At 44.1% G+C, this 246275-nt stretch overlaps 8 protein-coding genes, 1 long non-coding RNA gene and 1 other non-coding gene across 23 annotated transcripts; 7 read left to right on the top strand and 3 right to left on the bottom strand.

Annotated features, from left to right (window-relative positions):
• Positions 1 to 15018: 15018 nt before the first annotated feature.
• Positions 15019 to 123094, bottom strand: RABGAP1 (RAB GTPase activating protein 1). Its single transcript, XM_075015805.1, has 26 exons — positions 122979 to 123094; positions 110968 to 111169; positions 102627 to 102861; positions 100258 to 100462; positions 99197 to 99371; positions 97236 to 97393; positions 93190 to 93300; positions 91780 to 91846; positions 87248 to 87350; positions 85537 to 85706; positions 81649 to 81823; positions 80080 to 80173; positions 77889 to 78039; positions 44693 to 44806; positions 40435 to 40509; positions 38021 to 38146; positions 37554 to 37697; positions 34513 to 34554; positions 34081 to 34209; positions 27841 to 27933; positions 26800 to 26910; positions 22962 to 23066; positions 22367 to 22450; positions 21575 to 21646; positions 18591 to 18788; positions 15019 to 17237 (listed from the first exon to the last, which is right to left on the bottom strand). Exons 2-26 carry the CDS (start codon positions 111115 to 111117, stop codon positions 17115 to 17117), a joined length of 3210 nt encoding a protein of 1069 aa, XP_074871906.1. The 5' UTR covers positions 111118 to 111169; positions 122979 to 123094; the 3' UTR covers positions 15019 to 17114.
• Positions 61597 to 62646, bottom strand: GPR21 (G protein-coupled receptor 21). The gene has a single exon (XM_075015606.1). The coding sequence runs from the start codon at positions 62644 to 62646 to the stop codon at positions 61597 to 61599; it is 1050 nt and encodes a 349-aa protein (XP_074871707.1).
• Positions 123095 to 123197: 103 nt separating the features above from the next.
• On the top strand, positions 123198 to 131695 carry ZBTB26 (zinc finger and BTB domain containing 26). Its single transcript, XM_075015806.1, has 3 exons — positions 123198 to 123307; positions 123978 to 124060; positions 125702 to 131695. The coding sequence occupies exon 3, from the start codon at positions 125712 to 125714 to the stop codon at positions 127029 to 127031; it is 1320 nt and encodes a 439-aa protein (XP_074871907.1). The 5' UTR covers positions 123198 to 123307; positions 123978 to 124060; positions 125702 to 125711; the 3' UTR covers positions 127032 to 131695.
• A 1431-nt stretch (positions 131696 to 133126) lies between these two features.
• Positions 133127 to 136928, top strand: ZBTB6 (zinc finger and BTB domain containing 6). 3 transcript variants are annotated; one of them, XM_075015300.1, is made up of 2 exons: positions 133127 to 133172; positions 133748 to 136928. In XM_075015300.1, the coding sequence occupies exon 2, from the start codon at positions 133757 to 133759 to the stop codon at positions 135038 to 135040; it is 1284 nt and encodes a 427-aa protein (XP_074871401.1). In that variant the 5' UTR covers positions 133127 to 133172; positions 133748 to 133756; the 3' UTR covers positions 135041 to 136928. The 3 variants fall into 3 exon arrangements, with proteins under 3 accessions (XP_074871401.1, XP_074871400.1, XP_074871399.1); XM_075015299.1 differs by lacking the exon at positions 133127 to 133172 and adding an exon at positions 133280 to 133310; XM_075015298.1 differs by lacking the exon at positions 133127 to 133172 and adding an exon at positions 133379 to 133664.
• A 2592-nt stretch (positions 136929 to 139520) lies between these two features.
• RC3H2 (ring finger and CCCH-type domains 2) lies at positions 139521 to 184759 on the top strand. Of its 4 annotated transcripts, none has more exons than XM_075015245.1 (22): positions 139521 to 139667; positions 145896 to 146164; positions 146891 to 147187; positions 149635 to 149752; positions 150535 to 150768; positions 151899 to 152074; positions 154937 to 155137; positions 155562 to 155694; positions 155948 to 156066; positions 161548 to 161660; positions 162277 to 162585; positions 164332 to 164546; positions 166719 to 167146; positions 168556 to 168726; positions 170297 to 170452; positions 171977 to 172190; positions 172334 to 172418; positions 172964 to 173045; positions 173479 to 173613; positions 174446 to 174553; positions 179648 to 179796; positions 180431 to 184759. In XM_075015245.1, exons 3-22 carry the CDS (start codon positions 146957 to 146959, stop codon positions 180627 to 180629), a joined length of 3576 nt encoding a protein of 1191 aa, XP_074871346.1. In that variant the 5' UTR covers positions 139521 to 139667; positions 145896 to 146164; positions 146891 to 146956; the 3' UTR covers positions 180630 to 184759. The 4 variants fall into 4 exon arrangements, with proteins under 4 accessions (XP_074871346.1, XP_074871348.1, XP_074871349.1 ...); XM_075015247.1 differs by having other exon boundaries at positions 145896 to 146198; XM_075015248.1 differs by having other exon boundaries at positions 179648 to 179777; positions 180431 to 180608.
• On the top strand, positions 155353 to 155468 carry LOC142024146 (small nucleolar RNA SNORD90). The gene has a single exon (XR_012648426.1). It is a non-coding gene; the product is annotated as a small nucleolar RNA SNORD90 (small nucleolar RNA).
• Positions 184760 to 186160: 1401 nt separating the features above from the next.
• Positions 186161 to 194417, top strand: PDCL (phosducin like). 5 transcript variants are annotated; one of them, XM_075015699.1, is made up of 6 exons: positions 186385 to 186522; positions 187004 to 187067; positions 187893 to 187922; positions 191596 to 191767; positions 192380 to 192561; positions 193637 to 194417. In XM_075015699.1, exons 4-6 carry the CDS (start codon positions 191602 to 191604, stop codon positions 194186 to 194188), a joined length of 900 nt encoding a protein of 299 aa, XP_074871800.1. In that variant the 5' UTR covers positions 186385 to 186522; positions 187004 to 187067; positions 187893 to 187922; positions 191596 to 191601; the 3' UTR covers positions 194189 to 194417. The 5 variants fall into 5 exon arrangements, with proteins under 5 accessions (XP_074871795.1, XP_074871800.1, XP_074871797.1 ...); XM_075015694.1 differs by lacking the exons at positions 186385 to 186522; positions 187893 to 187922 and adding an exon at positions 186161 to 186244; XM_075015696.1 differs by lacking the exon at positions 187893 to 187922 and having other exon boundaries at positions 186386 to 186522.
• Positions 194418 to 194537: 120 nt separating this feature from the next.
• LOC142024060 (uncharacterized) lies at positions 194538 to 209919 on the top strand. 5 transcript variants are annotated; one of them, XM_075015691.1, is made up of 11 exons: positions 194538 to 194888; positions 196578 to 196648; positions 198171 to 203314; positions 204376 to 204443; positions 204868 to 204991; positions 205475 to 205763; positions 205908 to 206065; positions 207022 to 207091; positions 207459 to 207669; positions 208180 to 208657; positions 209780 to 209919. In XM_075015691.1, exons 3-11 carry the CDS (start codon positions 203230 to 203232, stop codon positions 209875 to 209877), a joined length of 1581 nt encoding a protein of 526 aa, XP_074871792.1. In that variant the 5' UTR covers positions 194538 to 194888; positions 196578 to 196648; positions 198171 to 203229; the 3' UTR covers positions 209878 to 209919. The 5 variants fall into 5 exon arrangements, with proteins under 5 accessions (XP_074871792.1, XP_074871791.1, XP_074871793.1 ...); XM_075015690.1 differs by lacking the exon at positions 196578 to 196648 and having other exon boundaries at positions 203188 to 203314; XM_075015692.1 differs by lacking the exon at positions 196578 to 196648 and having other exon boundaries at positions 200966 to 203314.
• Positions 209920 to 212245: 2326 nt separating this feature from the next.
• On the bottom strand, positions 212246 to 244031 carry PTGS1 (prostaglandin-endoperoxide synthase 1). The gene is made up of 11 exons (XM_075015688.1): positions 243860 to 244031; positions 243707 to 243778; positions 222185 to 222301; positions 221701 to 221841; positions 219135 to 219278; positions 217466 to 217647; positions 216885 to 216968; positions 215987 to 216233; positions 214721 to 215007; positions 213111 to 213258; positions 212246 to 212616 (listed from the first exon to the last, which is right to left on the bottom strand). Exons 1-11 carry the CDS (start codon positions 244026 to 244028, stop codon positions 212252 to 212254), a joined length of 1956 nt encoding a protein of 651 aa, XP_074871789.1. The 5' UTR covers positions 244029 to 244031; the 3' UTR covers positions 212246 to 212251.
• Positions 219294 to 222997, top strand: LOC142024062 (uncharacterized). Its single transcript, XR_012648383.1, has 3 exons — positions 219294 to 220180; positions 221168 to 221281; positions 222980 to 222997. It is a non-coding gene; the product is annotated as an uncharacterized LOC142024062 (long non-coding RNA).
• Positions 244032 to 246275: the final 2244 nt, after the last annotated feature.

The following is a 246275-nucleotide window of genomic DNA, read 5'->3' as shown; positions in this document are numbered from 1 at the left end:
AAGCAACATTACAGTGTGCACATGACTGAATCCAATGCCAACTAGCCACTAGGGCTCTCTGAAGAGGGAGATGGGCACCTCTTCTGGCCAAACCCAGAGGGGTCTGAGTGTAGCTGTAGCTGTGATGGGATCCTGAAACTGGACTTTCTGCTACAGTGTTGCATATTTAGATTTTTTTTTTTTTCCTCTGAAAAATGGGGAAGGTTCTTTGAAGGTGCTCTGCTCCACAACACTCCTCAGTAGAGGAGGAACAAGTACCTCCAGTTCTGGGTATGGCAGCCTGCTGTAGAAGTTTCCCATCAAATGGAAAATATCCTCCTTTCACTGAAGTGTTTCTTTAATATTAGACTACCACAATGCTGCTCTATTTTGACTTGAGGGCCACGTGCACTGCTTTTACTGCAGGAGGGATTCCACACAGACAACGTTTTACCACTCTGGAGTACCTACCACCTTGAAAGTTGTGTGCGCGTGCACGCAAGTAAGATGGTAAAGAGTGGAATATTTTTAGATGTTGAGGGTAGTAACATGCCACAAGTTGAATGTTCATATAGGTACATACAAAAGTTGTTTCTTACAGTAATTTCCCTTCCCCCTCATTTTACAGAGCTTTGTAACCAGTCACTGTTATATAGGGGCTCATACCTGTTCTCTGAAGTCATGCAGTTGACATCAGCATCCAGAGACACCCAAGACAAAACTAAGCCTTGTGATTAAGTTGCTCTGAGAACTTCTGCATTTTTTCATGTGTTTGGAGTTACCTCTTTAAAATATCAGTGCAATTCAGAATCCCCAACATGTAGCTCCTTTCAGGAGTGCTGGTTGTCCAAGTTGTGCTTGACAGACTCCTGTGCTACCTAATGGTGCCAGAGAGTCACTGCCCTCCATGCATCTCTGCTAAGCTAACAGGAGCATCCTTAACCATTCTTGGAAGTACTTCTCTGAGCCTGCTGTTCAGCCTTTTCATTTCAGAAGGTTTGAGTAGAGAGCTTGCCAATCACATTCAGAGGATACCAACCTGAAAGAGTAAAACTGCATTAGCTGAATGCATTTGAGTCTGATCTCAGTAAAATTACCTCCCTGATAAGTGTTGCAGGAACACAGGGCTCAGCATATCAGGCATGCTGACAGACTCTATAGCTAAAAATAAAGCCACCTATGCTATAACCAAAAAATGGGGAGGAAAAGCGCTCAGATTCCACTGCTACATTAGTGCTAGAGAGCAGAGGGGAGCTTTGGAGCAAGGCGGAACAAATAATACTAATGAAAAACTGGCTGTGATCACTCCAAGAAAAGTAAATTCTCTCATCAGTGAGACTAGAGCAGGAGCTGGACAGAATTACCTGCAAGTTTGTGTTATCAGTGTAAACATCCAGGGGGAAGTAACAGAGGTAGCCCTGTTAGTCTGTAAGCCAACAAAACAGCAGAAATGTAGCACTTTAACAAAATGATTTATTTGGTGATGAGTTTTCATGGGATGGACCCACTTCATCAGATCAATCTCATTTCCAGTACAGCTTGACATTTATAAGTACAGAGGACCAAAAAAAAACCAAACCTATTTGATTTGCGAGTTTATTGCAGCTTTTTTTTTTTTTTGGTCCTTTGTGCTTATGTCATTTTGTATTAGAAATGTGATTGATCTGAAGAAGTGGGTCCATCCTACAGAAGCTCATCACTGAATAAATCATTTTGTTAGCCTTTGAAGTGCTACATTGCTGCTGCTTTATCCAGGGGGAACACCTTTCCACCTCATTTAAGTTGGGAGCCACTTAGGGAATTGCAGCACATGATGTCCTTAAGTTGAAGTCTCATGATGCATCAAGGTACCACAGCAGCCTGCCTGCATTGCACCCAACCACTGTGCTCAGCAAAGAGACTCCACTTAGTGAAAACAAGTTTTATTCTCAAATGTTGGGAGAGAGGAATTCACAGGTGAATAAAATAACATTTAGGGCGAGCTGGAGTAGGGAGGTGTAGATGTTACCCCTGGGGTCAGTGGTGACTGCACTGAAACATTGTTGAAAGGATTAAACACCTGGCTACAAATTAGCCTCTTTTTGCTTCACCTTGACATCTGTGCAACTTTTAGCCAAGGGCTCTCATCTCGCAGTCCTATCAGTAGCTGGGGGGTTAATGAAGTTCTTTTTTTTTTTTTTTTTTAAAACAGGGAAGCCAATAGATATGCAGAGAGAGCATCTCACATGGTAGAAGTGCAAAGGACACAGGATGCTGCAGGGAAAGGTGGTTGGTGTGCACGTGGGAAGTGGGGGGGATTGATTGTGGCAGAGGAAAGCTCTTTACTTTAAGGGGGGGGGGTGGGAAGATTGATAGGTGTATGTATTAAAGCAATATGGAAGGGTCACAGCTGGGTAACTGGTGGGTGATCTGTGTCCAAAAGCAGCTGAGTGCACAGCAAATCCCAGTGAACATCACATATCTCTCATGTGTGCCTAAACAGGCCCAGCTGAAAACCATTCTTCCAGGGTTAGGCCCCATCTTAAAGGGAGCATTACAGGGGTTGGAAGGGTTAAGAGCATTGTGGGGAGAATTTGCAGGGTTCTTCATTTTCTACTGTGTCCATCCTGCCTAGTCAGCCAGCTTAGGGTTGTGCTCCCAACTGTGTCGGACTCCCCAGCACACTGGGAGCAGTATCTCAACCTGGCAATCATGGGCTCAGGCTGTCAGCCCAGGGTGGATTCAGTCCCTTTCTTTTTCAAGTCTGGTGGGGGGTTGGCAGTCACAAGCACAAAAAGAGGTTGATAAACAGAAGCGGAGAGGCCAGCAGGCAGCCATTTGTACATCCGCTGCAACCAAGAAGCCATAAGAAAAGAAATAAGATGGTGTCCAAAAGCAATTCACTAGATGGCAACATGGTGCCCTTCAAGCTAGGTGCTGCTCCCCACTTCCACCCAGATGCCCTTCTCCCAACCCCCTCGCAAACTGCTGGTACTCACCAGAGCCGTGCCACACCAACCCGCACCGGGCTGGACTGTGGCCCAAGCGAGGTGCAGGAGGAGCCGCTTCTGTGCTGCCGTCCTGCTTGTCCCTCTGAATGGTGTGGCGCACGCGCGGATGGCGTTCCACGGCTGCGGCTTTAAGGAGCCCCTTTGCCACATCGCACTGTCCAGTTTGTCGCATGTGGCAAACCGACAGCAAATTGGATGCCACAGCTCTAGGCACTTGCATTGCCTTTCTGCAGTACTCAAGTGCTGACACACACACACACATCTGGTCAAACCTTGCAGTTCAACGACAGGTGAGGAGCTGTACAAATGGACACACCTGTCTTGCATCCCCACCCCACTGGACATGGAACATTGATAGCAAAGCTCAATGACGCTGCTATTAAAACAACCCAAAGATTCAGACTGAGGCACAGGGGCTGCAAGTCACCCATTCTGGAAGGCAGGGAGCCCAGCTTTCTCCCATGGCACATGCCAACCATGGAGAAGCGTGCACTTGATTGCAGAGAAAGCATAAGGAAGTGATGCGTTAGCTGTGTGCATCTCAGTCAGTATACCTGCCCTTCATTTCCACAATAAGGAAGCAACACATCTACAAGCCAAGTAGACTCTAGAGATAGCTGACCTCTTTGTGGTTCATCAAGGAGGGCCATTTATAACGGCAAGCAAGGTGACTTTCCTGCTCCCTAGCTTCCCATAGCTTCCTTTGCAACCCATTCCCCAAGAGCTGGGACCCTCTCTTTCCCCACAATACCTAGCACATGGCAAAGGTGCCAGTGGGCAGCTTCCTGTCCCATGGGCACAAAGGACAGACAAAAGCCCCTGGTCACTCAGTATTCAGACAGCTCATGCCAGCCCACTCCTCAGGTCTAGTGTAAGAGATTTGCTAAGTCAAGGGGACAAGCAGGGCTCCGCCTCACCCCCAAGAGAGACGAAGCAAGAGGAAGCATGAAAAGTGCACAGGGACAGTCACTAGACCTGTACAGCTATTTTCTTTTTGAGTCAGGCTCCCCCGTAGCATGAACCCTCCTAGTCAGGTATGATCCCCTAAATTGCCAATGGAGTGAAGGAGGATTTTCAACCCTCCTGCAGCGCACATGGCCTCTTCAGCATCATCCTATTCCTCCAGACTTGGGCTTACCAGTCCAGCCAACACTAGGAGGAAGTTACTGACAGTATGTGAAGCACTCCTCTCTGTCCATCCCAGCAGGGAACACTTCACTTCTCCAGGTGGCTGGGTAACCAGTGCTGACTTGGGGCCTTCGCTGCAGGCCTGAATGTGAGCAAGGAAACTTGAGAGAATACACGCGCCTCATCTGCTGAGCTGGAAATCATTTGCATCCTTTGTCACCAAGATCCTATCTGTATGCAAGGGTGAGAAATTCAAGTAGTGAGCCTCTCTTTCACCTTACCCTTCCATTTGTTTATAATGCTGTTCAAAGCCAGCATGGGTTTCCCTTTCAAAAACATTGAAGGAACCTCTACTCTCCAGGTGGAGACAATAGGAAGAAGGTTGGCCTGGCAAAGAACAGGATGCTTTGGAAGGGTAATCTCTTGTGGGGAAAGATCACCTCCCTCCTTCCTAACCCAGAGGCTGTACCTCTTGCTCAGCTCCTTGTGTGCGTTAGGGGGAAGCAACTTCCTAGTCTGAGAAAGGAAAGAATCTGTCTATGTTTAGGTTTAATTAACTGGACAGACTTTTGTTTGGAGGAGAGGATGTACATGAAAGAGGACAGGTATCGGGTGAGTAGAGAGCCAGTGAACTGGACCATGGTGACGTGCAATGTTGTTCCAACACATAGGAGTGACCCTGCAAGCGTGGGACAAGTACTGAATTTTTAGAGACTACACAGGAAGGGAAATGGAGTCATAAGGGTAGGATTAAACCGAGTCCTCCCACATATTGGTGTGAAGAGAGTGCTCCTCCCCCCAACTTCCACGTGCACCTCCTTGTCATAGTGAAACCACATAACTTCCTGCATCTAATGCAAGGGGTTTAACAGCACCCTTCTCAAAAAGGTGAGCTTGGGGTGGCTCAGCCTGGTCATGAATAACCATCTCAGGTGAGGACAGAGACTGAATCCCTGTGACTGGGAGTCAGATGAAGGGGTTCTTTCTCCTAAAGGCTTTAAAAATATAACTTCCTTTATAAATACAACTTCCAAAATCTTCCTTCTGCCTGGCTTAAATGAAAGGCCTCAAACCCCAGAAAATAAAGCCAGCTGCAGAAAGCTCTGATCCCAGCTGTACTTAGAGGATTCTATTTCCAGACAGCATTTCAGCAGAACACTGCTCCTGAAGAGACCCCCCCAGGAGCTCAGCCTGCCAGCTCCAGCTACAATGCCGGATCTTATTCAAAAGCATCTCATTTCAACTTGACAAAAGCCTTGGCTTCTGAATGCAGAGGGATGCACTGCACCCCTGCTCAAAGAGAGAGATTGTTCCTACACAAGATCAAAGTTTGGAGGTGGAAAGCACACAGGTCAGCCAGCCCTTCCCTGCTGCCCCTGATTAAAATTGGATCTGCGCCTTGCAACTCTCTCTAGCTGACCTGCAGGGAGGAAGGCAGATCCTTTGCTATTATACCATTACTTGTTCAAAAATGCAAGTTCTATATGCCTCTGAAAGAAGCTGCTCAGCTAAAAACAATGCACAGGCATCTGGCTGGCAAAGGACACACAATAGAATTAATCCAGAAATCCTGGACTATGTGTCAAAGCAGCTACTTCTAGGCATTTTCTATGCATTATTTAATCTTTTGCCTCTCCTGCAATGAACAAGGGGCTAGAATTGGTTCTTAGTACACTACATGGGGATGATGAGGACAACGAACAGGCTGTTTTATTAACTTGAACAAAGAGAAAAAAAATCCACATTTAGAACACAAAATAAGCAAGAAATCTGCACGTCTAGGTTAGGAAAAGCCCAGAAGCTTGTTCAGAAGGAAAGGAGCCTAGGAAGAAAGACCCTAATTCAGTTTTGGCAGAGGAGAGAGGGGTGTATACTGAAGTCATAATGGTTGGAAGCTTTTACAGACTCCTAACTTTACAGCTGAAATAGCTATTATTGGCTGCCTCTTTCCATGCTCGCTAATCACTGATACCAGCAACATCTGCAGCCTTCAGACACAGGAAGAACATTTGGCTGGGCTGCACAGCAGCTCATGGTTGCGCAGAGCCATTTTAGGATCATAACCTGCAAAGGTGTCTGGCAATGGCACAGTTTGTGCTCTCTCTCTCTCTGCTGGAGGCAGAAAGCTCATGCATAATTCAGAGGAGCTCATCACCAGCTGCCAGCGCCCCTCACACACACCAGGGCTTTCCCTACATCACACAGATTGCCTCCAGGCTGCCCGGATGTGCACCGACTCCATCCCTTTAAACACAAGCCAAAGCATCCCGTCCTTTCAGCAGGGCGTGCTGTGCTCCCAACAGGACACTCTGTGGAATAGAGCTATGAGAGGCTCTTGATCACCCCACAAGTGGCCTTTTACAGCTCAGAAAAGCAGCCCTTTAAGTAGCCACTCTTCATCTTCCTCCATCCTCCTCCTCCCCACCCTCGGAGCAGGAGAGTAGAGTTGTTAAATACCAGTATTTCTGCTTCCTCCTTTAAAAGCGATTGGGCTCCACAGTGCAGAAGTGCACCTCACACTGTTTCCATACCCACAATCTAGGTTGCCAGGCCCGCAGCAGCAGTGTAAGGCTTGCAGAGGACCTTTCCCCACAGGCACAGCTCTCTCTGTCCCCACCCCACGCTGGTGGCCCTCTCCCCCTCCTACTTATAGACAAGTTGGGAGGAATCTGCATTGCTGCCTTCCTGGCTCTGCATGGGACAAGCTTGCCAGAGAGTAGGATTGTCTCTTCCCCCTCAGGCAGCCCTTCCAGGCTACCCCTGACAGTCACCAGTCAATCTAGTGTAACCTTCTTAAGTCACCTGTGCAGGAGACTCAGAGCTTATCCTTCACCTCGGATCACACACAGAGGACCCTGTCCACCAGCAGTGCACTCACAGTAGGAGAGTTAAATGTCCAGCTTCCTCACTGTTATGCCATGTGCTCACTGTAAAGGCTCCTGCATTGTAACTAGTACGCTGCAATTCTCACCAGCTTTCCACTGATCACCGTGTCACCTCTGTTGGTCTTTACTGGGACCCAGAGGTTCTGGACAAGGTCAGCACAGGCTCTTTTATGTTGGCATTGCTCCAGATCCTCCCATTGCAGAAGGCTTCATGAATACTTGAGAGAGGGAGTGGAATGGGGCTGTGACCACTCTGGTCATTTTGTTATGGTGCCTACTGATTCTGTCACCAATGCTGCTCCACATCTGTCAGGAACGGAGGGGGAAAACGTCTGACGTAGGCAAAGATTGGGAGCTCAGTGTTCTATGTGAAGATTACACGTCTGCCACAAACGTATCGGAGTAAAAACCTCCAAAACAAGCCTGGAACACAGCACAACTACAGGAAATCACCACTGGCCCAGAACTAGAGACCATCATCTTTTACAACCCACAACATCTGGTCACAATCAAATGCCAGGGCCCAGGGGCAACAGTCAGACCTACATTCTTGCCCTTGAAAGTTAGATCCTGTCACTGAAGGAGCTGAGGACTGCATGGTATGGGAGAGTGGGGGATGCTGGTACATTGGCAGACCACATGCAGGACACTGGAAATGCAGTGGACGTAGCAGGTCAGGACTGGGATACTTTGCAAGAGCTGAAGCAAATGCTCAGGACTGGGACAGCGAGAGCTGTTCATGGTCAGGCATGAAGTGTACTAGCCAGCATGTAGCACAAAATACCACTGCTCCCATCAGGACAGATCGTGGTGCCTCTTACTGGAAATGTCTTGCACAGGCACAAGATTATGCTCTCTTGGCTGAACATGCTGGGAAGCCTGGCCGTCAGGCTCCAAGCTAGAGCCCCTCCTCTCTTCTGGGGATCAGTGAATTTCTGAAGGGCCAGCTGACAGCATCCCACACCTGATCCAATAGCTGGGTACTTTTGGTGATCTCTAGATGTGACACTGTATGACTCTGACGGGCCTCCTCCAGCAGCTTTGTATAGCTGACTGCGTGGACTGTCATCTCCTTTAATTGTCTCTCCTTCACGGATTTTCATGCAGTGTGAACACAATGGCAGCTGCCTACTAAGTCTCTCCCTCACCCAGAAAACCTCCCTCTGCTCCCAGCAGCTGAAGCCTGGTGTACACACTTGAGAATAACTCGGTGGGTTCAACACTGATTTACTTTTCAGTTTGACAAAATCTCTGGCTGTATTTGTCAATTCAAGATCAGCCCAGATACGCCCACTGTTGAACCAGTCAAAAGTGCATCATTCTAGCAACAGTGGGGGCTCAGCCTGGATGCATTTCTATGTTCAGGGTTTAGGATCTTGCTTATCAGATATCCGACCCCAACACCTAATACTCAAACTGTTGCCACAGAAGGGCTTAGCAATTGCACCAATAGAGCATCGCTACAGTAGCTTCTGTAAAACAATCTCTGCTTCCTCTGCAAAGACCCCTCAGCCCCAGTAGGTGGTGGTACCACCATTTTGCAGACCCACGATCAGGGTGGGGAAAGTGAGGCATAGATTTAAGTTACTCACCTAAGGCCACATAGGGACTAGGCAGGGGTAAAGGCTCCTCCATTTTCTCCTTATCCACTAGACAGTGCTCCCCCCATTGATTTTAGAAATATGGGTATTTATATCATCTTCCTTGTTGCTGTAATTTCCATCCATTCTCACAGAACTCTTTCTCAGCATTCCGTGAAGCCTCGCCCTGCTGCTCACCCCATGGGAAACAGGCCTGGGTCACAGCAATTGTTTGGCAGGTGGGTAAAGTGAAGCACAACAAGGCTTGAGAGTAGAGAGAAGCAGTAGTGTGTAGTGGCTGGAGCACTGGACTGGGAACCCTACATCGTACATCAGGCCACTAGAGCAGATCAAAAAAATGCAACATCTTTTCCCGTGTTTGTGTCAGTTGGACTCAAACGAGGGTTAACAGGCAAGTTAACGTTCCAGTAATCCCAAGCCTTTAGTGCACAGTCTAGTGGGCCACCATCCATAGTCCAAACTATGGGTTTAAAAATGGTTTGGCAGCCACTAGCAACACCCTTTAGGAAGCCATGTCTAAACCACATCAGTTTCAGGTAGTCCATCTTAAAAACAACAAGAACATGCAAATGGAGCCTGGTTCATATTCATTAGTACAGTTTAGAGCTGGCTCTGACCTCCTTACATCACTCATTGATCTCCTTTTCATCTTTGGGCCCACTCTTTTAGTGGGTGAAGGTGCAGCTTAAAGGGACAGATTTTCAGGAGATCTCAGCTCCGACACAAATCCTTATATTTTCAAAAGATTTCAGCACATTGGGGGCTGAGCTGTTTTTAAAATCTGTCCACAATGTCACCGTGGAGCATAACCTTTGAAGCTGCTGGATGTATTTTGAAAATCTGGCCCTTATTTACATGCCTAAGTAGGAGCTGAAAATCTGGCCCAGCTTGTGGATGATGAGCACTTCAGAATCTAGCTCAATTTCTCCTCCACTGATGCTAGCGGGCAGAACACAGGAGGGCAACCCACAGAATTAGCAACTGAAAGAGAGCCTTGATCCTTAATAAAACCACAAATCAAGTTCTCCTTCTCACACTGGGAAAGGGAACCAACAACATTTTCACACCACAAGGTAAAATATACAATCTGCTTGTGTACACACATTATTTATACTGTGTACACACCCCACGTGGGCTTGAGTACAAAAATGGAACCCTCCTATGCATATATTGTGAGCACTATACAAATGATATCTCATAGAGCTCGAAGGGACATTGACAAGTCATCAGGTCCAGTCCCCTGCCCTCTCAGCAGGACCAAGCACCATCCCTGCCAGATTTTTCTTTTTAATCTATTTGCCCCAGATCCCTAAATGGCCCCTCAAGGATTGAACTCTCAGTGCTGGGTTTACAAGGGCAATGCTCAAGCTATCACTCTGGCAAGAGTGGGATGTTTCCCTTATTCCAAGCCTAGTCACCCTTAGCATCAGGACACCAGAAATGTTCAGCAAAGCCTGAGAGGCAGAAGGAAGCCAGCAACTGCCATAACCTTTCCAGCAGTTAAGTGTTGTGATTGGTTTCTTGTTGCACTGGGCCTCTGATGGGGAGAAAGGGAGCAGGCAGCCACTCATCAAATTACAGAACATCAAAAAGGTCAAATGTGGTGTGCATTATTTTTCACAGCCTGTATTACAGCTTTAACTTCAGGAGGCCCCACCGCCCCTCAGCAAAGGAGGAGCAGAGTGACAAGCCAGGAACATGGCACAAGCTGGCCCCTCAGACGGAATAGTGGGAGCACTGAACAGAAATTTTCTAGAAACACTGGTCAGCCAGGGCAAAATTCATCCGCACAGAGGGCCTGCTCAAGGTCAAGAGACAATTTTACGTAATTTTGCCTGATCTGCCAAAGTGAAACATTTAAAGCTCTGTCAGGTTCCAGCTATTTAAAAGCACAATTTCCCTTTCTGTCACCAACACCCAGAAGCCCCATTAACACAAACCATTTTTGTTTTAAACCCAGAATTACCCTTTCCCTCTTGCTGCTGTCTGAGCACTTTTGCTCACCATGCAGAATAAAAGCACAGCAGTTCACCAGTCTGGGTCCCTGCATGGCTCTGGTGGACAAGAATGGAAATGTTAGGTCACACAGATCTCACCAGGGGACAAGCATGTATCCAGCCAAGTCCCTGCTCCTGCTAACGTGTCAGCAAGGCTGTGGAGCGGGTGCTAGTGGCTGGCCCCAAGGATACCAAAGAAACTATCTCCAAGGTCCACCCCTCCCCAACCCATCTCCACTGCCCTTCCATTGCTGGCTCCACTCAGCCTCCCAAGGTACCGCATATCCCAGTCTTCCCACCCTGCCTTTATCTCCCAAGCGCCCTCCCCATGCCCTGCGCAGGACCCAGCCCTCACACCCTAACTGACCATCCCCCACCCGCCTCCTCCTCCCACCCACCCAGTCTTCCCATATCCCAGTCTTCCCACCCTGCCTTTGTCTCCCAGGCGCCCTCCAGTCCCTTTCCCCTCTTGGGAGACTGGCCCCTTTCCCCCACCCCAGACCCCTCCACTGCCCCATCCTCTCACTCCACTCAGCACTTGTCTCCCCCCAAAAATGCCACCAGCCCCATGTCTTGGCCCGCCTTCATATTCCCCATCTGGTGCCCTGCCCCCTCCTCCCACGGCTCCGCCAGTCCTGCCCCCCAGTGCTCCAGCCCCCCCCAAGACCCTCCAACCCCCCACCTCCCCCCCCAGGCAGGGCGAGCCCTGCGGCCCTCAGCCAGGCCCAGACAGCTGGGCAGCAGCGAGCACATGGAGTGGCCCCTAGTGGCAGGAGGCCGCCATGCAGCTCACTCGGCTCCCCCCACTACATGCAGGGCCTGGGCGCACCTCCCGCTCCAGCCCAACTGCCTGAGCACAGCTGCCCTGCTGCCAACAGCACGGGCCACAGCGGGCCTGGGCTCCCTGAGAGCTCAGCTTATGAGGATAAACACAGCAGGGACTTGTTGGACCTGCTGGCCCCTTCAAGCCATGCCAAGCCACCCCAGCACTGCTCATGCCAAGTTCCTGCTGGGCATTGGGCCGGGACAGCAGCCAAGTTACTTACAAAGATCAGTCACCTCAGGGAGTAATACACGCTGTCTGTTAGGAGGCTGAATGGAGCCCAGAGCTCAGCCAGGAGCTGCAGTTCAAACGTTTTCTTTGCCTTGAACGAGTCTGTTCCTGCCCACCAATTCTGCAGGCAGGACCTGGAACTGGAGTTCCCACAGCCCATGGCCACACACTGACAGACCACCTCCGCACACCAACTCAACTGAGTTACCTCTATCTCTGTCACACCAGGTCTAGCTGTAGAACTTCCTCTCATGGAGGTCCTCACTCTAACCTCCTGGTTGGGTGGTATTCATTTTGGTCAATGGACTAAAACGGAACCAGGATTTGTACCATCCAGATCCCGTTCTAATTGGAAATCAGGCCAAATTAGTTTAGGATAGACACATTCATTATATGAGGGATGAACATAAGAATTAGCTGTATCATAGGGTTCTCTATTTGTGTATTTTGAAATGAACTAAATATATAGTGCATACTTGCAGGTTTGTTTGGTGGCTCTGTTCTCCTTGCAGTCAGCCAGATGAACACTTGCTACTGTCGGAGGTTGCAAAGTCTGGAGTTCACTTTCACTAGGAAAAAGAACGCTACACGAAAGCATGTGGTGTTGCATTAGAACAGTGACCATCAAGGTCACCACTGGGCAACGAATGGAGATTTGCAGACTAGTCCACAGAACAGTTGTATAAACAGTGCATGATTCCTCACCAATGATCTTGTCACACCCTCTCAAAGGGTACAGGAAATTGAGCCCTGGCCTTTGATCAGCTAAAGATGTGAAAACATTGACAGTGTGCATGGAATACAGGGTATAAGTGATTTAGTGCTTCAAGCCGGACTCTAGCACAGATGCCAGAATCACAAATAGCTATTTATCTAATAATTAACTCGATCAATCATTAGCATCCAAGGTTCTGGTTCCCAAACTGGTCCAAAATGATGCTCCAAAGACTTGCCTGATCGGTTTGCAGCGAGGTGGCTGGTCACATGGATACAAAATTTACGTTTGTAATGTCAGTTTTCCATGTAAGGAACTGCAGTAGTTGCCGTGGGGGTGCCATGCAATTGCCACGATGGGATGCAGCACCTGAGTTTCTCTTTCAAGATGTGAAGATGACTCTGCTCCAAGGTGTAAGATGAGCAGCCCTGATCAATAGTCTTTAAAAATTCACACCTACGTACAGCCAGAATTTGAGCTTTGCAGTGCGCATGGCTTAACTGCACCTACGAAAACAATATTTTCTGATGGCAAGCGTGAATCCAACTTAAGAATATGAGCAATGAAGGCAATTTACCTTGTCAACCATGGTCGATGCAGTAGACTTCAGAGTTTAGCTGTGAAATCCACCCCCACCTACTGTCCTTCCAAAGCACGTGTTGCTGGTAGCATGAAAACTGTAACTGTATTCCCAACTTCCTTCCACAAGGTGACAAGTACCTGACAGTCCCTTGAAGGTAGAGCAAACCAGGAACTTACAGTTACGAGATCAGTGAGACTTTACACCTTCAATGAGAAAACCAAAGTACTTCACAAACACTAGGGCTTGATGCACACGTATATCTTATCTCTTTGTTACAGACAAAACCCAAGCCAATGGAATTGTTATTCCCTTAAGGACACACTTTTGAATCCAAATGTTCTGATGCCAGCTGCTAGCCCACACTTGACTGGGTTTTCTGCCAGGACGAAGCAGGTGGTACAAAATGTAGGTGGGGAATGCAGAGAAAAGGTGCCAGAACTTTTTTCATCCTTTCTTACATCTTCCCCTCCTTTTCCCTAGGATCATGTTCTAAGCACCATCTATTAATTTTTCAAAAGGGAAAAAAAAAATCAACAATTCTTAACTAGCCAGGCATTTACACAGCACCAATAATGATAGCATCCAAGTGTATTCACCCTACATGAACCTAATGTGTTGATCAGTAGAAGACTGAGTTATTTCAGATATGACTCATGTCAAACCACCATCAGCTCAGGCAGAAGTGAATCCTCATTCCTTGTACATGGCAGTTACAAATTCTGCATACATTTTACATGTACTTGTCTGTACAACCCCAGATCTCTCGGGGGATTAGGCAAAGGAAGGCACTGACCACCAACAGACATGGTACAATTTATAATGAAAAGCAGGAGTGAGAGTGTGTGTCACATTTTGTATGAGTTAGCATGTATTTTTGAGAAGACAGGTGGAAGAGATGGAGTTAAAATCTTCCTCCAAATGGCAAGAGCTCCACATCAACAAATAGATGGGTGGCAGTCACAAATCTTTGTGAAACCAATAAAAAAAATCATATTTCTCAGCAGGACATCTAGAAGAGATACCTAAAGAGATCGGTAAACTTAGGGGATGACCCTCTAGTCTAAACAGTTCATTTAATATTAAGGGATCTGAAGATGCTGACTAGATAAGCAGCTGAAATCACACAATAGAAATCATGTGATATGGAGTTACCATGCTGCAAATCCCATTGTAGAGAGGGGCAAGCACTAAGAGACTACTGGGATTCTTAGGTAAGAAGCAGAAGAGTTGAATTTACTTTGCATTTAATACACAAATCTAGCTGGGACAGAGCGGAAAAGGGCAGAGGGGACTCTCCACTCAGCAGATATTTAACTACTTATTAAAACCACAAAAGTTACTATGCTCACTGCTTTTAATATTGCAGAAGCTCTGGCTAATAGAGTGTTTCTTCCTTGGTTCACTTGTTTGCACTGCTCTGTAGGCATGTGTGTCCACAGCTTCCCCAAATCCTAAAAACAAGTCAATTTGCTTGCAGTGTTTTATTTAACCTAGTCCCAGAAAATGTGGCTCTCGGCATGTGACGCAAGTTTTTGAAAGGCTGTGGATATTTTGCATGAGCATGGGTTCAGGATCACACTGAGAACTGAGTAATATTGCACTTCAGTATTAAATTTTAAAATATTACAGTGTGATTAAAAAATGTGATTTCCTGTAAAATGTGTTGTGGGAAATGCATGAGCAGCTTATGCAGCTTATCCTTTGTCCAAACAAAAACAAGGAGTATCTGTTTCAAGCAATAATTACTGGAGTATAGCTAAGATGTGAACAATGAGGCAACGTTTTCCCTCAAGAGTTGTTTTTAACCTTTTCTGGAAGGGATAGGAGAAGTTACGTTGCTTCTCTCTCACTTTGGGAAGATGGGAAACGAGGAAATTTTTACTGGTTATCTTTAAACTTTATCCAATTTACAATGATAATTATTGATAAACTGCAGATCTGAATTCATTCACAAAGGTACCTCTGAGAAACAGAAAGCAGCAAAGTCTGCACATGGTTAAGAACCTTACAAGGCTATTCCCTGAAAGCACAGCTACTGTCAGAGAAAGGCATTACACAGCAACTTCTACAGCAGATATACTTTCAGAGTTTGCCTTTATTCACGTCAGTGACAAAAATATATTTACTTCTCAGATTTCTACAGCCCACTCATACAGTGGTGAGAGTCTGAGCTGTACTCTGACCTAGTTCATACAGTCTCGAGTTGCACAGTTAAATTTTGTCCTCAGTTGCAAGAGGGCATCTCTAATGAAGACAGCATGAGTAGAATTAGGCCCAAGAATTCCTGTTATGTTAATAATGCACAAACCAGAGAACACAAGTCGAGTTCTCAGAATCAAGCAGAATTTGGAGGGGTGACAAGAAAAACATTTTTACCTGTAAACTGAGCACATTTGATGTGAAAAATATTCACACCCCAGCACAGAGCTCCAGGAGGTCGTTTTTATAGTCACTTTTCAGAGCCATACTCTGACAACGTCAGAGGGCCTTCTGCCATACCAGGAAGATCTAGTGTTGTTTATATGTCCTTTGTTTATTAATGATCATGGCCTGGGGGAGTTTGCAGATGCTAAAGCTGTTTGAAGAAGAAAACTAGTATTTTATTGCAAAATATTTAATTCACTGTTAAAATGAAATGAAACAACAAAATAGTAATACAATTTTACTAGGTTATATTTCAATTCATGAAGTATTCACACTAGCAACTAGCCTAACACCATGTCCACACGTGTAATATTGATGGAGTAACAGCATTTTTTGGTATTAAACAATAATAATGTACGCAGTTAATGAAAAAAATTTAAGCATAGCATGTTATATTCCACAGTTGCAGATTACATCAGCTAGCATTAGTACAGTAAACAAGAAATGTAGAAATACAAAATAAACCAAGTATCTTTATATACAAACCAGTGCCTCTTATTGTAACCAGCTTATACTCACACTGCACACGAAATTTATTCAGATGCAATAGATAATTCAGCATAACACAAACCATTATAAATTAAAAAAAATACAAGGTGCAAAACCTCCATTCTACAGCTTTCTGGTGAGAACTTCAGAACAATCCAAAGGATGAGAAATCCAAGCACGTTTAGCACCTACTAGTGCAACTGCACTGAGTGTGGAAAAATGACCCACAGAACCTTTGAATGTGTTACCAGGACAGCCAGTTAGGACACACAGCAATACACACTCACCGCTACACTTGGGCAGTGATTTTTGCCTCTTAAATATCTCAGTTTATTGTTCTTTGTCTCACTCACCCTTATGTGCAAAACTAAACCCTGGAAGCTCTCTCAGAACTTCACAGAGGGCTACAGCCAGATAAAAAACACACGAACAAACAAAGACAATTAAATGTCAAACATTCCCATAATTAGTACATGTTAGCAGTCCTGGTGCAAGGATTGAAACGCTGCGGATTTGTGTGGCTCAAACAATATGACACAGAAGTACAACAGAATTTGCCAATAATTCTGATTATTTCTTACCCAGCTCAGACAAGCCTCCCAGCTCAGGCTGTGAATTCATTTGGCAGCCCATGCTAAAAACCCAGAGTTGCATAGAATTGATTAGTAACATAGAAAAAATGCTGAACACAGAGAAATGGATGGGGTCTGCATTAAAACAAAATGGGGTTGATCCAATTCGAATTCTGAAATCATCCCCTTTCACAAACCAAAACCTGCCCCTTCCCTCTCTCCCAGTCCTACCTTTGGGGACTGCTTTCTGGCACTGATGTCGTTCTTGCTAAGAGTAATTTCTTCTTTGTTAGTGACACTTCTTTTTTTAATCAAATAAAATATTAATAAAATGTTATAACTGTAAAAAAAAAAATCTATTGTATGTAAACTTAACAATTAGAATTTGGTAAGTTCTCGTACCTAGTCTGCGAAAAGCCTCCAGCCAAACCGCAGAATGGAGTGTTTCTCTGAAGAGCATCAATCTACCTACACCACCTGTTAAATATCAGTAGTATGAAGATCCCACGTCTAGCAATAAAGCCTCTTTATGTGTTTCCATCCACTTTATCACTGACCTATTGAAATCCTGACATGCTGTGTTTCTAGTTTATGTACATTCTGGTCCTCTCACATGTCACAGATTTAAACATCTGGTCACGGAAGGCAACAAAAGGTATTGTGTTTAAGAAAACTGTGTTTGACGGAGCTTTTCTTTTCAACAAGTCTCTTTTCCTTGGACACCAGTCACTGTTTTTATAGAACTTATTGTTCTGTTGAACCAAGTCTTCTTTGCTGCTTGTACCTCATTCAGTGCCAGGCCCAAATGGTGCTCCAGATCCTGCAAAAAGAAGTGTCAACATCTGTGATCTACTGTCACGCACCAAATGGCTTCATTAAGGCTCAGAGGGAACCAGGAATTCTATATTCTGTTGATAACTCTTGCTTCTGAAGAGCCATTCTATGTATAAAAACATCAGTATAACATGCAGATTTTCTGTCCGAATGTACCTTTTATGGAGCAGAGTGATTCTTTTCTCTTTGCCAGCCAGACACATCCAGGTTTCTTATTAGTGCATTCACACTAATTCAGCACATACAATGAACAAGTGAGGAACTCTGCCATCAGGCACTTGATTTTTCCTTGTTAACTTTGGGCAAAAAGTGTTCTAAAACCCACTAGACGAAAATCAACATAAAACCTGATAACTGTCCCAAACATATCGTCTAGCCCTTCAATTTTGAACAACTCTGCTCTGCAAAAGAAAAGTTAACACAAACTTATATGTCTAGATTTGTTCAGGTAAGAATGACGGGCAGGTGTTGGAAGAGATTACATGTATTAGAAACACAAATGCAAAAGTGGGAGAGGAATTCTGACTGATAAATGGGTGCAAAAAAAAAAAAAATTAGCCTAAACATCAGGAAGACTTTCCTCATAGAACCCGGGAAACAGCCTTGCTTGGTACATTTGGAAATAAACTGGACAAAGAAGTGGAGAATACACTGAGAAACAATCACCCCTCACTGAGCCAGTGCAGGGTCTACAGGTCTCTTCCATTTCTAACAGCTAAAAATCCATGATACTCAAGAGCGAACAGCAAGGGAGCTAAAAGTCTTTGGTAAATGCAGCACCACTTCTATTTAGGTTGATATCAACAACATGTTTTTCTCTGTGCTTTAATTTTGATCCCTTCAGATTTAAATCAAAGGGCCACTCAACAGCATCTCCATAGCATTCAACATCATAGTATGTGAGGTCCCTCCAGCACTGTGTTAAGCAACGCAACCAACATCTGTCATATGGTATTTGTTCCAGTAACAACCACAGTATTGTAAAATAAAGGAAGAACATATTATCCATAACTTTGTCAGAGTTAAAATGGGAAGAGTGGGGTTCACTTTTCCCATCCAGACTATCACATCAGAGCAGTCTGAAAATGCTAAGAAGCAACTGGGCAGATGTCTGAATTTTGTGACAGAAGGTAAAAAGGGGGCATGTGACTGTAATTTTTTCTGCATTGGCTGAGTTTTCCAAACGAAATGTTTGGTTAAATTCCAGCCCCTCCCACAAGAAATAGCTGGTTACAGTTTCAGCCACCTGTACCTGCTCCAGTCTCCCCATTCAAAACAAAACATTTTTCTACAAATTTAAGGCAGCTCTGCTGCATAAAAAATAACTCCCAGGTAGTACCTGTATTTTACACTCGGCTTCAACTAACTGCAGTTTGGTTTGGGCCAGCTCAAGCTCCATTTCCCTCAGCTGGTTTTTCAGAGTCTCTTTTTCCTCATCCGTGTCCTCATCAGAAGTCTCCTTGGCAGAGCTGGTGACCTTCACACGTCCTTCTTTATTGAAGAACTCTCGGCAGTGTTCACAGTCATCTACTTTTTGCTAAAAATCAAAAACACCTGAATGTGCATACTAAGAAAGCTGGTAAACTTACTGGAGACATTTCCCACCCCTGCACTAGAGTAGTAGGATAGGGAAGGGGCATGGGAGTGGAGAATCAATGACCCACCCACATTTAGCAGGCTCCCTCTATCTACCTGTGTGTAGAGACAAAACAAGAGGCACATACATCCCATTCCTGCTGTGCTCTGTAAACTACACATTGACTCGTCCTTTCCTGTGGATGAAGAATGGGCACTGCCACACCACCATCTGTGTAGTCCTCCCTCAAAAAGATGTCAGAGCTAATAATAAGGGCCTGACTGAGGCCACGCTCACTGAGCAGAGTTTTCTAAGAAGTAGTGTATTTTGCAACATATATAATTTTTAAAGCAGCAGTAATGGGAGAGAGCAAGCATGTGGTGCACTCTACAGTCAACATTCACCCACACTGCACAGGTATCATTCAGGCTTAGAACTGTTTCTTGTCCTATCATCAGAGGTTAAGGAGAATAACTTCTCTTCCCCCTCTAGGTAACAACCTTTTAGGTACTTGAAAGCTGTTATCCTGGGTGCTCTCAGACTTCTCTTTTACTGACCACACAAACCCAGTTCCTTCAATCTTTCCTCTAGACTTTTAATCATTTTTGGACCTTCTCCAGTTTGTCCACATCTTTCCTGTAATGCGGTGCTCAGAACTGGGCACAATATGCCAGCTGAGGCCTCCTCAATGCAGAGTGGAGCAGAAGAATTACTTCTTGTGTCTTGCTTTCAACACACCTGTTAATGCATCCCTGAATGATGTTTGTTTTTTCTGCAACAGTGTCACACTGCTGACTTATATTTAACTTGTGGTCCACTAAGCCTCAACTTCAGAGGCCCATTCTACAAATAGGGGAGGGAGGAAAATTGGTATTTATCTTATCCCTGAAGGAATTCTGCACAAAAAAAAAAATAAAAATTCTGCCCACAATGTTTTAAAATTCTGCAAAATTCTACAAATTTTCTCAACAAACATCAAGGCTCCAGCACAGCAGTGGGATGCCCAGGCCACTGACTGCACAGAGATGACAATGGAGGCCTCCTTGGGACAGACTCAGTACAGTCTGATCCTAAGAGCACAGGGGCTGGGACTGCTCCAGGAGCACAGAAGGGCTCTGCCCCTCACCATGCCACGAGCACCAAGTGTGGGCAGGATCCAAATGTGGAGGAGGTTAGTTTTGTAGGGACACGTGTGGAGTAGTCTGGCTGTGCATAGCTGAGTGGAGTATCAGGGGAGGTCAGTTATGATCTGGATGCACAGAGGTCTCAGGGGAGAGGGAGCTTTCTAAGATGCCAGGGCAATGGGGCTCTGCAGAGGGTCCAAGTGAAGGTGGCTGGGGCTCTGCAGGGGGTTCAGGTGGAGTGGAATGGGGCTTAGCAGGGGTTGAGATGCAGGCAGATCAGGAGTGGGTCCAGGTTTTGGGGGGGTTGGTAAGACATAGGCTCTTTGGGGTGCGACTCATCAGGGTGGAAGTGCCCACGGTGGTGGTGGTGGTGGTGGTGGTAGTAAATATTCCCTCTAATCTCTTCCATCCATGTGTGGAATGTTTCCCATCTATGTGTGGAATATTGCCATGGCTGAGGTATCTGCAGATGTGCATCACCAACAGAAACACAAAAGGCAGCTGTGACAGCTCTGCAAATCAGCTGGGTGGCATTGGCATTTCTCCTGAGCAGCCACACAAGCACCCACCCTACAGGAATGCTGGTGGTGCTCTGGGAGCAAGAGTGGTAGGGGGTGAAGGTTGACAGGGGAAAGGGGTCGGCAGGACTGTGGATGCAGACAGAAGGGGTCTTCGGCAGAGTGGACGTTCAGGTTGACAGTTCTAGAGCTGGGACGGTGAGGCTTGACAGGAGCATCTGGACTCATGGAGGCTGGGTAGATCGGGGAGCTGAGGAGCAATGGGAGGCAAGAAGTGGATGGGGGAAAGCAGGGGAAGTGTGTTCCTCAACCACCCCCAGCCCAGCCCAAGGTAGAAGCCAACAGCCAGCACATCTCCAGCCCTGGACGCAGGGGGCTTAGCAGGGTCTAGGCTCAGCAGGATGGGAGTTTGAGTGAGGGGGGCTCCTAAATGCAGGGGAGAGAGTCTCTGTGGGGGCCTGGATGCACAGGCCGGGGGGGGAGGGGGGGCGGTGTCGATCAGGCACCACCTAGGGGATCCCCAGCACCACTTCTCCCTCAGTGATGTATCTCTCAGCTGTCTGCTCCAAGCATGTGAAACAAATGTGCCTGTGCTGCTGGGGTGGGGGACATACCTGTTCTTGCAGCTTCCCTTTGCTTCCCCATCAAAGAGTCATTTTTTTTCTGCAGGGAAGCAAAGAAAACTGCAAGGAACATGAATTCTGTGCCCACACAGTGGCATAGCATTCCCCCAGAAGTATTATCTGCATAACAGGACTGTTATAAAGTTTAAAATGTCTACCGAGTGCTCTGAGATCCTCACGTGATCGCATTATGGAAATCCAAAGTATTACTCATATAAGAGTAGCTGGTAATATGCAGGGTCCAGAGCGAAATAGATATTTTAAGAGATTTTTACAAAGAGCTGTGAATCTGAGAGAAAAATTATCGCATCTTCTGGAAAGTAGATGCCCCTTCCTGAAACCAAATTGTAGCTAAAGGAAACTCGGAAGATGCTGAATGCAACACACACTTTCCAGAATTTTCTAAAAGCCCATAAATGCATTCATTCATTAGCTTGATAACATTGAAAAAGTGAAGATCCAGGTAACAGGTGTGTCCTTACCCGTATTTTCTCAATTTCCGCTTTATTTGCTGTTTGTTGCTTCTCCAGTCGCTCGCTCAGCTGGGAGCAAATCTAACAAAGCAAAATTCGGTTACCATGCAGCTGCTCCTCAATAAATATTATAACCAAACTCCTGTGCTACAGTAGTATTAATGTGGAGATTTTAAAGGGTATCAGAAGAGTTAGAAACACAGTCAAGGTTTCTACAGCATTATAGGCATTATAGCATGGTCTTTTACTGCAGTCATACAACATACATGCAGTAATGCACAGCATTACATATGTGCCTCCGAACTGTAGCCAAAGGTGCAGTTTAAGCAAATAAGTTCACAGTTTAGCCTCTCTGGAGGAGTCAAGACAAACTGAAAGGAAGCTCAGCTATAGGAATCTAGGAAATGATCATGTAGTATCATAGGACTGAATCAAGGAAAAGGCCGTCTTTATTGTCACCCTCTGGTGGTAGAAGGGAAGATGGGGAAAAATACTATGGAGTGAATTTAGCAGCCTTGTCTTCAGTTTGCAATATCCTAGCTCATTCAAATAACTTTACGCTGGTCATAATGCACATTATGGGCAATGGACACCTTGTAAAGATTTAAGTGAGAGATAAATCGAATAGCCAAATAATATAAAACCATCACAACTGCCCCACTTAAATATCAAAGAAGTCCCAACAAATGTACAGCAATATTGTACTTTGTATGGGGATGCATGGAAAATAAATCCTCCATAGCAGCGAATTCTCTAGCGTGCGGTAGTAATGTGTCCCATTCCTACCCAAGCTTCACTTACCTGCTTATAGTCGCCAATGATAGAGCTGTTCTTTTTAATCTCTGACTCTGCCTTTTCTAGTTCCCTACGACACATCTCCTTCAGCTGCAATAAAAGAAAGAGAAAAGTTACATATTTACCATACCTTAAAAATAATCCACCAGCGTCTGCAGAAGACAGCCCACCTTCACTCCTCTAACTCATAACCCTTCAGAGATGGTCAGCCTTTCTATCACTCAGAAGCAAACGGCTAGTCCACTGCAGGATAGCATGTAGCTAGAAGTTAATCTGAGACACTGATGGCAAAGCATATTACCAGGGTTGGTTTGTGGTAGGATATTGTGGAGGAATTCACTGGAATAAATGGTGACAGTTTGAATCCTATATTGCTTCCATCTGTGGTAAAACTGTCTGTGTGCACCCAGGCTTCCAATTTGGTTAAGTATTACGTTACAGTGAGTACAGTGTTCCTTGGAAAGCTGCAATTCTGTTTTGCTCTCTATACTCCATTAGAAGCAGAAGGATAGCTTGTAACAATAAGCTCTTTTTATGCAGGTCTCATTTTCTTAATTTCCAAGCAGTACAGAAACAAGAAAGCAACAGAAAAGCCAATAACCTGAGCAGACTCTTCTTCTAGTCGTCTTTTTTCCTCTTCTGCATCAATTAGTTTCTGTTTGGTCATTAGCAATTCCTTATTCAGAGCATCCGCCTTCTCCTCCGCCTGAAACATACACCGTTAGAAGAGAACATCAAGCACAGGATTTCCCCATCACTAAAAAACTGTATGTACCATTATTTCTCTCTCTTGGCATCCAAGGGCACACAAGACCTAAGGACTCTGTCAAGGCAACAGCCTTGTTCTACACTCTGTTTTCATTACAAGTACCATCAGAAGAGCGTAAGGGACCATTCTATCGTCTCAAAGCATCACAAGAACAATGTCATTTTGGGTGTTCCTACAGCTTTGACATGAAAAACAGTCCTCCTGGAGACTTCATGCCTGCTGTGCAATAACCTTATTTCTTTCAGTAACTCTCCTTACCCTCACCACTCTGACAAGAGACCCAGTTCCCCTCTTCCCAGCCATCATCTACCAGAACACGTCTGCCAACATGAGACCTTACTGTAAAGGCACTCTGTTTCTAGTATATTTCATGACTTCATGTAAACTAGGAAGTTGAAAATTAAAACGAGACTACCTTTGCTAAAATACACTAGCAAACTATGTTGGGAAACTTAATTTTATTTGCATCTATTCACTTGGGAACCAACAAGACTCAGTGAACCACAACAGAGCTCCTAACAAGAATGAATGGGCAGGTCCTGCAGTCTGATTTTTATGAAGGTAGAAGGGGTACCTGACAGATGCTTAAATAACATCAACAGTAAGACACAAGCCAATCATTTGCAGGGTGGGAAGGTGAGAAGGGAAAGCCGGTCCTTAATGATTTAACCTTCTGGGTCACACAAAATGTCCTCTTTCATGTCCTATGCACTGCCAGTCATGTTGCACACGCACCACAAACAGCTAATAGCAGCTAGGCTAGACCAGGAGTCTGCAACCTGAAGCTCTTTAAAGACTCCTTTGTGGCTCCCAATGCTGTAATTGCAAAGTAATTAAAAAAAAAAACCAAGAGAACAAACAAAAAACCCTCCTGATTATTTTTGATAAATGGTGAATGTCTAAAAGCCCAACTATGAACAACTCCTATCTAAATAGCAAACAAAGTGATCTGCAAACATTGAATAACTCCCTCTTTAATATGCGCATTATACTGTGGGATATGATACTATATCTGTGTTTTGATTGTGTTGCTCATGAGGTCTTATTCACATGCATCGTGGCTCTTGATTTTTTTTCTGAATTCAGAAAAAATGGCTCTTCTTGCCATTTTGGTTGCCAACCTGTGGCCTAGAAGATGGGCAGTCAGAGTGGCTTTTCTGTTCTGCACAAATCACCCTCCCTCCAAAAGCTCTACTTTAAATTGTAATAACCAGCCTCAGCAAAATCAACATCTGAAGGATTGTTCCCAGGAAGAAATCCAGTTGGAGAGATAATTAGTGTATTTCCTTTTCACTTGGGCCTGGGACCAGAAGAGTAAACTAACGGACAATGGAAGATACAGAAGAGTTAACTATTTGAAAGAACATCCATAATAAAAGACTATAACAATCATAACAAAAAGCAGTCAAGTAGCACTTTAAAGACCAGCAAAATAGTTTATTCGGTGAGCTTTCGTGGGACAGACCCACTTCTTCAGACCATAGCCAGACCAGAACAGACTCAATATTTAAGGCACAGAGAACCAAAAACAGTAAGCAAGGAGGACAAATCAGAAAAAGATAATCAAGGTGAGCAAATCAGAGAGTGGAGGGGTGGGGGGGAGGTCAAGAATTAGATTAATTAATTAGATTAATTACTCCTTTAGTATATAACAATCATGTTCACTTTGCAAACATTCAAGCTGTGGTGGGAATACATTCACTGAGACAGCCCTAGGAAAGTGTCACCAAATCGTAACAGACATGACACCTGCCCAGGCACACAGTTACTCCCCTTTTTTACGCCTTCCAGAAGATTTTGCATTAAAAACAGCATCTAACAAACAAATGGGAACAGTCCAATGACAATCTTTTCCATGAAGCACTATGCAGAAACTGTAAACTGAACAGAAAATTTAAATGATTATAAAATCCATATGGAGTAGAGTATTCTTTGCTCCCAAGAAGAAGGTACGGAGTTCCCTTCTATCTGGGCCCAAGGGACCAGGACAGCACTGTGCCACACCATCTCATCATAGCTATACATTAACTCATCTCTCTGATCAGGTAAGATGACAACACATTTCTTCACTTTCCTTCTGAGATCTACTCTTAGAATGAGTCTGTTCCTGATAAATACCTTTTGTGAATGCAAAAATGTAAGGGATGATCTCAACTGGAAAAGACCAGAACAGCAGCCTTGAAAAGCTCCTTATGTTCATTTAAAAAAAAAAATCACATTACTGATAAACTACTCAAAACAATCACTACAAAGGTGTGTCTCTTTTCCAGTGTTGCTGTAGAATTACAACATCTTGTGCCCCCCAGCCAGATTTACTGATTATATAGATATGATCAATAACTCAAAACATTTAAAAACATTAAAAAGCAACTGTCTTAATCCCTTCCAAAGGAAGAAACTCATAAGTGGATTTTAGTCCACTAAAATCTTGATGATCCTTAAAAATAGGGGCAGTCTTAAAGGACTGAATTTCCAATATCCATTGGGTCCAAATTATTTTGAAGTTGAAGAAAGCTGGACATTGGATTCCAACAAAATAAAATGACTGAAGCTTAATTTCTCAGCTAGTATGCAGGAAATAAAGGAAGCTGCTTAATTGCCACTCTTTGCTTTGATCTGTCTAGGCTAGGAGATTACAAACGTGTCTTGACAGTATGAGAAAAGGTGAATTACAAAAAGCCCTTTAGTACCTGTCTTCCAGGACAGGTGACTAGCTGAAATTGAACGTGATCTGAGGGCCCAATTAGAAGAATTAATCCAGGGTCCCAGAGTTTGGGATCAAATCACATAAGTTCCATTCAAGGTTACTTCATTTAGCCATCTTTGTAGGATGGCCAGAGTATAACCAAATCCAATGGGCTACCTCAGAGGTTTGGCTCAATTCTGCTTTATATATGCAAGTCAACGTTAGAGCACAGCTAAATCTCATACGGGTTCGAGTGGTCATAACTAACAGTTCCTAGTGGCTACCAAATGCAGCAAAAGATGATCCTTTCAGTGCATTTTATGTTGGGGTCCATCCTGTGAGCACAACTGCTCAGCTGTCCTCCTATTTCTCTATTAGGTCTTTGTTGAAATGGCAAAGGAAATGTGATAAAGAGAACATGCTGCTGCTATTTTATCAAGTCGCTGCCTGGAACAATAGAATAATGGAACCTATTACTCATATTCTTAGCAGGTTTTCATAAAACTAGAGAGCTGTGGGTGTGAAATCCTGAAAGCCACAACATGAGCCTCATAAGGAGCAACATTCATCCACTGGTATAAATAACTCATTAAGAAAGAACAAGAACTTCCAATATTTGTTCCTGAAGAAACTTTCCCAGGAAAGAGTGGCAATCCCTATGGCTCTTACGTTGGTGGGCTGAAACATGGTAAAAATCTGTCAAATCCTAACTTATACAATCTCTGCTTAATTCATGAAACCTGGCAGGATCCTGGCCAAGATAGTAGGCTGCCTGTTACAAATGTATAAGCAGGCCATAGGCATGGAGTCAAAACACACACAGAAATACATCCCATGGTGAAGAAAGAATCTAAGATTTATCGGTCTTAAATGATAAAATGCAGGTTGACAAATTGGAAGCACATGATCCACCTACGGCCCCCCCACAATGAGAAAATTAAGAATTAAACAAGAGGAGTAAACTGAAATGAAGTTTTGCCTTACGTTATCTAAATCCTTACGTAGAGCAATCTTGCTGGTGACCAATTCATGTGCAAGATCGTCATTTTCTTGCTCAAGCCTCATGTTTGCTTCTTGTAGTCGCCGGTTCTCTCGCTATTGGGGGAAAAAAAAAAAGCCTGAGTTTAAAAAAACTCTCTTGAGGAGCTAATATACCTGAAACAGTTCTGAGTATCTCTGGACTCATACGCACACGCTGTAGACCAGCCTAGAACTCTGGCTGGAGGTACTCATAAAAGAGAGAGATAAGGAAAAAACCTGACCTTTGAGAAGTAGATATTTATTAGTAACTCTGCTTTGCCATTACTGGGAAGCTCACTGAGCTGTAGCAAAGCTTTGGGCCATGGAGGGCTAGGGGTGAGAGTCCACAAATGTTTCCCTCTAGGCTTTGATATAAACTTTGCATGCTGTGAAAGAAAGGGTGAAGGGGTGCTGTAGAGAACAGGGTGGGGAAGCACATGGAGACTGCTCAGCTCTTTTCTTGCTTAAATAAAACTTCTCTATCACAACCATAATTAAAGAGGGAGGCTAGAGCTGCCAGCAAACACACGGAGGGTAAGTGCACTTCCCATGAAGTGCTAAACCCTGAAAAATGGACTCAGTACTTCACAACATCCACCATGTGCCCCTGGGGGACATGTGGGATGGGGTGAAGACCTTATGGAGGGTACCAAGCTTAGACTCATCAAAATTTTTTAGTTTATTTGGTTAAATATCTGGCACTTGGGGCAATCAGCACACCACAAAAGCAGGTTCTCCTGAAGCAGTTTTATGAACCCAAATGAAAACTTACAATCTGCACTATCCCCCCTGAAACTAAATGGAAACCTTTTGTGAAGGGGATCACCCTGAAAGGTCCCTACTGATCAATACAAAGAGACATTTCTTTCATGTTTCCATGGCAGAGTTAACCCAGCCAATCAACATCTCTGCATACCAGCAAATTAAGAGAAAAGAAAAGAAACAGAATTTGGAGCAGGACTTTGCTGAGAAGCCTCAAGCTGACATAGGTGTGCAGTGAATTACCTCAAATCTTTCTATAGGGTCCTCCTGTTGTGCTTGTTGCTCTCTCATGGTGTGATATTCCTTTTCATATTTCTTCAGCTTCTTCTGCCCAATCTAAATTAAACACAACATGTCAGTTCCTGGCCAGTTCCATTTTTCTCTCATGGAAAAGAATATGCATTTCACATCGTGTCAGTGGTGCAAGCCTCAGGCAACACCTGCCTTCTATAAAATACGCTTCCCACCTCTTTTGAGAGTCATGTAATTAGCACTGGCCAAAGAAATTTGACCTTTTCTATGTGATCAAATAAATATCCTCTTTTATCCTGCCTTCTCTGAAGCACAGGAGTTTATTTGTTGAGCATGAGGTTTCAAGGCTGCCTCTTCATCAGTTCTTTTTTAACATCATACTGTCATGTTTCTATTGCTTTTTATGAAATTGCGAAAAGTCCTTTGCAAGGGTCACCACACCACTCTGCTAGCATAGTTCAAACCTGACCTAAAAGATCTGAAGCCCGAGGGCTGCTGCTGCACCTCAGTCAAAATGCAACATACTACATCAGCGTCAAGGGGAGAGAAGGATTGAGAAGAATGTTGGTCTTGGATTCAGGAGATGGGAGAGCTCTTCCCAGGTCTCTCAGAGACTCCCTGTATGACCCTGGGCAAGCATGTCTCCATGCACCAGTGGTCTCATTTGTAAAGCAGAGATAAAAATCCTCCTCCACTTCACAGAGGTGTTGATGAGTATTATCTCAATAAGCCAACTAAATAACAAACACGGACGGCTAACTTTTTCAAAGTACTTAACTGGCAAACATTTTAACGGTTAATAATAAGGTGACCAAATTGCCGTATGGCAAATAAGAGACACCAGCCTCCAGCGATGGGGGTGCTGCTGTTCCATGTCAGGGCTCCTCAGTGATGGGGACACAGTCAGGCACGAGAGATGGGGGCTCCACAGCCCCCTGATGAGGGGGAGTGAAGGATGGGGCGCCATAACCTCCCAGAAGGGGGTGCCAAGGACCCTGTGGCAGAGCTCACCAGCAGTGGGAGCTGCCTCCATGGGATGCTAGGGAATGGGGCAGCTGCCCATTGGAAGAGCTCCACCTTGAGACACTGGGTGCCAGGGAACAGGAGCCCCACAAAATACAGAACAATTTGCCCATTTTCTTAAAAAAGTCGGGATGCCTGTGAGACAGCTTAAATAAGGGACTGTCCTGGGGAAAATGGGATGGATGGTCACCCTACATTAGTTTGCAAAAGAGTAAGACATGAAAATCAGATTATGGTTATTTTCCACTTTATCATTAACAGTCTTGCCCAAGATGAGGAAATTGTAGAAAACTGAGAGTTAGGCTCCCTCTAGTGAGATTCAGGCAGAAATGTTTTGACCAGATTTAGACTGAAATTCTTCAGCTCCTTGGTTGGGTCTCTGTGCGATGCAATTGTAGGAATTAATCAGAAAAAATACAGAGTAAATACCCTTAATAAACACTCACAAGAGAGCTTTAGGAAATAACTTCATTCTCAGGAAAAGGTTAAAATCCTAGTAAGTGGTTTGTTTCACTGCATTAGGACTTACTGAAACACAGATACTGGCTTTTACATGATGAATCTCGCATGACGGAGAATGTTAAACATAAGGAGGGACTCATACAGCCACATGAGAAGGAAGGAAATAAGCACATATCCATGCATGCAACTCAGAACAATTCTGTGTGCATCAGAACCAGTCTTAGATCTAAATCTGAGTTACTGGGTGAGCATAAGGATCTCTTTGTGGTGATTACCAATATACTCCATAATAGACCCAGTGGGAACAGTGCTAATGGAGTGGCAGTAGAAATTCTGAAATTTGCATTGTGAGAGATACAGAGGAGACAGGAATCCCAAATTCTAGTTTTTCTGGAGCAAGGAAGGTAGCTGTGGCACTTTTACATTTCACTGTAATCATGAGGTATGACCTAAGAATCTAGCATTACTTCATGCTCATCCTTTGCAGACCTCCTTTGCAGTAGAATGATGCTGTAATCATAATGCCTCAGCCAGGCTGATTTTCCCTTCCTATTAATGAGTCAGCTCAACATCAGGCCTTTTTCTGTTACAAAACATTTCCAGGTAAAAAGCAAGAGATTTTTTCTGATGGCAATGGGCTCATATTTTAAGTCAAACCACTTGCATCCAGCATTCCAAATAAAAAACAAATGGAGGGTGGGGGCGGGGGAAAGAAAGCTGCAAGAATTTGGCTTCTCCCGCACCACGGGACACTAGAGAAGGCGGTTTTCTGGCATCTAGTTTAAAAATGTAGTTACAATAATTAAAGTTTGATTTGATTAAAGAGGAGCTATTGACTCTCAGTAGCTGTCAGCGTATCCTTATTCCCAATGTCAAAGGCTACATCATTACATTTAGGAAATAGGTAGGGTCTGGTGGACAACTTCTACCTGAGAAATTTTTGTGCACCTCAAGTGATAGAACTGGACGTTGTCATACAGCTATTATTAAATAGGAATTATTAATTAATGAAAAGGATGCATCCATTAACAATAAGGAACTTACATTTGTGGAACAGAGCCTCCTTTGTAATGCCAGTACTGGAATCATTTCGAGCCCAATAGTGGATCCCCTGGTAAGCCCTGATGATGCTACAGTTAACTAAATGGACACATGTTGGACTTCAACTTGGTTTTGTGGCAGAGACTAGGGTCTAAGTCCCTGTGGCTAGAACTGATCATGTTTGACAGATCTTCCATGATTGTATCTGATACTGTAAATGGATGTTCCATCTTAATGAAAAAAGACAAATGAGACAGTATCTTCTATTGGACCAATTTCTGTTGGTGAGAAACAGAAAAGCTTTGGAAAGAGACATCTTGTTTCTCTTACCAAGAGAAACTGGACCAACACAAGATTTTACCTCATGAACCTTGTGATTCTAATATCCTGGGACCAATATGGCTTCAACTGCCTCCCATCTTCGTGTTAGTGTAACTCCTCCAATTCTTCACCATAGCTCAGCTCAGCTCACTGTGTGTTAAATGGTTTCTCCTTAGTGCTTCACAACTAAGTGCAAGCAGTAAACATGGCCACCCTCCATATTTCCCAAACTTTAGATAACAGACCACCTGTCATGTGCAATCTTATCACTGTAAGCAGCAACTCTGTGGAGACAAACTGACTGCACTCATAGAAAGAAACACCCCAGGTTAGAGCAGTGGCAGGCAAGATGCAGCTTTGGGCCTTTTAATCCAACCTGCCTCCACAGCAGGGATCAATGCTGCTCTCTGCAGCACTCTGTGCTGTGGATGGGAGAGAGCTTTGCCAACTGCCCCACTCCAGCAAAATCTCTCAGCTCTTACTGCCAATAGAAACCAGCCAATGACAGCTGAGAGATTTTGCTGGGGGGGGGGGCAGGGTCAGCACATGAAGCCCCACCCTACCCTGCCCTGCCCCATGCAGAGCCACATGGTGGGGGGCTGGGACTGCTGGCAGGCAGGGAAACATGCCTGAGCCTGTTGGCTGAGAGCAGCTTAGGTTAGCACCTCTCGGCAGAGCTTGCATGTGGCACCCCCACTCCCATGCACTCCAACTCCGTGCCAGATTCTGAACCCCCTTCCCCAGACCAGAATCCTCTCCTGGAACCTGCATGCCAATCCCCTCTCCTGGGTTAATACCCAAATCCTCTGTACTCTCCTCTGCCTGCCCCAGGTCACAACTCCCACTCAGACCTGCACCCACTCTTATATCCCTCACCCAGGCCAGAATCCTCTCCTGCACCCATAACCTCTTCCAGACCCTGCACCCCAGTCTCCTGCCCCAGATCACAACCTCCCCCTTCACCCAAACTCCTCCTCAGGTCATATGCCCCTTTTCTGCACCCCAGACCTCTGCACTAATGTTCCTTCTGTACCCAGCCTCCAAATCAGACCCCATACTCCCTCCACAGAAAAATGCAGCCTTTGACCACTTAATAAAATCTTGGAATACCTCTCCCCCTATTAAAAATTATTGCCCACTCCTGGGTTGGATGGTTACGCCACAGAGAGCAGCAATCTTTTTGAACTATAAGATACTTATGAAAGATTCAGAAATCTCTGCACACAAATACTGGTTTTAAACAGCATGTCCTTATTCTGCACTCAGTTAACAGTCTCCAAATGAAGAGCCAAGAAGGAAGCATTTCATACCTAAAAGGGTGTTACAAGGAGGAGGGAGAAAAATTATTCCTTTGGCCTCCGAGGATAGAACAAGGGGCAATGGGCTTAAACTTCAGGGAGGGAGGTTTAGGTTGGACATAGGAAAAACTTCATAACTGTCAGGGTGGCTAAACACTGGAATAAATTACCTGGGGTGATTGTAGAATCTCCATCGCTGGAGAAATTTAAGAATAGGTTGGACAAATACCTCATAGGGATGATATAGGTGGTGCTTGGTCCTGTCGTGAGGCCTGGGGAATGGACCTGATGACCTCTTGAGGTCCCTTCCAGTTCTAGGGTTCTATGATTCTAAGAGCAATACTGTGAACCTCCCGCTCGGGATGCTTATAGAAAAGCAACGCTTTCTGCTTCATTGAAGAGTTTCATACTGGCTGCAATGCAAATGCAGCAGCGTCCACAGACAGCTCCACATGCAGTTCCATCGGAGCTCAGACTAATTTCATAGTACAGGAGACCTTCTTCAGAGTACAAAAGAGCATATTACCCAATGCTCATTGCGTAAAACTGCCCGGCTGTTAACCTGCTATCTACAGCCCACTGTAGAATCTCTAGTTTAAACCACCTCAAGCACTCAACTTATGGAGGATTTTTAACACAGAAACTAAAAAAACCAAAGCCAAACATATCAGGCATATTTAAACTTCAGGATCAGTTGCCAATTCTGATTAATTCAGGATATTTTAAATGCAAAGTCGTCTTCCTTCCACCTCCCCAGTAAACATACAGACAGAATTTATCGTACTTATCAATGCATTTTTTAATGAGCCTCTCGCTGCTGTATACAATTAAATATAGTTCTGATCCATCTAAAAGGACCACATTCCCTGCCCTTGCACTGTTTTTTATTGTTTCAGGTGTGTTATCATTCCCAGTTGTCTCCAAGAGAGATGCTGCTAGCCATTGAGCAGAAATCATTGGAAAAGACGTAAGCAAAGAAATCCTTTTCTGTATACACAGTATTTGTAGTAACAGAGAGAAAACCGTGCTAGTCTATCTACTATCAAAACAATTTTTGTTTTGATAATATATAATATTTGTAGTGTTATGCAGATTTTAAAAATTTTATTGGGAGTGTTTTTAGCCACTTAAGCTCTATTTATTTCATTGAGAAGCATCTAGAATCCATGAATAGATGAACTGCAAAGTAATATGTGCAACAAGCACCCACCCCCCCAATATAAATAAGGCTAGAGGCTTACCCTATATTGCTCAGTTCCTTGTGAAGGCTCAGGGCAGGGTATATAGTGGGTGAAGGAGTAAGGTGAGGGACTCAGAGTAGGGGATAGAGAAAGCAGGGGGTGGTTGGCTGTGGTGCCCAGGGCTGCTCCGTGGGGCTAGCTAGGCCATGGCCAGCACGCAGCTGCTCTGAGGCTTGCTGGGAAGCTGGGGTGATGTGCTTGCTACCCACTGTGATCATTCTGGAGTATATCTGTCCCTGCTACTGGAGCTCTCCCTTTATGTCTGATGAGAAACAACCCTGTTCCACGCACATGCCATTGTCCTGGCACAACCAAACTCTGACAGTGCTTTAAGGCAGTGGTGAGCAAGGAGGTGGGGGGGGGGGGGGTGAAATTTTACAAGCAGGACACAGCACGATCGGTTGCTGGGTCTCAGGCTCATCTGTCTCATTAAAAATGCTGGCATATGTTACTGTTTTTATATATTTGCATTCACATTTACATAACGATTAATAAAGTTTTTACATTCTACAGACTTATGCTCTCCTACACGATGAAAGGGTTTTTTTCATATGAACATAACCAAAATTTCTTTTGGTTTCGATTACATTAGACAGGTTGGGGGGTGGGGGATGGGAGGAAGGTGGGCTGCTAATTGAAGGGATTTAAAGTGGCGACCACTGTAAAAAGTTTGCTCACTCCTGCTTTACAGCATGATAAGAGGAAGCGGTGTACTACATTTGGTGGGCCTAGTTCTCACTATTCAGGAAAAAGTTCTAAACACTCAGACAGACAGACAAATGCACATTTTCAAATACACAACAGACAGATAAATGCCAACAACAACTTTCTTGCCTCACGTTTACCTTCATATTGCAAGCTAACTCCATCAGCTTCTTTGCATTTTCCTCTGACCGATATCTCTTGGGCAGCTGTACGCGGAAGAACTTTAAAGCCCCTTCAAAGTCTGTCAATAAAAGGTCATCCTTGCTCGTCTAAAAACATTTGTAAAGGAAACAATATTTGTAATGTGGATTTTTGAAAAATAGCTTCACTAATAGGTGGTGTTAAAATGAAACAACTATTTTGTTAAGCTCCCAATAACCTATATTTTAACCTTCTTAAAATAAATGTGTTTCCACTTGCACAATAGGACATATTCCACATATGGCACAGCTGCAGAGGCAAAGCATGCCAGTTACCAACAAGAACAATATAAGATCTTTGATAGTACATTTTGAAACACAACCAGAACATGATGTGTATTAAATGAAACAATGTTAAAGCTGAATACTTACTTTTAATAATCCCAGTGCAACATTAAAAATAACACTTATTCCCTAAAGACAGAAAGAAGAAAAAAATGGGAATAAATAAATGATCTCCGTATTCACAAACCTTCACAAGAATCATTTCAGGATTCACAAAATCCCCACAACCTTACAGCTACGTATTTTTACGTGTTCCTATGAAAATGTGAATGTGGCATAAAATTGTAAGCAGTAGTTTCATCAAATCAAAGCCCTGGAGAGTAAAGTCGTGAGTAATATAGCAAAAATCCCTTATGCACAGCACTTTACAGATTGCAAAAGGAACTGCCTCAAACTCACACTCCACTCACTCAGTTTCCCTTTACCTGATGCAGGAAGCCCGGCTGTATTGTAAGAACTCATGGGCCACAGATGGCCCAGAGACCATGAGTTTGAGACCCCTGCTCCAGACTCTAAGCTTTTTTATGCAAGAAGATATAAATTAGTATTTCATACAATTGCTAAATCATCTTTCAAAAAACCAATTTAAGTCAATGCAATGGTGTCTTCCTGAGTCTGCAGACAGCCTCAAACAATAGTCTTGAAGCATGAACTCCAATATACGAAGGTGACAGTTTAAACAACAGTCAAGTATAGAGACTAGCACGGCTCTCTCTCTGTTACTCTCTTATTTATATGTGTAGGGAAAAAAACCAAAATAAACAAAGCAGCCCTCTAACATCTTTTAATACACCCAAATACAAACCACCTCCTTCCCCCACTTAAAAAAACCAAAACAACAAAAAACCTCAATGGGCTTTCGTAGTCTGACACCACAGACGACAAGGTGTCACAAATAGTTAATGCTTCTCCAGTCTCTCTACTCCCTTTAGTCCTGTGGCAATTTACAGACTAACGGATATTTTGGAGCACAGGCTTTCGTGCAAAAGACCTGCTTCATCAGATGCATGAGTGGGGGGGTTCCTCCTCTGGATTGAAGACACAGACTAACTCCGCTACCCTCTGATATTTATACTCCCTCTGCTGTAATAAATGGTCTACTAATTAAAACAAAGTTGAATCCTTTCCCTTTAGTTAACATTGTTCATTTACCCCCTTTATCTGAAGGGATAAGGGACTTTTTTTCTTAGACTTTTCTGATATTGGAAACATTTTATAACTCCATAGACAGGAAAAATGGTCATTCCCCATACGCTCCCCTGCCAAAAATGGCTACAGAATTTAAAAAGAAATACAGATAATAAAAACTGGAAATGCCAAGAGTGTAGCAAACTGGACTTAATCCCTTCCATTTCTACCATTCTATGAAAACAGCAGTTGTGCTTGGGGGCATACAATACTCTGGCAAACAGTTTAAGACTGGTGCAAGATTTCAATTTGTCTTTCCAACCTCCCTATTCAATGCTACATCTTTTAAGAATCCCATCTTATTCCAGGTTATATAAAAGGCTGAACCCACTCACAGCTCAAGGATCTGGGAGCTCCACCTCCCATATGCTATAGTCTTTTATTGACATTACTGATTAAGGGCTTGGGTTGTTTCCTCCAGCCCTTGTGCTTCTGAGGTTTGACTTCAACAATAACAAATAAAGAGCAAACTTGCTTCTATCACTTCCATTAACAGCTACTGCTGTATTAGAATACTGCTCTAGATTTAACATCCAATTAAACCTCTGGATTTCAAAAGCATAGGAAATTCTTTGGAAAAAACCCGACTTGCTCTTGAAGGCAGCCCTATGCTAATTATTTGGCTACTTATTAACTGAACTGAAATTTTTTTTATTAAAATAACTGTTTAATTATTTAAGTGTTCCTTTTATCTAGACTATTTTAGCTCCCCATGCAACCAAGACATATGCAAATACTTTTTAGATAAGAACTGGTGCTTATTATATGAAAATTGGTAATCTTATTTCAAACTACTCTATTTTCCTTTCCCACCACCCAATATAATAGTGTTACTTCTTTTACTGTCTTAACATTACAAAAAATTAATATGAACTCATTTAATATTTTTGAGACTTAAAATGTGTTGATAAACAGAGCTAATTTTGCAGAGACCACTTTTCTGTCATTACTGCTTTTGATTATACTAGCATCTAGAAAAAGCGAGCAGCAGGTTCCAGAGAAATACAGCTATGTGGGGCAGCAGGAAGCACTGACCAGGAAATTGATAAAATGCAGCAATCTTTAAACAAAAGAAATAGAGCAGAATCACACTAATGACTAGGAGATCCACTGAGAAAACAAGAGCTTTAGTAGTTAGCAAGTAAGCAAACAAATGATTAAATGCCCCCCCCAGGGCACTGCGCTGCAAAATGTGCTCTGCTCATTCATGTTTCAGATTTAAATTACTCCCAACATATTGCTAACTATGTTTTTTTTAAAAAAAGGCCATCTTAATACATGATTTCACTACAAAGAACTTTGCTGTTAAATATATGCTGAAAAATTGAATGAAACCTCAGTGTCTTTGGAGGGATAATGATCAACCCTATGAGATTACCAAAGTGAATATTAACAGAGAGGGCTGTAAATGCAGAATACACCAGTACTCTAGGGATATGGTAATGTTGCTTATTACATGGTATTTGCACACACAAGCGGCAACAAAAACAAAAGGAAGTACTTGTTAGACCTAAAAAACTAGCAATGTAAAATTATTTCCCACATAAACACAAAGCGTTCTTTTCATACACAGTTACATCTGCTAAGAGACTGCATGCACAAAATTTAGCTTCTCTGGCCTGTAACTAAAATGTAGAATGACAACAGACACAATGGTGTTCTATGAAATAGGTGACTCCTATCTAAAACCAGAAAGTGTCATGAACTTTAATTCTATAACATCATAAAAATGCTGGGAAAAAAACCCACTTCCATTTCTGCATAACAGTTTTTATGTAACAGTTTGCATTTTTAAATGGAAAATTGTAATTTGTGCCTCAGTTGTCCAGTGCTCAAAACCAGTTATGAACAAAGAATGTAATTAAGTTAGACTTGATAGGCAGAGATCATTGGAAGTTGTTACAGGAACAATGTTGTAAAAGTATGTGTGTAATACATACCTCACATAACAGCAAGTCAATAATATGGAAGACCATGTAGAGAGGGAATTTGGCAGTAAAAAGGGTTAGAAACCACTGGGAGGCATACATGTGGGCTTCAAGGCTGATGTCCAGAAAGTGGTTGTAGAGGTCAGGAATATACTCCTTAAAAAAACACGCTCATTAGTTTCGGTTTCAAAGAAGCTGTTTATATTTATTATAATTCTCAAGTTTACCAGAGGATGGTACAGCAGAATAAATATTTACTATTATCCAACGGTATGCTGCTAGTAGCAACTGGAATAAATACACCAAGAGAAGTTCTTTTTCTGAAATGATGTTTGTGCACAGCTGTCCTCTATCTTAATCAAGGGTATAATAAGAATGGGTGAAAACTATTCACTTTAATAAAATGCTGCTTTGAAACAACTAAATTTTGGGTTTTGCAAGCCCTTACCTGTTCAAGTCAAAGCAATCTGGATGCTTACCTGCATGAGGCGTTCCAACTGATAAAACTTGCAGTGCAAATCTTCAAAGTTCTGTTTGAAAAGTTCCCTGAGTCCATAGTCAAACATGATTTTGACCAGAACACTAAAAGCCTGCTCTTCAGGCATCTGTGAGAAAGAACAAATCTTGTTGACATTTTTATGTTATTCTATTTCCTTCCTTCATCTTGCTCTTTCCATCAACAACTGGTTTTTAAAATAGCTAAGGATACTTGCACACATCATGACAACTGGAATTAGCAATGGGATCTTACGCCTGTTAGGTGTGACAAATTCCTTCTTTGTTTCCCCATTTAGAAATACACCATTCAACCATAAAGGTCCACAAGAGTTCTGCTTCATGTAGCAGCTACGCCAAATTTGGTCAGTCTTCCAAATCAAATCATACTCAGCAGACTTTGAACCCAATCTCTCCCGTTCCTCAGTGCAGTCCACTAACACAGGTCAGACACGCAAGATGCTTTTACAGCATCACCACATGATGACAAACTAATAGCAGCATTTTTTAGTTCTACTTCTTAAAAATGCCTTTAGTATATTTGATGATCTTTTTAACCAGGCCGATTACAAAAAGGGAAAGAGTTATTTACTACAAACATTCAGATCTGGTAGCTCTCTGCACCATTTTAGGACACTTCACTCTCCCCCTCCTGCAAGCAGTTGAAGACGAAATATCATTACTTGTCAGCATTTATATACACTTTCTTGGCACCATAAAGCAGATGGTTTCTTTTCCTACAGCAGTAAAGACTGATTCTTCAGGACAACTACTTGTTCCTGTAAAGGTCAAAATATCCAACTCAACTACTCTATTATTCATCCAAAGATGCATTCTCTGAACTCTGAAAACTTTTTCAGAAATGTTCCCCTTACTGGTGGTGCGAGACTTGCAGAAACTACATTTCCCTTTATCGCTTAGGGACTGTAGGCTGTGAACAACAGTACTTTCTCCAATAAGACAAGGTAACAGGAAGTCAAGCACAGCCTTTACCCTCATGAGGAGGCTCAAATAACAAGAGAAACAAAAACTGTGATTTTTAAGTTGCAGCCTTCATTTTAACTGAGTTAATCATCAGAAGCAACAACTAACATTAAAGAGCCAGCTCTAAGAAAGTGCATGAATGGTCTGTTTTTGCTTCAGTGAGTCTCCTTTAATCCAATGGGTGCCAAAAAGGTGGGCAGATTGCATTTCGGCAGATAAAAGAAAGCTTATCTACTAGTCAGCAGAGTTCAATCCCATCACCAGCAGAAAGAATAAACCTTAATTGATGGCTGGGATCAGAATAGTGCTGAAGAATTAATTTCTCCATCAGTTAAGTATTTTATTATACAGGTTACCAAAGCATTACGGCTAGACACCATCAGTCCATTTAACGTTTGTTTACAAAGAGCATAGCTTATACTTCTGTATCCCCCCAGACTTCACAGAAGTATGGAAAAAATACTACTTTGCATGTAGTCAGCACAAAAATGTTTACATGTAGTGCTGAATGGTAGCAGCAATTACTCAAAATTGGCCAGTAGGGGAGGAGTGCAAGAATATTACAAAATCCTAACAGGCTTAGAATCTGCCGTTTCAAACACAGACATCTGACAAAAAGCAGACATTCTTAACAAATATACCTAAAAATAGCAGGTAGCTGAAGAAATTTTTCAACTTTTTCACATAAAATGTTTCACACAAGCATGAGTAAGTCTCAAAAACTTTCTACTCAGATGTACTTGAAGTGTAAAAAATAGCAGCTAAATTGTTAAATTCAGACCACTCACTGCTTAGATACATAAGGGATCATTTCTGTAAGCACAAATTATTTTAATATTTGATCACTAACATCTAACAACAAACAAGGTTTAGAATATATAGCCCCAAACAAACATATTGTAATGTTTAATAATTATAAGTAACAAATTTGCACACTATTAACATGCTACCAAATACATTCCTGTTTAATCCAGAAGGCCTGGCACCCATGGTTTGTACCTATGATCAGTACCAATAAAAATTCTTCTATATTCTTAAATTTAAATCCTCTCACCCCTGGGTACCTTTACAAGCAGTTCCAGGGGTGGCCCAAACCCTGAAGTTATTCCTATCCAGACAGTCTTCTTTGTAGAAATGAAGCAAGATGGGCTTAAGACAACTTGGGATAGAAAGGAAGCTAGAACTAGAAGGATAATGGAGTGAACTCTGACCACAAACTCATTAAAGTCCTCTGCAGCACCAGCAAACAGAATATGCTCCTCTTTCCCCCAAAGTCTTAATTATGGGCAAACATACATTTGAGCAAATAAGCATGAGACTGCAGTAGTACGGTGACTCTGAAAGGAGTTATTCTGGGTGAACTTGAGCACTGTTTTGTCAGAGGTTTACAGCAACCAGGAGTGTGCAGACTTACATGCAGAAGCAGCACGGCAGCAAGAAATGACTGGCCTTGGCAGTAGCCAATCTCTTCATCATAGACAGAATAGGCCTGAAAACAGAATCAATATTTTCAGATGTACACTCTCCCTCGCACATAACTGCATGAGAACAAATGCAAGATTAACCCAAAGAAAAAAAGTCTTCTGCAGAGCAGTTGTTGGTTTATTGCATGGCACTGGAATGTCTCCAGACACTAACTCAAGCTGAAGGATGCTTAAAGTACATTCAATCACTTTTCTAAGATTACTTTTACAGAACAACAATACCGTGGTTGCAACCAAGGTGTGAGGAGATTATGAACTGCATGAACATGAGTGAGTAAGGTGTAAGACAACTTCTCCATTATGACCAACAGGCAAGTGGGATTTCATATTGCGCAGGAGTGCCATGGAGACATTTTGTATGCCGTGTAGCTGTAACCGTATCAATCCCTGGATATTAAAGATATGATGGCAAGGGTAATATCTTTACTGGAGAAAGTTTGAGAGTTAGAGAGGGCAGGCTTTAAAGTCACATAGAGCTCATCTTCAGGTCATTTCAACATGAAAACATTTTAGTCTGTATCAAATCTCACGTGTGGAATACTCTCACACACTACTGTGCTGGAGACAATGCAAATTCATAATTGGATAGAAATTCTAAAATATTTTATAATAGACACAAGATGTAGCTTACTCAGTTACAGGGTCATCTCAAATGGGGGTGGCTTTTATGGATATATAAAGGCCTTATTTGGAGACAGTCTTCTTTAACTTATCCTCAAACTGCCACAGGTATCCAACAAAAGTATGCTAAGAAAGATACCCAAGTGTACTGGTTAACTTTAAAGAGCAGATTTACCCTACATGCAAGATGTTGGGACATGATGTTCCTCAGTGTTACCGAGTTCAAAGTCTATGGAGAATTCTTCCCTGGGATACATATATTTGGCTCAAAAGGTCTACACTAGGAATAGGGTGCATGCACATGTACACAGTATTTGGCCTTGCAATTATGGCATATACCAATTTTTGTTGGCTGACAATCCCAATCAGGGAGATGGCTCAGAGACTATCAAGATCAGCTAGTCCCCACTTATGGATTCTTATGCCCCACATTAGCCTCTACACAGCCCTGACTCCAGTCAAATTTGGACCCAAAGACATTTTCATATCCTTTAGCCCAAGGATTGACTTTCATCTGCCAATCAAGAATCATTCAATATTTTTCCTACTTTACCTTTAGTTTGTTATTTGGTAGTTATTTTCATATTGTACTCCCACCTATGCGGGGAGAAGTCCTTTTACAAAGAAATGCATTACAATCCTGTTTTGCTTTTATTGCAGGATAAGATGCTTAAGTTCTAAAAAGACAGCATTACAGTGGCAGGAACTCTTCTTGCACCTGATACCATGTCCACATGCTCAGCAATTACATCTAGAGAGGACCTGCCAGACAGACACAAACCCCAATTGAAAAGAGAGAGCTGCTTAAACAGCTTAAACAGCTCCACATACCGAGGTGGGGAACCTAGGAGCAGCAGAGACATGTCAGCTGCTTCCAAGAGCAGCAGGCAGCCTGCTTTAGTCCCCTTAGTGCTGCTCAACCATAGCTCATACCCCAACCTGCTGCCCCAGGTTGGAACCCCTTCCTGCACCATAACTGAATCCCATAGCCTGCTCCCCAGCTCCCTCCCACATACAAACTCCCTCTGAGAGGCTGCTCTACCCCAGTCTTGGGTCTCCACCTGCACCAAAACTCCTTCCCAGAGCACGCACCCCATATCTCCTCCTGCACTCCACTCCCATGCCACAGCCCTGAGCCCTCTCCTGCACTCCAAACTCATTGGTCCAGCCTGGAACCCCTCCTGCACCCCAATCCTCATTCCCACCCTAAGAGCTCACTGTACCTGGCCTACTGCAGGGGCAGAGCCCAAGTTTCTGTCCCCACTGGGCTGTGTATGACACACCACTGATTTTTTTTTGTGATCAATGGTCCCAGTAGAAAAAAGATTCCCCACACCTGCTATACAAAATTCATCTGGAACTAACATGGGTAAAATTAATGTCATAAAACAGAATTGCTGCTGAGAAAAGAGATACTGACAAGGAAAGACTAAAGAGAATGTTTGGCTAAGGATCATCTTGAGCATCTTAGTCTGCTTCTAAAATTAAGATCACATGGAAAACAATCACCACCAAGGAACAGAGGGGTATATTTTCATGACGACTCTGAAATCACAGACAGGTGCAAAGAGTGTCAGTCCAGTTCCTATGCTAGCCTAAGAGTGAGCTCACCAATATGTTACTGTGGCAAAATATAATGGATAAAGGACTCCACTTGGAAAAATGTAACTGAAGTATTTTGTTCTCAAAGCATTTTTACGGCAACTTTTGCCATTTCAAACGGCTGCATTTATGCCCAGGTGTTGTGGTAAAGACAGTCTTTTACCTGGTTACCACATGTTTGATTTTGGTGTTAATTACCCCCAAGAAATGCACAAACATCTCCTTCTGCCCATGACAGTCTCCTCTGCATAGCTCATCATTTCTACATGATAAACTGTGTGCCATGAATTTAAGCTTCCACATGCAGAAATGTCACCTGAGAGACAGCACACGTGAAGACTATTTAAATACCCAGCAAGGAGAGTGGAAGATACTCTGGTCAAACAAGGTAATTAGATTAAATAGAAAACAGTCATTTTTCGTTGGGAATTAACTTCTGCATTTTAATGAGCACTTAAATGGGAGCCTGCTGCTTTATAATGCTAATGAGTGATGCATAATTATCTTCAGCTCTACCAATATCTAGATCCTTTGCAAGATCTAGCTCTTTGGTCCACAATATCACGTGTTATATTCCGAGAACACATTTTAAAGAAGCTTTACACTAGCATTGATTAGGGTTGCATCTCAATCTTTAAATGTGATGGACAGAAATGAGGTCATTCTCCATTTGTGCAGTGCTCTGGTATCGACAGGAACAAAATATCAAAACTGTGCAGAAATATTTGCATTACTGAACTGCTCAGGTTTTAAAGGTTTTGTGAGGCATAAAAATTAGATGCCTACCTAAAAACAGTGTATTCTTCATTCTGCACCTTTAGTCTAGCGTGCTGCCCAGTGATCCTATACTAACTGAGCACCTAACAGGAATGTAAAATCCTGTTTAATTGGTTAATCAGTTCAGTGTTAACTTTAACTAATTAAATGGCTGGAGAGGTGACTGGGGGAATGAGGGTCTGCTCTGGCTGGGTTGGAGCACCCACTCCCCGACCTGCAGCAGGCCCCGCCAGGCTGCAGCAGCCCCACTGCCCAGCCCCAACAGTTATCCATAACTGGCAAGCCTGATCCGTTTAAGATGAGGTTTACTGGTTAACCATTAACATCCCTAGCGCCTGACAGCACTGACTACAGACAGGCAAAACACAGGTCTAGCTTCCCTCAATGCAACTTTACACCCACGTAATAATTATGACCTGCAACCTTCCTGCTAGTCCAGAGCCAGGTCACTCAAGGCTCTTTGGCTGATGCACCTCAATCTTCACCTGCAGCTCCAAATCCCCCTCCTTCAGCACAGACTATAAATTCTAACAACTCAACTGCAGTTTGGTTTAGTTTCTTGTTCCCCCCTGGAACTAAAACTTCAAACACTTTCGTACAGGACAGACAGCCACGATGAAAAAGGTTCTAACCCAGTGAGCTCATTAATAAATTCTTGGCCACTGTTTCTAGCTGAGCGCAAGCACCTGGCCACACAAAGCATTGTGTGTCTCAGAAGAAGCAGCGTGAGAGATGCACAGAAATATGGGGATAATCAATCTCTTGGCTTAGTTTGCTCACATCATGCTGCCTTCAGCTCCAAAACTAGGCATGAAAACCGTGTAGACAGTTGAACCAAATAAGAAAGAAATATCATACATGGAAACGTCTCCTTTTGAAGAAGATGCTACCACGTGATCTGCAGTAGGCTCACTCCTGCATAATTTATGGGGAGGAGGTGATTGACAGCTTCCCAATTCCTACCCCAGACAAAAAAAAATCCATTCATCCCAAACACAACAACAGAGGCAACCTAAACTTATTTTGTATGAGCCAAAAAACACTTTTGAAGTTGTGGCAACTTTTAAATTCAACTGAGCATATGGAAAAAATAAGCAAAGAGGAACATGACAAATTTAAATCCAACATCAATTATGATGAACAAAATGTATATTGACCAAGAACACCAAACATGAGGTTATAAAATACCTTGCATATTTTGTATAAGGAGTCTTGACCATCTCCCCCTGTATCCTTAAAATAATCATGAGCTGGGAACGTACGATTGATGTCCCGTGTGATTGCACTGTCCTGCGGAGACTCCTGTTAAAACAAGAGCATGAGAGAAAAACATGTATGTCAAAAGGGGTGCAGTTTAAAAATCAGCACAAATCGCAGTGTCCTGAAATGAATGGTTGACAGATGATCAGTGTAGGCTTTGCTCTTCCCTTAGTACGGGGCAGGGTAGACAGTCAACAGCCCAACCATCTCTGGTCACAAGCAGGCAACCTAAGGAGGTTTGGGCATGACCAGTGCTTAGCTATGAGACTGCTGAGAAAAACACAAATCAAGACTTACACGATGTGGTGGTGATTCAGTCAACAAAAAATCTTCCTTTTAAGTCTATATTGAGCCCAACTGCCACTACACAAATTTTGCTTCCTCTGAGGTAAACTGAGGGTGCCAGCCAAACACTCTTTGGTAACTGCAGTCTGCCATGCTAAAGTGCATCCCCAGTGTAGACTGGAGAAGTTATTTTTCACTCCCGCTCAAAATCCAAATCATGATCAGAGCAAAAATAGACAAACAACAGGATCTGAGCCTGGGCGGGACATCATATCACACCAAAGGCAGGCCACGCCCCACTGGCTGCTCACAGAGGTGCCACATCATGGCTTCTGGATGTGGCAACCCTGCCAGTATGAGGACCTTGCTACAACCCTCAGAACCCAGCACGCAGAAGGAGACAGAAGGAGACTGCAAGCAACAAGAGCAACGGGACGTGAAGGAAACTGAGAAAATGGCCTTCTCAAGTTGGATCAGAGCCCAACAAAGCCACTCTGGCAAAGGAGGTGTCAGAGTCTGGGAAGGCTGGGGAGGCAGAAGCTCTTTCCAAGATCTGTGTTTGCACCAAGAACAGCATTCATTCTCTTGGGGTGGGGGAAGAAGGGCCCAATATTACAATGCAGTCAGGAGTGGCTGTTGAACTGCCTAATACCTGTGTATCATAGGGCAATACTTCCCCATAAGAGGAGGCCAGGCCAATCCACCTGCACCCTACCAGCTGACCCAAACCAGGCTTTAAAAGAGGGCACCTGATGGGGGGGAAAGCAGGAGGTCCAGTGACGCAGAGGTCATGAAACAGCCTAAAATGTAAAGTGTGAGCTGAGAAGCCTGCTTTGTTTAATTCAGGTCCCAGAAAGCAGACGATGGGTGTGGCAGCAAAAAATGAGGAACTGGGGAACCCCTAAAAAGCATTTCTCGTGCTGGAAATGCTTCGGAAGTGCTATGCTAACCCCACCCATTTCTCCATCATATATTCCCCCAGCCCCCAAGAGAACAAGACTCAGAATGCTTTCCCTCCTTACCTCTCATCTCAGGGTGCTGGAGTAGGTAGCAAGCAAAACTAAGCTTCAGAACTATTTCATGAGGGAGCAGACGCTGTATCCTTCCTCCTGCAATTAGACCACAAGGCCAGAAGGCAAGATTCCTGCATTCTGCAGCCTCTTATATTAACAGTATTGTCTTATGGTTTCCTGGTGCTCTCCTGGTCTGGCAGCCTGTATCCACCTGCTGTCTCCTGTCCCATACTTAGATTATAAACTCTCTGGGAGTAAGGACAGTCTCTTTGTTCTGTTTTTGTACAGAACCTAACAAAATGGGTTTCCAGTCTATGACTAGGGTTCCTACGCAAACATGAACAACAGGCGTGGGCACTTCAGTACCAAAAAGAAACCAACAAAGTGGATGGAATTCACAAAAAAAAGCAACAAACAAGATAAAAGGACTCTCAAAATTGATCTGAGGAAGTTAGGCAAGTCCTGCAATCTATGAAGCCATCCCAAATTTCCCTAATGCACCCGCATTTATGCTAAAATGTCCTGCCAGACTTGTCAAGGAAATTCCTCGGCCCCAGCCAGGATTCCCACGGCTGGGGCATGTCACACACAACCCTTCTGAGAATCTGGCAACCCTAGAGGAAGTGCAAAGTGAACATGTGTAGCTTGGCTAAATGCTGAAAAAGTATGGTGACAACTGGTGGCGGGGGGGGGCACAGCGCTATCAATATTTGAAAGATGTCACCAGCTAGAAGGGAAAGGAATCTGACAGTGTAAGATGAGGATCACTGAGAATTTTTTCCACCAGTGCAATCTATTAGGCTGCAAATACCACTCAAAGAGGCTGGCAGTGACTTCTTGAAACATCCCACCCTATTGCTAAGTGTTGCTCTTGCCAGTAATGGGTTAGGAGGGTTTTGCTCATTCCCTAAAGCAGGTAACTTGTTACTGCACCTGGATTTAAGGGAAAGAGAAAGGATATCTGTGAAGAGAGGCTCTAGGATGTGTGCTGAGCAGGCTTGTGGGAGGAATTACAGGAGTAGCCAAAGCCTAGAAGAATGTCTGAACTGATCTATGCAAGAGGGTTATTTATTAATAAAGCTCAGCACAAAAAGAGGTGAATTTGTATTCCACATACTCACTTGGCATTCCTTATAGAGCAGATTGGGCACGCACATACTTCCACCTACAGCTGTTAGTAAACCCAAGAGCAAAGACAGCTGAACTTCTTGAGCTGTTCTGCTTTCTCTCTTTCTGACACCTCATTCTGCAAGCCATTCCTACTGTTAAAGCTGAAGACTGAGCAAAGAGCACTGCAGAGAAAGCTGACTATGCTTTGTAAACTGGGAAGCAATATAAAAAGGTATGCTTTAGTTTTTAATACTGGCAAATAGTGTCTTTTAGAAGTCATTAGAAATGGCTCTGCTCATATAGGCCTTCCTTTGTACAGAAAGTGACAGTAAAACATTATCATCTTTTAGAAAAGAAACACACCTGGAACATAAGGGTAAATGAGGACAGGTGGAAAACGAGGTTGGAAGCATAGCACTGAAAAGAATTTGTGGCTCTCCGAATCCTCAAATCAGAAAAATGAGAAGCCTTTCTTGCAACAGTCACCAGTATGCCTCGGACAGCCAAGCATCTAGTGCTTTGCGGATGGAGTAAACAACAGTAGTTAGTACCCAGAAGCTGAATGCACTCTCTCAGCAGAACCACGTGGGCCTCTGGTGCTATTACACAATGAGAATCACTCACTCAAGCTCTCTTCAAAATGGTTTACATTGCATAAATATGCTCTCAGCAATTTTATTCCCTTTTGAATCTGTACTTGTGACTCACTCAGTTGTGATGTCTCCTAAATGGAATTCCAAAATCTTTGTTCAATGTGAACTTTGTTTTAAAAGTAAGATGATGTGACTATTACCCGGCTTGTGTCTGAGTAGATATGCAGTACTTTGTGAGTTTCTCTTGCTGGTATTATTAATTCAATCAGATAAAGGATCAAAATCCTTTAAATATGTACCAGTATTTTAAAATGTATCAGCTTACATCAGCAGTCCCATTTGTTCAGCCCTCTATCTCATATACCACTTCATTGTTTTGCAGTTTCTTTGAAACAAGAAGGATGCCATGGGGTGCCAACAGCTTGGCATAGCACATAGTAGTAAGGATCAGCTGTGCCACTGTTAAGCAGAAAGTGAAATATGCACAAAAAAGGCCAACAGGTTCATTCAATCTGATGTGATAACTTGGACATCATTGGTCTGTGTATGCCCCCTCTAAAAGAGAAACCAGTGTGCTTAATATGTCACATGAAGAGTATGAATTGCAATCAGAGGCAAAGGGGTTAACTAAAGGTGTCGTATTCATGTCTCCTCTAGAGAAGAGTTTCCATTCCTCAGTTTTTATATGGCCATTTATGCCAATGATATCTTAAATGGGGGTAGTTAGTTATGTCCTACCCATTTATTTAGCTGAATACCATGAATAGTTTTGTCACCAAAATGCAGGAGAATTGTCTTATTCTTGGTGGATTTCCATTTGTCTATATAAATTATCTCACTTTGATACTAGAACAAGGGCCTTTCTAGGCAGCTAATGAGATCCGATGATTATCTCAAAGAGATGGCTGAATTCATTAGATAGCTTGTGCTACTGAAAGCATCAAGTGCTCCCTTCATCAAGTGCTGCTGAGTCAATGAATGAGTGCACAGTTAAAAGATTATGCCCCCTTCAAACCTAAATTACGGAATATTGCTCCATGTAAAGACTGTAGCATCACAGCAAAATGTTTTCTGGAACCACAGCAGAAAAGAGCGTGTTTCCAAATAGGATACTTGTAAAGCAATCACCTTTTTGACTAGAGACCAAAAACCACATCCTCCTCCTCTTCCCCCTAATTCAGGAGGCTCTTAGAAACACATGAAACCTCAAGTGGGCTACAAAAATGACAAAGCTGACACAAAACAACCAGAAGTCCTGTGGCACCTGATAGGCGATCATCAGATATTTTGGAGCATAAGCTTTTGTGGGCAAAGACCCGCTGACAAATTTTATGTGTACAAAAGCATGAGCAGATGTGCTTCACCAATAGAAACATATGTTGCTCACTATGGGTGGCTGTGGGCTCTCAGCTAATAAGCTGGGTGGCACCTGAATCTCTCCTGGGCTGCAGCCCAACTGCTGACAAAGCAGGTCTTTGCCCACGAAAGCTTATGCTCCAAAATATCTGATCGCCTATGAGGTGCCACAGGACTTCTGGTTGTTTTTGAAGATACAGACTAATTTGGCTACCCCTCTGATACTCGTCACCATGGAAAACTGATACACTAGGTGGTGCTACCAGCTAGCGTTCCCTGTAAGCTGGGCACTTGGGCTGCAGCCCAGGAGAGATTCAGGTGTCACCCAGCTTACTAGCTGAGAGCCCATAGCCACCCATAGTGAGCAGCATATGTTTCTACTGGTGAAGCACATCTGCTCATGCTTTTGTGCACATAAAATTTATTCCACACATGGATAGTAAAAATAAGAGGTAATATTGCTACCAGCCCTGCCTATAATATATTAGAACATGTTTTCATTTGATCTTTTGCTCTTGAAAATCCCTTTGGTTAAAAATTCTCATTTCCTATTTCATCCTTGCTTCTGATTTTAATCCAAGTTTAGCACTCTGTGGCTTGTCACAACCATTTCATTATAAAGGCAATTACACTGCTATTAGTAGCTAGTTATTGCATTGTCTTGCAAATGATCTGTGTTCCGTATATTGCTGCAATTCTGTACTAATTTAAATTGTCCAAGGAGTCTATCAAATCATTAGGAAATCAGAAGCAATCATAACAATAACACTAAACAATTTTAGCATATGAATAAGCTTTTTAAGTTAATGAAGGCAACTAAGGGAAAGGGTATTTATTGCCTTAATCTATGAGGTAACCAGGGAAACTCACTGCTTAAGGGCCCAATCATGGAAACATTTAAGCGCAAGTAACTTTACTCATGCAAGTAACTCCATTGATGCGACTCCCATGCTTATCTGTTTGCATCACTGAGATACAATAGAGTAGCCTACTCTCTAAGGGAAAGAAAATTCTTTGAAAATATTTGATCTGTTTTGGTATCAAAAGGTCATAGAGATCTTAAATATCAAGTACAGTACTGGCTGAACCTCTCTCCTCTGGCACCCTGGGGACCTGCCTGGTGCCAAATGAGAGAACCTGCAGGTCCATGGGAGGTGAATACTGTCTAGCAGCATTACCAACACTTCCATTGCTTACTGGGCTTCCAGAGGTTATTTAAGGGTAAATTACAGCTAAATAACAGCATAGAACACAGAGCCAAGACTGACGGATGTAAATATGGGACCATGGGAAACTTGGCCACACCCATGGTAAGTGGTCATCCAGCTAACTAAAACCATGCTGGATTACAGATGTTGCCAGGGAAGAGTGTGCTGGATTAGAGGGGTGCAATCTGTATTAAGTACCTGTGTTATATTGCAGAGATAGAGAAGTGAGGCAAGTCTGAATTCAAAAGAAACAAACCTGCCTTGCAAGTCACATATTGACTAGTACCTGCAAAGGCATCTATTTAGAAAGTATCATAAGTACGCCTTTCAGGCAATTACTTCCACCACTGTCAAAAAGTGGGATTGGACATTGTGTTGGTCTCTCCCTGGCTTTGCGTGACTCTTCAGTCCTCAGTTCCTTATGTTTTTCGTGCAATTCTTCAAGTATCACTAAAGCTGGTTCCTGCTGCTAGAATGGTTTGGAGAGAGAAAAATATACGGAAGTGATAAGGTTTTAAAAATTTTTTTCAAAACAGCTCTGAAAGCAACCTATTAGTACAAACTGTTGCAACTCCAGCATTGTGTAACCTTTTCTTTACTACTATTTTTATACCTTGCTGTGAGAATTGGCTCACTGGGCAATTTCTCATGCTTTCAGGGGACTGGGAACTGAAGGAAGCACTTCTGAGTACACACCCTTCACAAGCCAGGGATTGTAAAAACAGAAAGCTAAGAATGACAGGAAGAAAAAGAAAGTAATAAGAGTGGGAAACTACCATGAGAACTGGAGAAAGTGATGTAAAGATTAACGTTCCTGTAACAGCTCATTCCACTGATTAACAAGAAGGAAAATTTGGAAGGTGGTACAAGTCAGTCTCTTTAAAATAGCTGTTTTGAATTTTTTTCCTGAAGTGATAGGCAACTAATATCAGCATGGAAGATTTGTCAGGTTTCTTTTTTTTTTTTGTTAAATAAAGGAAAATAAATGATGAAATCTGTTTCCAAGGTAGTAAATACAAAATTATCTATGAAGACACATGAAATAGAACATGCTGGTTCTGATGCTAACTGAACAGTACAGAATACCCTTGTGCCAAATTTTTCACCAAATAGGGGTATCTACCAAAAATGGTCAGCTGGTGGAGCATGTCCTGCATTTGCTCAGCCACCTTTATGCTGTCATAGATTGACCAGCGTTCCAGAGTCACAGGTGCAACCTGAAATGCCTTTTCTGTAATGCAAGAATTACTACTAAGCCTCTGCAGCCACCTGGAAGAGACACTGACAACTGCTGACTCACTCTCTTCCCATGTTGCTGATCTTCTTGCAGAGCTCAGTAGAGCCTATTCATCCCTCCCACTCTGACAGAGCTTAAGGAACACAAACTGGTGAGAGACAGAGAAATATGCAAGGTGTAGGAAGGTCACACCAAAGGATGACATGGACACTCTTCACAAAAGGTACAGAAGTTGTTAGTAAAGCGTAAAGTAGCCTGCCACCAAGCCCTGAAATTACAGGTACAGAAGTGGGAGGGAAAGCTAGGAAATGCCCTTTAAGGGAAAACATGATTTTAGGGTCTCACAGAAGCACCACTGGTCCAGACCAGCACTGAAATTCTGGAGGCTTCTCTGAATGCCAAACACTCTGAGGTTCTCTCAGGACTGCTACATGGGCATTTGAAAGACATGACACAGCGTATGTATTTTTTTTTGAGGCAGTCATTTAGTGCTGTTAAAAATGACAAACTTCATCAGAATGTGTATGCAACACTCCGGTGGCCCCCAACACCTCAAAATCATTTGGAGAAATATCCATACTTGCAGGACTTTATGATGCAGATTTGGAAAAATGATAAGATTACAAACTTTTGACAGCATGAGATGGCTGAAAGGGAAAACATACAAAGACAGGTATAAAAATAAACATCCAGAAACAATGGGCTTTAAAAATGACTGCATCTTTTTTAGTAAGGTGGTGAGACCCACAACAGAGATTGTCAGTTGCTGATAAAGAAACTTGTGTGACAATTTTCCAGCTACATGAAAGCAAAGTACAAACCCCTCCTCTCTCTCTCTGTCTCACACATTTGACAATTTCAGATTCTGAGCACTCATTCACTTACTAAATTATCTTACCTAACATGCTCATTACATAACCAGGAATTCAATTTGCAAAACAATCAAAGATTTACAAAAGCAAAACCCTTTGGGAAATGAAAGCAAAAATCATAAATATCACACTATGTAAACACCAGGTAATTAAAACTAGGAGAGCGATGTAATCTATATTAATTTTTGCACATTTTATTATACAGTTACAATGCTAAATTCCACGTTTATGGTATTTTTCTTAACAGCTGTCTCTACGGCTACTGTTAAAGTGGTAGAGGAGGCCGTAGCTTATTTTCACATCATTGCCTGCTCTTACTGATATTTGATGAAAACGTTTACAGTAAACCCCCGATTTAACCAAACCCCCCATTGTTCCCAAAGTCCACTGAACCCACCAGCACACCCCATCCCACTCCCGGTAAAGAAAATACATAAATGCTGGCGACTCACCAGAGCTGCCACTGGAGGGGCTGAAGGACCCACACTGTGGCTGTAGGAGCCACCATGGCTGCAAGAGCCACGCCACAGCTGGGGCTGCCGCTGCAGGTGCGGAACTGCAACACCAAGTGCCCTACACTGGTGGGAGGAGCACACGGTGGCCCCGGCTAAGGCAGCTCTGGCTGTGGTGGAGGCTCCAGGCATGGTGGCAGCTCCTCCAGGCATCACAGTGGCCCAGGATGCAACGAGTCTCCAGCAGGGGTGGCGCCGACTCCAGCAGCTCTGGCGAGTGGCCCATTTTAGTGGGGGGTGGGCCTGGAGAAGTCTGGCTGGGGGGCACACTATGCAAATACAAGTAAACCCTCACATTTAATGGACTGCCTTCCAGCTTTAACGAACACCCCTCCCCCCACATTAGTCCATTAAATTGAGGATTTACTCTATTTCATTTACTTTTGTTCTCAGAACTGCTTTTTGGGAAAGGTCTGACCCTTAGCATGCCACTTCTGGCTAGGTAAAACAAACAGCAAAGATAATACAAGAAGTCAATGCACAAGCAGTACAGCTGGTCAAAGCTCAGGTTGAGTAAAAAGGCATAAGAGATGTTGAAGAGCACAGAACTGATGTATTAGCCCAGAAATTGTTCAGAGATGTGAGTAACTGTGGAACTTGACAGCACATAGACCCTGCTCAAACAAGGGTGCCAGCTAATATGCTGAATGCTACAGTGATCTACAAGATTACCCCCAGAAAGGCATGAAAAGCAAAGTGAACACAGGATAAACGGGAAGTGTCAGAAATAAGTGCCTATTACATTGTAATCATTTACAAAGAGCAGTTTTCTTTTGATCAGACAAAACATGAAGTTCCTATATGCCTGGTCAGAACATTTTAAAATATGTGTCAGCATACTAAAAATTTCTGTGTAGATAAAAAAATATTATCGTTAGCAGGATGATTATTTAAACTATTGCCAGATTTAGCCTGTTGTGCCCAAATTCAGTGGCTTTTCTAGAATCCTCTTCTGTAATTTTAAACCTTCCATTCTCTTTGATGTTAGGCATATCTCTTAGACTTGGATCAAATCTCTGCAAGATGTGTTTTGTAAGAAAAATTACACCTGTTGCTGTGATCTTAGTGACTAGCAGAGATCTCATCTTTCACAGCTAATACTTGCTAATGAAAAAAAGTACGTTCAGACACAGCATACAAGGGTTATCTGGTACTAGTTTTTGCTAAATACATTTGCAGAATATTGTTTGTCACACATCTAATTGATTCCTTAATGTAAGCTGATTGAAAACAACTAAGAATGGGTGGAACAGCTGCAATTTGATACAATAATTCAGTAATATTGCATATTTTCCACCCAAATACGGCAATATAGTAGTACATTTCTAAAAATAAAAATGAATCCCTTGTGATAGCAAGTCCTTTTGCAGTGTTCATTTCCTTTTAGGGCTCAAGGTTCCCACAGGAAAATATAAAGAGGAGTTTGCCAAAAAACACCATACATCACAAGCGGATAAAGTATGAACAAATTGCTTGGTCAAGGTTTTCTAGCCTTGGGTAAGTACACACAAACTCTAGTCTCTCTGTATGGCATTAAGGACAGGAGGAAAAACACCTGGCATGCAAGAAAAGAGACACACGCACAGCAACACAGCATTCCATACAAAGTCACCCAAGACAAAAGTAGAACCATGTGAAGTTGAATTTATTTTTTCAATTATTTTATCAGCTATTCAGACCTTTAAAATAAAGTGTGCAAGTGCATTTATGCATAAAAACTATATTAACAACAAGTGTATGTGGAATACTACAGTAAAGAGATCAAGAAATTCTGAAGCAAAAACTTTCCTGTAAAACCATCCACACAACTTCCAGCTAAAATATCTCTGATTGACAAGAAAGTTAACGAGTTCTGAAAGCCCATTTGAAAGACAGGGAATATCTTGTTACAATGATATTGCCTTTAAAACCACCTTGTATACGTAATGATATTTTGCACCAAACCTAGCACCCCTTCAAAGAACTGCGTTATACAGGTCAGGTTTCAGGCAAATGGTAAGGTTATTTCACATTGTTAATACATGATCTGTATATTTAGAACAGGCATTCCTAGACTGCCATGTCAGTAGTTTGAAATGTTTCAATAGCCCTTTAAATTGCAATATCTACCAACATTAAATTAATCCAAAATAAATGGCAACCCAAAAATGTAACTCAGTGGAACAACAATTAAAATTTCTGCCGTTTTCTCAGGAAGGAAAATAACGGTAACAGTCACAAAGCATTTTGAAAATTCTCTACAACCCTTATCAATGCACTTAAAATTATACATTCTACTGCAGCTCCACAATTTACATTGGTGCTTTAGTTCTCTTTTGTGTTTTGTTTCTTTTTAAAAACAGCATGCACACAATGACAAAAAAGTTGAAAGGCTAAGATGTTGTACACTGCTATAGCACAGTATCTCAAAGATCCATTTGTTTCTAAATTCTCTCAGTAGCTGACAGCAAAATTCACTTTTGGAAATACATAAGGCATTAGGATCAAGTATTTTACATGTTTCAGTTTATTATAGTCCCATATAATATTTGAAAATATTTTTACCATTTTAAAATCAGTAATATTTGTAGATTTGGCTACAGTGTTAAGGTTTCCTATTATTAGACCTTAAAGTTGAAAAGTTAGCTACAGAAACCCTACTTAAAATAGTAAGTTAAAGTACACTTTTTTTTTTTTTAAGTTGATTCAACTTGGCACTTTTTTTTTTTTTTTAAAACAGCCATAAAACAGATTTTCAGCTGTCTCCTAATATACCAAAATACCCTGATTCAGCACCCAAATGGCACAAATTAAGAATGAAATGAGTCAGGGTTGAAAGGAAGACATTGGTGACACTAGCAATCTTACATCAGGCCTGTTGTACCGATGCAGTGCGCTGTTGTAAGACCACTCGTGCAGCTGCTATCTGTCGATGGGAGGAGCTCTCCTGTCAAGATCACCTCAGTGAACAGCTGTAGCTATGTCCATGAGAGACACTCTCCCACCAACACAGCACTGGGCACGCTACCTCTTACACTGGTGAAACTTCTTATTCAGAATGACGGGTTTCTTCCCTATCCCCTTCAGCAGAATAAGTTTTGCCAAGATTAAGTGGTGTAGATGAGGCTTAATACCTTTACACTGCAACACACTCAAAACACAGCACCTTAGAAGAGTCTCTGGAACACAAGGCTTGAATTGATGCCAAAATCCATCTGTGTGTTTTTCACTTCAATGTCTAAATTGCTTTGGTAATTTCCCTTCCTCCCCACCAGGTCAGGGCTCTCTTTCTCACCTTCCTTTTATATTAACTATTTTCCAGCACCTAAAAAGGCATGCAAAATGCTTTACAAACACATGTAATGTATTCTTGGCTGCGCTCTTGACACTTTAGAAAAGAATGCTGATTGGGACAGCTTTTTCAGGTGAATACCTGTCCACTGGAAACCAGACTCAGACACAAATGAATTCCACACGGAGCCACTAAGCAGATACTGGATGGCAATCCTCCAGAGACTATTCCTTGCCTATCACCATTCTAAAGGAAGGAGACAGGTAAACCAAAAAGCCTTTAAAATTATCTTTTACCCACTGTATTTTGCTCAGCAAAACAACCTGAATAGGCATATAGAAGAAGCCACTTGTACTTGTACTTTAACAGTCTGCGGAAAAAACTATTTTTAAGTTGCTTTTAAAATTTCTGAACTCCTGCAGAAAGAAAAGGTCACTGGTATTAACAGCAGCATTCACTGTCAGAATAAGAAGAATGAGCTGTCAAAGTTTACTCAATAAGGAGTACAAAAAAAGCTGAATCTCAAAGATAATAGATGGAGAGGAGCTTATCAGCTCATCAACATGCAGAATGCTGTGCTGTACAGCACTCTCTTTAATATGGAACTCTGGAATGACAATATTCGTAAGTTTTGCAAATCCTTCCAGAAAAACCAAACCTGAAGCCAAAGATATCATTGCTGCTTAGACGCCTACCTTGGTCAGAACAAGAATCTATGTATTTTTTTCTTCCCTTGTGAACTAGATAATTTTTTTCTTGACAATGGTTACAGAAAGCATTTTAAGAAAATACTTTTAAAAGGGCATAATGAAAATACCTATTGATTTTTTTCCACATTGTACTACTTACTCAACCTTATGAAATTAGCAATTTTAAAGTCAGCTAAAGATCAAAGTCTTGCTTTATATTCAAACACGCAAAAGACTTCACAAAGAAAATCATGAGCACTGTATACCAAAGCTATTCTAACAGAATGTTTATTTATACTTCCCCAATGAATCTCTTTATAGTCTTGCCAGCATACTAGAGATTTGTTTTTTCACATCTAATTTTTTTTTATTTTGGGGGGGGGGGGTTTAAAAGCTGAAATACAAAAAGAAAAATTTTGTTTTCTATTTTAGTAAAAACAGTGATTTTGATTATGCATTTGCTTCTTGGTCTTATAACACAACATTTAAGAATAACTCGTGTATGAAAATGAAAAAGCAGTTCAGCAGCACTTTAAAGACCAACAAAATAATTTATTATGTGATAAGCTTTCGTGGGACAGACCCACTTCTTCAGGTCATAACCATACTAGAACAGACTATATAGACTAACACGGCTATCTCTCTGTTACTATTCACATGTGTACAGCTATACCTGTACTCATCCATCTCATCTTTAAATGGGCTTTACATTATATGCATTTATCTAGCCCATTCTGTCAAGGATGTCAAAGTCATTTAACTGAAGCCTCAACATCCCTCTGAACTGGAAATATTATCCTCATCTCACAAATAGGTTAAAAAAAAGTGAAAGAGACCAGGATTCCAGGATTTCCAAACTGTAACCACTGAACAACACGTTCACATTATACTGTATAGACATCCTAATGACAAAGGAAAGAATGAGATGCAGTTTAACAGTTATTGATCAGTATGTACAAATATTGTGTTGAATCAAAATCTAGGACTTTAAGTTTAATAGGACAGCAATTTCAAAGAATTATTTAAAAGAGGGGAAAAAACCCACTATCAAGCTTTTAAAAAAGTGCTGACCAGCATGTATACTAGAAGTTGAAGACTGAATAAAGGTTAATAGGTCAGATCAGTAGAGCCCTGCAAATCCATGGATACCCGTTTGATACTCGCAGGTATCTCTATGCATAGATACAGATGTGTACATCTGTGGCTCATTTTTGCAAATAAAGATGCGGATACAAATTAAACAAGTGCTGTTACTGAATTAAACTGGCACTACTGTGGTGCATATTTTACTGAATTTTGTAAACTGTTTAGTGTAAAAAAACAAAATATTGAAAGTTGAACCTGCAAACCCAACACCTGGTATGTTACTTTACTTGCATAAGCAGCCCCATTAATTTCAATAGTTCTATGAGTATTTTCAGCACCAGGGCCTAAAAGTTTAATAAAAATTTCTTGGTGACAAAGTCTTTTTAATTATGAAACAAAATGGCTTTGGGGTTAATAATTAATTCAGACTTTCAATCCATTAAACAAAACTACTAACTGTTAGGGAGATAGGCCAGAACTTTCAAAAATGAATGCTTAAAGTTAATCTGATAAACCCCAACAGTCACCTGAGGGCTGAATTCTTTAGTGACTTTGGAGCACCAGTCCCACTGACTTCAAACAGCAAACCCTGAAGTACAGCTTGTTAAACTTCAGCTTTTGTGACTTGTGAAAATTCAACACATCAGGTTGTGTGGCTGGCTGCAAATACCTCAAGAGGTAACTGTTATCATTTGTGGGTCTTTTTAACTGTAGTTATGAAAACCATCTAACTATAAAGTCTGCTGTGTAACTGTCATAGCATCAACAGTCCCTGGAAAAAAAAAAGGCGAGTGCTCATGTCATCTACCAAATAAAGTGAACTCCTGACAAAACAAGGTAATAGGATGTAAAATTATTTCTTCCTCACTTGGTCCCAAACACATTGTGACAGATTCATCGCTCATCTAACTTCTCTGAACTCAACACTAATAATGTGATGTGAATCTGGGGCAGGAGCTTTTAAACTATAAAGAAATCTACCATTGTGTCCAGTGAAAGAAGAAGTATAACGCAGATAAATTTAAAATACTACATGAAAGAGAGACAAAGGTAGCCTCGTGCTAACTGTACAGCCAGAGATTGCTTCCCTTTTCAGAAGCATCTGTAAAAGATGCTGCACGTGAAACTAGGATGTATCTACTATTTGTTCTGATTTTTAATTCCTTTGAAGCCCACGATCAGCTTCTTGTGTCTCATAAAAAAACTACGTAACTGAAAAAGAGTGAGATAAAATAAAACTGAAGCTGTATTTGAATATAGCAATTGAAGGAGTGCAAACTCCTAGTTTTTTAATAAGCACTCTGTAATTGATTCTCTCAGCTGTAAGTAACGTTGACTTGTTCAGCTGGTCCCAGGTTAAGTTTTAGAAAGATCTGCAGCTGCCAACTGTTGTGTTTTGAATACAATTCTGAGACAGTTGGATAAAACTGTCATCTGTTCTCCCGTAAGTTAAATACTAGTGTCAGCCTTGAGGCACCCCACTTCCGCTAAATTCTCATATTCCCAAATACATGGTACACTAAGAGTTCACAATGCTTTTAAAATCATTTTAGAATAACTAGTCAGTTGGTATGGTCCTTGCTCCTTTCATAATTGTCTCACAGTTACCCTCAGCCCTCCACTGCTGTCAGTCACATCCACCTCCTGTCTCTTTGTTGTATGTTTGCACAGTGCCAAGCAAAAGGGGCCCTGGTTGCCAGGTACGCTGCCACACAAATAACGATTAATAAAGTGTCTGTGAAAGCATCAGGATTACAACAGCCTTTGTTTGTACATTTTGGAGGCTCTATAACAGCAAGTTCTCTCTCAAGTTTCCATCATGGATGACATAACATAGTAGAAAACCAACATTGAATTTAAAGGTATTTTATAACACAAACTATGATTTTTTCCCCTGAAGCTGGACATACTTCTCCAGGTCTTAGAAGTCTCTCATAATTCATTTTTCATAGGATTTCTTCAGTCCCTCTGTGCACTAAGTACAACTCCTATATGCACAGAGAGCTCAAAGAATTCCCCAGATCCCATTCCCATGCACACAGAGATTGGATGCATGCTAAAAAACAGTAAACTGTAGTATATTTGTGGTATAGATTATGTCAAGGAAAAAAAAAACCCAAAAAACCCACACCTCTGTATTGAGGACACTGAAATGGAAAATATTACACAGGCTATAATCCATTATTATTATTAAGAATTTATACTTTGCAGAAATTTTAGCTACTAAAAATAGCACTCTGGGCAGCAATGAAGAGTTAAAGGAATTTTTAAAGAGAATAAAATTAGTTGGGGGCCACAGAGCATTGCTGATGACATTACAGCACACAAAAAGCATCCATTCTAAAACAGCTCCAAGTAGTCGTCACTGAAACTTTGTTTTTCAGCTAGTGTACTTTGCTTGACCAGTTTATGACAGATGTTTGCCATAAGGAATTAGCTCCTGATGTATTTGAACCTTCTTTAGGATTCATGAGATTGAAGATAAATGCCTTATTTAGCTGTATCAGAGAGATAGCCATGTTAGTCTGTTTCTTCGAGAACAACAAGAAGTCCTGTGGCACCTTATAGATAAACCAATATTTTGGAGCATAAGCTTTCATGGGTAAAAGCTGCTTTTTTAGCTGTGTGTTCAAGTATCTATAACACAAACACTGTTATTAAATTTATAACTTAGCCCCCTTAGCTAGTTAGACAACAAAAAAAATCTTATTTTTCCCCCTATAAATCCCTGGTATGTAAAACATCAGAAGAATTTAGATAAAAACATGTCAGATTTTTGTAGTTGTTCTTGAGTAATTTCCAAACAGAAGTGGCTTTTCTCCAGTGTTTTGAAAATAATTTTCACGTTTAGACATCATCCTCAAACCACTACCACAGTTCTGATGTCATAAAACAGCAACTATTTTTCTTAGCTTATCAAAATGTTTTATTAAGCTGCTAAATTTGGTCTGATTCATGTTGCTCTTGTTACTACACAAACAAACAGAAAAATTCAAATACTGTACTCCAATCACATACAAGTATTCTACTGGGAAAATGGGGCACAGAGACCAGATCAGATTTCGAAAGCATCTTTTGATGACATTGCTGCATTCATGGCTCATTACAAGTTAATATTAAAGTGTTCACATTATTCACTACAGTCTAGAGCTCTGTCTAGGTAAACGCAAAAAGCTATTTGGCCCCTTAGAACACACAAAGTCAGTATGCTTTGGCATACACAAAAAAGTCCCTGTAATATATTATACTATAACACTTCCACTTGAGAGAAATCACTCCTTTGTGATGCACAAATCTTGAAACAGCCTCATAAAGCTGTAAGAAAATAAAATATTTTTACTGTGGCTCACACGCATCCACTAAATTCAGCCATGCCAGAAGTGTCAGGATACAGCTTTATTCTTAAAATGAACAGGGAGCTAACACCCCAAATTCCCTAATACCATAATGAAATTTTTAAGCAAAAGGAACACACACTACCGAGTCTTGTGTCAGCAGCATTTCTCAGGAGCTTTTTTTGCTAACCTGGACATCTTAAAATTATATTTTGTAATTTACACAAAACTGTGCCAGCACATCTCAGTTTCAGCGACCTGCTCCTTATACATGGCATCCGTTGGAAGGTCTTTTGCTCCTAGAGCTTGAAGAGTCCTTAGCTAACCTCTGTCTTGCACAAGAGGCACAAACTACCCCCGAGAGGCGCTTGAGCCCCTTCTGAAAAACACTGTTGGAGAGACTGTAAATGACACAGTTGCAGAAACTGTTGCTAATGGCGAGCCAAGTGGTCAAAAAGGATGCACTATGGTTTCTATAGACAGCGGAGCTCTCCAGCAAAAAATAGATGATGTAGGGCAACCAGAGGATGTAGAAGACACTGGTGATACGGAAGAGAACCATGGCATAGCGCTTATCGGGGCAGGGCTGGGCCTCCCCTGCATCCCCATCATGGGAGCTGAAGCGCACTCGCCTTTCGTTTATTTCCTTGGTGTGCTGCTGGCAGATGCGGAAGATGTTGACGTACGTGAAGCAGACGATGAAAGCAGCAGGGGCATAGAGCATCATCACAATGAAGAGAGTGAAATAGCGATTGGTGTACCAGGACTCAGCGCACCACTGGAACACATCTCCGTGATATCCAGGCTTCCCCCAGTGAAAGAAGGCAGGCAAGAAGACTACACAGGAGTACAGGCAAATGATCAGGATGCAGATGCGGAGCCTCCATGGGGTGACCAGAGTATTGTAAGTCAGGGGTTTGGTGATGGCAATGTATCTGTCAATGCTAATGCAAGCCAGAGAGGCCATAGAGATGCTTTTGAGCACTGACACCACGTAACCGAAGACCTGGCAGACCAAGGACTCTCTCAGAACAACAGGATAGTGAAGTAAGGACAAAGAAGGCACCAGACAGCTGACACCCACCAGGAGGTCAGCGTATGCCATCGTCTGGATGAAGTAGCTGGTGGTGTGGTGGTTCAGTAAAGGTGCACAATGGAAAACAAATATTACTATAATATTGCCTGAAATGATCAGCACAGTGAGAAACACTATTATAACGACTTCCAGGAGGCAAAAATTGAAGGTCTCCAAGTAGCTAACGGTCAGAAGGCAGAATGGCCGCCCGCTCTGGTTGCCAACCAAGGTGGAGTTCATCTTGAGCTGTGCGGTGATCCCTTCACTGCCTACTCCCAGCATGCTGCGTGCAGTCACTCCAGGTAGCTGCTGTCATCGTGGCTGGCTGTATGTGTGTAGCAATGTCAGTGCGGGAGTCCGAGTCCCCAGGGCTGCTTGGCATTGTCTGTGGCACAATTCCCCTTTAAATCCAGCTCAGGCAACAGCTGCCCTCAGGCTGGGTAGCAGCCATGCCAGCAACGGTTGATGCTAACAGCCCGGCTGGCTGAACATCTGGGTAAAGGACGAGGAGTGGGAGGAAAAGCTTCGGCTGGAGTCAGGCCTGGAGTCCTCCCAAGAGCTGACTGAAGAAAGGGGAAAGGCTCTTGCAGCATCTCTCCCACCAGTCTGCTCCCTGCCAGGCCCCCCAGCTCCATCACTGCTCCCTTCCCCACTTCCAATGCAACCTCCCCCCGCCCCCCCGTGGGGCCCCTCCTCCTCCTCCACCCCCATCTCTGGCCAGCCCCTTGTACAGAACTGAGCTCTGGGCGGGGGGGGGGGGGATTTCAGCTGCATTCCATGGGCTTCCCAGGCAGTTGCACCCCCAAGTCTCTGGGGGCAGGGAGTGGGGGGCAGGGGGTCCAGCCCTTCTGGCTCCATTTTGCAGGATGCTTTGTTCTTTATTTCACTTCAGCGGCGCTCACCCAGCAGCCAGGCTGCCTGGCTCCCCCCCCCACCGCCCATCAACAGGGGAGCGACTGCCCCAGCCCCGGCTAACGCCCCCGCACCGTCCCCGCGCACACTCACCTGCCCGGCGCCCGGCGGAACGGGAACAAAAGCCCGAGCGCATCCTCAGCCCCGGCAGCCTGCAAAGCCGGAGCCTGCTTCAGCCCCGAGTGCTGCGGAACTGCGAGGGGAGGGGCGGCGAGGGGAGGGGAAAGCACAGCGCAGGGACCGCTCCAGCCCCACCGTGGCGGCTCCGGGGACGAGGAAGCGGCTGCAATGGGGTGCGCAGCGCCCCGCCCTTGCCCGCTCCAGCTGTGCGGCAGCTGCCCATTGTTTGGAGAGGGGCCCCCGCGTCGGCCAGCCGAGCTGCAGCGAAGCACGTGGCCGGCAGCCTCCCCGGGCACAATGGGAAGGGCAGCGGCGCAGCGGGGTCCCGCCGCATACCGGGCTGGGCCAGGCCAGGATGCGCACGGCCTCCCCAGTCTAACAAGCGTCGCGACGCCAGCGGACCACACACAGATCTGCGTAAGGCACCGGCCTGCTTTCCCACCGGGGCAGGTCCAAACGTGAGAAACGCCGGCGGCTGCCCCGCAGCTGAACGTGGCTGTGTCCTTGTACTTAGCTGGGGTTGGTTTCAACACAGGAAACGCTTGGGGAGAGACACTCCAGTAAAGCTGGTATTAAAGTCCCATGGAAAGCCAGTCACTCCGAGAACACTAGGCACCTCTCCCTGCTCGGGAATACGCTAAGGTAGGGTGCCAAAACAGATGACCTATGCCTGATTCACTCCCTGGGTTGATGCTCACACCCCCGTAAGAGGGTCTTATTCTGAATTTGTTCTCTATGTCCTTAGGGTTGTAAACCCTGTTTTTTAGCAACTCCACCTCCCTTCCTCAGCAATGCAGATTTGCATTAAAAACATTTATTTGAAACATATTCATATCCTCATCTGAACTCCCTGAATACCTTGTAAAACAGATTGGCTTGCTTAGACTGTTACACACAGCTTTCTGTCCACATCCAGTATGTGCTCTCACTCAGCAGGCATAAATACACACACGCTCATAAGCTAAAGGCTTGACTACCGGGGAAATTACAGCAGTACAAGTTAGGGTGTGAGTTTAAAGCACTGTGGTTATACTATCGGAGGGGTAGCCGTGTTAGTGTGGATCTGTAACAGCAACAAAGGGTCCTGGGGCACCTTATAGACTAACAGAAAAGTTCTGAGCATGAGCTTTCATGAGCACAGACTCACTTCATCAGATGCCCATCAGGTGCATCTGATGAAGTGAGTCTGTGCTCATGAAAGCTCATGCTCAAAACTTTTCTGTTAGTCTATAAGGTGCCACAGGACCCTTTGTTGTGGTTATACTAGTATAACTACCTTTTTGGTTTAACTTATGTCCCTTTAGAATAAGTTTAAGCTAAACTAGGGAATAAAATTCTTACTTGTGAGTAAGAGTGTCCATGGGAGAATTACACCAGTAAAACTAGAGATGTTTAATTATACTGGAATAGCTAGAAATATCTCCCATGTAGACAAGCCCTAAAATGTCAGAACTTAAGCACGCCTCTGGGTATGAGACTCATGAATAAAAATGAGGAGCTTTTCCCCGTTTTTGTCACTCAGCTACACAGAACACTTTACACATGCTAAACCCAACAGGCCATTTCATAATTTGAGAATTCTTCAGAACGATGTGTGTCATGAGATGTGCCAACTACTAAGAACTGTCTTCAAAATGGTATAGTTAAGCCAACATAAAAGGGGCTTTGGCTACTTTTATTCAATAAGAATGGTTTGTTTCAATTTAGTTATACCAACTCCTTATTGACTTAAGCCATCCAAAAATAAGGCATTCGTTACCAGAACAAGAATGTCCAAAGAGCCATGTGAACTGGTTCAACTGTATAGATTTAAATTCACTCATGTTAAACCAGTGCAGCTTTCTTGGATGGCATGTCCTAAAACACTAAAACTAAAATGTCAGACTCAGGTGTATTTAATGAAATACAAATCACAGCTGAAAACCATACAGCCAGAGGCAGTCATCATTCTGCAATACTTACAATTTATACTGATCTTGGAAAAAGCTGGCTTAATACATTTACACAGGTTGAATTTGATTAAAATTCCAAGATGGAAGGTTGCCATAATTTAAAACCCACTGGCTCATGCCCATATATAATCCAGAAAAACACAAACTTGATTTTTTTTCTACTGTCTTCCAGGAAGATTTATTTGTTATCATTGGTTTATACAATAATTGATGGAAATTCTACTGAAGTATACTAAATCTGTAGAAAAGAAATATTATAAATCGTCACATTAAAGAGAGGTACTCAGATAAATGTATCTGAAGCTAAATAGGAAACAGACTAATGTCAAATTAGACCAATGTCAAATTACCAGTCAGGCCAGTCATCTTAACTTCTGTGCCAGGAAAGATAATGGAGCAGGTAGTTAAAGAAATTATCTGCAAGCATTTGGAAGGTGGTAAGGTGCTAGGGAACAGCCAGCATGGTTTTGTTAAAAACAGATCATGTCAAACCAATCTAATAGCTTTCTTTGATAGAATAACGAGTCTTGTGGATAAGGGAGAAGCGGTGGATGTGGTATACCTAGACTTCAGTAAAGCATTTGACACGGTCTCACATAATATACTTAACATTAAACTATGCAAATACAACTTAGATGGGGCTACTATAAGGTGGGTGAACAACTGGCTGGATAACCGTACCCAGAGAGTAGTTATTAATGGTTTTCAATCCTGCCGGAAAAGTATAACTGGTGGGGTTCCGCAGGGGTCTGTTTTAGGACCGGTTCTGTTCAATATCTTCATTAACGATTTAGACATTGACATAGAAAGTACACTTATTAAGTTTGCAGATGATACCAAGCTGGGAGGGGTTGCAACTTCTTTGAAGGATAGGGTCATAATTCAAAAGGATCTGGATAAACTGGAGAAATGGGCTGAGGTAAACAGGATGAAGTTTAATAAAGACAAATGCAAAGTGCTCCACTTAGGAAGAAACAATCAGTGTCACACATACAGAATGGGAAAGGACTGCCTAGGAATGAGTACAGCAGAAAGGGATTTGGGGATTATAGTGGACCACAAGCTAAATATGAGTCAACAGTGTGATGCTGTTGCGAAAAAGGCAAACATGATTCTAGGATGCATTAACAGGTGTGTTGTGAACAAGACACGAGAAGTCATTCTCCCTCTCTACTCTGCGCTGGTTAGGCCTCGGCTGGAGTATTGTGTCCAGTTCTGGGCACCGCAGTTCAGGAAGGATGTGGAAAAATTGGAGAGGGTCCAGAGGAGAGCAACGAGAATGATCAAAGGTCTAGAGAACATGACCTATGAAGAAAGGCTGAAAGAATTGGGCTGCTTGTTTAGTTTGGAAAAGAGAAGATTGAGGGGGGACATGATAGCAGTTTTCAGGTATTTAAAAGGGTGTCATAAGGCAGAAGGAGGGAACTTGTTCTTCCTTGCCTCTGAGGATAGAACAAGAGGCAATGGACTGAAATTGCAGCAGGGGAGGTTGAGGTTGGACATTAGGAAAAAGTTCCTAACTGTCAGGGTGATCAAACACTGGAACGAATTGCCAAGGGAGGTGGTAGAATCTCCATCACTGGAGCTATTTAAGAAGAGGTTAGATAGATGGCTTTCAGGGATGGTCTAGAAAGTGCTTGGTCCTGCCATGAGGGCAGGGGGCTGGACTCGATGGCCTCTTGAGGTCCCTTCCAATCCTACTGTTCTATGATTCTACCATGGAGAACTGATCCCAGCACATTGTTATTTTGATTGCTAAGGGAAAAAAACAGTTTTAGTGGTATCAATAGCACCCAATTAATAAAGTACACAATGCCTTGCAATTGGACAATATTAGAACACATTTCCAAGACAAAGCCAATAAAACAAAAAGAAACCCTTTCAAGGATCTATTCAGTTCAGCCCAACCCCTCTTCCCCCACTGTTTATGAATAATATGTATAGACATATGTACATCCCAAGACCCAACATTCAGAAACATTGCTACACAACAATCAATGAACTGCTTGTGTGGCTTGCCTTTGCGTATGCCAGCGTTCACTTCAAATGAAAAAGGTACAATCATCAAAACATTTTCCTAAAAAGAAAAAAGTATAATGCTTTTTGTCATCATGCCTTTTAATTTACCAAACACCAAGGCTCTTACAAAGTCAGTTTCAGTTTAAAAAAAGGCAGCCTGAAATCATAAACGTTTTCAACCCTGTTCAAAAAAGTATGAGCTAGGTTTTACTGTATACAGAGAAACCACCGGGCTGAAAAGAAGGCCAACAGCAATGACACTTAAAAAACCTGACAGGACTGTAGCAGAATGCTACTTGGCAGATTTGATGTTTTCATCACACTAAAACCAACTGCTTATCACCACTCAGGAACCTGGCTTCCAAAAAGTGAGCCTGAATTTGACAGGGGTAGATATAATGCATTTCACGTAGAGTGTAAAAATCGCCACTTACTCTGTAAATCAGTTTGAAAAACAGCATTTTTGGTATCAATTGACTTATTTTCAAAAGCAGAATGGAATTAACATACCACATAAATCCAGTGCTATTTGTAGATTTAAGGGAAGATTTACTACTGTCCCCATTCGGTCCTAAGAAAATCATCATGCATCACATTTTTAATTCTTCAGATACTTAAAAACAAGGTAGGTTTTCTCAGGATTTCCAATATGAGGTCTCAGTAATAACTGGTTAGTAAAATTTCAGGACAGAGCAAATAAATATAGTCAAAAATCTCTAACATACAGATTTTTAATAGAAACTCATGAAACTTAACTACAGCACAGAGATCCCACTGTAACAGTGGAAGACTATTTCACCCTCCTTAATTTTCTGATTTCTATTATATGTTTTCTGAGTTACTGAATTGTGAACAGACTTACTGCTCATAAATTTGAGATTATACAAGCGCTGTCAATATTCACATCAGCCCCAATCTGCCACGTCCTTCACTCCCCAGCTCTACCAATGCATCTTAGTCCAAGACAGCAGCAGCCCATACTATCAGTATCCAAAGGCCCTTATTCATCAGAAACCATCGATCAAGTTAGCCTCCAGGACTGGTTTGTGACATGCACAAAACTGAGATCAGAATGAGATGCCAGCAGGATTTAAACCAGTTTTCCCACAGGTGAAAGGACACTGCACTAATCACCACACTATCAAGCTCTTATCAGGGATCAGAATAATTAACGTCTTGAATTAGAACCATGTACAGTACTGAATTATATTTGCTCTCAAAGAGCTGTATTAGATGAAATACCATGAGATGTAAAATTCAGTTTAAAAATGGTGGCTTTCCTTTTCAGCCCTAGTGTACAAATTGCCGCAAGAAATGATAAAAAAAAAAATCCTCATAAGTTTCTGTTCATCTAAAAAGAATAGTATATTCCTGGGGACAGTACCAATAAATTATTTGCTAGCTACTTTTTTGTATTTTATATGCAGTATTTGTTTAAATGTATACACTAGTCTAATTACAAGTGCCTGTCTCATGCTGCTTGGAAAGTTTTTGAGAAGCTATGCCTATGTTTAAGGCATATATATTATGAGTAATATTCTCCATAATCTTATTGTCCACTTCAACCCCACTGAAGCTGTAGAAAAACAAAAACCACAGGGAGCACAGAGACACAAGTACATAGATCCCAGACTAATAGACCTCAGTACCACTTCCACACTTGTTGCAATCAAATTTGCACATTATATATATTATAAATAAATTTAAAATTTGTGTGTCCATTTTCAGGAATGCTGAGAACCTGCAATTCATAATTAAATACACAAAAAAACATAACAAAGACCTATATACAGATAGAGGACAAATGAAATACCAAGAGCGCAGAGGAACAGAGGCTCTAGTTCCAGCCGTGCAGCAACAAGAGCCAACTATGGGAACACCAACTCACACAGGCTGTTACAACTTTGCCTGGGTGCATGAAGACACACATGCTGCCTGTCCAGATGAGCAGACATGGCTAAAAAACCTTCTGGCTCCAGCACATGGCATGCATGTGCACCCCACAACCTGAACACATATGGGGGCATTACTCAAAGACAATCCCACAACTGAGTGTTCAGCACTCTTGAAAATTAGATACAAACCAATTTTAGATGGATGATGTATGCAAATTTAATTCTCATGCATACAGAGAGGGAAAACCGGTGAAATCCATGCCAGGTTTTGAGCCTGTCTTTCCACCTCAGAAGTACTGTTTTATTTACGAGATGAACATATTTATTCAGTCAAGTAATCTTACTGAAAACATTTTCATCTAGTTTTTCAGTGAAATTTTAACAGTTACACATGCTACTCTGATGGAATACTTCCTGCACTGTCCGGTGTCACTCAGGGTACAAAGTCGGCTCCACCATCTCTGTGTACTGGTGAGAGGTTGCTAGCATGTCACCCAACCATCACGCATCCTTTATCTGTAAAGAAGTGTAGCTCCTACTGAGTTCAACTGAAATTCTGGGTACTTAGCATCTCTGAAATTAACAGCTCTGCTACAGGGGCATTTCTATGAAGCCTAAAATATATACCCTTTGAACAGTGTTTTATATACAAACGAAGGCAAACATTTCGTATCAGCTCATCCATTGCTCAGAAATAACTGAAAGATTACTTGCTCCCCGCCACTCACAACCTGCTGTTATGGAAACTGCTGCTTTTCTCCATTCAACTCACCAGAATCTAATTTTATTGCTGAAGGTGTTTCACAGTTAAGATAACTTATGGAATGCTCGATAGGAAATCAATGCTAGCTAAGACAATGTAAATATTATGCACTGATTATATCATGGCTAATTGAAACTAACAGTAATTTACAACGTAATTTATCTACAACTCCTAAGAAGAAAACAAAATTTCCTGTTATGGATGTTTAGTATCATAAGAGGTCACATTCATCTTCTTCCCCTAGTTGAACTTATGAAATAATTCATCACAGGAACCTTGGCTAAAGAAATGTTGTTCTCTTTGATGGTTTTAAGTCCAGCATGATAGACCTATCAGGCCAGGTTGAGACTACAACATTTTGTTGGCATAACAATAACCCCCAGCACTGATGCAGCTATGCAGGCAGAAAATGCTTCGGTTGGCATAGACAAGGAGGCAGTGGTGTTACTATGCCGAGAGAAAGCCTTCTCTTGTCATAAACAGAGTCTACCCCCAGGGGCTGTGCTGAGATAGATAAACTGACAGAGCACTTGTAGTGTAGACAAAGCCTCAGAATGTGAACCTTTTTAGTCTGGCACCTCCAGGCCTCACCAATGTTGGATAAGAGAATATGCCATTGTCTAGCAACAGTAGCAACATTTCCACTGCTTACTGGGCTCTCAGAAGACATTTAGGGGTAAATTACAGCAAAATAACATCACAGAACACTGAGAGCCAGAACAGGTGGCTGTAAACAAACTTTATAGGACTGTGGGAAACTTGGCTACACCCATGATACGTGGCTGTCCAGCTAACTAAAATCATATCGGATTATGGATGTTGCCAGACAAGACAGTTCCAGACTAGAGAGGTTCAACCTGTACAACAAAGGCCTAGATTTCTTTCCCTAACAGTTCAGCAGGCAGTGATAAGACTGCATTTTGAGAATTTGTTTGCAAAATTCTTTGCAAACAAAAAACTTAACTGATGTCAATGGGAATCTTTCTGGTTACATCCATGGATCATGCACAAACTAATGTAATGACAATAGTCACCATTAAAGAATAATTTACTGTGTTGTCAACACCAGCAATTTTATATCAAATTTTACAACAGGGGTTTTCTTAAAGGCCGATCTGCTAAAGTTGTGGGAATACCCAAACATCTCAATCGTCATTAAAAAAAAGTGTTCCTAATGAATACACAGAAAAGCTTGTACCCTAAAAATTTGAAAACAAGAAGGAAAATAATAAACAAATCTAATTTTTTTTTTAGGAGCCCACTCATGATTTTTAAACCTTTGTGGCTAGCAATATTCCATTCACCAAGAGCTTCCGTACCAGAGTACTTCTCTATCCAAGGGTGACCCCCGAAAGTGTTGAGTATCGTTTCTTCAGGTACACAAGTGTCTTCTCTCGATTTCAGTAAACTGCTCTGAGCAGACTAATTTAATGCAGGTGCATCTGTCCTACCCACCAGGGGTTGGATCCCTATAGAGAGGTCACAAGCCATTACTACTACTGCAAAAGTGACAGTGATGTGTCTTTATCCCAAAAGGTGCTACATTCGAAGAGTCCTTCTTTTGAAGTCTCAGCAGAAAGAGATGCATCTCAGGAGGGATTGTTTAGCTCTTTTGATCCACAGTCTCATTTCTGTCCCCAGCAGTGATATGACCTTAATTCTTCCGTCTGGCTGTCTTCCACATATCCCCATGAGCCTAACAATCTGCAACTGCTAACAGCTTTGGATGTTCGTGCAGATGGTGCACAAATTCCTGATCAAAAATAGTCTGCAGAAGTGGGTAAAATCTAGATACTACTCATATAATGAGAGCACAGTATACAATGCTGAACAGTACTCACCTTTTGGTTTATTACCCTTGGTAAATAATGAATTAATATTAAAGAATGGCTTAAAGCATACCCCTTGGGTTATGGTTTTCAAGTGTTTCCTATGTCACAATGTAGATTCAGGGAAAAGAAAAATAAACAAGGTCTCTATTTGGAAAAACAGTGGAGGACATTTTGATTTTACTCTTCAGAAATCACATGGAATCAGTCATGTAGCAGCAACAAGCGACGGCTGCTCTTACAGAAGTTGTTAACAAGCAGAAGAAAGCCAAACCCAGCTTCTGAAATATGAAGGGTCTGAAGCCCACAGGGAAGTAAACTTGAATATCAAAGACTACTTATGCAGCGCATGTCCACCACTGTGCTCAAAAGAAACAATCCACTGAAAGAGCTGTCAACACAGATCTGTATTAACACATGGCCTCACTGCCTTCCGGGGTCACAAAAGATTGGTGGAAATCAAACAGTGCTACTGAAACAAAGAGGAAAACATCAAGACAGGGCACAGACTTACTACGAATGCTTCACCAGGCCTATCGTACTACTAGCTTCACACAGGAAAGCGGGGGGATTGTATCAACTCCTTTTGCATTTCGGCTATAACAAGATTACTCACTTCTAGATACACCGCCTTCAGAGAATGGCGGGGCAACATTGTTGGCATTTCCATTAACATCACTCCTAGAAAAATGTCTCGTAATAGCAGCACTTCTAAGAACGGTGTGCACAACATGTGGCACGGCATTATCAGCAAGGTAAGACCATGACAGTCAGTGTGCCAATCCTCACAGATGGTGAGCAGACCAGGTATTCAGAAGTATAACTACTTGGGGAATGTAGTTATGCAATGTACGACTCCTCTGTGAGATTATGAACTTGGGTATTACCAAGATGAAAACGCTATTAAATCAGGATGGTCCTCCATTAAAACAGTCTAGCCAGGGGTGGCCAACCTTTTTGCATCGGGGGTCACATGGCAATTTTTTACATGTTCAGGGGCCATAATCATTCACAACAGGAAAATACAGCATAAATTGATATTTTATTACTCTAAGATCATTCAGTATCCACAGCACTGAAGAAATCTGGCTCAGTGAGATAGCTGGCATTGTTTTTGCTTTCACAAGTAGTCTATGTCTGCTCCAGTAGTAGATGTAGCAATATGAAGTAATCCCAATAAATGCTCGTTTTTAAGGATAAATCTTGATTTTGTTTAACACTTTTATTCTTGAAAACAGTTGTTCGCAGCAATAGGTGCTGCCAAACAATGAAAGAAACCAAGAGCAATCCATGGACGTCTGATCCCCACCCAGAGTTAAACCCATGCCCCTGCTGTATGTACACAAGAGCAATGCTTTGAGAATCCCTTTCCTCAACAAGCAGAGGAGCCCCAAGCCAGGGGACGAATGCCAGCGCTACAAAGCGGACACCGGAAAGCCATGGCTGCTCAGCCAGGGAGGGAAGTGAGAAACCAGGCAGCCCTCACTCACACCGGCCCACTGGGACATGCATCTGAGCCGAGATGCCTCCCTGAGCTGCCAGCTTCTGGCCTGGCCGGAAACATGCCAGAGCCTGGGGCAGTAACAGGAGGCATGCTGCCACATAGCCCTAGGCCAGAATGCCCCCAGGGGCAAGAGCAAGACAAGGCACCACAGCCCTGCCACTCCCCATGGCCGGCCCGTGGCTCTGGCCCGTCAGAAAGGGGAAGCATGCCCTCACCCTGGCTCCCAGTGGGGTGGGGCCCTCAGAGCCCAGGCCTGTCCTGCTGCACCCTGCCCACACCCACAGGCCCAGCTCACTCATGCCTTGCTAACACTGCTTCCTACTCCTGGACACTCTGGGCTGCAGCAGTGACAGCAAACAGCAACAGCTGGGGAACAGTGAGCATGCTCACAAGACAGGAGATTGTGTGTGTGTCACGGCCGGAGGAGCTAATCAGCGCATTTGATCCAAGGGCTGCAGGGAAACAGCACTATAAAAGCCCAGGAGTTATTTATGTTGTACACCTCTGGGCCCTACTGGTGAGGCAGATTCGTGGGCTGGACAAAAAAGCTTGGCAGGCCAGCTTCAGGCCCATGGATCACAGGTTAGTCACCGCTGCTCTAGACAATAGGATAGCTCCTGCCCAGAAGGACAGGTTTGTCAGGGTTGAAGCAACAGAGCCTGGTAGAAATCTGTGAGCAGGGATCAGACCCTGAAGTCACCTGAGAGGGACTGGAAGGTTATAAAAGGTCAGGAATTGGCCTATTTGGGTCTTTGATCTTTTTTCCAAGCTCAAGCTACAGGCAGCTGATGTGGGAGTCTGATGGGGCCAAGGGAACCCTACCTACCTGAATAGAGATGGTGTCTCAGAACTCCAGGGACGAGTGAGTGGCAGTACATACAAAATGCATCTTGTTTTCTAAGTTATCTATATTCTGTCATGCTGCTGAAGAGCAGCTGTGTTTGGAACCCTGTGCAAAGTGAGCGTGTTACATGCTAGAGCTCTCAAGTTACCTTGAAAAGTAAAGCTGAGGATCTAGAGCAGGGGTCTGCAACTCCCCGCACGTGCCCCTCATGGCACGTGAGCCAATTTTGGGCAGCACACCGGTCAGGGCTCAGCCCCACTCCTTTTCCCCTCCCATGCAGCAGCCGAGGGGACTGGAGTTCAGCACTGAGGCTGAGCCCCTGCCGCAGAGCCTTCACCACAGCATGGGGCCGGATTCGCAGCCACAGGGCCCTTGCAGCAGCATGGGTCTGGAACCTCTACAGCAAGGTCCCTGCAGCAGTGCAGGGCCGGAGCTCCAGCTGTGGGGCCCTCACAGGAGCATAGGGGCCAGGCCAGAGCCACAGCCCTGGACCTGCTGTGGAAAGACCTGAACATGAGCTACCTGGTGAGGAGGAGAACCACCACCCCTCCCATCGCTATCTGCCCCCCTCTCCTCTGGCGATGGGGAATGACACCTCGGCCTCCACCCTCCCTTCTCCAAGGACAGGGACTGAGCCCCTCTCCCACCTCATGCCTGCTGTCTGCCCCAGAGACAGGGATTGAGCCTCTCCAACCAACCCCTTGTCCAGCTGGATGATGAGATCTGTGCCCTACAGATGAGACGTTAGACCAGGGTGGGTAACCATGAACAGTGTGTGGGTCGCATGAGTGGCCCTCCTTCACCTCAGAGGGCTGCAGCAGCCCAGTGAAGTTCCATCCGCAGTCTCTGTGTCACCCATGTCAGGCCCCAACCATGTGTCTCTTGCACACGGGGGCATTGGAGCCCTATGCTTCCTTGTTCCTCTTCCTCAGCATTTTCAGAGCATGCAAATCACCTGATGCAGGCTCCATCTGTGCTCCTGTGCCTCCCTCCCAAAGCTGGAAGGCCACAAACAGCTGCTTCCTAGTGTTCCAGCTCTGGGAAGGAGGGGGAGGAGCAGGGACAGAGCATGACTCAGGCCATTCACAGCACTTCCAACAGTGCTGGGAGGAGGGAGGCATAGAAAGTGCGGAGCGCCAGCGCATGAGAGGATCCTTTGTAGTGTTCTCTATAATTTTTCCATCCAGGTACAGAATAAATTTTGTTATGTGCACCAAGGCAAGTGCAGATGTCCACCACAAACAGAAACACATGTGCTGTCTGGACTCTCTGCTAATCAGCTGGGTGGCACCTGACTCTCTCCTCGGCAGCTGCCAAAGTGCTCGGCTTACAGAACACTGCTCGTAGGAGAGTGGGACAGAGGGCCCACAAGCTGCAGGTGGAGCCCTAGGGGGCTGCAGGTTGGCCACCATTGAGTTAGACCCTGCAAGAGGGCCAACAGACCTGCCAGGCCCCTGGGTTGGGAAGTGGGTGGGACTCCATCCTCCCGGAAGGGGCAGGGACTTGGGTGGAAGGGGCATGGCTGGGGCAGACAGCCCTCAGCCACACACAGAGCGTGCTGCTCAGCCCACCAGTGCTCAGAGCTGCTTGGGGCACACCCTGAAGCACCCTGGCTCAATTTAAAGGGCCCAAGTCTCTGACTACTGGCACTCCTACAGCAGTGGTAAGGAGCCCTGGTCCCTTTTGAATCACCGCGCTTCAGGGTAACTGCCCTCTTTCTGCCCCTCCCTCTGCTGGCAGGCCTAGCATCCTGACAATGTGCCTAGGCACCCCCAGTTTGGGCAATACCTGCTCTCTTTTCAGCCTCTGGAGGATCACAGCCCTGTTGGGAGCATTCAGGAAGCAGAGTCCAACTAACCTTGTGAAGATCTGAATTCCTTCTATCAGACTATAGCATTCTGCCCAAGACAACTGACAAGTTCTCTTCAGAACAGTTAAAACTGCTCACATCAGAGCTCAATGTGTAATTGTCAGTTAATCAGGAATAATGTAAACCCAACACCCTCTGTCTTGGATACCTGGGAACTTCGAGTGCATCACAGCCAGACTATTTCCTCTGCTTTGGCCAATAAGTGAATGAATGGAAGGATTTCACAAATTTAAGGAGGAAAATGAAATATACTAGTGCATTTACTCACTCAGACAGGAGTAGTGTGTGTCTCACACTACATCATACGACACACAGGCCATTCTGTCGTTTCTATTCTATCAAATATTGGAATGGGGACACAGCTGACATGGTGATCTCATCTACCCGGTCAAACAATACAACTGAAGCACCCAGGAGATTTTACTTGACAGGTAACGCTGACTTCTTCAGACTTGTGTGATTATGCCCCCATGAAAATCAATGCTTTGTTGCCCACTGGATCTTATTTCAGAGGCCTTTCTCCTCTCAGAATAATGTTTGTAAATATTCCTGGCAAATCAGAGACAGGTTATGTGTAAGCAGACCAGGGATGGCCAAAGGCTGATTCAGACTCATTTTGCTAATTATCTTTTGGACAATGCACTTACACTCTGAAGACTTTTATAATGAACTCTCACCATCAGTCATTTCTCACCAAGTCCTTAAGGACTTTATCATTTGATGAACACAGTAGAATGGAATTCCTTGTGCATATAACGATCACATCCACACAGAACACTGATTTTGAAGAAAAGACATTTCATTCTTATTTCTTGAGTACAGGTTGTAGTTTGAATTTTGAGAAGCATGGCTGCAAGATGTCTGAGCATATATTGGCATTTCTTTTTCTTTATTATTGCTGTCAACATTGATGTCAGAAACTTCCATACACTAAAATTATTGTTAAGAACCAAGATTTGCAAAATTAAATAGCTGGACCAAAAAAAAAACAACCCCAAATATGCATTTAAACCCCCCACAACCAAATGTTACCATCAATGCGAACACCAGAACACATTGACCTAGTTTCTAAGTAGCATAACAAGGTAAATTTCAACAGTTAGGTCTGGATTCTCATTTTAGCCGCAAATAGCTTTTAGGGGCAATGTAACAGAAGTTACTTTTTCAACGGGAAATCAGAGTAAGCCAAAGAATTTAAACAAATAAATCAAATCACATAAAAAGGAAAGAGCTGAATATTCCTCTGAGGCAAACCAAAACAGTTTTATAAAATATTAGTGGCAATATTAAAGGAAAATATGCTCTAAGGCTAAGGTATTATGATTTGTTTTCCATTGTACTGATTTTTCAGGATTCTGCATTCGGTTACACTCAGTAACCTCTAAGCAAGACAGTATTCTTGTATAAATTAAACCTGTCTAACCCGAACAGCAACATCTGTAATCCAGAATGATGTCAGTTAGCCAGATGACCACTCATCATGGGCATGGCCAAGTTTCACGTGGTCCCATAAAATTTGTTTCCAGCCACCAGTCCTGGCTCTCACTGTTCTGTGTTGTTATTTAGCTGTAATTTACCCCTCAGTATCTTTTAAGAGCCCAGTAAGCAGTGAAAGTGTTGTTAATGTGCTAGAAAATATTGACCTCCCATGGTCCCACATATTCTTTTATCTGGTACCAGTCAGGTCCCAAGGGTGCTGGACAAGAGAGGCTCAACCTATAATTACCCCCTTTCTACCCACAGGACATTAAAAAAATAAAATGCACCACTTTACCTTTGTGATGAGAATTCGGTACTTTTCTACTAGGTAGTCGTTGTTATGACATCCCGCCAGCAGCTGCCACACCTCTCCTCTTAGTGCCTCTGGAACACCACTTCTCACCAATGCTGACAAAGGCTTTGGCCTCACACTCAAATTCAGATGCCTTGAGGGAGGGGGGAGAAGTTATGCACCATTACTGTGGCCCAAGCACAAATGTATGAAAGTCATGTGTAACAACCAAAATGCAACATGGAATGTGAGAAGCTCTGGAGAAAACTTCAAGACAGTCTGTGTGCTGCTGAAATAGTTCTCTGGTTCATAGGAATCTGTAACATAACAGTGTGGGAACATTCAGGAGACATGAAAGAAGTATAGTTAATGGCACAAACTTTCCAGTCTACTTCCATAAATGCTACTAAATTTAGTTTGAACACAAACATGTTGTAGATCTGCTGCAAGAGACTCAGCAGCACAATGTGCGAAAGCAGAAAAAGGAAACACACTACGTTTTGCATGATCTAGGCCCTCAGAGCTGTAAAATTAAAGGACTGATAAAGAACTACAGCATATTCCTAGCTATTGGATTTTGGAATGGGAAGAACATGCAACTCATCTGTAATAAAATACACAGCATACATGGTTTTAAAAGAAGTTAAAAATACTAACAAATCCCTAACTGCCATAAAAAAATCTGAATGAGATCATAAAATCATGATATCTAATTACCTGAACTCTCCTTTCCAGGTTTTTCAATCCTCTATTATCCAAAGAGGTCAAGGATCATTACCTGCAATATTTTTTTAAGTTAAGAAGGGAAGCCCTTTAACTCCACTCTAAATAAAGTTGTTATTGCCAGCATTAGCACAGCAGCACTCCACATCGTCTTAGAGCTGCCAAACCATTTTCAGTGCAAGTGTTAGGTGGCTTAATTGCCTTTCAGCCTTGGAAGAGTTACAGAAGAACTGAAGTATATAAGAAACATTCTTGCTGAGAGAGAGGATTTGTAAAGCTCATCTAAACAAGCTGTTTGTAAGTGGGCAGGGGAAGAGAGGAGGACAGTTTTGCTGCAGTCTTTCTGCTCTTTTGTTATATTAATGTGACAGTTTCAAACGTCCAGAATTTCTATCCAATCAGATTAATGTATTTGTGTTAAAAAGTTGGAGGAAAAAACCTATCAAATTTGAAATGAATGTTCTAAAAGAGCAACAGAGAACTACTCCCCATAGTAGTCTATGATCAGCTAAATAAAATATCAAGAAAAATTTTGCTAAAATTCTTCGTTAGTAATTTTTCTAATGCTTACATGCTGGGTTTAATGTGACCTCTACTGTACTGTAGCTTCGCTTTTCTCCTTCTTGGATATAGTAATTCATTTGCCCTCTGCTTTTTGGCTATCTCTGCTTTCTAATGGGGTTACGAAGCACAGGAAGAAAACCAGTGCTAGATGGAGACCAAGAGCAAGTTTGAAATGCTTCATCTCTTTATGCAACATTGCCAGAGTCTTGCTATGAGCCCTGTAGCAACCTCTTTGAGAGAGCTTCAGCTTAATATGCAGAGCTGACTATTTGTTATTCCAGCAAGAGAGGACAGGGGTAGCATCAGAATCTTTATTATTTAGAAATGCTATGCTAGTTAACTCAGCGCCTCCCTAGAAAAGCAGAATGACTCTCATATTCCCCTGATGGACTGTGAGCATATCTTCATTTAATGAGATGGCCTCATGGTTGTAACCCAAGTTAGAGCCTGCCACATTCTTAAAATCCAAAGGCTAAGGACAGTCAGTGGGGTAAATGGCTCATCTCTGATTGTTGTGGAGCTGGAAGGAGGGGAACTTATCTGCTAAATGATCTCTATGGACCAAACTGAAGGAAAAGTTGCCACTGTCTTCTCTCTCCTTTACTAGTTAGATTTTTTTTATTAGTAAATGTAAAGTAATACCACAGTTTCCAAACACCTGCAGCTGCAGTAACCTCAAAATGCTAACGTTACTTGAATATTTTAAAAACATTCAGAGAGAGAAAAAATTAGATACACAAAAGATATCACACAAAATTGAAATTAGAAGATTTAATCCACCTTAATTGTTTTTCAACTAACTTCCAGAATCAATGGTCTGGCATAGCTGGTGCTTTAGCTGGCAGCCTATCATGTTGGGAGAAGACCCAGAAATACCATTTTCAGAATACATATTCTTGCCTCTTACCATTTGGACAGAAGATCTCCCCATGTTTCAAGAATTTTTTCAGCACACTCTTTGGAAACATCCCCAGAACCACTCAATAGAGGCTCATCATTATCTAGAATGAACAGAAGGAAAAGAAAAGAGACAAACGTAAGTACAGACATTACTAGATTAACACTCGGCAAACTAAAACACTTCTTGGTGTATCTGTGCAAATTTTAACAGAGAAGAATAAAGTACTTGTAGACTCAGTCCTTCTATAATTATTACTAGGCATCTCACAATTTAGTCCAGAACAAGTCAGAATGCAAAGGAGGCAGTAAGCTAAAAGTGGCCAATGCAATTATATTTCAGATGTTATCTTGAAAGAAATGTATGGTACTAACAGTGAAATGCTCTGCTTTTAGTACTCCTCAAGTAAGGGTTCTATAGAAGCAAGCACCTGACATGCAACTGAAATACTGCCACTGACAGATAATGCAGTATCATCATGTCTTGGTCTTTCAGATGAAAGATTAAAGGGCCTTGTTTCCTTTATGAAATATAATGAGAAGCCATTATAATGTCATTGCATTCAATGCAGCCTGAACTGCTTTGCACTTTTCCTTTGAATGCTATTACTTTTTGATAGCTCCCCAAGCTTGAATTATGTAGATTTTAGATTGCAGCACATTCCATTACTAAAATGAAAAGAGGAGATAAGCACAAGCACAATAAGTCATCCTTTGTTAAGGCCAATCTCATAGCTGGTATATTCAGTCAGATATTCTGAAATGCACATAACCAGCAATGCAGATGAAAACTCTGCTGGCATTTCAGTATTGCTATGACACTGTACCATGGTCTGACAGTTAAGTTGCATGAAATTTTTACACCAAAATACACTCCTTTTGAATGGACCTCAGTTATCTTGATTCATGTGTGAAAAGCTAAAAAAGCAGCAGTCGGTACTTGAACTGGTGGATGCTAGAACTCAAAACACAGTGATTACTTTTCTAACAGTAACAGAAACAAACAGTGGAAAGGCCTGTGCAAAAAATTAAACAGCAACACAGCCTGCTGAAAACTCAAAAAGCCTCAGAATGAACAGCATCACCAAAACAGTGAACCAGCACCTGGTATGGCATTATACCCTGCAAAAATCTAGGATTGCTTTTCATTACAAACATGTCCCTTCTAGATATCTCATACTAATGCCAACACCCCATTTCTTACTGCAGCAGTTCTTTATATTTGCTCAAGAAGGAACAAACTCCAGCCCAACTGCTGCTTCAGGTCAGATGCGTCTAAGAAGCCAATGAGCATGTTTAACTTTTTTTGCAGAGAATTCTTCCACAGTCTGTCTCCAGGTATACTGAAATGAACCATGAAGCAGCATTTAATTGGTTCACAGAAGTGTCCAATAAAATAGAGTGGCAGAGGCAGGAACTGTTTGAATGTTAGTTAACGGCCATTCATAGCCTGAATGTGGGAGACAAGATCCCATTCAAAAGGCAGTATCTTCCAAACAGCTTTGTTAGCTACCTAGGCCAGCTTCTGTCTCCTTCAAAGCATGCAAACACAACATACTCTACAGAATCCACTTCTTACCTTCCTCTTCATCATCCTCTGGGGGGGAAGGAATCATTGAGCCCTGGGACCCAGACTGTGGCAGGCGAATAGAGGGGCTTGCTGTAGTTTTTCTTCTTTCCCTTTCTGATTCACTTTCTAGACACACTACTTCATATAATGTATCAGTATTATTCTTCCTGTCCTTTTGTTTTATCTGGATTAGAAAAATGTAATTGCAAGTGAGGAATTACACAGGAATACGTGTTTCATAAGGTTCTGTTCACACCCTCTCTTTGGACGAGAGGAGATGGAGAACTATTTTCACCACTATCCACACAGGGAAAAAGTGAAGAACTGACATTTTAATTACAGGCCTTTCAGTGCCCCAATGAGACTTCCAGGGCTATAAATGCTTGTGGTGTTTTATGTCAGCCCCTATTTCATGGGAAATGCAAAGCAAACACTATCCAAACAGCATCACTCAGAGTTGTATTGCTCCTGCAAGAAAGTTGCCTGCCTTAGGAAAAATAAGTGTATTTCAGGTCCAGGACTCCTCAGATTTTTCTACAGGAGTTGACTGAACATGCAGGTTGTATGTATTTCAACAGTAATATACTATGTTTGCTCTGGGGAATTTCTATGAGAGGAAGTTTGGTGAATTCTTGACTGCTGGAAAACCTTTCCAACAGGCTACTATGAATGACAAAAACCTAGAGCTAACTTCTCACCAGACTAATAGTGCAGTGAATGACATTCTTCCCTGTAATCTTTTAATGATAAAATTGTTTTTTCTGGTTTAGTATTCCAGCATGGCCACTTACTGTCTATTTGTTGCTTCAAAAATAAGCATGTATTCTTGCTGAGAACGCAAGTAGCCGACTTTGTGGGCTCCAAAGTACATTGCATGGCCTTTTCTGCTATTAATTTTCAATGCTTCTGTTTTGTTAAAAGGAAGTAAACAAAGACTTTATGTAAATACTTCACAAAATTCAAGCCTATTAAAGACTTTCTCTCTTCCATTCAAACTCAAAGGTATGGAAAGAAAAAGCCACTCTCAGAATTCCCCCATAAAAAATTCCCAAAGCTCAGTTTCATCATTTTACTATTTTAAAATAATGGGAATTCTTCCAGACTAAAAAGCAGTAAGTCACTGAATGTTATCTGGGAATATAAAATCTGTTTCCACCATTTTGAAATAAGAAACACTGGCAAACTAAGATAAGCTAATTCTACATTTTAAAGACTAATCACGCCTCTGTAGAAACAAGTTTCCCTTCCAGGCTTATCAGGCATGACCCCTCTATATCAGTCACTTCAACTATGAATTGTGCTAACTCCTTCAATAGTAAACACTGGAAGTTGGATAACTTGTCAGTGCCTGCAAAAAGTCAGAATTCAATGAGATAAAGGTCACAGTGCATGCAGAGTTTAGTAAGACAAAAGATACAAACTTAGCTAAATAAGATAAGCTTCCTTACATTACCAGCAGAAAAACAGCTTTTATTCTAAGATCTGTGACATATTTATAGTTAACTGCATTATTGTTCAATGTCTCCACAATCCACCTCAGAAAGATCAATCCAAATAGGGAAAAGATAAGATTAATCTACAGGGAGGAATTCTTTCACAGCCTATATTTTGAAGGAAGGTTTTTGTAACATTGCTTCATATCACTGTGCTTGTGAAATCAGCAGTTCAGCAGGGAGCCATTTAGTAGCGTAACAGGTTATACCTGGAATTAGCTACGTAAAAGCTACAGAAGCTTCCCCAACGAACCTTGCATTTGTTGCCTCAAAGAAAACTCTGGCTTTATTTGTTATTACTTTGCAAAAAAAAAAAACAAAAAAAAACACCCCAAAACAACCACCACCAAACCAAACACACAAATACAAAAGGGGACATTAGGGAGAAAGTGGCTTATTTCACTTGAACTTCGAAAGAGGTGATGCAACATAATTCAGGAACAATGAGATCAAAAAGACATGGCCTTCACGATTCTTGACTCCACTCACTGCTATTACACTATGAATTCATCCATAGGATGGTTTGTTTTCATACAGGATCCTTTTCTTGTTTCAGGGTAACATTTCATAAGCAATTTAGGGAAGAGCTTTACCACCATCACCACATACTAACCCTTAGGTAATTTTCACCATCCATTTCCATTTCCAAGCCTTTGATTGTTTCTGGTGAGAGTTGTTATTATATTATTAATTATTCAAGTGTATTTCTTTAACAGAATTTACCCTTTCTTTCCAACAGGAAGAGTCTGAAACCTTTTATGACATTTCTTTCCAGTTCCATTTAAAAAAAAGGAAAAGGAGTAATTGGTTTGTTGAAACCTTTACTCTAATTGAGTAATACAGGGGGAAAAAGAGCAGTGCAGTGAAACTTCTACAATTTTTAGACAGTAACAGCAAAAATAGCTTTTCTAGGAAAACTGTAAAATTGTCTCAGGACCTACATATTTAAATCCTTTTTGAAGTTCCGTGTATCTCTGCAAAAAGTAACCTTTTGTATTTTTATGCTACGGCATGGCAAGCAAAAGAAAAGCAGCACTCCTCATGCCTTCCCCCCGGTCCCATGATTTACGAAAACTGGCTTATAGATACAAATATGCATAAGTTGAGTATGCTTCATACAGAAAACAAGTCATATAACTTATCAGTTTTACAGTATCCTGAATCTGTATATCCTATTTTTGTGCCTGTATCATTCTTGTATGTGAAGTTAGAATTATGAAATATGGACCTATTACAGTTCTAAATGTGCTAATGAGGGCCATTACTGGTGCTCTGGTACTTAATGATTCAATACTCAAACCAACAACTTGTGAATGCTTGTGCTTATCCCACAAGCCCAAACTATAACTGGCCTAGAAAGACATGTGACCAGGCCACCTGAGGCTGAAACCCATTTTGGATCTGGTATTTTTCCGCTCAAGGAGAGAAAAATTTGAACTGAGCACAAAAGATTCCCTCCTTGGGCATAAGGAATGCAAGAGTGGGAAACCAAACAATAGAGAAAGTTGCTAGATGCCTGGACACCCCCCAGCCCCTTACTACTTAAGGCCCCTGCTGGAAACATCTAAGTCTGAACAGGAAGAAGGATCAGGACCAAGCTAGGAGGATGCTTTTCACATGCAAGCACTTAAATCCAACTTTTTATACTTAATAAAAAACACTTATGTTTATTATCAACCCAAGTGTAAATAATTCTTACTTGGGAGAGATGGGGAAGAAGCAACCTCTGAGCTTCTCTCTCTTTCACTAATAAAATGGGCAGGCTTTATGAGTTTTCTCTGTGCAAAACTCTTACACAGGGTAAGACAGACATTTATTTGGGGGTTTGGTTCCTTTTGAAGGTTCGCTTCCTGGCTGCTGAGCCTTATAAATAAGCTGTCTCGCAGCTGAACTGGATCAGTGTTTGTGTTGCTTTTCAGTGGGGTGTAACTCCACTTCCTTATCTTGCCTGGAAGAAACCAGAGGATCTGGCTGAGAAGGACAGTATGCTGTGGACCACTAGAGAGCAGGAAGGCAGGTTTCAGTGGCATCATCAGCATGCTGTGGGACAACTCCAAGGGAACTTGTATGATTTAATCCATCACACACATTAGGAAATTTTGTAATATCCCAAGTACCAGGTTTGAAAGTACAGAAATTAAATACACAAAACAATGTACAGCCTGAACCTACAGCCCTTATGCACAATACATTCCAGTGGCTTCAACAGGACAACACATTTCAGGACTGGGACTTTAAAAATGAGCTGATAGTTCATCCTTGTCCCCAGTATGTTTATATTTAACCTGTAATACCTTAAAAGTCTCACAAGAAGATGACTAGAGGAGGGTGGTTACGGTCAACTAAGATTACAATCAACCATTCCAAGCTCCAAATTTGACAGTAGATAAAAAGACAGTGTTACCTGTTTTAATTTTAGGAAGAAGTTTTCAGTGGAGCTACGCTTGCTGAAGGGCCAGAACAATCTCTCATTAGGTGAGCAAACTCGGACTTTGGTCTCCAGAAGGAATCGGACAGGTTCCTGAACCTCAGTTATCACCAAATCAACAGCTGTAGTCATGAACAGTACTTTATCTGCAGAGGAAAATAAAATAAAATCAAGCAAGTAGTATAATCACCAACCAACAAACCTCAGCGAAATTCTCTAAGCTGTTCACCTCATAGTAACGTTACTGTAAAAGCTGATTGTGCAGAAAAGTCTCTTCTAGCAAACCTAACACCCCAAGTATATGGATGGCACAGCAAAGGTGTCAGTAACTGGCATGGGACACTAAGATGAGCTATTTACTGGAGAGAGCAGATGCCCTAATCTTTTCCCAACAGAGGATGCCCCATCACAGGGAATGAAAACCCTTTGTCAGATCCTTCAGATAACTACCATAAACTAGCAAAAATGCTCCTTAAAATAATTTCAAATATTTAATTAAGCGTCTGAGTCGCACGTTGACTTCTGCTTTGCAAGTATGACCCCATATGTTTTTTTAAAATGAGTCATTTGGATGACGGATAAATCCTACCACAGTAAAGAGATTCTGAAATATGTTTTCAAAACCACCACAGTTGTGAAAGTCTCTCCTTGACAGAGAGGAGCCTCCAATGATAGCAGAAGGACTCTTCACTAAATGGGAAAGAGACTAGGTCAGACAATTTTAGGAATACTCATGTCTCACCTTCAAGCAATTCACATGCAATTCCATAATTTGCATGCACAAGTATGATAATTATAAAAATAAGGTGTGTAATTGTTCACCTAAAATATTGGAAATTTTATCCTTCAAGATCCATCATTAGGCTTAAGAGCCAAGAGAGATGAATAAGGGCAGTTCACACTGCAGATGTGTTTCAGACCCAATGAAAACTCAAGAAGAAAACATAGCATCACTTATGCTCTGATCACACTTGGAAGATATTGATTGTAACCCCCAGGGTAAGCAGCTTCCAATTTTTAAATAAAACATTTACATTTTGCAGAATTTGAATCAGTCAGGGAGGTTCAATGTTGCCAGTGAACGGAGACTGTTTGAAAGGAGGGACTATACCCTGATGGATTAAAAGACCCATTGACCTTGATTACTGCCTTGATTAAGGACTGGAAGAAACAGCTCTAGTGCTCCTTACTCCCCAAAACTGAAGCAGAGAGTACAAGAGATACCTAAAGTCCCACAAATCTCATAGTTTAGTGGATTTTAGTCTGCTACCCGTAAACTTATCTTCTGGTCCCTCCCTCCCCGCTCTCTTCCTGCAATAACCTCTTTGCAAAACTTGTTGGATTTACAGTAGGAATTAAGCACATTCTAGCCCTCCTCTGCCCCTCCCAAACACTGAAGAGTCTTTCACCTCCCCTATTAGGATGTCCTATTACCATTATGACATGCAAATACCAGAGAATGGACTAGTCTTCAGTTTTATTTATATTGACATGTCCCATGTGAATTAAAATCAGAGAACCACACAACACTATTTTAACTACTTAATGTTATTGAGAGAAAAAAATAAAGGAGGCCACCCTGACCAAACTCCACGAGAACCCTTTTAAATTAATAAAAAGAAATCCAGCCCCTCTGAAGTGAGTCACACATTCCTGCTGACAACATTAATCTTGGTACAGTTGGTACCTTTAGGAGTTTCTTCATTTACAATTTGAAAATGTGGAGATTTTGGATTCCAGCTCCCAGTGATGACATATGATTTCCCATCAGAGCTTTTACCCATAGATTCCTAGAAACAAACAGAAGACCAAACATATTTACTATTAACGTTAAAATAATTTTAAAAGTCAACTGTGTGCTTAGGAAAGCTGTTAAGTGTCCCAGCCCTAGAGACAAACACCTGATGTCTGTCCATACAAGAACTACTGCATGGACATCAGCAGTGCTACCTCCCCAAGTCCACCTCACTCAACTCTAACCAAGAGAGACCATCTCTGGGGATGAAAGGAGAGCTCAATCTCAACGGCTTATGCAACCTTTGACCTCCCAGCTGAAACTGCCAAGATGAGGTCAGTTACATTGTCCAATAGAAACTGTGGAAAGAACTTGCAGTTCATTTGAGAGACCCAGCTGCACTTCTAGTGACTTTCAGGCTGCTACTTTCAGGCCCCACACAGTCTGGGTCAGACTGAAGCCCATTATCCAGACACGAAAGGCTCCATAGTGCAAAACCATACAAGCACCATTCAAATCTCTTCCTTAAGACTGCCCTGCAGGACTCCAGGCAAGTCAGGTATTCTGGACTCATTTCATACTATGTAGTCTCTCAGTGACAGCTGTTTCAGTGGTACACACGTTCTATGAAATTCTCCTCAACTATTTGCTCTGGGGGTGAATTTCATTATCTATACCACACTGAAACAAATGAAAACAGAGTGCTGCCTTACAAGTGGCTAATCCTAAAAAGCTTCCCAGCCACTTCACACTGATGTATCTTAATTCACTGAAGAGTTGTAATTACAAACATCTGACGTTGTGAAGCTGATACCTTGACTGAGAGTGTCCTTGATACCTAAATGATAGAGGGGGGACTCTTTTTTTTTCCCTAAAATATCTACATATTACTACAAAATACAACATTAAATTTAGGAAATACCAGAAGTAAAGTTTCACAAGCAACCATAATTAATCCCCCTTGTCTGTATGCTTCATAATACAATCTTTACTTACCTGATCCCGTACTATTCTTTCCACAGGACCACTGCCCCAATCAATGCACAATAATCAGTTAGTTCAATATTTTATCCTCATTGTTCAGCTTGTGGCCTCAGCTCTGAAAACAAGGTTATTTATTTATTCCTAGGGCTTTCCTGTGGTGCTTACCATGACAGAACCTGGATGCTTCACAACCATTAACAAGTGTATCTTCATAACACTTTTTCTGAGGTCAGAAAATGGTATTATCCCTAGTTATGGATGGGGAATTCAGGCAGAAACGAAAGTCAGAACTCTTCACTAATGTTGCTGCCCAATTCTGACTTTTCAGGATATATTTTATAGCATTGCATATGTTCAAAGGACAGCTCCTTTGAGCTGTGTATGCCAGACCTGTTTCTTGAGTTAGGGACGCAGAAAATGAGAACACAACTTCCGGTTAGCTGTGTAAAGCTAGCGAAAAGATTGGAAGCTGAGCATTACAAATAATTACGAGAAATGTTACATATTTCATTGAACGATAAAATAGTAAATGTGAAGAGTAAGGGAGCTGCCAGATCAGGCCACGTTTAACAGAAAAGGAAGAACTTATTTACACAAAGCACAGTCAACCTATGGAACTCATTGCCAGAAGATGTGATGAAGGTTAATACTAGAACTGATTTCAAATTAACGGAGGACAGGTCCATCAGCAGCTATTAGCGAAGATGGAAAGGAATGCAACCCCATGCTGTGGGCATCCCATAACCTCTGACTGCCAGATGCTGGGAAAGGACAACAAAGGATGGACCACTTAATGACTGCTCTGTTCTGTTCAATCCCTGAAGCATCAGGCTTTACGCCCCACCGCACCTTCCATCAGAAGACAGGATACTGGGCTAGAGGAGCCATTGGTCTAACCGAATATGATCATTCTTTTGTTCTTCCAGCTTCTGCAACAAACAAGACCAGAGTTCAAGAGAAAGCCCCCACATCTGGCTCTTGTTCCCTTGAACCATACAGGCTGTTCTTGCACCTACACCCCCTTTGCTTGGGTGCACAGAGGCAGAGTATGGCATGTAAACGACAGTGTCTCTCTTCTCAGTCCTTGAACCCAGTGGCTCATAAGAATGACCCCACTGGATCAGGCCCAAGATGCATCAAGCCCAGAATCCTGTCTTCCAACAGTGGCCAATGCCACATGCCCCAGAGGGAAGAACTGAACAGGTAATCATTGAGTGATCCCTCTCCTGTCATTCATTTCCAGCTTCTGACAACAGAGGCCAAAGACACCATTCCTACCTATCCTGGCTATTAGCCATTGATAGATGTAACCTCCATGAATTTACCTAGTTCTTTTTTGAAAGTTGAAGTCCTGTTCGTAGCAGGTGGTAATAACAACAGGCAAAGTCCTGCTCAGCCCTTATGGCCATGGACTATAGCCGGCCCAGTACAGACAGAATCTTTGCTACAATTTGGCTGCTAAATCTCTACTCAGTATGCTCAAACCAGGCTTCATCAGAGGCCTATAATTTGGCCAAATTCAGAAACTGCAAAAGGCATATTACTGACATAAAGGCAATCCTCTCACTCCACCTTCCGTCACCACTACCAAGGTCCAAGACCCTGCTGCAAAATCTTGCATGTGCTACAGCTTCTCATGACAACACTCGTACACATTGTTAAATACAAAAAAATTTTATCCCCACGCTATTCTTGGAAGCAGCTGAATTACTTTTGTCAAAGCTTTCCAAAAATCTTCAGATTTAGTAAGACACCAAGACATTCAGATTTAGTAAGACACCAATTTCAGTCTGAACAGTTAATGGTTGTCATAAACAACAGAAATCAGGTTCGTATCATGGGAAACGCCGTCCAACTTTAACCATTAAGTGGAACTACCAGCTCCATGAAAATAAAGAAAGAATGGTTTCATTTTAAATAGGTAATTGACTACAAATGGAAATATTATTTGTATGGTGCAATACAATGAAACAATGTGGAAATATTTTGCTTCTCTTTAGAAAGTTCCTCTAAGTTCTCTCTGTGGCCTGTAACTGAGACTATCTTGGAGAGAACATTAACCGCAATCCAAGATATTTCAGATGCATGGTAGAATTTAATTACACGCATCTGCAGAGCACAGAGGAAGCAAACAAATTCCTTGCTATAGAGACATTAGTATGTTTGCGAATGGATATACACAAGATAGCTAATGAGCATGTACTGATACTTTCCAAATCTGAGTAACAGCTACAGTCCTTTTAAGAGGGGATAGGACTGCATTCTGAAACAATTCAGAAATTGGCTTACAGATGTATAAAGCACACTGGAAAGAAAAGAGTTTAGACATACTTAGTTTGAAATCTTTTCAACAACAATTAAAATAGAGACGATACTCTTATACAGATGTTTACAGAATATCAGTAAAACACTGTTCAAATAAAGAAACAAACCAGAACAAGTTATGTCTGATACCTACCACCTTAGCAATTACTACATCAGTACTTTGCAGATATCTGATGAAAATGCAATAAACTGCCCCTGAAACACATACATGCCAACTCATTCTGAAATTTTGTCTTTGCCAACTGAAAGGATTTTCCAGGTTCCGTATAAAACCCCTCACTGTGTTCTGGCCGTATGGATGTGTCTCTCAAACTTTTTGGCACGTGGCCCATCCTGCTCAACACAAACCTTTCCACAGACCACCAGCCAGCCAGCCATTATAAGAAAATGCATTTGCTCATCTCACCTTAAATACTGAATTATTCTTGTTAGGCTATTTGACCACAAAAATCTTAAATACGCAACGACAACAGCAGGGGGTGTATATTTTGATATTAATTTTGTATTTTATAGCATGGGGGTAGACTTTAAATAAAGTAAAATATTAATTTATGTCCAAAACAAAAGACTCCCAGAGAGCAGTCTTCTCTGCTGCCATTCCCTCAGTTATAGGGAGCAGGAGCAGCAGCACGAGGAGCTACAATGTCTACCCACCAGCCAGATATGGCCTGTGAGGCTCTGAACTCTCCCCCACCATAGCAGGAAGCTGGCACTGAACTCTCCACCCATCAGTAGCTCATGGGGGGTGGGAGGGCAAGGGCAGGGCTGCAGCCCACTGGTGGGCCGCAGAGCGCACTTTGAGAACCACTGCCGTAGAGAATAATGAAAACATTTGAAGCAAATTGGGCTGCACAGCTGAAACCCAAACCTGGATTAAACCCTTTAAAAATCTAAGTCACAGAACACTCCTTCTGCTGTAAAATTCCATCTTTCAGGATAATAGAACATTACATTCCTGCTGAATCATCTTAAAGCTTGGTGCCATACAAGTGAAAAGAGCTGTGGCCCGCCCCACACCCCACCCCCTTTTTTTTTTTTTATGTAAAGAACATATGCTGAAGAACTTGCTGTATAGGTGACCACGTAGTCAGACCTTTCCAGCCTGGTCCCTGGGATCAGACATCAGCCCTGCTTAAGAGAGAATCTTGTTCTTCGGTAATAAAAATCCATTTTACCAAATCTAACAGGTGCATGTCACCGCTTCGAACATCCTTCCCGGGGCTCAGGAGGAGACCAAAACATCTGCAAAAATACAATAAATTAGTACAATTCAGGGACATGCTGCTAACACCTCCTGCAAAACATCTTTACCTATGCATCACAGTGAGCCTCTGGATGCTACAAAAGAGTCCTATTAGGTCATAACATAGAGCACATAAGCCAAGTCACAAAACTGGGCTCTATCACATGCTTCTCATGTCTATAGTGGCCCAAGAAGTTATTTAACTTCCCTGCAGGAACAGCACAAACATAGCTGTGACTAACAAGATTACCTGGGTGACAAGGACTTTGTTGAGTGGCTTCCTTACTCTCCTTTTTCTGTTACTAAGGATATTTGCATAAGGAGCTTTCTATATCCTTCCACACAACAACCAAAGCATCCAAAATTAGGTGTAAGTGCATTTTATGCCTCGATTTCATACAATTTAGGGATCAAGTACCAGACACGGCTTTATTTTCCTGTTTGCATCACAAACTCTGCTGCATTTCATTTCAGACTACACAACCCATGGGGCAGAAGCACTGTCTTTTTCTGTACAGGTCGAACCTCTCTAGTCCAGCACTTTCCCATCTGGTAACATCCATGGTCCAGCATGATTTTAAGTTAGCCCAATGTCCGCTTATCACAGGTGTGGCCAAGTTGCCTGTGGTCCCATATAGTTGGTTTACAGCCAGCTGTCCTGGATGTCAGTGTTCTGTGTTGTTACTTAGCTCTAATTTACTCCTAAATGTCTTTTAAGAGCCCAGTGCAAGTGTTGGTAATGCTGCTAGACATTAACCTCCCATGGTTGGGCAAATTCTCTTGTTCAGAATTCAGTAACCTCTCTCAACACCTGTTTTACGGGCTTACAAGTTGCGTATGTAAACCACCTGGGCTGCATCTCCCTAAGGGCCCAATCCTGGAATGGCATTTGTGTAGGTGCACACTGTCTCGGGGATCCACTCATACAAATCCCGCTTTTCTGCTTCCCTTGAAATTCAAGCAGCGTTTAGTACTCCCCACATGCCAATAAATAAATAAATAAATAAAATAAATAAATAAAGCACAGAATCTGGCAACATAAAATAGGAGAAATACTCTGCATGCAAATTTTAGAAAACAACTCATGCCAAAGAGCTGTTCAAAGATGCAGGTCCCAGTCCTACAACGGGATTTGTGTGGGTGGATCCCTGAGTCAGTGTCTACCTACACAAATATTACTGCAGCATCGGGTCCTTACGGAGGTGCAGCACAAATGATGTTTGTGTACCCAAGTTAGAAGCCCTTAGACAGGTGTTGAAAGAGATTACTGATTGGCTGCCACTGAAACAGGAAGAACATAACTAAATAGGAGATGGTTAAAGAAGTCAAAACGTAGGCTTACCTCTCAATGGCAAGTTCTTTATTAGTCGTTTGTTGGACATAAATCACAATCTTCTTATCAATTCCTTGGCGTAGTTTAAAGCATTGTCTGTCCTTGTCTTTGGGCACTGCACTGTTATTTACCAGAGAAAGGAGGAAAATCTCAGTTATTTTAACTGTATTGCTTTCAATAATCAAAAGAGCATCAGACATTTGGTGAAGTCAGCTTCTTAAACATAGGTACTCAGACCTTTCTTCCTTGCCCATTACAGTCACAGTAACAGGACAGAGGAGGCAACATAATCAGGAGACCGCACTCTCTTGGGTTTTGAAATTAACTAACATAACTCTTGGTATGGCATAGGTTGTTCCTGGGTTCTTTCAGCAGCATTACAAAAGGAGTTTTTAAAATGCTGAGGTTTAAAGCGATTTCATTACATATTAGAAACTGTGAATCACCCATGTGCACAATGTGGCAGTAGGGGCTTTGGAAATGTGTAATAAGGACATGTGAAAAGAAAATGCCAAACTTAAAGCCCTTATTCTTAGATTTGCATTTTTTCTAGCCACTTTTATTTCAGCTAGATACTGAGGAGTTCTTCTCCTAAATGCTCACCAAGGCACAGGACTGTGTTTCATGACTAACACAGGTATAGCGCTATGACTGGGGCTGCTTGCTGAACAATGAGGTGCCACTCCAACAGTCCTTAGAGGGAACTGATGAACTGTTTCCAGTACTGACAAATCCACACTCCTCACAGCACAGTATTAATTATTTGCCTCCTTTTATTTTGTTTAAATCTTTAGATTAAAGACTGAGAAGAGGGACAGGCTATGAAACTACAAAACTAGTAAAGATCAGTGCTTACCTATGACTAAATGATCTTATGAGGAGCAGCCTTGAGCTGCTAACACCAGATGCTTGAAACTTAACAGTGACTTACACAGCCACATTCCAGGAGAACCCCAACTTACCCGAAGGTTGAGTTCTTGCACAACCCCCTTAAGTCAAACTTTGTGTAACTTGGGGAGCCAGGAAACCGACCAGCGCAGCAGCATAGGTCAGTTTCCCCACTCCTCTAAGGGGTGGGGACCTTGTGCTTGGCTCTGGGCTGCCTGCCATGTGCAGGAGCCAGGAAATTGACCAGTGCTGCTGCACTCCTCAGTTTCCCAGCTCCTCTGAGTGGGCCATTAAGCAACAGAGACTGCCCTCTGAGCCCAGCTGCTCTGGCATGGTATTCTGATCCTCTCTTTCACTTGTGATTTAAAATGGTCACCATGGATTTCACTGACTTTAAGAGAGAGAGACTGGTATTATTAATCCAAGCGCCCCGGCTGGGCTGGTTATATTCTGTTCCCTCCATACCACTCCCAAACATCTAAATTGGGTAAGAATTTCTCCTTTCACTTTGTTTTCCTATGTGGTGTTAAAACAGCAGCTGTATTCTACCATAGGGGAGCTGCATTTCTGACCTGAGCCTGACTGGGGTTCAGGCCTTGGATTTGTACATCAGTTTGTTCCATTTGAACAGCAGTTTGGCTGCACCTGGAGGGAAGATGCTGTAATAAGGGGAGTAGGAAAGGAAATTTGTTTTTAAATAATGACTCCACAGGACATAAATCCAAAAACAGAAACATCCCTGCCTGTGACCTACACCCAACCTTGCTCCACAGGTCCAAGAGCGCATCGCAGTCATGCTACTCTGAGATAAAGGCAACTCAACATTTATAAAATACTGTCACTGATTACATACAACAGTTCAGGGAATTGCATGAGGAGTTGAACAGAAAATGAAAACTACATAAGGCCTTTGAGGAATCAGGATTATCCAGCATCAGACACAGTGGTCCTCTTTAGAACTGCTACATTGTCTGTGGATACCACCATCTCAGAAACATGCACAGAAACCAGAAGCACTTGGATTAGAGGACAGAACAAAATTAGCTGTCTTTGTGAGCCAGGACACAGAGAATAAGCATGTAGGAATAGATGCAAGCTCCGTTTCAAGGTTATAATTAAATGTTTGCAGATGGTAGGGAAATTTAGCCTTATCACAAGCAGGGATTTGAATTTCAATTACAGGGATCATGTGACAAGGACGAGTTGTTAACATTTGAGCCTTTGATAACGAATTTAAATTCAGCCTCCTTTCCTTCTGCTCCCTCGTAGCAAATGCTGGGTCCAATCCTAAGGCAGAGTTAGAGAAGCAAACCTAAATATAGGAGCTCTGTACCTCTCAGGATTCAGCCTTACTATTTCTTGGAACAAACCACGTACTGAGGAGCACCGATCATGTGACATATCAATGAGTAGCCTTGGACTGTCACTAGCATGAGAATAACTGCAAACCTCTAGGAATCCTAAGGATCATCATCTATAACTTCATGCTCCAGAGAAGCAATACAGTCTACAGCTGCTGCTGGGCTTCAAGGGTACAACCACACAACAATTAAACACCACAGCTAGCACAAAGTCAGCACACTCACACTTGTGGGGCAATCAGGCCGTAGGGCTATAGATGCCCGGGCTCAGGCTGGAGACCAAACTCTAAAACCTTGTGAGGGGCAGGGTCCAGAGCACAGGCTACTGCCCAGAGTCTACATAGAATTTTCAGCCCCACTGCTCTAGCTAGCCCTGCAAGCCCAAGACAGTAAAACTGGGACAAGCATGGCTGTGATACCCATCTTTTATTTAGTGTAGAGCCTATTCCTGGGTCACAAGATAAAGGCAAAAATTACAACTATTGCTATTAGAGGTATGCGTAGGGATAGTGTGTGCCCTGGAGACTCCAGCTTAGACTACTCAATTTTGTTGCTGTATCTTTACCAAAAAAGCTCCACTCTTGCAGAGAAAGCATCTCACGTTCTACTTGGCACAATGCTTCCCAGGAGAGTTACTGCTGGTGGGAAGATTCCATCATGTTTAAGCACAGTTTAACTTCCTTTACCATGCTCAGAGAGCATGAGTAAAACTAAAGACAAGAGTTAAGCAGGAAATGAGCTTCCATATATGCTTTTAGAGGAACCAAAGGGTCAGATCTGCAACATACTAGTTTCTTTTAACATGCAAAGTCACCAGTGGCTTTTGAAAAAGAATTCAATTTAGAAGAGTTTTCACATTAAAATCCAAGGCCCTATTGCAGCAGAGTCTGTAGAGATATACACTCATTCTTGGCGATTGATTTCTGACTCCATGTGTTGCTGCAGTACTAGATCTTCAGAGATGAAGTTGTCAAAGAGGCATAAAGTAGCCAATGGGAATGGGGTGGGGAACACATTTTTGTGCCATGCAGGTATGGGTGTTTGTACAGGTGCTTGAGGGCTTGGTAATCAGGCCAGTTGGCTGATAAAGCAGTAATAATACTATATTCACCTAATCACTCACTGCTTATCTTTTAGATAAGAAACTGAGGATAATCTCAGGATCACATGGAAAAGTTTCCATCTTTTCTGTTCATTTGCATGCATCTGAAAATCCTGTTCCGTTTTCTGTGTTCGTAGATAAATGGCCAGAGTGGGTTTAAGACTTTAATAAAGCACACTGATGGCAGCTGATGGGTCATGTCCTCTCTATCTTGTTTGAAGAGGCTTTATGCTAAGCAGCTGGCCAAATTTTCAAAAGGTGTTTAATAAAAGCTGCTCCCACTCACTCTAGCAAGATCTATGGTGTTGGACACCTCTGAAAATCTGACCAGCAATATTTGATAGAGTTTAAACATATGTTTAGTTTTAACCATGCTACTGCTGAATCCAATCAGCTGCTTTGCACACAGTGTTTTAAAAACAAAAAAGGATATATAAAAATACAGAAAACATCTGGCAGATGGCCTCAGACTCAATGCAATGAAAATGACAACAAAAACAGGAGGGTCCTGAGCAAGTTAGGAGAATCCAAGAATAAATCCTATTTTATTTACCAAAAGGGCTCACACCTGGAACTGGTTTACACTACAGTACAAACTCTTCAGAAGGAGAATTTAGGGGTAAGTCTTCACCACTTATACTCTCCTCCACCCACCGCCAAAACTGGATCCAGCCAACAGGTAAGCAGAAATCAGAAAGTAGTACCTGAAATAACCTTTCCCATCATCTTCCTTTATTTCCAGGGACACAGAGAATGTGAAAATATCACTGTCTGGAGTCTGTGGGGCTGTAGTGGCTGAGAGAGGAGTCTGTTTGGCAGAACGGCGGAAGGCAGTGGCAAAACTGTACAGTATTCGACTCACCTGCATTCATACATCAGAGAAATGAGAAAAAGTTCAAGCAGGATTGCCATCTGTCTTTTGATTGGCCAGTGAGATCAAAAATATTGTGCAAGAATATGCAGATATATTCTGGTTCCACTTAAGATAAAATATTAAATGTGCACGCTGTCACCTCATGGTTGCAATTTCTATGCTTTTGCTAACTTCTGAGTTATGAACAGATGATTTCTTCATAACATTCCACAGTACTTCAAGCGATTGCTTCATAATTTACTGAAATAATCATACCCTGATTCTCTAATGCACAAGTAATAATTTGTCTATTTAAAGCTCTGAAAGCTCTCTACAAATAGTATTGTGAGGCTAAGATGTTTATTATCTCAATGATTCAGTATTAAATTTGCTCATTTTATGTGACTATTTTTTCATACAGATCTGCCTACATACAGAAGTTGCTTTGGTTTAACGAAATGAGTCATGATATTGCACTGATTTAGTCAAACTGGGAATAGTTTGCAAGCATACAGTATGGAAGCGTATCTTAAACTTTCTGAGACCATGGAACACCCAACAACAGTATGTTTACATGGAACACCTATGAAAATGTTCTAAATAAATAAAATGAACAATTGTTGTCAGACCAAAAGAAAACAAAACAAAAACCCAAACAGCAACGTATACAGCAAAAACAAAATAAGTAATTTAACCACGTATCATAGCATTGAAGTAATAACAGCATATCTAGTTTTAACAGCAGAAAATATATACCATCAGTGTATGATATCAAAAACGTGTCAAATGCTTGCGGCACACCTGCAAGTTGTTCAGTGTTCTGTGGAACACAGTTGAAGAAACACTGTACTATGGTATGGCATACAGGTGCCAACTATCCTGCTAGCCGGGGAGTGCTCAGCACAATCTCCCCCTGCCCTACCTCTTCCCCATTCCATCACTTCCTCCAACCTTCCCACCCTCCGCTGCCTCCCTCAGTGTGCTCTGTCCCCATGCTCCTGAAGCTTCCCAAATGCTGCGAATCAGCTGCTTATGGTGCTCCAGAAGTGGTGGGAGGGCAGGGAAGGAGTTGGTCAGCAGCGGCACCAGAAGGTGAGAGTAGCTGGTAGGAAGCCCCATGGGGGGCAGAGCTTGGCTGCTGGGGAGTGCTCAGCAGTGCACCCACTATTTTTTGCCCATGTGTGCTCTGGCTGAACATTTACATCACTCTGTTAAAAAATTTTAAGGTAGCTTCAGAGAAGATATTAATTTTAATATTACTAACTTTTACTTTTAAATTAATGAAATCTATGCATTCGCCTTCCTTGTTTCTTTTTACGTAAAATTCATGTTGTTTTGCATTATCTCCACATCTTTAGTTTCATAAACAAATTTATACTGAAGAATAGGTTTCATTTGTGGCTGTTAGGACTCAACTCTGAAATCAGATGTTCAATCCCATGGACGTTAGGGTGTGTCTACACGGACACAAATCTTCAAAATGGCCATGCTAATGGCCATTTCGAAGATTACTAATGAGGTGCTGAATTGAATATTCAGTGCCTCATTAGCATGAGGATGTTTCTGGCCACGGCACTTTGACAGTGCGCCGCTCGGCGCGGCTACACAGGGGTCCTTTTCGAAAGGACCCCGCACCTTTCAAAATCCCCTTATTAATCTTTGAAATGGCCATTTTGAAGATTTGTGCCCGTGTAGACACACCCTTAGTGAGAGTTCCGAGTACTGCGAATGTAGCTGGTCCAAAAGAGATTTACAAAGTGTTGTTGGAATATGTTCTTAATGCCAGCAAAGTCAAGAAAAGATTCAACTTACAGCTTCTTGGATTTCACATCGGAAGACATGAATCCTGAACAGTTCAGCATTGTAGTGGCTTTCAGTGAAAGCAAAGCAGTCACTCTCGTGGGTCCCATCATGCCCTCGCACACAGAAGAGGATTTTATAGATTGGATAATTTGCTATTTCTGTGTGTGTCTGAGGATCTAAGAGCCTGTTTTTAAAAAAAAAAATAAAGAAAGAATGAACGCTTTGGCCAACCATTTATTTCAGAGACTGAAGGAGTTCCCTGATGCTTAGTGAAAGCATGATATATAGCCTGTCTCCAAACGCCATTTATTTCAAGGTGTTAATCATATACGAAATATTGACCCATCCCCAACCCATGTAAATGCCTTCCTTTTATTTTATGACAGACTGCAGTCAATCAACATTAAAATGGGCCAGGGATTTCGACCTGGCCTGAACCCCTTTATTCTGAGATGACGAAATGAATGCTCGATTTGAATGTAAGTTATCTGACTTTTATCCTTTATTCCTAAAAACAAAAAAAGTGCACTTACTCTAAATGCAAGGCACTTACGGCTATAATTTCCCTGTGAAACTCGGACCTTCCCATTCAGAAAGCTGAACTAACCTACAGCAGTTCATGCTAATTTCAGGTCACACAGTTCTCTCATGCTCACAATAGCCCTTGCCTACCATTCTGTGGCATTCTTTCGGGGAGAGGACTGCAGCCTGCTCCCTGCCGGAGACTTTGCACATCAGCAGTTTCACAGCCCTGGCTCTGCCTCCCCAGAGATCAGAATTCAGTCTCCGTTTCCAGGACATAGGTAAGTAACTATCTCAGCTATGCTTTCCAAGACAATTCAGATATTAAAAGGACATTCCATGCCGCCCCTTGTGTATGAGAAGCTCTCTGTAAACTGATCTGCAAGGTCAATTAACTCTCTCTTTTTCAAAATTCCTTAAGACCCCACTTCTGCCACATTTAAAAGAAATCCCAGGCTGCTCATATCTCCTGCTGTGATTGGTAGATTGCTCTCCTTTGAGAGATGGAACTGATCGGACTCCAACATGCCCTTGAACAAGCTTCATACCTCACAGTTCCTTCAGACACGTTAGGCACGGACAGAGTCACATCTAAAGAAATCTGGCACTGGCTTCGTAAGATAGACATCATTCTCAGGGCTTCCACTTCACTCCTGGGGGCATTCACAGAGGCACAGCCCAAGTAGGTAAGCTTGCTGAACACCACACTGTCCTCATCCGCCACTGGTGTAAAAGGGCTCGACGCCTCACAATCTGCAACAAGGCACACAGTGACAAATGAAGAAGCAGGCTGGACGCTATGTGGTAATAAGCTTCAAGGCAGGCCTCCCAATAACCAGGGGTCTGAAAACAAGCAACAACATCCACAGAATCATAGAAACTTAAAAATAAAATAAAAATAAAAATAATTGGAGACACATATCTCCTAGAACTGGATGGGACCTTGGGAGGTCATCTCGTCCAGTCCAGTCCCCTGCCCTCTTGGCAGAACTAAGCACCATCCCAGATGAACTTTTTTTTTGTTTATCTATTTGCCCCAGATACCTAAATGGCCTCCTCCAAGACTGAGCTCACAACCCTGGGTTAAGCAAGACAATGCTCAAACCACTGAGCTATCCCTCCCCTCTAACTTAGGCAAGGGAGGAATCTTAAAAGACATCATCACATGCAGCCCCTGTGGCAAAGCCAATCAAACCTAGACTTCCCCAACAGGTGTTTTTCTTTCAATTACAGGGATTCTAAAACTTTCATTGGAAGCCTTTTCCAGAGCTTAACTACCTTAACATTTGGCAAGTTTTTCTTAATACTTAATCTAAATCTGCTTTGGTTCACATTAATCCCTTTACTTCATGTCTTACTTAAAGTAGTCAAAGAGTACAACTAATCACCTTCCTCTTTACTGTATTTGAGAGCTCTTGGCAGGTTCCCCCTTCACTCTTCTTTTCTCTAAGCATGCCTATTTTTAAAAACCCTTCCTCATAGTTCACGCTGTCTGAACACTTGAGCATGTTTGGTGCTCTCCTCTGGGCTCTCAAATTTGTCCACATCATCCCTCTAGTGTGGTACCCAGAATCAGACTTAGCTCTTCAGCTGAGGCCTCACCAATGCTGACCAGAGCAGACAGTTATCTCCTGTGTTTTACATACAACACTCTTGCTAATACACCCTAGAATGAGAATAGCCTTTTTTGCAGCTGCATCCTCCAAAGTGCCTGCAACCCTTCCCAGGCTGGTGTCACTTGGGAATTTTATAAGCATACTCCCCACTTCACTATCCAAGATATTAATGAAAATATTAACAGTACCAACCACGGGACTTAGACTTGTGGGACACCATTAGACATGCCCTCCTAATCTAACAGCAAGCCATCAATAACATTCTGAGCATGGTCCTTCAACGGCTGTCCACCACTTTACAGTAATTTTCATCTAAGCATTACAAAAAGCCAGGACAGACTAAAAAGGAAACAGCTCTTGATCAACATTGGAAAGAGCCACAGGCGATCCATGCTTTTAAGAGTCTCTCTCTGCAGGGAATGCCCTTAAGCATGCTGTCAGAATGCACTGATGTTCACCAGGGCAGTAAAAGTCAGAAGCATTCTAATAGGACCTATTTAATCAGCAGCATATTTTTAAAGTACTCACAGTCGCACTGTGAACTAATTCTCATTTTCCATCAGCACAGGGGTTCCCCAAACTTTGTCCATAGTTTGAACAATATCATAGCTGATCTCATTGGCCATCTACACTCCCAATGACATTTACATGCCATCCTGGGGCAGTTACAACATTATTGATATCAGATGTTTACTTTAAATGCTATTTAGCAGCTAAAAATAAGAATGAGGAAGCTTGAGTTGGGAAAGATTTTATTGCAGCTCACTTGAGAGAGTGAGCTCTTTAGTGATATCAGAACTATTCATTGAATTCACATATTTTATAAGCTTAACCTTATGAATGAATGTCCATGGGACAGGACATCTGCACTCCAAGTCTCCGTAGACAGGAAAAAAAAAAAAGGAAGAAGAAAGACAGAAGACAAAGTTTAACATGCAGGTGAGTTTTGCAAGTAATCCCCTAACATTAAGATCCTGGCTAACATTTTTCAAAGCATCACGGTCACCTAAGCATTTCTGAAAGTTTCACCTGATCAGTTCTGACTTTTAAAACCCCCATACCAATGTTGTAAGAATAGGCGCTTTAATCCAGTATTTTTAGACAAAGTTCCCTTTCCTCTCATTGTGACCCACTACTCCTGCCTTCAACTTACTTCTGAAGTAGTACTTAGTTGACTAGCCAATGGATATCCTGCTGCTACATGAGCAGATGAGATAAACAAAAGTTTCACATATTATACATCATAACAGAGAAACCCAGAACTTCCGATGGCCCAACCAGATTTCCCCAGTCTTTCTTACCTCCCTGGGTTGGTTTCACTGGCAGGCTCATATCAGGTTTCGGGAGTCCTGTCACTGACACTGGGTTAATGGTAGAGGATGCTGAAGCCTCGAGAAGGATGGGATCTTCCCCTTCTCCATCAGTCCGACTTTCTTCCCCATGCTCCCGGTCACTGGACTGGTCTTCCATAGGTGGATCCATCAGTACATCCTCAAGTTCCTTCTGTAACTGCTGCTCACTCCCATTCCCTACAATCTAACGGTTATAAACACAATCAGGAAGGAAAATAAAAAAGACTGCTCTGTTGAAGAAAAACTTGCACACGAGGAATTAAAAAATTAGCATAAATCCAGACTTGCCACCCACTACAACTGCGCCTAAACACACAAATGAAAGCCAGATGCGTAGCAACCAATCTCCCTAAATTTAATATATGAGTGGTGTTCTTCAGAAACAAAGGTGGCCTTGTTTAATACTTCAACATATGTCACAAAGAGCCCAGAGCAGGAATTACTTGGACGTAGGAAAAAAGAGTGAGGTAAGTGACCCACAAAGCCAGTCCAGACATCATATAAAGTAAATCTAAATGAAGTACTAACAGAAGACAGCAAAAGTATGGCTTCTATGGAGACCTTCAGAGGCAACAGCAAATGCCTAAAATTTGATAAATGGACTGTGCGTTCATAGGGAGGCAAAGACCTCTGTCTGCTGAGGAAACAATGAGATTACACAGAAAGAGGGCTCAGGAGGGGTGAGTCAGAAAAAAGTTAATACAATCAACACCAAAAACAGATGTCATTTAGGTAAAGTATTAAATGCACATAGTTGTGTTGCTTGTGGGCACTAACTATGTACCCACTGAAGGTAATGGCAAAGCTCCCAACAACTTAAAGCATGCAACAGCAGAGCTTTAGCTGGGAAGAAAAGGGAGTCAGCACTTAGTACATTGCAGTGGCTAAAAACAGACTGCAAATTACACTGCTGGTTGTGATCTCTATAGGTATACAGAGGAACTCTAGAGAATGAAATAGAATAGATGCACAAGGCCTAAGTGTTGGTGTCCTAGATCGATGCACTTCCATCATGTGTAAAAGTCACATTTCAGAAACTCATTATGTAAATTTACCAATCAGTAGCTCTACCCATCACAATGATACTTAGATATAAAGATAAGCATATCACAAATACCACACAACAGGCAAAGGAGATACAAAAAGTGTCTTGAAAGCATTTTGCGAAGTGCAGCCAATGAAATCGGCTAACGTTCGAACAACTTGTTGGTAACCATACCTATTCCTGTTGGCACTGGCCTCCATTCCTGTGATCTGACATTCATTCCCATAGCCAATGTATGTTTTAAAAGACATTGATTTAAGATACCTCAAATAAGCTAAAAAGCCTTGGAAAGTTCAGTTATATCGCATCCCTTAACACTTTTAACTAGTTCATTTTAGTACCTTTTTTTTAAAATCTTGCCCAGAAAAAAGAATCTGGAATTGGTTCCTGTTCTCTTCCCCTCCTTTTTGATTGGAAACTAGACATGGAGAAAGACTTCTGCACGCAGAAGTCTGCCCACAACACCCTTACATAAGGAAGTAGATAATTCTATCTTAGTAGAATATTAACTCATCTTGAAAGCATCTGAAGCAATGGCCTAGGTCCTCAGATTTAAACAATAACTAAGTCAACCTACAGTTCAGATAAGAATGTTAAAATAATACACTGAATCAGATACCAGGAGAGCTTCACAGATTGCCATTAGAACCTTGAAAGGAAATCTACTGAGAAAGTAAGAAAAAAATCTGGACTGACAATATTTTGGTGCATGGAAGTTCATGAATCTATATGGTACATACCCTGTAGAGAAAGTCACAGTAAAATTCCCAACAGGAGAGATTTACCTTGTTACTGTCGGTTTGAACTCTCGTGACTCATGCATCTGATGAAGTGGGTCCTTGCCCACGAAAGCTTATGCTCCAACATATCTGTTAGTCTATAAGGTGCCACAAGAATTCTTATTGTTTTTGAAGATGCAGACTAACGTGGCTACCTCTTTGATACTTGTCTCTCTTAAATTACCCAGACAAAATAATTCCTACTGAGATGTCATTCTGACACACAGAAGCAGCTGCAGGCCTTCATGGATGGAGCCCCACTCCATTTCAAATCTCAAACACAAATTAGAGAGGGAAAAAACGGAGAAATCTCAAACATGTCTAACACCTCTCCCCCAGACTTTCCACACACCTTCACTGCCTTATGCCTGTAACACACAAAAACACAAATATTACATCTATGTCTGAAAACCCCAAATTGCACCACAACAGGGTTTAAGCAGTTTCTTGATTTCCTAGTCATCTCTCCCACATGACCAAAAATGAAAATCAAATGCTGTTCCTCTGCTACATCATTTAAAGTGAGTTTACTTCTAATGAAAAACATCACTTTGACAAAGTCGTACTCAAGTTATCTATTGGCAGCACACACGGTGGCAGGCCAAGCTTCCCACACCTGCCACCACTGTGTCTGACTCCTGAACTGATTAGTCCTATAGGCTCATTCAATCCTTGATCTCAGTGCTGAGCCTGCCAAAGTGGCCTCATTGGCAGGGTGGACTGATTTAAATAATTAAAAAAAAAAACATTAATTTATATCAAGTTACCAAAAATGCTAACACTGTCTGTTCTTAGAGTGCCCTTAATTTTGAGGAAGCCCCAGTGAACTCACTGGTACATCTGTTATCTGAGAAAGAAGACACAGAATGGGGTTCCCTTGAAAAAGGTGAGTTATGCTGAAGTGAAAGTGATTTACGGCATTGCCATTATGATCTGTGGCCATGATGTTCCAAAATAAGAGGCATGTATTATAGAATATAAACACGAAAATGACACTGAGTGGCAACTGGCAACTCTAGATATGTCTTACTGCAGCTTTCTGTATTGTATACCTGAGTGACAGATTCTAAACTTAGTTAACTAATTAGTTTGGCTAATCCTCATGGCTTGCTTAAACTATTTTGTTTTTCTAACATCATCATCTAATACAACCAGCAGCTTGGAAATTTACTTGTCCAATCCCATTTACACTAAAAGGAACGGAAAGACTCTTGAAGAGTGATGCATTGTAAAGTCAATTATTTGAGTCACTAACCAATTGATTTACTCAGCCATTTCCACATCTTCATCCACATCATTTTCTCCCAATATGAAGTTTTCCTTATGATGTTTCCTTCTTGCAACTAGACCCCGAATCACCATCTTGCACTGCTCGTGCTTGCCATGTTTTCCATTTTTCACCCAGAAAACAGATTTCTTCAAAATATTCCCAGATAGAGTCTAATGTTCAGAGAGCCATGACGGTTTCTTTTGCAGCAAAATTGTGGGGGATAATAGGAAGCTCTATGCGCTGAATAACGTCTTCCCTTTTTCCTTCTAGTACACTCCACTGTTTCTTTCTATGATGCCTCTGTGCTTTCCTACGTATTGTCTCTGTCTTTAAGATAATGTCTTAACTAACTCCTCTGTGGTGCTTGGCCCACATCTACCACCACATAAGCACAGAACAAAAACCAATCCTATCCAGCTTGTGTTCTTTGTACATATTACTTTTCAGTCTTCTGAAAAACAGAAATTGAAAGCCCAGAACTTTCAAAAAGAAAGAGCTAGTAGTCAGGCTGGAGAGATGAGGGCAGGGGACACCAACCAAAACAGCAAGAGCCATTTTTTCCAATCTGGTAAAAAAATTAATAATTCAAGAGCCACAAAGCATGTGAATGAGACAGCCCTTAAAAATAAAAAATTATACTTTTTAAACTCCTATTTAAGAACACACACAATGATTTGTAATGTGATACATGTTTACTGCAGGACATTCACAAATTGTTTACATAGTCTGGTTCCTCACACTTTACATGTGTTTGTAAGACTGTCTTCCTGACTTTCACTCCCAAAGCTCTCTCACTGAAGGACGTACAGAGTGGGGAGGATGGAGGAGGGTAGTTATCCAAGGTTTCAGGATCACATATTGTTTCCTATTTAAATATGAGTTGCTAATTTTGGGGCTTTTAGGCATTCACAATTTATCGAAAGTAATCGGGTGGTGGTTTTTTTTCCCTTTGCAATTTTAGTGTTGGGAGCCACAAAGAAGTCCTTAAAGAGCTGCAGGTTGCACACCCGTGGATTAGGGCCATTTTTATGAGACTATAAATGCAGTTGTAGCACATTTATGATGAGATTTAACTGTAACTCATTTTAAATGAGAAGTTTAGTATTTTATCCATTAAAAAAAATCAGATTTAAAAATCTGATCTAAACCAAAGGTCTGATTTCATTGATTTTTAAATAGATTTTTATCCACCTTGCTTGTTTGTCACCTGAATACCTGTTCACTAGTCATTGAACCAAGACATATACAGCACTTTATATGCACCACTAAATACCCCTCCAGCAACAAAAGTTTCAATTGTTTACGACCTGCAACACAGCCAAACCAGTGACCTAGGAGGGGGAATGCTCCAGCTCCCATTTCCGTAGCATAGTAGTTTTCACACTTTTTTTTTCTTTCCCCCTTGCAGCACCCTAAAAGCACAGGCTCCTCTGGAAATTCAACTTGTGGTCTGCAAAACTCTTGATAGAGAAGTCAGACTGAAAATCAACTGAACAGAATTGGACTATAGATGTTACAGGTGTTTTGGCCTGGTATTTGGGAGAGCATGGAAGGGTGCTAACCTGTGACCATCTATGGCAATGACAACACATCCAGGCTTTGAGCTGTAGGTGGGGGTATTCATATACTTTTGATTAATCAGAAAGATGCCTCTTCTGGTACCTGAAGCTTCATTTGTTGGTCATTTATCACAGAACCCTTAGACTACTGGCTCTCAACCTGTTTATCATTGTGAGCCAGATATGCAGCTCTCTGTGTGTTATGTGGGCCACATCCATATGCTCTGGTCCAGAGAATGTCACATGGGCTGCAACTGTGTGCTGACTCCGTCACAAGTGACCTGCAGGCTAGAACCACTGCCTCAAGCAGTCCGTGGAGCCCCCAGGCTGAAAACCATTGCCCTAGCAGATGGTACAGGAGGAGTGAAACAAAACAAAGGCACAAAAGGTCACATGAAACTGAAATCGGGAAGACTCTAATGAGTATTATTATTGTAAAGTACAGACCAAGGCCAACACCAAACTCCCCAAAAGAATCCAAAGTTAGGTGGCCACTGCACTGCACTGCTGCGGATTCACTCAAAGGGAGGAGATTTTCAGCTGTTTCAAGGTTTCCTGTATTTTATGCTGGCTCATTTGCATGCAGCAGAGGAAAGAAATCACCTTACAGAGTCAGATGGCCTTACAAACCTCTGTAACTTGAGGCTGGCTGTGACAGTAAGGCAAACAAAGCCAAGTAAAAGCGTGGCTTTCTGGCACCCAGATAGTTGGTGCACTCAATTAACCCGCATGCCACCGGGCTGGCTGACCAGCCAGTGGCAGCAGGGCACTTCAACATCCAGCACATTTAATTAGCCAGCACCCCTCAGTTTTTTCAAGGGTGCTGGATAATGGAACTTTTACGGTAGATAACTGCACTCCTCATTCCAGACTATGATAAAAAAAATGGAACAAGAAACATCAACATGCTTGAAACTTGACACAGGGTGAGACACTTACAGCTGCTGTCAAAAGCCCCAATGTGATAAATACAACATATGTGCTTTCCAGCACCAAGATTTAAAAAAAAAAAAAAAAAAATCCCAGATTTAAAGGAGAATTGGATGCCAAGGATGGGAAGACAGCCATTCAGTGGTGCTACTAGTCAGCTACGAGGAACTGTGGGGATCATTTAAGATGCGTGATTTCATGAAAAGACTAAAGTGACCCATAAGAGGCAACTTCTGAACCCTGCCAGAAGAGGAGGTGCAGAGGCAAAAGGATGAATGATCTAGTAAGTATTTTGGTCTCTCTGTTTAGGACAGATGCTCTTTCCCACTTTACTAAAAACCCAGCATGACCCCAAAATGATTAACTACAGGGAATCACAACACTATAGAACCCACTTAGGTAAGCTACCATTACTTGTATTCCAAAACAAACTGGGGCAAGCTAACCCTCCTACCCTCGGGTTTGCACATGCACACAAAACACCAGCCTTCTGGGTTCTCTGACAGCTCAATGCATTGATATCCATTCTACAGAGCAGTTCAGGAATGGGATTTTCATAAATTCAATTCATTTCAACTGCCAGCAAAATAACAAGGGGAGAAACAGAGAGCAGAAACACGTGATAGGTGGCATTTATGGCATACATTCATTGAAACCACCCCTTTAAAACTGAATCACGTATGTCAGCATATATAAAAAGCAAAAAAATGTTCAGAGTTATGAACAGCTACAGAAAGATACAGGGCATAGTGACATATTCAGAATCAAATGCATAAAATCTGACAAGACACCAATGTTTTCAAAGAAAAACATGTCTATTAGCTCATATAGACATTTATACCAAAGGAACACAAGATGAACAGCTCCTCTGGTTCAGCATACATCTTATGCAGTTCAACCAGAGTGAGAAAACATGCTTAATACTCAGCAGGATGCATGATGAGGAATTAAGAGAAGTAAGATTCACAAACTGCAATTCTAGAATTACCAAAGTAGGAGAACAATCTCAAACTCAAACCCATTCAGATTTTTTCCCCCCCAACAGAAATTTTTCCTCCTTTGGTGGCAACATGATAGCTGCTGGACTTGCAGCAGATACAAACAAGGTTATAGAATCATGCATCCTGAAACAGATGATCTTCCATCAAGAAAGTATTCTCCCCATTTCTGTCTCTGACATGTACAACCTGGGGCAGTCCCTCCTTGGGGATCTTTTTAAAAAAAAAAGTCAATTTCCATGTGGCGCTACCATGCAACTTGCTAAGCTATATATCAAGTGCGCATCAGGGTACAAATTGCTTTCTCCTGAACCTAGTTTTTCCAGTTCCACAGACAACTAATACAGCTGAACTGGTGCCTAAAAAGCAAAGCCAGTTTTGAGGAGGCAGTAGACAGGACTGTTCCTCATCAAGACACTAGCATATCCTTCTTGTCTTCATTTCTCTCTAGTCTACTGACAGCAAGCAATTGATTTCCATTCATAAAGACAAGTATATTTCCAACGTTAGTTTGTTGTCTCCTTCCAGAGAAGAGATAGGTTTAATAAGAGAATTCCTGCAGTCATGACTTTGAACTGGGTCACCTACTTGCATTAGCTAAGGTATAATGTTTCCATTAATCATTCAGATTGCAATTATAAAGAAACAGCATGCTCTTGCAAAGGACAGAGTACAAAAGGAAAAGCTTAAGCTGATTCACTTTGTTCAACAGTCGTACCCAACCTTTGTATGGAATTCATGCTGAAGTTTATTTTTGAAGCACAAAACAAGTATTGTGGTGTTAAACTCCCAGATCAGGAAACAGCATGACTTTGTTTGATAATTACTTTTAACCAGGAATTTTAAAAAGACAGAAGAAACACAGAGGTGCCAAAGTTCCTGCTTCCTAAATGAGAAATATGGAACATGCAAAAGATTCTGGAAGGATTTCATTATTTGGATTCCACTTTGAAAATCAATGTATCTGAAAAGCAAATCTGGGCCATACAACAGCTGCTTGATCACCCCTGGAGAAGATCCACTTCATATTATAATGAATAAAAATATAAATCATAAGTGCATGGGAGTTCCGAGTGACCATTATGTTTCTGTTACTATGTTTTAAGGTCACAAATTCAGACAGGACTCAAAGGGTTCCTTTATGCTAGGCAGCCTAAGTGCATAACTCAAGGAAACCAATCCCAAAAATCCCCACATCTTTTTGAGGAATAGCAATGCCAGAAGTGAAAACACCTCAGTGCTCAGATTTCACATATCCTGCTCATGGGCCTGTGTTGTGAGGGCCATGGTACATGCCATATGTCACATTACAGGACATTTCTAAATTTCTTAAAAAGCAAAGCTTTCACATTGGTTCTGCTATGAACTAAGGTTTCCCAAAGACAAACTGACAACATATGCACATTTACAAAGGCATTCACCCCTGAAAGTTGCAACGAAGCTGTAATTCAAAAATCATAATTTATTATTGTTTCATTCTAAATGACTAAATGGCACATAGACTATGCCAGTGAAGGATTCAGCAAATGAAAAACCAACTAGTGAAGTTGAGAGCACTTATTCAAAACATAACTGTCATCTATGCTGACATCAGGAGCAATTAAAAAAAAAAAACACCAGCAGAAGGCATTGATTCTTTAACAAGTTCTCTACACAAAAGAAATTCTTCTTTAAGCTCTTTATGGTTAGTTTGGGTTATGGATTCTTACCTTTAATCCTGTTTTTTCATCATCGCTACCATTATTTGTAGATGGCGTTTCATCCCCTTGCCTGGAAACCAAGACAAAATCTTCACTGTTAAGAGTGGATACCGAGTCTGAAGACACACTAATTTTTCCAACAGAGGCCTTGTCATCCATGTCTTAAAAAGGAAGTTCGAATCATGAATGAGATTAAATCTCTTATATACCCCTGAAAAACAAAAATAATAAAAATACTTATAGAAGTTTGTGCTGGAAGCTCAAATGCTTTCAGAAATTCCGTGGACTATCAAAAAGCAACACATCTGACTGCATAGCTAAGTAACAGCTCCCAGTACATACATCAATATGTACTTCTGGCCCTGCTTTTCAATTTGCCATGAAACTCTTTATTCTGAAAGCATTGCACTGGTTTCTATAGACCACAAAACAAAACTATATTTTTGAAGCGTTTCATGATCATGTTTCCCAGTGAAGGCTCTTCTATGCTACACATAGATTCACATTTGGGAATCTGGTTACAACTCTTCAACCGTGTGGTGTAGATGAGGGCTCAAAAACATGCTCCCAAGGAATGCGAAAGCCCAGCTATTTTAGGATATGGTTAAGATCTTGTTTACACTGCCAAACGAAAATGTCACAATTAAATCCCAGACACAGTACTGCCTGTAGTGTAGAACAGACTATGAAACATGTGTTATGTCTAATAATTAGAGCCCTGCAAATCCACAAACATCTGCATCCATGTACTGGAAGCACACCTCCATGAATCATTTTTGAGAATGCAGATGTGGATACAAACCGTGCAGGCTCTACTGAAGATAAAAGACACTGTCTTAGGGCCAACATACATCCAAGCATAAACCCAGTCATAACTTGGCCTTCCCTTCATCTATATTCAAAACAAATACCATGCTAGGGCTTTGTAAATATCAAGACAAGCCAATCATTGTATTTCACTCACAAATAATCTCAACATTGTATGATTCAACTCCTATGCTGTACTAGAGACATGATGACCGCTAAGTTGAGCAATATTCTCTGCATCTGCATGAGACACCCTACCAAGAAACAGGAAGAACAGCACAGGCTGCAAGTCAAAGCCAACAGATAAGCTTAAAAAAAAAAAAAAAAAAAAGGGCAGAAGAACTGGCACCGAAATACACATTAAATAAAGGGGACAAAAGGTAGAGTTCAACATCAAAGGTACTTACAAACCATGCCTAAAAATACAATGCTGTGGTACAAAGGGTAAGTTGAATTCTGTAATGAGTCCTGATCACATGCTCATCACACGAGTCCCAGTCGTCACTGATTCTAAAGGATGACCAAACCCCATTTTTTCCCCCCATTTACACCCTAAATCCTGCGGGGAAATGACCTCACTTGATTGCCACAATATCATCCCAACAATGAGCCAGCTTAGCTCAGATTCATTTTTCAAAGTGTACCATCTAAGTACACAAGGGATACACAGACATCTGAGAGGATGGCTTCCTGACTTGGTGCCTTGCAGAGCTCAGAAGCCATGGGCAGGAGATATTTTGGAATTAATGTTGGATGGATTTTCAGCATTCTTTTAGGTATGAATTTTTACCAGTGAGGGTAATTAACCATTGGAACTATTTGCCAAGAGTCACAGATTCTCCATCACAGGCCATTTTAAATCAAGACTGGATTCAAGATATGCATTAACTCTTAGGGAATTATTCTGGGCAAGCTCTATAGTCTCTGTTATAAAAAAGATAAGACTAGATGACTAAAATGATCCCTTCTGGCCTTGGAATCATTGTATCACATGCAATAGTCCTAACCCACTCCACCAAATGGGCTGGTTGCACATTAAGTCTCAGTACAGACAGATGACTTTCCTTACTCTCCTCCAATGCAAGCAACAGCTGAGATTAGTAAAACAGCCTCTCCAGAACCTTTTACTACCGCAACTGTTGCAAATACGTTGCCTTCTATTTTTCCATAAAGGAACTTTATGATTATTTTAAAAGAGATTAAGATGTGCTCTAGGAATGCAAAGCATAGGTGGAGACCAAAACAAAGGCTAGGTCTACACTAGACACAGCAGATCGAACACTTAGGTTCGATCTTTCAGGGTGCCGTTTCAAAACGGTGCGTTCCGGGATCACTCTCGAACCTGGAACTCCTCACGAGCCACAAGAATTAAGGAATGTTGGCAGGAGGAGCACTCATGGCCACATTCTGCAGTGAGGACAGAGACCAATGTCAATGGCTGCAAAATCAATTTTAGGTACGCAGTTGGCGTACCTAAGATTGCATAGCAGCTGTCGACATTCCCAGTAAGTGTAGACATAGCCTGAGTTGTGAAATTAGCCAAAGGAAGGAGCATTGTGTGATTCCTCTTTGGGAAACACAGAATTCTGAAAAATGCAAAAGCATCCTACTCTTGTCACATTCAGTCAATTAGACACTGACACATAAAAAGGCGGCAAATAGCCTAGAAGCCAGTTGCTGTTTTTTCCAGTACATGGCAAAAGCCTTGTATATGCCCCACAAAGGCTTCTAGGTTTCATTTTTCTTAAATCAAGTTAGAATTTCTTGAAGTCTACCCAAACTACAGCTGCCAAGTAATTAACAAAACAGCCACTCATGAATCTCTGCCCTAACACAGAGGAAAAAATTTAACGAAGACTGTAAGAGTTAAAATGTGAAAGAACAATTGGAATATCATATCTATCCTTACTTACACAGATCACATCACCGGACATGGACAGTAGTAAGAAAAATGAGTACAACCACCACCAAGAGAGACAGCCGGGGAAGTAACCAAATACTTCCTTGCCAGATTGTATTTCCCAAGAGACTGCTTACCCCAAACACTGAGGGGTGGCCTCCACCCACTAACATACCTGCTTTCCACAGCTATCTGTAAATATCACCAAGTGACATACTCAAATGTTTGTTCACTAATACCTAAACTGTACTGCTAAATTTACACACCTAAATCTGGATCCATGCCAATTATGCACTGTATATAATGCGCGGCTTTTTAAGCAGAATGTATAACTTTAGATAATCCAAGCATGATATCCAGATTTGCAGATACCTTTTTCTTAACCCATGTACCATGTCAATCTTTATTTTAAACATTAGCTTCAATACAATTCTTATATCAGTGACCCCGTTCTTAAAACACAATTTACACAAAATACCGGTTAAAACTCCCAAATCTGGAAGTCTCTTGTTTGGCAACATCTGTCATACAGCAGGACCACAGAGTCCTGGGGCTAGAGAAGGAGCCAGTCAGATCACTGGCAGGAACCCAGGGGAGGGCAGCCACAGCTGACCTGGTGGCAAGGATGGGGGGCAGCAGCCGTGGAGCCCAGGCCAGGAACAGCTTCAGGGAGCAGTGGTCGGGGCTGGTAATCTGGCAGCCCAGGCTCACAGTGGCTCATTGCAGGGACTGTGCAGGAAGCCACAGTCACAGATAGCTACGGCTGGGGCTATGTGCAAAGCCCCTGGCTGGGGAGCAGCAGCTCACAGTGGCTCATCCCCAGGGCCAGGCGGCAAGCCACAACCCCCAGAAGCTGCAGCCTAGGGAGGGGTGGCTCAGGCCGAGATGGGGGGAGCCCAAGAGCAGGGGCTGAGGCTGGTGGTAGGTGGAGGCAGAAATGACCACACCTGGTCCAGTAAAATCGCTCATCAGGGACTGCTCAGGTCCCAAGGGTGCTGGACCTGAGACTGAACCTATACACTGCTTCTGGACAAAACCATAAACCTTCATGAATTTTCTCTCTTCCAAAGCAGTGTTCCTTTGATTTTTTCCATCCCCTTACAGAATAATTTTGTTATGTGCACTGAGGCATGGGTGTATGTACACCACCAACAGAAACACATTACCAGCTCTGGGCAACAGTGGCCACTCTGCCAATCAGCTGGGCAGTATCTAGATCTCTCCTGCGCATAAACCCAAGTGTTCAGATTACAGTGAACACTGTTTCCAACCAACAGTAGCGCTACTGCTCCTAATTCTACCCGTTCACATGCAGTGTTTACCTGCTGCTCTACACAATGCAGCAAAAGCTCAGTTATTCAGCACCCAGATAACCAGCACATTGAGTTAACTGGCATGCCGCAGGGTCAGCTGACCGGCTGGGACTGACTGCCTTGGGGGCCAACTGACCAGCCAGTGGTAGCAGAGCCAGCACAGCGAGGCTATTGACCCTGCTACAACATCCAGCACATTTGATTATCTGGCATGTCCAGTTCTCTGGGGGTGCTAGATATTAGAACTTCTACTGTAGTGGATTTGGAGAAAATACTTGGAAACACTCACTAGACAAGAAGATCCCCAAACTTTGCATAAATCTGACGGCAGTCACCTGTCTTTAAGATGGATTGTAGCCCACAGAGATAACCAGTCCCAGTTTACAATCTTCCAACTTGAGCTTCAGACTGAGACTTGCAGACTGTACAAGCAGCATCTTAATAACGAAGCTGAAGACTGAGCAAATAACTCTACTTTAAAATAGGTGTAGCTGGGAGAATTGAGCGGCACAGAGAATCTTACCAAGAAAGAACTTTATGGTAACAAGCAACCAGAGATATGAAAGGAGTAAAAGTCTCATTTCAACTGTATTATCTAAGGATGCTTACTAGGAAATAGCAAGGTGCTAACACCATTGATTACTGCCAAAGGCCTTCTGACAAACACACTCAATACTATTCTTACCTATGCCCATGATGGGCAACAGCAAATTTAGTATCCCACATGGAAAGAGACCTTCATTGCTTTTAATGCTTTTCCATTTCTGTTTGAACAATACAATTTACCCTATGTCTGAGTTTTCTCTGTTGTGTTTGTCTTCTTGGGCACAAGGTTAAAAAGCCTGTCTTTGTTTTTTCATTTCTGACATCAACACTCCATGATCAGCTTCAACATGAATCTGTTAATTTAAAAAGCTGAAAGTGCAACTTTATTTCCTTTTATAAGCAGCTTGTTTCATATCCAATATTCCCAGTAATAAGTAAAAAGTGGTTATTAGTAATAATTTCTGAACTCCAAGTAGAAGTCTTTTATGAGCAACTCATTACTACACAACCTACAAAAACTGGCAGCTCATCTGAAATAACTAAATCAGAAACAACACACAAAATAAAAACAAGCCTTCAAAACCTACTCCTGAAGTGTAACAGAAAGAAAGCCATGCTAGTCTATAGACTATCAAAACAAAAGAGCAGTCAAGTAGCACTTTAAAGACTAACAAAATAATTTATTAGGTGAGCTTTCGTGGGACAGTCTGTTCTGGTATGGCTATGGGATGACGAAGTGGGTCTGTCCCACGAAAGCTCATCATCTAATAAATTATTTTGTTAGTCTTTAAAGTGCTACTTGACTGATTTTTTGTTTTACTCTTGAAGTGTTTTTCGCCAATTCTTTTCAAATGAAGTGTAAATGAATATCTACACTCTTGAAAGACAACAGGAGAATTAGAGCTGGCTTTGATGATTACCAGCCTATAAGATAAGTAACAATTTAACACTTCATTTTGGTACTGAGTCATTACAGGGGCTCATCTGCATACTTGGCTTAATCTAATTCTTGACCTTCTTCCCCCACCCCTGCACTCTCTGATTTGCTGTCCTTGATTACTGTTTTTGGTTCTTTGTGCCTTAAATATTGAGTCTGGTCTGGTCTGGTCTGGCTATGGTCTGAAGAAGTGAGTCTGTCCCACAAAAGCTCACCTAATAAATTATTTTGCTAGTCTTTAAAGTGCTACTTGACTGCTTTTTGTTTTGATAGTGTATAGGACTAGCACAGCTCCCTCTCTGTTTCCATTTTGGTATAGTGTGCCTACCTTGAAGTGCTAAATTTAATCTCTTTTCAAAGCCTGACAATCTGGTACCTTACACCAACACTAAATTCACATTTTTCTGCTGTGGTTTCACCCATTCTTTTTGCTTCAACTAGGCATCGTAACCAATAATCAGAGAATACATCTGATTGGCTAAATTTAGCCAATCACAGCAGTGCATCAATACAACAGTGCACCAAGAGATCCAAATGAGCCTGATTTTCCCACCCATGCACTGAGTGATATCTTGTTCTGCAAGCAGTCTCCCTGAAACCAATGGGACCATGTAAGAAAAAGTTAATACTTCTCACACACACACGCGTGCGCTAAGTGGCAGGATCTGGCCCACAGCAAGAGACTTTAATGCGTAATGTTAATTATTGGCCTGTCACAAATAACTGAAAAAGCAAAAATCTGTGTTCTGCATAATGAAGCTGTCACATTTTCAGTTCAGAGAAATTACGTGAAGGAATTCCATTAATTTTTATAAGTGTAAGAATATTTATCTGATCATTGTTTCAGAGAAAAGGGAGTATAGCTCTGATAAATGACTGAAAAGAGCAAGAATAATTTCCCCAGGTTTGTTTGGTTTTGGGAGGCAGGGGCAGTGTTGTTGGAACAGAGCCTGTAAGAGGGTGAGAGCAAGGCCAGGCAGGGCAGGGGTTAAACAGGGCCTGTTGGCCCAATCAGCCCCACCCCGGGTCACCTGCAGCCAGGGTCAGTCAGGCTTGGAGGCATAGAAACAAACGGAAGCCAACCCAACTGGAGGCTGCTTAGCCAAGGGGCAGGAGCTGGCTGTGGGGCAGCAGGGCCTGAGCCAGAGCTGCCTCCTGGTTGGCTGCTGGAGGGCAGACCCTCCCCAAGGCACAAAGTGGGGGAAGCCCCTCCCAGGGAACCCCTCTCCTGCCAGAGGGGTACCTATGTTCTCAGGGCCATGCCCCAAACTTATCAAACAGACTATTGGGTGGGGCTGAAGACTCACACGCCAGGTACTGACAAGGGGCCTAGCACTAGGCCACCCTGTCACCAGTGGGAACTGCTCACAGAACCATAGTTTAATTCACCTGAATTTCCACTTTTCCTTATTTTGCCTTGCATTTTTCCGCAGCTTCTAGAATAAATTTTAGGTCAGAAGGCTCCCTGTACAGCACTTACTGGACACCTTATCTAAACCAGAGAACTTAGGACAGCTGCAGAACAGGCAATCTATGAACTCTCTGAAAGAATTCACATCAAAACCTGCAGAGCAATTAGAGCTGACAGCACAATAAATCTCACAAATCAGAGAGCAAGAAAACAAAGCAACAGGGACAAGACTCTGGCTGTGATGCCTGCAGCTTATCTAACAAACTCAGGATGTTTCTAGCCTGCATCTGGAGTGAGCCTCCCAGCCCAGGGTCCACAGATTTGTGCCACCAGAGCTCACACTAATGCTCTAAAAGTAGCTGTGGACATTGCTTTGATGCCATGACTTGAACTTGAGTTCTGGCCTTGCATCTGGCTTCACAGCCCAAGCCACACAGCATTATCACAAGACTTGCTAGAATGAGTCTGAAGACCCAAGTGGAAGGTTCACTCTCAGATACAGGACAGCCTTTATGGTTGCCATTCTCACTGTTGAGAGATTTATAAGAGGAGGTCCCCACTAAACACAAATTTCACATTGTGCGCCTCATGACAGCTCACAGCCCTCCCTGCACAACTTTAAACACCAGTAGTGTCCCTAAGCTTATTACCATGGGTTAATTTCAACAAGTAAATCTTCTAAACCAGAATGGTTAACACCTGAAACACCAGAACTGCACCACAGTTTCTCCACTAAGGGAGGGAGAATGTCTACGGGAACTGCATCCCACCAGGCTCCTTCGTAATGGGTCTTGTTTTGTTTGCTTTTGATGTGGTAGCTTCCACTGCTTCCAGATTTCAAGCTTCTCTCTACACAGAACAAAAGGTCACTGGGAAAAACTTCATAATGAAGAATTAGAAGGATAATCTGCTTCGCTTTTACTGTTCAATGTAGTAGTACACTTTAAACATGTAAAATTCTACTGGTCTGTCCTTTTCATCATCCTCCCAGTATGGGGGCTAAGAGCAGATTCTGCATCACAGTTGGGACATTTTACTAATTGTTTCAAAGCAGCCTTGCAAAATTTTCATGCTGTACAACAGATATGCTAACAGTTGCTTTGAAGCCTTTGGCTTTGTATTACCTGACTTATCCTGTCTGTTGCATAAGCTAAACACTGTTTTATATATGATTTAACAAACTGCCTTAAAAAAACAACTGGCTAATTCCATAGATTATAGCAGTTAAAGGCATCTGCAAAGAATGTTCACATCAAACCCAAAAACACACAGAGCAAGCTGAAGAGCAAAAGGTGACATCAGACATGGGTTAAGTATCTTATATAGTTTGACTTCTTCCAGAGAATCAACACATTGTCATGGCCTTGGGGCACAAAAATACGTAAAGGAGGACACACTAGGAAGCTCTTTCTTCTGTCATAACAAAGATCATCAGAAACACCCCATTCTGGGATTCTACCCATCTTTGTTCAAGGAAGGAATTACCTACTCCCCTCCCCCAAGAATAATATGCTTCACGAGAAATAAGTTTCTTGTGTTTAAGGGCATGTCTTCACTTGTCAGTATATGTTGGCACTTGTGCAACCAATACAGCAAAATGTCAATTTAACAGGTCTGGTGAAGAGCACTCGCCCATCGATTTGTGCACTCCACCTCCCCAAGAAGTACAAGGGAAGTCACAGTATAGCCACTGTGCTAAGCTGATCGAATGAGGTTGACTTCAGCTACATTATTCACATAACTGAAGTTGGACAAATTAAATTGAATTACTGTACTAGTGCAGACCAGGCCTAAGAGAGTCTCTGATAGAAAAGACAAATAGATGGAATCCTGCATATGGAAATAAAGCATATAATGGGGAATAATAAAGAATAATGGTGTTCCAAATTTTTCGGTCCTTGTGAAGAGTTGCTTAAACGAGTTGCATGACCACAAGATTGTGTAGTTTTCCCAATGAACACAACCATCCCCTCAGTCAAGGGACAAGTGATACCAGGAAATTCATTTAAAATTAAGCTTTTTCAAGTTTCCCTACCCCTGCGATTCTTGTGAGAGAGGGAAGCATGACAAGCAGAGATCTCAGGAAGATGGCTGAATCACCTACAAATCTAGGTATCGTAGCAAACACAGAAGAGTTCAAGCTAACACAACCATAAACCTGTTAATGTATCTGATTGCGTAAGGATTTTATTTCTAATCTGGAAAACAGGCTCAGAACAAAATGCTTATGCCAGGCTCCAAAATAAAGGAACTGTTCCAACCCTGGAGTCAGAGTGTAGGTCTGGGGAAAAGCATACTCTATAAAAGAAATGCTGATACTGCCTTAGCCAGAGCAGCAAAAGAACATCACTGAAATGAGCTCACTGTGAAGAGTATTCTCAAAAACCTGAATGACATGCCAATAGCCAAGCACACACCTACTAGACCTTCCTTTACAGGCAGACATAAAATATGGATCCACAAGTACAAATAAGCAGTGAGCATGCCAAAAAGAAAGTACTCCAGGCAGAGATTAGAGTGACCCTTATAAGGATGCAGTGTGTCTTTATACAGGTTACATCATTCATTGGGGATTCGAACAGAAATGAGGAATTACATTAATTGAATCAGCATAGCTCTTTAAAATATAATTTGAAACCTTCAAGCAGCATCTATGACCTCAACAGCCTCATATGATACATGCTACTAAAAGCTCTCTGAAGCTGGATTGGGAAGGCAGAAGGAAATTATGGAAAAAGTGATAATATCCACAAAATGTAAACAGTCCTGCAGGGGCATTCTGCAATGGTGTGAGCCCAGAAGTCTTATAATTCCTGAGTCCAAACAAGTATATTCTTTTTTTCCTCCCATAAAATATCCAAAGGTAAAACAAATTTGAGAATACAGACCAGCCTCTGACTTTTTCAGCATGAGATACATAGAAAGCCATAATTGTTGCCACTAGCATCACATGCATTTCAAATTTTCCACTTCTATAATACCTTACTTTACAAGGCAAACTGTAAAGGTAAATACTGTAAAAGTCTACTGTCACCAAAATCAAAGTTAATGTGAAACTTTGCCAGGTTTTTCAAACATATGAGGTAATATAGTGGTTTGCTGATACTTGTCTTCAATCTCTAACCTACGACCACCAGTGCTTGGAACTTATCTATTCCAAATCATAAAAGCCTGAACTGTATGTGTACTTACAAACAGAAGAATGGGAGAAAGAAAGGATGAAGATTGAGATGGAAAAGTAAACCAAATCAAGCAGAAATGCCAGATTCTAGAATCAGTACTTGCTTGCCAGATATCATTAACAGCCACAGGACAGAGTTTTGAAAAATGAACTCGGTTCTTTTGTTGACCTAACCTGGTATCCACGCAAAATAAGCTCAAAACCATCTGGCAACATAGAAAATGGCTGCATTAAACACAGGACAATAGCAGTTTGAAATCTAATCCCTTTCAACTAAACTACAAACACATACAAGTCTCCTGTTAATTTTTGCCATTTTATAAATGCATTCTCTTTAAAAATGTTTTCTTCCCCTGTTGTTTAGGGGAGTCTTACACATGAGATGAAATAATGAAAGAACCAATCTACAAATACATGATGTGATTAACTTTACACATGCGAGTAGTGCCACTGAACTCAATAGCATAAGTCATGTGCAGAAAATTACATGAATACAATATTGGACAGTTGGAGTATAGCCAACTAAATAGGGGAATGGATGAAAGACTTGCTATCACATTGGTAACTACATACCATTATCTTAGGCTCAACTACTTACTATCAGACACTTTCAGAATGCTGCCTGGAATAAGCAGCGTATAAAAGAATACTCTTATTAGGAACTACACCTTTTAGCAAATGCCAGCTTATACCTCCAATCCCCACAAGACTTAATGCGTGGGCAACAACCATCCCTTGCATTCTGGATTCCTTGGCATCGTGTCTGACAGTTCACATGTCCATGTCACCCATGACAATGTCCAACACACAAGAAATGTGACACGCATCCTTAGTGCAGCGGCCTTGTAACTGAAGGGACAGATGGAGCGTCTCCTTGCTTCCAGATCACTTTGTCCCACTGCCGCTCTCCCACCCCCTCCATACACAACTGTCTATACAGAACACGCAATAAAGGTGTTATCAATCACTCAAAAGCTATTGTTTGCTATAATGAATATTGCACAAGCATTGCTATTATAAACACCAGGTCTCTGATACTCTACTCTTCCAAATATTGTACAGGATGTGTACCCACCCAAAATTGTTATAAAGTTCAAGTAAAGGTGGTTCAGAGGCAGGAGTTTGATACACAGTGAGAAAAATACCCCGCCCTATCAATCCAACAGCTAAACAGCTAAGGATAGGATGGAAACAGCTGTCTGGCCAGAAAATGGATATAACTGAAAACTGTATGTGCACTTCCAATGAAAACCCCATGTGATTAGAAATTAAGTAACGCACTTTCTACTCATGCACGTGATGCTAAGACACTGTTATCAAACTATGGAGATGTCTGTGGATGAGCTAGAGGCGCAGGAATCCAGTCTCATGCAGGACACACAAAACTGCCCAATGCTAAGAAACTTTGCAAGACAGCAGCATTCAGGGGAACCTCGTAAGAAGAAAGACGGGGAAAACTCGGAGCTAAAGTGGGGATGATGCAGAAGACCCGGGGAACCTCATTAAGGGGCCCAGACTTCACTGGGCACGCACCTCCTGCGGGATGGCACGTGCGGGGTGCCCAGCTCAACGCTTCCGCACGCTGGAGATTCCGTGGTATTGAAAGTCCCACCAGGAAACCCCCGCACCGCGCGACCTGCGCATAGCGGGGAGAGGCGCCAGCGGATCCCGACACCAGGCAGAGACGGCCTGCGCCCACCGACCCCAGCGGCGCTGCGCAGCCGAGCGGGCCAGGAGGAGCGCGGCCAGGCAGCGGAGGCCCGCAGAGCGAGGCCCAGGCCCAGCGGAGCGGGAGGGTGGTAGATACTCGGCGCCCGGGGGTGAAAGGTCGGAGACCGGAGGCTCCCGGATACCGACGAGACGCCCGGAGCCTGAGGCGGCTCCTCCCTCCGCACTACCGCAGAGACGACACGAGCCGGACCTACCCGAACCGCCGCCACCGCTGCCTCCTTCGGCCGGGCCTCGGCCGTCGCCGCCGGTGCCGCCCCCACCACGTGACCCAGGCTAGAGGAGAGGAGGCGGGCCAGGGAGAATCTTCCGGGTCGGAGGAGGATGCACTTCCGAGGCCCCGGCAGCGACTGTGGCTGCTTTGGCGACCGCGGCGGTTCGCGGTGGGGTCACGAAGAAGCCGAGAAGGGGCAGGGGCAATAGCCCCGGAAGATTTACGCATGGGTACTTCCGGTTCCGGTGTGCTCGGCCAACGCCTTCGCCCGGGGCCGGATCTGGAGAGTGGTCCCTTCCCCACCGTGGGCGAGTAAGACGCGTAGTCGGGATGGCTGGAGGGGTAGCCCGGCGGGGCGGGTGCCGAGGAGAGGGGGCCCGGGTCGGTGGGGAGCCCGGCGTCAGTCTCACAGAGGGTGGATTTTTAGACCGTTGTTCAACGGGGTCATGAACCAACCACTAAGCAAAGCGGGGAGCGGAGGTGCTGCGGGTACATAATCCAGTCACTGTCCACGAAGGGGCTTTTTGCCCTTGCCTCTCGCTGCCGATATTCTGCGTCTCTAGGTGCCGACTGGGCTGGACAGGTTGCCTCCCTTGACGTTGTGGAACTGCCTGAAGTAAAAACTAGAAAAGCCATAATAGCTTATCCGCTGAAATTACTTGTAAGAGGAAGGCGCAGCCACCTGACAGAGGATGAGAAGGGGGGTGAAATGATGGTGCAGCTGCTGTTGGTTGCAAAGCCACAAGGAAAGATGGAGCCAAATGCAGACAGACAGCTGCTTGCAGCCCTCTGCAAGCTTAGTGTTTTACAAACTGGAGAGAAATTCTCAATAACCCCCATTAGCATTCTAATACTGTTCTTTCTTGGTATGGGAAAATGTTGTGCAAAAAACATTATTTTCAATCATTTTTCTTTCTTTAAAGTCATTAAAGTTGTAAGGCAAAAAAGCCTATTGCTAAAAGTGGCTTTTCTCTTTTCTTAGGTAATTCATCCAGAATGTTTTAAACACATTGGCTTAGCAATTTACAGAACTTTTCAGTGTGATGCTTGATCAAGAAAACTAAGGTACCATATTTAGTTCTGAAATATCGTTATTGAACTGAGCTGGACAGTATGACTCCTCTGTTAGACATGACCTCTCAGCTGGAAGGATGGTGCCTGTCATGCATGATATTGAGTGGAAATAGCATACATAATTCAGAAGGATGTGGCGTTTTCTCCCTCCCACCTCAGGCTAGCTAAGAATACAAAATTGGAGGAATCAAAGATCTGGAATTTACATTTACAGTATGACCTACTTTAAGGGTATTCTGAAAATCATAACTTATTTGTGGGATACTGTTCATGGAATCTCATTTTTTAACCATGAGAGAGTTTCCATTCAGCCATTAATAGACACGTAAAAGTAATTACAGTTTTGAAAGCAGTAGATTTGGCATAGTAAAACCACTCTCATGAGTAAAACAAGCTATCCAGTAAAAGTACAGCATAGACAGTATTGTTGCATGTCCTGTTAGGGACTTTTTCTGGCATTCCTCTTCCCGCTGCTGACTGACAAAGTTGTGCCTGCAGGAGTTGGTTGCATGCACCTGGACTTACCTTATGAGAACTGTTCAAAACCAAATAATTGCTAGTGTATGGGGGTGGAGAGGAGGGCAGAAAGGAGACTCATCCAAAGAACATATCTTAATCAAGCAAGCTTCCTAGGTGAGTGTGTTAAAGGAGCAGATCAGAAGCAGTCTGTGAGTATATGGGGAAGAGAACCGAGTTAATGTATATATTAGAAAATGTAAAAGATGGAGGGTTAATCACATTAAAAGGCACACCGAAGACTGTTTCATTTCTGGAATTTGATTTGGTGATCAGTCAAATCCAGTGGTACAAGTATCTGAAAGTGTGCATTTCAGAACCTCCTCATAAATGACAGATAGTTGAAGGTACAGTCCCTTTCATTGTGATTACATCTGATCTAAAAAATAAGGTTCAATGGTAGAGTTCTATATACTTTACATATAACACAGGATGTATTTTATTTAAAAATACCACAAGATAAGCAGAAGTTTAAGGGTGGAAGAATTTTAACTATTCTTTCTTTGATTCATAGACCATATTTCTCCTATTAAATAAATGAATGACAATAAGCTTGTTTTAATATTACACTGTCTTCTCTGACAGGCATTCCACTCTAACAGTGAGAGAAATTTGTTCATGCATTAAAGCAAAACAGTTGCTAAAGCTAGAGGGACACTAATGAGACAAAATGAACCAAAAATGTAGTTTCTTTGTTAATATGAAAGGAAGCCATTATAATAGTTTAAACCAGTATAAATATTTCTATGATTCTATTACATTATTTCTTTGGAATTTATCTCTCTATATATGTAAAACTATAATATTTTAAATAAACTTTCTTCTCTAATGTTTGGGCACTTGTGATCTTATACTAGTGCTTGAGAATTAGAATATGAAATAGATTAGAAATTAGTTAGGTTATATTCACTGTCCAAGTTGTGTGAAATGTGAAAAGTAACTTAAGTTTTTTTAAATTTTTACCCTTTCTATATCTTAGGTATTTTTAGTAACATAGAATGTTTTATAAAATGTGTATGTTTAACGTGTGTCTTTGGATCCCTTTTAATTTGCATGATTATATCCATTAGTTTCCTCATTTACTGTTCACTTATTTTTGTTTGCTTTTTTCCTTAGGTCTGCCAAAATGTCAGAAAGATCAGATATCCTTCACTTCAAGTTTGACAATTATGGAGATTCAATGTTACAAAAAATGAATAAACTGAGAGAGGAAAACAAGTTTTGTGATGTTGTAGTTCACATAGACAATGTTGAAGTTCATGGGCATAAGATTGTGTTTGCTGCAGGCTCCCCTTTTTTAAGAGATCAGTTTTTGTTGAATGATTCTAGAGAGGTTAAAATTTCTATTCTGCAGAGTTCAGAAGTGGGGAGGCAGTTGCTTTTGTCCTGTTACAGTGGGATTCTGGCATTTCCCGAGATGGAACTGGTAAATTATTTGACTGCTGCAAGCTTTCTTCAGATGAGCCACATTGTGGAACGATGTACACAAGCTCTTTGGAAGTTTATAAAGCCGAAGAAGCCATTGGAGAACAAGGAGGATTGTGAACAGCAAAGCGATTCTTCTGAGTTGAAGGAACATCAAGGAGATGAGGACTCTCTGCAACAGGATTCACTATGTATTCAAACCTCAGAGGACAGTATGGACATGGAGGATAGTGACATTCAGATTGTAAAGGTGGAGTCTATTGGGGAGGTGTCTGAGGTTAGGAATAAAAAAGATCAAACTCCATTTATTTCTTCTGAACAAACTGCTTTACATTCATCAGAGCCTCAGCACTTCTTAATCAATTCCACTGTGGAAAACAGAACAAGTGAAATAGAACAAAACCATCTCCATAACTATGCCCTTTCTTATGCTGGCAGTGACAATTACATTATGGCCTCTAAAGACCTTTTTGGTCCTAACAACAGAGGTATAGACAAAGGTCTCCAATGGCATCACCAGTGTCCCAAGTGTACCAGAGTATTCCGTCACCTGGAAAACTATGCTAATCATTTAAAAATGCATAAACTGTTCATGTGTCTTCTGTGCGGTAAGACGTTCACTCAGAAAGGCAATCTCCACCGACACATGAGAGTACATGCAGGAATCAAACCTTTTCAGTGTAAGATCTGTGGCAAAACCTTCTCTCAGAAATGTTCTTTACAGGACCATCTCAATCTGCACAGTGGAGACAAGCCTCATAAATGTAACTATTGTGACATGGTCTTTGCACATAAACCAGTTCTGAGGAAACACCTTAAACAACTACATGGAAAAAATAGTTTTGACAATGCCAATGAAAGAAATGTTCAAGATATAACAGTGGACTTTGATTCTTTCAGTTGTAGCACTGGTTCAGACAATAAGGTCTGTCAACAAGGTGATGGGAGCCAGATACTGGATGCAGGGAAATTGGCTCAGGCTGTGCTCAATTTAAGGAGTGATAGCACCAGTGTCAAGTAAGCATTCATTCAAGCAGCCCTTTGTAGGTCTCAAGGAGCAAGGAACAAAAGGTTGGATTTGAGCTTTCACAAAGGCAGATGAGCCGCATTGTCTAGTGAGTCCAATTCAAAGATGGTGTACAGATGGATGGCTGAATCACAAAACCTAGCAAGTTGTCAGCCTTCATTCTAGTCTTATTTTATGTGACTAGCAATTTTCATGCAGGTTTCTGTGTGTGCGCCTATTGGTGAGCATGGGGTTAAATTGTTGATTTGTTACATTTTGGATCACTTAGTCTGATATGGAGACTTGGGACTGTCACCTTTTGAAGGATTCTTGCTGTGAGCAGTCACCAATTAAACTGTGCTGTGAAAATCCTCTGTTATGTATGGGCAGATGGAATAAACAGCAGAGGGGATGAGCCTATGAGATAAAACCTGACTTTTTTTCAAAAAGCACTGGATAACTGACAGTTATGTAGTTCAACTGCTAATTTGTTTGTTAAAACTTCAGTTGACTTCCAGTCTTACCCAGAGCCCTAAATTTCAAATTAAATACTTTTTTTTTAATGTATCACTTTTTTGTCTCTTCTGAACTGAGTAACTGAATTTCCTTTGCAAATCAGCTGTACCCAACACATGGCAGCTTTCAGGATTATTGACACTGATGTTTGTTTAAAAAGAGCTAAGACCCTGAATGATCTAGGTGGGTCAAATGATTACATGGTACTGTTTTGTTACGAAAATAAATTACAGATCTTTAGAATACGAGACTGATTGCCTAGAGTCAGGGTATGACTAATTCTTTGTTGGATTACTACTGAGTGTGTGCCATCACAGCATAATTAACTCAGGAAATATGTGTACCCCTAGCTCAGCTCCCATTCACACATAAAATTCTCTAACTTAAGTGGTTTTAAACTAGCTAGCTCTTTGGGGTTCTGGGAGGCAGTTTGAAGCTCAATGGATGATGATGCCAAACTTAGTGACTCTGGAGATGAGAAAACAAGGATGTAGAGGATAACGAGAATAGATAAAACCCAATATGGACTTGTCAAAATAAATCATACCAAATCAGATGAAATTCCTTCATTGATTCAATTACTGGCCTAATGGATAGAGAGAAAGCAGTAGACGTATCTTCCCCCCCCACCCCCAGCAGTCTGATTTTCAGTGAGGCTTTTGATGTAGTCTCACATGATCTTTTTCTATTTTTTTCCCTAAATTAATTTAGTATAAGATGGGTGCATAACTGGTTAAAAACTGTACTCAGAGTAGTTATCAGTGGTATCTATCTAAGAGGAAGGAAGTATTTAGTGAGCTGCAGGAGTCTGTCCTGCCTCCAGTACTACACAACATATTTGCTAATGATTTGGATAATATAATAGTGTGCTTTTTAAATGTGTTGATTACTGCCAGACCAGTAGGGACTGGGAAGATTGGCTCAGAATTCAAACTGATCTTGCCCAATTGGTCTGAAATCAAAAAGATGAAATCCAGTAAAGACAAATGCAAAATATTAAACATAGGAACAACAACAAAAACTATGCACAGAAACTGGGAATAACTGATGATAGGTTTCGAAATCCTGACCTGTGAAGAAAGGTTAAAATAATGGGCATGTTTAGTTTGGAGAGAAGAAGATTATGAGGGGTATGTGGTAATAGTTTTTAAATGTGTTGAGAGCTACCATAAAGAATAATGTCCTCTCTGTGTCCAATCAAAGATAAAACAGGAAGTAATCATCTTGATCTGCAGCAACGATGATTGATTTAGGTTAGGTATTAGGGAAACTTTCTAAATGAAATAAGCTTATAAGGAAAGTTTTGGATTCCTGTCTTTCGAAGTTTTTAAAGAACAGGTTAGACAAACACCTGTCACAAACGGTGTACGTCTAGGAGGGTTATAGGATTCTGTCTCAAGACTAGAGGTCTAGAGTAAGTGATCTTTCAAGGTCCCTTGCTGCCCTTTAGTTCTGTTATTCTTAACTCGTCCACAGCTAATAGGGCTATTCCTGTGATACTAATCAAATCAGTCTGTGAATCTCCCATGTTGCACTGAAGTTGTGATCACTCTCACTCAGGCTAGGCTAATGCAGTAAATGAAGCTTGCTAACTTGTAGTAAAGATATGCACTCCAGGGCTACCTACTACCATATGTAATAAGACATGCTAAATATTTTAAAATAAAATTATTACTGTCGCCTATAAATATTGCTCCACATAAACCACAGCAATTATGACCTTCATGTTTGGTTATAAAGTGAAGCTGAAGTGGGGAATCTGTCAGCTGCTGAAAAGTATTAACTTCATTTTTCTGAAGTTTTATTAGATCTCTTCTTGGAGACATTTGTCATGTAACTGGGAAGAAGTGCCATACTGATGCAAATTCTGTATAAAGTTAAATTGTCTGACTAAATTGACTAGAATGTAGCTACGATCCTGCATAGCTCATGAATCTTAGAACTTTACAAAGTCAGATACAGGATGAACCTCTCCAATCAGGATCTGTCCAGTGCTGGACAAGAGAATTTGCCAGACCACAGGAAGTCAATATTGTCTAGCAGCATTATCAACATTTTCATTGTTTATTGGGCTCTTAGAAGACATTTAGGTGTAAATTACAGCTAAATAACAACACAGAACACTGAGAGCCAAAATCGGTGACTGGAAACAAACTTTACGGGAACACAGGAAATGGCCACACCCTTTAAGTGGTCCTCCAGCTAATTAAAATCAGGCCAGATTATGGATGTTGGCAGATGAGAGTTCCAGATTAGAAAGGTTCAGCCTGTACCACTGGCTGTAGATTAATGCATCAGTTATTGACTGAACTCAGCTCTAGCTCTTTTGCATGCCTTTCAACATTGGACCTAGAATGGAATGGAATTTCTTCCTGGGGATTGAGCATGTGCTGTATGTGTTTTGAAAAGTATCATAAATTTTCACCTAGGTGGCTGCCATCCTGAAAGGACTGTTCATTGATATCTGTTGTGAAGAAAATCATATACAGAAGAGCAGCACTCTTACTCAAGTCAAATGCTGTGTTCCAATAGTCTACAGTTTGACCCTTGGTAAAGAACTGCTGTTCACCTTTAGCTCAAGTATTACTTCCAATGCAGCTGTTCAAATCTAGTCCTGTAGCAGTGTAAACGAAAGGTCTGATCAAAGCATTTACTGCATAAAATTTATATTTCATTATCAAAATATACCTTGGGTGCTGGAGAAAATGGACATGCAAAAGTCAGAAATCCCCACCACCACCAAAAAGCATTGAAGTTAAAAAGTGCTTGTAATGCTAAATGCTATAAAAATACACAATCACCTTTTCAGGTGAGAAGTTTTTAATGGCTATATTTGGCTGTTATATGGACAGTTTGAGAATAAGTAATGGCAAAGAAGAGGTACAACAAATATAGCAGATTAATTCTGAAATATAACTATTTTAGGGAAATATTTCTTTCAGAATCTTGGCACAGAAGAATCTTGCTTCCAGAATCATCTTGAGCTATCTGTTACCCCATGTTTGTTATGTCTGAAATACTGCATGTGAATCTGATTACAGGCAATCTTCTATACACAAACATGTTGATAATATACATTATATGAAAATGAGTTTATAGTTTCATATGGACTGGAGGCAGAAAATCTGTTCAATGCTTTTTTAATCTGAATTAAGAACTGAAATAAACCCTATTGTTATAAAATCTATACAAACTATCCAAACACTGCTTTGTTATAAGATTAATTTAGTATGTAGCCAATCATGTATGAATAACTTTATTCTAAATCACTTTTTATTACAAAGTTTTAAGTAGTGAAAGACTAGATACACTTGAAGTTGACAGTGCTCTTGTGTAGTTGGATGAATACTAGGGTAATTAACATAATCTGTATGTTAGGGTGTCAACCACAATTTACTGATAAATGGCTAAAATCTCACAACTTCTTGCCTATCCTAAAAATAAGGGGGAAAGTCAAGCATTACTAAAATATTTGAAAGACACTGGCTATGTTTGTAAGGATTATTTTAGCTTTTAGAACCAATTTACTTGAAGCACATAAGTAAAGAGGACTACTGTATATTTCTTATGGTTTTATATGAGAATTTTGCAAGTTAGTGACATACCTGAAGTATTAGCTTTTTGTGGCTTTTTCCCCTCCTATAAACTTATACAATTTGTCACACCAGTAGTGTTATTTAATTGATTTGAAAACAGAACATAATGAATTCAGAAGTGCAGAAAATAAGGACTAGTGGTGAATACTGGAGCCATTTGAAAAGGGAATGAGAGGAAGTTTGATTTAAAATGTGATATAAAGCAAAACTGCATTTAAAGCAGTTATTGGTACCCTGCTGCTCTCTGTCTGTCTTTACTTTCTTTTCATTATAAAAACTAACGGTGCAGATTAAATGATCAAACATACAGAACTGTAATTCACTATACTGGCCTGATATCAAACACAGACAAATTCTTCATGGGGAAGGGATATACCAAATATATATTTCCTTTATCTTAGTGTATGTGCCACAGAATACTTAAGTACCTCTTCAATGATTAGGAGGAAGATGAATAAAAGTATGTATTACCAAAACTGTTGTGTCAATGACTTTTTAAAGTGGTTTTGAATATATTTTCCACTCTTTTTCCCCTGGGGTTTGAGTACTGTTTAAGGAATGAGCCAAATTTTGCATCACTACCACTAGCTTTTGTTAGGGTACATTCTGAAATGATCCTACAGACCACTCACTGTGTGATCTAACAGGAAAACCAAACTCAAATATCCCATTTAGGATGTAAGTATTCTGAATTTTTTGCCCCAAACTGCAATAATTTTATGAGTTAAAGTACTGCTCATGAGAAATAACTATTCTTGCCCTGCAGCAACAGAGCTTAATTCTACCTTCTAAAATGCCTGAATTAGGAGCAGACCCTTAAATGCTTATAAATTAGGAACTCCATAGTTATGGACAAATTTAGAAGATATCCCCAAGGAGCTTCCAAAAACATCACTGAGCATGCCCTATCCAATATGAACTATGCTTTATTACCATAAGTGAGTCCTACTCTGTATTAAAGAAATCTAAAGGGTTGGTCTTGTGGTTAAAGGCTAAAAGGTGTTAACTTCCTTAAGATTATCTTCTGGCTCTGACCTTCCTGGTGGCTTCAACTGATGCATTGACTGTCTCTCAGTTTTATTTTCATCTGTTTCCTTGTTACCCATACCCTGCTTTTGTTTGGCTGTCACTGTCTTAACTATGAGGAACTGTTCCTATACACCTGTCACATACACACCTTCCATCTGACAAAGTGGATCTTTGCCCACAAAAGCTTATGATCCAAAATTGTTAGTCTATAAGGTGCCACAGGACTTCTTTTTTGTAGCTGTACCTGTGCTGCTATTTTTTTCCCCAAGCACCCTACCCGCTATGTGTTTTTCAGCTATGATGAAAACGGCCTATTGCTGAACTCAGTTGACTTGAATGGGGCTGAGACTAGGCTGGCTGCAGTAATATAGAATTTTATTCCACCTCAGCCCAGAGGCCCAGCTGGGCCAGGGCCGCCGTGCGGCAGATGTAGCCCTCACTCTCGCGTTGCCGGCCGGCAGAGGTAATTCTGTGACCAGCTGTGGTGTTTGGCTTCCATCTAGTGGAGCCTCCACACCGCAGCTTCCCCACGCCGGGCCCGTGAAGGGGCTGTGTGTGTGAGGATCCCCGCCTGGGCTCGGGAACCCTCCAGCTACTCTAGCCCTGCCCAGGGAGCGGGACTCACCCCCGCCCCAGACACACACTTCTCCCATTGCCGGGGAAGGGGACCGACGACTCCGCTCCGGGGCTCGTGTCTTCCCCATAAAGCCGGGCGTCTATCAGAGGGGCGGGCACGGCCGGCGGCGAAGTCGGAAAAAAAAAAACAACGCTTCTCCCTTTGGCTAAAACCACCGCAGAGGCTCCCGGAAGCAGCCGCAGCAAGTGCCGCGTCCTACTGGACAAGGAAGACCGGTAGCTGGAGGTCAGGGGCTGAGACAACGAGCAACAAAGACAGGTCTTCGGGTGGAGGGGGCGGGAGTTAGGAATGTACTTCCGGTTCATCTGCTGTGGTGGGTGGGACTTGCTCGCGGGGGCGCCGCTGCCGGTCCTGGGCTGAGGAACGTGGAACTTGGCGGTAATCAGAGCAGGGGGAGAGAGTCTGCTTCCGGTTCCGGTTCTGGTTCTGGTTCTTGTGTCTCTAGCCGTCTTCAGTTGGGGCAGGGGCAGGAGCCGGAGGGGCTCGGGGGTTCGGTCAGAGAGGAAGCTTAGTGCGGTATGGAGCGGTGGCCGGGCGCGGGGAGGGGTGTCGCGCAGCTCGGATGGTGCCATTGGGACATAAGGCTCATAGTAGTTTTGGGTTCTATCTCTGGGCAAGCCTGACTGATGTTTCTCGTGTTCCAGGGCTTGTGTAGGCACCATCCTGAGAGAAGGGCTTAAATGGTAGGGATGGTTCCTGCTGACAGTGTTCTATAGAGCTGTCTAGACGTAGCCCAAAACCAGGTCACTTAATCTCTAGTCAGCTTTTGAGCCATGCTCTGTATGTATGTAAACTCTTCTCAGGAACTGGTACATGTAGTGGTTTGCTGTGTGGTCATAATCTGTGGTAATGAAATTGTATCCAGAAAATGTGAGCTGGGATGATACAGACAGCAAAAACTGCATTCAGTCTGAAAAGCTTGAATTGTAAAGTTTCTATTTGTTTCTCAACAGGTTGTCAACATGGCTACTGACTCTGATGTACTGCATTTCCAGTTTGAACAGCAAGGGGATGCTGTGTTGCAAAAGATGAACCTCTTGAGACAGCAGAATTTATTTTGTGATGTATCTATATATATCAATGACACTGAGTTTCAGGGACATAAGGTGATTTTTGCTGCCTGTTCCACATTTATGAGGGATCAGTTTTTGCTCAATCAGTCAAAACAGATGCGAATCACCATACTGCAGAGTGCCGAGGTTGGCAGAAAGTTACTACTGTCTTGTTATACTGGTGCTCTGGAGGTTAAAAAGAAGGAGCTTTTGAAATATCTCACTGCTGCAAGTTACCTTCAGATGGTTCACATTGTAGAGAAATGTACTGAAGCATTGTCAAAATATCTAGAAATTGATGCTTCTATGGAGAATCATAATCATAATCCAGAAAAATGTCATTCCTCAGATACTGAGCTGAGAAATAAAGATGACGGTTTAGATAAAGACTGTGAAATAATTGAAATTTCAGAAGATAGCCCTGTTACATTAGACTATAATGTGAAACAGGAGAAAGAGGATGTCTTACAACCAGCAATGCAAAGCTTAATATCAGAAAGAAAAGACATGAAAACTCCAGAGATTTCCACGGTTGAAATAGGATATAAAGATGATGAAATTTGTATCTTCAGAATGGATTCCATGAGCACAGACAACATGGAAAATGATCATTTTTCGCAGCCTTGCACCTCTTCTAAAACAAGCTTATATTTTCCAGAAACCCAACATTCACTTATAAATTCTACTGTTGAGAGCAGAATTGCAGAAATACCTGGAAACCATTTTCAGGGCTTTGTCAGTGATAATACAGAAGGAACCTCCAGTGTAATGAGCGGACTTCAGAGTCTGGAGGAGTCTGACTATTCATGGCGGCACCAGTGTCCTAAATGTCCCAGAGGATTTGTCCATCTTGAAAACTATCTGAGACACCTAAAAATGCACAAACTCTTCTTATGCTTACAGTGTGGGAAAACATTTACCCAAAAAAAGAATCTCAACAGGCATATCCGAGGGCATATGGGCATCCGTCCCTTCCAATGTATGGTTTGTTTGAAGACGTTTACTGCTAAAAGCACACTTCAGGACCACTTGAATATTCATAGTGGGGACAGACCTTACAAATGCCATTGTTGTGACATGGACTTCAAACACAAATCTGCTCTTAAAAAGCACTTGACTTCAGTTCATGGAAGGAGTGGTGTTGACAGACCAAACCTTGATACTATTACACAAATCAAAATAGACTATGATTAGTGGATCTCTGGGTAGATGTGAAAACATGCTCTACTTAAAACCCTGTTGGGGCGAAATGCCATGTTTTCCGCAAATCCCTAACAGAGACAAGTGCAAATATCTACTTTTGTTTACTATGTTGAAACTTAGTAGTGGTGCAATTGTATGGATGGTGTTTGCTAGTTGAAGGTAAACAGCAAAATAGGGGAATAACAATTGTTTTCCTTTACTGATGCTCACAATATGAATACAAGACAGCTCCATAAAACATTTTTCTTCTAAAAGAGTACTGTTTATGCTTCTCTTTCGCACTACCTCCTCACATTAGAGGACTCTGAGAATCTGGAGGACCACTGATGATAAGCCAAAACCTGAACTGTTGCTGTCCCAACCTTTCATAGAGCAGGGGAGAAGATATTGATTTCTTATTCCAAAAGTTCACTATTCCCACTCAATTGAGTGCTCTGAGAATGATAGTTTATTTTCAGCTGATGGCGGGATCAGCAACCTTTCCAAGCGGAGTGTCGAAATTTGACCTTTTGACTGCTGTATACTGTCCGAGTACTGATGATAGTTTTTAAAGTCACTAATAGTCCTACGTACAATAGCGTCAGTGATAAATTAAGATACAGAGATTTAGTGTCTAGATGGTGATTGGTAGCATTAGCTGGTCTCTTTTTTATTCACAGCATGGCTTTGAGCAAGCTCCAGCTGCAGGGAAAAGGAGGGGCAGGGCGGAGCTCCTGCCTTGTGTGCGAATGAAAATCATCTCGCATGACACTCTTGGCATGTGTGCTGGGGTTACTGACCCCTGGACTATGGTGATATCACCTTCCTGGTTCACCAAATTTTTGTCTCTTTTAGCAGAAAGAAGTCAGGGACTGTTCCATTCTACGCAGATTTGTTTTGTTTACCACCTCCATCGTTTGATTGTCAAGTGTGTAGTTCTAAAAATAAGAACAGGAAAGTTCTCTTAAGTTAACTTTTAAAGTTGTTACAAAAAGAGGAGCCTTAAAGGATCAAACAAACCCCTTATTCAGTTCACTTTTAAGAGAATAGGGTCTCATCATTCATATTAAAGGATTGACAGTATTTTTCTCACTGTTACAAACTGTTTGTACTCTTCTTTTAGTATCCAACCCTTAATTAGTTCTTTGTCTTATAATTGTATTTTATGTTCATCTTAGTTTTGTAAATCTCGGATGTGTACTGCTGCTGTGAAAATCTGAGCTATTTGCTGTCATGTATTAGGAATCTATATCTATTTGAAAATCATCCTTTCTGTATAAGGAACAGTTTAGACATGGAAGACTCATGGGTCTGTAAATGTATGATACTGTAAAACACTAGTGGATGTGTTGCACTTAATGACTTTACTTGCAAGCATCAGTGTGTCCTGTAACTCAAATTCTTTATCTTGTGCCTGTCCTTGAGTGGCATATGTGTTTCTTCCATTTAATGTAGTATAAATAAAGAATATATGCAGATATTGGAGTGGAATAATGCATTTATTCTAAATTATCTTGAATTAGCAAAAACAGCAGTGTTGCTATGTATTTATACTCCTTAAGGATATATTTCTAAACAGATTTGTCAGTTGCAGAGCAATATTTTTAGTTAATTTCCAGTATATCTTGTAGTACAAAAGCCACTGTTCTGGGTTTCACTCACCAGCCTATTAGATGGTGTTTATGTGCACAATATATACTGCATAACTTCCTGTTATTCATCTGTAACAGCAATGTTCAACTGTACTTGTATGATGACTGTTCTCGCTACTAGAAACTCAGGTTTGGGACCTTTAATATACTGGCAGTTTTATCTTTGTTTCTGGATGGATTTCTAGTAGGTTCTTGACTTGATAATTAGAATTAAGCTTTAAATAACTGATTTATTATATTTATTATTATCTACTATTATAATGCCTAGAGCAGTGGTTTTCAACCAGTGTGCCAGGGCACACTGCTGTGCTGTGAGAACTGTCCAAGTGTGCCAGTAAATTTCATCAGTTTTTCCTGGTGGTGAGTCTTTGCAGAACTGCTGCAAGGAGCCTGTCCACACCAGGAGGTAGCTGAAATGCTGCTTTTAGCCTAAAGTCTGCTCCCTCCCCCTACTGGGGCAAGTGGGGAGGAAGGCAGCACAGGAACCTATTAGAGATGGGATGCAATTTAAATGCCATGTCCTGGCTCCAGCAGGGTGTACAGGAAGGGAAGCTTGCTCTCTGGAGCCACGTCCCTACCCCACAAATAATTGAACATTTCAGCGGTTACTCAATTTCAGCGGTTACTCAATTAGTCAACACACCATTTGATCCTTCTGACAAAGCAAGTCTTTGCCGATGAAAGCTTATGCTCCAAAATATCTGTTGGCCTATAAGGTGCCACAGGACTTCTTGTTGTTTTCATTTGATCCTTGTTGTATGCACTACCATGTTGCAAACCTAAGACCGTAACCATAATAAATGTAAGTAAATGTGACATTTATGAGCAATTGATTCAGCTGAAAAAAGTGAGTGTGCCATGGAACTGTTTGTCTAATTGAAATGTGCTGTGTGACTGAAAAGGTTGGGAACCACTGGCCTAGCAGTCTTATCTGAGTTCAGGGTCCTATTATGCTAAGGATAGGACATGAGAGTGAATTCCTGCCTCAAAGGGTTTGCTATCTAAATAGATAGGAGTACTGAGACACAGAGAGACTAATGACCAAAGCCTACAAAAACTGAAGAACGTGCTTCAGTTCATTTTACATAGTGTGAAATAGTCCTATTGAAGTCAATTGGACTATACACTATAAAGTTAAGCATGTATATAAGTCTCTGTAGGAACTGGACCTAACTGATATGCCCAAGGAAGGTGTAACTGGCAAGTGAAACATAGTATCTCAGTTCCATTCTAGTGCTGTAAATATAAGACATCTGTCATCTTTTTGATCTTTCCCAATGTATATATAATTTGGATAACATTGTTCTGGCATTCTTAATATAACAATAATGATTTCATTTGTCAAACTAAGAGTTTGGGCTTTGTTTCCTTTTTTTGCTGAATACAGATGCAGAATGAATTTTGTGAGGTTTTTTTTTTGTTTTAAATTTAAATGTTGGACAATAGTGATAATTGCTTTTTATGGCACTTTATTAGTTTCTATTCTTTGACTACAGTTGTTCTTGCAGTCTTGTTTACCTTGCATGTAGTGATGAGTGTGCTGGCCCCTCAAACAGTTTAAAAAAAAAAAAAGCATAGGCTTCGCTTTTGGTTTTGTATCTGGCTTATTTTGTTACTGTAACATTAAATGCATGCCTGATTTCCCAAAACATACTCTGTATTATTGGCTTACCTCTTTGGGGGCTAGAATTTAATACTTGATATATTTTGTTATAAGAGAAACTCAGACTCAGGCATACTCATCCCCTTCTACCATTTTTTTAAATGTAACGAGTTGTTCTATAACCTAAATACAATGGGATGGAAATAAGAGACATCGTATATACACACAAATTTCATAGCATGCATGAGAGTCTGAAACTATCTTTAAGTATTTAATATTGTTGAAAAACTGCCACTTCAAAAACTATTTGTGTCTTGGTATTCTAAGCATGCTTGCAACTGCTGTGCATGTTGGGAACCATATTACCATTATATATATATATATATATATGTAACAATCATTTTCTATGGTACTCTGAAAGATAAACGGTTTCTCTGAGCAAAGGATGCAGAACTTAGACAGTCTGAACAAAGGGTTGTCAACCTTTATTATAAATCTTTAAAGCTGGTAAACACCTACTTAAACATAGCTGCAACCATGTAGCAAAAAATGAGGTTATGTCTCTGGTTTATGTTACAACTAACACATTAACTGCCCTGTCGACCTGTTCGTCCTTAAGTGCAAAAAGTCTGTCTTTTCTGGGAAGAGAGAAAGCAGGCTTGGAGTTTCCCCCACCCCCCGCCTTCAGCTTTTCTTCATTGTACCAGCGGAAAAAACAGCCCTCGGCCAGTAAACAAACATGCTCAACTAGCAGCATTTGTACCCAAAGTCTTCGTGCGTCCTCCAGCTGTAACCTTCTGTTCTGCTGAATTGTGTTACTATAAGAAAGGGGGTAAGCAGAGGCAGGGCTGCAGCCTAGGGGCAAGGACCAGCCAAGGTCCCTAAACCGAGGGCCCCACTAGAAAACCCTTTTCTTCCGCTGGAGTCCCTGGCTCTGAGCGCTAAGGGAGAGAACTCATCCCACAAGCCGGCTGCAGCAACGGGCCTGGCTGACAGTCTCTCCCACCTCGCCTCTCTATGGCGCTCCAACCCTCGGGCTAGAGAGCCGGGGCTTGTCTGTTCTATCATTTCTATGGTTCCTCAATCCCCGGCTGCTCGCCTCCCAGAATGCACTGGGTCCGCCTCTTCCCCCAACCGGAGTCGGACTCTCTGTCACGTGAGAAGCGTCAGTTGGGCGGCACCTGGTGCGCTCCCTCTCACGTGACCCAGCCACGTCTCGCGAGAGTAGTGGGGCAGAGGGGCTGGGCTCTCGGCTGTCACCGCGATGAGGAGGCGCCGCCGAAGCCCCCGCTGCAGCCTCTGCCGGGTCGCTCCGGGCTGCCCGCCCCATGGAGTGTGAGAGGCCGGTGCCGCCCCCTGCTGCCGGCCCGGCCGCGCGTCGCAGGTAGGGCCGGTGGGTGGGCGGCGCCTGGCCCGGAGCGAGAGCCCGGAGCCGGGCCTAGCTGAGAGGGAAGGCGCCGTGCTGTCGTCGGAGGCCTGGCGTTGCAGTGTTCTCAGGGGAGCGAGGCGGGGCGCTCTGCAGCGGCTCCACCCTCCCCCCAGGTACCCTGCCGCGGCGAAGGGCCCCACTCGTGGGGCGGGGCTGTCTGCGTGCGGAGCAGGCAGGGAGGAGCGGGCCTGTCAGCTCCGTGCTCGCGGTCCTCCCCCGGCCGCCGGGGCACCCCGCCCCCATCTCCCGGCCTAGTGGCGGGTGCGCTTGGCAGCTTCCTGGCCGGGTGGTGATTGTTCCGTGTGCGGCCGCGGGGGGCTTGGTTTTGGCTCGGCTTCTCGCCGGGCTGTTGGAGAATCCCCGCCGCGAGCTTGTGCGGTGAGCTTGGAGATGTCAGCCCTCTTCCTGAGGGGTGGGTATCTGCGGTGTCAAACAGCTGTCGCTGCCGGACCTGCAAGCTCAGGCCGCGGATGCCCGTGAGGCGCGGATCGGGCTATATTCCCCCAACCTCCCTGAGTCTGTGTGTAAACTAGTATTCTTCCCTGCTTGTCTGCTGTTGCACCTCCCCCAGTGGGAGCACCATCATATGCTGGCTAATGGAATTTTTAGTCCTCGTGCCAGCTAACCCTGCTTGTAGCATAGGAGGTGTAGACATCATGAGCATTAATACTTTACGGGGTGGTGGGGAGTCGATATGATTTCCTGGGCATTCACACTCAGATTTCCTATGATTCTGTTCCTTTTGTGGAACTGCTCCAGTGGGGAAACTTGAAGAAAAATAGTAGACAAAGCCCTGGGGTTGGCTCTTTGTAGTCATGCTTCATGCAGGGTGCTGAGTAGGTAAACTTACCTTGCATCATCTTTTCCTGGAGGAAAAATGAGGAATTTTAAGTGCAAGAATCAAGAAAGCGTTTAGAGAATGACAGCAACATGGTTTAGTGGTAGAAATATTGATGTAGTGGGAAGTATCAAAGATGTTACATGAGAAGTTTATGCTTAGCAAGCTAACATTAAAGCACATTATAGGCTGCATATTGGGAAAGATTCTGATAAGCTCCGGATGTCTTGTTTCTGTTCTATATGTGTTCTGTAAGTAAAGAAGTTGGATCTGACCATAATTTGGCTATTTTTTGGCTATTCCAATTTTATCCTGGTTAGAAAAATAAACCTGTGTTCTTGCCATTAATTATAATTAATTGGACAAAAAGGTGATACAGAGTTTTAAATGAGAACATGCTAGTGAAATTGTCAGTAACTATTTAACACAAATAAATCTCTATTTGACCATCAGTCCTTTGTTTAAAAACTTTGGACTTCCAGAGTTTAAAATGTATTGCTGGCCTGTTGTACTGCTTCGTTAAACATCAAATTCTTATTAGCAATTAAGTATGCTTTTCCTAGATCTGTCTGTCTTATCTAATATAAACAATATACATTTTTCAAAAGGAATTGAAGATTTTTAATAAGTAGTGGTAATATTAGCATTTTTGTCTTGTATGAGAGAGTAAAGATTCATGCAAAAACAAGATTTTGTCAACTTAATGTCTATATAAGAGGTTGCTTAAAGTGTAATCTTATTTGCTCTTGAGTGTTGGTCTTTTCTGATGGCTGATTTTCGCAGAAGATGTAAATATTTATATCTCATATGCGGTCTGGAAAATCAGTTATTTGGGTATAAATCAAATGTAGCTTACTGCATAAAAATCTTAATTGTTATTATATAACTGAATATGAATAGTACCCATGTTTGTTTTTTTTGTTGGGTGGCAGATTTCATTGAATACGAATCCTGATATGAGTTTTACTCTTTGGTCTCACTCTTTTTAAAAAAAAAAAAAAAACTGTGTTGATACTACTCACATAATTCCTCTCCTTTCATGAAAGTCAGTCTTCAGGAAAGTACTGACTCCTTCCCAAAAAGTTACTGTGAAATTGTTAGTGTGTGGATTGTTCGCTTGTAAATATGATGGTTTAAAAGGCACAATTGAGGTGTGTGAGGGATGGTTTGGGATAAACGCAGAAAGAACTTTACCCACATGATCCTTGGTCTTTTGTTTAATCCTTTATATAAGGGGGAGGGAGAGCTCAGTGGTTTGAGCATTGCTTCCCCAACCCTTGGGTTGTGAGTTCAATCCTTGAGGAGGCCATTTAAGGGTCTGGGGCAAATGGATTAAAAAAAAATGTGTCAGGGATGGTGCATGGTCCTGCCAAGAAGGCAGGGTACTGTACTCAATGACTTCCTGAGGTCCCTTCCAGTTCTATGAGATGTGTCTCTCTCTATATATAGAACACCTTTTTAAGAGTAGATGTACTCTGAAAAATAACTGTTAAAAACTACACCTTTTGAATGAACAAACATGCATTTTTCATGTGTAGACTAAGCCACTGGTTTTGGTCTCAACATTTTTGCCATTTTACTTGCCTGACTTTTTAGAACTATGGGAGATGAATTTTCATCAGGCTTTTGGAGAGGAAAAATTCTGCTTTGGTACACCACAACTCCTCTCCTGAGAACACATGTTTAACTCTGGGACATCTTAATATACAAAATAGCTGTTATTGGTGGATGCTGGAACAGGAAATAGAACATCTTGATTGACCTCCTGGGATAACTATTGCTCTGTCATTTAGAAAATAAACAAGAGCATTACATGTGAACAGTAATATTTATCTAGTCACTGAGCAACAATAAACCTTGTGTTCTGATGGTATTTTTAAATGAATGCATTGCATACTATAGTTATATTTCAACAAGTAGTCTTAGAAAAATGTGTCTTTAAAGTTCTGTGTGATATAGAAATAAGTGTTTGTAGTTTCCAAATCTTCCTATGGGTGTTTGGCAGAGGCTAAAGTCTAAGCAGACAAATTTATAGTAAGTTATTGTGATCACTATAGAAATGCAAGTAATTAAACTCAGGAAAAGTGTTACATTGGGGAGAAAGCAAGACTCAGCTGTGTTTTTAAAAACGATTTCCTCATGTCTGTGATATGGGGAGCAATGAAAATAGCAGCTTGTTGTTTTGATCTATTTCAAATTGTGGAACATTGATGCAATGTTTCTTAAATAAAACAAATGTTTCTTCTGCTTTCTCCAGAGACAAATTCAGGTTCTCAATTTAAAAAAAAAAACAAAACAGAGATCAGAACAGTATCTTGAAATATTGCCTTGTAATGGTCATTGGACACCTCTCTTTATGTTTAAACTTATGTTTTTCAGAAGATTTAAATGTGATGGACATTACGTGATATGCAGAAACAAGTCTGTACTATCTAAAGGGGATTTATTTTCATTTTGAGTCAGAGCTAAAAGGTGCAAAACTATTATTGGGACTGCTGATTTACTGGGCCTTTGATATGAACCCAATGTCTTAGGGCTGTATGTGGTGGTGGTTAATGTAATAAATGGAGACTAAAGTCTATTTTGGAAGTAATTTAATCTGAATAATTTGATAACGTGGCCAATAAGTTACTCAGATAGATGAGAAGTTTTCAGTTTCAAGTAACTTCAGAAGGAAGGTTTGATAAACCTATTCGCTATAGTCCAAACCAAGGGAGTGATCTACTTGTACAAATGGAAAATTGCATTGGATGCCTTGAAATTTGTTCTTTTTAAAATCCCATATTGTCTGCAACTATTATGTAAAGAATGCCTCCACCTCAGTAGCATGTTTTAAATCATAGTAAGATTGTTTTATATTAGCATTAACCCATATTGTATTTTTTTAATGCCCAGTGCACTCAGTCATTAATATTTCAGATTTCTTAATAGTACTAAAAATTGGGCTGAATCAAAAACTCTTAAGTTAATTGATTCCGGGGATTTTGAATTAAATCCATAAGGAAGGTTATAAGATCCAGAAAGCATGCTAAAACATGAGCCCCATATAGCATACAGCTACCCTGTGAATCAGCTTCACAAATTATGGCTATGGCTACACTAGAAGTATGTGTCAACAGACGTTTCTGTTGGAAGAAATTTTCCAACAAAAGGTCTGTTGACAGAGTGCAGCCGTACATTAAAGCAGATGGAAAGAGCAATCCACTCTGTCAACAGAGTTGCCAGAGTGTCCAGCCTTTCTCTCGACAAAACAGCCCAACTGGAAGCACAGCAGATGGGGTTGCCCAGTGTTCTGGAAGCTCTCTTGACAGAAGGCCCCCCAGAGCATCCACACAGCTTTGTTGTCATCAGTGTGTCAACAAAGGCACTCCTCCTCATCTGGGAGAGACAGAAGGCTGTAGGCAGAAGTGCCAAGTTTTGTCGATAGACTGTCGACAATGCATTTTGTGTGTGGATGTGTGATGAGCTTTGTTAACAAAACTGCAGTTTTGTCAAAAAAACTCACTAGTGTGGCCATAGTCTATACATTTGTAAAAAATCTAATGTTTGGAAGAATTTCATGAAGTAGTTACACCTGAATTTTTCATGACTCAAAAAAACAAAATCAAGTACATTTTTTGTGGCTGAAAAGAAAATATAAATGTTCCCTTGCAACCTCAAACTCAACAGTGTTTTGCTACTGCAGCAGAAGTAGAAAGTAAAACTTGCATGGCAGACAGTCTAGTCCAGATAATCAATAGTTACATAAGAAATACAAACAGTATATATAGACTTCTAAAATCTTCAGGTTTAGTAAACTGTGGTGCTACACGTGATAAGACATCAGCTGAAAAATCACGTTTTTACCTGCTATTGTTTAAAAATAAAAGAAACCTCTTGTTTATATTTTGTGTGTTGGGCAGCACTTTGTGCCTAGTCATTTTCTATATTGTGTTGGTGGGTTTTTTATGTAGGAAGATCAGGGCAACAGTAGCATCTGAAATACTTGCAATTTATCCCTTTAAAAGAGACTAGATTCTTATAGGTAACAGTTCTTGTCAAAGTGATTTTTGGTAGGTCACTTTATTTACTCTAAAAACTAAACTAAATTTAAAAAAAAAAAAGTCTTAGCTATTGCTTAGATACCACACTGACAAGAAATCTGAAAGTAACTATACTAATGGTGAGTTCTCTTCCATTAGCATAGTGTCTGCACTTCAGCACTAAAGCAGTGCAGCTGCATTATAGCAGCATAGCTGTACCAATGTTTTTAGTGTAGACTAGCCCTTAGAGGAGCATGCAGTTTGCCGATCACTGGATATTCAAGGTTTGAGGTGGATTAAATGCTGTCACACATTTAAATTCACAGGGAAATCTGGATGTTTTTAGAATTTTGTTCACTCTTACTTCGGAGTGTCCATGTCTGAAGATGCATATATCAATAATAACCCTAAAGGTATGCAAATATTTTACCTATTAAAGTCTGTGTCCCTTCCCAGTAAAGTGTATGTTTTGTAGTAGGCTTAAAAACATACCTCCCTGTGTGTGACTGCTTATTTCGTACTGAAGATACTGAATCCACATTTGGTATCAGTGGAATCAGCTCAAAGTGTAATTCTTGCATTGTCTTACATTTTATTTAAAAAAAAAAGAGAGAAAAGAAATTCCTAAATTATGTTGAGAATCTTATTGAGATAAGAACATCTTGTACAAGTATCCTGTTGCTTAAAGGGCAAATTGGATGCTCGATGCTAAATAGAATTTTTAAACAGATGGTCATAATTAAAATAAAATACATCACTTTTCACATGTTTTGCAGTGGTCTAATAGGTATTTTAGTGGTTCAGCATATATTCACCTCACTCACAACTGTGAAAGAACCAACAATTGATTCAAAATGAAAAGCTGTTGAATTCAAATGGGACTGAGGAGCCATTGGTTTCCTCAGAACAATAATGTTGTTTTCACTTTTGGAAAATAAAAGATAGTATTAAGCCCTTAACTGTTTATAAATATAACCATGTAGGAGTAATGTGAGTTCCTCTGAATTTTTAAAAAGAAAAATGCTAATTGGACAGGTTAATTAATAGCACTTACGCAAGCCATCTGGTTTCTAGGGTTTTGACAACATCAGAGCTGGCAGGTATATTGTTGCAGAGTAGTTATGGGTGAGTCTGTTTAGCTTTAACCATTACAAGCACCAACCAGTTTGATAGTGGCACTGTTGAAGTCTTGAATTTAAATTATAGCTAAAGTTCATCGCTTGAGTAGCCTTTAAATATTTGAGTTTGCTTTTTATTGATAGGATATGTCTTAGAATAAATGAGTAAATTTTCCCTTTTCCCTTCAAACATATTTTTACACAGGATTTACGTGGAACCTCTGCACAAAGAGAGATATTGCAAAGGAAAGACCTGCTAATAATAAGCTGAAGTTGTTGCTTGTTGGATCTAGATGGAGTTTTGGTGACATTTTCCATGTTGTAATTTGGTCTCTATATTTGTACCTTTACTTGTTGTGGAACCAGCTACAGTGCTATGCTCTGCAAGCAATTGTGTGAACAAAGTATCAGCTGTATAATTGCCCCAGATACCCGGATATCCAGTACAGCAGACATCTTTCTGCCACAGATTACGTACGTGGAGTTTGCCTGTTATGAATATGATGTAGTAAGTGTGTGGAACGCAAATAGAGAAATGTATGTCCCTGGAACCAGTGTGATGGGGTGTTGTAAGGGTGGGGTATGAGCATAGAATTATTCTTCCATTGCAGCAATGAATATTTTTCACTTTTAAAACCAAAAAATTTAAGTATACAATGGATTCTGTTTATGTAAAGATGTGTTTTTGCCGGCACTTGTTTAAATTTGAGCAGCAAGATAGTTAGAATAAAACGTCCGTGATCACGTACTCCATGCCATATGTTAGTAAAACAAATATAATCATTCTTTAACTTCCCACCATTCTTCCATTATTAGGGAGCGTTCTTAGTTTTTTAAAACTGTGAATTTGATTTGTATCTGAGCTTCTGGCTTTTATATGCCAAACATGCTTTTTCCATGAAGTGTTTTCTTTTAATCTCATGAAAATACACGGAACACTGATGACATTTACTGAAGATAGGCTCACAACCTGGATTAGTGTAGACTAGCTGGCAGAATGTGATTGGATTATTGAACAGTTCATATAGACAACGATAATGGGGTCTCGAGTCATTATGTGGGGATTTCAGCGTGAGGTTTTTTTTATTTCATAAGTTGTTAAAATCTTGGTGTTTTTAAATTAAAAACTAAATGTAAATGACTGCAAAATGTTATGTGGAAACACTACATCCACTGTTTTTTTTTTTTTTTGATTTACAGCTGCCAAAATACAGAACAGTGAAATAATGGTCTGCTAGTCTGCTAAATAAGAATCTGACTTCCACAATGCCTGTGCAGGCTGCTCAGTGGACAGAGTTTCTGTCCTGTCCAATCTGCTACAATGAGTTTGATGAGAACGTGCACAAGCCCATCAGCTTAGGTTGCTCACACACCGTCTGTAAGACCTGCTTGAACAAGCTTCATCGCAAAGCATGTCCTTTCGACCAGACTACCATCAACACAGACATTGATGTGCTTCCTGTAAACTTTGCACTTCTCCAGTTAGTTGGAGCCCAGGTAAGAGTTGAGGAGCTCTTTACTTTTTCCCAGCATTATCATTTGCATGTTACCATTGTAGCAGGAATGCGTCCTCACTGTTCCAATCCAGGAAAGTATCAGATGTTTTCTAGCATCTGAGGGAGCCTGTGCGTGCTACAAAAATAATCTCATTAGGGAACCAGGTTACCAGACAGCTGTTCCTAGTCACAACTAAAACAATACTGAGTCTGTTCTGGTCTGGCTATGGCCTGAAGAAGTGGGTCTGTCCCACGAAAGCTCACCTAATAAACTATTTTGCTAGTCTTTAAAGTGCTGCTTGACTGCTTTTTGTTTTGATAGTGTATAGACTAGCACAGCTTCCTCTCTGTTACTAGATGATGGTGTGTAGGTTGCACTTTGAGAGAGAATATCAAGTTATTTGATTAGAAATTTTTACCATCAGTGCCTCATTGGTGGATCAGGAATGTTCTTAAAATCAGCATCACACTTCAGGAAACTTGTAAAGGAACACTCTGTCTCTCTTGCAGCCTTTCACATGTGTGCTCAAAGAGGTTTTTTACCTTTTTTCAAGTTATTTAAAAAGAATTCGGGTGCTACTAGAGAGGGTGTGTTTTATTGTGGGCTGCTTAGTACTTTGTTTATTTTAATTTGTTATCCAGACAGATTTCCAGTACAGCACCATTTCCAGATCTGAAGAGGTGTGTCTGCTCCACAAAAGCTCATCGCCTAATATATTATTTTGTTAGTCTTAAAAGTGCTACATGACTGCTTTTTTGTTTTGTTAAGATACAGACAAACACAGTTACCTCTCTGTTACCAGACAGATGTGACAACAATGAGTATATTGAAAATTGTGTATGTTATGGAACACAGGGCTTGTCTACACTTGTCCCCAACTTTGAAAGGGGTATGTTAATCAGGGTGATGGGAGATTACTAATGAAGTACTGCGGTGAATATGCAGCACTTCATTAGGCTAATTCTCCCCTGCGGTAACTTTAAAGTGTCAAACTTCGAAGTACTGGCATGCACGTAGCCATGGGCATTTTGAAGTGCCCATGCTAGTTCAAAGTGCCTTTACCCCTGTATTTTACTCATTGAGTAGTAGAGACACTTTGAAGTAGCGTGGGCAGTTCAAAATGCCTGCGACTGTGTGGATGCCAGGACTTCGAAGTTTGACACTTTGAAGTTGCCGCGGGGGAGAATTAGCCTAACCAAGCGTGCGTATTCACTGCAACACTTCATTAGTAATCCTCCTTCACCATGATTAACATACCCCCTTCGAAGTTCGGACCAAGTGTAGACCGAGCCGTAATGTCACATACTAATATGTTTTTCCTTTGCAGCGTCATATATATATCATTCTCTATTGCTGTTAAAGTGTTGCAACCTTCTCTTCCTCTGACTGCCTCACTTCTCACAGTGTACCTTAGTTTGTTCAGTACATTTTAACTAAAATCACTTTTTTGTTTTCTGCCACACTGACCAGAATGTGTCCCCAGTGAGTCATGCACTGAATTTAGAATCATTATTCCTCCCTCCAAGGACTGCAGAGCACGCTACATTTCTATCTCTAATTTTTCCTTGCTCACCTTTTAATGTGTACTTCTTTTGGCCAGTTAATTGCACCTGATCACTTCCTTGGTCAACTCCTACAAGCAGTTCTGCACATCTCATATCTCCCTATACAGTGAACACCTTCCCAGACCCTCTGTGCCATGCACTTTACACTCATCTCTCAACCCTTCAGAGGATAGTTCTCTCAGCTGGTCTTCTGTCACAGACCTCTCCTTTCCTGTTTTCCTCATTAATCTCCAAATTTTAGTATGTCAGCCCAAAAGCACTACAAGAAATGTGCTGTAAAAATATCATAACATTGCAATCTTTAGTCACCGTGACTGTCTACGCGAGCTCACAACTTTGAAGGGAGCATGGTAAGTAGGGTGTTGGGAGATTATTAATGAAGTGCTGTATATGCACCGCAGCACTTCATTAAGCTAATTCTCCCCCACAGCAACTTCCAAGTGTTCAACTTCAAAGTGCCAGCTTGCATGTAGGCGCGGCCAAACCACGGGTTCTGTGAAGTGCTCGGGCTACTTCGAAGTATCCGTGGGTTAGCCATGGCTACACGCAAGCCGGCACTTCAGAGTTGCCACAGGTGAGAATTAGGTTAATGAAGTGCTGCATATACACCACAGCCTTTCATTAACAATCTCTGGACACCCTACTTACCGTGCTCCCTTCGGAGTTGGAAGCTAGTGTAGACACAGCCCATAAATGTCATCCTTTATAGTCCCTTGCTGATTACCTTAGGTTCGACATCTGCATTTTATTTTTTGTGCAATATACACCTATGGTGTTAGTAACAATGAGACGTCTACCATGATAAGGTGAGTAAGGCAGATCATGTAAAAGTTTATGGACGTTAGCTGCAACCTCCTTTTCTTTCCTTTGCAATTTTTGTAGGTACCAGATCATCAGACAGTGAAGTTAAGTAACCTAGGAGAGAACAAGCACTATGAGGTAGCAAAGAAATGTGTTGAGGATTTGGCACTCTACTTAAAGCCATTAAGTGGAGGAAAAGGTAAGTAGTCTTAAAACTCTCCAATTCTTCGTGTGTCAGACACACGAGTATGTTTTCAGTGCTATTTGGTTTCGGGCTGTGATGTGAGATTTTTTTCTGATAACTTTCCTTTTATTTTTTTTTAACATGCATATATATGGTGCTTTGTAAATAAGTCTAGCAGCTGTATTGGTTTTGTTTTAGAGGGTAACTAACAAGCAACTTTTATTTAATAGTATTCTCAGATCCCACATTGGCGTAGGAAAAAGGAGCCCCTATTGTCTTCAGGCTATACAGGGTGGTTTGGTTTGACATTAGATGTAAGATTTTAATTTAAATTCCTTTATTAATCAGCTACGAGTCTTTAATTACAATAGCAAGGAGTGGATTGAAACAGATCTGTGCCATTAAACGTTTATGGTGGCCTGCAAGGAACTGAAGAATGTTCTGTAGTACATGTTGAAAGCTGCCCACAGTTCTATACCCTCCAAAACTGAGGCAGGTATCCTAGATAAAATCTAAAAATGGCTTGGTGTTATCCAACATGACACTAAAAACAGATCAGTTTAATACAGATCTTGGTAAGAAATGGGGGGGAGACTGAGGGAGGTACTTCAACAAGGGTCAGTGGTGTTGGATTACTGTTGATGGTGAGTGACCTGTTTGGGTAAAAGCGTTCTTGGTGGGGTCTGGCAGAGGTCTGTGACTTATGCCCATACTAGAAAAGGTTGTTTGCTTTTCATTTAGTTGATTAGTCTGTCTTACTAACAGACTTAGTTGACTCTTAACCTTTTTCTTTAAAGGAGTTGCTAGTTTGAATCAGAGTGCGCTGAGCCGTCCAATGCAAAGGAAACTGGTGACACTGGTGAACTGTCAGCTGGTGGAGGAGGAGGGTCGTGTTAGAGCCATGCGGGCAGCACGCTCGCTTGGTGAGAGAACTGTAACAGAACTGATTTTACAGCACCAGAACCCTCAGCAACTGTCTGCCAATCTCTGGGCTGCTGTTAGGGCACGAGGATGCCAGTTCCTAGGGCCAGGTAGGTCTCCTGCACAATGGATCTGGCTGTTCTTTTTCTTATCAGGAAGAATGTTCCTTGGGAGTATTGCCATTGCTCTTCTGTTACAGGCATATGGGAAACAGCTATGGTGGGGAAAGGGCTTTATGGTCAGTCCCTAAATACTGCAGGGAAATGTTCCCCAAATTTCAGCCTATTATAGGTACAGTTTCCTTACTGCCTGTAGCCCGGTGGTGTTGTTTTGCATGTTTATGGTTCTGAGTGCTATGAAAGCATAGGCACAAGGTTTCTCACTTAAATTTTTATGGTTGTGTCTGTACTTTACGCCACAGAGTTCAAAACCACCAGCCCAGGTGGCATGATAATACTGGGCTACAAGAAGTTAATTTAGGCTTTGGACTCTGATATAAACCAGTACATTGATACCAAATTGAGTGCAGGTTCATCAGAAGATTCTGTTTAAGATGGCAGTGCTGTCAACTTATAATTCTGATGGGTAGTGGTAACACTCCTAAGCCATTTCTACCACTAGATTTCATGCAGCTTCCTAATATAAAATTGACAAGCTATATGAAATGGCAAAGGCTGAGTGCTGAGACTGTGCAGTGTAAAATCAGAAGTTAAAGGGTGCCAATATTATTGAAAACAAGGAGCCCTGAATCATTGTCACCTTTTAACTAGAACCAGTACTGCATTTCAAGCATTTCTTTTTATTGTTTCATATCTGAACTAACAGATTTCTTAAAATGGGGCAAATTTTCACTAGTTTTAAGAGCCTATGTGGTTACAAAATCAGTATCCACATCTGCAAAAATGGTCCATGGCTGTCTCCACATCCGTAGTTGCAGATGCCCATGGATATAAAGTGGATATCTGCAAATTTGATCGGTTTTAGATACACATTTATTATCCACATCCATATCCTCAAAAATGAGCTGTGACTATCCAAATCCATGGATGCTAATATCAATGGATATAAAGCATATATTTAAGGATCTGAAGGGTTCTATATATTTTGCCGTGGTTGTTTGTTAGACTAAGATACCTAAGACATTGATAAGACCTCTCAAATTAAATGTTCCTGTGTACAATGTTAATATGTGACAGTTTTGCTTTTCTTACGTTTTTTTTCTTTTAACATTTCTTTAAAGCTATGCAAGAAGAAGCTTTGAAACTTGTGTTACTTGCACTTGAAGATGGCTCTGCACTCTCAAGAAAAGTTTTGGTACTTTTTGTTGTGCAAAGGCTAGAACCAAGATTTCCTCAGGCATCAAAAACAAGCATTGGTCATGTTGTGCAACTACTGTATCGAGCATCATGCTTTAAGGTAAAAGACTGGGTAATTTTAAAATGAAAACTTGCTTTTCATTTTTTGCAACTTAATATCAGCTTTATTTTTTAAAGCTTTTCAGTGCATCAGGAATGTTTAGCATATAGTGCTGAGGAACAGGATGGCATGAATATATTTCGCCATCAGTAGGCCAACTATATAGTATAGCATGGAAAGAATGAAAGGCACCTAAAGAATGGACAAGAGCCATGCTAATAACAATACACAAGAAAGGAAGCATATTGGAGTGAAGAACTACAGAATGATTACCCTAACAAGTCGTCTAGGCAAGGTGCTGATGACACTGATAGAGACTGAGATTGCAAATAGAAGAGTATCTAGCCGATGAGCAAGCAGAATTCAGGAAAGATAGAAGTACTGTACAGCAGATATTGGCACTAAGATTGATAGTGGAAAAAGAACATCTACAATTGCTTTGTTGATTTTCAGAAAGTCATTTGACAGTATAGTGACTTGAGCAGTGTTGGAGTCATATGGAGTGGATAGACTGATATGGTTATTGAAGGATTTTGACAACAATGCAGAGGCAGTAGTGAGAATCTGTGGAGAGTTGGGAAGTTGGTTTAGAATGACTAGAGGTACAAGACAAGGAGATCCAATGTCGCCAAGTATCTTCATCACCTGCCTAGAGAGTGCGGTGGACAAGATCAAGGAAGGAGGTAGAAGAGATTGGTGCACGGGATGAGAGTTAACAACCTGAGACTTGCAGATGATACAGTTTCCATCAAGGAAGATGAAGAGAAGCTAGCGAGAATGGTGCAGGTGCTAAGTGAGGAAGGGAAGTGATATGGACTAATTATGAGCATCAACAAAACCAAGATAATGGTATTGGGAGATAAGGAAATATGAAGAAAGATCAGTGTAGATGGGATCAAACTAGAGAACGTAGAGAAGTTCACTGTCTCAGGAGCAACATGACATCTGATCTAGGTTGTAAGAAGGAAATAGTGACTAGAACAGCAAGAGCGAGTTTGAAGGCATTGGATAAGATCTGGAAAAGCAAAGCGATTAGCTTAGGAATGAAGCTGAACGTCTAGAAAATGTGTGCGCTCAGCAGCATGTTGTATGGATGAGACATGGGTGATAATGAAAGATTTGAAGAGAAGGATGTTGGCATTTGAGAGGAGTTGTTATAGAAAGATCCTGAGAATAAGATGGATGTAGAAGGTCACCACTGAGGAATTATATAGTAAGATACAGCTGAAATAGAACCTGCTGCAGAAGTTTATACAAGGGAAGTTACAGCTATTCGGGTATATCTGCAGAATGAATGAGCAAAAAGTCAAGACCATGTTATTCAGCATAATGGATGGTTCGAATAGGAGAGACAGAGCCCACAGAGAATGAGTAGATGATATAGTAGTTTGCCGCAGAGCTAGTCTACAGAAGCTAAGCCACTCTGCACTGGACAGGGAAACATGGAAGTAAATAGTGAGAGAGGTATCAGATGCCAACGGGTGCTGAGCCCATGGTGGTTGATGATGATGATGCCATGTGCTACTTAAATTCAGATCTTACTCATTCTAAAGAATGGTGAAATATCAAGAAATAAACTAAAACTAATTAATTTAATTCCACTAACTGTGGCATCAGTGCACAGAGATGGTGAGACTTAAATGTATGGAGCGTGCCTCCTAATGCTTTCGGTACTGATACATTCAATAAAATGGACATGAAATATTTAAATTGCTCATATATTATACCGTATGTCTTTTCCACTGACTTCTCCCAACTCTTGTTCTCTGAGATCAGGAATAGGAAATGAACTTCTGTTTCCTGTATAGTAGTATAGAGCATGATCATTAAGAAATTAATTGTCTCAGAAAGGGAATGAAGTGTCAGCTGACAAAGGCAAGCATCTGGTCAAGACATCTTTTGATAGAATACCAATATTTTGATACAAAAGCTCTTGTGTTGAATGACATGGGAAAATAGTTACATTTTTATTTCAAAGTATGATTTCTTCTTAAAGGCCTAGAGTATACTTAATGTACAAATAGCTTAAGCAAGAATTTGTTTTGTGACCTGTTAGCAGTAATGCCTTCCTCAAAATAAGATCTGTAGGGTATTTTTCTAGATAATCATAATTTATATCATTGTGTGTCACATCTTCACTTTTCTTTTTATAAAGATGCAATGTTGCACATTTTGTTAAGGGATTAGGGCCATGACTGTAGCTTCTGTTGTTGCCTCCGTGATCTCTGCCATTAGTGACCTTGAGCCCAGATATTTTGCTTTAGTATGTCACTTTGTCAATCAGTAAAATACTATGCTAAAGGTGTGTTTTGAGGTTTAATGTGTATATGAAATAAATTGTGATCCTTGAATGAAGGTGTATGTAAGGGCACGGTATTTTTGTTAATACTGGTAGTAATGGTCTTTTTGTGAAGATTATAGAGTAGTTTGCAACTTTTTGATCATCTTCTCTACACATATCAGTTACCAATTAAATTCTGGAGTGTTCCTGTCTGAGTTCTCTTTTAACATTGAATTTATGAAATGCTACTGGAACTGATGATCTAACCATATAGCTGTATATCTTGCCAATCACATTGTATCTTCAAAGACTTAAGCAAATGCAATTTTTGTCTTGGTTGAGGTGGTTGGACTTGTTGCCATGTCCTCATAATCACTGACTATACAACACTGGATTATCTGGCTACCCTGCAGTTATGCAAGTGCCCTGCAGGGGGATGAATATTTGAATGAGCAAAGCGGTGTTCCTGTATACCATGGCACATGTTTATACAAGTTGTACTATATGGCTACTCTGCTCTGCTGGACTCTGATGTAATAAAAATATGAAATCTTTTAGCATTGTTAAATTCTTATTTTTAGGTCACTAAAAGGGATGAGGATTCTTCTCTTATGCAGCTTAAAGAGGAATTTCGGAGTTATGAGGCTTTGCGGAGGGAGCATGATGCCCAAATTGTCCACATTGCCATGGAAGCGGGACTTCGAATATCACCAGAACAGTGGTCTTCCCTCCTTTATGGTGACTTGGCACATAAGTCACACATGCAATCCATTATTGACAAGGTTTGTCGATAGTATAGATTTTAGTATCATTTTCTTGTTGGATTTAGCAAAGAGTGTAAAACTGAAGCAGTTTTTAAAACTATTATAACCTCCAATTTTGACTAAATTTGACATGACTTAGAGACGAGGATGGCTGTTGTTTCATACACAATGTTTATGTACAAAGCCTTTTCTGAATTTTTAGTGTTTACAAAGATCACAGAGGAGCAATGCAAAAAATAACTTGTTCTGTGTCTTATGATGAAGCTTCATAGGGCAGATTCTGAGCTGAGAATTGTAATATCTCACCACTGATAATCTCTATGTGCAATCTGAAGACACTATCTCATTTTGGAGCCCATCTCTTGAAAGAAAATGTGAATACTTTTTCTGTTAAATGTCTGATTTATAGAATGAAGAGCATTAATGTCACTTTCATTTTCAGCTCCAGTCTCCAGAATCATTTGCAAAAAGCGTACAGGAGTTGACAATTGTCTTGCAACGTACAGGTGATCCAGCAAATTTAAACAGACTTAGGCCTCACTTAGAGCTTCTGGCAAACATAGATCCTAATCCAGGTATGTGACTGGTGCTAATAAAAGTTGGAGAAAAGGAAAAAAAATTTTTTTTTTCTGTTTCGTGAAAAGTATTATTAGTGCTGGTGACAAATTCCATTTCTGTTCTAAAAGGTTCCCATCAATTTATGTTTTCAAGCTGCTGTTCAAGATTGTTTCCTCTTGATCCTTGTTCTGGTTGTTTCTGGTGTAATATTAAAAGTTGTTTCATATTTAAAACAATGATATTGGAATTCTTGATATTCTTCAATTGTAGATGCAACTTCTCCAACATGGGAGCAGCTGGAAAATGCGATGGTGGCAGTGAAGACTGTGGTACATGGACTGGTGGACTTTATTCAGAACTATAGTAGAAAAGGTCATGAAACACCACAGGTGACTACATTTAATTACCTGTATTTCTGAGTGTTCTGTGATGCTTTACGAAAAAGTCTTAACTAATTTTGCAAAAGTAAGTTGTTTTTGCTAAACCAGACTAACATGACTACCCCTCTGAAACTTATGAATTGGTTTTCTCAACTTACTTATATTCCCAGGACAGATGCGGGGGGAGGGGGAAGAAGAGGGGAAATAGTACTGTTCATTTAACTGAAGAGCACCATAAAATTTTCTCAGAAAGTTTTGCTTTCCGAAACTAAGATAAATGTATCCATCAAATCTCCTTTTTAGTGCCATTTCTAGCATTGGCGACAAGGACATTTCTGCACCTCTCATACATCCAGTGTGACCTGTGAGAGAGCCAGCGTTGTCTTTTCTTTCCTATCATTGATTCACAATCAATGTGGGAAAAACATACTGATTCACCACTCTGTTCCCCCTATATTAAGAGCTACATATCTCTAACCCTGGGTCTTTTGCCTACATTCAGCTTTCAGACTATCATTCAGAGCTGTGAATTGCTTGTTCAGTGATATGTCCCAGCTGGTGAAGAGATGTCCAGTTTTGTATTTTTCTTCTTTTAAGCTGTTGGAAGGAAGGACATACCTTACTGATGTTGAAGTTAAGGATTGTTAGATCTAAAACAAAGCCTAAAATAACTGTTTGTAATTAGGCTTAAATTTGGCTGGATATGTCAAACTTGTAGCTCTTGGGACTGAGCACTTTATTCTTTGTTTACCTTCATTCCTGAAACTCTGAGCACTACATTTCCTGGCACCTTTTATAGCTTTCTTTATTCCAACATAACTGGTATACAGGCAGAGAATCTTCTGGCAAAATTCTGCTTCTCCTCCAGATTTCCCTTATCGGAATATATAGATGGTCATTAAGCTAGCAGAGTTCACTTACATAAGCCTCCAACACATGATAGGATCTTATAGGTCTTCCTCCTCTGTACAAGGAGAGAACCAGGGCTGCAGAATCAAGAAGTGAGGAGTATCGCATTTCTTTCCACAAGGCAGGAAATTAGAGAAGTGGTGATTTTGTTGGGCCGAAAACCATTATGCCCAAACTGCTTGAGAATGACTTGTAAGCTACTTTTACCTCATCTCCATCTCTCACTGCAAAGCTGGAAAAGAAGGACTGAGAAATGGCATGGAAGTAAGAGTTTTCTCCACCTGAGCCAGCCTTAGGATCCAGTGCTGGTGACAAAGATGCCATCAGCGGATGCCCTCCATTTCAGTGGCCAGTGCAAGGTGTCAGGAAGCAAACAAGATCTAGTTGACAGGATTGTATGGAGCGCTTAACTTTTTATGCCTTGTGTACAGGCATTAATCAGCACCTTTCTTCTATAGAGCATCTCAGCTGGGCTTTCTTCATCCAGTAGGTTCCTGGCATTCAAGGTACACAGCGATAGAAACTGGGATCCCTGCACTGGTCACCATATGGCTGGCTGGTTTACACATCCTCTCATCCAAGACTTGTTTTTAAATGCACCGACAATGGGATCAAAGGAACTGGGAGCAAAGCAAAGGAAAAATCCTTCAAGGAGTCCTACATTTCTGGCTCTGCAGGACATTACTTAGCTCGGTCTCAGTCTTGAGTTACTTTCTATAAAGCGCAGGCTCCCTTTCAAAAGCACTTGTATAGAAAGAACAGCTAGTGTGAAGAGGACTGCCTGTTCTTTATGGGAAGAAGTTCACCTGTCTAAGTCAGAACTGATGAGACTAATTTAGTATATATTTGAGAGAATTTATCCATTTGTCTGTCTTTTTTTTCAAGAACTTCTCCTAAACAAGAAGAGCTAGGACTACCAAATTTGGTGTGCAGCTTCCTCTTATGATAACTTAAACCAAGGTCAGGATTTGGCTCTGCCAAGACAATGGGATGTACCTGGAATGGGATTGCTTTTTGTAAAACCTTGTAGAAAAGAGACAGACTCACCAGGCAGATAATGGGCTGGCTGAGGATACCCCCCCACCCCCATCCTGGATTGCGCCAAGGGCTAGAAGCAAACACTCGGAAGCTATCCCTGGCTTCATTGATTATCTTGGATACCTCCTTCAGAGGTTTTCATTTCTTGGGCAGGGCCAGCAACACCGACGTGTTCTTGGAAAGCAGACACCCAAGTAAAGCAATTCCTGTCAACATCACTGTATGCTAGTGAAAAACTTTTGGAGAGCTGATGGTCAGAGATGTTAGCTGAGCCTGAGGGTGGGCAACAGAAGGAAGTTCTTCCTTCTGCAAGACTGTATAGAAGAGAATAAAACCCCAGTTGTAAAGTCAGTCCTTCCAAAGCCAATCTAAGAGCAGGTACCATTAGAAAAATTGCTTTAGTATAGGAAGATGTAAAAATAAAATTTAAAGAATCTCTTTTCTGTCTTGTGGTCCCTGGCACATGAATTCAGAATAAGAACCCATCTCTGACTGGTGCCAGACTTCTCCTTAGATTCATAGAAAACTAGAGTTAGAAGGGACCTCGAGATGTCAAGTCCAGTCTCCTGTCCTCACGGCAGGACCAAGCTCTGTCTACGCCATCCCAAATAGATGTCTCTCGAACATCTCATAAATGTCTCCTACAACCTCCCTAGGCAATTTAGTCCAGTGTTTAACCACCCTGACAGGAAGTTTTTCCTAATGTCCAACTTAAACCTCCCTTGCTGCAGTTTAAGCCCATTGCTTCTTGTCTTATCCTCAGTGGACAAGGAGAACAATTTTTCTCCCTCGTCCTTGTAACCCTCCTTTAGGTAGTCAAAAACTGCTATCATGTCCCCTCTATGTCTTCTCTTTTCTAAACTAAACAAGCCCAGTTCTTTCAGTCTTCCCTCATAGCTCATGTTCTTGAGACCTGTGGTTCCCAAACGTTTTGGCGTCACTCCCCGCCTTCTGATTTTTGAGAAACTCTCATGCCCTCCCACCTCTTCTTTACCATCATCCAACCCCCCACTTAACAAAAAATTCAATTCGTAATTTGAAATACACACAAAGGCTTGATATAAAAATAGTATTTAAAATTAAAAATAAGCACAAATAATTTTTCTTGGCCCCTTTTGGTTGCCTGGTGCAGCTGCAACTGGCCAGCTGCTTGAGCCCCGTGCCAGCCTCCAGAGCTGCCTGTGCCAGCTGCCCACCCGCCTGAGACCTGCACTGCCAGAGCCACCCACCCAAGCCCCACGCCGCCAGGGCCAGCTGTCCACCAACCACTCAAGCCCTGTGCTGCTAGAACCAGCCATCTGCCCACCAGGCAGCTGAGCCGCCCACCCAAGCCCCACAGTGCCAGGGACAGCCGCCTACTCACCATCCCATGCCACCTGAGCCCCATGCTGCTGGGGCCAGCCACCTAAGCCCCATGAGTCCTGCAAGCTGGCTGGCTGCCCAAGCCCTGCTAGCCACTCATCTGAGGCCTCCCACAAAGCCAGGCACCCTCAGCCCCCCATCTAGCCCTATCCTCCTCCTCCTCCAACCCAACCCACGCTCACTCTTATTTGCAGAAGGCAGCCAGCTCCATGTGGGTCTTTGCTGGCTGCCTGCATTTTATAGCGGCTGCGCTGGGTCACCCGTGTAAAATGGAAGGGTCTGAGAGCTGAAAGCAAAGTCTGGATCTTTTGTCAGGTGGGGGGAATGATGGGGCGGGGGGTTGCCCCGCCCCCCCAAATTTCTTCACGCCCCCCCCCAGGGGGCATGCTCCCCAGTTTGGGAAACTATGCTCTAGTGCTTTAATTATTCTCGTTGCTCTTCTGTGGACATTCTCCAGTTTTGCCACATGTTGGTCGAAACATGGTGCCCAGAACTGGACACAATACCTAATGAGCACAGAGTAGCAGAACAATGAATTCTTGTCTTGTTCACAGCACTCATGTTAATGCATCCCAGAATCTGTTTGTTTTTTTTACAACAGTATCACACTGTTGACTCATATTTAGCTTGTGGTCCATTGTGACCCATAGATCCCTTTCTGCAGTACTTGTTCCTAGATAGTCACTTCCCATGCTGTATGTGTGAAGTTGATTTGTTCCTTCCTACGTGGAATACCTTGCATTTGTCCTTATTAAACTTCATCCTGTTTACCTCAGACCATTCCTTCAGTTTATCCAGATTGTTTTGAATTATGAGCCTATCTTCCAAAGCAGTTGCAACTCTGCGTCGCGCCCCTGGTGGTATTTGCAGATTTAATAAGTGTAGTCTGTATGCCAGTATCTAAATCATTGATGAAGATATTAAACATAACCAGTCCCAAAACAGACTGTTGCTGAACCCCACTTGTTATGCCCTTCCAGCATGACTGAAAAACTATTCTCTGAGAATGGTTATCTAGCCAGTTATATGCCCACCTTATAGTAGCCCCATCTAAATTGTATTTGCCTAGTTTTTTTGTAAGATCATGCAAGGCTATTTACTCTCCTTTATACACCCACATACCTGTTACACTGGTCAAATAGGTGTTGGGCACATACTCAATTGAACCAGAATATCAGGCAGTGATTTTTTTATATTTTTTTAAATCTCTGGTATTAAGTGTTGAAGAATGCAATATCTGTTATGTAAAGATAGGATTTTCAAAGCAAATTTAAGGAATATGGATGCCAAAATCTGTACCTAAAAATATGTATGAAGGAGAGAATTTAGTTCTTATCTCTGTCTCCTTTAGAGTGGGGTGATAAAGGCATCCCTTTTCATCTGAGAATTTGGCTGGAGGGATGATAGAGGAGTGGTTCTCTTGCTGCCCTCTGGATTGGAAAGTAGCAGTAAGAAACCTGTTCAGCTTGCAAGAATTTTACCTTGATACTGTGAGACAGACAGTACAAGTCTGTCATAGTACTACCACAAAACGAAAGGGTGCTTTAAAACACCTGAACATAAATATATTCCTTTAAAGCTTCCCTTTATTCTAGTGATTCCCAAACTGGGGGTCTGTGACCAGTCAGGGAAGAGGATTGGGAGAGTCTGTTACGTTAAAATAAAATTTAGTTAAAATGTTCAAAGTTTAAGGGGGGGTGGGGGTCATACTCCAGTCTTGATATGTGAATGGGCTCACCAATACAAAAAGTTTGTGAACTGCTGCCCTATCCCTATTGATTATAAACCCTGAAATAAGGAGGGGTGTTTTCTTGAACAGAAACTTTCACAGAAGAAAAAGTCATGCACACTCAATATTTGCATGTGTGATTCTTAGGAGATGGAGGTGCTATTCATGGTGGAGGGTTTCATGATCCTGAAAGACTCGTCATCTTGTAATTAGTACCTGACAAATTCATAATTGTGAGCAAAACTTTCTGAATGCAGCAGAGCTAGTTATAATGAGCTTAGTGTGACAAAATGGTATTCATAATGTAAGTGAAAAACTTCTTTATCTAAAAGGGTGAGTAAGAGTGCTGCCAAAAATGTCAAAATTTCCAAGGATGCATTTATAGTGTTTTTAAAACTTTCTATTTAAACCTGTATTGGCTCTTACATGGGTGTTTTTTTCCTATTTTTAAGCCGCAAACAAATAGCAAATATAAAACAAGTATGTGCAGAGATCTGCGACAGCAAGGGGGATGTCCACGAGGAACTAACTGTACATTTGCTCACTCTCAGGAAGAGCTTGAAAAGTAAGTCTAGGGATGATGTGTGTTCTTTCCATCAAAGCCAAAGCAGCTTTCATGAAGTATTGGAAGTACTTTCCTTTTATGTGAGAGTTCATACTGGGAGTCCCTTCATGGCTAGAGAGCAGTTTGTGCAATATCAGACATCTTAAAAATAGCAGCATTTAATTGCTAGAATTGCTCTTTATTTACTCTCGGAATATAGCAGGAGCAAAATTTTCCTGCACAAAATTGACTCAGGGCCTGGCACCTTAAGAGGTCTGCAGTGGCACAAACTAAGAAATAGCACTCATTAGGTATTTATCACCAGTTCTTTATTACTAATTCAATTTACCAAATATCTCAAATTCATAAAGCTGTTTGCACACAGATCCATCCCCACATTAATGACTCAGATGCCTCACAGAGCAGGAGTTGGGTCTTTCAGATTAGAGTGAAATGTCTGGTGTTCATTATTTCTCCAAACTAGTGTGCTCATGGTCTAAGTTAAATTGCGAAGTGATGCAATTTGGTCCTTGATGATATCCTTCTTGTCCCTTCTATCATGTCAGTTTTACAAAAGCATTAGTACACACATGGCTCAATGTGAATTCCTTTATCAGATTTGCCTTTGTAAATACAGGTATCGTTTGAGAAACAAAAAGATCAGCGCAACTGTGAGAACATTCCCTCTGCTAAATAAAGCCAGTGTCAACAGCACAGTCTCAACCACAGCAGGAAGTGTAATCTCTGTCATAGGAAGCAGTGAAACAACAGGAAAAATGGTTCCAAGTTCCAATGGGATTGCTAATGTGGAAAGTGGTGTTCCTCAATTGATTCCTCGCTGTGCTGACACCTCCTTAAGAGCTCTGGAGAACATCAAGAAAGGGGGAAAGCCTGGAACCAGTGGTCAAAATGTTTCTGGGTCTCCTACAGAATCATTATCTGAAAAGTATGTACTGCTATGGGCTAAAAGAATTGGGATCAAATATTCTAATGTTCACATTTTGCCTTTTTCCTACCCTTTGCAAGCAGAAGATAGATGATAAAGGTCTGAATTATATTCAAGAGCAGTTTCTGTTTTAGTGTTTGCTACTTAGTGAGTCCTAGATATTGAACTCTGGTTCCGTTTTACGCTCTCCATGTGTTGAAGGGCATGTTTTCTTCTTGTCACCATGACTGAAGTAGCCAGTTGCCCTTGAATGGGTAATATTCAAGCTGTGCATTTCAAAAAATCTGCTGTGGCTCATGTACAGGCATAATACAAGACTTTCCAAAGAGCACAACATTGCACTCTATCTACTGAAGCCCGAGTTGGGCTTGAAGGGGGGAATGGCTGCTTCCATATGAGGTACTGGCAGATGATATATCCAAGTAACACATCAGGTAGAAGAGAAAGGGGGCGGTGAGTTGAAGATTCTTGGTTGTATAGCAGTGCAAGGTCTAATACTGCAGTGAAGATGTTTTTGTTACTCAGAAGATTGGCTGGAGTTGTGTCCTTGCTTTAGTTTTTAAAAACTCTTAACTAGAATGGCTAAATTAATGCAGCTGTCCAGTATCTAATCTGTTATTTGGGGTTATTCCGTTTAACAGCAATTCGCATTCATAATTTGTTTCTTATAGCATTGTGAAGAATAGTCATTGTGTTTTTAATTATCAAAAACATTCTTTTGTAGTCCTGGAGGTTTTCCAGGTATCATACCTTTTTAAAACTGTGCATTGTCCAGACAGCACTGGACAGATGACTAGATTTTTCAGTGCCTATCTGTTGTTTCCAGATCATGCTTTTAGACTTATCTCAGATCTAGTACAAATTATAAAGTTAAAATCATCTTACTGTGTGCATGTTGTCCTCTTGAAAAGTCTCCTTTTTGATAGTAGCATCAATGTTCGATTTTAAAGAAGATTTTAGAAATTCCAATACAGGTTGGACTTCCCTGGTCTGGCACCTGTGGGACCTGACTGGTCCCAAATGAGATTTTTATGACCAGGGAGTTCTTCTGCCACCTGACCCCCAGACCACCACTACCTTGATTCTGGCCATTGCTGAACACACCACCTCCAGCTCCCATTTCACGGGCTCCAGCCCTGCTGACATGGGTTCTGGCCACAGTCCCCCTGCTGCAATCTCTGGCCCTGGTGCCCCGAGCTCTTGTCAACTCATAAGACCAAGGATAGACAGGATTATGGGATTCACTTCAACACAGAGCTGATTAGGGATAATGTACTTTAAGCTTCACTACTTCAAGCTACTCCAGGTTCACAAGGTACACATTAGTAAGCAAGAGCACAACATGACAATGTACTCGACCGAGTAAGAGGCACTGTGGAATGCTTACAACCTTTTCTGCCACAGAGAGTCCCGGTCCCGAAGTGCCTCACATTAGGGCCGCAGCAGATGTGGTTTCACTGGGGGAAATCATCCTGGGACACCTCTGAGCCTGGAAGTCCCCAGCTAAGGGCATGGTTTCCCAAGCTTTTATCCCTTAGCTGTTTACTGGGTGTGCACATCTAGTATCATCCATGGCCCTGCCAGATGAGAGAATCTTGGCTTTCAAAGATACAGCCTGTAGAGATAATAAGGAAATTTGGGCTACGTCATACTGGAGAGTTTTGTGTTTGAGTTAGAAAAGACTAACGATGAATACAAATAGGTAGTAAACAAAAATGTATTGGATTTCTTTGCAATTCTTTTCAGTAAAATTTGTTCTCCACCAAAGACACCTGTAAGCCAGGCAGCCGCTACCTCAGCTGGTGGTCCTAATATTGGAACTGAGATGAATTCCCTGCCTCCAAAATCCAGCCCATTTGTAACCAGAGTACCTGTCTACCCTCCACATTCTGATAATGTTCAGTATTTTCAAGATCCCAGGACCCAATTGTCCTATGAAGTTCCACAATACCCACAGACAGGTGAGTGACATGGTTGCTGAGCCATAGGCAGTCCTGCACTTTTGCCAGCATAATCTGGAATGTGTTTGAATGTTTGTTTGTGCTTTGTGTTCTTCAAATCCCAGTGGCACCCAGTGCCCCATGTGCACATGGGGTTATTTGCTGGGCCTCATGGTTTGAGCAGAGCCCAATAGCACCAACCTTTTTAACTCTTAATATTATGATTGCATAAAGAGAGGGATGCAGAATGCAGGGGCATTGCTACATATTTTGCATTATTTCCATATATAACCAGAAAGATCTCCAGAATTCTTTACAGGAAGCTTAGCAACTTGTAAACCATGCCTGCTTATTGGAGAGGGAACAAACGTGTTGAAGACTTGCAGAGAAAAGTTCTGTCTGCCTTCTGTGTGTGGAACATGAGATTCCATCCTCCTTGCATCCTTCATGGAGTTGGCTAAGAAGTCTCCTTTTATGGTGGCTTACTGGAAACACCACCCTTCTCCACCCCTCCATGTGGACAGATATTTAATGCTTACTGAGGGGCCAGTCTCTACACTCCAGTATGAATGGATACGACTTCAGTCAGTGCATCCATGGATGGACTTTAGGCCAGTTTGTGCATTTCCTGTGAACATTTACATACTGAATAACTCAAGCTTTTTCCAACTCTTTTCTAGCCATTTGTGTACACAGAAAATCCCGGTTTGAATCTGGTAGATTGCACAAATGTCCATGTGCCCTTGAGAAGTGGGTTGTTTGAGTATTCATCTAGGCAGAGATTTGGGAGAGAGACACTCTGTGTACTAAGTGACTCTGCCTCTGTGAAGTTTCTGTTAAGTGCCCCCAAGGAAACTACTGTAAAATTTGTTCTAATTTCAAGTGGGTTCCAGCTGTCTGAATAGGGTAAAGGAGGAAAAATGATCTATTCTGTAGTGTATTAACACAAAAAAATTCCACACATGCCAGCTTATAGCTTAAAGACTCTCAGAATTTGCAGTAACTCCTCACTTTAATGTTGTTGGTATGTTCCTGAAAAATTGTACTTTAAGGGCTCATCTGCATTGAAGGGGGCCTGCAAATGAGCCAGATTGGTGAATTGTAATGAGGTGCTGCAGTGCACATGCAGCACCTCATTAGCATAATTCTCGTTGCGCAGGCTTTGAAGTGCCCATGGCTAGACTGCTTGCTGGCACTTCTAAGTACCCATGGTGCTTTGAAGTTCCCTTACTCCCAATGGACAGTGGGGCGGGGGAAGTGCAGACACGCACTGTTCTTGTTTTTGTGTTTGAAAGAGAGGCGGATGTGCATTGCTCCTTGACGTATACTTATCCCACTTTTAAGTAGACCAGGAAATCCAGACTCTGGACTCTGTAGCTGTGATATTCTGCTTTGTAGAGATGGGGTATGGAGTGGGAGGGGGGCTCAATGGAGAGCATCCTGACAGCACCTCGCTCCCTCTTTCCCCTCCTCCCCACACAGCAGGCAGGAAGCTCCCAGGAGCAAGCTCCAAGGCAGAGGGCAGGAGTAATGGGTGGACGGGCAGCTGAACTGCAGCTGCCCAGTTGCATATCTTACAAGGAACTTGGGGGAGCTGATTTGGGCTGGGGCTGCCAGCCCACCCTGGTTCGAAATCCTCACAAGGACAAGCTGCTTTTCAAGAAAATCCTTGAAGTATTGTGCAAAGCAGGCAGCAAAAAGGCATTATCAGGGAGTACTGCACAACTTTAAAGAGTCATGTGCACTAGTAGATGATAAGTAGTGCAGCAATGTTAAGTGAGGAGTTACTTGATAAAGAGACAGTAGACCTTTTTCTTCAAAGTGGTTGATTATCTAGCTTGATTCATACAAACTCAAGTTAGGCATGGAAAGGAAGTGCTAAATTACCACCTATTCTTGTAAAAATTTTAAAAGTACCATCATGTGGTAGAATGCGCCACTCCTCTGCTTCTCTTCCTAGCCATGTTGGGTCCTGTGAACTTACTGTATGGTTTTAGTACAGTGTCCCCAGACCCCATTCTCAAACATGCAGTGTACGTCTGCAGAAAAATGATGGAATTAATATGGGTCCTGTAGAAACAAGAGCCTTTACTCTGAAGTCAGGATCAAGTTACTACTTACAGTTTTAGAACCATGTTAAAATTCTGGTTCCTCATGAGACCTTGTTAAATATGCCTTTTTCCACTTTTCAAGGATACTACCCACCACCTCCAACAGTACCAGCTGGTGTGGCTCCTTGTGTTCCTCGCTTTGTGAGGTCCAGTAACGTTACAGAAGCCTCCCTCCCACCTGCTTCCGTGCCATATGCCGAACATTATAGTACATTTCCCCCTCGAGATCGACTGAATTCTCCCTACCAACCTCCTCCTCCGCAGCCGTATGGACCAGTTCCTCCCGTCCCTTCTGGAATGTATGCTCCGGTGTACGACAGCAGGCGCATATGGCGTCCCCAGATGTACCCAAGGGATGACATTATTAGGAGCAATTCTTTACCTCCAATGGATGTGATGCACTCATCTGTCTATCAGACATCATTGCGTGAGAGATATAATTCGTTGGATGGGTATTACTCCATGGCTTGCCAGCCTCCTAATGAGCAGAGGACTGTGCCTTTACCAAGGGTAGGTGAGAGTGGAAAAGAGGAGGATATGATTATCTTAAAGGTTCATGACACAAATCATGCTACCTGATTAGCACAGAGCTCTTCCCTTTCTTTGGGTTTTCATTTCTCAGTCAGTAAAACAAGTTGTTTTTAAACTATAATAGGCAGATCTTTGCCCTTTGGGGTAGGGCTGTATTAGACCCCATTGCTCCTATGCTCACAAGCACACCTCAACTGAATTAATTACAGACATCCTACCTGTTGCTGAGTCCTGTTTATTTGATTCACATTATGATATGACTGTAGTCATTGCGAAAGACACTTTGGATCCAAGATGCATCTTCCTCTGCCTATGTCCTATAAATGGAAGTCCAGTCCAAAGAATCCTGACCGAGGGATGTGAAAGGCATGGCCTGTGGGCCAGATATGGCCCATTAAATGTATTTTTACAAGTGGTACCTCTCTGGTATAGATTTACAAATGTTGCTGGACCAGAGTGTCCCAGTGACAGAGGTTGCCAGCAGGCCAGCAGCTCTTGGGACTGGAGGCTGCAGAACCCATGGGGTCACCAGGGCTGGGAACAGTGGAGTCTGCCAGAGGATGGTGGCAGCTACAGCCAGGTTAGCGGATCCCATAGGGTCACTGGACCAGTGGTGGCCATGGAGTGGACCCCATCAGGGAGGCTGAGTCTCGGGTCCCCTCCTCCCCCACCCCCACTCAGCCCCTAGCCCAAGGTCTGACCTGGTCAAGTGAACTCCGTTGTTTGTGTCTGCTCAGGTCCAACCTGTATAGCCCAGAGGATATAGTCAGATTGTTCAGAAATCTCAACTCTTTATTTTTTAAGTACGTTTCTTGCATCATAGATGCAGAGAAAACCTTTCAAATGTTAACTTAATGTAATCAATGCAGTAACATTTGCTTGCAGATGGCATCTGACAATAACTCAGGAGTCTTAATTTTACTGGCGTGTCAGCTGTGAAATTCAGTGATAACACTTCAGTTGCAACCTTAACTGTTTCATTGTGGAGTGTTTTAGCATATGCATTGGGAAAGAACATGGGCAGTAAGCCCAAGGGGAGTTACAGTGTAATTGCCAGATTATCTCCTGGATCATGCTGTGAATCTCCCAGTGACCACAGTGGGAGAAATGTGGGGGAGCTGAGGGGTGGATGACTCTAAATTTATACAGTGGCCTGCCAATTGTAAATAAACATGGAATGAGTTTGGCACTATGCTGTTACCCGTTCCTTATCTAGTTTTTATTTTCTCCCCTGCATACAAGTATATCCCTTGTGACGGCTATTTGGTGAGGTAGCTGTGACTGTTCCATGCCTGTTCTTCCATGTGTTGGCAGCTATCAGAAGCCTGTCAATAATCTGCATGATCGGGCTATGAGTATTCATGTGTTGATGCCCTCATGTTGTTTAGGAGCCTTGTGGTCACTTGAAGACCAGTTACGATGATCATTTAAGACGAAAGCCAGAGCAGTGGGCACAGTACCACTCGCAAAAAACACCTCTTGTGTCCTCAACTCTTCCTATGGCAACACAGTCTCCAACACCACCTTCTCCTCTCTTCAGTGTTGACTTCAGCACAGAGGTGAGAAAGCAAAGAATTTCATATTTTTTGCCTCCTGTTTCTGCATTTACAGGAGAGCTTTCCTATCTAAGTCTTATGCAATTCTGTTTGATATAGTTTATCCCCTTGCCAAGTGCAGGATGTAATCTCCTTAATAAAATATTTGCTGTTAATCTGATGCCACAGTTAATCTCTGACAAAAGGCTGAATAATTGATTTTACTTAAAGGCATTTTAACTTTATAGCACAGTGTTGGTTTATTGCTATGACACTTTTATACCACATTATGGAAAGAGGTGTGGAATTTCACACAGATCTCCTATACAATTAAAGAAATAAACCATAGTAACAGCATATCACAAATATCAGTTCTAATTAATTATGATTAGAGCTTCTTATGAAACTTCAGATTTCTGTATTAAGCACTGTGGATACATTTTCCATTAAGAAGAACCCTCCTATTTTAGATTCTTATTCTTGATGGTGCTATAACACGAGGAGCACATGTAATTGAGGTGCATATGTGCCTGTAGTCCCAAAGAATGTATATATTGACATGAAAAGTGACAAACCCTGGTAAAACATTTTGCTGTGTAATGATAGTAGCAAAATTGAAGTGAGACTTCATAAACAAGGCATAGGAACTGGCGTTGTGTCTTGGAGGAGAAACCAATCTTCCAGTGTCTTTTTGTATATACCTAAGAATGAAAAGATTCAAAATAGATCTTGGCATATATGACCTATGGTCTCAGAATCCCCATCAAGTCCCGGTTAAGACCTTACCCAGGCTGGGGATTTCTGAGTTTTGTTCTACCTAGGCTGGCTTTATCTAACTTTACTAAAGGAAAAACTGCATGGCTTTCTTTTCTTAAGTTTTTGCTACTTTGGTCATTTGCCGCAAATACAGAACATTGAAGTGTATGCACTGGTGCCAACCCAAAGTGTCAGCCAGCAAAGCAACTATTTGTAGAGTTGACGCTCCTGCTTGGAAGCAGTAAGCATCACTAATACAAAATGTGGCTTACACTAGTTTACGGTAAGGGTTGGTGCAGACAGACCAGCGGCTGGCCAGTGATCACTGAAATCAGGCAAATAATCTGAATGAACTTGATTTAGTAGTTCACAGTAAGCAGCTTTTCTGTATTAACTTTGGCTATGTCTACACTAGGGGTCTGGTCAACAAAATTAGGATTTTCTTGACAAAACCTGTGGAGCATCCATGGTCCCAAGGGATTCTGTTGACAGTAAATCAGCAGAAAGCAGCACTTTTGTCAACAGTCTTATCCCATTCCCCACAAGGCATAACGCCTCTGTCGACCAAGATGCATCAACAGAAAGCCAGTCTGGACGTTCCAGAGGGGCCATCTGTTGACAGACAGGGCATCCAGGACACCAAGCAGCCCTGGCTGCTGTGCTTGGTTACCCATTTTGTCAAGAGAGCAGATCGTTTGGTGGTTTGGCCACAATCTGCTGACAAAAGTTTTGTCAGATGGTATCTTCTGACAAAAATATCTGTCAACCCAGCTCTGTAATCTAGACATAACCCCAAATACTAAATTTTTCCTTCCCCCTTTTTTTTTCTTTTCAATAGTTCTCAGAGAGCGTTGCTGACCTGAGTGGTACTAAATTTGAGGAAGACCATCTTTCACACTACTCGCCCTGGTCCTGTGGTACTATTGGTTCCTGCATAAATGCCATCGACTCAGAGCCCAAGGATGTAATTGCCAATTCAAATGCTGTGTTAATGGTATGGCTATTATGCATGCTACCTGCTCACACATGGGGTGGAAAGTGCTGCAAATATTTCCATTCGATTGCCAAACTTAATCTGATTGCCAAGGCTTTTGTAAATAAATTTCTATTGATTATAATAAACTAAAGTTCTAAGTTGTAAAGTTAAACTAATTCAGCTCATTTTGAACTGTTTGGAACAAACTTTTGCCCAGCTGTGTAAACAATCTATCTTCTATCAATTAAAAATTTTGCAGTCTTGTTTATAACATTCTTAGACTTAACACAAACTACTTTAATGTATGGTTGGCTTTAACATCTTCAGTAAATTTATAATTCAGGACTTATATTTCTCAGACACATAGGTTAGACTGAAGGGATGAATGGATGGACCCCGATGAAGCTGTATAATAAGGATTTCCACTTCTGATCAGCTTGCACAGTTTTGCAAGGATCCTCACTTGTTTATTGCTCCTCTAGTGAATAGTGCTTGCCATATAAGTGCTGTCTATAATAGTGTAACAGTGTCAGGTTACTCCTGTGTGGAGGACTTGACAAACTAGCATAGACTAATATGTCGGACTTTGGGTAGATGTCTTCACTGGGTTAATAGGGTTCCAGCTAGTTTTAAGTGCCATACTCAACACTGTTTGACCTTGAGCTTTTTTCATTTGGGGATCTGACCAGATTCTTGTATTCCATCTCTGTCATTGTTTTGGATAATATCTATTTTGAAGTGAGGGGCCTTCAGCAATGTCAGCTGTACAGAGAAGATACGAAAAAGACAAAACTTGCATTATACACCATACAACAGAGCATTTTGCATGAATTTTAATAATGGCTGCAGGGCGCACAGGTCACTTATAAAACTATAATTTTATTTCAGATATGTAATTTTCTTTAAACATCAATCTCGCTCTGCTAACAGGCTTTTGGAATGTACATATCCTCCTGTAGTAGTTTAAAAAAACCCACTAAAAATGGAAATACACCATAACCTTGTTTTATTGGATTGAAATTGGGTACACAAAATTGGGATTTAAATGAACTGGAAAGTAAAACATTTAATACATATCCAGGGAGATTATTTCATTTTGGATAAGGAAGGGTTCATATGCAAGTTGGGGACTTGGGTCCTACTCTCTAGTATCAACAAGCAGCTGCTTCTCTACAAAGGGTGATCATGTCTCCTTCTCTACTACCTGTACCCCACCTTCCTCCAGTATTAGCAAGGATGTTGAGGGTCATACTGTGGTGTTTTACAATAGCTGGGTTTTTTCCTGAGAGGAAACAGTAAAGCTTTAAAATACATAAATGCACCCTGTTCCACAGTTATCACTGTCTGGTGTCAACTGGTCACTGTTTCCCAATAGGTAAGAGTCATTATGTCCCCTCCCAGCTTGCAGGCTGCTCAGGTTAGTGTTAATCACTTTGTGTAACAGTGATTATTCAATGGCATCTGGGCTTTTGAGTGACACAAACCAGTGTGTTGAACTGCAGATCAGTCTTTTGTACCTTCTGGTCTCTCCTTAATATATAGGATCTGGACAGTGGGGATGTTAAGAGGAGAGTTCATCTATTTGAAACTCAGAGAAGGGCAAAGGAAGAAGATCCTATAATTCCCTTTAGTGATGGACCGATTATCTCCAAGTGGGGTGCAATCTCCAGATCATCGCGCACAGGTTATCACACAACAGACCCTATTCAGGCCACTGCTTCCCAAGGAAGTGCTACTAAGCCCATCAGCGTATCAGGTACAGTACATGCTTCCTATTGACAGCACTGTATAGGCTATACAGGCACTTGGACCATTGCTGTGAACAGTTAATAACTCAATAGATGCATATTCTTGTGTGGACATGGAGATGACATTGAATTATACCTCAATTTGTTACAGATTATGTCCCTTACGTTAATGCTGTTGATTCAAGATGGAGTTCTGGTGGCTCAGATTCTACTTCTTCAGCACGCTATGTAGAACGGTATGAACTTTGCCTATTGCCTTTTATTCAAACTGTTGTTCTATATTTACAGCTACTCTAAATCTCAAGCAGAAGGAAACAACATCTAAACCATGAATCACCTAGTAATTTTTAAACATGGCACATGGTTTGGCCTTATGCAATATCAAGCATTGGAATTACCAATTTCAATAAACTAGGGTCAATCTCATATAGCATCAGCTGTACTCAAGTTGACAGGTCACAGAAGTGGGAGCAGTGACTGTTGAGTTGTAATATCAACACAGCTACTGATTGCCATCCGCTGCCTTCAGCAAGTCACTGAACCTCTCTGCCTCAGTTTCCCTTTATGTAACATTAATGTACCTGCATACCTAAGAGGGATGTTGTGAGGTCTGACTGGGTAATGATTGTAAAAGTGCTAAGTATTGCTTTAGGCACACAACTTTTTATCCAGAAGCCTAAGCTCATAAGAACTAAATTGCAAAACTTAAGGGCTTGTTGACAAAATGTTTCATTTTTTTATTAGTGTGTGTGACAGTAACCATTGTTTTTTCTCTTGATAGGGACAGATTTATAGTCACTGATTTATCTGGTCACAGAAAGCATTCCAGTACTGGGGATCTACCGAGCATTGAACTACAACAGGTAAGATGTTATATCATAATTAGAACCGTATGTAATATAGTGGCTTTCATACAAACTATCCCGCAAAATGCTTTGCAGTATTAAATTTTACAGTTATCAATGAGACTGATAGGAATGAGGACACTAGAACCTTGTCCTATTAACTTTAACACCAGACATAGGATTGCTCATGTTAATAAGCACTGATCATTTTAATAGGATTGCACGTGGTGGGGAGTGCTGTATGTCTGTTAAATATTGGTATTTGCAGGATCCAGCCCCCTGGGACTGGAGAAGAAATTTGTTAAGTATCCGTATGCAGTACATTCTGAAAATGCATAATTGCCTGTTTAGAGAAAGTTGTTCTTTGTGTGTGGGGGGGTGCTTGTTTTGCAGTCTGACAATGCCAAGCTCAATTGTAGTTGAGTAACTATTGTGATTTTCTGCCCAACAGGCTAAAAGTAATTCATTGTTACTTCAGAGAGAGGCTAATGCACTAGCCATGCAACAGAAGTGGAATTCCCTAGATGAAGGCAGTCGCCTTACCTTAAATCTTTTAAGCAAGGAAATTGATCTGAGGAATGGTGAGGTAAAGAAAGAGATTATTGGGATGTATTGATTAATTGATGTTTTGGGCTATATATTTGGAAGTGTGACTTTTTTTAAAATACTTAGGACCTGCTCTTTTTGGGTGTATTGTCTGAGAGTGAGCAGAAACATTTGCTATTTGGTCAAGAGGTGGCTTCATTATTGAGGACTCTATAGAAATATAACTCCTGTTTTATTATATCATTCTAGATTGCGGGCTGAGTAGATACATGTTATATAGTACACTGGAAAAAAAACAAGCAGTCCTATAGCACCTTAAAGACTAACAGTTCTGCTGTTTGCTCATTTCTGCTCCAGAATCTGAGGAAATGGGTCTTACCCATGAAAGCTCATTACCTAATAAATAAGTTTGTTTAATCTTTAAGGTGCTACAGAACTGCTTGCTTGCTTGCTTGCAAAGTTATAGGCTAACATGGCTATCTGTCTGAGATGGTAAACTGGAAGTATATTTAAATGTAGAAAATAGAAAGAGACTACATGCATCAGTTCTCCCACAAGCTATATACATTATATCTAGAAAGTGATCTCTGTACTTTCTTCCAGTTGTAGGTGATATATAGCTAAAATCCCTAACATGCTCTGAAAAAGATTCCCTTCCAACACCTACATACTTCCTGCTTACTTGCAGACAAATATAAATAGTTAATCTTTTCTGTAATCAGATACACCATTGGTATCCAAGGAGCTGTCTATTTCCTACTCTACCCTCTTGCCCGCTTATCCCAGAATGTGGATTATCATAGCTTCCTTTTTTTTTCTTTTTTGAATCCTTGAGGATTTTTTGGAAAGTGGAAAGTCTCTTCTATTTGCAGACTGACTATATTGAAGACTGTGCAGACACAAAGCCAGATCGAGATATTGAATTAGAGCTTTCGGCTCTTGATACTGATGAACCTGATGGGCAGGGTGAACAAATAGAGGTATGTACAGGAGCTTCATGGTTGAAGAGGTTATAGAATTCTTTTATTAGTGCAGTTGTTTCTATAAACTTTCTTGTAAAATAAATGATGTCAGAGTAAAAAGAGGGCCAGGAATAGTGGCTAGTGGATAGTTCTCTGAAGACATCCACGCAGTGTGCAGCGGCAGTTAGTAAGGCAAATAGGATGTTAGGAATTATTAAAAAAGGGATCGATAATAAGACAAAAGATATCATACTTCCCCTATATAAAACTATGGTACGCCCACATCTCGAGTACTGCGTGCAGATGTGGTCTCCTCACCTCAAAAAAGATATATTGGCATTAGAAAAGGTTCAGAAAAGGGCAACTAAGATGATTAGGGGCTTGGAACAGGTCCCATATGGGGAGAGGCTAGAGAGACTGGGACTTTTCAGTTTGGAAAAAAGGCGATTGAGGGGCGATATGATAGAGGTATATAAAATCATGAATGGTGTGGAGAAAGTGAATATAGAAAAATTATTTACCTTTTCCCATAATACAAGAACTAGGGGACACCAAATGAAATTGATGGGTAGTAGGTTCAAAACTAATAAAAGGAAATTTTTCTTCACACAGCGCACAGTCAACCTGTGGAACTCCTTGCCCGAGGAGGCTGTGAAGGCCAGGACTCTATTAGGGTTTAAAAAAGAGCTTGATAAATTTTTGCAGGTTAGGTCCATAAACGGCTATTAGCCAGGGATAAAGTATGGTGCCCTAGCCTTCAGAACAAGGGAGGAGATGGATGGCAGGAGATAAATCACTTGATCATTGTCTTCTGTTCTCCTTCTCTGGGGCACCTGGCATTGGCCACCGTCGGCAGATGGGATGCTGGGCTCGATGGACCTTTGGTCTGACCCAGTATGGCCATTCTTATGTTCTTAGGAAAAAACTGGGGGGCAAGTTCAAATAAATATCTGAGATGCCTATATACCAATGCAAGAAGTATGGGTAATAAGCAGGAAGAACTGGAAGTGCTAATAAATAAATACAACTATGATATCATTGGCATCACAGAAACTTGGTGGGATAATACACATGATTGGAATGTTGGTATTGAAGGCTACAGCCTGGTTAGGAAAGATAGACAGGGAAAAAATGGGGGAGGTGTTGCCTTATATATAAAAAATGTACACACTTGGACTGAGGTGGAGATGGACGTGTTGAGAGTCTGTGGGTTAGTTTAAGAGGGGTAAAAAACAAGGGTGATGTCCTGTTAGGAGTCTACTACAGGCCACCTAACCAGGTGGAAGAGGTGGATGATGCTTTTTTTAAGCAACTAACAAAATCATCCAGAGCCCAGGATTTGGTGGTGATGGGGGACTTTAATTATCCAGATATATGCTGGGACACTAATACAGCGGGGCACAGACTATCCAATAAGTTCTTAGACTGCATTGGAGACAATTTTCTATTCTAAAAAGTTGAAAAAGCCACCAGGGGAGAAACTGTTCTGGATTTGATTTTGACAAATAAGGAGGACTTGGTCGAGAATTTGAAGGTGGGAGGCTGCTTGGGTGAAAGTGATCATGAAATCATAGAATTCACAATTCTAAGGACTGGTAGGAGAGAAAATAGCAAAATAGAGATGATGGATTTCAGGAAGGCAGATTTTGGTAAACTCAGAGGGCTGGTAGGTAAGATCCCATGGGAGGAAAAACTGAGGGGAAAAACAACTGAGGAGAGTTGGCAGTTTTTCAAAGAGACATTATTAAGGGCCCAAAAACAAGCTATTCCCCTATGTAGGAAAGATAGTAAATATGGGCAAAGACCGCCTTGGCTTAACAAGGAGATCCTGCATGATCTCAAACTAAAAAAGGAATCCTATAAAAAATGGAAACTGGGACAAATTACAAAGAATGAACACAGGCAAATAACACAGGAATGCAGGAGTAAAATTAGAAGGGCTAAGGCACAAAATGAGCTCCAACTAGCTACAGGCATAAAGGGTAACAAGAAGGCCTTTTACAAATATATTAGAAACAAGAGGAAGACCAAGGACAGGGTAGGGCCATTGCTCAGTGAGGAGGGAGAAACAGTAATGGGGAACTTGGAAATGGCAGAGATGCTTAATGACTCCTTTGTTTCGGTCTTCACAGAGAAATCTGAAGGAATGCCTGACATAGTGAATGCTGGTGGAAAAGGGGTAGAGTTAGTTTTTGAAATAAAAAAAGAACAAGTTAAAAACCATTTGGAAAAATTAGATGTCTGCAAGTCACCAGGGCCTGATGAAATGCATCCTAGAAGCCTCAAGGAGCTGATAGAAGAGGTAGCTGAGCCGTTAGCGCTCATTTTTGGAAAGTCATGGGAGACAGGAGAGATTCCAGAAGACTGGAAGAGGGCAAATATAGTGCCCATCTACAAAAAGGGGAATAAGAACAACCCAGGAAATTACAGGCCAGTAAGCTTAACTTCTGTGCCAGGAAAGATAGTGGAGCAGGTAGTTAAGGAAGTCATCTGCAAGCACTTGGAAGGTAGTAAAGTGATAGGGAACAGCCAGCATGGTTTTGTAAAAAACAAATCATGTCAAACCAACCTGATAGCTTTTTTTGACATGATAACGAGACTCATAGATAAGGGAGAAGCAGTAGATGTGGTATACCTAGACTTTAGTAAAGCATTTGATACGGTCTCGCATAATATTCTTATCGACAAACTAGGCAAGTCCAACTTAAATCGCACTGCAATAAGGTGGGTGCATAACTGGCTGGCTAATCGCACCCAGAGAGTAGTTGCTAATGGTGCTCAATCCAGCTGGAAAAGCATAACAAGTGGGGTTCCGCAGGGGTCTGTTTTGGGACCAGTTCTGTTCAATATCTTCATTAATGATTTGGATATTGGCATAGAAAGTACACTTATTAAGTTTGCAGATGATACCAAGCTGGGAGGGGTTGCAACTACCTTGGAGGATAGGGTCATAATTCAGAATGATCTACATAAATTAGAGAAATGGTCTGAGGTAAACAGGATGAAGTTTAAGAAAGATAAATGTAAGGTGCTGCACTTAGGAAGGAATAATCTGTTTCACACATACAGAATGGGAAAAGACTGTCTAGGAAGGAGTACAGCAGAAAGGGACCTAGGGGTTCTAGTAGATCACAAGTTAAATATGAGTCAACAGTGTGATGCTGTTGCAAAAAAGCAAACATGATTCTGGGATGCATTAGCAGGTGTGTTGTGAACAAGACACGAGAAATCATTCTACCGCTCTACTCTGCGCTGGTTAGACCTCAGCTGGAATATTGTGTCCAGTTCTGGGCACCCCAGTTCAAGAAAGATGTGGAGAAATTAGAGAAGGTCCAGAGAAGAGCAACTAGAATGATAAAAGGTCTGGAGAACATGACTTATGAAGAAAGGCTGAAAGAATTGGGCTTGTTTAGCTTGGAAAAAAGAAGATTGAGGGGGGACATGATAGCGGTTTTCAGATATCTTAAAGGGTGTCATAAGGAGGAGGGAAAAAACTTGTTCTTCTTGGCCTCTGAGGAGAGAACAAGAGGCAATGGACTTAAACTGCAGCAAGGGAAGTTTAGGTTGGACATTAGGAAAAAGTTCCTAACTGTCAGGGTGGTCAAGTACTGGAATAAGTTGCCAAGGGAGGTTGTGGAATCTCCCTCGCTGGAGATATTTAAGAACAGATTACATAGATGTCTATCAGGGATGGTGTAGATAGTGGTCGGTCCTGCCGTCGGGGCAGGGGACTGGACTCGATGGCTTCTCGAGGCCCCTTCTGGTCCTAGTGTTCCATGATTCTATGATTATTCACGCATATAGTGGAAAACTTTTTAAAATTCAAAGGTAGGTTTTATGTTGATCCCTGATTCTTGTTTTGCATCATTTTACCATAGAACTTGGGCTGCTTTTGTGCTCATCTCAGTCATCTGAGCTTGTCAGTGTTGCTCCAATTACAAAAACTTCTAAAACTTCGTTAAATACAAAATAGCCTTAGTAATTTCTCCCAATATACAAAATGGAAAACAAAAGTGTTTTAATAGGTGTAAAGTCTTATTTCAATATGTTTACATAAAACTTTTCAAATCATCCCATTTCTAATTCTAGATTTATTTAAAAATTAGTCAAGTAATAAACTATTTTGCTAGTCTTTAAAGTGCTACTTGACTGCTTTTTGTTTTGATAGTGTATAGACTAGCACGGCTTCCTCTCTGTTTTTATTTAAAAATTGTCCTTGCTCTTTATAGTCTTATTGGTGTCAGTGCCTATCTTTTATATTTTGTGTCTACTAGTAGTCTGCATTCAGTTTCTTAAAACGTTTTTTCTTTCATCTCCATTGTGCAGTCATAAAATGTTCTGATCTTGTTTCATACCACACAAAATCATTGCAGCACTTCTCTAAAGCAGTCACCCATTCAAAAAATAGAGATTGCTGTCATTAAGGCATTGCATAATGCACGCTGGTTCTCCTGGTTTCCGTACGTCTTTTGTTGGCCCACTTGTTAAATAAAAAGTGGGTTCAAAACTGGTTGAAAGACTGTATTCAAACAGTAGTTTACTGTTTGCTGTCAAACTAGAGTGGCATATTACAGTAAACTCTTTCATATCCAGCATTCTATCATCCAGAACTCTCAAATAACTGGTATTTCAACCATAAGTAAATTTTAGTTGTCTTCCAAAAGTACACTATAGTGAAAATAAATATAAATAATACAGCAAATACAGTATAAATTTACAGTGTACAGTAGTACTGTTAGTAAATAATGTCCTCACCATACATTTTTGTTTCCTTTTTAAATATCTAATCTTGTTTTTCTTTAGTGTTATCCATTGCTAGGTATACCTCTCTATTGTCCAGAATATTTGAATATGTGGCAACCTCCCATTCCTGAGGCTGCTGGATATGAAAGAGTTTTCTGTAGATAGTACTGCACCATCTGTCCTGGATCTGGTACTCTTCCGTATGTTCATTAAGGACTTAAATAAGGGGGTGGAGAACCTTCCGAAAAGAGAAGAGATTCTAGGAGTAGCCTCTGATCTCCAAAATCATTACATAAAACAAATGGAAATTAGATTTACCAAAGCAAGTAGCTACAATATTTGATGGACAGTTCTGTCCTTTTTCTGTAGGAAATTCTGGACATACAGCTAGGTATCAGTTCTCGAGATGAAAAGCTACTCAATGGAGCAACTATAGAGAACGGACACTCACTCAAGCAACACCAAAAGGAACCTTTGGAGCAGAAGAAACAAAGTTTAGGTGAAGACCTTGTGATTCTGTGAGTGTTTAAAAAACAAACACAAAAAAAAAACAGCATCAGAGTGGTTAAAATGTGACTATTTAAAGAGAACTCTTTAGCTTCTCACACATGGATGAGAAATCTGCACTGTATATGAATAGGGAAACAAAGAAACGGTTGAGAACTAGGAAGATTGGCTTGTGATTATAAACACACCAAATGGACCATTGGCACATCAGTTTTCATGCATTCTTGTTACCTATTTTTCAGTATATATTTTTCAGGTTACCGTCTTTATAAACCTATGTTCTATATATTCCCACATGACACAGTAAATACAAAATATTTTTATAACCACCAGAATTCAGGAAGACTAGTCTTAGCAAGGTTGGCATTTAAAATTAATTTCCATTAACCACTTCTGTGCCAAGAAAGTGCAAAATACGCTATGCTGGAATCACACATCGTATTGTATTTTAACCATTTAATGTTGCCTTTGAAAATGAGTCTCTCTACATTTACTATGTGAGCATACCCTTCTGTGAGCAAACATTCTGCGTTTCCACTAATTACTATTTAATTTTAATATTCACATGATCTAATGCCCACACTTTTATTTCTTGATATTTTGTAGCAAGCTGAAATTTATCTGATTTTATCTTTTTCCCCTCAGAAAGGAGCAGAAAACAGTCCTGCCCGTAACTTCTTGCTTCAGCCAGCCGATCACAGGATCCTTCAGCAATGCAAGCAGCCTGCCCATCAGCACATCTGTCAGCATCGGCAGCCTCATAATGAAAAGTGCTCATAGTATGTCTGAGGATAAAAACGACTTTTTAAAGCCCATTGCAAATGGCAAGATGGTTAACAGCTGAAAGGCATTCATCTTTCCAGCTTGTGACCATGCCATGGAAGCATTTACACTAGCTTTTTATATATATATATATATATATATATAATATATATATTATATAATTGTATATTTTTTTTAAAAAAATAATATTGGGGTCATCCATTTCCTGTGGACTCTTTGATACTTCAAGCCCCTCTTACATTAGCATTCTGAGAAGATAAATTTATTAGGGTAAGGCGTTCACTTTCCACAAACTAATGGAATTTGGACATTGTTTTACTTAAGCTTAAAGCAGCTTTTTATGAGTTTGTAGCAATCTGGTGCAGTAACTGAGCCATTCTTATTTAAAATGGCTTCTTTAGAAGATTTTAACAACTGTTATTTAAACTAGCAGGATCCTACTATGATACATCTAGTGAAGGTAAAACTAATTTATTTGTGTCTGTTTTGTTTCATGAGAAAGGAACTTGCATCTTGTTGCAGCTGCTTTTTCTTTAGTTATGGAACTTTGCATGGAATATTGTTTCCTGTTTGAAGAGTGAGAGGTTAAGAGATTCGTATTTTAGACTTTATTACAGGGTTAACACACTTTAGATTCAAATTACTGCATTAATATGCAGGACTGTGGTGCAGTGTTTTGCTGTAGCTTTTTATTTCTTGTTTTTTTTCCCTCATTTCTGCTATAGTACTGTTGATAGTTGTATACAGGCTACTTGTCCAAGTAAAGTTACAAAAAGTAACCCAAGTGCCTAAATCCTTCAGCTAATGTTCTTGGCATTGGTTTATTCAAGTTATATGCACATCCATTTTTAACTATTTTGATAAATTATGCACTAATATGTTTGTGTTTTTTTTAAATGCAGTTCTCCACCTGCATTTGTAGAATCCAGATGACTTAGCAAAAGAATCAGGTGCTCTTGGCTTTCCTGTGAAAACCCTGTTTGTAGTGTTTGCACTGACTAACAATATGGTATTGCTGGTTGTTGGGTTTTTTTCTAATTTAATTTGGGGCGGGGTTGAGATAGTCATTATGTTGTCTTGGTTAAATATTGTTAATCGTAACTTTGTATTCAGGTTTAATTTTGTTTGTTCATTAGCTATTGACTAAATCTACAGTAATACAGCATTAGACCTGTAGAGTTGTGCTGAAAATGTATGAATGTGCCCCGCTAACATGTGACTGAAAAGTCATATTAGACATGTCAACTGAAGATAGAGTACACACACACAAGCACTCTGGGCATAATTTTCTTTAAAATTTAAATAGTCACCAGTTTGGGAAAAAAAGCAGGACCTTCCCTCCTGGTGATTACTATCTTACTATTTGTCTTTCTCAGTTTCTTTTTGTTCATTTTACTTTTTTTAAATGTTTTGATTAACTTCTGTGAAGTTGTTTACTCTGAAAATTGTACTGGAATATTTTAAGCCAAGCTAATCTTTCACCAGGTGTACTGTATGTAAGGGCTTTTCCTGCTAGCAAAATGCTTAAAGGGGATCATGTTACTGGTCGTCTGAGTTATTTTACAAAATCACAGCTATGTGTTGTATACGATTTTGATAACTGTTTTGTGTGTGTTTCTGAAGGGTAGGGATTGGCATTTCCCTGAGGGTTACTGATTAGCGTGAGAAAATATTGGTGTTTGATATTTCTTAAAGAACATGTCCATGGAATATTTGTTGTAAATATATTTGAAAATCCAAGGATTAGTTTTGATATTTTGGTGTCAGTATGGAAGATCTTACACACTTATTTAATACTAAAATATAAAGAAATGTTTGTGGAACAACAGTACAGTAGCCTTTTCTTGGTTTATTTGGCTATTTACTGTACCTTCCCTGACAGGCAGTGCCACCTCATCTCTGGAATCAGACTTGTCTTATGTTTCGCTTTACAGCCTAAAATGATTAGGAACAAGAATTAGACAACCTTGTCACCTTAACTCATTTCCTGTTGACATTACAAATTAACATAGAATGTTAGACATGAATATGATTGTTGTATATTTTATATCAAGACCATTCTGTAAATATGAATTTATATTACTTTTGAAATGCTTCCAAAGTACTTTTATTTGCTGTATGTAATTCCAAAAGGATATGCAAACCAGTATGTCTACTTCATGGATATTTAAACAGTGAGATCTTCCACGTTGAAGGTAATGTAGTTTTTTTAAAAAGATTTTTAAATTTTAAATTGCTATTTTGTTACAAAAATAGAGAAAATATAAAGGTATGAGAAGTCCTTATTCCCCTCAGGGAAAGAGCCCTCTGTGCACCAGAACTCCACAGAACATCTTCAGCATGATCTGAGGGTGAATATTTACCACATAAATTGATCTTGTGTATTTACCTTAACTTTTTAATTTTAAATTGCAATTTTAAAACTTGGTTGTGCTCTGCTGGAGGGGGATTGGAATAAGCTGCTTATACATGTTCGTCTGTTTTGTCCAGTGAAAATACATCAGCCTAACAAATTCCTGCCAACTTTATTGGCATGTCTAAGAACAAATGTATTTATATATGCTTGTGTGCAGCAGAGGATCCCATGATGTAGTAGCTTTCTAGAAAGACCACGTGCTTCCTGTGAAAAGGAGTCGGTCCTGGGTTGAGGCTAATTTATGTTTAACCTTTATTATCTAGAATCACAGATGCAAGAGTTGAGGGATTTTTAATTGTGTGCCAACATTGTCTTACAGTGTTTAACACTGATTATCAACCTGCCATGAAACTATGCCTTCTGGTGTCCCAGTGAGTGGACACTACAGATGAGAACATAGTTCTGGCTGTTTGTTTGTGGCAAAATTTCATTACTTGATCTGATACAAACCAATATGTGTTTGTGCATCTAATTGTGAATCAGGTGCCTTTTTGGGCAGCGGAAGGGCTAACTTTCTGACTAATCTTCGTGTGGTAGTAATAGTAGAAAATCCCATTTAGGTTTATGGCCAAATATACTATGCTGTCAGAAAAAGGCCCACAGCAGATTAGGGAGAAGTGAGTGGTTCCTTTGCATTGTGCAGACAAGCATATTTTTCCAGGAGAGGTATATCAGGGATTTCACATGTCAGCGGTACAGAAACAATATCAATATCTGAGTTAAAATGTGTTGCCTCACAACCTGGATTAATTTCTTGTTCTGTCTCATGCCGTGTATGGGTTTTAGAACTAGCATTTATCTCTAATTTGATGTCATGCTGTCTACTTTTTATGACAAAGTAGTAACATGTACATTCTTAAAATATAGCTTATAGTAGAGTGACTGCCGTGCTACTGATACTTCGTTTGGCTAACAAAAATGAATTAGTGTTCGCACTGTAGAGATTATACTAGACCTTTCAAAGCATAGGTTAGACTCCTTTTGCAAAGCAAATTGGCATTGGTTCTTGATAGATTAGTACAAAGTGATACTAAAGCATGATACTTGACACCAGGTGTAGGCCTATAATTTGAAAAGTTTACTGCTTTGATAACACACTTGAAATTTTAGTTTTAAATTTATGCTGATGAGCTGAATGCTTTTCTTGCGTGTTAGTGCTCTGGGCTGAGGGAGTTACAAAATCATATACAAAGAGAGGCCTGGAGAAGGAGTGGTTTAAGAAAATAATTTGTCAAAACTCAAAACAATTTGATAGGGTTGGTTTTGTTGGTATTTTTTTTCCTAAAGCACAAGTTGTCAAATATCTGCTGTTGTACCTAAACTCTACTGGAGAGCTACCTGTTAGCAGCTGCTTTATCATATTTGTCAAGAACTTGTTGTTACCCTTATTAACCTGTGTCTGAAGGAAAATGTGAAATTTTAAACCTTAACCAAATGAGAAGTTAATGAACCATCCACAGTACTTAGGAACATTATAATTTAATCTGTATGTGTTAGGAAATCCCTCTACTGCAAGGTCCTCTCCTACAAGCAGAAAACAATAAACGTGCTCTTTTTAAATGACCAGTTCTTTACAATACAAATGCACAGCTAACTCCTTGGCACTAGTGGTCACAGTGCACCTCTTTGCTGGCAAGGGAGTACGCTGACAACTTAACTGTAGGTGCCAAGGTTAAAATAAAGCAAAACTATCAATTCCCCACACTTGAGCAAAAACCTTTTATTCTAGGAAGAATCACTGAAGCTCACTCTTTCCGTTCATACTTAACAAAGTTTGAAATAAAACAGAGCTTGGCTGCATTATTGCTGTCAAAATCCAGTATCATTTGCACATATCCCATCAATTTATCCAGAGTAGGCTTCAGTTAATCCAAGGCATGAAAATGCATGCATTTTCTTCGCTGGGCAAACAAGTACATTATACTGTAGTTGTGATACAACACATGTGGCTTTTATTTGTACTGCACATACCCTCTGTACAGCCACTCAAAGTATTGTGGTTAGCTTGCAGCATCTGCTGTCTGCATTTATACAGTTTACTACATATTCTTTTCCCTGGAAGTTTAAAGAAATTTTTTTTTGTTGCATTGATTGTGTTATAAATTTGCTTAGCTGGAAAGTTGGGAAAAGAGGCCTGTTTGTCAATTGTACAACCGATTGTGAAGCTCTAGTGTGAATATTTTACGTCTGTATTAGACATTTTCTTTGCAAATCTATTGTTCGATTGAAATGTAAATGAAATAAAAGATGGTGTACACCCATCATGTATAAAGCAGGCACCATCGCTATGATGGATTTAATGCTCATTTTTATGGTGCATTCTCAGCTTCTATTTAAAACTATAATTTAAATCTGTAAAATGAAATGGGGGATATATAGGGGAATAAATTCTATTCCATTTATTTCAATTTTGAATTTCCAAATTGTAATGTTTCCCTTTGTGTTATAGGAATAGGATTAAATGGGAAAGCTAGACCATATGGTCTGTATTTGGGGTGGGTGGGTAAGGGGAAAATGGGTGGGGTAGGGTGGGCTTTGTGATAATATCGAATAGCAGAGTGAATTCTGTGTGTTTTTTTGCTGTAGCACTGAAGTAAAGAGATATTAGCTTTGGCTGGTCACAGAATAGAGCATCATGGTTTTCAGTGTTTTGAGAGGAAATTGATGGAAAAAGTTTGCAGTACTTGACATGTATTTGCATGCACAAAATAAAATGAGTTGTCCACTTTAAGCGTGTGTTTACATCGTAAAAAATCCCTAAAGTGTGAGACCAAAGTAGGCCTTGTTTTCCCTTGTTTTCACTCCCGGTGCTCGCTGCCTCTTGTGCTGCTCGGTCACAGTCCCCTCCCAGATCCTGCACCTGTTAATGCCCCTTCCGCTCAGACTCCTCTCCTGCTCCCATCCCCCACGCTGCTGTACCCCCAATCCTTTACCCTCGGTCACAACGTCTCCTTTCACCCAAACTCCCTCCCAGACCGAGCACCTCCTCCCGCCCGCAGCCACGCGCCATCCTAGACCTGCACCTCCTCCATTCGTATCATGGAAGCGTGGGGGCCTTGCCCCTTCCCACAGGTGCTTGGAGCGCCGCCCCCACCTCAAACGCCCCGCCCCTCCCCTCCCCTCCCGCGGGGTCGGGGAGGAATAGCTGAGTGTGACACAAGCTGAGCCCTAAGGGCCGCGGGCTGCCTGCGCATGCGCAGGGCTCCTGGCCTGCGTGGAGACGGGCTCATCCAGATCCGGCCTGCTCTCGTCGGGGTCGGGTACGTGGGGTCGTTTACGGGCGGCCGCGGGGCCAGGACGCCTGGGTTCGATTCCTGCCTCAAGCTCAGTGGGTCCGCGCGGCGCCGAGTCCGGCGAGAACTGCCCCCCCCCCCGCCTTTGGCAGGTGGTTGCGCTCCTGGCCGCCCCGTGGGTGTTGGGGTCGGGATGTACCATTGCCAGGACGGGGCGCTCTGTTTCCTTGCTCGCTCAAGGGGCCGCCCTGCTTCTCCCGGCCTCCTTTGCGCCGCTCGGACTCGGGAAGCGCTGGCCGCGAGCGGTGAGTGCGCGAGGCCGCGGCGGAAGCTGACAGGGCGGGGTGGGAGCCGCGCGGCGGCGCAGGGGGCGGGGTCGAAGGGGCCCGTGTCTCGGGGTACAAGACCGGACGGGGGAGGCTCGCTGCAGGAGGGAGTTCGGTGGCCGCTGTGGGTAGGCGGGGGGCGGTACGAGATCAGGAAGGGTGGGGGGAGGGGGGCTCTGGGACCAGGAAGGGTCGGGGGGGGTGGCGCCCGGGAGGACCAGAGCTCTGCATCCTGGATGGTTGTGAGGGAGTTTGCGGTGCAGGGGGTCTGCGTTGCTGGGGTGGGGAGCTGAGGGTCCCATTGTGCTTCTGGGAGCTGCCTTACCTGCCTACAGCTCCGCTTGGCGCTTCCTGGGGCTGCGGGGGTTGGAAAGGGAAGGTAAAGCATTACGAGAAACGTTTGTTGCCCATGAGCTCTGCTGGCTCCCCTTGTGACGTGTGTGTACATCTGCATTGATAGTCACAGGGGCCAGCACTGGCAGAGAGGCGGCACAAAGGTCGGAGCTGCAAAGGAGCCAGGAACCGTAAGTCTCCCTGTTTGTTTTTAGTTTTGTGTATAGGCCCAGCTCTCGTTTATTCTTTCTGTTTGTTTATCTAATCAAAGTTTGTGCAAAGCAAACAGGAAGAATACTTTTTTCATCATTTCCTGCGCTGTGACCAGCTGTGTGTGCATTTATTCCATTCAGATTTTCTTTTAGATACACGCTGTTTAAACTGGATACCTGTTCACCGTGTTCTGTTAACACTAATGTGGTAAAATAGGGCATAATTCTGAGAGCAGACAGATAAGCAAACAATCTCTCTTCCTCCCTTGTACACTTGACTGGTCTCATTCTGAGGCCCTGATGTAGGTCATATGTGGGGGAAACTGTCTGAATCAAAGACAGAAACAGGAGAGGCGGAAGCTTTGTTTCATTAGAGAGTCATTTTTAATAACATTTAATTTGAGTTGAGCAATTCTGTTTTCCCCAACTGAATAACTTGCAATAAATGCATTATATTTGAACAGCACAGTCTCTGGCTTCAGCTACATTCTTGTCTGCAAAGTGTTAAAACCATTCTATGATTTCCAGCTGATGGCAAAAGCTAATATAATATTCTGTCTTGAAATTAAATTTTCGGACAAAAGGGAAGTAAAAAGGAAAATTAGGCTAGCTTGGGATAGAGATAGCAAATACAGAAATTGAGCACAAATTAGATCCCTGTGGAAGATTATAGTTAAATATGACAGAATTTGATTTTTATCATTTTGACAGATTGTCAGTATTTATTTTTAAGCATTTTCTGTGTTTTTATTAATGTACATTTTCATAGTACATAATTATGGGTGTGAATATTTTTTCTTTCAGTTTTCAGAGTTGCAGGAAGTTATGTGAAAGGTCAGTTAGTAACTAATGATATTAGGCACAGATTAAAATGTTAAAGCTTTATAACCATTAAAACACAAATTGTCAAAATAAATCAAGTAAAATCCATTAACAAGCAGAATTTTTCTTGCTTTGCCAATTGATACATTTTTATTATTGATGGAAATGTTTTTCACTTTCACTGTGTGCAGTTAAATCAATATTTGCCAGCATTTATTGATGAAAATATTATCCTGTGGAGACTGACTGACTAACTAGTTGTTGTAATGCATGTTATTGTCAAAATAGAATGATACAAATTGTTTCCAATGTTAAAGTAAGAAACTGGGCAAATTAAAAGTTGTCTTTTGGTAGCCATTGATCTTTTCCTTTCCCTCTGTTCATGCAGCAAAAGCACCATATTAGAAAGAGCGTAGAAATGTTTTTTGGCTGTTTGTTGGGATTTTTTTTTATAAAATCAAAGAGAAATGAGCCATTTGCAAAATCACCAAAACCGCTTTTCACAAAACTTGCATTGTACCCTTGTAGTCATGCCATTGAGTACTAAGCAAATCCAACCCTATGTAGCTTGTGAGGACTGTGCAGTTACATCTCAATTAACTTGAAATAACCAAAACATTTTTATTTTTAAATAAGTTAAAATATGCCTGTGGGGTGGTGCACTATAACTAGGAAATATTTGTGAGCTAATCGTGTTAGTTTGGGTTCCATTTGATGCACAGAAAAGAACTGAAATTTTGTACCAGGGTACTGGCCTCAAGTATACATGATACCCACAATTTATTTCCTGATTGCTTTAGCTGTATCTTTCCTCTGTACTGGAAAATAGTTTGCTTTGTGTGCAAACAAAATAAACCCTAAAAAGAAATCAGTATTCGTCCCCAACTGAGCCCTTCAGGGAAAAATTAATTATGTCTTATGGAAAAGGCAATTATCTCCAATCCCAGGTCTCATGAATGTAATCACTTTAAATATTTGACTGGACATAATGCTAGGGATGTCTAAACACTTTACAGTAATACGTGAGAATAGAATAGCTAAATTCAGCATGACAGAGCATCTCTGGCTCATTTTAAGGCTGTGACAGGAGGGTTTAAGGGCACAAACTTCTTCAATTCCTTGGCCCATGAAGAATGGAAACCCTGTTATGGATGAACACTTAGAAAAATACAGCTATCTTTTGACAGCGTGATGTGTTGGGCTAATAGTCAAATGTGGCAATGTACCTCAATTGTTAGCTGGTTACATCCATATATATCCCTACATCCTGGGGTAGATACAGGCCATATCTTTTGTGTAATTTTTCTTTACTCTGAAAAATAATCTCAGTAATCCTGTTTTATCACCTTTTACCCTGAACCATCTGGCCATCTACTCATTAATCTGCATAATCCTGCTTTCAACAGAAACAGAGAGGGAGCCGTGCTAGTCTATACACTATCAAAACAAAAAGCAGTCACGTAGCGCTTCAAAGACTAGCAAAATAATTTATTCGGTGAGCTTTCGTGGGACAGACCCACTTCTTCAGACCATAGCCAAACCAGAATATTGAGTCTGTTCTGGTCTGGCTGTGGTCTGAAGAAGTGGGTCTGTCCCATGAAAGCTCACCGAATAAATTATTTTGCTAGTCTTTAAAGTGCTACTTGACTGCTTTTTGTTTTGATACTGCTTTCAACGGTTTGCAGTTACTGCTAGTGGTCGGCAGAAAACCTAAAAACACTACTTTAGCCTTAGAGTATAGATTGTGTCGTAACAGAAATTGAATCTATTGGGCACACCTTATTAACATATGATAAAGAGTCAGTCCATGCACACTCATCCCCTCCTTCTCCACCCAAATAAAATTGGGGGAAGTTAGTTTCTCAGTTTTATAGCAGCTTGTTTGGGATCCCAGTTCACGTCAGTAAAACCAAGGAGAAATCCTGTGGCACCTTGTAGACTAACGGATATTTTGGAGCATAAGCTTTCATAGGCAAAGAGCCGCTTCATCAGGTGCAATGTAGTGGAGATATGCATCAGAAAAGGGTTTGCTTCTATTCCATCAGCTTTGGACAACTGTTGTGGAAGCTGTTAGTGAAGCTGTGAACTCTCTTTATGGCCTCAGGCAGTTATTCAGCTTGTGGTCTCTTATGTTTGACCCAGTCTGCTCTGACACCCATTTACTGTGAGAGGCTTTTGATGTTTGTAAATACTAATACCCAAGATGGCTTTTACAGGCAACAGCCTCCTAGTGCTGTTGGTTAGTCTCTAACCAACAGACAGCTATTTAAGTGGAGAAGTGGTATAATTCAGGACAATTGGTGGAGTTAAGAGCAGCTGTGATTACTACATATTGGTATAGCAAATTTGATTTTTAACTTTTAGAATATTAGCCAAAATTAACCATATTTTTCAGTTTAAATGTTCACAGTTTTAGGAAACTACCAGAGGTCAGAATATAGTAGTTAATGATAGTGGACCTTGAGATTCAAAAAGTTAAAGCTTTATAACCATTAAAACACAAATTGTCAACCCCATGTTAAAATATTCAAAGTAAATATCTTTAAATCAAATTCTAAAGTTCTCAAGCAGCATTTTCTTGTTTTGAATATTATCAGTGGCAATATCTTTTTTCTGGTTTGTGTCTGTGTGGTAAAATCGTTATTTACCAGTAAAAATCTAATTCCTCCAAGCATAGTTGTATCACTTCTATTAGTGATACACTCTATTACATCTGAGTTCTATTCAAGTGAAAATGAGCTCTGTGAAATGTCTGTTTGCAAGTCCTGGGTAGGCAGATTCTCAAACGCAATTTATTTGCAAAATGTAATTATTTGCACACTGGTACTATATACGTTATAAGTATAATTAAATTTTGTAGAAATTGCAGACTTGCAACTCCACTGACTAATGCCAAAAGCAGTTCCCATCTTGCTACAGATCTTATTATTGTGAAGTGACATGGGAAAAGGACAGCTAATAGTGCACAAAGCACCATTGATTATATATCTTTTTCCCAGGCTTTCATTACACATATTAGAGAAAATTTATGTTTGTTGAGATTTTGTTTGATTCTGAGAAGAGACCAGGTGCCAACTTTGAGCCTAGATAGAATTTTTCATGTTTAGTTGTAATCTCGAGGTAAGCTTCTAAAAGAAACCCTGAAAAATATTTCTTAAGATAGGACTGGGCACTGCATACTGTCTCCTTTTCTTTATAAGGGAAGTTGGATTTATGAAATGAAGGTTAGAACTTTTCATTTTTAAATTTTATAAATTTCATTGTAAACTTCCTGTTTTTTTCTGAATTTTCACTGAAATCTTTTAATTGTATAAGTGACTTTGATACCTTATCAAACATGTATACAACTTCTAATCTGATTAGCTATGTTCTGATCATTTTGCCATTTGCTAAAAGATTAGTAATTGCTCGCATAATAAAGTTGAAGAAACTTTGTTGTAATGAGCTTTTTATTTGTTTTTAGCTTAATAAACACGTCTGAAATGAGGAGTACCTGTTAATTCACAAAGAGCTTGTCCAGTTGCAGAATAGTCTTACTGAGAAATGGTCTATTAATTGTTCTCATTTGAGTAAACAGCTTTCATGTTTTTTCTGTGGAGGAGTGTTGGGCTGAGGTGATACATGATAAGTGTCTGTCTGTATAAAGGATTGATGCACTGATGTTGACCTAGCCATCTCTTTTTAGAATACTATGACTACTTTAGATGATAAACTGCTTGGTGAAAAGCTCCAGTACTACTACAGCAGCAGTGAAGATGAAGACAGTGAGAAGGAAGATAAAGTCAGAGAGACTACCATTTCGGAGACTGTTGGTGGGGAGGTGGAGCTGAGTAGCGATGGCACTGCAGTAAACACAGGTGCTGTGACATAAAAGATTTTATTTTCCCGTCCCGTACTGAGGGAGGGGAATCAGTACCAGCGCAACTGGGACCTACTTAAACAGGATACTAAATAGTAGCACTTTACATTAGGTCCCAGCAACAGGATGATAGTAATGTGAAATTGGTGAGGACTGCTGCTAGTCTGCACACCAGGGAACATACTTCTGTGCTAAGACTTGAGCAGATTTATTTCACAGTCTTTTTTTTTCCTGTCACTTCTATCACTATGAAAAGAAAATGTTTCCCTACTAACAGCAGGACAGTATCTCTGAACTTTGATGGTAGTAATGCATCACAATTCTGTACAGATATCAATCTTGACAACATCCTTTTGAGATTGATTATACATGAGAAAACACAGAGGTGAGGTGATAGGACATGAGAGTCAGCTGCAGAAAGAAGTTACTTGCTAATGTTCCTATGCTTTATTACAGTATATTACATTTATATTGACCAATATAAAATAAACCTAAAACATGGTTTGTCCTTTACTTGCTGTTTTTAAAAGATTCTGAGATCCTGAATGGAAAGTATAATAGACTGAAATTGTTTCTGTCTAGACAAAATGCCTGCTTGTTTTACTTTTAGGCCCAAAGGGTGTCATAAATGACTGGCGAAGATTCAAACAACTGGAGACAGAACAGCGAGATGAACAGTGTAGAGAGATGGAAAGACTTATAAAAAAGTTATCGATGACCTGCAGATCTCATTTGGACGAAGAGGCGGATAAACAGAAGCAGAAAGAACTTCAGGAAAAAATTAATGGAAAGGTAACCTGGGAGCAAAGTGAGAGACGTTTGTGTTTAATGTCAGCAAACTCCATTTTTCAACTTCTTTGCAAAAATCATGTGTCCTTCCGTGGTGGTTAGTTATTGTTGATTTTAACAGAAAAACAGAGACCGAGTGTAATGATTACCTACCTCACAGGAGTGGTTTCAAGATTATTGAATGCTTATGCCGTATTTTGAAAATGTTGTGTACTTAAGTGTTAGGTGACTGGCCCAAGACCACTGTATCAGATACAGTGTATTTTCCTTTATTGAGAATCTGCATGCATTCATCAAAATTATTTCCAAATTTGTAAAATAGTGTAAAAGCCAATATGCAATAACTCTGTCTGTCTGTAAAATAACTCCATGTTGTAAGTTAATGATTGTTGTGTAAGATGTGTCTGATTTCCAGGTGACCTAATTGAGTATAATGTATGATAAACAAATGTTAAGAGATTAGCTTAGCCTTCAAACTAATAGGGAAAGCATTAGATGTCAAAGATAACAAATGGCAGAGGAGGTAACTTTTTTAAAAACGAACTGGGGTATTTAGGCCAATTGACTTGTATTACCAGTTCCTAGGAATCTAACTGAAGAGTTTGCTAAAGTTGGTACATGCTGCTATTGACAATAAATCAAGTATTATATTAATGAGTTGTTTAGATAAATTTGGTCACTCATGCCCAACAATTTAATATCATAAAGTGATCATGGGAAGAAAGTGCCTGAATTTTAGGTCTCTGTTTTTAATTTACACGAACTTCACATTTGCTTTATTTAAGTAAAATGAGAAGTCCTGTGGCAACTTACAGACTAATAGATATATTGGAGCATAAATGTTCATGGGCAAAGACACACTTTGTTAGATGCAGAAGGGGGTCTTTGCCCATGAAAGCTTATGCTCCAATATATCCGTTAGTCTGTATCTGCAAAAACAAGAAGTCCTGTGGCACCTTATAGACTAACACGGTGACCACTCTGATACTTTATGTAAATATTAACTGCATGTAACACTTATGGAATTCTAGTTTTCTCTCTATGCTGTATTTATAACTTTTCTTTGTACATGTTATAGATGACTTTACAAGAATATAATATGATTCATGACAGTGAAGACGATGAAGAATTTTTACAGCAATACAGGAAGCAGCGAATGGAGGAGATGAGGCAGCAGCTACATAGTGGGCAGCAGTTTAAGCAGGTTTTTGAGATCACCAGTGGGGAAGGGTTTTTGGACACAATTGATAAAGAACACAAAAATACGCTGATTGTGATCCACATCTATGAAGATGACGTCCCTGGCTCTGAATCTGTGAATGGCTGCGTGATCTGTCTTGCTGCTGAGTACCCGACAGTCAAATTTTGTCGAGTAAAGAGTTCCCTGATTGGTGCCAGCGCTCACTTTACTAATAACGCTCTGCCTGCTTTGCTCATCTATAAAGCGGGGGAGCTAATTGGCAATTTTGTGCGAATCACTGATCAGCTTGGAGAAGATTTTTTTGCTGTGGACCTGGAGGCTTTTTTACAAGAGTGTGGTCTGCTGCCAGAGAAGGATCTGCTGCTGCTGACCTCCATCTGTAACCCGTCTGCTTGTTACAGTGAAGACAGTGATTTGGAGATAGACTGAAGAAGTCGAATGTGGGGTTCAATAAGCTGGCGTTGCCCTGTGGGGTCTCTTGGAAGGGTGTAGATTGTTTGTTTTATTTTTTCTTTTCTGTGTTTTTTTTTTTGTATATTTTTCCTCTCCTTCCCATGAATGTTGGCTTTTTGCCCATTAGTAATATAAGATCCTTTATTATATGTAAGGAATCCTTAATGTTTTGTTAAATTAATCAATAAAATGGAAACTAAAACTGTCTTGCACCTAGTAAAGAGTTTTTGAAGCATCTTGATACGAAGCAAGTCAGTCGTGTTCTACATATAACTAGGACTGAGAGAACCTCATCCTTTGAATTACAAAGACTACAAATTGGTGCTGGTACAATGTCCTGACTTGGTAGTCTTGGAATAGAAGTCTTTTGTTCAGGGCATAGATTTGGAACAGGAAGCATCATCTCCTCCCTGAGGTGGGGGAATTTAGTCTCTGTTCAGTCAGTGTTCTCCTTCTCCAAGCAGTACTTGTGGAGAAGGTGATTTTTTTTTTTTTTTTTTTTTTAGATGGACACATATGCAAAAGGAATAGGATTGAGACCATGAGCTTCTAAGAACATCCATTAGAAGAACAGCTTTCATCATTGCTAACCTAAAGCTGAATTCTTACCAGTGAATCAAAAGTGAAAGACGCCCATATCTCATTCTTTGTCTCTTCCATGTTCCAGTCTTCAAAGGTAGGTAGTTTTGACAGACACTGTAGAATATTTCCCTCCAAGTAACACAGTTCACTACTCAACCCTAAAAGTTATTTTTAGTGAGATGGGATCTTCATTGTTTATCCCCATATTGGATTTAAATGTGAGACTCTTTCTTCATTCAGAACTATGTAAATGGTGCTCTGTGCAGCCTTTTAAAATACTGGATCTATGGGTTTTGTAATAGTTACATGAGCAGAGGGAGGCCAGTGTTAAAAGCAATCCATCTCAAACAGCTAAAAGAATGGGGTGTCGAATGACATCCCTGTGATGATAGCTGACAAAATACAGAGTGAACAGAGTTTTGCCGTTAACTTTGATGAAACCAGGATTTCACTCACCATCTGTAAAATTCCTCCAAAGAAGTGTGTTAAGTCAGTTCTAAATTCTGTTCCCTTCCAGTTTATTCATATTATACCTTTCAACTAAGAGATTGCAAGGTGCGATGGAACATCGTGGTTGAGAACTGTCCCTGAATTTAAAGGATGTACACACAAATAGACAAAGTGGGTGAAAGAATATTGGACTACCTTCTGCTTGTCCAATAAAAAATAACCTCAGATATCTTGTCTCACTCATATACTGGGACCCACATGCCCTCAACAACACTGCAAACTTGCACATAAAGAGAGGAAGGAATGTTCTGCACCTGGATCTCTGAGGCTGTGGCTGGACGGTGGGGAAACTGTCAGCAAAAGATATGCAAATTGTGCACTATAATTTGCATATCTTTTGCTGAGCGTTCTGTTGGGGGAAGCTTTTCCAACATTTGTTCTGTCCACATGGGGCCAAATATCGAAAAAAAACCCTCTGTTGAGACATCCCTTCCTTGTGGAATGAGGTGTACAGGGATGTTGACAGAAAGCTCCGAGCCGGCAGATCTCTTCCGACGATTTGCAGTCTGGATGCACGCTCTGTAAACAAGTTATGTCAACAGGAGCCTGCAGTCTAGACATAGCCTCAGTATCCCAGGAGATGAGGTCTTAGGCTTGGGAAGAATGGCAAAGCCTTTGTGTGGCTTCCATACTTTCTGCAAGGCCCTGATTTGTGCTGCCTATGTGAAGCCTAGGCCAAAGTTTCTCACCGTCTCCTATTGGCTTCTTTGACTCTTGGACTCAGCTGAACTGGGTTGTCTTTTTGTGACAGTGGTCCTTTGTGAGCAGACACTACTGAACCATTATTTCTTCTCAATAGAAATCACTTAAATTAAACTTGCTTCCTGTTACTCCCGTGGCTATGTCAGAAAATCCTGTTACAAGGACTTAGCATGTGGAGAGTGCAGCAACTTGACTGTACAAAGCGTAAAGAGAGATCTTTGTGCATTATTTACTGAGCACAGCATAGGAAAGGAAGACGAGCTCTGACCCACCAAGCTTACAACAGATGTTCACAAATAACTACATTCTGTGCTGCATTTACCCCTATTGTGATCCTAGGTAAACTAGTGGTGCAGGGGTCACACGTGGCATAAGTGAGGATGGGATTTGGCCTTAACATCTGACTAAAAGGCTATGTTGTGCAAAATCTTTAAGCCAATAAATAAACGAGCTTATTATATACAAATGTTCATGTGGGCACTTCCCACAAATTTGAAGCTCGTTGCCTCGTTTCTACACTGAAAATTGACGTGAAACAAATGTTTCCTTCTTATGTCATTTTGTATCATAGGGATACGAAGAAAAGTGCCAATGCATTTAAAAGTCTTCAAAATATTTCTAAAACCATCTGTAAAATGTCAGGTAAACAAAGTCTTTAAAGTCAAAATATACAATGCATGGTGATGCAAAGATTTTATTGGCATGATTTCAGCATGACCATATGACTTGGGCAATATAGCCAACCCAAAGGGGTGTACAGGAGTGTGTACTTAGTGTTATAATTATTGAGTTAAATTATACCCCTTATGTAATTAATTTTACAGCACACTGCCATTTCCTCAGTCACTCACTCCCTGTTTAGTTTTTGATCTTTGGTTACCATTTTGAGGGCAAAAAAGGGGTTAATTTGTAATGACATCCTGTCATTTGTATTCTAAACACTTGATCTTGCGTAATGTATTTTAAGGTGGCTTGATCTGTACCATATGGCTGTGCAGAAACACCCTCGCACTGCCGCCTTATATTTCTCATAATATGCTGCGGATATTAAAGGGAGAAGAAGAGGATTTAATATTTCTAGTTTGGTTATATTTAAAAGGGAGAGTTATATGCAGAAAAAGTAATGCAATTAAAATATGAGCTGGCTTGAACTGCTGCAAACTTAAAGAAAATTAATAAGCACAAAATCAGCATTTAAGAGTGCCAAGCTGCGATTTTCTGTGTTTCAGAAATGCACGCAAAGAACATGAAAGTTATGCAACATGAAACCATTGAGCATTAGTATCAGCATTTTTAAGAACAAATCAAAGTGACTGTAATTTATATTCAGGCTGATAGCCTATGAAGTCTGCACGGCTGCTAGCATGTACATTAGCATCATAATAAAACCTGGCTTCGAAGAGGGAATTGGCACTATTTAAATATCTTTGAAATTTTGCACGTTCAGAAGGTGCTTTTTTCCCTGTTGCAGTGAAATAGTAGCAGGATCAAAATAACCTCCTGCTGCCCTGGATGACCGAGGTCTGCGGAGTGATGACCTCTAGGTTGTTGTTTTGCTGTCCTCAAGTGTGTGCTAGGTGCTTTATGGTGCCAATAGTAAGACAGTGTCCCAGCCTTGAAGAGCTTATAGTCCAATGTAGAATAATAGGAAGAAAGAGTGAGAGAGGATGAATGTTATGTCACAGTGTCTCTGCTTTCTGAAAGCCAGCCTAGTGCGACGGAATGAGGGATCTGTCCTACTTCTAACACCACTGGAGAAGGTTTGAGAGATTCTGTAATAGTAGTTCTGCTTCGTACGGTATTGATCCAAATTGGCCACATAAGAAACAAACATGTTAACTAGTTCAAATGTTAATGATAGGACAGTTTGTGTTTCACCATGCTATTGGGAGGGGTCACTTTGACCAGCTAATACATGTTAAAAGCAAGCTTGCCTTGTCTCCCTTAGCATTTCATCCCGTGTTAGCTAACCTGTTACAGCATATCTCTTTCCTAGGCAGGCATGGCCATAAATGACAGATGCAAAATTAGTGCATGCACACACAGGAACAAAACCTGCAGGGCGAGTGCAAAAAATCATGCATGTGCCTGATGAATGACCATTTAGTTTCACACCTTCTCAGCTTTCAACATTTTTTTTAAATGGCAAAATGTCTATTTTCAGATCAAAACCATCAGGTTTTCAGTTGGGGTCTTTGGAAGTTGGCCCCAGAACTCAGGAATCATACAGTCGGCTGAAATGGGTACAGTTTTGCAAAATGCTTGGTTTTGATCAAACAGCAGACTTTTTAATTAAAAACTGGTTGAAAATGTTCTGACTAGCTGTACTTGTGTGCACAATTACCTGTCCTAATGCTCTGTTACAGAAACCTCATTAAACTCTTGTGAGATAGCAGATGCTAAAGTGCAAATTAATTGTTAAATGCAGGTGTGTTTGCTACTTGCACCTTGTTCCAAAGTACCAGGACTTTGTGCCGCTGAAAGTGTACATCCAGCGGAGAGAGAAAAGGGTTAATCTTCCAGCCCAGTCTCCCTGGTAGTTAAGCAACAGCTCACAGTGCTTCAGGCTGAAAGGCTTTCTGGTTGCTGGGTAAGCAGTGTAGACTCAGGTTGATGATGCTACTATCCAACAGCCCATAGCCCACCCACCTTGCTCCTGCAGATCAGTCCAGCAGCTCAGCAACATAGATTCCCAGACAACAAACAGCAAGAGAGAGCACACACGGGCTGTGAAATGGGACAGGTATTTGTCTACTACTTCTCTTCCTTGAGCCTTTTGCAGCTTGCCTACTTAGGCAGCAGAAGGACCAGGTGTTCTGTTGCTTCTCAGAAGTGATCTGACCCAAGTTCATCTTCTGGGCAGTAAACTATGTGTGGAAAGTCAGTGGTTTTATTAACATCTGTGAAGCGTGCTGAGTGTATGCGTTCTTGTGAAGTGGGGGAGGTTTGATCATTCTAAGAACAGAATTAACCTCTTAGGCCAATCTTTTGCAAAGCAATTAAATATCCTGATCAAGTGAAGTTCCTTATTCTGAGTGTGTGCAGAATTTTTCAGCTGCAAACTTGCCAGCATCTGAAAGCTACAAGCAAGGACAGACTTTAAGTAGTAACAGAGAGTAAGCCGTGAGAGACAGTGGGAGGTAAGAGCTTTTGCAATGGAGAGCCTGAAAAAGTGGGAACTGTTCTTGGAAAACAAGGACAATTGGAAGTTAGCATGTACTAGCTTTAAATGTTTTGCAGTCTCTGTGCTGTGTTGTTTATCTGAAATGCAAGAGTAAGGAGGTATAGAACAGTGTGTGGTCGTGGCTTCGGTGAGTCCCCATGATCACAGCCTGCTGCTCCCCTTTCGTGTATTGGGCTTGCTGCTGCTCTCGAACCCAGAGCCCAGTGGCTCCATGAAGTAGAGGAAGACCTTTGCTAAGATTGGTCCTATATTTATACTTTCAGATTTTCAAGAAATGCCAGGGGAGACTGCAATTTAAATGCATTTGATACAGGCCTATGTTGTGGTTTTGTAGTCTGCATTTTTGTTATGTTGCTGGAAAGAAGACTTTTCAGACTGACAACAGGTGGCCAGAGGTGGGGAAAAAGATATTTCAGATTATTGCATTTGCCTCTCTGAATCATAACCAGCTGATAAAAGAAGTGTCCAACACTAAACCCAGCCTTAGCCAATTGCTGAGAACTTACGACACAGTTAAGAGACAATAAGTGCAGAATGGTTTGTGTGAGCTACCTGCCCCTGGGGCGAGTGTCTCCTGTGAATCAGTCTTGCTTGTTTCAAAGTCCCATTGCTTTAATCTTTTAAAAATGTGAAGTGTTTTTCACCTCAATCATCTGGTGTGTTTTCACTTTTCACTAAGCTGGTGTATTGTCTTTCTCAGTCACCCTCATCCAGTTCCACTTCCCTTTTAGAGTGCTTAGCTTGCCTTCCTCAAAGACTCAGAGAGGTCACCGTGTTAGTCTGTATCTTCACAAAACAGAAGAGCACTCCTGTAGCACTTTAAAGACTAACAAAATAATTTATTAGGTGATTTAAAATGCTTTCTCAAAGTGACACTGATAAGGACATAGAGGTGTAGGATGTGCTTCAGCACCCCCAGGTTTTGTACCCAGATTCCCAGCACCTGGAGGCTGGCCCCACTGCCAACCAGTCACTGGCTTTGCGAGCCCTCAGTCCCAGCAGCCCCTGCAAGGTCCCACCGGCCCTTTGGCTTTGCCACTGGAAGCCAGTCTAATGGGCTTGGCTAGTCCTCAGGGTCCCATTGCCTGTCAGCCCTGCCACTGCAGGATCTGCAGCCCACCAGACCCAGGGTGCAGGCCAGCCACCCTGGAGGCTCCACTGCTATCCGGGCTCTTACTGTTAACTGGGGGCTCAGCGGTTGCCCCCACCTGTGGCTCCTCTATGTGCGGCAAGGAGCTAGCGTTGCAAATTCCATACAGACTGGAGCCGATGCCACAAAGAGCATCAGGCCTGGGAAAGTCGGCAACTGTCACAGTAAAACAAAACAGGATTATAAGTGGGGGAGTAGCTCAGTATCCCCATCCTAAAAACTGTTCCAGCACCACTGGTGACGCCACACCAATGAATGGTCCTAGAGAAAAGGTCGTTTGAAAGAGGTGTTCAGAGGAGTAACATGACAGAAGTACAGGACTGCCCACTTCCACCATGTGTGTTCTCTGAGGAAATCCTTACGCCATTCTGAATAAAACAAAACAGCAGTCAGATCTGAGGGAAGTGGGTCTGTCCCACGGAAGCTCATCACCTCAAATCATTTTGTTAGTCTTTTAAAGTGCTACATGACTGCTGGTTTGTTTTGTTAGGGTACAGACTAAGACAGCTACTTCTGTTACCATTCTGAGTAGTCAGATTTCTCTCCTTTCCTCCAGATGCAAAAGCTACTCGCTTTTCTTATGTGTGGCTCATGTTGGCTCTGTTTTGCCCATTGCATGTTTCAGCCCATGAAGACGCTGGCCTTAAACCCAAGCCCTCTACTGTGCACCTGATCTTTCATCTTTGGAAAAAGGAGATCGAGACATTGAGATGCAGTGAGCAGGTTTTGCCCATTGTAAATGCTTTCTTTGAGAAAGCAGTATAACTCAGGTGAGACCAGACAGAATGAAGGCCTCATTCTGAACTCATTTTCACCAGTGTAAATCTGGAATACTAGCGGAATTGCAGTACTCACTAGGTTTAATGTAGTCAGGTGAGCTGGCCCAGATAGAATCCCAACTCAATAAAACCCAAAATGGCTGCTCGGGGAAGGAAAGCCAGTGAGGTCAATGAAAGATCCTAATTCAGACATTTGTATTGGTGTCACCAACCCCTCAGAATAAGGCATTAGGAGCAAGACTGAAACACAAAGGGTTAAAGTATTCTTAAGCCATCTGTATAAGTTTTGCTGGGGTCAGGAGCGGAGACTGGGGAAACCATTTATAAAAACCTGATATGGATAAAAATGCCTTGTTGTCTCTCGTTCTGGCTTTTCATTTTAAAACATTGAATTAGGATTTGCTGGAAATCCAAATGTAAAAGGCCCTGAACTGGGGCCTGCAAACAGGCATGTGAAACTCCTTAGAACTAGAGTGTAGCTCACCCAACTAGTTTCACGCTGCCCAAAGCTGACTGATGTGCAAAACTTAAAAAGATAAAGAGCTCATTTAGATTTACAAAGCCCATTTCGTTTTAGTGCTCTTCAGTGACGTGTGGTCAGTAACGAAGGAAGGGCCTCGCTGCTTCTGGCATGTGATGGGGTACTGGCTGCTTCCTGCAGGCAGCACTTCCATATTAAAGACAGCAAAACGAGCAGTCTGAGGGCAGCTGCTGAATTTGTGAAAAGTCATCAGCGTGACCATCAATAAAGGAACGTTTTGGTGCTCAGCAAAGTGCAGATTTTCTACAGTTGGTCATTTCATGAGACTAGATGTTAGACATAGGTGAGGTCCAACTTCATCAGCAGATGACTGCCCCTTCCATTTAACCTGATGGCCATTTGCATGGTAATAAGCCTCAGTTAACTGATCTTATGTTTGTAAACTCCTACTTTCTTACCCGGAAATGGGGGTGTAATTGATCATCCACTAATCCTCCTCCATTAGCCTTTTGAGTCATTGCTCAGGAGGTCATTCAGTGATAGGCTAATGCTACGTTTTTGTGCTCTCCTATAGTCACCTTCTTTAAAGACCATTCTCCACAGTGACCTGGTATGTGACTTCAGCACGTGCCACCCACAGGCTTGCTGTAAATGGCTGTATTTCAGGAATGGTGCTCTCCAGGAGCTGACAGAGGGGAAGGCCTGTCTGAAGGGTGATCTCCAAAGTGCTGCAGTAGTGTAACTCGGGTGTCCATAGCAGCAGAGGCCCTAGGTGCATTGGTGATATCTCTGTTGTGGAGGTAATATGTAACCTGGTATCCAGCGTCATGGCTACTGCTATGCTCCATCCCAGAGGTGGCTGCATTGTTGTGATGGGTAAATTGATTTCAGTGTAAACAGTCTGTGCAACCAGTTGGCAACATTAGATCCATCTGGGCGAGAGGATGTGGTTGTGGGCAGTGTTTGAATACCTGAGTGAAGAGGGCTTGTAGATGGATAGATACTAGAGGTGCTCCCAAGGTTAAAGCTGCTTGGTTTCTCCTGTAGCACAGAGGGCAGTTGCAGAGCACTTTCCATTGTGGCAGAGCCATGTGTTTGTCACAAGTTCGTGCAGTACTTGGTGTGGCAGGGCTGGGGCCTCTTGGTGCGACTGCTATACCAACAGTGTGGTCTAGTAAGAACTATTCTGGTTATGCAGATGGCAAACAGAGGGAGTGAGGTTATGTTACCTGCTCAAGGTGAGTCAAATCAGTGGCATAGCTGGGACTAGATCTGGGGACCTAGATATCAACTGAAGTCATTCCACTGACTGCCAGCACGAATGAGAGATGCTTTCTGGCCAAGCAGAGTGAACCTGGGCACAGTTCTGTAATGTGCTTATTTCAGTAAGAACTACTGTTGACCTGTGACAAGCAAAGTAAGAGTGCCCCTCCACCAGGCCTCTGGGCACACAGGATGTAATGTCTGCAGAGGGCAAGTGTGCTATGGCTGCAATTAGCTGTTAGAAAGCAAGAGGACTGAGCTGGGATTGGGATGGTCCGTTGTGGTGCTGCTGTGCTTGGCATCTAGTTTGTCCATGTCTCATAGGCACTCGTCAGAGCCCTGAGCAGCGGGCACAGCGCCGGGGCCATGGTGACTGTGGCACTCTTTGTGCTGGTTTCTAATATGATGCAGAACTGCTACTTGAGGAGCAGCCAGTGCAGTGCAGAACAGGGTAAGTGTGATGGGGAAGCCCCTGTCCTGGGAGCAGGCTTCAGCCCTGGCAACGCTGGGCATCTGTCACTCGGCCATGCTGCAGCATTCAGCGCTGCCACAGTCAAGTCCCTGGAGTTGTTCCGATGGGCCCAGGGAACAGGCAGTTGCCCAGGAATCTCTCCGGATCCCTGAAGCATCCAAAGTCCCAGGGCTCGATGAGCTCCATCAGCTGGGACACAGAGTTCAGAATGCCCAAAGACAGCCAACTCTGGCAGCAGCAAGAAAGCCATTGACTGCAGCTTGAGGCTGGAGGCTAGCCCTGTAGTAGCCATGCTGGCTAGTAGCATTTGGCTTGGATTGATCCATCACACTAGCCCCCAAGAGTAGATGCTGCTCTGGACAGCCAAGGTTGTTTCAGATCCCTCCTTTTGCTTTGTGTACGGTTCTGCTGCATCTCTGGCTGGGCTAGGGTGACAGCTTACACTGGCAGGTCTGTTGTGTCCCTTTCAGCATTTACCTCCTACCCCGGGGATACTGTAGCTCAGCTGGACAGGCCACTGACTCTTTCTTGTGCTGCTTATGATGCATCTCTTCAGATTCCGCTGCAAGTATAGGTTCAGAGGCATTGCTGGCCCTGGCCACGTTCCGGAGTGGGCATCTCTCTCTCTCTGTGTTGCTGAGAACGTGGCAGGGAGGGACAGCTGGCCGGTGACCCTGACTGTGAATGAGAGGAGACAGTGAGAGCGCAGCTTCCTGTGGTCTCTTGGGGTAACATATGAGTGTGCTAACAGCGATTGCAAACCGGGACTGTCTCCCTGGGGCCCCCACTTCTGGGACTGCAAACCAGGACCGTCTCCCTGGGGCTTCCACTTCCCTGAAGATAACAGGGGTTTTCTGGCTCCTGGCTTCAAGAGCATCCTTGCTGCTCCTTGCACTTCCTTGGGCTTGAGAGGAAAGGGAGACCCTGCAGCACTGGGCAGCTGCCTGCGAAAAATGCCAAAGGTGTGGAGGTGTGCAGGAAATCGGGAGGAGACAGGGTCTCCAGCACTACAGGAGTGACACGCCCTTGGTATTTTATAGATGGAGAGGTGAACGCCTGGGATGAGCAAGTCGGAAACACCTCAGCCTCTGTCAGCAGCTTCCTGCGGGTAAAGTTGGCATGTACATTTGTGGGAATTTGGCTACTGGGCTCAGTGGGGTCAGGATTTCACCCGTGTCCTGCTCCTGCCCTGCGGGGTACAGCTGGCCCGCCCTTGAGGTGTCAAGTGAGGAAGTTTTGCTAAGTAACAGCCACCAGCTATTTTGCCCTGTGGCTGCTGGGTCCTGAGGGACAGCAGAGCCTCGCTCGTGGGAGGCCAGCTGGCAGCAGCAGGAAACAGTGCTGGGCTGCGGCTTGCATTGCACCAGGTCATGCTCCATCTTGGAGCACAGTGATTGGCAGAGCCCCAGAGAGGAGAAGGGGTCATGAGGAGGTTAGCACTGGGTAAGCCCCAGGTGCAGAGCCCTGGGCAACACCCCCGGGCCTGCTGTCTGCCAGGCTACAGCATACCCAATGCACTTGGGTTTTTGCAGCTCGGACCAGCCAATGCCAGAGGAAGGGGTCTCTCTGCCATGATTCCCCTGGTTAAAGCAAGCGCAGCAGTTCATGCAAAGGGAACCCGGCTCTCACCGCACCCTGGCCGCAGCCCAGGAGCCTGTGAGTGTTGGGCGCGATGTGTGTGTCGTGTGTGGAGGGAGCCAATATCCCCCTCCTCTTCTAGGGCCTTGTGGCACCTGAGCCTCCAAGTGGCGCTGGCTCGTGTGTGGCTGGGCCTCACTTGCCTCCTACCCACATAATCCCTGCCAGGCGCAGATGCTCCAGCCCCTGCCCTGTGCAGCTCGCAGCTCTGGTGCCTGTCTCACCCCTCCCAGCGGGGGCTCCCTGGGCCCTGGCTGGCTGGGGGCTCTCATTCCTCTCCACCCTCCCACACTGACGTGGGGAGTTCATAGACCCCGGGCTCACTGGCCATCACTCACCTGACTGGAGACTTCACCCTCAGGGCGGCTCCAGAGGAGGCCCCACTTCTTGCCTCTGTCTCTGCCCAGCCCTCCCTGTGAGGAAAGGTTTCTGGCTGGCAGTTCCCTGACCGTCGGGCAGGGCCCCTTGTGTCAGGGCAGCACCTCTCTCTCTTGTCTCCAGTCTTTAGCTCTTCCACCAGGAGGAGGGCCCCGCCTGCAGGAGAGGTTTCTGCCCTGATGTTACCCTGGGAACAGGAAGGTGAAGGAAGTGGCACTGTAGCCCCAGCCAGGAGCACCTCCCTGTGGCCTCCTGGAGCTACCAAGCATCCCTCAGGGATCTGGGACAAAGAAATTCCAGCTCGCAACAGGAGCAAAGCATATCCTCTGCCCTCTGGGAATGGCACAGGGATACAATTGTCCACCCAGAGGAAAAAGGACAATGCCACCCAGCCTCCAGTCACGACAGCGAGGTAATGCACCACGGTCAGCTGCTTCCATGCATTACATTAGCCTCCCTGTACACGTCGTCGTTCTGATCTAAGGCCCAGACCCATGCTGCAAGTTAGGAGCCCAGTACTTTTGTGGAGCTGGGCCAGACTGCCATACCTTTGCAGGCAGAAATCTCCACCTGCATCCCACTGGCTCCCTGTCCTAGAGAAGCATGACATCCCGGTGGCTGTGGGAGTCGCCGTGTCTCTGGCCTTGATATTCATTTCCATGGGGGTGTATTCATTCCGCCAGAAAACAGAGAGCTCCAAAGGCAACAGGACCTGTGAGTATTTCAGCTCTGGTTTCAAAAGACAGCATATTCTCCAGGGGCATAGTGACCCCACGCACGCCGCAGAAAGGAGGGACTCAGAGCAGCACTGCAAGTTCTGGGTGTAGCTGTCCCACTCCTGCTGAGGCTGGCAGTGTGGGGGAAAAGCCTCTGGGGCAACATGCTAGCTTTTTTTCCTTGGTCACCTAGATACAGCAGGTTCAGAAGTGACTAGGGAGGTGCGCTCTCTGCCCTTCTCTGCCCTCACTCCAAGGTGTGGGTGGATTTGGGGTGGATTTGAGGAGGAGGTGAAGGTTTAGGGTTTGTAGTAGGGGAGAGGTGCTGGTCCCTGGATTTATCTACAGTAGAGATGGGCCCATAGTACAATACCAGTTCTGAGCATCCCCAGCCTCTGTGGAGGTTCAGCTCTGGGATGGGTGAGAACCAGCCCCTGATCCTGGAGTACATTTGGATCCAGCTGTTAGGCCCATCTCTGCTCCAAACCTGAACATGAACATGGATGACAGAGGGGTGTGTGCACAGTCAGTATGCAGCCTGCCCCCCGCGCTCTATCGACCGAGGGGGCCAAGCCCCAGGGGGAGGAACACATGAGTAAGAGCCACATAGAAAGGTGAAGGTGCAGGGAGTGACTTCTGTAAAGCCACTGACACCCTCCCTCGCACCCAGCCCCAGAGTCAGCATTTTCTGTGTCCATGAGTACAGCAGACACGTGCAGAAATGTGGGGAAGTTGGGTCTCATGAGGGACCATCCTGCAGAGGAGAGGAACTCTGCCAATATCTGCCGGTCAGACACCAGAGAGCTCAGAGGTGCCGCTGGGTAGGCATTTGGTGTGTTTGCTGCAATCTCTAGATATTGGCATAGGAATAGTAGTCCCTGGTCTATAAGGACCGATGCATTTTCCATGCACCTTGTCATGTGGCTGAATAAATACCCCTGCTTTTTTCTGCAGCGTCTCAAAAATCCCCTAAATCTCAGAGAAGGAGAAATTACTTGGAAGAGGATGGGGTGTACGAGAACAGGTGAGTTTGGCCCACTATAACTGCAATGGGATTGTGAACCAGTGAGGCCAATTTTGATATCAAATCCTGTGTCCCAGCAGCAAACTGCTGGAGCTCAGCAGGGCTTGGATGCCAGAGAACACTGTATGCCAGCTGCTTTCAGCATCACATGGGGATGGTCCCACCCAGGAAATTGGATTTAAGTCTTGACCATCTGCTGCCCTTCATGCAGTGGGGGCAGCGAGGGATGGCTTCTGACTGACAGATGGAGGAACTCTGCTACCTGGACTGAAAGGCTGTGAACATGGTGAATTGCTGACATAATCTGTGGCTTTCACTTGAAACATCAGCCTTTTGTCTCTCCTCCTGACACCTCTCTGCTCCACAGGGCTTTCGAAGTGGAATGTGCTGTTGACGCTGGTCAGCAGAATCGACCCAAGACCAGCACTTCTATGAGCCTGCTGCACTCCGACCCCCTCCTACCTGAAGACACAGCTGGGCACCGAGAGGAACCCCCTGGCGTTGCTGCTGGCGAGGCTCTGCACACAGCACAGGCCAGGGCAGGGGCAAGGGAGCAGTTGCCCACTCATTCAAGCTTTGTGAGCCCCCAGGCAGCAGCACTGCCCTGCGATCCCTGCCTTTGATTCCATCCCTGTGTCTCACATTACTGCCTGCCTGTGCTGTATGTCCGTGTGCATTAGTCTCTCTCCCAGCCTTGTCGCAACAGAGCTTCCCCTTCCCCTTCCTGGCAGTGATTCGTTTGTAAATGGGGTGATGCTGTATTCAGTCCCCATGGCTGTTCAGCCCCTTGGCAGGGGAGGTCAGTGTGGCTGCTTTGACGTCAGTGCAGCTAGGCCGCATTAGAGCCGCTGAGAGTCTGGTGCAGTAGCTTTAATCTGCCATATTTACTGCCTGGATTGTTTTTCGCAAGCTTCTGAGCCCATCCAGATCCTCTCGCTGTGTAATGCCTCCTGCCCCTTGCTGGGCTGCAGTCTGCATCCTATCTCACCCACAGCACTCTGCTTGCATTTGCGTAGGACTTGCTGGGTGGGAGCATGGCTCTAGTCTTGTTCTCTGCAACTTGGGATGTGCCTGTTGCTGTGTTCCAGGACTCCCCGGCATCCCTGCAGCACGAGTCTGCTCATCAGGAGACACCCCCACACCCTCGCAAAGCTGCACCCTCTTCTATGCCTTCACAATGGGAGAGTGCCAGGCCCAGGGAGCCTAGTGCAGAGGCCCCTGGCACATGCTCCACAACCCCCCTGGCTCTCCAGCATGTTGGCCCCATGCTGTATTTCCACAGGCCTGAGCTGCAGCTCCAGAGCATCGTTCCGCTTGGGCAGAACACCAGTGGGAATCCTGGCCAAGTTACTGCAGCCCCTGTGGTGGGGCTAGTGCAGCATTCCCCTCCCAGAGATCAGTCCAGCTCTGGAACCGCCATAGTGGCCGTGGCAGTGGAAATACACTCGTACCCTTGTAGCCCGGAGCTGTCCTCGGCCCCGACAGCCACTCAGAACGTCTCTGATTCATCTTGTCCAGAGGCAGTAGGGGCTGTGTCCCAAGATCCAGCTTCACTGGTAGGCCCTGGTACGTAAGCACCTTTGCTGCTGTTTCCATGGCTATATCTCTGATTGTGGAGTGCTAGGCAGAGGGCAGGTGCCTGGAAGCCCTGACTGGGAACTGTAGCAGAGTACCAGCTCTCTGCCTTGACAGATCATCTTCCCCACTGAAGTCAGGGTCTGGGTTTGTATGTACCAGTGCATTCAGCCAGACAACGTGAGTCGAGCCTGTCTTGGGGGCACTGGGCCTGCACTGGCTGCCAGGCCAGAGGGGGCAGTTCAGCCTTGCTGTGTGGGTGTGATCCGTCATAAAGACACGGAGCAAAGCCAGGATTATCCTGATCAGATTCCACCCTGGCTGATTTTCTGCACTCCTAATTTCCTACTCTAGTTATATTTCACTTCCTGTTCCAAACCGTTAGGGGGCGTTGCTGTGTACTGTTATACTGTTGCTTTGCTCTATCCCAGAGGTGGCTGCATTTCAGCAGGGGACAGAAGCAATCCTTATGTAACGTATATAAGTGGTTAATAGGGCTTTGAGATCCTCCTGGATAAAAATTCTGTTGAAAACCCAAATCATGCTCCTTCCTGCACAGAATGTAAGCCTACTGCTGTAGAATCTGATATCTTGAGTCTCTTGTGAATTCTCAGGCACAGAGAGTTCTGCTATACACTCTTTGGCTTTCATGGGGCCCAGGAGGTTTTGTGACTGGATTACAACTGACCCAGTTAAGTTTTGAAGAGGACAAAATAACCCTTCTTTGGCAGAGTGGGGCCAGGCACAGTCATGTGCCTTGGGGATTGGTGCTCAGAAGTGGGTCAGAAAATTCTGCCATGTACATGAATGTTTGTTCTTTTCGGCCTTTCTTACCGTGGCTGGTTTCTTTGTCCTCCTGATTTTTCCTCATCTGCTCCTGTCTGTCACTCTCTGCTGTGCTACATCAGCCACAAAACGTCTAGCCAGATACAGCAAGATATCTCCCAAGCCGTCGAATCTAGAGGCACGTTGCTGTTGCTGTCTCTGGGAGGCAGAGCTGTGTTTTGTTTCTCTTAGCACCGTGTATTAGTAGTGTCACAGTTTGGGCTTGGGACGCGTTTGGCTCGGAGAATGAATGGAGGACAGTTACAAGACCATTGTTTTACTCTGCAGGTTACAAAGCACGTGTCCTGGGAGCACCGAGGGAAGGACACAGTGAAATCCTAGGCAGGCGCTGCCATGTGGCTGAGGCAGGAGGAGGCCTGGTATGATAGACTGGATGGAGTGTAATGAACACAACAGGAACCCTTCTGAGCGTGTGGCCTGGAGATGTGAGACGTTGTGACTGATGATCTGTGCTGTGGACAAAACCCTGCTGGGGGAGCTAAATGTCGCGATAGCTGTTACAATGGCGTGTGTGAGAGATGATGTAAGCCCTGGAGACTTACAATAAAGCAGGGGTGACGTGGATGAAATGTCAATGTACAGTAAGTTCATCCTCAGCAACAATCCCAACAGCAGCCGCGCTCTGGGCTGGCTGAACAGTTGATGGGCTGTCTGCAGCAGGGAGATCCAGGTTGCATCTGGAGGGGGTCACTGCATGCGGGGGAGGCCTGACTGCACAGCAAGGGGAGGGCTGGCTGGGTGGAGCAGAGTGGGAAGACGGTGCAGGTGAGCAGAGGGCTGATGGGAAGAGAGTGGGAGCAGTTGCCCTCGCACACACCCCTGGGCTCTTCTGCATGTCTTCCTTCTGAGACATTCGGCTGGCATGATACTGCTGAGGCTCTTGCAGTATTCACTCCCACACTGCTTCCTGCTGTTCGCTGGCCACCTATCTAAGGGGAGAGGACTCTTCACCTGACCACCCGTGATTTGCTAGCTCCTGCCCCGCACGTCATGTTCGTTTTTAGCACTCATGCCTGGCGAGTGGATGCCTCGTCTAGTAGAACTGAGCCAGCCCTTGTCACTCTCTATGTGCGTGGAGATGAACTCACGTTCTCTTTTATTGGGATCACAGCTGAGCGCGCTGTCGTGAGGTGCCCATTGGCGTTCCAGCCCTCCCCACACATCGCTCGGAGAGTGGTGTGTCTGCAGTGGTGAGCTGGAAATGAGAACGTCTTCCCTCACCGCCCGTCCAGGTGTGTACTGAGCTGCTGACCAGTGGCTGTTGGAAAGGGGGTGGGAGAACAATGGTCCAAGGTCTGCATTGTGCTTTGGAGACCTGAAGCAGAGTTTAGGATCCATAGACTCGGAGGGCCAGATTTTGACACCCTTGCTTGCACTGAGTAGCACCTTCCCCTGCAGGCCCAACAGACCCATCTGTGGGTTTGGTAGTTCTCACAGTGCGTCTGGGTGACAGAATCCTGACTCAACCCAATGAGAGGCACAGAAGCCCTGTTAGACTGAGTAGTTGACACCTAAGTGCTGCTTTCTCTGGTGCCTCGGTGTGGTTTAAATTTTCCATCCGGAGGGTTTCCACGAGCTCCCGTGAGAAACCGTTCCATGCCTGGCAGATTTTACCCCACCCCTTCACTCCTCAGCAGTGTCTCCTACCCAGTCCTATTTCACACTCCACAGGGTGCTGCAGAATGGAGCTCACTGCCCTGCACTCTGAGCTCTTGGCTGTCCACTGTGCTGGCAAAGACAGATTTGGGATGAATTCTCTATTTACTGCCAGAGCCCACACAGCGCGTTAACAGGACCCAGGCATGGGAGAAGTGAATGAGCTCTGATTGGCTTGTGTAAGGAATAACCTAGGACAGGCTCTGCACTGCAAAGAACATGCATGCTCCAGCTGTATCACACAGAGCAACATGCTGGGGTTGGCTCTCACCCCCTGCAACCCTCAGATGTTCATAAAGCCACGGAAGAGGGAGAAGAGGAAAAGTCTCAAGGTATTAAGCACACTAAGGACGATTCTCTTCCCCTCTGTCCAAACCAGAGACCTGCTACCCCCTGAGCAAATCCTCACTGTGGCAATTCCTCAGGGATGGTGGTTTTGCAGTTTAAACACAACAGCCAGTTGGCCACAATGGGGGGAAAAAAGAGCAGCCCAAGAGATGAGCAAGTATGATGGCCAGTAGGGGCAAAAGAGTCAATGTGTATTGCTCCGTTGCCTCCCACCCGGTGGGCGTAGGTCATCTTGCAGTCCAGGTGTGGGAAATATATGCTTGACAGCTGCCTTGTGCAGTCACAGGTGTGAGGCAGATCCTGAAAGCAAAAGCTTGGAGAGCATCTGAGAGGCAGAGAGGCAGCTGGAGAGTTGAATCTGGCTTAATGCAGGTAATCAGGCGGCTCAAGTGGGGAGACAGCCATGGGAATGGTCTGCAGCATTTAGATAACTTAGGTTGTCCCACAGCTAGTACCAGCTCCCTCCCCTTTTTCCCTCTCCCAGGCCGGGGTATGGGCAATGCCCAGAATCCAAAGGCCTCTTGCTCTATTGATACACAGTGCAAGGAGTGTGCTGTCATTCTTGCTGCTTATCTGGTCCTGTAAGGGAGGTCTTTGTACCTGAGGCCATGAGGCACAGTAGGAATTGTTAGGACAATAATGGAGGAAACTCATTGGCCCAGCCTGCTGTCTTATAGCAGACATGGCCTAGGGCCCAAGAGAGGCTGTCCTCTCCCTCAGTAGAGCTGAGTGACACTAGAGCTCAGAGGATGGTTTGCCATCTTGATGGTCAACAGTTTCTGTCTCTGTGCTGGAATCTGGCACGTGGAATGCCACGTATGGACACCACCTGACATTGAGACACACGAACTTTCGGAGCGAAGCTGTGTTCACGATCTCAAAGCCAGCTGAGCCGCCAAAAGTGCTGGGTTTCCAGTATTCTGGGGAGCAGATGGGGTTCCCTAAAAGCCCCTTCAGGGAAAATGGGGCTCCAATCTCCACCATGCTCTCCCCAAAAATAGCATTTGGCAGAGGTTTCTCAAGCAACAAGCCAGGGTAAAACTCCATGGCGTTGATGTCTCCATACAGTTCTTCCAGTTCTGCTGCTTTCTCCACTTCTCCTGCATCAACAGAGAGTCAGAATGCCATAGTGAAACAGTCACGCAGAGGGGAGCTTCCATACAAGACACACGACTTTTCAGCTGCTCTACTTCTGTAACCCACAGCTCCAGCTGACTGGTCTGACTGGCTCCCAGGGGCCATGCTGCGACCACATGACCTTTCAGGTCACAGTTCTTTCAAGTAACCAGTGTCTGGCAGTTTTCAGAGTGGCAGGAGTAGTATAAAGTGGTAGCCGGACGTTTTATTCATCCATCAGTCTGAAAGCTTCTCTGTCCAAACCAGAGACCTCCCACTGATTGGATGAGCTGTGTGTCTGTGCTCCGTGATCTTACATTATACTCTTGCTGGCTGTCTTGGACTGAGGGACCCCCGAAAGCCGTGCTAGCCCCTTACCCACAGCAGAGTGTGTGGAATTCTAAGTTGTCTATATTGCTACAGTTGGACACGCATTGTCACCACTACCAGCAGAAGAATGTAAGTCATGAAATCTGACCTGTTAACTCCTGAAAGGATTTGTATGGCTTCATGCCAAACCGCTTTCGGTATTCATTAAGGGGCTGCAGCCTCAGCAGACGAGAGTCCTCGATAACTCCAACAGCCACTTTCAGGAGGTTGGCATTGATGTTTTGTCCCCCACCAATCTAAAACATGGGAGGAGTAAAAGAAGAGCAAACATAACTGCAGAAATCTCTAACAAGTATGGCAGGTTACACATCTCGGTAGGGTGCTTGCAAAGTGTCCATCACATAGGGCCATGTGGATGAAGACAAGTCATAGCAGAAGAGAGGGAGAACTACTAGCTATGCTAGTCACCAGCACTGCGTGAGAGCTGCCAGGCTGGATCAGATGAATTGCCCATCGGATCTGGCACCTAATCCCCAACAGTGGTCAGTGCCAGCTGCTTCATACAAAGGGAAAACTAGGGTTGGCAGAATTCCATTTTTTAAAAAATTTTGCTAGATAATCTAGATGTTTACTTTAAAGCAGTTTTCTATTTACCTTTTCACGGGGAACTATTGACTGATCAGACAATGGGGGGAACACAACAGACTCTGATGATTTAGAGACTAACAAAATAATTTATTAGGTGGTGAGCTTTCATGGGACAGACCCACTTCTTCACACCATAGCCAAAAGTGGGCCTGTCCCACGAAAGCTCACCCCCAATCAATTATTTTGTTAGTCTTTAAAGTCCTACTGGACTGCTTTTTTGTTTTGCTAGAATACAGACTAACACAGCTGTCTCTCTGTTACTGTAATGATTTAATGACAGTAGATGCTAAGATTCAAAAAGTTAGTTTCAAACCCTTTAAAACACAAATTGTTGCCCTCACATCAAAACAAACCAAGTAAATATCGTTCAGCCAATTTCTCAAAAGATCTCAAGCAGCATTTTTTTTCTTTCTTTGCCTACCTTAAAATTTGGATTTATTCATGGAAATATTTTTTCACTGGTTTGTGAAGCCAGTTAAAATCTGACCCTTCCAAGCCTACAGAAAACCCTGTGCTGAGCAATTAGGCAGTAACTTGTCAAGGGAAGGGGATGATGCCTTGCTTCCAAGTTGTTAAGGAAGCATGCTGGGCATTTGGACAGCAAGAAAGAAAAGCCTCAAATGCTGTAGAAGCAAGTTAGTGAGTGAAAACAACCACAGGACGGCAGCAGAGGACAGGACCAGTCTGCTGTCCTTTACCATGTGCTCCTGGGAAAGCTGTTTGACAGCCACAGCAAGAGGATTTGGAGGAAGGAGAAAGGGTTGAACGTGCCACAGACTCGGTGTTTACTGCCTGTGTTATAGTAGCCCACACCTCTGGAGTGGACTGTGCCAATAAGGTCCTGCCTGCTGCCTTGGTGTGGGAAACTCCAGTCGTTATCTTGCTCCTTACATCTGCCCCACATCTAAGTCGAGTGAGATGTGGCCCCTGCCGGAGCCAGTTGCCATGCCCCATGCAAGTCCTGTAGCCTGCCCTCAGCAGGGCACTGCAGAGCAGCATGCATATCCACAGGGCTGTGCAACCAACCTCTCCCTTCCCACCTCTCTGCAGACTGCGCGTGGGGGCTGTTGCCTGACTCAGGCCCATAGGTGCCAGTATCCAGTGACATACCTGTCCTGCCCTTTGCTTGGAGAAAGACTCCACCAAGGCCTCCACTCCATAGTCCAGGAGTATGGAAGTATTGTAAATAAACTGTTCGTAGCTGTATTCATCCTCCTGGATGATGAACGAGTCTGGCATTAGGGGGTGCCAGTGGTACAGGTGGTTGAACTCCAAAGCAATGCGGTTCCTGTACTGGAACTGCGTGCTGAACAGCAGCTCTGGGTCAAACTTCAGGCGCAGGAAGTACCCGCTGAGATGCTGCACGTAGTCCTCAATGACGATCTTGATGGTCTCTCCTGGGAGGGAGAGGGGAGACGCTCAGGGGAGTGGCCTGTTAGCCAGCAGCTGGGGCCAGTGGCAGGCTGCTTAGTTACTGGCCATGGCACTAGCTTGTGGCTGTCAGTCAGTGTTCGACCACCCAACAGAGAAGTGCAGAGGCAGTGCTAGGCATAAGCAGGCTCAGCAATTATTGGGGACCCTCCATTTCCCCTGTAATCAGGCATTTGCGGGGGAATATTCCTGCTTAGTGGCCTAGCACCACTTCTGGAGAGAGCAAATCCCCCTCTGTGCTCTTGCTGATGGGTATGATAGACTTAAACAGCCAGTGCCTTGTACTGGCTCTGCCTTCATATGTCCCATAAGACGGTCCTCATGAGGTTCCCTATCTGCTGTTACTGCAGGGCTAGTCTGGCTTTTCTTCACACACACCAGGCAGGAGTAACACCACGGGGAGCCGCACGGCAGCGGTGTAAAGTGGCAATATGTTAGCGGAGAAACAGCACTTTTGGGAGTAACTCAGCCTCGGACAGTGTCTGGGTGCGCCCCCTCTTTGGACACATTTGTCTGCTGGGCTAATGTCTGACCCAGGCTGGGGCCCTCTCACAAGTGCTGTGGTGTTCTGAGGACAGGTGGCTCTCCCTGACTCTGAGCAGCCGGGCCGAAGGATGAGCACGGAGGCTGGGGCTGGAAATAGCCAAAGGGTGCAGGCAGCAGATGGGGAGAAGAGCTGGTCGGGTACCCCCAGAGGTACCATTCTAGTAAGGGGTGGAGTTAATGAAAGGGAGATGATAGCTGAAATACAAGGCCATCCCCCGACAGCAAGGCCTGTGGGACAGTCTCCCCAGGCATCAGAGACGCTCACAGGGCACTTACAATCGGCCTGGCCAAAGCCCCCAAGCACCGGGAATAATCCTGCCTTGGGGAAAGGACTGGATGGCGTTTCGTTCGTGTCGTGATCAATACTGCCCTGCTCCCCGCAGGACTCGGGCCCCTCACCGATGAGGATGAGGCGGGCTGTCTGGAAGAGCTGCTCATCGCTCCATGTCGGGTGCTCCTGCTTCAGCACGTCACAGACACGGTTGTGCTCGCGCAGCCAGAGGGTTGCATACATCATGAGCCCCGGCAGCAGGCCAAACACCTCCTGGCCCACCGCCAGCTGCTTCTCTTTGGGGGTGCCGACAGGGTAGATCATGTGAACTGGAGCCTGATGGACCGTGGGCGGATACACCTCTCCATCCACGACCTGGAGAGAGAAGCACAGGCTAGCAGTGAGGAAAGGAATGGCGAGAACTCCCCTGGCCAGCTGCTGGGTGGCCAGGAGATCCCTGTGCACTAGGACTGCCAGCCCTGGCGTTAACACCACCTCCCTGCATGGCCTGGGCTGTGGTCTACAGGGGACTGGCTTTACAGCTGGAGCAGTCGCTGCCCAAAACCCTGGCCAGAGCTGAAAGCCGCTGGAGGTGAGACGAAGGCTTTGCGGTGGTTTGGCGATGGGCAGGACGGCGTCCATGCATGGGTCACCTGCCTGTGCGCGCTCGTCTGCTGGCTCAGAGCAGGCGCAGGCTCAGTGAAAGACCTGCCTGAGGAGCGCACTCCAGGGCACTCTGTTGGCTTCCCATGAAGTGCTCAGCATGTGACAGTGGACAGATAATGCTTCTGACAGTCCCTTGTGACTGAGCAGCCTTTAGCTCCCTGGCTTGCTATGAGCTGCGCTCCTGCTGTGCCTGCATCCCTCTTGAGAACAGGACTGAGGCGGCCTGGTCACTCAGGCGTGGTAGCAGGTGTCCCTGCGACGCCCAAGGGAGGTGTGAGCAGCATCCCTGGTCAGATACAGAGAAGAGGCACTGGTTGAGCACACCAGGCCAGGGGTGGACTGGGCTGACAGCCGCCATACCTGGTATTTGAGCTTCCCGTCTTTGAAGAGCCGCAGCTGGTGCTGACGCTCCAGGTTGTCCCCATACAGATGCCCAAGATCCACCTGCAGGGAGAGGCCAGTGTTACCCAGCTGGGTAGACAAGCTGGGTCAGTCAGCCACCCTGTCCCCCACAGCAGCAGGGCGGGACAGTGGGCCCCAGTCTTTGACAGGACCCCAGGGAGCAGGGAGCCCACACTGAGTGAGCAAGCGGTTTGCTCTGTATCCATGGTGCAGCCATGCCTGGAGCACCAACAGTCTCTGCCCGTAGCAGTCTGAGGCCCCAAGCAGCGATGGGGTCATTTGATGGGTTGGGCAGGGTAAGACCCCTGCAGCTTGGAGGTTTCTCCACCTCTGGTCCCCTTTCCTGCTCTTCCCATTCGGGCCGAATGTGCCCCAGCCCTCCCCGTGTCCTCAGAAGTGCCCCTCTTCCCATGGGTGCAGGACCTGAGTCCCAGGCAGTGCTCAGTGTGTCTCTCCCATGCAGCCAATGGGAGCAGCCAGCTCCACGGTGAGCCCTGTGTGAGGCACAGCCTGGCTCTGGGGGAGGGTCTTCTCTTTACCCCATGGCCCAGGCCCTTGGTGAATCCAGGCCCCATCTTCCCGGAGGTCTTGAAGAACTGGTGAGTGAAGTGCTGAGCAAAGAACGCAAACATCAGATTGGTCCCGAGGGGGTCCCTTTGGAACTGCTTCCGGAGCAGGAACCTCTTTGCAAAGTCCTGAGGGTCAGGGAGCTGCTTCTTCCCTGCAAAGAGAGGAATGAAATCCCCATTGGGAGCTGTCAGCACAGCCAGGCGATGGGGTCTTCCAATGCCTCACACCTCAGAGTAACTCACCCATAACCCTTGCCACGGGCCTGAAGTGTTTCTCCCCTTGGCTTTGGGGGAGGGGAGGCAGGAAACCACTAGCAGCTCTGGCATCCCCTTATTTGCAGAAATCAGTGCAGCACCTTTGGGGGTGTCCTGGCAACTGCCTCAGCTGGAACCCATTAAAGCCAGTGAGAGACGCCAGTCTAAATGATCAGTCTCGGCCCCTCCAGAGCACCATGCAGCTCCAAGTACCAGGTGTCTGCACAGGAGTTACTCGGCAGAGTGGTTGCCACACATCTCTTGGACAGCTGGACAGGCATTAGTGGCACAAGCAGCCAAGGGAGACCCAAAGACATGGGTCATTCACTCATACTGCTGGGCCCTGCTAGTCCAATTGGCACAGCTCTGCGGGGTTGAAAGGCAGGGGTCTGGCCCTTGCTCTGCTCCCAGGGTTTCAGTGCTGTCTTGGGGCTCTTGGAGGGGCTGTGGGTGCAGATGGAGGAATGCAGCTCGTAGCCACATCTGCCAGGGTACCTGATGGTGAATATGGAGCTCTACCCTAGGGGGCCACATTCCAGATGTGGCAGGTGCTGCTTGAAATGTGCTGAGCGGCTGCCAGGGAGCCCATGCCGAGGATGAGCCCCACCCCCAGGCTCTGCTGTCCTGCAGGATGTCCCATTGACAGTCCTAGAGACCAGAGGGGCTCACTGAGCAGGTGCACCCGAGCAGTGCCAGGACATGGCGAGCCACGTGGTACTGTCAGCGTCCAAGGGGAGGGTGTTCCACCTCCAGAGCCCATTCCGGAGCTCCTAGAGACGGGTTCGCTTACATTCATGGCTCACTGGGATGGTGGAGCCTTCCCACTCGTTGCCTCAGAGCCTCTCGCTGAGGGAGCTGTGCTTTGGTGAGTACCAACCTGGCTGGATTGGAACCAGGACTTTGCCATCCCCTCCCTATGGTGGGAGCTTTTTATCACCCACCTGCTAATTAATGGTGCCCTGACCCCTACCCCTCTTGCCCTCTGGGGCAGGAATAGGGATTCAGCTCCCGAAGGAGGGACTCACACCAGCTAGCTCCCCGTGCAGTGTGAGACAACGCTGGGCAAGGGGCAGGGACGCTGGGTTGACTTTTCCTGGTGTTTGCACCTCCTCCAGTCAGGTGCCTCTGAAGGGCCTTGATTTTTAGTTGCTCTTCTTCCACTGCAGTGAAACCCCAGGAAACAGTGGAAGGTTGAGGAGCCAGGGGCCGTATGCATAGCCAGAGCTCTGCCTCGACTAGTGCAGCAAGCTGGAGCGACCAGGCTTTGGGACTGAGGTGCATCACACAGGGGCGAAGCTGCCAGTACAGAGCAATGTGCGAGGAGACTCCAGCGCCCAGGTTTGTGCACACCCGGAACATGGTCTTTGCTGGGACAAGCACTTACCGGTGGCTCCCATCGGAGTCGGACAGTCGTCAGGTACAGGCGGAAGGACCCGGGTGTAATAGCTCACGTTGGCGTAGGCCTCCCAGCTGATATAGTCATAAGCCGAGTTGTATGTCGGGGGGCTTGGGATGAGATTGGCCCGGACTGAAAGGAGAGGGAAGAAAGTCACCCTGCAGCTGAGCAATCCTAACGCATGCGTGTCCATCCTGTTCTGAGGGGTTCCCACCTGTCCCTGGACCCGCACCAGGATGACAGGGCCCGGCTAGCTGAGGCCCTGCATGTATCCCGAGCAGGAGGTGGAGACACCGCTGGAATGCAGGGAAGTGCCTGGGAGTGGTTTTTTTTGAGGCCTTGGCAGGTTCCTGAACTGGGATCCAAGTAGGCAAGTAAAGGGGGAACAGGTCTGTAAACATCTTCCTCTGGAAATGTAAACGTTGTTGGGAGTCGAGCAACCTTCACCCAAGTTCTGCTGTTCGTCTCAAACTAGGGACTCAACTGTTTGTTTCCAATGCACACACAATTGTGCGGGTTCACTGTGGCTCGTGAACCACTGATTTACTGCTGATGTGCATTGCAGAGCTGCCTGTGTGCAGAGAGCCCAGGGCTAGGACAGCAGGGGAGTGGGGGATCTATGGGTATCTGCAGAGCTCTGTGTGAGGGGCGCTGCACAGCACCGGTTTGTGCTACACCTGTCTCACGTCCGTACGCTCACTTTCTTCTCTAACACTTACCTGAGTCCCCCATCAAAGGAAGAAAAGAAACGATTCTGTGCTGACTGCCCCTGGCTCTGCAGGGGGCCGGTTGTGATGTGCTAGGAGATTGTTTCTCTTCCCTGACCTTTTACTCGCCTTTAAAGTGCCTTGGTTCCCCTTACGGACTACAAAGTGCGAAGCTGCATTATTCTCTCTGCTTCTCATTATAAGTGGATCCCTTGACAATGAACACGGTGGTTGTGAAACGTACCTCATTAGAGATGGCAGCAGTCAGAACCAGAGATCTGTTCTGCAGCAGAGCTCCAAGGAGCAGAACCCAAATAGTTATGCAAGGTAATAAACTTTGGGGCATGAGTAGAGGGTGTTTGGTTTGTTGAGACCGTTCTCCTGCTGCTAGCTTTCCCTGCTGGCAGAACACCACAGTCAATGGTCCTGCTGACATTTCTGTGCTTCTCTAAACACTGGGGAGCTGCATAGCTTAAGCTTTTAAAGTTATTTTTATATCAACTTTTGAAAGTACCTCTATAGAAACACTAATAATGGAATGAAACTTCTCCTGTCACAACTTCTCCTTGTATCCTAGTTGCTTGCTACCTAACTCTAGCTATAGTGGTAACATTTAATTAGATATAACATGAAGGGTTAAATTTTAAATCTATTATTTATACTATACAACTTACTAACAAACTAAATTTGTTTATAAAATTCCAACTAAATTACTAAAATAAAGAGCAGAAACCTGGGCCAGTGAAGGGAGATAGAAACAGGGAGGGGAGGAAAGGGCGGGGATGGGGAGGACATGGATTTCATCGGATTAGTCACATACTTGCGGGAAAGTGTCCCACTGCACTGAGGAGCTTTCTGGGCTGTTTCTGGTGTGGTATAAAAGGCTTTCCCTGCTGGCCAAGCAGACAGCGTCCATGCTGCAGTCGATTGCCATTTTTGCAACCCCAGTCTTCTAAAAATTACTAGTGCTCTGCTGAACTAACGCTTTTCAGATGTATTTCAGCTTTCAGTTAACGTCCCTTATGTCTAAAATGTCATCTTGAGCTTGAAACACAAATTTATTGGTTAGGAAAAAACCCTGCAATTCTGTTTAGCCCTGAACAGGCGGGTATAGGGGCCTTTCCAGAGCGTTGGGCCCAGGCTGAATCACAGAGCAAATATTTGTCTGACAGCTAATTTGATTGTGAAGCTTATTCATGTCCCTCTGCCCCAAGGCTAGGCCAGGCTTGGGTTCCCCTCACTGGGCTCTGCTGATGTCACTGAGAGGTGAGTCCCAGTCCCCTCCCTAGCCACTAGATTTCATTCCTCCCCCAGAGCCGTGGACAGAACCCCGGAGTTCTGCCTCCGTTCCTGCTACTCCATTGGCTGGACCACTGCCGTGTTCTGCAAGTGCAAGTGGCTTATAGGCTGCTGCGCGAGAGCACAAAGGTAAGGCGAAAAGTAGCATGACTGAGGCAGCAAATGCACAGAGATATCGCTGCAGCAGGCCTGCCAACGGGAGAGATGGAACAAAGGAAGTAGCGATGGCAGCAGTGGCTGGAGCGCCGGGCCCCTTTGAAACACCGCAGCAGCACTGCTCTGCCACTCCAAGGTCGTGGGGGGGGAGGGGGCCAGCATCATGGTCTGAGCAGTGCTAAGGGCTAACTTCCCTAAGCCCCGCCCCTTCTGCCATTGGCCACGCCCTTCGCAGGGCACAGAGCCGGCCCCCCTCCCACTTTGCCCCAGGACTATGGTGGCTGTCAGCCCTGCTGCTTGGCAGTGCCCTGAGGGTGAAGAGACATTTTGAACCCAGTGGCCACAGCTCAGGGTGGACTTTCAGACATTCCCGTGGAAGATCCCAGCCTCACCCGTTAGCACCAGTCTCATCAGCGTGTCCCTAATGAAGGTGAGGTTGATGATGTTCCAAAGCCACTTGAAGTGAGTCAGGATGAAGTGATGGGTGGCTGGGCTCGTCTTTAGCAGAACGTGGACTCGTGTCCAGAACTCAGCTTGGAGGAAACAACAAAGTGCCTTATGTTACTCAACTGTAATAAAACCCTTTGCCTCCTAGCGAGAGCTGCTAAATGCCATCAACTCCCAGTAGCTATTAGCTAACAAAGAAGTCCTGCCATCACCAGCCTGCGGTCAGGCCGTAAGCGGACATACGCCTCATTGGTCTTCCACTGGCTGAGTGCTTTGTCACTCAGGGTGCCTCTAGGCAAACCCACTGGTCAGTGTTCTGAACTGGGTTTAGTTCCACCCCCGCTCATGTAGTTGAATGAAGCCTGCAGAAGGGGCTATTTTTCTGCCTTACCGCTAGGCTTTGCCCCAGTGGTGGGGGGGTGGACTTACGCAGAGTGCAGTTAATGCCGAAGTAACCTGTCCGGGTGCAGTCACATTCATAGCCTTCCCTGCCGACCCGCATGCACACCCCTTTGTTCTGGCATGGGTAATAGCAACACGGGTTCACTAGGGGAAGAAAGAGAAGAGATTTAATCGTTAACCTGCAGCAAAGACGTGCTTTGGCAGCTCCTCCGTCCACATGGGGAGACATTAGCCCTGGAGCAGAAAGCCAGGCTGAGGCCTAGGTCCTGCTTCAGCCCGGTAATACTTAGGCCTTGTGAGACGAACTCTGCCCTGTATGCTCAGGTGTGACAATCATTCAGTGCAGAGACTCCAGGGAGGACTTTCCTGGAAATCACTAGTGGAGTGAGGCATCGAATCAAGGGCCACCAGGTGAGCAGCATTTGCCCTGTGATAGTCAGTGTATGATCGTTCTCAGGAAGAGATATGAGAAAAGAAACACATTGCCTGGAACTGGAGAGTTACTAGGTGGGTCAGGCAGGATGGGGAGAAAAGGGGCTCCCCACCAGCCACATATAAAGCCCAGTACTTTGCTTTCAGCTAATTCTGTTAAGTGTTTTGGAGGTTTCATGTTTTGTGCCTGTGAAGCAGATTTCCTTATGATTTACTGCGGCAGCATGGCAGAAACATACCAGCCAGGGCTTTGCTTTTCTCCTCCTGGTGTATCAGCAACAGGTCCTTACAGAGATGTGCTGTATATGTGTGCTCTGCCTCCCACTTGCCTAAAAGGAGCACCAAGGATCCAACAGTGTCACCTCTCCCTTGCTGTCTGCTATGCTACAGTGAATTGTTCTCCACCTGAAATCAGAAGCATTTATTAAAGGAAATGGCTACAGTTACCAGCAGGCTTCCACACAGCTTGAATCCCAGTACGGTCTCTTTCGTTTCTCAAGAGCACACCCTGTCTGAAGTTCTAACCAGCACACGATTACCTCTAGCGGTTAAGTGATCTACCTGTAAAGACACCATCACTGGACCTCACCACGTCAGTTACAGAATAACGGGCACATTCTCCTGTTCCTCAGCTAGCATCATGTATGCCATCATGTGCCAGCAATGCCCACACGCCACGTACATAGGACAGACTGCAAACACTCTTTGGCAAAGAAGGAATGGACATAGAGCAGACATCAAAAATCTCCAAAAACACAAGCCTGTCAGCCGGCACTTTGACGGAGTGGGCCATTCTGTTAAAGACCTGAGAGTTTGTGTTCTACTGAAAAGGGACTTTAACAACGGTCTACAGAGGGAATGCTCAGAACTAACATTCATATTCAAATTCGACATATTAACACATGGTTCGAGCAGGGACAGCAATTACCTAACCCACTATAAGGACTCTTTCACATACTTTGATGTTTTATCTAACTCTTAACATCCCCACCCCACACCCTTCCACCCCCCCCATCCCTCTGCTCTTCTGATTTGCCAACCTTGATAACAAAATTTTTGGACCTCTGTGCTTTATATATGGAGTCTGTTCTGGTCTGGCTATGGTCTGAAGAAGTGGGTCTGTCCCACGAAAACTCAGCACCTAATAAATTATTTTGTTCATCTTTAAAATGTTACATGACTGCTTTTTTGTTTTGATATTACACTCCCATTGTGTGGTCCCCCATGGGATCAGGCCAGTACTCAGGGTTTTGAGGCAAAGGGAATTAATTAGCCTAAAATATCTTGTTAGCAGGAAGACCAAAAGTTGTGGCTTCCCAGAACCCCACTCCTTCCTTATTATGAATGGATGGAAATGGCTGCTTGTCAGGTTGTTTCTCCTATCTCCATTCCCCGGACAGGGTCACTTCCTCCGAAACAGCAGGCTTAGTCTCATGCCATGAGGTCTGGTGGCTAGAGATAAGTGAACCAGCGCTCCCCAGAATATCCCGCATCCTCCACAGAATCCTCAACGGCTAAACGATGTTCATTGAAAAGTTACCAGCACCAAGACTTCCCCACCCCGCACCTGCTGGGCATAAGGGGCGTCTGTGAGATGACAGGCATGGGCTGGGAAAGAGGCAAGGGAGACCCATCCCCGGCTGCAATCCCTCCTGGTCTGGCAGATGGCCCCAGGCCAAACCAGGGGCAGTTTTTATATTTTCTTTTTTCTTGTTTGTTTCCATCCATTCTTTCCAGCAATGTGTTGCTCCCCCAGCAGGCAGTGGGACCTGCCATGCTGGGAGAAGGTGACGTAGCACCCAATGGGACTCAGCAAGCCTATGCTCTGCTGCCCCCCAGGAGAAGGTGCGTGGAAGGCATTTTGGGTGTGGCCGCACCCTTAGCGTAAAGCTCACGCGTGACAGAGCAGCAGGATCTGGGCCCCAGGAGCTGCAGTGGGGTTTGCTGTGCATGGTCAGGAATCACAGCTCTGGCTTCTTAACCAAACCTGCCCCAGGCTGAAGTAATATCCTTGCTGCCCTGGGAATGCAGCGCACAGGATCAGCACGAAAAGAACGTGAAATGCACAGCCAGAGGTGCTGCTGAGCTGCCGTTACCATCCCTCCTCTGGGACCAGACGCACCCTAGAGCTTCAGGGGGCTATTGCTCCCAAGGTGCCTTGTACCACTGACCTGTGCCCTACCCAGTGCTTCTCAGGGGGCCTGGGAAGATTTTGTATCAATTGTGACAGCAATACCAAGCACGCGCCCAGCACTGGAGGCTATTCAGGGCCCAGCACACTTCTTCAGTACACCCATCGCAGGGATTGGAACTTCCTGCATGTACGAATAGACCCCGGAGTATCATCTCGTTTCATGGGAGGAAACAGGCATGAGACTGGAGAGGAGGAGGCGACAGGTTTAAGTCTGCACAGGGATGCAGGGACAGTGCTCAGCATCTCTCACCATTAGGTCTGTCATGTCAGAGCTCACTCTAATGCCCAAGGCTGGCAGCAGCTAGCTGCCCTTCTGGCCCTCAGCAACACGAAGTGGCCAGCTTCTGAGTGGGGAGGGTGCCAGGGTGCCTGGGAAGCTACCAGCAGGAGAGCTGTGCAGTGACAAAGACACTCCCCCAGGGAAATGTTGTTTGTGTGAAGAGATTCATCCCCGGAGGGCAGAAATCCTTTCAAATACCATGCGCCGCATTTGGCAAGAGCAGGAACCTGCTTGGCTTGGCAGGGCTGCCTCGCTGGAGGGGCCAGACCACTGTGCTGCTAGGGCCCCTGGAGTCCTAGGTGCAAAGCAAGTTGAGAAAGCTACTCCCCTCTGACATCTGCTGGGGGACCTTTATAGAAGCCCTTGATAAATCCCTGCTCCATCTGCTCTGCACAGAGCTTTGCACTGGAAAGGAACAGCAGCACAGCTGGGTCTGCCAGCTCCTTTATCAATCACTTTTATAGCACCATAAATTTGCAAAGATAGGCCCTGTTCCCAGTAAAATACAGGAGCCAAAGACGGACCAGGCAAGGGAGAAAGATAAAACTCTGAGAGGAAGTAGCCGGAGGGAGGAGGAGAGAGACAGGAGTTGGGAGGAGCTGGCTGCCAAGGCTCATTGCTCAACCCTTCAGCTCCCATGGTTGCGTGCAGGCATGTGCTGCTGCAGCCTCCTCCTGAATGTGCCAGTGTGGGGGTGGAATTACCAGAGACCCCGTCACAAGCAAGCTTAGGCAAAGCCCAATGGCCTGCGGCCCAGGGGTGCTGTTGTCAAAGGGGCCTTCGTTTTGAAAGGCTCCATCAGTTGTTGGGTTCCTGGAGACGCTTTGGCAGGCGGCGTTTGCTCACACGCTAGCAGTCAGTAGAGCAGCTCCTGGACCTTTCATTAAGGGATTGTTAATGCAAACTCACTCCACATGCTCCCTGTCGCCCGAGGAAAGGGCAGATGTGTCTTCCAGGGAGGCGGCAGTGGAGAGGAAGTGGCTTCCAGAGCTTTCCCGGTTTTGAGTCATACGGCTCCAGACAAACCCGCTTCAGTTAAAAGTTCCAGTGAGCCAGTGGCGAGAGCTGGGAAAAGCCGTGCGAATCCCAGGCCTCTTGCGTTCATTCCTCCCATCCAGGACAGACCACGGGGCGAATTAAGAACAGGTGGGCCCTGGGACAATACAGTCACAAGAGGGGACCCTAAAATATTAATATAATGTCCTCATGCTTTAAAGACCGTTCATGCCTATTATCACTCAGGCTGCACAATACAATTCCACTTAAATGAATTTTAAGAATGAAGTGACACATTTCTTCTGTTCCGTGCAAGTGAATTGGTTAAACCCAGTGGAGCTATGGAGGCCCTCACGCCTGGGGACGCTGGGGCAATGGCCCCTTTTTCCCTCATGAGAGGTCAACAAGAGCTTGGAGTCTTCTTGGTTGCAAGCACAGGCTGGCTTCCCCCTTTCCCCAGTAACATGGGGCCAGCATTAGACTTATCTGAAGCCCCAACGAAGAGTCCGTCCAAATCTCAGCTATCCCTTTGCAGGAGTTTCTCCTAGTCACCTGCCCAGTGGTAACACAACAGTTATCCACTGCCAGACTGAACGCGAAATGCCTTTGGGGAGCAGGAATGCAACACGCAGCCTCTGGAGAGCTTGTTCGGTATTGTGGCCTCTCAGCTGCTGTATGTCCCTAGGGGGCTGTTGAAGCTAACAGACTCATGCCAGTCTAAACCTGCCTAGCACCTGACCTGGGAAGATCAGGGCGGCGAATGTCCAAGAGCGGGAGTTCCAAAGACACAGAGGGCACGTAGGTCCCCAGTCCCGACTGTGTGGCAACTGCAGCGCAGAGCAGGGTTCCCTCTAATTTTTCTCCATCCATGTGTGGAATAAACTTTGTTATGCCCCAAGGTACATGCTGATGTGCGCCACCAGTAAGAACACAGGAGGCTGTGGGTGGCATGTGCAAATATGCACCACCTGAAGAAACAGCAAACCTAGCTGTGGGCACGCTGGCTCCCTCCTGGGTGTCCGCCCCAGCACTCAACAGGCAGGGAACGCTGTCCTGGAGCCCAGCCATCCTTTGACAATGACCCCCAAAACCTGGCAGCAGCCAGCAGCAGGACGGTGTTTGTCACATGTCGCCTGTGCATTGGTGCTCCTCGTCAGCTGTGCCTCACAGCCACCTTGACCCTGGGCTTCCACCTCATCCCAGCCAATGCTCCTTAGAAACACTCCACTTGGGGTAAAGTGAACTCCTGCTGGCCGGGAAGCGCAGCAGTTGGGTCAGAATGAAAGCAGCCTGGGAGAAAGGCTGCTCCAGCTCTCGGAGAGGAGGTTTGAACTGCAGGCATGGTGGAGCGACTCCAAACTTATGTAAATAGTCTTCATTTGTAAACGCTGGATGACTTAGAAGTGCTCTCCAGGGCAAAGGCTGGATATTTCTGCTGTTCTTTGGTTTGCTCTGGATTACCCCACAGCTGGCGGCAGCCAATCAACAGCAACAAATGTGATCCTTGTTTCAACACCAATCCCCCAACCAAAGTGGTGCCGCTGACGGGCTTTTGCAGCAGCTTGCGTAGAGTGTGTCTCCTGCATCCTGAAGCAAAGCAGTCTCCCAGGCCCTGCAGGCTGCTAGGACGGCACAGTCCTTAGCAGCTGGGGTTTGCCAACTCTCCCCTGTCCACACTGCACGCTCAAGGAGCAGCCTCACTTTAGGTCATGGTGGATTCAGACCTGTCTGAGTGGGCAGCCAGAGAATAGCTTATCATTGCCAGAGGAGGAATACAGGTTGCACCTCTCTAGTCCGGCATTCTCAGGACCTGACCGATGCCAAATGAGAGAATTTGCTGGACCATGGGAGGTCAATGTTGCCTAGCACATTAACAACACTTCCACTGCTCACTGGGCTCTAAGGAGACATTTACGGGTAAATTACAGCTAAAGAACAGCCCAGAACACTCAGAGCCAGGACTCGTGGCTGGAAACAAACTTTATGGGATCACGAGAAACTTGGCCACAACCACAATAAGTGGCTGTCCAGCTAAATAAAATCATGCTGGATTACAGCTATTGCCAGGTGAAAGAGTTCTGGATTTAAGAGGTTCAACCTGTGTATGAATTTGAAGAAATTTGGACCCTGTTTCTGGACCCCTTTGGATGAGAAATTTGAGGTGTTTCAAAGACTGCCAGCTGTCCATTCCCCTGCAACACTCCTCTTTTCCTTTCCCTTCTCGCCCTGTTCATGTACATCTGCTCCTATTTTACCTCTGTTTCACCCACCCAAATGTGTTCTGTCTGTGCAGCAGCAGCTGCTTCACTAGTGCTGGCTCTTGCAGCTTAAACAAGTTATACAGCTGCAGGATTGTCCAGTCAGATTGGAGGGCCTGCGAGGGGCCCAGTATTGGGAAATACACGTTGTCAGTTAGTCGCCTTTGTGTGCTTTTCGTTGGCTGTTTCTCTACGAAAATTAATTTAAAAATAGGAAATAGTCACAATCTGGGGATACGTGGCTGGATCCCATAATAGCAGACAAAGCGGACCTGATTCATGAGTGCTCAGAGGCCTCTTTCTTCTGCTTCAGTGCTAGGAGGAAGCCTTAAGCTGGGTGGCCAGGGTCCCTTGTGCATATCTCCCACTTCAAAGAGGTTCCTGGCCAGCAGAGAGATGCTGGGACAGCTCTGTGCCTCAGCGCTGGCATAGGAGACATGCTTGGGGTTGGGATGCAGGAAGAGCGGGTAGCCAATGCACAGTGCTCTTCCATAAGCCTCCTTTGCCTCATGTCCCTGGTGGGCTACAGGCAGCCCAAATGTCACTTGGAACAGGCCTGAGGTGGGATATTCCCACCAGGCCCTGGCTGTCCCAGGAACTCAGGCCAGGAACTGAGAACAGGCACGGTGGAGTCTTTGGTGTCTTATTTCAGTCTAGGCCAGTGGTTCCCAGCCTTTTCCAGAGGGGGACCCATTCTGACAATTCAGGAAGACTTGGTGACCGAAGGCACTTTAAAAACGGGGGGTGGGGAAAGCAGCGCCATAATGAGCTAATTTTGTGCTTGAGGCAAGAATATAAAATTTTGCCCCTTCATGTTTATATATTAATAGTTATTCCATACAAAAGGGAAAATACATTCATAAAATAATAGCACTGTTTCTTTATTATAGTTTATTAATTTATTATTATACTTAATCTGAGTTGCAGTGGGGGAAAGACTCATCCTCAGACTACTGCCCCTGCCCCTAGCTCAACCCCCACACCCAGAGGCTGGAGGCGCTTGGGGTTGGGGGGTCACAAACAAAAAATGAAAACTGAGAAATCAGCTACATAGAAGAGAAGGGGCGGGGCAAAAGTGGGGAAGGGACGAGGGGGCATGAAAATTATTGCCAGAGACTATTCAGTGGCTTGCCTGGCATCACTACGAATATAAAAGATGCGGCAGCAGTCTGCGTGAGGCGGGGGAGGGGAGCCCAAATTTTTTTAAAAGGGGGCCAGATGGCAATTTTTAAATGTTCCAGGGGCTGAACACAAAATAGCCCCAAACAACCACCACATCACCACCCCTGCCCCTGGCCTTAGAGCCCCCCAGCAGCTCCAAACTGCCCCAGACTTAGAGCCCCCCAGCAGCTCCAAACTGCCCCAGCCTTAGAGCCCCCCAGCAGCTCCAAACTGCCCCCAGCCTTAGACCCCCCCCAGCAGCTCCAAACTGCCCCAGCTTTAGACCCCCCCAGCAGCTCCAAACTGCCCCAGACTTAGAGCCCCCCAGCAGCTCCAAACTGCCCCCAGCCTTAGACCCCCCCAGCAGCTCCAAACTGCCCCCAGCCTTAGAGCCCCCAGCAGCTCCAAACTGCCCCCAGCGTTAGAGCCCCCAACAGCCCCAACTGCCCCCAGCCTTAGACCCCCGCAGCAGCTCCAAACTGCCCCCAGCCTTAGAGCCCCCAGCAGCTCCAAACTGCCCCCAGCCTTAGAGCCCCCCAGCAGCTCCAAACTGCCCCCAGCGTTAGAGCCCCCAACAGCCCCAACTGCCCCCAGCCTTAGACCCCCGCAGCAGCTCCAAACTGCCCCCAGCCTTAGACACTCCTCCTCGTCCCACATCCTCTTCACCAGGGCTGCTAGGCGGAGCGGTTCCCCCAGCCCTCCTGCTCCTAGCAAGTAACAGTCATTAAAACCAATTAACTCGTGTTTCATTCGTACCAGCCATGGTTCTAGTTGTGCCAGGAGCCCCACCTGAGGGCAAGGCCCCGTATGCTAGGCAGACGCAGTGGCAATCTCTGACCCAAACAGCTTCCCAGCTGGATAGAGCAGACAAGGGGAGAGAGAAGACAGAAGGGGTTGTTTACTCCAGCTGTAACCTGGAGATGGTCTTGAATCTGAGCACAGCCCCAGCCTCCTGCCCAACCCCAGGGACACGCCGGGGTACGGTGGTATTGCGTGGGAGTGCCGCGGCCTGGCTTCCCCTTGGCCACTGGTAAGAGGTGACCTTGTGTAAGGATGGCTGTAACAGGAGTTGTAAGGCGGAACCTTGGCCAGGCTGACAGTGAAGGATGGGGGGGGTGGCTGGAGCAGAGAACTCTCTGGACAGTGGGTTTGTCTGTCCCAGGACAGGACCCCTCAGCCCATCCCTGTGGCATTGCAGCGCTGAAGGAGTTAATGGGATACACTCTGCAGTGGACTCTGCTCTTCACGTCTCCCGGGTCCGGAAGCGCTGCTAAGGAGTGAGGTGTTACTGGGTCGGTCATGCGGGTGGGTTCTGCAGCATGCTCTGGATGGGGCCAGCTGCCGGCTTGGGCTTATGCCTGGGCTGACACACTGAGTGCCCTGGGCTGGCAATTCCCTGCGGGGCGGGATCCGGGAGGCTGCAGAGAGCAGCATGTGTTAGTGCAGAGGGTGGGAGAGTGTCGCAAACGGCCCCTTTCCAGCCAGCAGCGAGGGTCTAGCTCAAGAGCACCTTTGCTGCCACCTCTGTCCCATCACTGACCCTGCCCGGAGCTCCCAGTCCGTGAGCCTAGAACGTCCCATCAGCTGCAGCCCACAATGGCTTCTCTCCAGGCTCCATTACTGATGCTGTGTAGAACACAGCTGCACCGAGCGGTGCCGCTTCCTCTGTGGTCACCGTCAGGGTCAATATCCGCCCTGAGCATCCTGACCAAATGAGCACCGGGTGAGTCAGGGAGCACCGGGGGTAGGGCCTGGGAGCAGATTGCTCAATGACGCAGTCCTGGTTTGAACAGTGGTTTAGTGGCAAATAGTGACCAGAAGCCTGAGCAGAAATTAGCATAGTTCCTACATATTGAGACCAGCTGCAGTGACACAGGCCTTTTCTGCCCTGGACACATCCCCATGCGCAATGAGCCTTTGGTCTCAGGGCCGCTAAACTGAGTGAGATTCCAGCACTCCCAACTGTTCCGCAGATGTCGAGTATTGTGTGTCTTCTCCGCTGTGAAAACGGGGTTGGTGGGCAGGCTTGGGGCTTGAGATGGGCCATTTGTTGGGTTTATGGGACCCTACGCAGAGCTATGAAACCGGTGCTCCTCTGCCCGACGGCAGCTGGTGGGAGGGGAGGGGGATTTGTTTAGAGATGTGATTTTGCAGTCATCAGCTCCATGCCAGTGAAATATTTTTTAAAATAAAGGGAAGGCCCAGAAACAGCCAATCCAGAAACACTCAGGTTGCGGGGCCAAACGCCTGTTAAATGGCTTCGTTACCCCTTGAACAGCTCTCGGACAGGCCTGCTCATGGGTTTGGCTTCTCCCTTTTAACTAACTAGCACCTTGGGTGGGAGCAGAGCCCCAGAACAGGGCCAGGGAGAGACAGGGGGTGCTCACTAAGACCCAATGGTACCCCACATTTTGGGGAGCCCCATGCAACTGTGTATTCTGTTTATGGGTAAGGCTGGCCCTGGCCTGGAGGGTGCAATCAGTGTGCTTTTAAAAATAAGGCTGCAAGGTTTGTGTTACCGGGGACCAGCATGAGACAGCTGCACCCCCCAAGAAACAACAGAACCAGGCAGGGCTCAGCTGACGGGCTGTTAGAACAGAGGCCAGCCTGCCCTAGGGGTGTGACGCTGCCAGCTAGCAGCCCTGACAAGGGACTGGCAACTTCTCTCCTCTCTGGTGCCCCTGTGGAAATCCGGCTTGGAGGGTCCAGGAGCCTGGCAGCCATGGCCCCCGGGCCGTAACTTTCAGCACCAGACTCGGTAAGGCCCTGACGTGGGAATGCAACTCCAGTGGCCAAAGTCTGAGCCCTTCGCTTTCATCCCTCTTGCTGGATTGAGAATAATGACTGTGGCGAGGAAGGGGCCCTGGCAGGCTGTGCACGGGCCGGGAGCAGACAGAGCTCCTGACACACCTGATCCCAGCTGGTGGCACAGGGCTCAGGAGCACCTCCCCCAGGCTGCTCTGTGGGTAGCTTGCCCCACAGCTGAACACCAGCGGAGAGGCCAGACCTTCAGCCTTGCAGGGCTGGTTGCAGCAGCAGAGCCCCGCTAGAACGGAATTCCACGGCAATGTGTGGGTTCCAAGGCTGGCTGAATCACCCCCAAATCGCCAACCCAGAGCACAGGACCAGCTGGGGCTTGGCTCCCCTCCCGGAGCACAAACCAGGCCCCCCTGGAGACAGCACCAAAGACCAGTGGCACCAGTGGCCTGTGGGCCAGTGACTTCAGTGAGCATTGGCCCCACCCTTATTGCTCCCTCCCTGCTCTGTCAGGGTCTGCAGTCAGCACCCGTGCTCAGCTGGCTTTTGTCCTAGCCACCTTCCCACCACACACACGTGCCTCTCACTGGAGTTTACTAGCAGCGTCGGGCCTGGCTGAGGGGATAGAGACCGTTGGCTGCTTCCTGCTAAGCAGCCCGCTTGGCTCCACCGATGCAGGCGAAGCCGCTCCAGTGCTGGTTGACCTCCTGCGCCTCCCCCAGTTCGACCCCTGCATGTGCCCAGGGCGCGCTCCCTCCCCTTGCAGCTGGCTGGAAACGGCTCATGAAGGGACTCAGCTGACTGCTGCACCCGGGTCCGTGGGACACCCCCCAGCCCCAGTGACACGCGCACGTGGGGGCAGCTGCAAGGAGGGCGCACCTGTGCAATGTGGTCACTTGCAGCTGGGCTGGGCGGACACCTGTGCTCAAGCTCCACAGCTGACGCCCGATCTACCTGCAGTGCAGGCCAGGGGTCCCCCTTGCATGGCTGCGCAGCTTCCTAATAAGCCCCATGCTGGGGCTCACGCTGGCCATGCACTGTGCTGCGTTCCTCCAGCTCCAGCAGCAGGGCTGGGTTGATAAAGGGGCTTGAGGGTCTGTAGCACGGACCAGGTCTGTAGCCCCTAAGCCCCAGTGTCCAGGTCCAGCCCTTCCTGGCAGGGGAGGCTGCGGGGTGAAGGCAGCTCCTGGCTCTGCCCTCACTCCTGCAGCTCCAGGATCATGGCCAATGGGAGATTGCCAGAGGTGCAGGGGGTGTCTGCAGAGGAGTGCAGGAGTGTGGCACCAGCTGTTTCCCCCACACTGGGAATCGCCCCAGGTAAGTGCCCTGCACCCCCAACCCTGAGCCCCCTCCTGTGCCCTAGTCCCTAGCTTTCACCCAGATCCCACAGCCCAATCTCCTGCTCCTGCCCCAGATCCGAGCCCCTTCCTGCATCCTAAGTGCCTGGCTCCCTCCAAGGCTCTGCATCCCACTCCCAGGCCCCAGCCCTTAACCTGCTCCAGCACCCCAGAGCCCACACCCCAACCCGGAGCCCCATCCTGCACCCTCCAGCCTCCTGCCCTGCGCCACTCCTTCACTCCAAGCACCTTGGCCCCAACCTGGAACCCCCTTCTGCAGCACACACCTCACCCGCCCCAACCGTGTGCCCCTCCACCCTCTGAAACCACCCCGCACCCACCCCACCCCCCACCCCAGACTGTCCTGTGCAGGACGATTGTTTCATGGGCACAGTGCGGAGGAGCTGTCTCACGTCAGCTCCTGATCGGTGCTCATTACAAAACGCATTCTGCACGTGGATATAAACAATTAGACAACACTGGTGAAGACGTGGCGCGAGCGCTCCTGCCTTCCTCTCCCTAGCCCAGGGATCAGCACCCCCAGCATGGGTGCCGAGAGTGGCACATGAGCCGATTTTCATCGGCACAGGAGGTGGGAGCTCAGCCCGGCCCCTCCTCCCCTGTGCAGCCGGGAGCTTGCTCAAAGCCAGGCTGCCTGTGGGTTAACAAACGACCAGCTAATGCTACCAGCCACCACCTACACGGGAAAGCTCTGCACCTTCATTGATTTATTAACAACGCTGTTGTAAGCAGAACTATTGGTGACTTTAAAAAGTAGCACCGGCGCCTGGACCGTACACAGAGGTCAAATTTCGGCCCTTCGCCTGGGAAAAGTGGCTGGCCACTGCTCTAGACACTAGGAGAAATGAAACCAGACAGCACCACAACTATGCCCCCGCGCTCCAGTGTCCCCTCTAGCCAGTGGGACGCTATCCTGGGCAACAGGCTTGTGAGTAGCAGCTAGTTGTGTGTGTGACCAGCAGCGCAGCCACAGCCCTGAGAGCAGAAACCAGCCCGTCTTTGTCTCACGAGCAGGTCCTTCAGAAAGCAGCCATGAGAAAGGAAGGTGCAGCCACTTCCCAGGCCCACTTACCGCTTTGGTACAAACAGAGAAGCTGGGAGCCCAGCCCCTCCGAGGCGCCGGTGCCACAGGCAGGATGACCAGGACACAAGGGGGCAGGCCAAGATGGGCCTGTCCAGACAGCCAGCTTTTCCCAGCCCAAGGCTGCACCTGCAGGGAGCCGGCCCAGGCTCAGGCCAGAGGGCAGCCCCTCCCTGGTGCAGCAAGCACATTGCACAGCCGTTGCTCCCCAGGGAAAGGAAGCGCAGGAGCCCAAGTGCGAGAGCCCTGCGAGGAGACCGTGAGCTCAGGCAATGTGCTTGTCCTGGCACTGCCAGCACCGGAGCAGGTTTCCTCCTGCTCTTGTGTCGGGATCCCCTCACCCCACCTGGAGGACAAGAACTGAACTTTGCCACGTGTATCCCCCCTCAGAACTGTCATTTATCCACAGGCCTGTTTTGCGTTCTGCAGGGAAACTCTCGGCTTCAGGAACACCCTGCAGCAGGAACTGCCACAGCTACCCCCATCATGCATTAGCCCTTGTTCTGCTGGGCAGCGCTTGCTGTGGGTCTGTCTAGGCTGGCAGCACGCTCAGCTCTCTGCTGACAGGCCGGAGTTTACATCTCACACCAATGCTCAGCCTTGTGGCCAGTTCTGCAGTGTCAGGTTGCACAGCCGGGGGGGGGGGGGGCGGGGGCACTCCTCGGTCCCTCTAATTTTTTTCACCAATGGGTGGAATAAATTTTGTTATGTGCACCACCAATAAAAACACAGGCTCCCCACGGAGGGCACGCTGCTAATCAGGTGGGCAGCACCTGACTCTCGCCCGGGCAGCTGCTCAGCTTACAGGGAACACTGGTGCAGCTCGATAGCCCTTCACATGTGGTCCAAGGGAAGAACTCGCCTCTCTGCCTACATGCTGCAGAGCAGCCTTTCCATGGCGCCACTCCCCTGCCTGCCAGCTGCTCTCCTTCGAAGCATGCTCACCGACAGCAGCCAGAACCGCACAACAGGCAGGGGAAGTGTTATTTACAGGTGAAGAAGGAGAAACTGATGCGTAACACCCAGGAACACATCCCTATCATCCTGCCGATCTCAGCAGAGCTGTAACATGATCCCATAATCCCAGCTGGACAGGTGAGCACTGCAGGCCAGAACAAGTGAGCTGGAAGCCACCCATGGCTGTGGGCAAACCCTGCGCACTATGGAGGACGGTGAGGAAAGCACAGGAATGAAATTCTTGGCAAGGGGCTAGGACTCGTGGCTCCCACTGAAGGAAACGTGATTATGCAGCTTGGCAGAGCTCTACAGCTCCTGCTCCACGGCTCCTCTCAGCTCCTCCCCAGACAAACTGTGGCTTCCAGCTCCTTAGTCCCACCCAGGCCAAATGAAGAAGCTCCCAGACAGGTCCAATGCCCTGACGCTCTCAGCGTTCCCCGCGTCCCAGCCGCGCAGTGCCAGGATTACAGAGGCTGATGCACAGACATGTAAACAACCCCTTGGCTGTCGTGGGCAAACCCTCCCCCCGGCAGATCAGCCTGCCACCCCGCGCTGCCTTGGAGAAACGCCAGCCGGGGCACTTGCTGTGAGGGGTTTCCCGCCTTTGCCGCTCAGGCCTCTTTCAAGCGTCTCGTGTCTCTGCCTCCATGCCTCTGCTCAGCTCCCTGGGCTCAGCTCCAGCTGCATCTCTCTCTCTCTCAGCGCCTCCTCCCCTGTTCCTTGCTTGGCAGCTCCCAGGCCGCCCCATGCTGGACCAGCACTGAGGGAGCTTCCCACGCAAAGTCAGGCGCACACCCCCTCAGCTACCCTGCTCCAGTCAGAGCCAGCACGCGCACCTGCCTCCCGCAGACCCTGGCCTCGGACAACAACCCGCCCAGTATTCCCCAGCCACTCACTCCAGCTCCCTTAGGCTTTACTCCCGCCTCCCCGAATGCTCTTGTTGCCTCCCTGACTGCCTGCAGGGCTGGTCCCATTGCAGCGCCCTCCTGCAGAGAAGTACTCGCAGGTGGAGGGACGCGCCCAGCCCTTCTGCCATGCTCCACCTGCCGGCTGGATGGTTTGCCGGGGCGAACGGTGCTCAGCAAGGGGGTGGCAGGAGGCTGGAGGCCAGGGGCCCTTGTGCCCAGCACATCCAGCCTGGGGCCCAGCGCCACACACCCAGCTGCTGCGACTTTTGCCTTGCCACAGCAAATTCAGACTCCAGCCCGCTATCCTCCAGGCCCTTCCTCAGACCATGCTCGTGCATGGGGGAGCGGGTGGCAGGCAGCGCTGCAGCCGAGGCTCAAAGGACACGCTCCCCTTCCTACGTCTGACCCCCTGAAGTAGGGGCTCCCCCTCCAGGAGGCAGATGACAAGTCTGTCTCTAGCCCTTTCAGCCCCTGGCCTGTCTGCTGAGAGGGCCAGCTGGTGGCCTTGTGAAGCGGGCACTGATTGTCTGTGGGGTGTGTACAGAGACCTTTCCCCAACACCACCAAACTGGGCTGGGAAGTGGAAACCTGTCTAGCATATCACCAGCCCCACTGCTGCCTTCCTTGGCAGTGACCTGACCTGCGTCCCTCTGCCAGCTCCCCGGCTCCAGACAGGGAGAACAAACACCTCGGATGCATCTCAGCTGTTTTAGAGCCTGCAACTAACTTTTAGGAAGTTAAAGGCCCTGGCGAAGCTGTCGCCGTCTGCCGCACTGCGCTTTCACACGGGCTTTGAGGAAGTCCCTCCAGAGGGGCTGCCTCTGAGGATGAGCCCCCAACGTCTCCCTGCCGGGCGAGTTTGCGGAAGCTGTGCTGAGCCTCTCCTGGCGAGAACAGAGAGGTGACAGGCCACAGCCCGGCCCAGCCCAGCTTGGTCTGTCACAGAGAGAGCTTCTCCTGCTACAACGCACAGACTTTTCCACCCGTCAGACCTGCTGTGCACCGCCCTGCTCATTCCTGACCTCCTGCTCTCACTATCCCAAACCCTGGGCCTATACGCAGAGCTGCGCAGGCCCCCAGGGCCTGTCTGGCAGCTGGCCCTTGTGCTGCCCACCTTTACAGCACGAGCCCGCACACTTGTCCTGAGAGCGTGCACCTCCGCTGATGGCCAGGCAGTGTCCCAATTACACCTGCAGGGACCTGGCTCTTGGGCCCTGCTGAGCAGGAGGTGCCAGCCGGCTGGTGCTCGTCTCAATCCAGGTACAGGACTGAGATGGCCACTCCTGGACTCACATCCTGGGCCCTTTCCTAGCTTTGAGCTGCTCTCCGGCGGAGAAACCGACAGTCCTGGCCCGTTGCCTGGGCCCTGCTCCACTGCAGAAGCCAGCCCACCTCGCCGCAAAGTGGCAAAAGAGGAGAGCAGGTTTGCAGCAGCTGGGTGTGGCCTGGGCTGGTTCCTGTCGGATTTCTCCAGCCTGGCCGGTGGGTCTGCGTCCCAGGAAGCTGCTGCATGACTCTCTGCTCTGCTCGCCTTGAGTGCAGGAAAAGCTCACCCACCTCAGGGCTTGGGACCTTCCCGGGCCAGTTTCCAGAGCAGCACAGAGACAGACCCTTTGGGGTGGGGCAGCAAAATGGCCCTTCCTGCCATTAGCTGCTTTGCAGCTGTCCTTTTCTTTGTTCTCTTGGCTGAAAGGAAGCAGCCGTCCAGTGGGTGTGGCTACACTCCATTGTCAACCCCAGCTTCCAGTTGCTGGGCCCAGATCTCACAGCCATGCCAGTGTGTCCACAACACAAGACACAGCCCTACCAGCTCAGGTTTGCAGCTCGAGCTCTGCAGAAGAACAGGGCCTGGGCTGAGTTGTAGTGAGGTTTGGGTCTGACCCTCCCTCCCCTGCAGGGCCCAGAGCACTTGCTGCACCGAGTCAGACTGACCTGTGTGTGGACGGAAGGGGAATTGGGCTGAGACCGGCATCAGAGCTCAGTATGCAGTGTAGACAGGCCCTGTCCCACACTGTCCATCCCTGAGCAGCCACAGGGAGCACCAGGAAGAGGTACCATCCGTGGCCACCCACTCCAGGGCTTCTCCCGCAAGGCCCCCTGGAAATGCTGTATGGGCAAACAGCACCTGATCGTCAGCCACACAGCCTGATCTCTCCCGTCATAAGGGCTCCCCTGACCCCACGATCTGGAGGCCCTGGAGTGAGCCAGTCCCTTGCCATCTTTCCCCTTTCGAGCACACACCAGAGCTGGGGCATGCCCACTTCTGGGAGAGTCTAACACGAGACAGGAGCGCATCTTCCATTACAGAGCAGCCCTCCCTCACGCTCTGCTGCCCCAGCACACCCAGCCCGGCGCAGGTGGAATGAGGTCATTGACCAGCACTGAGAGCTCAGTGACACCCGTCTCGCAGTCCTGGGCCCGCACAACAGGGCTCTGGGAGCAAGTTATTCAGCTTTGGGCAAACCCAGGTTGTTGCAACACTCTCCCTTCCTCCACCCAAACCTTGGCCTCAGCTGAATTCAGCAGTGCTGATGAAGGGCCAGCCTGCTTACACACACACACACACACACTTCCTTGTTCTGGCTGGGACTGAAGACAGCGATGTTGAAATATGACAAGTGCAAATGAGTGAGAGCACCTGTCCTGGGCACAATTCCTGGCACAGGAGGTTTGCCTGCTCCCGACAGGCAGCTGGGTCTTATCTGCATCCGTAAGGATTTGCTGGCACAGGTGCCCTGGGCTATCACACCGGCAAAGCACACTGGGCATGGACACGGCTCTGTCAGCAAAGCTGGGCTCTACACCACCACTAAAACCTCTCCCACAAGCGAAACAAGCGTCCCTAGGACTTGGCATAGTGGGGGCACTCAGATGCTACCGTGATGGGCGCAGCACAAACCCCTTTGACAGAGAAATGAACCTGATCCACTGATTTCAGCCAACACAACGTGGGAGCCGAATTCCCACACAGTTGTGAGTGGATAGGTCTGGACGGGCGGGTCAGGTCCCCTGCCTGGCAAATACGACACGGTTTGTTACGTACAAATACTCAGCCCATGACATCATTGCAGAAAAGGAAAATCATCTAGGGACCGTGGGCTCTCTGAGGGGCTGTTTCTTTCCCCTGACCTTTTTTAATTTAAACCTGTGGTTTTGGTGCACGCAAGTGCTCTCCAGCAGCAAATCAGTAACACTCAGCCCCGTGCCAGGGCCTAAGCATTCTGAAATGCGGGCTGTGTTTGAGGCAGGCTGGAAAGTGACCCTCGTAGAGGCGTATTTGAGTTGCCGGCTCTCACAGAGACTCAGAGGAAGCTCCACCTGGAGATTCGCTCCAGGACCGCATGGCTGGTTAAAGGAGGGCTCAGGGGGTGAGGGTGGGGGAGTCTGCAGTCTGCAATGGCTTAGAAAGCAGTTGCTGCTGCTGTGCCACCCCCTGGACTTTCAAACGTGTCAGCCGCGGGGCTGGGCGGGCTGGAGCTCACGTTGCTGCAGCCGGAAGTGGCTGCCTGTCAGGGAAGGGCCCTTATAAAGAGGAACAACATAGAGACTTTAGTAACGACAGAAAGCCTCAGGCAGCCTCCCCAGCACCGCGATGGTTATCTGGGGCCAGCAGCAGGCGGCAGCCCACTTACAAGCTGGCTTCCTTACATAGCAGGGCTAGTGCTGAGCTCTGGAGAGGGAGTGGTGCTGCTAGACAGCAGCTCTGACCTCAGTCACAGAGGGCCAAGCCAGGACGCTCCACGTCAGTGGCAGCTTGCCTGAATAAAAGCCATGGCAGAGCTCAGTGAGGCCTGTGGCCCTTTGTGGGTGCTCGTCATTCTTGTGCTTCGGTCGCTTCCCCTCATTTCCCTCTGAGCTTAGTTGCCTGATGCCCCCTTGTTGGTCTCCCTCAGCATGTTGCCCCCTCAGCCTCCCTGGCCGGGTCACTGGAGAGCCACCTTTGCTCTCCCAGGTGACCCCTGGCTCTTTGCCTGCAGGTGGGCACGGCAGCCTCGGGCTGGGGGATGGGTGCAGATGGTGAGAACAGCCGCTCGGCCACACCAGGCTGTCCAGTGAAAGCCCTCGTGGCAGCAAGTCCCTTCACGAGCCCCCCAAACTTCTGCAGGCTGGGACCCAGCAGTGTTCTCACAAGGCGCGGCCTGGTGGCTGATGGGTCTTTGGTCTATAGCCATGGGCCACATCCTGGAGCCGTGGAAGTCAATGGGAGCTGCAGCACTGACTGCAACGGGACTAGGATTTTGTCCGCCGCCTGCAGCTTTGCTGCCATACACTGGCCCTTGCACGCTCCCTCCCTGTGTATGTCCAGGTGTCACCGGGAAGCTGGCGCGGAGCCACAGGCCCAGATGCTACAGAGGCAATGGTGGCTCCTAGGCCCAGCTGTATCAGGCCATGTGGCAGGACAGCTGGAAAGCACAAGAGATGGTCTTTAATGGATTGTCCATGTGAGTTATCGCATGGCCAGGTGGGACACCCATCTCCTCCTCCACAGCCTGCTGCCGGCTCGGGGCCGCACAGACCCCCCCGCCGAGCACCGAGGAGACCCCGGCGAAGCAAGCTTGGCTCGACCCTGCACTCACCGCAGGGGCGCACAAAGCGCGCTGCACACATGCAGGGCAAGGCAGCAGGGGCCGCAAGCAGGGCACCCTCTAATTTCTTCCAGCCACGGGCAGAATAAATTCTGTTCTGTGTGCCGAGGCATGTGCGGATGTGCACCATCCATAGAAACACAGGCTGCCGGCTGCGGGCGCTCTGCTCCTCAGCTGGGCAGGCCCTGAATCTCTCTCGGGCAGCCACCAAGCGCGCTGGTCACGGGGAGCACTGACCGCTAGGCAGAGGAGCATGAGGTCGCTTACATCTCAGCTTGCTGCGCGCTACCTCCTGGCCCTGCTAAGCCCTTACCGACCTCCTCAGAAAGGGGCAGCTCATGCTGTTCTCGCACACTGGGCTGCCTTTGCTCCGGACCCTCTCAGGGTGTGGCACCCAGCGGGCTCAATGCAGTGCGCACCATGAGAGCCAGGTTCACGAGGCCCCAGCAAATGGTATTCTCCTCCTACCACAGCCCCTGGGAGTGAGTGCTGGGAGAGTCCTGGGGCCCCCTGCTAAGCATGAGGTGCACCTTGTGCCCCCAAATGCAGCCACACAATCGCATGAGGCTGTGTTGCTCCCGGCACGGTCCCTGAGGGAGGCATGGGTGGCCCAGCAAGGTAAAGGTAATGGGGCCCTGATCACCCCCAGCTTTAAGGGGGGGATGCTGACTGGTGCACAGCATGCTGCGATTTGTAGTTTTTGTGGGCGTTGGATGGTGCTGGCTACAATCTGGTCTTGTTTATGTTCATTAGGTGCAGCTCTGAGGAGCTCCAATACATACAGACGCTGCTGCCCTGACAGCCCCCAGAGCCTGCTTGGCCAATACACACCTCTGCTTTGTGTGCTCTCCCTCCCTGGGCCCAGAGGGCCCTGCCTTGCCGGTCAGCTGCCGGGCCTGTCAGTTATTTTCCTTTTGAATTTGCCTTGCTGATTCCCAGGCCGGGAGGGCCAGGCTGCCAAGAACAGCGGAAGAGCAGGGAGCTTAATCCAGCCAAAGCCGCACAGGCTTGGAGGGGAGTTTAAAGAGAACATGAGCCGGAGCTGGAGAGGGAATTCTCTCCTCACCACGAGGCGCCCAGATGTGCCACTTTCAGCCACAGCGGGGGCAGTGTGGGGACACTATCCCCCGGATTCCTCTGGCCGGGAGCAGGGGAGCCAGTTGCAGGAGGGCTTTCAGACCTGCCTCCACCAGCAAGAGCCCCCTCCCTGGGGCAAAGGGAATGCCAGACCCACATGGATACTGCCACCTCTGCCCCCCCGCCCATCACTCTAGTGCCGGGGGCTCTGAGGCAGCCCTGAACCTGCCCAGACAGGGCAGTCGCAGACAGGGAGAGCCCTCAAAGAGCTATTTTTTCTGGCTCCCTTTACCTTAGGGCAAAGGGGAGATTCCCCCAGGCCATAAGGCCATTGCTGGCCAGTGGGGCCCCAAAACCTCCATGTGTCCTTTGATTAAGAGAACAACGCTGCCCAAGTGACGAGAAGGAAAACGAACAAACCTAGTGAGATATTCTGAGCTGTGCAACTCCACACACAGCCCCTCGGGTGTCTGTGCCCCACGGCTGTGTGCTATCTGCCCCTCGGGTGTCTGTGCCCCACGGCTGTGTGCTATCTGCCCCTCGGGTGTGTGTACCCCACGGCTATGTGCTATCTGCCCCTCGGGTGTGTGTACCCCACTGCTGTGTTCTGTTTGCCTCTCGGGTGTCTGTGCCCCACGGCTGTGTGCTATCTGCCCCTCGGGTGTGTGTACCCCACGGCTATGTTCTATCTGCCCCTCGGGTGTCTGTGCCCCACGGCTGTGTGCTATCTGCCCCTCGGGTGTCTGTGCCCCACGGCTGTGTGCTATCTGCCCCTCGGGTGTGTGTACCCCACGGCTGTGTGCTATCTGCCCCTCGGCTGTCTGTGCCCCACGGCTGTGTGCTATCTGCCCCTCGGGTGTGTGTACCCCATGGCTATGTTCTATCTGCCCCTCGGGTGTGTGTACCCCACTGCTGTGTGCTATCTGCCCCTCGGCTGTCTGTGCCCCACGGCTGTGTGCTATCTGCCCCTCGGGTGTGTGTACCCCATGGCTATGTTCTATCTGCCCCTCGGGTGTGTGTACCCCACGGCTATGTTCTATCTGCCCCTCGGGTGTCAGTGCCCCAGAGCTGTGCCCTTTCTGCCACTCTGGTGCCCGTAACACACAGCTGTCCCCTTTCCTCCCGTGAAGTCTCCATGCTGCACCGTGCCTGTGTCCTACCCAGCCCCGGCAGTGTCTGTGCCCCACGCCAGCACACTCCTCAGCTCTATGCGGGTGCCTTCTGTAGGTTGCTGCAGTGATCCTGCCAGGTCGGGGTAGCTGACTGTAGAATAGCGCCATGCCCCAGCTTCGCACTAATTCCCTCCCCAGCAGCAAAGCCAGGAGCCCTTCCACATGCAGCCCGTCCCACTGCAAGTTTCTATTCCACAACCACTGACACCTGCGGAGTGGGCATCCTTCCCCGGCGCCCCCAAGGCACTGGGCTCTAGCACAACTGGGGCATCTCAGGGACAGGGAGAGTGGCCCAGCCCAGCGGGATTCCTGGGCTGAGTGGGACACAGTACCTGTGCTGGGGCTGGCCGGGCTCACACATGCGCTCAGCAGGATGGTGCCCAGGGCGAAGGAGAGACACAGACCTGGAAAGCAGAGAGAAGCCATGGTCAGGAAGCCTGGCAGAGAGAGGTGGGGGGGATCCCGCCAGAGCCCCGGCTACTTACAGGTCATAGTGAGAGAGTTCCAGCAGCCCTGTTCTCGCTGCTCTGCCTTCCCGCTTTGTCCCTCCAAGGCTGTCTGGCCTCCTCCTCCCCACACTCCCACGTCTCCTTCCCCTCTTGCTCCTCCCAGTCCCCGGCTCACTGACAGGAGGGTTTGTCGGGCACACATCATCACTCAGGGCTGCTGTAACCGGGGCACAGCTGTGCCAGCAAAAGCCCAGGGCAGGTGACAGGAGAGCAGCTTTGCTGCTGGCGCTCACTGTGGCAAGGGAACCGGGATGAGCTCTATTAGCAGAAGTCTTCACTTGCCAGCCTAAGCTGCAGCTGCACGGAGGGGCTGCCCGGCTGGCTTTCTAGTGCAGACCAGGCCTCCTGCCTCCTCCCTCTCCTGCTGGCCCGCTTCCTTCCCTTCCTGCCCCCTCCTCTGCTGCTCTCCGAAGGCATCCTGTCCACAAGAGAGACCTCCCCAACGGGGTCCCCTGTAAGCTGAGTACATGGGCAGCTGCCCAGGAGAGATTCAGGTGCCACCCAGCTGACTAGCAGAGCACCCACGGCCACGCACAGTGAGCAGCATGTGTTTCTACTGGTGGTGCACATTCCTTGGTGCACATAACAAAACTTATTCTGCCCATGGATGGAAAGAATTAGAAGGAGCCCTGTTCTCCATTCCCACCCCACTTCTTAGCTGTAACAGCCCAGTCTCTGTGGCCTGTAGGACACCCTTCTGTGTAAGTGTATCCACCAGCTCCAGTGGTGGGAGCCCATATGTTCTAACCCTGAGGCTGGGCTGTGGCCACCAGCATGTCTGCAAAATGCTCAGGGTCAAGAGCATTCTTGTCTGTGCAGAATGGGTCTCGCCCTCCGAACACTGCTTCCAAGTCTTGGCATGCGAGTCCCTGCTGCCCCATGTTTCCCACAGACACAGGGCATCTCCTGGCTCCCCCAGCTCAATGCCCGAGGGCCAGCCCACATGATGGGCTTTGTCAGAGTTCCCTTTGCTTGCCGCAACTTCTGTAAATGTACAGCTGATTTAAACTGAATCAGGGTGGGACTCATCAGTGTTTTCTAGGGAACAAAGACATTGGTCCCACATTGAAACAGCCAAATCCACACCAGTCTTCATCTGCAGCCGGTGCCATATGATTTACGAGGGCACCAGCTTATACCCCCTTACAGCTGGTGGTTGGCGTAGGCTGATCTGTGGCTAAACTGTACAAAGCAACTGAGCAGACACTGCACTCACTCCCACATGATGCCGTACCCACCCTTCCCAGCATCAGTGAGGCAGGGCAGCGTGGCAGGTCTTTCTAAGACCATTTCATGGATGCTTCTAACCCTCTTCTCAGGGCTGAAATTTCCCACACAGCCCCAGGAAAGCCAAGGTCCCACTGAACAGGTAGTCATGATGCATACTTGCCTATACACCTGGGACTGACTCATGAGGGAAGGGGCCCTGGTGGTGAGCACAGGGCATCATGGTTCCCTTGAGGGCCCCAGAAGGGGGATGAGTTTACCAGTAAAACCGTAAAAGGATTTAGATCATTGTGGCTGGCCTCACTGCATGCTGAGATCCCTGCACTCTGCAACAGAATTCCTGTGTGCCCTTGGGCAAGTCACTTAGCTTCTCTGTCGCAACACTTTGTCTGTACAATTGGATAATAGCCCTGCCCTGCCCCAGGGGGGGTGTTGTGATGAGACAGATTGCAGTGTTGCTCTGCTGCGCCCAGAACAGGGGTCACATCACTGGGTGCTGGGAGGAGCAGAGCCCTTGGGGCCAGCCCAGGGGCTGGTTGCATACACCAGCCTTGTTCATTGTTCTGTTGTGAAGCCAGGGATTGATAACTGGCAAGCTGGCCTTGCAAGCCGTACACAGGGTGGGTCTGGGGCGAAAGCTGCCTGCCCTCGTCTGGGCTGGAGCCACTTCTGCCCGCCTCAGTCTGACCTTTGTGCTGCTGCTTGAATTTTGCTGTGTGCTTTGCCAAGAGGGTTCCTGCCTGAGCTCAGCAGAACTGCTCTGCTACGACTCTCTTGCACTCCACCCTCTCCACTGGGCTTTATCAAGCTTTTGCCATTCTTCTGACCCTGGCAGGAAGCGCTGCATGGGACTGGGTCCGGGCCGAGAGTTTCCTTTGCTTTATTACAGGAGCCTCTGGAGTGATTAACCCTCCTGGCTAAGATCACCTGCTTCCCCCTCTGTAGGGCTGCCAATTGCTGTGATGTTAGAGTGACCGTCAGCGCCCCAGGGTCTATCATCAAGCGACTGTGGGAGAATCTGTGTTCAGTCAAAAAAAAAAAAATGGTCCGTACTAGCCCTGCAGGTCTCAGAGTGATGCTTCAAAATGTGCAGCGAGTATGAACTAAGGGCACTGAGAGATGGCCACAACAGCATCCCAACCATATTACTTAACTATGTTTTCGG

This window comes from Carettochelys insculpta, chromosome 21 (genome assembly GCF_033958435.1).
Source record: "Carettochelys insculpta isolate YL-2023 chromosome 21, ASM3395843v1, whole genome shotgun sequence".
In the NCBI taxonomy this organism is placed as follows: domain Eukaryota; kingdom Metazoa; phylum Chordata; order Testudines; family Carettochelyidae; genus Carettochelys; species Carettochelys insculpta.
The sequence above is the reverse complement of the archived record's forward strand: the minus strand, read 5'-3'. Positions and strand labels throughout refer to the sequence as shown.

Excerpts from the sequence above, each read along its gene's own strand:
- GPR21 (XM_075015606.1), bottom strand. The coding sequence starts at position 62,646 with ATGAACTCCACCTTGGTTGGCAACCAGAGCGGGCGGCCATTCTGCCTT.
- RABGAP1 (XM_075015805.1), bottom strand. The coding sequence starts at position 111,117 with ATGGATGACAAGGCCTCTGTTGGAAAAATTAGTGTGTCTTCAGACTCG. Across the intron at positions 27,934-34,080 it reads AGTTAGCTTGCAATATGAAG|ATTGGGCAGAAGAAGCTGAA; the intron begins GTAAACGTGAGG and ends TGTTTAATTTAG. Across the intron at positions 22,451-22,961 it reads TAGAAGAAGAGTCTGCTCAG|CTGAAGGAGATGTGTCGTAG; the intron begins GTTATTGGCTTT and ends CTTTTATTGCAG.
- ZBTB26 (XM_075015806.1), top strand. The coding sequence starts at position 125,712 with ATGTCAGAAAGATCAGATATCCTTCACTTCAAGTTTGACAATTATGGA.
- ZBTB6 (XM_075015298.1), top strand. The coding sequence starts at position 133,644 with ATGAAATTGTATCCAGAAAAT. Across the intron at positions 133,665-133,747 it reads TGAAATTGTATCCAGAAAAT|GTTGTCAACATGGCTACTGA; the intron begins GTGAGCTGGGAT and ends GTTTCTCAACAG.
- RC3H2 (XM_075015245.1), top strand. The coding sequence starts at position 146,957 with ATGCCTGTGCAGGCTGCTCAGTGGACAGAGTTTCTGTCCTGTCCAATC. Across the intron at positions 162,586-164,331 it reads ACAGAATCATTATCTGAAAA|TAAAATTTGTTCTCCACCAA; the intron begins GTATGTACTGCT and ends AATTCTTTTCAG. Across the intron at positions 172,419-172,963 it reads TCAGCACGCTATGTAGAACG|GGACAGATTTATAGTCACTG; the intron begins GTATGAACTTTG and ends TTCTCTTGATAG.
- PDCL (XM_075015694.1), top strand. The coding sequence starts at position 186,177 with ATGCGCAGGGCTCCTGGCCTGCGTGGAGACGGGCTCATCCAGATCCGG. Across the intron at positions 186,245-187,003 it reads CCTGCTCTCGTCGGGGTCGG|TCACAGGGGCCAGCACTGGC; the intron begins GTACGTGGGGTC and ends CTGCATTGATAG. Across the intron at positions 192,562-193,636 it reads AGGAAAAAATTAATGGAAAG|ATGACTTTACAAGAATATAA; the intron begins GTAACCTGGGAG and ends TACATGTTATAG.
- LOC142024060 (XM_075015689.1), top strand. The coding sequence starts at position 198,157 with ATGTCTATTTTCAGATCAAAACCATCAGGTTTTCAGTTGGGGTCTTTG. Across the intron at positions 198,250-203,187 it reads CATACAGTCGGCTGAAATGG|GCACTCGTCAGAGCCCTGAG; the intron begins GTACAGTTTTGC and ends CATGTCTCATAG. Across the intron at positions 204,992-205,474 it reads TGGCCGCAGCCCAGGAGCCT|TCTTTAGCTCTTCCACCAGG; the intron begins GTGAGTGTTGGG and ends TCTTGTCTCCAG.
- PTGS1 (XM_075015688.1), bottom strand. The coding sequence starts at position 244,028 with ATGATGTGTGCCCGACAAACCCTCCTGTCAGTGAGCCGGGGACTGGGA. Across the intron at positions 219,279-221,700 it reads GATGAGACTGGTGCTAACGG|TCCGGGCCAATCTCATCCCA; the intron begins GTGAGGCTGGGA and ends CTCTCCTTTCAG. Across the intron at positions 215,008-215,986 it reads AGCCCGCCTCATCCTCATCG|GAGAGACCATCAAGATCGTC; the intron begins GTGAGGGGCCCG and ends TCTCCCTCCCAG.